General features: G+C 46.8%; 12 protein-coding genes across 23 annotated transcripts; 6 read left to right on the top strand and 6 right to left on the bottom strand.

The window, feature by feature from the left end:
* The first annotated feature begins 12,384 nt into the window (after positions 1–12,384).
* On the top strand, positions 12,385–17,252 carry FICD (FIC domain protein adenylyltransferase). 3 transcript variants are annotated; one of them, XM_062589717.1, is made up of 3 exons: positions 12,385–12,469; positions 13,229–13,570; positions 14,588–17,252. In XM_062589717.1, exons 1-3 carry the CDS (start codon positions 12,385–12,387, stop codon positions 15,661–15,663), a joined length of 1,503 nt encoding a protein of 500 aa, XP_062445701.1. In that variant the 3' UTR covers positions 15,664–17,252. The 3 variants fall into 3 exon arrangements, with proteins under 3 accessions (XP_062445701.1, XP_062445700.1, XP_062445699.1); XM_062589716.1 differs by having other exon boundaries at positions 12,420–12,447; positions 14,591–17,252; XM_062589715.1 differs by having other exon boundaries at positions 12,420–12,447.
* Positions 17,253–17,820: 568 nt separating this feature from the next.
* SART3 (spliceosome associated factor 3, U4/U6 recycling protein) lies at positions 17,821–35,429 on the bottom strand. Of its 3 annotated transcripts, XM_062589712.1 has the most exons (19): positions 35,155–35,429; positions 34,016–34,142; positions 32,744–32,848; positions 31,082–31,266; positions 30,015–30,120; positions 29,124–29,248; positions 28,463–28,618; positions 27,239–27,377; positions 26,725–26,832; positions 26,263–26,340; positions 25,984–26,042; positions 24,666–24,775; positions 24,275–24,387; positions 23,724–23,800; positions 23,176–23,344; positions 21,961–22,409; positions 21,083–21,235; positions 19,795–19,982; positions 17,821–19,207 (listed from the first exon to the last, which is right to left on the bottom strand). In XM_062589712.1, exons 1-19 carry the CDS (start codon positions 35,347–35,349, stop codon positions 19,027–19,029), a joined length of 2,823 nt encoding a protein of 940 aa, XP_062445696.1. In that variant the 5' UTR covers positions 35,350–35,429; the 3' UTR covers positions 17,821–19,026. The 3 variants fall into 3 exon arrangements, with proteins under 3 accessions (XP_062445696.1, XP_062445698.1, XP_062445697.1); XM_062589714.1 differs by lacking the exons at positions 34,016–34,142; positions 35,155–35,429 and adding an exon at positions 33,575–33,706; XM_062589713.1 differs by lacking the exons at positions 17,821–19,207; positions 19,795–19,982 and adding an exon at positions 20,000–20,410.
* A 1,136-nt stretch (positions 35,430–36,565) lies between these two features.
* Positions 36,566–38,796, top strand: ISCU (iron-sulfur cluster assembly enzyme). Its single transcript, XM_062590262.1, has 5 exons — positions 36,566–36,661; positions 36,762–36,875; positions 37,031–37,141; positions 37,797–37,875; positions 38,238–38,796. The coding sequence occupies exons 1-5, from the start codon at positions 36,578–36,580 to the stop codon at positions 38,333–38,335; spliced, it is 486 nt and encodes a 161-aa protein (XP_062446246.1). The 5' UTR covers positions 36,566–36,577; the 3' UTR covers positions 38,336–38,796.
* An 11,494-nt stretch (positions 38,797–50,290) lies between these two features.
* Positions 50,291–111,317, bottom strand: CORO1C (coronin 1C). 2 transcript variants are annotated; one of them, XM_062590449.1, is made up of 11 exons: positions 109,307–111,317; positions 81,996–82,195; positions 69,050–69,172; positions 61,613–61,742; positions 58,890–59,071; positions 58,232–58,351; positions 57,566–57,670; positions 55,667–55,812; positions 54,325–54,382; positions 53,987–54,232; positions 50,291–53,090 (listed from the first exon to the last, which is right to left on the bottom strand). In XM_062590449.1, the coding sequence occupies exons 1-11, from the start codon at positions 110,742–110,744 to the stop codon at positions 52,971–52,973; spliced, it is 2,868 nt and encodes a 955-aa protein (XP_062446433.1). In that variant the 5' UTR covers positions 110,745–111,317; the 3' UTR covers positions 50,291–52,970. The 2 variants fall into 2 exon arrangements, with proteins under 2 accessions (XP_062446433.1, XP_062446434.1); XM_062590450.1 differs by lacking the exon at positions 109,307–111,317 and adding an exon at positions 101,731–101,812.
* Positions 111,318–120,089: 8,772 nt separating this feature from the next.
* Positions 120,090–161,498, bottom strand: SSH1 (slingshot protein phosphatase 1). Its single transcript, XM_062589848.1, has 15 exons — positions 161,403–161,498; positions 155,836–155,876; positions 138,644–138,747; positions 136,741–136,805; positions 135,953–136,074; positions 134,432–134,500; positions 133,920–133,985; positions 132,393–132,587; positions 132,037–132,130; positions 130,496–130,624; positions 128,922–128,968; positions 127,311–127,457; positions 126,404–126,604; positions 124,784–125,411; positions 120,090–124,321 (listed from the first exon to the last, which is right to left on the bottom strand). Exons 1-15 carry the CDS (start codon positions 161,466–161,468, stop codon positions 123,041–123,043), a joined length of 3,255 nt encoding a protein of 1,084 aa, XP_062445832.1. The 5' UTR covers positions 161,469–161,498; the 3' UTR covers positions 120,090–123,040.
* A 1,216-nt stretch (positions 161,499–162,714) lies between these two features.
* Positions 162,715–169,162, top strand: DAO (D-amino acid oxidase). Of its 2 annotated transcripts, XM_062589925.1 has the most exons (11): positions 162,715–163,173; positions 163,441–163,648; positions 163,780–163,894; positions 164,218–164,294; positions 164,391–164,456; positions 164,536–164,590; positions 164,756–164,860; positions 164,989–165,071; positions 165,333–165,450; positions 165,566–165,664; positions 166,286–166,513. In XM_062589925.1, the coding sequence occupies exons 2-11, from the start codon at positions 163,455–163,457 to the stop codon at positions 166,415–166,417; spliced, it is 1,044 nt and encodes a 347-aa protein (XP_062445909.1). In that variant the 5' UTR covers positions 162,715–163,173; positions 163,441–163,454; the 3' UTR covers positions 166,418–166,513. The 2 variants fall into 2 exon arrangements, 1 of the variants encoding a protein (XP_062445909.1); XR_009960143.1 differs by lacking the exons at positions 164,756–164,860; positions 164,989–165,071 and adding an exon at positions 168,632–169,162 and having other exon boundaries at positions 166,286–166,910.
* Positions 169,163–173,202: 4,040 nt separating this feature from the next.
* SVOP (SV2 related protein) lies at positions 173,203–197,897 on the bottom strand. Its single transcript, XM_062590147.1, has 16 exons — positions 197,863–197,897; positions 191,441–191,601; positions 189,629–189,714; positions 188,917–189,015; positions 187,083–187,154; positions 186,410–186,534; positions 183,605–183,668; positions 181,667–181,792; positions 180,737–180,865; positions 179,351–179,424; positions 178,960–179,036; positions 177,768–177,875; positions 176,083–176,194; positions 174,783–174,864; positions 174,456–174,545; positions 173,203–173,473 (listed from the first exon to the last, which is right to left on the bottom strand). The coding sequence occupies exons 1-16, from the start codon at positions 197,895–197,897 to the stop codon at positions 173,267–173,269; spliced, it is 1,647 nt and encodes a 548-aa protein (XP_062446131.1). The 3' UTR covers positions 173,203–173,266.
* Positions 197,898–201,220: 3,323 nt separating this feature from the next.
* On the top strand, positions 201,221–214,650 carry USP30 (ubiquitin specific peptidase 30). Of its 2 annotated transcripts, none has more exons than XM_062589873.1 (13): positions 201,221–201,272; positions 201,504–201,613; positions 202,572–202,754; positions 204,020–204,123; positions 204,972–205,070; positions 205,805–205,847; positions 206,083–206,177; positions 206,922–206,981; positions 208,139–208,225; positions 208,810–208,890; positions 209,921–210,140; positions 210,813–210,921; positions 211,553–214,650. In XM_062589873.1, the coding sequence occupies exons 2-13, from the start codon at positions 201,514–201,516 to the stop codon at positions 211,815–211,817; spliced, it is 1,446 nt and encodes a 481-aa protein (XP_062445857.1). In that variant the 5' UTR covers positions 201,221–201,272; positions 201,504–201,513; the 3' UTR covers positions 211,818–214,650. The 2 variants fall into 2 exon arrangements, with proteins under 2 accessions (XP_062445857.1, XP_062445858.1); XM_062589874.1 differs by lacking the exon at positions 201,221–201,272 and adding an exon at positions 201,338–201,405.
* ALKBH2 (alkB homolog 2, alpha-ketoglutarate dependent dioxygenase) lies at positions 210,156–216,685 on the bottom strand. Of its 4 annotated transcripts, none has more exons than XM_062589879.1 (4): positions 216,363–216,685; positions 215,532–215,730; positions 215,064–215,385; positions 210,156–211,107 (listed from the first exon to the last, which is right to left on the bottom strand). In XM_062589879.1, exons 1-3 carry the CDS (start codon positions 216,613–216,615, stop codon positions 215,076–215,078), a joined length of 762 nt encoding a protein of 253 aa, XP_062445863.1. In that variant the 5' UTR covers positions 216,616–216,685; the 3' UTR covers positions 210,156–211,107; positions 215,064–215,075. The 4 variants fall into 4 exon arrangements, with proteins under 4 accessions (XP_062445863.1, XP_062445860.1, XP_062445861.1 ...); XM_062589876.1 differs by having other exon boundaries at positions 210,157–211,110; XM_062589877.1 differs by lacking the exon at positions 210,156–211,107 and adding an exon at positions 214,501–214,989.
* A 189-nt stretch (positions 216,686–216,874) lies between these two features.
* Positions 216,875–222,413, top strand: UNG (uracil DNA glycosylase). Of its 2 annotated transcripts, XM_062590093.1 has the most exons (7): positions 216,875–216,981; positions 217,915–218,115; positions 218,210–218,305; positions 219,115–219,212; positions 219,774–219,862; positions 220,109–220,287; positions 220,816–222,413. In XM_062590093.1, the coding sequence occupies exons 1-7, from the start codon at positions 216,892–216,894 to the stop codon at positions 220,954–220,956; spliced, it is 894 nt and encodes a 297-aa protein (XP_062446077.1). In that variant the 5' UTR covers positions 216,875–216,891; the 3' UTR covers positions 220,957–222,413. The 2 variants fall into 2 exon arrangements, with proteins under 2 accessions (XP_062446077.1, XP_062446076.1); XM_062590092.1 differs by lacking the exon at positions 216,875–216,981 and having other exon boundaries at positions 217,782–218,115.
* Positions 222,414–226,277: 3,864 nt separating this feature from the next.
* ACACB (acetyl-CoA carboxylase beta) lies at positions 226,278–258,797 on the top strand. Its single transcript, XM_062589721.1, has 52 exons — positions 226,278–226,502; positions 232,397–232,529; positions 233,575–233,713; positions 234,106–234,215; positions 234,420–234,501; positions 234,994–235,092; positions 235,468–235,577; positions 235,988–236,098; positions 236,330–236,539; positions 237,074–237,244; positions 237,570–237,731; positions 238,001–238,164; positions 238,948–239,098; positions 239,203–239,306; positions 240,165–240,246; positions 240,808–240,953; positions 241,038–241,188; positions 241,396–241,530; positions 242,042–242,188; positions 242,364–242,552; positions 242,718–242,818; positions 242,988–243,076; positions 243,160–243,284; positions 244,066–244,179; positions 244,256–244,369; positions 244,806–244,895; positions 245,068–245,186; positions 245,540–245,677; positions 246,179–246,278; positions 246,378–246,485; positions 246,691–246,747; positions 247,171–247,212; positions 247,324–247,539; positions 247,740–247,895; positions 248,557–248,760; positions 249,377–249,532; positions 249,946–250,068; positions 250,256–250,525; positions 250,887–250,984; positions 251,188–251,308; positions 251,555–251,665; positions 252,260–252,403; positions 252,503–252,623; positions 252,785–252,881; positions 253,151–253,247; positions 253,434–253,569; positions 254,051–254,228; positions 254,778–254,890; positions 255,811–255,965; positions 256,293–256,463; positions 257,363–257,499; positions 257,748–258,797. Exons 1-52 carry the CDS (start codon positions 226,447–226,449, stop codon positions 257,872–257,874), a joined length of 6,780 nt encoding a protein of 2,259 aa, XP_062445705.1. The 5' UTR covers positions 226,278–226,446; the 3' UTR covers positions 257,875–258,797.
* A 3,341-nt stretch (positions 258,798–262,138) lies between these two features.
* FOXN4 (forkhead box N4) lies at positions 262,139–277,807 on the bottom strand. Its single transcript, XM_062590272.1, has 9 exons — positions 277,722–277,807; positions 266,649–266,812; positions 265,688–265,803; positions 265,477–265,590; positions 265,208–265,335; positions 264,691–264,787; positions 264,389–264,596; positions 262,999–263,370; positions 262,139–262,389 (listed from the first exon to the last, which is right to left on the bottom strand). Exons 1-9 carry the CDS (start codon positions 277,805–277,807, stop codon positions 262,139–262,141), a joined length of 1,536 nt encoding a protein of 511 aa, XP_062446256.1.
* Between the last annotated feature and the right edge of the window lie 3,841 nt (positions 277,808–281,648).

Here is a 281,648-nt window from a genome sequence, read left to right as displayed (position 1 = left end):
AGCAAAGAGGAGGTGTGCATGACCCCAACAGAGCTTCAGTGCAGCATAAGAACAGCCCATCTCTGCTAAAACTTGCTCTTCTCCCATTAACAACATTCACAATGATCTGAAACTCCCGTGCACCAGGTAGGGTGGCCTTTGCTAATGCCAAACTGCAGCAACCCCACCACTTCCATTTGGTGCAAGGATGAGCCCTACATAGGCACCAGGTGGTCTGAAGGCTCAGATCCCAAGTCACATGGAAGCAATGAGTGTGGGCACCACGTACTTCCTCAGAACCAGGTCCAGTTCCTTGGCCAGCAAAGGCGAATCCATGTGCTGGTGGGAGGCTTCAGACCAACACACCTTCAAGGGATGAACATGGTTCCCCAAGATTGCCCAGCATGAGGACCACCATGGCAGAGCTCCCCCTCTGCATCCTGCTGACATTTATAAGTAGGCAGGAGGAGGCCCTCTGCCCAAGGCCTGCTTCTCCCTCAGCTGTGCTGGGGGGGGGGGGGGGCAAAAAACGAAAGGTTCTTCAGAGGCAAAAAAGCCTCTGCAAATGGATTCAGTGCAAGTGCTGCAGTCCTAGGGCATTTTCTGCCCCAATTCCTTATCCAGTCTCTAACATCTTGCTACTAAATACAAGACAATTTAAGGCACAAGAAAAAAAAAATCTAAAATTCTGTTCCAGATGATCAGGAGGAAAAGAAAACTCCTACCTTTCTTGAGGCGGGGGGGGGAAACAAAAAAAACACAATATTTTATCATTGTTAGATTCACATGGTTTGCAGTCCCACTGCATTATACAAATTCAAGACTATTGTGCTCTTTCATCACTGTCATTGTCAAAAATCACTTCCTGCTTCTGATTTCTCCCTCTTTTCAAGCTTTGACCATGTACCCAAGACATTAAGATGCCCAGGCTGTGGCTGCAGCAGGGCACTCAATATTGCTGAATTTCATCCCAACTTTACAACTGCATGATCAGAGTTTATCTTTTCACTTCCCAAGCTTCACCTTCCTCAACTGTAAAGTATGTTTTATTCTAGGAGAAGAATGCATATTGAGAGCATCTCATTAGCTAATGTCCGAATGACACTGAAATCTTCGGTGCAAAACAAGAAAAGAGCAAGTTCTCCCTTGAACTTGAGTATCACTAGGATTAGTTATGTTGGAGCAAGCCTGCAAGGACATGTCTTGGCCAACCCAGGCAAGTACCACCCATGTGGCTTCAGCAATGCTACCCATGCTTTTGCCTTCTCTGCTGCCTTGATCTAAACACCCCTTCAGCCAATAAATGAACACGAGCCATTTCGGTCTGAGTAAAGCTAATTATTTGCAAGAGCTCTGCTCTGGAACCACAGCTGCATGGTGTTTGAAGACTCACTTCTTGAGGAGATTCTCAGTATTTCTCACTTTTCTCACAACTAGAAATAACAGAGAAACTCCTTTTTGGTGCTATCATCATTTACACTCCTGGATTATCCAAACACTACTTGGATGTAGACATGAATCAGAAATTAAACCATCTCACAAATGTCAACCATTCTTGCCAGACACTTTTCAGTCACCTTCTCCCAAAGCTCCACATCTTGAGGCATCAACTTAATTGAAAGCCAGTCTGCTAGATCATTGACACTTACAGAAATAGGTCCTATAAAGCTTTTATCCAGCATTTTCACTAGCTCTGAGAGCATCAGTAAACAGGCTTACCAGATACAAAATTAGTCACGGGTTATGTTTTAGCAGCTGCTATGTTACTGTCGACCTCTCCCACTTTACTCTGACATGCTGCTTCATCTCTGATCTCAGCAATCAGCCGTGGCAGGGCACTCTGATTTCACCGTCAGAGAGGTGGAAATGCTCCGAGTTGCTGGACCTACTGCTCTAGGGCTTTCCACACTTAACCCACGAGCAATTGCAGCCTGCATTTCCCAAGCATGGACAAGGCCTAAGAACAATTCCCCTGCCGTAACCTGCTCCGTGCACAGGTGCTTTCTGCCTTCAACACTTTGCACAAGAGGGGACTGAAGAGAAACTGAATATAAATAGCACAACCCAGTTCTGAAGCCGGCCTTAGGCTTTGAGGACAGATGAAGGCTTAGAAGCAACTTTTGCACACTTGAGGGAAGCTGATCAAAGACCAGCTCTCTGAAAGGAGTCGGTGTAATCCAAAGCATAACGCTGGACATGTCGCAGTAACAAGGGCTAGGGAAGCTTCTCACAGCAGAATGCTATTTGGAAGAGCTCAGCACAAAGGGACACTGGAAAGGCAACACATTTCTCAACATCTAGGCAGAAGGCTTGCTACAGACCCAGAGGATCCTGAGTGCTGGTATTAAAGCACTTGAGAAAGATTGCAAAGATCTGCTCTAATTGTTTGTCCTAGTGAAATATAGGGAAAAATAAACTTCTAGAAATCAAAGGCTAATGCATGAAGCAGATGTGCCAGCAATGATAAGGCAAAGCAAGGTTTTAGAAACCAAATTTGAGCTTTGCACAGATTAGACATTAAAATGAACTCACTTAATTTCATGCCATATGCAAATCTTTACCAGCTGTCAGCTCTGTAATCACTGGAGACTAAATGTAATAACAAAACAAGAACAAAAATGCAGCAAAGATTGGGTTCTGCAGAAGTCCATTTATTAGCAATTTTATGTTCTGGGAAGCCAGGGAGCATGCCTAGCCTACTGCCCATGTCTAGGGATGCATATAATCCAAATACTAGCAGGAGCCTCAATAAAACGTCTGCAAATAAAGTAACTAAAAATGATGAGGCTACTACTTACTCCTGACATTTAAGGGTTCTCAGAGGAGCTACAACTGCTGCTTTTGCATGATCCAACTCCCACTAATTTGGTAGCAGGACCAAATGAATGACCTAGCTTTCCCAGAGCAGAAGTTAGGTAAGCACCAGGCATCTTCCCAGACCACAGCCAGATGGTACAGCAAACTGCTGTCTCCATCCTCAGGCTTTTCTCTTCTTTTGAAGCCCTGAATATATGAAGTATATGGACAACCAGGAGGCTATAAATGCAGAGCAAGGAGGAAGATTTCTGCCTCCCTCTAGAGCAAGCCTTTAAATGCAGATTCCCACATAAGTAGAGTATCACCCTGGCTTTTAGTAGTACTGACCACACAGCTATGCCAGGCAGCACCAGTACACCACACTCTCATTCTGTCCCTTGAGCCGCACAGAGGAGCTGTGCTGAACTGTCACACAACACTGGCCAGTTACCGAGACACTCAGCAAGCATCACTTCTACTGAAGTAACTCCACAGAGCTCTTAGCTCTTGCCTGAAGCCATTTGCCGTGTCTGGGAGGAATGGCAGTCTCCTACAACTGCTTCCAAAACGCACAAGCCTTTGAGAGAAGGGAGCTCTTATTCCTTCGTGCAAAGGCACAGTACCGGCCCAGCCAGCAAAAGCAACAGATGCTTCACTGGTTTCAGGATCTGAACTGTATCCAGCTGTCAGCAATGCAGGATGTGCCTTATATTCACCTGTCATTAGCTGATCATTAGCTATGAACAGCACAGGTGTAAGCTGCAGTTTTTGGAGATTAGTGAACAGCAGGCAAGGAAGTTGCAGCAAGGGTCAGCAGAAAGCAGCTCCATCTCTGACGGGCTGCCAATCACTCACCACGGGAGCTGCAGGAGAGGCGGCACGCAGAGGGGCAGATGAGTTAGATTCAAGTACCAGAAAGCAGGTAACAAGTTGGCTACAAGGCAAGAGACTGTAACAGCAGCGCTTCATCAGAAAGCCCTCCTCAGAGCTAACACAGCAACAGGTTCAGACAAATCACCTTAGCCGACAGACAGGACACAAACGTGTGTGTGCACGCACTAGCTTCACTATATTTGTTTCCATGGCGCTTGTGTTCATCCCTGGGGAACTGCACGCCGTAGACCCGCTCCACCAGCACACGGTATCCACATCCCAGCAGAAAGAGGCCTGGAAGGAGCTGCACCTTGGGGCATCAATGCACCACTCAAATTCCCACATCCCTTTACCCAACCTGAATAAGGGAAGGAGCATGTCGCGGCCCGTCCCAGCATCAGTCCTTCTGCGAACATGCAGTTAGCAGTGAGGGCTCTGGAAACAGACGGCGCATGCTTAGCACACGGCCAGGCTCTGCTGGCATCCCCAGCGTCGGGAGAGCGAAGGTCTGAACGTGAGCGACACAGCAAGAAGCTTCCACGCGATGCTTAGCGCCTGCGAAATCTGCCTGTGGTGCCTGCCCTACGCCCAGCACAGATTTACACGCAGCTCCCGCTCCAGCTCAGCCTCTTCCTGGTGAAAGCCATAAAGCCCAACAGAGGAGATTTAACATTCCATTTCCAAAGTAATTAAATCCAGCCACATAAAGTGAAATGTTTAACAACTCCAATTTTTGCAGAGTGCTGGAGGAACCTGATAAAAATGAAGCTACACTGCTAGCAATAAACAGGGGCTGCTCTGTTCCACTACTGGTAGCGGGAAGAGGGGAGTCTGAATTTTAAATTGTAAGAATTTCAGAAGACACCTTTTAGCAGCATACATGGAAGTAACAGTCATAGAAAGCTATGAACTACACATGCCCTCTTTCTCCGTATTTCCAAGGGGGCTCTCTAGCCAGTAGCTAAGCTTTTGCTGAGGCTGAAAACAGCAAGGATTGCTTTGCAAATCCATTTATTCTAGCTGTTGCCTTGTTTCTGAATGTAGCTGCTGAGAAAATGGTCGTGCAGAATTCCTGAGGTCAGATCTACAAGTCAATGCTAGTAACTACAGAGATGTTTTATGATTTATAAGGATCATCTGCCTGTTTTGGGTTGTACTTTTAACATTAACCAAAACACACTGAAAGCCATGGAACATCCCAGTCTCTGGGAGCCTTTGGAAACTTAGACTCATGGGGAAGTGAAGCCAGAGTGGCTGGCATTTATTGAGGCCTCTGCACCAGAGCACCTGCTTCATTTCCAAGATTTTGGAACTTAAGTAGCTCTCAAAGGCTGTATTTATGGAGCATCCTCATTATCAAGCACAGCTCAGGGTAGTCCAGAGACCCTAGCAGGAGGTCCACAGCAATCAAAAGACTGAAACGTTAGAACTCAGTAAGAGGGTAACTCCCAGCTCTTCCTTCTGAAAACAGTAATAATTGAGGACCTGGTGGCTGCTGATGGAAGAGTTGGCTTCCAGAGCCAAGCAGCAGGCCAGGGCATTCGGCCAAAAACGGTAATTATAGACCCAGCCACACTGGAAAAGCCTGATTTTCCCTAGAGGCCTGTTGGCCCCAGCTTCAAGCGCCAGGGAGCAGGGAGCGCCCCTTCCAGACGAAGGGATGGATTTCGGTGCCAGAGTCCCACTATCCCAAGACATATTCCCTTCCCTGAAAAGGCAACACAGAGGTAGCACAAACGTCTGCTAACGTATGGCTGCTTTACAACTTCTTTATGTGGGGGTGTGCATGCACAGTTGGATACTTGCAGCTCTGCAATAAAGCCTGCAAAGACAGACGAGAACGGCAACAGGCAAAATACACTCGCCGCCAACAGAAGCGGAAGAGCAAGGAGCCAGCATGCAGCGGGCAGGACCACAGAGCGCAGACACTGCTCTCCTCCACGGAGCGCCCAAGCCGTGGCAGCAGAGCCCGCCGAGTCCTCTCCCCGGAGGGATCCTGCTCCTGGGGAGCTGCCCCGGAGAGGCCAGCAGCTGCTGACCCAGCAGCTCGGTAAAGGCCACCGCTTCCCAGCTACGGCCCATCGGGAAGGCTGCTCCGAGCTGGCGCTCCCATCCGCACCTCCGCGCCACCCCTCCTCCCTCCCCAGAGACCCCTCGGTGAGGCCAGCCCCAGCCGGCGCCTCCAGGGCTCCTGGCACCCCCGCGGCAAGGGGCAGGCAGCAGATGCCCCGTGCGCCGGGGCTGCTCCCCAGCAGGTCGCTGGGCCCCCCCTCCCCAGCCCCCAGGGACTTGGCCACTGCCTCCCTCCTCCTGGCGCTCCGGCCTGCCGCGTGGTTGCCATGGTAATCGCAAATCCTACCCTCTCCAGGCGCCTTGATTTTGTTCTTCGAGCAGTTAGGAAAAAGCCTCCCACGGAGCCCCCCGCGGAGACCGCCAGCTCTCCACTTCGGCATCAGCCCGTGCGCGCCGCGTCGCTCGAGGAGCGAATGCTGCCCCGGAGGGGGCTGCAGCGGCGGGGCCGGGGCACCCTGCCCCGGGGCCCTGGCAGGCAGCCGAAAGGCGTCCCCACCTCCCCGGCAGAGGCGGAAGGCTTCCCCCGGAGGGGACGGGGACGGCCGGCTCGGGGGAAGAGCCTCTGGCCGGGCAACAAGGCCCGCTTCATTCTCCAGCTGCAAAAGCCTCCTGCAGCTGAACATCACCAAGAAAAAGAATAATAAAAGGGAAGAGTAATGAGGATCTAGTCATTCCCAAACCCGCACTACACTGAGAGCACTTTGAGAGGGTCTCAGGAGGGAAGAGCTGGAGGGCGTCCAAGACAAGAGGCTCCCTCAGCACAGGGAGCGCTGCCAGCCCCAGTGCGGTGCCAGGGCCACGGTGCCCTCCGGGCCACTACGCTGCCGGAGCAGGGTCCCTCCCGGACCCTCACCTGCAGCACAGGCCCTGAGAGCATCTGACGGCGCCGACTGATACTTCCTGCCCTTGGGAAGGGCCACATTCAGCCCTTGGCCAGCCACGCCAGTCCCACCTTCATGCTGGCAAGGTGGCCCACCTCCAAGACCATCGTCTTGTCCTCCCAAGTCTCTGCGGGACAGCTGCTAAGCTCCGACAGCCATCAGTACCTTAGCAGGGGGCGAGCTGAGAATCTTACACAGGCAAATAGCTCCTTTTGTAATCTGCTCCTGCAAAACTCCTACCCTCTTGCCTGTTTTAGTCCTCCTTGTCCTAGATTGCAAGCCCTAGAGACAGCAACTGTACGGAATTTTAACTATTGAATAATGCGTCTTGCAAGCAGGTCTCCAGCAGCAGCGTGCTTGCTGCATGGATCTTTTCCGAGACACAGACAAGCCTTCCCCCTTCTCTCCCAAACCAGCCACAGCAGTCTGCTCTGCAAGGGGTGCCCGTGACAGCCTGATCCATCTGTGACACCTAGGAAAGAGCTGGAGCTTCCTCACACCCCCGCGCGGCTCCGAGGAAGCCGCTCATCTGGTGTGCTGTGCCCTAACCGGGCTTCCTTGCCCCCGATAGCCTGTCAGAGGGTGACTAAGCTTTGCGCTGTGTGCCAGGACAATGGGCAGCAGGAGCAGGTGCCCACACTGACACTAAATCCCTCTTAACAAGCATCACTTTTGTGCATTTTTAGCTGACCCTCCCTTTCCCCCCTGAACTTGGCTGAAGGAGCAGGGAGGTAAAAGCAAGAGCCTAGCTGAGCATCTCACCCCAGAAGACCTCATTATCCCATGAGGTCTCAACTGCCTCCTGGAATCAATTAAATGAATTGGAGCCAGGGATACCTGGCACTTCAGAGGATCAAAATCCAGGGAGAGGAGCCTGTAGGAGGCAATTTCCCTTCTGTTATTGACATGCAAATCATCAGTGCAGTAGCTCACGGGTTTAATATATTTCCAGATTGCCTGGCGTGGAGTCACATTAGTCAAGTATATGTGGCAGTTAGTCCAAAATGACTCTTATTATAGAGTCAGCATTTCTACACCAGCTTCAAGGACAGGCTGGAGACAAGTGTTCAGCCAAACAGTCACTTGCCTTATCCCTCTCTAAGCTCCTTTGAGGCAGAACCATCAGTTTGGGGGGCTGCAAGTAAACAGTAAGGAAGTCCCTAGCAAGGCTCTGTGGTACAGACTGAGAATCCTGAGAAATTTCATAGAACGGTAAGGTTGGAAGGGACCTCTGGAGATCATCTAGTTCAACCCTGAGCATAGCCCTGTACGGGGATTGAATCTGTGACCTTGTCATTAGCAGCACCACGCTCTAACCAACTGAGCTAAACCTGTCCCCAAATGTCCTTTCCAACCTTGGCAATACACAAGACTGCAGTTTTCTACCCATCAACTTCTAAAAAAAATAATCTTTTCCACTCAAAGACACCTGCCAAGAACCATGAACCACCATGAGAAGCAACACTACTCTTTCCCCCCAAATATGTATCCACTTTGAAAACCTGAAAATGCAAAAGCTTTAATTTTTTCAAGATTTTTCAAGTTTTCTCCCAGCTTTCCATAGCTCTCAGCACCACGACTGAGAAAGGCTTTACAAATATTAGAGCAGGGAGATGTTCCACACTGCCATTTCCACCGTGTCTCTTGTCGGGGAGATTACCAGCCTGGCGGTATTCACCATTTCACTTTGATAGTTATTTCTGTGCCTTACTGCCTTTCAAACATTCAAACCTGTAGCAACACACCGGTGATTGGAAAACTGCTGTCTGCAAGTGCAATAATGAAAAAGCTTTTCTTCCACACAGATGGGACTCCTTATTCTCCTCTTCCCTCTAAATTGTATTTCTCATTATACACAGACATGCCAGGGTAGCTTTGCTTGGGATCTGTCGTTTGAAACGAGCTTAGTGTTCTGATGTTAAAATAGCTATGAATGGCTCTGTCCCAGCTTAGCTGAAATAACGTTGTGCTCGGCTGCAGTATTGCTTTGAATCTTTCCCTTTTGTCCATTTTTTCCCAGTGCCGCAAACCAATCTTAGAACCTCATTTCTCGTTATTCGTTAAGAGAGTCAACAAAGCCCTCTGTTTCTGCACCCTCTCAGAGCTTTGTTTTCAGTTATCTATTCAGTCTTGTATTTGTATATCCTCAGTGTTTGCACTGAGAGCTTTAAATTGTTCACTTAGCCTTGAACCCCCTCACTCACTGTCTTTGGTTTGCAGCTAGAAGTAATCACCACAACACAACCTGCCTCTTGCTTTTTGCTTACTCTTCCATTTTCTCTTTAATTAAAAATCCCCTTGGTCTTTGCACTGCTTGCTAACACTCGGATCTGGGACGTAGCTTCCATTTGCCTTGTAAACAGTACAGCTGAGAATGTCAAAACAGTTTTTCACAACAACTTTGCTCTGACCTGGGTGACAGCTTTACCACCAGGCATTTGATCTCTTACTTGCCCAGCTGTTCATTGATTAAAATCCCACACTCCAATATGCAATTCTGTCCCTGCAACCAGTCGTTCCTCCTGCCAACACCACCCCTAACCAGACAACGTGCCTTTCCCAAGCGATGCTCTCAAGCGTATCACAGCGTTCTTCAGCATCTCAGGCTAACCCAACAGCCCACGGGCAACCAGCTGCAAGCAAGACCCTCCAGCACTGCCCAAGAGCACAGCAAACAGATGAAACTGGGTCTGAAGGAGGACAAAAAGGCCCCACGACCACACACGGCATGCCGGTGCTCTCGGAGGACGCTGGCCTGTCACCATCTCCAGGCTCTGCAGTACAGCAGTCAGACACTGCCTGGGTGGGGAGAGGCTGACAAGTTCTCCCTTTTGCAATGTTTTTTTTTTTTCCCTCCTTTTAACATGTTACCCAAGAAAGCCAGAAAGAAACAACATTAAAGTTTCTCCCATAAATCTGGGAGACGCAGGATTATCAAATTATCACCAGGTTCAGGCTAATGGCTACTATCAGATGCAGCACTATGCAAATTTTATAGATATGTAAGAACTATACTGCCAGCAACAGTTACACCTCATCAGGAATAGATCCTAAAAACCTCCTTAGAGCATACAAAGGCTATTTTACCCAGTACAAACACTCCCAAACCAGAGCCTTTCTCAACCTTAATATACGTTTCATGATCACTGCCTCTAAAAGCAGAGAGGTATAAAGGTCCAGGGGAGAGACTGCAACACACACAGGGAGGTTTCCACCGAGCTGCAAAATGAGTCACTGCCATCTACTGGCCGCAGGGATCCTTCTCTTCCCGGATTCACTGAATTTGGCCTCAAATATTATTAAGTAATAACGACCAGCCTCTTGCACGTCATCTCCAGTGACACTACCGTAACGCTCGCAGCGTGTCTCCACGCCGGCTGTAGCCACGGGCACTGCTTCACACCTACGTTCCTCCAAGGGGCTGGAGGGTTCGCGTCAGCCCCCTCTGCACCCGCTCTGCGACCGCGGCTCTGGCCACAGGAGCCGCCGGACCATCCGCAGCCGCAGCGCGAGGCTGCCGCTGCCAGACAACGCTCGTGCAAGCAGGCCGGGCCGAGCGCGCCGGGACGCAGGACCGTGCTGAGATCACGATGGGCCAGCAGCAGACCCGTATCGTCCCAGCAGTCCAACCCTTCGCCCACGGACTACCGCTCTGGCGTTTCACAGCTCTTACTTTCTTAACTCTAAAGATCTGCTTTGGGGTCTCTTTGCTGTGCCAGACAAAATCAAATAATTGCGATGCATAACGTACTGCCAATGGCAACCGATGAGCTGGCATGGATCTGCACTGAGGAAGCGTTACATAAATGCGAAGAATCAGCACCGCTAATGACATTCCTGAGGGACAGCAAGGCATCAAACAATCTCAAAAAAGTATTTTTCCAAGGCTACTGACAGGCATCAAATTGAGGATGAGATGCCAGGCATTCCTGGTTCCCAGTGTTGCTCTCTTCCATTACACCAGACTCTACATGTTCTTCTCATCATTTTAAAAAGAAAAACATATCATTTCTCTACAATCTTTCTATAATTACACTTCGGTGCCACATAATTGACATTGAGGGAAATACACATTTCTGTTGCAGCTTTCTCTTGAAAGGCAGCTAGAGTTGCTCACCCTTCAATTGCTAATTATTCCAAAAACTTATTTCTCGGCATTAATGGGCTCTGGCAGGCTCCAAGCGGCCAGAGGACATGGTAATTCCGTGCCGCAGGAACTGCCGTGGGCTCCATTTGCTGCTGAGTGGTCTCAGAGCCGAAGTGCTATCAGTCTCTTTTTAGGGACACTGGCTGAACTGAGTTCATCAAGCTGCTATTGTCAATGCTGATAAAAATCAATAAACATCTGAGAGCGCCCCAGCAACTGGTTCCAGTTGCCATTCAGGAAATGGGGCATTGATCCTCCTTTTTGGTAGGAGCAATGATTTACCAGCATGCGTTCCCAACTGGAGTGAGCGAGAAGCAAGGCTTTGAGGAGCACCACCAGAGGAAGGAAGGAATGCTCCACCTGTGCTCAAATCATCAGGACACATCTTGGAGCTGGCTTCTTCCCCGGCTTTGCGATGCAGATACACGGGCAGGCATTAGGGATGACGTACGCTCAGCTGAGGGAGCATCAAGCTTGCTTTTGCCCAAATTCAGGTTTGCCTTACTTAGTCCTGAAAAAAACATCCAGCTTCTACAGGGAAACTGCTCCAGTATTTAACACCCCTCTCAATTACTCTTATCAACTTAACTCTTCCGCTTTTGCAAATTACTGCCTCCTCTTCCACTAAAACCACTAGTTTCTTCAAACTTTCCTCCTAAGCCATGTTTTCTAGATCTCAAAGCATTCTGCTTATTTCCCAGGCAGGGCAGTACCCAAAGCTGGCCGGAGGGAGTTAACTACGTGTGCCTTCCCTACACGCCTCATCCACAGCCTCCAGAAAGGCATTTGCTCTTTCAGCATTGCAGTATTAACCCATCTTCCATTTCTGAGCCATTAAAATCCCTGCGTATTCCACACAACTCGTCACCTTCCCCAAGTCCTTGACCTGCATTTCGGCCCTGATTTTGCCTTCCCGGCTGCAGTACTCATCTTCCTCGAGCCTCGTATTTGTTTGACAACATCGCTTCATCTTATCAAGATCATTTAAGCTTGCTCTCCCCCCCCCCCCTTGAAGTTCTTGCTAACCCCCAACCTGGTGCCACGGGCACATTTTGGATACATCCTTTACTCTTTGACCTAAACCAGTGCAAAAACACTAATTACAAGCACAAAGATGCAGACAGACTGCCCGAGCCAAACGCTGCCCCAGGGCGACAGCAGCCATCACGGCTGCGGGGCGCTGCAGCATCGCATGCTGCAGGGAAGGGCAGCGCGCACAGCCCGCACAGGGGCGGCCCGGCCCGGCCCGCTCCCTTCCACGCGGCCCACGCGGGAGAGCGCCGAGGCCTCCGGCCGCCCGCGGGCTGCACGGGGCGAGGGCGGCCCCAACGCGCCCGCGCCCGCGCGTCGCGTAGCAACCAGCGGGGGGGGGGGGGGGGGCGAGAGCGGCCTCCGCGCGCCTAAATAGGGACTGGCCCACCCCTTTCGCCTGCTTTCCCTTCTCATTGGCTGGCTAGCCCAAGATTGGCGTGATTCGTCACCAATCAGCTCGCTCCACGAGCCTCTCCCGCGCCGGGGGCGTGGGGCCACCCGGAAGACGCCACAGGAAGCCGGCGCAGGAAAGGGGGCGGGACGCAAAGGCGAGGAATCCGCGGTGAGCGCCAATGAGAAAGGAGATGGGGCGCGGTTCAGCCAATGGCAGGGAGAGGGGGGCGGGTCCTGGAGGAGGTGGGGTCACGAGGCTGTAGCCGGCAGCCGGTGGGTCAGGGCAGAGGCAAAGGTGACGGGGGGGGGGGAGCATGGGGGAGAGGGGGACCGGGGGGGACCCCGCCTGGGGGGGACCCGTGGGTGGCGGGGACGCCGGGCCGGGGAGTCTTGGGGTGGGGGGGAGGTGGGGGTGAGGAGGCCCCTCTGTTGGGGGGCAGCATTAGGGGCCGCGGCCTGAGGGGAGGCCTGAGGCGAGGGAGGCGTGGGGGGGGGGGCAGGTTGTGGCGGAGAGACCTGGGGAAGGTACCGGGCAGGGGGGGAGGCTGAGGGGGACGCACATAGGAAAGAGTGAGATGGGGGACTGGGGAGAGGGACCTGCACCGGGAGTCATGCAGGAGCCTGGAGGCGTTTAGGAATGGGGCTCAACCCCTGGCTCGGGGGTGTGCAGGCTTGGAGGAGCCCTGGGGGCTGCGCATGCCGCCCTCCCTCCGCAGGGACGGAGGAGGTTGGCAGGTGTCGGTCACACGGGGAAGAGATGGGCTCCCTCCCTGCGGCAGAGCTGGTACACGGGGCCTGGTTCCCCTCTCTGCGCCTCTCTCCAAAAGCTGCGTCTCCTTGTGCTACTTGTGTTGCTTTAACGTGTAGCGGATCATGCAGGGCTTTGTGCTATGCCAAATACTGCTCACACCCACGCAGTCAGTCCCTGCCCTGATACACTTGGAGTTGGGGGAGGTGGGTGCCCCAACAGCTCCGCAGAAAAACAGAGCCCAAGCACCATGCTGGCCCTGAGACACAGAGCTCTCTCTGTGGCTAAAGCTGTTTCTCTTTCCAGGTCAGAGCAGCGGGAGAGGAGATGTTTCTCGTGTCTGTCCTGGAAGCAGGATGAATCTTGTGTCTATGGCGACAGATCCTGAACTGAAATGGATAACCTTGTGGGTCCGCATCAGGTGGGCGGCCGTGGCCGTGCTGCTCCTGGGCTCTCTCTTGATGCTGCTGCTGCCGCTGGCTGCTGTCGAAGACCAGTGCCAGGCAGTGCTCAAAGGACTCTCCTTCCTGAAAAGTAAACTGGGAGGTGGCTACGTGGGGATCACCAGATACACAGGACAAACCACTGGACTGAGTGTGACCTCAAATGGGTTAGAGCTGCTGGTGCTGAAAGGCAAACCCTCTCCAGGTAAGAGACTGTCCATGCATGGACACAGGGGAACAGCTGAGGAACTGTATAATAATAACCTGTATCTGGAGATCTGCACCCCCTACCAGGTGATCTCCATGTACCCTCAAAGGAGTAAGGAACTCTCACTACCCAACTGCAAATTAAACTCAGCTGCAAGTTACCAAGAGGTCACACGTGCCGTTGCCACCCAGCTTCCAGGCAGCAGGCAAGCTGCATTCCATTGCTGTGAGCCACAGCAGGGGGATGGGCTGGGGCTCTTTCAGCACCGCTTAATCTCTCAGACGTTTGTCCTGTTGTGTTATATACCAGCAAGGTCTTTTAAGGTAACTGGAGGATGGAGTTGTGTTTTAATGCATAGTAACCTGGGTTACAAAGCATTCAGACCCTGAAATTCTGGTGGTCATTAAACAGCTGTAATACTTTCTGGAGTGTACACTGGTTGCAACTGTTAGCTTTACCGGACAGGGCATTCCTCTGGGAAATATTCAAAGAGTCATTATGATTCTAGCACTCCATCTTGGAACACATTGAAGCTATTATTACTGGGAAGATGTTTAATATTTCAGCAAAAAAAAAAAAAGATAGGAGTGTGATTAGCAGGTGTAATGTGGACTCTGCTTATATCAAGAATTGGCATTAATGCCATAAAATTTACTTAAGACCAGGTATCCCCTCGTGCAGAGTAGTCTGTTAGCAAGTGAGTTCTGCCAGCAGAGCTGCACCTGCACTAGCGTGGCCAGCTCAAGCAGTGTTGGTCACAGATCAGGCCTCACCACACTTCCTGCCAGAAACAGCTGTGCCATCAAGTCGTGGTATGTAAACATGGCCCAAACCTCTGGTGTTTGCAGACACCGGAAGCATCTACACCTTGGATAAAGACTGGAATGCAGATTCTTTGCTGCAGTTCTGTATTGGCTTTATTTGGTTTTACATCAGTGAACAGTGACACCCTGCAGAGGTTTTCGGTAAAACCCACTTCCCTGTTACCCAGCTGCTTGTATTGTTGTCTTTCAGAAGTAAAGTCAGAAGCCAAAGCTGCTCTGAATCAAGCCCTTGAAATGAAGCGGCAAGGGAAGCGAGAGAAGGCCCACAAACTCTTTGTATATGCCCTCAAAATAGATCCCGATTACGTGGACGCCCTGAATGAATTTGGCATCTTTTCTGAAGAGGAGAAAGACATTCTTCAAGCAGACTATTTGTACTCTAAAGCGCTGACCATTTCTCCTTGCAACGAGAAAGCTTTGATCAATCGGGACCGAACTCTACCGTTAGTTGAAGAGATAGACCAGAGATATTTTAGCATTATTGACAGCAAAGTTAAAAAAGTGATGGCAATCCCCAAAGGCAATTCTGCCCTGCGGCGTGTAATGGAGGAGTCCTATTATCACCACATTTACCACACAGTTGCTATTGAAGGGAACACTCTGACCCTCTCAGAAATACGGCATATCATTGAGACCAGATACGCTGTTCCTGGAAAAAGCCTCGTGGAGCAGAACGAGGTAATTGGCATGCATGCAGCTTTGAAATATGTAAATACCACACTAGTATCACGAATTGGCTCTGTGACCATCAGCGACATTTTGGAGATACACCGGAGAGTGTTGGGCTACGCTGACCCCGTGGAGGCAGGGAGGTTCAGGACTACTCAGGTGTTTGTAGGGCATCACATACCACCACATCCTCAAGATGTTGAGAAGCAGATGCAGGAGTTTGTCCAGTGGCTGAACTCCGAAGATGCCATGAGCTTGCACCCCGTGGAATTTGCTGCGTTAACCCACTACAAGTTGGTTTACGTACATCCATTCATAGATGGCAATGGAAGGACCTCACGCCTATTAATGAACCTCATATTAATGCAGGCGGGCTACCCACCCATCACAATCCGCAAAGAGCAACGGGCAGAGTATTATCACGTCTTAGAAGTAGCCAACGAGGGCGACGTGAGACCTTTCATACGCTTCATTGCTAAATGCACTGAGACAACTCTGGACATGTTGCTCATTGCCACCACAGAATACTCCGTGGGCTTACCTGAAGCAGATGGCAGCACTGCTGGATGCAAACAAACTATCCCTGTCAAGACCTGAGTGTCGGGGACATTCAAAAAACAGTACTCCTGCCAAGAAAAAACTCAACAGGAGGTGTCACTCTTTAGCATTTCATTTATTTAAAGTCTCTTACATTTGATTAAATTAATGTAATTTATTTATATACATTATGCCAAGCTGACATGTGAATTTTTGATGTTGAGTGTGTACTGTAACTTGCTGTGCTACTGGAAAGAGGTGGGGAGAGGAGTCAGGAGGGTATCAGTTTGCAGATGTTACTCAACAAACTGCAGGAAAAGTAATTTCACTTCTTAAAACTGAGTTTTGAGAAGCTACTTATATCATAACCCTTTACCTAGTTTGTTGACTGTACTAGCAGCTGCTAGGCAAGCTAGTTGTTACGAGTTCCCTGTCATGCAACAAAACTTGCAGTTACAACGCTGTCCTAGCTGTGTTAAACAGACTTTCCCCCTTCACTCATACAAGTTTGCCCTTCTATTTATTACTGCTAATGAAGGAGGCTAACTTCAGTTCAGCAAAGGCATTTTCCCTTTCCGTTTCTGTTGTTAGTAGCACTTTGCATGTTTACTTTCAGTTGCCTTTCCTGTGGCAAGTTTGTGCAACAACTGGGAAATGCTTGGTTTAAGATTACATATCATCTGAATGGAACAAGTGAAGAAATGCTCTCTGGCTCCTTATTTAACTGCAAGATGCTTTTGCTATACCTTAGAGAGCAGGATCACCTGCTGCTCTCAGGCCCACGCCACCAAGCAGGATCCTTGGGAAACTCCAACTATCTTAGCTCATTTCAGTTGAGGGTTTGAAGAACAGCTTGCCTCTGCAACACTGTGGGCAGAAACAGCTACTGTATGTGACAGAGAGACAACCCTGGCCAGCCTTGCCTTTCTACCCTTTTAGGGTTCTCTACACCCTAAAAATCCTTTCGCACTTGCCAAAAACTTTCAGCTACTTCAGTCTACACAAGAGAAGCTTTAGCGATAACTTCAGTAATTATTAGTTCATGTTATTAGCGTGATACATGTTTAAAGGATCCCAAGAGGCTTGTGCAGCGGTGTCAGTGTAGATGGAAGCTGCTGTCCACTTCAAATAATGAAAAAATTGTATCGGCAGCACCAAAGATCATGTTTGGACACAAGTTATCTTTGCTTTTGCTTTATGGGTAAAAGCACCTGCAATCTAATTTATAAAAGAGTAGCTCTCTAGACCCTGCCTGCCCATTGCACAACAGCATAATTCCAAATTTAACAGATCCCAGCACCTCCAACCTGGACTGCACCTAAGAGTTTTCTGAACTCAAACTACTGCTAAGCTTAACTGCTCTGCAAAACAGCATGGGTTGTTATACTGTCCACTGCCAGTATTCGTTTCTTCCATTTTTAAGTATTTCTTACTTGCAAGACAGTTTTATTTTAGAGAACAAGCAGACAATAGGATAAGATTTGGAGTTCCCTATATACTGTAGCACCAGTATTGATTACTGTTGACAGGGAAAACAGAAAGGGGAGGTGGTTAGCTTTTATAAAGCATGCTTTATTTTTGTAGTGCAAGGTAAATATAAAAAAAATTCTGCACTTTAGAACTCTGAAAAAAGTTATTTTAGTAACAGATTAATAAAGTATTTTAATATTAAAGTCTTTGTTTGGAATAAACTATTCTCAAAACACTTCTCTACTGCAGTAAACTCAAATGTTCGCAATTCAGTTCCTGAACTGTAATATTATAGTAGATACCCTGGCTCTCCGTGCAGTGCCAAGCTGCATTGCTACTATGCTGCGGGCATAACGCAGGGCCCTCCAGTGGCAAGTCCACCCCTAGGAGCCAAAGTGAATTCGTTACTGCTGTTGTGTACATGCCTGCCTGAAATCCTAGGGCAATGCAAGCATCTAGCTGCGCCAGCCTTAGCAATCCCTCCTCTTCCCCCCCAATTAAACCTACATATTAAAACAGTGCTTAGAATGTTACTAAGTTGGTTTTGTGATACAAAGGCCGTTAAGCAATTCTGAGCAGTTGTGCCCAAGCTTCTGGCACAGAAGAGAGGGCACACACTGCTGTGGGCAAGCACTGATTAAACTTGGTCCCTCCGTGTATCATCCACAACTGTCTGTAGCATCATAGTTTTGAATCAGGTGCAAACCCCATCATTTCAAAGAAAAGCCAAGTCAAATCAGTACAAAATTCAAATACTGAAAATAGTATTTATTTGCAGCAGTACTTGCATTGTACAAGTGAACTCAGTACTGCTTCCCCCCCTCTCACATTCAACTCCCATGTATGCTGGCTTCCAAAGTTAGCAGCGGTTTTAGTCAGAAGCAGTATTATTTCTATCCAAGATCATGCACTAGATTATTTTAAGTCACTAGGGTGATTACTGAATGATTTCAGGATACTCATACTAAATGGAATGAGGTACTTAAACATATAGCCGATACCATGTATCTCAGTGCACCCCAGAGGGGAGGTACATCAGTATTACCCAGCTGCCATAGGATAAGTGCAAATCAGTCACGCACATTTAAACAAAAGCAACAGTATTTATAGAAAACCTTTGAGAACTTGAGTTTAATAAACCAAGAAACTTCAGCTTGCACTTCACATTTGTACAAAACCATACAGAAACCACCTGCAAAGACATGTGAGTTAGCTAGCAAACAAAAACAAAAAATGGTCCTCAGCAATAGCATGTACAGCTTTATGGGAAACTAGTATTATCTCATGACACTTAAAAATAATAGTTTGAACGTCATTTACAAATACACAATATAAAAAACAGGTCAACTTGAACAGGACATTAACTGAACATGTATGTATGTATGTATATTTGTATATATACACATATACACACACATATGTATAGAAACTCTCCCGATACTAAAATAGGCCATTGTGGTGAAGTTACTAGCATTTGCCATTTTTTTTAATGGAAAGGTGGGTGGGCAGGTGTAAAAAAAGAAAAGTGTTGTCAGAGAGAATGACTTCAATCACAATCTGAACTTCTGACCAGCGCAGCTTAACAAGGTTATCACTAGGCTTTCACATAGCATCTCATTCTTTAATGAAAGAAAAATATTCATGAAGTATTCATAAAGTTTCATGTGGCATCCACCCTGTAAAGGAAATATTTCCTCCCTCATTACCCTCAATATGAGGGATCATTTAAAGCCATTTTACCAGAACATAGTATAACTCCTTGCTCTTAGAAACAGAGGAAAAAAATGGATTTGTACCATTTTACACTGATCTTGATGAATGCAGTAGTCCAGAACAGTATTTATACATGATTGTGACTGGCGCTCTCTCCTTGCTAGCACAAGTAAGGACACAACATGGCTTCCATAAAGGCATTTCACATTTTACCAGACCAGCTGATTGCAGACTTTTTGCTCACTTTTTCAGTAGCATCCTGGCAAAATCAGCATTAGACATTTTTTGAGGCTCCTCAGAGGGTTCGGACGAGGTTGCTGGTGAATTCTGGACCATCCCATTCTCAGCCTTAGACACAGGATGATTCTGGCGCTGTAACGCACGAGGCATCATTGAGAGCTGTGTCCTTCCCTTGCCTCGCCTGAAGGGCAAGAAGTCACAAAGATATTTGAGTTCTCTTTGGACACACTGTTTTAGTACAGGCACTTCATCCACCAACAGGGACACTCACTCTTCTCGTTTGTTTCAGTAACAAGCGATGCACAAAGCTTTTAACTGATGCCCTTTGAAATCATATACCTAGTCCTGGCAGAAAAAAACCTGCCCAAGAGCCCTCAGAAACTGAAGCTCCCTGTTTTTCTGCAGGACACATACAATGCAATGCCAACCCACCCAAGCAGAGGGAGCGCTCAAGGATCAATGAGCAACTTAATGCTCACGGTGAACAGTGGTTAGTTCTTCAGAACTAGAAGATGGGAAACAGCTACTAGATCACAGACCATCCAATGATGGATACTTTTATTCACTACTGGACTCTTTAAATTGTTAATGCAAAGGAAAAAGAGAATTTGCTTTTCTTCATCAGTCCAGCAATCCAAAATCTTACAATTCAGTATCCTCTAAGCATTCTCTCATATCCTACAAGAAATTCCTACATTTCAGTGTATAAAAGAAACCCAGTGCTTGCTTTCTAAGCATCGCCAAGGAATCTCCCTCGTGAATACTTACGCTCCATAAATCTGTCGCGGTGCCGCAAATTGCGAGGCTCGGCCTGCCTCAGGCTTGTCTGGCAACTTTCGGAGAGGTGGGTTACTGATTGCCACCTTGATGACATGTTCTTTAACTGTCAGGCCATCCATTTTCAGTACAGCCTGCGAGGCCTGAGCTTCGTTTTCATATTCCACGTAGGCCAGGCCCTAAGTAAGGAAAGAGATGGCCTTCCTTAGTTTGTCTCTAAAGCTATCAGAATTGCTGCCTCAAAAACAATGACTGGTGACAAAGTATTCTTCACAGAGAAGAACCTGTGTGGATTTCAGCTGCTAACCACAGTGCTGCTGGAACACTCCGAGTCCTTTACTTGCAGTAAAGCAGATAAAAAGGAATCTCCTTGGCATCTGCTGTTGCAGAGAGTTTGCTAAATGAAAAGCATCACCTCCCAATTCCACTTTCGTTACTCTTCCAAGTGATATTCAACCCCCCAAAGCTGTGTTGTTTGGATTATCCAACTTCACAGGATTGCGTGCACACATCAGACTTTATGCAACACATTCATTTAAAGTACATTTATTCACAGTTTAAACAGAATCCTCCCCTCAAATTAAGATGGGGGCCTGGACTGCAAGACCTGGGGTACACACAAGACTATTCATTACAAGGTATGCATAAATAGAAACTGTAATTTAGGTATCACCAAGAGCTAGTGAAAAATAAAAGTTAAATTTATACGCACATTATCAGAATGACACCTGTTAGAAGAATGAAACATGCTGTGTGACACCTCCAGCCTGTCTGCGTTTCCATAGAATAGCAGCTGGTTTCGTATCTCTTATTTAATGAGCGCCTACTTATTCTAGGACAGAAATAAGCCTCAGAGAAAGGTGGCTAATTTCTCACTGGCAAATTCATTACTGCAGCAGCTGCTATGAACAACAGCAGCAAGAAACTGAAGACAGAGGAGGGGAATCATTTTATCACATGAACATGACCAAGACTGAAACTGCTGCAGATATCTTTCTCTTCACCCCATTTATAAGCACACATTCTTCTTGCTCGAGTTAAAAGAAGCATTTCAGAAAAAAAAAACTCTTTTCCCTGCCCCTTGTCTCTCATTTGTTGACACAAAGTCACACTAACTTGTATAAACCTATGAAGTTCTGTAAGTTTTAATGCAAAACTAGGTTGGGAAACTACTTAAGTCTTGTTTGCTTTTAAAATACAAATCCTTGTATGCAAACCTCATGAAAAAGTGCCCCTCTGAAGGGTTTCTTAAAATTAATGGTGCATTAAGGATGCTTACCTTGGGTTTTCCAGCTCGATTGGTGACCAACCTAATGTCTTTCACGTTTCCATGTTCTTTACACACATCTTCCAGCTCCTCCTTAGTGCAAGAAAATGGCAAACCGGATATAAACAGCTTATGTTTCTCTAGTGTAGTGCTATACCGGAACACCTACAGAAATAAAAAGTCTGTTAGTTCCCTACCAAGTGAGGAATTCCAAACTATTATACTTCCTAAAGCTCCGTCAAAACACTTCATATTTGTGCAAAACAGAAAGGGTAAAGTTATATCTGGAAAGATATTTGTATAACCATCTCCCCAAAAGCGTGGACTTCCAAGGAGTGGCAAGCAGTTCAAAGAACTGAGAAGTTTCTATACATCTACATCTGCTTCATGGTGAGAAGAGCCACTATTAATGTGTTTTCCTGATCAGCTGCCACAAAATACGACTTCTTTCTGTCCAATAATCCAATAATGCAGAAAACCACATATACAAAAATTGTATAATTTGTATCTAGGATGCATCATTAACAAGAGCCAGTGGTACTGTAATAAATGCCTCCAACTATAAAAAATAAAAACAAGGAAAGCACTTCATAGATTGCTTGAGATATGCACAATTAGTCTGGGTACACACATCGTTAACAACTCGCTTAGGTTAGATTAGTCAAAAATGCGAAGATATCTGCTAGTATCAGCCTAGTTTATGGCAAACAGACACAAGGACTCTTGAGAAAACAAATTTTCCTGTTGAGATGTAACAGGTACCATTCCAAACCAGCAAAATGTGAATTCATTAGATACAAGCACCATGGAAGTAATATTTTCTGCTAGTTTTCCTAAGCAGTCACACTGTTCAACCTATTTCTAAAAAGAATAATAGAAGAAAACTGTACCTTGAAGTCTGGATTCTTGTTCTTGTCAATACACGGAGAAACAAACATGGGTCTTCCCTCCACAACTTTGCGATCCAATCTAAGAGCTTGGAGAGCTGATTTTTCTTCCTTGAATTCCACGTAACAGTAGCCCCGAAAAGTCCCCTTGTTACTGAATACTGGCCGAATCTCTGCTACCTCCCCACAGCTTTCAAAGAGCTCTTTCAGTTTCACCTCAGGGTCTGTCATGTTGTAAGAAAGATTGCTGACAAAGACTGTAACATTATCTTTACTGCTGTCATGGAGAACTTTGGGTATGTCTTTTCGACTGGTAGATGCCTTTTCCTTTTGGTTTGGTGGGTGATCAGGCTTTTCAGGTCCACTCCTTCCAAACAAACCAGTTTCCACCTCCATTTCTTCTTCAGCAAGTAAAACATCACCATCTCCCTTATGTTTCTTGCTGGGCTGTTCTGTTGATTAATGAAATTGAAAGCTTTACTAGAAAAATTAAGACTTAAAAAAAAAAAAAAAAAAAAAAAAAAAAAAAAGAACTGTCCTCCATTATCACTACAGCCTTTGAAAACTGCATGTGAAAACAAGGGCAACGACAGGTCTTAAACACTTCCCTCTGTCTTCTAATAAAGAAGAGCAACAGACTACTTGACAAGACAGAATGGATTTAGATGACATCAACATGGGTATTTTTCCATTTTCCTGTCAGTTACAATGACCTACTCAAATTATTTCTTTGTCTAATGAGATGTAACTTTTTTTTCCCCAAACCAACTAAAAGCTTTCAAAACTCCCAGAGCGGCAACTTTTAAAAAGTCTTGGAGGGCAGAAAGTCTTCTCTTTCTGCCCTCCAAGAGACTGTTACAATACTGCATAATCCAACTAAGTTCATGCCTCTACCATTTGACAAGTCAGGAAAATGAAAACTTTTTACTTAAAGCACACGCGATACATTAAGAAAGAAAAAAAATTCTTCAAAAAATTCTAGAAGTTACTATAAATATATACTTCTCTTATTCAAAAAGCATTTAATCTTGCTTGCATTTCACTATGACTGAAGAAAAACAATCTTTCTCCCCATGGAATGAAGGCCTCCTAGGAGAGCAGACCCTGAAAAGACCGTAACTCTGAAGATATTAGTGATAGCTCTCCCCTATCTGCCTCTAACTGAAGAGAAGCAACCAAGAATTCTTTTGCCAGAGGATTGAAATCATAAGTTTTTACCTTCCTCTTCCTGCCCCCATTCTCCCTCATCATCATCCTCTGCTTTGCGTTTGTCTCCAGCTCTGCTTTTTTTAGCTTTTTTGGAAGCTTTCTTTTCAGCCCGACTCTGCTTTCGTTGTTCAGCTTTCTCCTCCTCCAGCTTTGCCAAAGCAGCTTCTTTCTCAGCAGCCTACAAATACGCAGGATTATTTATTTATTTATGAAATTGCAGAGCATTCCTAGCATGCTGTTTTCTAGAAGCGCAGAACCTGGAGGTTTTTCTCTTAAGGTACACAAAATACAACAGTAACAGGATTATCATTTAAAGCACATTTCTGTTGTTTGCTCTTACAGCTTGTTCAAGCCACTCTTATATCCATCCCGGTGTCAAAGGTGGAAGAAAAGAGCCTCATCAAAAGAAACTAACCAAAAATCAACAGTTTTGAGGCTTTAAGACAGTTCAAGTTCATCCATGGGAACTGACATTAGAAATTCAACATTCAGACAAGGATGATCCTAAAAGAGATATTTCCTACAAATTGCTTACATAATTCACAGAAAGCTCTGACCTTTGCTCTTTGTTCATTTACTCGAGCTAATCTGTTTTCTGTTTTTTGAACAGCAGCATCCCAGTCTTCCAGTGTTCCTAAAGGATGAAGAAAACCCTTGTGTTTAGCCCTCAAATATTTTGAAAATACAATTCTATAAAAATGAGTTTACACATCTTTATTTTAATTAACCATCTATCATACATGAAAATTCTAAATTAAACCAGTGGCCTTCAAAAGCCAAGTAGAGGGAAGGAGAAAGGAAAAAAGGAAAAGAAATCTCTTATTTGCAATACAAAGCTCCACAGGATTTTTCCATGCCTTTTTCATATTTTGGCAGGCTCTAAATCAGGACAGAAATAAAAGAACTGCTTCTGCACATTATAGTAGTCAAAAGGAAGGTTTCCTCTCTTAATCTCTTAAGTACAAAGATGAGAAAAAAAGCATTTTGTTTGGGGAGCTTGCGGGGGTGGGGAAGAGAAGTCACCAGAAAACAAAACACTACAAAATTCACTCCATCATTGTATGCTAACTAGGCTTGCTCTAATGAGAAGTAGACAACATAACGTTACCTTCTATCCTCTCCAGTGTGAGCAGCACCTCACAGACATGCTCTGGATAGTCACTTGTGCACTGTACAGCTCGATGCAAGGCCTTCCGACAGTGCTGAGTATCACCGTGAGCTCTACATTAGGAAAATCATAGCAGTAAGAAGTCAATCTGCCGTATCATAATTATGAAACGGAGATGATCACATGCTATGCAGTTGCTTCTCCCTCTTCCCCACATAACACGCACTATACTTTGTTGTGGTAATATTTCAGAGAAATATTAGAGCTGTTGTAAGAATTTCAAAAGCACATTATAAACTCATGATACATCAATGCTAAGCATCTCTCTTATCAAAAACTGATGAGGATACTAAAAGGTTTAATCAACTCTTCCATCCAACCCAGCTCTTACCTTTCTAGGTTATAATATTCCAGCCACATATTGGCATATTTGGCATTCCCTTTAGTCATAATATTGTCCCAAAGTTCTCTGGCCTTCTGCATATTGTTACATAAGCGGGCCTGAAAAACAGCATTCAAAGTACCCAATATAATTTAGGATAATTTATTTAACATCTCCTTCCACCACCACCACCCCAAGACAAAACAAAGCAACAATAAAAAAAACTCACCACCAAAGCTCATGCACACAAACTCAGGAAGATCTGTTTTTCCTCAGAGTCATAAAATTGAACATATAATGCAATCCTACTTATGAGCAACATTTCTCTGCCCAGCTGTAATATCAATTTTGGTCTTTGGTTCCCATATACATTTCACTTTGGTCATTATACAAAGTTTGAGATAATTATTTCTGAACTTTTCATTTTGTCATTACCCCGAATGGATCTACTACTGAGAACTGGTTTTGCATTTCACTGCAGTCTAAAGAAATATTTCATTTCCTCTATTATTACTCTAAGCCTCTTCAATTTGGGTGGGGGAATTCAAGATATTCAGGTGAAATTAATCTGATCTAACTTTAGAGAAATACTTGGGCACTGCATTAAACAGCTGACTTCATAGAACTGCTTTAGCATAAGCTGAATCACATCTAGAAGCACCTACTTCACTCTCTATTAAGCACGCAGAAAAGTGACAGATAATTAATTCAGATGCAGACCTACGTTTAGTCACAATGACTACAGTATCTGAGATTTTGGAAAGCCATTCCACACATTATCCCCAGAGAAATCAAGGCACAGAAGTGACATGACTTATCCAGATTCACGTGTGTGTGCCAAAGGAAGGGAAAAGAATGCCCGCTCTCACGCAGCGACTGCGTTAGCTTGCTGAGACACTACACCTAGTCTGAAACTAGTTAGCATAGACAGCACTAAATCAGGCAGGATTCAACGCAGTTTACTGACTTAGTCAGCACTCAGTTCCAAGCCACTGTGGCTAGCCTGTTTACCAGGCAGCTAAAAAAAGTTATTCGAACATATTTATACTTTATTGCAGTCACAGCAGTAACAGACATATGCAAACACTCCCAACTAGCTTTCTCTAGCAGAACGCTATTTATCTGTGATGCCGTGCTTTGTGGCTGAAACTACACTCGCTGTGCCTGACCAGGCCATGTATGTAAAAGTGGAAAAAGGATTTCCTCATTGAAGTTAGAAACAGAAGGTCAAACATTACAGAAGGACTGCATACTTTCTGTAATAAGAATGTTTAAAAAGATACATCTCCTCTAGTCTAGCAATTTAAATACAGCAGACAAACATCACCTCAACTCTCGCCCAGTTTTGCATGATGGTGCAGGATGGATCCCCACTCTCACTGAAACCTTTGGATAAAAAAAATAAGGATTCTTTGTGAATGGCTTTTGGAAATAATTTATTTATTAGACAAATAAGCTCTACGCTGTAGATGAAATATCTGTAGTGTTATCTTTGAAAGTCTCAAACATTTTAAACGAGGTTAATAAGAATAGCTATCTTCATGTATTTATAATTAAAAATCACTCCAACAAGAAAAAAAATATAATAGTGGATGCTTTAACTTACGCTCTTCTACTTCCTGTTTCAAATATTCCACAGCACGTGCAAACGCAGACCTCAACTCTTCTAGCTCTTTACTTGAGTCTTGAGAAAGAGGTGGGGAAAAAAAAAGAAAAAAAAAGAAAATATTTTCCCTCTCTCATCCACCACAGCTTCTTCACTAACATAAGACACAAGATTACGTTTTGAAAAAACAAAAGTACTTCAATAAAACCCACTATGTGCATAATACAAAAATCCTAGTGCCTAACACAAACTAGGGCATTTTTGTGATAGCATAATCTGTTCTTTCATTCAGCAGTTGCTTTAAAACAAATTAGTTCATTTTATAGGCACTAACTGGCCAAAAAGTAATTTTTGTGAGAGACATCTTATGAGATGTCTCTTAAGTATTAAAGAAGTATACTCACTGTTTCAAAGAGATATATGGAAAACAGGTTTGAGTATTCATTCACATATGATATATACCTTGTGTAAAATCCACCCTTCTTCTTAAGTAATCAAGATATGCCTGCCAGATTTCTACATAGTCCGTTGCCTGAATAAAACCTGCATTCAGAGCCTTTTCAAAAATTTCTGAAAGAGAAGAACATGTATTTGCTTTTTAATTATTAGTAAAGTCACAAGCTACAGGGTGGAGGAAGAGAAATATGCACAACTTATATGCCTAGAAAGACAAGAAAATGCACAAAATGCTACATACAGTAAATTGGTCTAGGAAGTAAGTATAAAAGGTTAATTCAGTAATACTAAAGCAAAGTTAAAACAGGACATTTGTTCAGAAGGCAAACTACCACACATAAGCAGCTTTACTACAGAAGCATGCTACTGTAAACTTCACCAGCTTTAGCACTGCTACGTAAGGATTACAAGGAATAGTATCAGTATCATCCAGGTCGCTATTTGTCACACACACATCCTTATTCAAAAATGCAGAAAGTAGTGCCATGTTGTGAAAAGTTTTACTGATGCAGTCCTTTACCGGAAACAGTGCAGTGATCAACTCTATGCCTTTCCATTGCCAAGAGATACCGAATCCACAGCCCAACTGTCCAGGGACAGTTCCTAACAGCACGATCGTGAGCAGATAAGACCAGTTCTTTCACTTTCAGCTGCCGGTCCTGAAATAATCATAGAATGACATTTAAGCTCATTACTCAGGAGACCCCACCTGAAACAAATACTAGCCTACAAAGAGCTGACATCTTAAAACAAAACAAGAAAAAACAAACCCCAAAAGCCCACATCACTTTTCATCTTATATTTGAAGAGTTAAGACAGGATGGGTGTTTTCAATGCTATATTCCTAAAAATCCAGTGAATGCACTCCAAACAGGAAAGACAGGCTCAGGAGCATGGGCAAACACCACATTCAAGTCCACAATACTTAACTGCTTTGTTTTAGCCAAGTCAGATTTTCTACCAATGAGATCGGTACAATAAAAGCATCGAGTAAATTCCCAGCTCTCCTTAGTATGTAAAGAGAGAGAAGGATACAAGAAACATGGGGTGCATGTAGCCTGCTCAAGGGAGGAGTTGTTCCACCTGCAATCTGCTGTCTCAAGCTGGTGAGAAAAGTAAGAGACGATGGAGCAGCTCAGCCTAGATAAGCCTCCTGTAGCAAGTTACATTGAGCTCTAAATAGAACCATCTTCCGTCCATGCATAACCCTCAAACATTTCCAACAATTTATCTCTGCCCTCTGAAGGCCAGGCAGGTTCCCCAACAATTCAGACAGAGCTGAAGAACCACTTTTCCTACAAAAGTGGAAAGGCCAGGAAGGATATCCTTAGATGCAATGCCTCGGGATGACTAACTACCAGAGACAACCTCATGGCTTTCGGCATAGCCAGTCCCACCCGGTCAGTTCTTTACTGGCTGATCCAAACCTCAATGCCCCCCTGTCGAATTTAATTCTGCAGCGAAAATACACAGCTGGAAGGAGAGTTACACAACTAGATGAAAGCGAGCAAATGTTCACTTGATTAATAGGTGTATCACTGACAAAACAGCAAGGAATAAAAGGTCAAAGTGGAAATTGTCTTGACATAACTGACAAGTTACTTGGCTACCAGCTTCCTGAGAATTTAAAAGCTAAGGAGCAGGACTGAGGCAGAACTTGCTGGGGTTTTCTTATCTTTATCAACCACTAAGATGAAAAATCACACAGTAAAACCTCAAACACTGTTTCCCCCCCCCCCCTTACCAAATACTGATTGTAGCGTGCCCAAAGATCTGGCACAAGGCAGTTCTCAGCCAAAGCCCTCTCATAGATCAACTGAATACGAGCTGGATCACCTGCTTTCATTTCAAAATCAATATAAGCTTGATATTCTGCTAGCTTCGGTGTTTCAGCACTCAGCTATAAGACAAACAGAGATACAGAAAATAAACATCTTCCAAACAAAGCATGATTCAAGCAATTCAATTCTCACTTATCATTCAAAATCGTCTCACGCAAAATTCTAGACAAGAGCTTGGCCTCTAAACATCAACAGCTTCACTTTCAGTTTTGGGAACTGTATTCCAGCTTTTGATTTTCAGAGATCTCCAAATACCTTCCTGGTTTTAAAGCCAGGTTCAGATCCCTACTTATTCCTCTTAGCTCAGCATGTATGTCAAGTCCTGAAGAAACAACCACAGGACTAAAACATGTACCTTAGGTTTGACTGACACAGTACAGTGAATAGATGATCCTGTTCCTATAGTTTCCAGTATGTGATTGTTAAGTTTCTTACACACTGCTTACAATGAAGAGTCACCCAGTAATATTCAGAGAGCTACTTTATCCTCATGACTAGAGACAAGATCATGCCAAAGCAATCTGTTAACTCTTAGTCTTGAAAGAAGGTATAAATAACAGTTACCAGTGCCTCTTCATATGGTTTACATTTCTCCAGTTGCTGCAGAGCCTTTTTGTAGTTCTTTATTATTGTTTCTGGTATTGGATCTTCTGACCATTCTTCATATTCAGCATATGAAGCTTCCATATCTATTAATACAGACACGAATCCTCATCACCAACACATTAATTGGACTAAGTAATAAGAATTCAATCCACATTTGATGCTAACACATACGCATGTTTGTGTTTATGCTTTCATCTTAACTGTCACATTACCGCACACTTAAATGGTTCAAATATGTCACCTTATGCAGTGCATTCTAAAAACAAACTTGGGATAAGTTGACAGTTTGATTTAGAAAACCAGACTGGCAAGACTCCCAGGGTTTTAAAGAAAGAGACAAACCTGAATTTTTTTGATATGTAAATGAAGACAAAGAACTGTGCTTAACTTTCTCCTATAAGCATGTAAAGATGCAAGAAAAGAGACTCAAACTGAAAATATGCACCTGACATGGCAGGAGCTTAATAATCTAGTTGACAGTATTTATCATCCAGCAATCAAGGTTCTTGATCTTCACAGTGGAATTCCTTGCTCTTTATAGTCCTGTTTAGTGCTAATCACCTGTACCCTAAAAAGTCTAGACAACTTCAAATTATGCACTGAAGAAACAAACTGATAAAAACTTTTCAAGTGCTAAGATACCAAGTTTCAATGAGTAAAAATTATTTCTGAACAAACTGGATCCATGCATCATTCAAGAGTCCCTCAAGACAGGCAGATACCATTGATTAAACCACAGAAACACTAAAGCGGCAGTTGTTGTGACAATATCAAAAAAATAACAACTAATGCTTGCCTCACCATAAGACAGCTTATCCATGTCATGCTTCCAAGTGCACAAGCTCTTACCTAACAGTGGGATCCCCAGCTGGCGCCTGAACAGTGTGTGGATCTTCTCAAGCTGGCTGCAGAGCACCTGCTGCTGCTCGGGCAACGGAACACTGCCAGGAGCCGGCTACAAACAAAAGGATTGAAACTTAATCAGTTCCCTCAACCCTGAGCTGATGAACATGACGGGATATTGTTTATGCAGCAGGGAACTGGGCTCCAAATGACGACTTGATCCTTATATGCAGACAGAGCAAACTTGCATCTCAAGTGACAACCGTAAAAGGTAAAACCTGGAAGCTGTTAAGATTCAGAAGTTGGATGAATGCAAGAAGAATTCCTTACTGAAAGCTGACACATACGTAGAGAAATAACCCCAAAATACAGCACACAACTATGCCATTTCACAAACCCGTGGGCTGTCAGATATTTTTTTTTTTTTAATAAATCTGATGCTTGCACAAATAACTTAAGACTTCCAACTTCCTTTCCATTTATGAAAGAGAAGAAAAGCTGTTCTCCAGTTACTCTTTTGTTACAGCTTCATTAGTGACTGCTTAACTTCCACATCTTATGTAGTAACCCCCTAAGATACAGCAATACTGATGTTCTGACCACCTTGCGTTCTTCGTACACTTTGAATCTGTATATGCCAGAGATAGCATACTATAATCAAAAAGCTGCGAAAAAGAGTGAAATAATGAGTTCCATGCTGAAGTAGAAAGACAATTATCCTCTTTAACTTTCTAGACTACATAGTTTAATATTGAATGGCAAAACCATCACTGTTCAATATGAAGTTACTTAATTTAAAGCTATTCTTGCCAGCTCAAGCTAAAGTAGTACACTTATCTCTGGATATGATCTTTTTACAATCTTGTTTAAACATAGATCTATCACTGTATCATCTAAATGCACAAACATTTTTCCTAGACCAAAGGATCAGTTTTCCTAAAGTTGATCAGAAAAAAATAATTGAGACTGCTTCCTCTTTCTAGGAGGAGGCTGACGGCAGAGCAGCACAAGATGACTACAGAAACCTACTGTCACTACTTGTTACTTACAAGAGCACAAGAAACCAGTCTTACCTGTGCTGTTTCCAATATGGCATTCTCAAACTCACGGTATGCTTCCCACAGTGCTGTTCCTTTTGTCACATGCAGTCCAACAGCAGTTAATGCTCTCTCAAATATTGAACGAACTTTTTCAATTCCTCCTTCCTGCCCAATGCCACCAATTGAATACTGGGCATATTCCAGCCAAATTTCAGGACCTAAAAAAGATTTGTGAGAAACATAACCTAATCCCCCCCCAAAAAAGAAAAAAAATGAAACAAAAAATACCTCTACTTCCTGAACACCTATCACTCACAGCATACAAACAGACCAAGATATATGAGTCGTCCTTATCATCCAGTGTGACGGGGGGGGGGGGGGGGGGGTATAGGAAATATCTAGGTACTTGTATCAGCACCAGCAGCTAAAATTTGTCTTCTGAGAGAAAACACTGTTATGGTCATTACTGACTGACACTGATAGGCTCCTATATGCCACCTCTGGCACACAAGCTACATTAAAGATGTACATCAAGACCGCCCAACAGCCACTTGACTTCTCTCAAGCATGTGCTGAGAGCTGTGACCAGGAAGCTGTGACACTCCTACGAAACTCAGAGTTGAAGGTAGGTCCTTCTTCTCTTTCCAGACTCTCATAACTGCCTGTTCAGCCACTGCTTAAGCAGTAGAATTATGAAGGTGAGGAGGATGTGCCAGAATAGCCTTAGCTTGCTCAGCACTCATCCCACCAATAGCAGCACTTGAGCAAATCAAGGAGTCCAGTAATCAACCAATAGATGTTAGACTGCAAAACTCAAATCCCAGAAAGAGTCATTCCAAACCCTAAGTGCAACCCACTTAGAAGATCCTAACTACCTCCTCCTTGTTCCTCTCTACATTCATTCTTCCCGAACTATCAAAAACACCATGCAATGTCAGCTGTTCTGGTGCAGTAACATGATGTTTTATGTGTAGCTTCTGCAAGTGACTTTCTTCCAGTGCTACCAAGTCCCCTCTACTACTCACTTCAGGCTATGTGTTTTCAGCACCTCACCACATTGCCCCAAATGAATAAGGTTATTGTGTTTTAGCTTGGCAGCAGCAAGGTCCTGACAAATGGAGAGACAAAGCACCACATACTTCTCTCCTTTTCAATGGAAAGGATCAGTCTAGTGCTGCAGCATGGCAAGGGTTACCTATTTAGCAGGGTTTTGAGAATGCTGTCCTCAAGGCAGTATCTGTGACCTGTTCTGAAAAAGTTGTCACAGCAGTAAGCAACACAGAAAATAACTGTAGAAGCCAGTCTTTTAAAAGCATTCTTCTTCCAAATAGGAAGAGCTAAAGAACCCATAATGGGTAACACAGAAGGCATTGCCTGCAGGTAAGAAGTTCATGAAAAGCCAAAAGTATGCATAATGCTTGCTGGTTTTTGAAATCAGAGAAATCTGAAAAATACATTTACAACTTTCTGCAACATTCTTTTAAAAAAACTTAAAGATTGTAGTGGTACATAACAAGTCTTAAACAGCCTTTAATTCCTATGCTACAGAAAAACTGCAGACTATTTCACACTAATAGTTTTGATCCAATTTCTGCATTATAACAGAAATAATAAAAGGAAGAAACTTTCCTGGAAATAGAAAGCCATAATCTGAATGCAACACTATATATTTTGTAGGATATATTAACAACTTACAGATGTAGTCCTTCACAGCTCTCTCAAATAGCTCATAAACTTTCTCTCGCTCAGAGCTTTCAGAAGCCATTTTTATCTCATCCTTCAACCAGTCCAACCAGATTTCTGAAAGCAAGAAGTTTAGAATACATCACCATCACTCAGAAAGATTAAGTCCACTGGTTGAATTTTTTGGACAGTTTTTAGAACAGACTCCTTAAAAATATGGAGGGAGGGGAAGAGGGAGAAAAGAGTAAGTTTGGCCTCCACAATCACTCGTGATTAATTTCAATGAGAAGTCTGGTAAAGGATTTTCCAATAAATGTACTTGTTTAGTATAAAGTATTTAAAGAGAGCAAAATTTGCGAAGAGTGATTTATCAGCACCTTGGGCAGAGGATCAGTGTGCTGCCAGTAACCAAAGAGGCATAAAGAAGTGTATCTTTCCTGAAACTTTAACAACAACAAACACTAGAAAACCCCACCAGTAACAGACATTAGAGGCTGAAGAGTTCCTCGTGCATAAAGGAGAAACCTTCCCCTGTTTAAGCTAAAAGGACACTGGCAGAACAGCCTCTGCAATGGTTATATTACCTCTGAGTTTGTTATGAAATTAAAAAAAAAAAAAAGAGAGAGAGAAAAAAGCCCCTTTCAAGGGCTATCTACAGTTTCCACCAACACAAATTGCATGTGCAAGCAACAGAAATATGAATTTTAACTTAATTTTAACTTAAATATTAAATTATTATTAACAAAAATATTTTTAGAGTCTGTCTAGGCCTTGAGTCACATTCATGGAATAAATGACTAGCACCATTTCCATGCTGCCATTCCACAGCTGTATGTTACTAACCCTATAGCAAAGCATGCACAAGCAAACATGCTGGCAGATCACACTCCAGCAGCAAGTGATCTTCATCAGCAGCTTAGGCTAACAGACCATAAACTGGAATAGCTGGGCAGACACACACGCATACACACCCTCCCACCAGTTCCAGTATACTGCAGTAACCTCTGGCAGAGGACAGCATAGGCAACAACAAGCAGTAAAAACTTGAATTCTAGCAATGCGTCTGCCAGAGCCCCAGGTCAACACTGGCCATCAACATCAGCAGTGTTCAGAGTTTAAGGAGTCCCTGATTTTTTTTTTTTTTTTTTTTTTTTAACTTGTCTGTTCTGAAACAACAGTGTCAAAACCTGACAAACACATTATTTTGCTTCTGAAACAATGACATTTCATGCAGACGACACTTAAATAGCATTGTTTGCAACATTAGCTGAAGATGTTCTATACCTTCAGTAAGCGGAAAGAGTTCACTCATCTTCTGACGAGCTCTTCTGAGCTTTACCAGCTCTCCCTCCTGGCGGAGCAGTTTTATCAGATCCAAGTGACAGTTGTAGTCAAAAGCATTGATAGAAAGCTTAAAAAAAATTTAAAAAGCCTTTTTAAAGCACTGTTAGGTGACAAGCCTGTAGAAGTAAAAAAAACACTTTGCAGAACAGAACAACATGCTTTTTTCTTCAAGCATATGAACACCATCATCTGTTCACACAGTAGAGAAAAAAAATCTATTTTCCTGCATAAGGTAGTGCCAAACTTCACCACTGTTTGCAAGACACTTTCAGGTCCTAAAATTCATTAAAAAAAAAAAAAAAATGCTGCCAAGCTAGACAAATCTTTAAAAGTTAAGTTTTTAGAGCTAAAAGCTACTGTTGAGTAGTGCAAACACTGAGGTCAGGAGCAAAGGATTACTGGCTGCAATAACTGACCAAAGCCACCACTTCCCTTGGGAAATGCGGCAGCGCACACCTAAACAATGCCGACTTCACTATTCTCACAGAAAGGAGACATTGACCAGAAAGCGTTCTTCACTACGGGTTTTCAAAATATTTTTGTTTCTTCAATGGCAAAAAAAGAAGCAAACAAAACATACAGAGAGCGGGAAGTGCTGTTTCAACGAAGAGAGCTGTTCAGTCAGCAAGACTCTTATCTACAGTGTTTTTAAGAGAACTCCCTTCCCCCAAAACACAACAACCCCTACACACATACGCTCCAGACTCCAAACACTCCCGTCTAAACAAATCTCAGCACCACACTACGCGACACTTTTTCAGTATCGCTGCAGATATTTCAGCAGTGAGTCGCAAACAGGAAAACCACAGCGCAGGTGGGCTCCAGGCTGAGGAGGCAGAGAGGACACGGCAGTCGCCAGGGCGCAGCCACCCCCCCCCCCCCCCCCGCCCCGCGGCGCCCAGAGCAGCCCGCGGCCGCCGCGTCTCTCGTGGCAACGCGTGTGCTGTAGGCGGGCCGCCCGCGCAGGGGCCGGCCCCGGCGGCGAGGCCTCGGCCGCTTCCCCGCTGGGGCCGCGGCCGGGAGCCGCGGCCGAGCTGCTGCCCCGCTCCCCACACGCCGCCGGTTTACGCGGGCCTCACCTGCTCCTCCAGCCGCTGAATCTCGGCCTCATTCTCCTTCTCCTCATCCTCGCCGTCGCCCGACGAGTCCGAGTCGCCCTCATCCTCCGAGTCGCCTCCCGACTCAGGATCGCCCTCCGGCAACTGCTGCTGCTGCTTCTTCTCCTTCTCCTCCTCCACCTCCGCGGCAGCCGCCTCGGCTCCCGCCGCCGCCATCTTATGCAGCTCCCTTCGCAGCTAGCGCCGCTCCGCCAGCCGCCGGGGCTGCCGCCGCCGCGCCTGAGCCGCCGCCGCGCCTGAGCCGCCGGGCAGACCCTGCGGGGCGAGAGGCAAGCCGCCGCCCGCAGGGCCCCGCGCTCCGCCGCGCACTGGCGCCGCTCCGCACCGCGCGGCTGCAGCACGCCCCTCCTCGTCGGCAGCTGCGGGGCGCAGGCATCGCTGCGGCCACCTCGGGCCCTGGCCGCCAGGGGGCCTCCGAGAAGGGCCACCCGGGCCCGGAGCGTGCGTGCGCCGCCGATCCGCCATGTTGAGCGTGGCGGCTGCGCCCCGCACATGGTGCCTGGCGGAGGGCCCAGCCCCGCCCCGGCCGCCAAAGGCTGCTGCGCCACACTTGCGATTAAAAAAAAAATATAATAATAATAAACACTAATACCTAGCTAGAATCAGCGTTTTATTAATCATCCGTTTTAGCGACAGCAATAGAGTTCCTGAAGAGAGTCTTCAGTGCTCAATTTACAAGACGGCTTTTGCTGCGTCTTGGTTGTACCACTGACGCACTGCCCGAGAGATAACAGCCTTTGCTCGGTGCTATCTTGCCCCAACACATGTTCTGCATGCCGCCTGTGAAGCTGAAACACGAAACTCCCCTAGCACCAGCGAGGTATACCCAAGAGCAACGATACAGCAAAACCACGGGTGAGCCCAACTGCGGGACCAACCCCCTGTGAAAGGGCAGAGGGGCCGCGGTAGCTGTAAGGAACGAAACCGCGCGTTGAGTATTTAGGACGCTGCTAAAGCTACACAACAGCCAGCGCCGCGGGCACAGGAACGCCAGCGGAGTGATGATAAACGAGGGCTGAGAGCCTCTCCCGGAGCCTCCGGGCACGGGCGGCCGGCACCGCTTCTGAGAGGCCCGTACCGAGAGCGGCCCCCGCGGCAGCCCATTACCGGGCCCCCGCAGCTCCTCGCGGGCCGTACGGCCGCTCCCCCCACAGCGCGGCGCCTAACGGCCGCCCGCGCGCATCCCTCGCCTCGCCCCTCAGCGCGGCGCCTAACGGCCGCCCGCGCGCATCCCTCGCCTCGCCCCACAGCGCGGCGCCTAACGGCCGCCCGCGCGCACCCGTCGCCTCGCAGCGCGGCGCCTAACGGCCGACGCGGCCCCGCCCCCTCCCGCGCGAGGTTATATAAGGGCGGCGCGGCGCGGTCCGCCCCCGCGCGGACCAAGATGGCGGCGCTGAGGGCGGCGGGGGCCGCGCTGCTGCGGCCCGGGCGTGGCGAGGTGGCGGCGGCGCTGGGCTACCACAAGAAGGTGAGGAGGGGAGAGGAGGGGAGGGGAGGGGAGGGGAGGCGGGGAGGGTGGCGGGCGCGGGCGCGGCAGCGGCCGTTGTTGACGCAGTGCCCGCCCGCAGGTCGTGGACCACTACGAGAACCCGCGCAACGTCGGCTCCCTCGACCGCAACGCCAAGAACGTGGGCACCGGTCTGGTGGGCGCCCCCGCCTGCGGCGATGTCATGAAGCTGCAGGTGAGGCGGAGGGGCGCTCCCTCGTCCCCCTTGCTGGGCCCGCTCCCGGCCCTGTCGCTGGCCCCCGGGTGCTTCCCGATCCCCGCCCCGAGGGTGGTTCAGGGGCGCCTGGCAAAGCAGAGCCACCCCCTGAGGCACCACTGACTTTTCCGCAGGTGGAAGTGGATGAGAACGGGAAGATCATCGATGCCCGTTTCAAGACGTTCGGCTGTGGATCAGCCATCGCCTCCAGTTCGCTGGCTACCGAGTGGGTTAAAGGGAAAACGGTAAGGGTCCCTGTGGAGGCAATGCCGTGGAAAGCATTTAAAGTTTGAAGCCTGCTCTGTGTTGGCCCACGTAGGAAACAGAGGCCTGGAAAGTGCCATATGTAATTTGTACCATCTGGCACAGTAGCTTGGAAAGCAGCAACTGGGAACTTTGTCCCTGTCAGTGGCCTGGCTTCTAGGGCAATAGCTGTCTCTTCCAAGAACCTGCACTAGTTTGCAGAGAAGCACTATGAGATCAGGGCAGAAAAGAGTCTGTAACATTATTTTCAGATTACTTATACTCTTTTTCTACAAGTTTAACAAGGATTGAGTTCCTGTAGTATGAGAAAAGGTAAAGAAACTTAGGACGGTTCCTTACAGTCGTACTCGGTCTATAACACTAGTATGTTATGGTTAGTAAACTCCAGTGCTCAACTTGAGATGTTCCTCAAGTTTTTGTTACTTGACAGGCACAGAAGAAAATGGGGTAGATGTTGAGGGGCTTTCTTGTGTTAGCATGTTATCCAGCATCTTTTACTGTCAGTGGCAATTTAGATATTCTTCTGTGTGGATTCAATTGGCCTCTGTAGCCTTAAAACAATTTTCTGCCAAGTACGTTTGGAGCCTGAGTTACACATCAGATGATGAGTGACTTCACGCTAACTATATGTTTCAGGTTGATGAAGCTTTGAAGATCAGGAACACAGATATTGCTAAAGAACTTTGCCTTCCTCCAGTCAAACTGCACTGCTCTAGTAAGTAAAGGACTAAACTATTAAAGTCCAAACACAAGACAGCATGAATAAGACTTCTGGCAATAGCACAAATGCTTCCAAATGTTATTATCAAATAAAGTACCTGAACATGGAACAACTAAGGCTGGCCTGCAAGAGAAAGTAGCTTATATTTGGGCTTTGGGGTGACATTAAGAGCTGGCAGGTCTTTTTCATCTTTTGGATTATGTGTAGCTCGGGAGATGGGTGATAATAAAACATTTGACTTTCTACTTCTAAAATATTGACCCTGTTCTCAAACTCCTCTGTTAACTGCTGCTTCTGTTCTGAATGACTTTTCACCTTTGAAATATTCATAAAACCTTGTTTTGTTTTCTTTGTAGTGTTGGCTGAAGATGCAATCAAGGCTGCCTTGGCTGATTATAAGTTGAAGCAGAATCCAAAGAAAGAAGAATCGGAGAAGAAAACAAACAATGCCTAAACTGACTGTAGAGCTTGTTCTCATTCAACTTAAATTTGCAGTGCAATTACTCTAGCTATTAGTAGGATCCTGTGCACTACTAAATGAAACTGTAAGATACGCACAATTTAGGCACAATGCGTGACTCTTCTGTGTGTGATAAGACACTCTTGTAGTGCTTAAGTGACTGGAATGTGGGTATTTCAGCAGCCTGTATCCTGTCATGACTGTTTTTTGAAATACTTGGGTGAAGGAGACTGCTTAACTGCAGAGAACTCTAGTGGCTTCTCTCAGAAGTGAAAATCCTGATGTTCCAGTGCTGGAATGGCTGCACTTTTTGGAAGATGTATAGTTTTGCCTAATGTTTTACAGAGTTTAATGAGAAATGTTGCCTTGGTCTTAATGTTTATGTAAGAATAGCAGGTCAATTTATGTATCAATGCAGTATACAAATGCAGAACAGTTCATCTGTCTGCGAACTACCGCTGTGTCAGAAGCCTCATTTCACAGTCCGGGACCTGTTCCCTTTCGTATGCTTTCTACTGTGCTCAGTTCCTCCTCTCTGGGAAGTGCTGGGACATTTCGGTGCTGAAGTGGAAGGGCAGGAACAGGCGCTAGAGGGCAGTGAAAATACACTCATGGGAGCTACAGCAAATACTGACTCCACGCAGGAGCCATTGCTTCAAAAAGTGCTGTGTGTACAGAAATGAGTGCCTTCATGGGGAATGAGTGCCACAACTCCTGTTCCTGAAGGTTCTTTTAATCCTGTTGTAACAACAGTCCAAGACTAAAAGTGCCACTTTGTGATGGTGGGAGCAGAGCTGTCTTTTTTTTCCCTTTTCTACTTAACTTCTGAAGGTCTGTTCCAAATGTGTAATGGAAAAACAAGATTCCAGCAAAGCGACAGTGTTTTGGTGCTTATCTCCCTCCGTTCTAAAGGGGCTTTGCCTGAAGAGTGTGGCCAAAATCGGTACATGCCGTAGTAACCCACAGAGGCCAGGCACTGAGGAAGAAGTAGTGCACTCACCAAATTACTCAGGCGCTGGGGGGCTGCAGTGTGTTTGAGGGTGTCCCTTGCTCTACCTTTCCCTGCACTCCTGGATCCTTGTTCTGCCCACTTCAGCACTGCTTGAAAAAGCACATCTGTTTCTGAGAGCTGCTGGGTGCCCCTTGCTGTCTGCTCCCTCTGCAGCAGCACCGAGTGGGTGTGTACAGGAGTACAGCCTTCTGTGTGGTTTGTTCGCAGCTTCGGTTTCTAGCAGATGTTGGCGCTTGGGTGCTCTGGAGCACTTCCTGGGCACAGCTCTTGAAGCCAGCCACATCAGAAGCAGACCCAGGGTAATTTTGAAGCATCTTTTGAAATGATTTAGCCCTTGCGTTTGCTGTGTATACAGTTGAGTAAGTACACCCTGCAGCTTCCTGTGCAAGGCTGCGCTCTGAAATGGCAGTGTTCAGCGCATGTGCTTTGCTTCCCTCATGATAACTAGGTGACCAGTGTGAGGCTTACGCAGCCTGTTCTGTGCCCTTTTAATTGTACTTGATTTGATTTGATTAGCCATCAGTTTCTGAATTGAAAGTGTTTAGAAGATGAAATCTTACCTGTGTTGCTGCATGTCCCTCTCTGCCCTTCCCTTATGAGCTAGTGGCCAATGCTCCATCTACCCAGGTCTCAAGAGGAAGTGAATCCTGCTTACCATGTGTAAGAGATTTTTCACTGTGATATTTCTGACAACCTATGCCCTGCTGCGGTTTCAGAGTTGGCTTCATTTGTGGAAGGAAAGTCTTAAAAACATGGTCCAGCAGACATGTCTCCTGAGCAGTCCTGCTGTTCGCAGTTCAGGCAGAGGAGCAGCTCGTGGGGAGACTGAGGGGATCAGGCCGTCGGGGTTTCTGCGGCGAGGCAGAGGAGAGGCTGGTAATACCACACAGGGAAAGTGCTCGTGTAGCCCCAGTCGCGTGAAACCTCCCAAGCAGGAACGTCCTCACTTTGCCAGACCTCCAGCCTCACCACTTGCACGTCCCGAAAGTGGCATTCATTTCCTTTTTGCTCATTAAGAACCCCAGAGCTTTGGTTTTCAGCTGTTAAAAACCATGTTCAGCGAGGTGTTTGCTTATAATCCTGGCTACAAACAGATCTTAGCAAACAGGACGTTGGTTTGAAAGCGCGAGCGCCCAGCATTTGAACGTTAAACACTGCAGCAATTTGGCACAGCTTTGCCCCGCCGTTCTCCAGGCTGCTCCGCTCTCCCGAGTCTTGTGATGATTGCTGTTCTCCAGGGAAATGTTTCCATAGTTTCCCAAAACAAAATGAAAATATGAAAATGCATTTGAAAACTTTGCCTGCTCTTGTAGATTTGAAATAGAACCAGATGTGCAAAAATACCCCAACCGCTCGCTTTCCTTTCTTTGTACCCAGTGTTTCACAACTGCACTAGAACCAACCTACTTAAAAATAAGTGGCTCATTCTCATATCTCTGTTCGCAGCTCTTTTTCTTTTTAATGCCTCAAAATGCAAATCAGGGCGTGTGTCCCGGTTAGCAGCGTTCGTCGCTGTCACGAGACCGCTTTTGTGGGCCCCTGGCTGGGTGCCGCTTTCCCCGCGCCGCCGCTGGGACGCGGCCGCGGCCCGGCTGCTGCTGCGCCCCGCCGCAGCGAGGAATGCGCTCGGCTCCCTGCGGGCGGCCCTGCGGTCTCGCAGCAAAGAAAACAGGGAAGTTTGAGACGCCCACGTCCGCTTCGGGGCTCGTTGTGCTCGCGAGAGCCCCTCTGACAAAGTACGAGACGGGGGAGAGCAGCAGCAGGCAGGGCTGTGCCGGCATGGGAGCGGCGGGGGCAGCAGCCCCGGCCGCGATGGCACGGGGAGAGCCGGGCGGCAGCGCGCCCAGGGAGCTGCTGCCGCCTCCGCGGGAAGCAGCCTGGTGTCCTGCCAAGGGCTGTGCCCCAGGCAGGGGCAGGGATGGGAGGGCGCAGGGATTTGGGGATGCACAGGCACGGGGCGCAGGGATGCACAGACGTGGGAGAATACGCAAGGATACAGGGATATGGGGGGGGTACAGGGATCTGGGATACAGGGACCTGGGCATCTGGGGCTGCAGGGATCTGGGGGTGTGGGGGATTTCGGACGTGGGGAAGGGCGGATATGGGAGTACTGGGGTGCAGGAACCTGGGGTACAGGGATCTGGGGCTGCGGGGATCTGCAGATGGGATGCAGGGATGCAGGGGTACAAGGGTGTGGGGCTGGGGGTACAGGGATACGGGGACAAGCAGCCGTGGGAGCCGCAGCCCCGCGGGACGGCGCGAGGCTCGGGACGGGCCGCTTGCCGCAGCCCTGCACCCGAAAGCCGCGGGGAGCGCTGGCGCGGAGCGCACGGCGCCGCGGCCTTCCCACGCACGCCGCCGAGCTGCTCGAGATAAAAGCGATAAAAGTTTCTCAGAAAGCGCTTCTCTGCGCGCAGATTTTTGCGAGCGATAACCGCGTCCCCCCCCGTCCCCGCCCTGGCTCCCAGGGTTGCGCTAGCAAAGATGATCTTTGCAGAAGCAAGGCCGGGGCCGGGACCGCGCGCGCGCGCGTGCGGCCGGAGCCGGAGCCCAGCCCGCGGCGCGATGCCGGCGCGGCGCTGGAGGAGCAGCTGCCGCCACGGAAACGCGGTCGTGGGTTAGAGAAAGCGGGAGGCGCCCTCAGCCCGGCTCCAAGCGCAGCATTTCGGGAAGGACCGCGCCGGGGCTGCGCCGCGCCCTCCCGGCCTTCCGACCACCGCGGCAGCGCAGACGAGAGGGAATCTGCGCGGGAAGTGTCTTTATTAATAGCTGAAGGGGAGGAAAATCAGCGCGTGCTCCACCTCCGGCCCGGAGGCCCTCGGGATCGCAGCGGCGCGGCGTCGCCCCCGAGGCTGCCTCCCTCCCGGAGCTGGGCAGGGGCCGGCTTGGATCCGTCTCCTTCCCTCCTGGTGCCGCCACCGGCGATCCCGAGCGGATGCGGCTCGGGGAGCTGGGCGCGGGCACTCCGCCGGGCGTCCTTCCGGTGATGGGAGCGCCGGGAATTACGAGGGAAAAAACAAACAAAAAAAAAAAAAAAAAACACAAAAAAACAGTGTTCGTTTGCGAGGAAGCCGGCGGCACCCGGCGCTTTCTCTCCTCTTTCTCCTCGCATCGTGTCCGGCGGGATCCCTTGGAGCCGCCGGCAAGGGGAGGCCGGGCCGGGCCGCTAGCCGCCGGGCCGGGCCTGGCCGTCGGCGTCGGTGTCGTCGTTGGCGGAGGCGGCGGCGGCGGGGGGCTCGGCCCCGGCCCCGGCCCCGGCCCCGGGGGCGGCGGGGCGGGCGGCGGGCGGCGGGCGCAGGCTCTGCGCGGCGGCCAGGATGTCGTGGCGGAGCTGGCGGGCGCCGTCGGCGGGCGGCGGGGGGCCGTCGGCCTTCTCGGGCACCTCGCTGAAGGCCCGGGCGCCGCCGGCCTTGTCGCGCTGGTCCACGTAGCTGCCCTTGGGGAAGGAGGACGGGTAGTAGGCGGCCGCCTCGTGCTTGCGGCGCAGCAGCAGGGCGCCGCAGCCGACGCAGAGCAGCACCAGCGCCAGGGAGCCGGCCACCGCCGCCGGCAGCAGGTATTCCCGCAGCAAGGCCGCCAGGCTGCCGCCCGCCGGCGCCGGGCTCGTCGGCGGCGCCGTGGGGACGCCGGCGGCGCCGGACGGGGCGGCCTCCTCCTCGCCGGCCCCGCTGCCCCCGGCGTCGTCCAGCGCCGGCCCCGCCGCCGCCGCCGCCGCCGCCGCCGCCAGCAGCAGGGCGCCCAGCGCCAGCCGCGGCGCCATCCTGCCGCTCCCGCTCCGGCTCCGGCTCTGCCTGTGGGGAAGCAGAGGCGAAAAGTGGCTTCAGCCCCCCCCCCCCCCTCCTCCGCACGCTCGGCCGATGACCGAATCCCTGAAAGCCGAGGCTTCCCGATGGAAACTGTGACTCGGCGGCGTGCCCGGCTAACGGCTCTTCCCGGCCGTCATTCCCAGCTCCGGCCCCGCCGGGAGCAGCCTCCCCTCCCTCCCCCCCGGCCCCCCGCTCCGAGGGGGCCGCGGCCGAAGCCGCGGGGTCGCCCCCCGTCCCCGCTCCCGGGGGGGGTCCCCGCTCCCAGCCCGCCTCCCGCCGCTGGCGGCCGCGCCGCGGCGCTTCCCGGCCCTCTCCTCGCTGCGAAATCTGGTTTGCATCAAAAAGTCGAGCGCGGAAATCGCGGAGCAGAGCGGGGGGAAGGCCGCGGCGGCGGCCCCGTCCCGGCGGCTCCGTCCCAGCGGCCCCGTCCCGGAGGCCCCGTCCCCGGCGAGCAGGCGGCCGCTTCGGGGGCCGGCGCCTTCGCGCCCCGCGGCCGAGAGGGGCCCCCGGGCCGCGCGCGGGGCCGGCGCCGTCGTGGCTGCGCCGAGCGGCGGGCGCGGGCGACGCACGCCGCCGCCGCCTCCCTCCTCCTGCTCCTCCTGCGCCGAGGGGCGCGCGGGGCTCCTCGCCGCGAAGCCCTCCCTCCCTCGCTCGTCCCTCCGCCCGCCCGCGCCCCGCTGCCGGAGGCGCCCGCTCGCTCGGCCCACGCCGGCGCCTCACCTCCGCCGGGGCCGCGCGGGGACCGCGCGCCTCGCCTCTCGCCCCCCGCTCTGCCGCCTGCCCCGGGCGCCGCGAGCGCGGCCCCGAGCCCTCCTCCTCCTCCTCCTCCTCCTCCTCGCGCTCCTCCTGCTCCTCCGCCCCGAGCCCGCTGGCTGCCGCCGCCGCCGGCCAGCTTGTTCTCATTAGGGCCGGCGCGGGGAGGGAGCGGGGAAGGGAGGAGGCCCCGGCGGCCCCCCGCGCCGCTTCTCGGCCCCTCGCAGCAGCCGCCGCGTGGCCGCCGGCGAGCCCCGCGCACACGCCACGGCGCAAACGCCCCGCCGGGGCGGGTGACATTTATCACCAAGGATTTTTTTTTCTTTTTGCAACCCCCCCCCCCCCCCCCCCCCACCACCAAGGACGGAGCTGGGAGCCCGGCTCTGCGCAGCCCTCGCCGCGGCCACGTGGCTCAGCCAGCCGCCCTGGCGGCACCGAAATCCTCCCGCCGGCTCGGGTCCGGCCGCCCCGCTCCCGGCGCTCCCCGGGTCCCGTCCCCGGCCTCGAGTCCCGCTGCGATCCCGAATCCTGGACCCGCTGCGGTCCGGCGCGGCGCGGCTCAGACCGGTGCTGGGGGGGACAACCCGAGGCGCAGCCCCCACCAAGGACACCCCGGGAAAACAGATGCATCCTCTGGGATATCCCTCGGGATATCCCTTGGCATGCATCCTCCGGGATATCCCTCGGTGCTGGAAATGCCCCGAAGGCAGCGAGCCGTGAAGGGAGCCCTTTCTTTGCAGGAAATTGGGATTTCCTTGCTTTGGACTGGGGCTTCGTGGAGACAGCGGCCCGGAGGGTTTCCCATGGCCGCGCACGGGGCTGCACCGGGCCCTGCGGCACTCGGGGCACGGCAAGCGACGCCGGGGTGGTGGGCATCGCCTCGGCCCCTGCGCAGCAGTGCCCCTGCCGCCGGCCGGCGAGCCCCCTCTGTCTCCCGCGGCGGCTGACGTTGCTCAAGACGCGCTTGCAGCCGGCTGCGGGTGACCTCACCCGCTTGCTATTTTCTTCTGCGCGTGCCTCCCCCCCGGGACCGCCAAAAAATTGCCCGAAAAAGCTGTCGGCGAAGCAGGGAGCCGCCGGCCGGCGCGGCGCGGTGCGGCACAGCGTCCCCGACCCCGCTGCCCTCCCCGGCGCGGCAGCAGCGAGGGGAGCAGGGCCCCGCGCCGCGGCCGTGCCGCCGCAGCCGCAGCGCCGCGCTCGGTCCCGCGGGACGCTGGGGGGGGGGAACCGTCCGGTATCGGGTTTCACCCGTGTTGCCAAATGCAATCAGAGCTGCCGCTTCCCGAAACGCTCGGCCTGCCTCTCGCGGCGCGCCGTGCCCGCTCGCAGCCCCGCGCCGTCAGCGTCCCCTTGCCGCTCCCGGCCGGCCTCACGCCGGCAGGGCCTCGCGCCGCGGCAAACCTCCCCGAAGCGCCCCGCTGCGTCTGCGCGGGGCCGGGCTGCCGGTGCCCTGCGAAGCCGGGGAGCAGCCGGCTGCAGCTGGCGCCGCGGGAGCCGCGCGGCGAAACGCCGCGGAGCTAACGCAGGCTCAGCGCCGGTCCCGCCGCGCTGGTGGCGAGGCCGGGGAGCTGGCTGCTCTGCCTCCGCCTCGGCCTCCAAGGGTGTTTCGGGAGGGCTCTGAGCACCCTGGGCAGAGGGCTCCAGCCCTCCTGGTGGGATCTGCAGCCCTCCTTGCCCATCATCTTCATCCCTCCCCACTGGGATCTCCCTCACTCCTTGGCAGGGTCTCCATCCCTCCCCAGTGGGATCTTCATCATGCTCTGTGTCAGATCTCCAACCCTCACTGGTGGGATCTCCCTCCCTCCTTGCCCATGGCCTCTAGACCTCCCTGGTGGGACCTCCCTCCCTTCTCGCCCAGAGTCCCCATCCCTCTCGGCTCCCCGGGGAGGACGGTGGAGGCGCGGGACGGCTCCGGCCCCAGCACGCCCCAGCCCTTACGCTGCCGTTTTGGCCGCGGCGAGGGCGGCTCAGCCCCTCGGCGCTGGGCAGGGCCGCGCTGCCCCGGCCGCTCTCTAATTTGGGGCAGATGAACCGCGGGGCTGGCAGGGCTCGGCCACCGCGGGCTGCTCGGCGGAGCCAGCCCCGACCCTAACCGGCAATTTGAGACGTTTCGGCCTCGCTCTGCTTGTAATTTGCTCCTCTGGGCTGGCGCTTTGCCGGGGCTGCAGGGAGAGGCGGCGAGCGGCCGCCGGCAGCTTCGGCTCCCGGCGGCTCCCGCGGTGCCTCGGCCGATCCGCAGCTCCCGCGCGGGGCCGGCCCCAAACGTTTGTGCTGAGCGGGGGGAGCGAGGAGCTCGTTAGCCTCAGATGGAAAACATCTGCGCCGTGGGGCGAACACAAACAGCCGGCCCCCGGCGAGGGGCTGCGGGCGGCCGCGGCGCTCCCCGCGGCAGCCGGGGCTCCGGCGGTGGGCGAGGAGGAGGATGGAGGGGCTGAAGGGTGCGGGGACGTGGGGACGGGGACGCGAGCGCGGCTCGGGCAGGGACACGCTGTGCTATTCCTGCGCTCCCTCTGCCGGCTTCTGCCGCAAGTCGGGAAGCAGGAGGAGCAGCCGAGTCCCAGCAGCGGGGAGCTGGGAGCCGCGGGAAGAGGCTGCGGTGGAGGAGGGAGGGAGCCCAGTGGAGCCGCGCGGCCAAGGCGGCCCGTGGGGAGGCCGGGAGCAGCCCCGCGTGTCCCGGGAGCAAAGCTGCAATTCCCCGGAGCAGCTCCGCGTGTCCAGGGAGCAAACCCGGGTGCCCAGGGGCAAACGCAGGTGCCCGGGAGCCTGCTTTGCCCTTTGGGGGACCCACAGGAGCAGGGGACCCCTCGGCGGCCGCTCATGGCCAGCCTCCCCCCTCCCCCGGCAGGCATCGGACAGGGCTGCTCCCCCCATCCGTGGCCACGCGCCGGCTGGGGACAGGCCCGGGAAAAGCCGTGCCCACGAGGCCAAGACCCCACGGCCGTCATTCCCGGCCCAGGGGGTGGGACGAGCAACCCCAGCACCCGGCGGCGCTGGGGACGCGGCAGCGGCGCTCGGCACCGCCCCGAGAGGCGACGGGCCCCGCAGGAGCATCCCCACCTCGCCGGGCGCGGGAACACGTTACGCCTGGAGCGGCTCTGGCGTTTCTGCCCCCGAGCCGGCCCGCCAGCCCCGACGTGGAGGGTGGGGGCATGCACACAGCCTCCCGCCGTGGGGCGTCCGCCGCCTCCCTCGCCCCCGGCACCGCCGGCACCGACCGAGCAGGACAGCTGCTGCTGGCTCCCCCTTCACTCGGCTGGCTGCTGCCGGAGCGGGGCAAAGCGCTGGCATTTCTGCAGGGGGTGGGGGCAGGCGCCCACCACCAGCACTGCACAGGCTGCAGTGCTGCCGGGGATGCAGCGCTGCCGGGGATGCAGCACTGCAGGGGATGTGGTGCTGCACAGGCTGCGGTGCTGCACGGGATGCAGCGCTGCCGGGAATGCAGCGCTGCACGGGCTGCGGTGCTGCATGGGATGAGAAGCTGCATGGGCTGTGGTGCTGCACGGGATGTGGTGCACAGTGCTGCACAGGATAGGGTGCTGTACGGGCTGCGGTGCAGGGCATCATGTCACGAGCCACCATCCTGCGCCCGCTGCAGAGAGACCACCAGATACAGAAAACACGGGTGCTTTAATGGGGCTCCATCTGGGAAAGGAGCGTCGAGTGGGGATCGCTTACATGGAAAGCCGCTTTTCCGTGTGCGTTAGTATAAGTTAAAGCACAAACCAAACGTGGTGGAGGCCCCTTCCCCGTGCAGCTGGCGCTGCTGCTCCGCGGAGACGCCGGGGCCGGGGGATGCCGGCGCCCGGAGGCGGGCACCAGCCCCGGCACAGCCCGGCCGCCGCTCAGGAGTGGTCGGGCAGGAAGCTGCTCAGCGTCAGGTCGTCGCCCTCGGCCTCGGAAGCGGGCTCCGGCGGCATCCTCAGCCGCTTGCCGGGGCCGGGCCGGGCGCCGCGGGCGGGGGTCTCGCCGTCGGGCAGCAGCGAGGAGATGCACACCATCTCGACGCGGCTGAGCCGCCGGCCGCCCGCCTGCCGCCGCCACAGCAGGGTGCCCAGCACCGCCGTGCAGACGATGAAGGTGGCGGCCACCAGCGCTAGGATGAAGATGGCCAGCAGGCACTGGCCCACGAGGCCGTCGGTGACGTCCTGCCCGGGCGTCTTGCCCGCGTCCCGCGGGCCCGGCCACGTCGGCCCGGCGGAGCCCGGCGCGGGCGCCGAGTGCTCCCGCTGCCCGCCGCCGGAGCGGGCCGTTCCCGCCGAGGCCGCGGGAAAGCCCGGGCCGCCGCTCGCGTCCGTCACCGCCGCCGGAGGATGCTCGGTGCCGCTTCCGGGGACCGGTGCACGGTGCGCCGGCGTGCTGGGCGCTGCGGAGCTGGGCAGCAGGTCGGGATTGGGGGGGTTGGTTTCGTCCGGGGGATCCGTCGTGGTCCGTGCAGCGAATCCCCGCGGGAGGCTCCCGTTGGTGCCGGGCAGCAGGTCGGGATCGGGGGGGTCGGTTTCGTCCGGGGGATCCGTCGTGGTCCGTGCAGCGAATCCTCGCCCGAGGCTCCCGTTGGTGCCGGGCAGCAGGTCGGGATCGGGTGGATCAGTTTCGTCCGGGGGATCCGTCGTGGTCCGTGCAGCGAATCCCCGCAGGAGGCTCCCGTTGGTGCCGGGCAGCAGGTCGGGATCGGGGGGGTCGGTTTTGTCCGGGGGAGCCGCGGCGCTCGGCGCTGCAAACGCGTGCTGGGGGCTGCCGCCGGTGCCGGGCAGCGCCGAGCTCAGCAGCCAGGCCGCCTCCGAGGAATTGCTTCCGCCGCCGGCGGTGCCGGGGTAACCGGCCGTCGTGTTGGCGGCGCCGGGCGGCCGCCCGCCGCCGTCCCTCCTGCCGCGGGAGAGCGTCGGGAGCTCGTCACCCTCCTCATCCTCGTCCTCGTCCTCCTGCAGGGCCGTCGCCCAGAGCCAGGGCGGGCCGGCCGGCTCCCCGCGCGCCCGCAGCGCGCCCGGCAGCACCCGCAGCAGCAGCAGCAGCAGCAGCGGGGCCCCGCGCGGGGCCATGGGCACCGCGGGGTCGCGGGACGGGTGCGAGCTCAGCCCCCGGCCGCTCCGCTTCTGAAAGAAAACCCAGCGGAAGCTCAGCGTCTGGAAACGGGAACCGAGGCGCGAGGGAGGCGCGGGCGGGCCAGGCCGGGCGGTTGCGGCACGGCTCCGCTTGCAGAAATGAAATCGCAAGGGTGTTGCGCTCGCTTCGGATCAGGAGAGCCCCCTCCCGCCGGCCCCGGGGCGCCTTCCCCCCCTCCTCCTCCTTCTCCTCTTCCTCCCGGCTCGGCGGCAGCTGCACCGTCCCGTCCGGAGCAGGTGCCTGACCGAGGTGCCCCAAAGCCTCCAGATCTGCGCGGGCGGGCAAGGAAACCCACCCGGGGTTTCCCATCCCTTCTGCCTCCCCGGCACCAAATCCCCCCAGCAGTTAGAGGCCAGCAAGGCCTTTGCATTCCCACGTCCGCCCTCCGGCCACGTCCCGGCGCCGACAAACGTCCCCCCAGCCCCGGCGGGTCTCACCTCCACCGGGGCGCCGGCTGCCGCTCCCGAGGGTCCGGTGGCTCCGGCACCACCGCTCGACTCTGCCCCGCGGCTCCCCGGAGGCAGCGGTGCCGTCGCGGGCGGCCGGGATGCCGCCGCTGCGGCCGCGTGCCGGCCGGGAAGGCGACGGAGCAGCAGCCGGGCTCCGCTGCAGAGCAGCTCTGGGGGAGCCGCTGGGCCGGGCGCCACGGCAGCTCGGAAATCGCCTGCCCCAACCGCAAGCGCGCGGCAAACAGCCGGCGGGGAGCGGGGCCCCGGGGCGGGCGCTGCCGGCGCACATCCTCTGCGGGCGCCGGGGCTGTAAACAACCCGCCGGCGTTGCCCAAATCCGCCCCCGAACCCGGCACGGCTGCTTTGCCCCTGCAGCTGCCCCAGCCCGGCCCAGCTGCGGCCGGTGGTGCCGCTTCCAGCACCAGGGCTGGGTCGGGCGTCAGTGCCGGCAAGGAAGCGGCTGAGCCCGCTCGCGCAAGACGCCGCGATGCACCTGGCTTCGCCCGGGGCAAAGGCTCGGGCTGGCCCCGGCCCGGGGGCTGAGCCGCAGCCGGGCCCGCTCCTCCCAGCCACCTCGCGCCGCTCCCGGCCCCCTCGGGAGACCCCCGGCACCGCTGAGCGCGTCCTTCTCGCCCCCGCGGCGTCTCGAGGGAAAAGCAGCCGTCCCGCAGACCCCCCCGCGCCAGCGAGAGCGGAGCGGTCCCGGGCCGCGCCGCGGCCGGAGCCCTACGCCTTCCCGAGCGGCGGCCAGCGCCGAGGTCTCCAGCCCCGCGGCCGCCTGCTCCGAGCAGAACGCCGAGTCAACGGAAAGAAAACCAAACAGAGCAAGTTTGTAATCAATGACTTTTATCTTTTGAAAATGGAAGCAAATATTTGGACAGATACTATGGCCGCTCTATAAGAGCGCATCTCTCAGGACTTCGCTGGTTCTCTTCTGGGGTATCACGGCTACAAAAAGCTTCAGGCACTGACTCTGTTTGAGCCTGGCTAGGCATCATCAGTTCATTTAAATAAAATACAAGCTATAAACTAAAAATCACGGTGGACTTTTCTCCACCCTCCTCAGACCGTCTACCACACACCAGCCTCGCCTGGGCATTTCCATCCGGCGTTGTGGAAACGGATTTCCCTCCGATTAGAAAGAATGAGAGGTCCCCAAGCGCACAGCCCTGAAGCCACACGTACAAATCAACACAGAGATCACCGTTTGGGGGAGCAGTATGTTTGGTTTTGTTTTTTTTTAAAAAAAAATACACATCATCTCAGCCATTTACTGCAATACAAAAACATCACCAAACATTCAAATAACCCAGAGTGTCTGGACTGTAAATCCAACATTAGTGGCAACTTCCACCACCCCCCGCCCCCACCTGTGCACGCAGCAAGGAACATTTCTCCTTTCTGTTGTGCTCACCACTTAAAACAAAGAAAAACCACTTTTGTGAAACTTCCATGCTATGAAATTGTAACACATTCTCTGTCTTTTGACATCCTGTTCTTGTGCCCCTCCAGCTACGACCTCACCTAACTGTCCCAATGGCATGAGTTCACGTTCCATCACAAACACAGACATCCTTCTGGAACAGAGGATCCTTAATCGGTAAGTTCTGAACATGCAAACACTAGAAAAATGGAGAATTTGAGGATTTCTAGCTACCCTAATGGAAAAAGATCGCCCGAGCCAGGACGAGGGGACGCCCGCTCCCCACGCTCGAAGGCGGCCTCCCGAGGGGCCCCCGCTGGCAGGGGGAAGGGGGCTGGGGCACGCGCCCCGACACCCCGGCAGCCCTCGCCTGCGCCGGGATTCGGCGAGGGCAGCAGACGTTTCCCAGCCAGCGCTCAGACCGTCCCGACATGAGCAGCACCAATACAGCCAATGGGCAAAACCCAAGGCCCAGCCCAGCCCGGCTCTGGCTCCGGCTCCTGCCAGGGAAAGGGCCTCCGGGCCCGGCTGCGCGCCCCACGGTACCGCAGGCGCCGCCTTCGCAACCAAGACCCGAGAAAGCAGAGCCTTGCTGAGCCGAGCAATACAAGGAATTTCAAGATGAGCTTTTGAGTGCTGTGTGCTCACCGAGTCTTTCACCTGAGGATCTCGAAGAACAGCGTGAGAAACCAGTTCTCCAAACTGGGACGAAAAAGGGACAACCCTCCCCTAGCCCTTCCGCTCCGAAGGGCAGGGATTGCACTGGGCCTGGGATGAAGGTCACTTATCTGGGAACAAAGTATTTTCTGCAAAGTTCTACTGCAGGAGTGGGGTAATGATAGAGGGAGGAGGAGGAAAAAAAAAAAAAAAAGAAATTTCATTTCTGGAGACCTGTCACTATAAAATCACCTAGCTACTTCTAATGCTGCTTTGGAAGCAAAGTCAGGGCAGAAACTTCTAACAACAGCACTAAAGTTGGGGGCCAAAGAACTGCAAGCTCACGTATTTTAAAAGCTTCTTAAAGTAAATGAGCCAAAGAGCCTGGTGTTGCAACTCTAATGCAGAAAGAAGAGAAACAAGTATTTACAGCAATGCATACAGCTGAAATGGACACAAGGGAGAACCTGGTTACATGCGAATGTCCCACCGCTTGCAAATCGGCATTCATCTTTCATTGCACGCCCTAAACTTTATAGTCCATGGATAAGTGTAAAAACATTTTCTGCATTAAGTAACTTTTGCCTTAAAATAAAAAAAACAAACCCAGAAACTAAAACATGCCCATTTGGACATGGCTAGAATAATCTAAAACATCAGAATATTTTAAAAGGGCAACATGATACTAGTTTAAAATTTCTGTAGGGTGTAAAAGGCATTTTGTGGCATGAATCACCTCACTTGGAACCGTGTTTTCTAACAGGACACAGGGACCAGAATGCAAGTCAACTTGCATGGATTTATGAGGGGTCTCAGCAGCAGCCATGGCCACACTGCAAACGAAACTGATCTGATTGTTCAAAATTAAGGATTTATATAAAATAGCTTCAGTTTTGTTCTCTAAACAGTATAAACATCCACCACACACACATGTGCACACACACATACACACACACACACACACACACACACAGTGCTGTCCCTTTAAATTTAAAACACAAATACTGCAAAGTGGCAAATAAGAAAAATAAAAAGCAACCTTTTTTTTTGTTTGTTTTTGGCAACTTTAAAAAATGGTTAAGAACAATGTGGTATTGGTCCCTAAATCTAGAAAAAGATATTTGGGCACAACATTGAAAGTCAGAATGGGTTTGTTTCAAGAATTCATAACATCTGGAAAAAAGACCGTAAAAGTAGCACTTATTCTTTTTGACTTGTTTGACACAGTCACATAATTCATTAAAACATCAGGAAAAAAAAAATCTTTTCACTAAAAAGCTTGGCTTTTAATCATCGGCTTTCGTTGACGTTAATTTAGGAGAACGGGAAAGCTCGTATTGGAATGCTGCACGCTGCTGCTTGCCGAACTTGGGAACTGGAATGTGTTCTGGGCTGGCAGCATGTGCCAGCTGCCGCGCTCGCCCTCCGCTCAGTCTGCGATCTTCGCCATCTGCTGTTCTAGCTTGGAAATGCGCTCGTCTTGATTGGTGATTGTGTCTTTTATAGATTTCAGCTCTTTCAAAATCTCATCCAATTTGGCTTCGTTTTGCTGGAACAAAAAGACAAAACATATATTTATTTGTTAAGAGAACTGGCAAGATCACTTTTGCAGAGTGAAGTTTTCAAAGCAAGGGACTTCTCCGAATGGGATTCTCGCAAATCACAAGTGTGCCAGGGTACGCGGGCAAACGGGGATGAGCTGGCTGAAACAACATCTGGCAGAGGCACTATGTTAACTACGGAGCTCACGGCATAGAGCAGCATTTCCAGAAGCATCAGTGTAAACTGGGCTAACATCTGCTCTTTAACAGCAGTTAAAAGACCCACTTGTGACTGACAGCTGTCACTTCAAGATCTTCACACATTACTATACACTTTGCTAGACCACCTGTTAGCTGCACTCCCCAGATTACAGACTCTTCTGCAGCCTTTTTCTGGACCTGCACAGTCCGAGGTTAATTTGTCCCACTGTTTCTGATGGGTTTTAGGCAAAACAGGTGCACAGCTCAAGATCTAATGTTCTTTTTTAACTCCCTATAAAACATGACATCCATCATCTGTAGGGATGAGCAATGAGCTGGATGTTTAAACCAGCTGTATGAGTATGAATGACTCCATGTTACACAAACCCTTCTCTTCATGCAGACAGACCCAGGCTGCGTGAACACAAGCTCTCTCAAGCAGGTGTCTGCTGAAATGAGAAGACAAGTTTTCCTTTACGTCAAAATTCACTGCAATTTTCAACAGCTACAAGAAACCTTGTGTGTACCACTTGTCTGGAATGCCACAATTCATGTATCACCTCAGCTCCAAGTTACCTACCTGCACCCAGTTCCAGATACTTAAGATACACTCTTTTGAGCTTTGTTAAAACTGTTTCTGGAGGTAGAGCCTGGTAACCAAGTTTCAGACAGTCATTCCTAAAAGCTCAGGAATTTTACTCACAGTGTTTGAGGCATCAGCTGCTTTCTTTGGAGCATTTATGAGATCACTTTTCTTGTTTGCTGCAGGCTTGTTGTCCAGTATATTTTTCTTGACCACTTTGAGATCCCTATTCTTGCCTGGAATGTACCCGTGTTTCAAGGAAATGAGAAGAGGATCAGCATTCTTCCCCTCAAACCACTCTTCTGCTTCCAGAGCTGCTTCAGGGCCAGCAGTATCAGGGTACAGGTCATCTTGGAAAAGGTCCGACTACAAACCAGAAGAAATGAATTGGTCAAGTGCTTTGGAGCTAGAAGCTATCAAGCTGGTTTCAAACCACATAAACAGCAGGTAGCGCTCACCTTTCGAGGGACTGTCATGATGATGGGCTCACATTTCCTCTCGTGAAGCTTGAAGAACCTTTCAAAGAAAAGAAGAGTGACTTAGAAGGGAGGACAGCCAATGTGCCAGGCAAAGGAGGCCTCGGTTCTGCTGCTCATGCACAGCAGCGTACTGAGAGACAGAGACAACAGGTGAAAAACGAGCAATCCTAAGGAGTCACAGCTAGGCTGCGCTAGGACTTGCAGGGCCCTCATAGGGGCTGGAGAAAACTACCTGTGAATGTGCCGAGCTCCCCTCTTAGGTACGGGGTGACTTCAGAGAGAGTCGCACTTTGGCCAGAAGGGGCTGTCAGTGAGGCACAGCCCGCTGCTCGGACTGTGGAGACAAGCACCACAGAAGTAATTCACAGGTAACACACGAGCCAGCGTCCTGCTCACTACACCCAGGGTGTCTCCATGCTCTGGTGACCCCCTTGCAGTCTTTCTTTGAACAAGTGCCACGAACTCCAAAGCCCCCACTTTGGCCACCAGGCAGCGCTGCTGAAAAATTCATGTGCTTCAGGCAAGGGCAGGCTCTGCTCTCTCTCACTGATTCCTGCTTTCATTAATAATGAAAGGAGCATCAAAAGGCTTCATGGACAAAGTCCAGCATGTTCCCTGCCAATAGTGGGTCATGAGTTGCAGCAGTAACACAAATCTGCTTTCTCGAGGTGCCTTCTTATTTTGCCCTGTTTTCAATAGCAATTCTAAATAGTATCTGCATGCTGGTCACTGCACTGCTTCCGTAATTATTTTCTAAATTCCTGAAAGTTTCCAATCTTCTTGCTACATACAAACTGGGTATATACAGCACCCAAGCAGCACCACAAGTTTATCACCGATTATGTTGATAACATTGGCCATAATTGACCTGATACTAAGTTTTCAGCAGGCAGCTTGTTCTGCTAGGTATTGCTCATTTATTATGGACTCAGACTAAAGTCCAGGAGATCTTCAGGTTTTATCACGTTATACCTAGCTGCAGTATCACTCCATGTTACCGGGCCTAATAAACATTATAGTAGCAACGGTGCGGCACAGAAGCCCTTCCAACAGCGGGATCTCTGAACAACCGCACTTGGTTTACCAGCAGAGAGCACACACATCGGTTTTAAAGAGGGCTCCCAGCCTCCTTGCCTTGTGCCACGTGCCTCACTTCCCTGCAGAAGCTGACTGAAGCTGTGCTGCATGCACTTGGCTTGCACTGCTTAGGTGCAGCAGCAGCAGTAGAACTTTCAACATCTGCATGGCTGAGCTTGTAACTGGCTGGGCTGCTAAGGTGGCACCAATGACTCTCCTGGCCATTTACAGCCTCTCTCCTTACCTGGCTATCTCACACTTGTTCACATCCAGGCCCCTCTTTGGCATGAACCCCATCCCCCTCTGCGGCTCTTTGCTGCTGAAGGTGTTGAGGTAGTGAACATAGGGGGATTCATCTGTGATCTCAAAGTAGCGAATGCTGCTGTCACCCTGCAAGAAATAAAAAGAAGGATCATTCTAGAGGCTGTCAGGGTAGGTACTCCTGGTGCAGGCACACCTGCTCCCTGCTAGGCTAGGCAGTACCAGTCTTTCCTGATGTCCTTTCCTTCAAGGACCTCTACCAGAGAAGAGGCAGGCTGAAGCTTAATGCTGATCCTCCTTCCTCAGGTGCTGAGGTGCCCCATGCCAATGCACACGCAGGCCCTAGTTGTTCTGGGGCTGTGGAGACAGCCACAATGCAAACTGCAGGGGGCTGCCCCAGATGTCAGGAGGACAAAGCTAAGACAACGGAGAAAGTGCCAAAAATGGACTGCCCCAGAGCACCTGGTGCACAACACAGGGCTGCAGCAGCTAATGCAGGGACATGAGGGACCACCATTTGAAGGGAAGGAAGGGAATATTACTTTTTAGCAGTACAGCATAACCTCCCAAAAGCATCAAATCCAGTATTTTTATGAGTAATGCAGTTTATAATTATTTTTTTCAAGCTAAAACTTCCGTTGTTTACTAGCCTAATACATTTCATCTCAATCTGCTCATAAGAGTCCTATCATACAGTATACTGTTCTGGCCTCAAATATCCATAAGGCATTAACAGAATTACCATGAAGAAATTCTCTAGGGTAATGCAAGTGCATTATCTAAACAGCCTCTCAGTAGTAAGTGCTATTGTTCCTAATACTGTGGGGTACAGTGACTTCCATATTTTTTCTTGAGAAAAAGTTACACTTGCTGCCTTGTACAGAGAAGATTCCTGCTTTCCAGTAAAACGACAGAGTGCCTATTTATCAGCATAATGCTTTGAAAAGAAAAATACACAGATGTATCAGCACCGTTTGTAATTCAACTGCATGACAGGAAGTCTTCTTGCAAAGAAAATGATCTAACAAGTGTGCACAAGTAAGAGAATTTTAACACAACACTGACAAGGACAAGAAAGCATCTGCATAACCTGATCCTGGTTAGAGCTAAAGGGTTGGGCAGAAAGACTACAAAACAGTTTTTCTTTTTAATTCCAGGCAATGCTACCACACTAGCATCTCTGAAACATCAGAAGAGGTAGGAGAGACATAAAGTAAGTTTCTCATTAGCAGTTTAAAAAACAGAATTCTTGAATGTATTTGTATGGATCTTCCTTTGTAATTAATTGTTCATCTTGATTGTCCTTGGTTCCTGTTTGTAAGAAGCCCAAAACCGCGGCATTCAGAAGTGGGTACTTTAGAGCACTTAATGCCTACAGCAAATTGCTTTTAGGAAGAAGTGTACACAATTCCAGTTTTCTGTTATTTAACCTCACAAAATTAGAGTTGGCTTTGCTTTGTGCCCCATCATCTTCAAGTGAAAGGAAGATGACATCTAATACATTCCCTCCTCCCACTCTAATGCACAATCATTCAGGTCAACACCAATATAAGATGCTTTAATGAAGGTATATGATTTGATGCGTTAAGAGCAGCTTTACCTAAGTAAATCCATCTGAAAGAAACATCTAATTATACCTCATACCTTCACAGTGCAGACTTCATGGGCTTGCTGCATAGTCTTGCAGAGTGAGGGTCAAACTGATTTCAGCACAGTCTGATTTTCTCACAGATCTGTCTACAGCTCTGACCATCACTACAGTACTGAACTTATGGTTCTGTCTTTCTCAGTTGAGACACCTAAGGGGCACTTCACAGGCATCATTCATTCAACAGTAGTCTATCTCTACACAAGCTCAGTTATTCTAGAAACTTCTCTTTACCTTGCCACACAAGTAAATAATGTTAGTATCTGGATCATAGAATGGCAGCAAAACCCCATTGCTGGTGTCCATCTCATGAAGGGCTATTGGCTCCTCCATGTTTTTCTGAAAATAAAAACATCAATTATGTTAAAGAAGAACTAAAAGGCTCATGTTAACATACGATCTAAATTATTAACAATTCTTTGTAGTTGGCTCTACCTATTACAACAGTGATCACCGTAAATATTTACAAGCTCATTCATTCCTCAATGACACTAAATACAAAATGCATTAAAATAGCACCCAAGATAACTCATGAAGTTAAGGCAAGGACTTGACAGAGTCATGTTAACAAGTGTCTTATCCCAGTGTGGAGAGATTGTTGCTGTCCTGCTCTGCATATGGAACATTTTCAATGGAAGTCACCTTCACAAAGTTACTCTGCTGTGCTGTGTACATCTTCTCATATACTTCAAATGTGCAGTTACCACTGTTTCATGGCTGCTTGTGGTAATGTAGAGATTGATAGAAATAATTTCCTTTACTGAGTGAACGTCAAGGCAATAGATGAAAAATACTCAAATATGAGAGCTATGAATGCGGCAGGAGACTGCCAGTCAGGGCTAGTAAGTCATCCTGACAACAATATTACAACAGTAAAGTAGTAACGGGACAGGAACCTACTGGATTCCAAAGGGCAAGCTGCCGTTCACTCATGCGGCTGAAGCCGGTCGTGAAGATGTTTCCATCAGCAAGAAAAATGGCTCGCATAGGCCGGGCTCCCTCATGGGTTTTCTCTTTCTCCTGAAATAGATTTACAGGTTAACTTTAAGAAGGAACAAAAAGCCCAACTTATTATGAGCTCTCCTCTAGCTGCACAGAATCCATGGCAGGAAGCACTGTTCCTCCAAGCAGGATGCCAAACACACAGAGTAACATACAACAGTCTTTGCCCAATGCTCCAGGGAAGAAACCAATTACTAAAGCACGAAAGAAGTGGTCACAATTGGTTCATTTCAGCTTTGCCTATCAGATTCTTACAAGGTTAAAGGAAGACTTCTTTGCAAGCTATAACACATGCAGGCTGCTAAATCTCCATTTTGCATACACAAGTTTGGAAAAGTAATTATGTAAAAGGATTACTTGTGGAATTACACTTCTGCAGGTTTTAAAATTGAGCCCTAAAAGTCACAGTTCAAACACTAATTCCAATAAACCCAGACAAATCCTTCAACCAGTGCTACCTTTTCTCTAATTTTTATTTCTTACTTTGAAAAATGTGACTAAGAATGGTTGGCTGTAGTGAAATCCAACGGCATTTACAGTTACCATGCAAACTTACAGCAATGATTTCTTGTTTCCTGGGGTCAATAATTCGAACTTTTTTGTCTTTGGAAGCTGTACAGATTAGGCTGCCATTGCGATTCCAGCTCACATTGTAAATCACATCCACATGCATGTCATCTAAGTTTATGAGGGCTTCACCTGTTCCCACATTCCAGATGATGATTGCATTATCACAACCTGAAAGAGAAGAGCAGCTGAAAATTACAACAGCAATGTAAAAAGGAAAAAGTCAGCAGAAGGGAACAAGTAATAAAATCTGCTGCAGCTCCAATGCCTTGGATGCTGTCTCTTGAACACACTCCGGGCATTGCGAGATATGCAGAGCCCAAGCCAGCACTTTCCTAGTCAAACACAGGTTCAGAGTGGAGATTAAGCAGCTAGAGAAGGCATGAAATTCTTCCCTGAAAGCATGGCCAGAGATAGCCTGCAAGGTACAACCCTTTCTCCTGAGAGCCAGCTGGGTACAGGGGTCCCCCAGACACCATATATTAACACAGCCCATCTCTCAGTATTTGCCTTTGTGGGTGCAGAATTACGAGTACAGCATGAGTTCAACTCAAGATGGAGAGAGGGAGCAAGGAGAGGTGGCAGGGATGCCTGGCCAGAGCTCAGCAGGGCTGCAGCAGGGCCTGGATGGGAACCACAGCGCCTCTTGGCTCACCACGCACTCCTGAGCCCCACTTCATATGCTGAGACACTGAGAGCAACTCTATGGGCAAAGGGGATAAACACAACTCAGCAGAACTTGCCAAGGAGGACAGGCAGACACAGAGACTACTAAAACTGGACTTCTACAATCCAGAGGTGCTGTTACTCTCCAAAACAGAGTGCCATGCACACAGCTATCCCAGCCCTCGGGGCCAGAAATCAGCTGCTCAGCAAGGAACTGATGCCTAGAGAGTACCTCTCGATCCTGATGGCACTGAAAGCACACCTGAGAGCTATGCCTGTGAGCAGAGAGTCTGAAGCCCCAAGGCATAGCTCTCAGCTGTGCTATCAATGCTCTGCACACTACTTAACCCATGCAACCTAACCTTGTATGCTCCAAGGGCCAGCCAACGCTCAGCAAATGCTGTGCAGGGACAGGAAAGATCCCTGACAGAGAGGAAGTCGTAGATTAAAAAGAAAAAAAAAAGAAAAGAAAGAAAAAGAAATATACACCAACACAGAAGAGTTACAGATACAATCAAAGGAGGTCTGCGAAAGGTTACGCCCTGGCCTCTGCTACTGCTCTTTGTGCATTCCGTGCAGGAGCTCTTGGGTCTTGGCTCAACTGCAGGACTCAGGAATAAGAAGTACCAAGGGCAAAGAGGCAATGTTCTTACACCTCTATAAATGAAAGTACTGGCTGGCAGCCAGTCACTGCCTTCTCAGGTTATAGAGATTTGAAATGGAGAGAGTAAGAATGGCATGAATGAAAATGTAGGTAAGTGACAGCACTGGCAGAAGAAACAGCAGAACATAGGTAAAAAGAATGGCAGGCATCAATAGCTGAGGTCAGCAGCTCACGAGGACCACAACCGTCAGGCAGACGGTTTTGTTCAAGGACTAGACAGAAGGAAAACAAAAAACAAAGCTTAAGGTAAGATGACAGCAAAAAGCAAAACAAACAAACATACAACCACACAGGACTGGAGCCATAAAAATTGCCAGGTAAGGAAACAAAAGCGTGGTGTGCAACTTGGCATTTTTTCCTAAGACTCAAGAGAGTAAAATCGTACACTGAAGCAAAAGATCAACTCCAAAAGGGTATAAACGACACCCCAAAACCAGTTCATTGTCACCAACTAAGAAAAGCCCAGGTGACAGTGAGGACTTGATAGCCAGTACCCTTTCTCTTCCATGTCTCTTAGGAGTAATTCTAGCCAGACTGCCTGGATGCACATCTCTTGCTGCTTGCACTTGCAGGCAAAAAAACAACTTTCTAAGTTAACTATGAAAAATCACCTCCTTTTGTGTGCTCTCACACTGAGTTTCATTATATTAACTGCTACAGGGTCTGCGTATCACAGCATTGTTGTGGAAATCGGATTAAAACCAAACTGGTACATCAGAAGGCATCTGCATCCACAGAAAACACATAGCTCATCTGACAGCACAGCTGAAATGATTTGCTGCTTTTACCAGGCTCAAATCTAAAGGTCATGTAATGGAAACCTCAGACTGTGCTAATAGATAATGAATTTTCTATTTTATTTCCATAGTAATGTGACTGTTTCTCAGTGGTCAAAAGAATCTCATTGCATAGATTGTACTAGTCAAGGACACAATTTGGCAAATGCTGAAAATGAGAGTTTGTGGGAGGAATATCCAGGAACCAGGATACCTTGCAGAGATCAGTGAAAAGGAAAAACAGTTGGGCATCTTATAAAAGTACATGAAAACAGGGATGAGGGGAATGCGTATGTAAGTAGTTATCAGCTGATGAAACCTGCAGATCAAATAAAGTCTGGAACAATTTTAATACTGTAACTCATGCCTTCAGACAATTTCCTGGGTCTTGTCCCTGTAAACTGGAGATAGTAAAAGGCCAAGATAAGGAATGGGCTGTGAACCGTGTGTCCCAAAGTTACTTGGCACTGTAATCAGTCTTGGGACTTCACCAGCCCAAGGCAGCTGGGAGAGGAAAGGAGTCAGCAGCTCGTCTCTAAAATATACAGTGTAGATTTGAAACATGAGAGAGGTATTTATTCACTGCACTGCAGTGATGCCTCATACCTGCACTGAGCAGCACGTTACGTGCAGTGGGATGCCAAGCCACAATGCCGACTCTTTTCGAATGGCCTTCTAAAACTACCACAGGCTCCGTCAAGGACAGGGTGAGTCCGTTCTCAGGAATCTGCCACACCTGGAAAGGGGAAGCAAAAGATGGTTAGCCAAGGGCCACCCCCTCTGAAGAACCCATTACTCATTTACTTCATGCATTCTGCACCACAGCAAATTCTAAGTTGCCGCTTCTTGATGTGAACAGGAAGACAAAAATAGGGAGGGAATTGCCCCAAGTCACCAATAAGCCTCTGGCTGGCCTGTGCGTAATATCCTTCCTACCTCATGCTGCCAGTATCTAACCACTGGCTAGTTACACTTCAAATCTCCCATTACCTCCATGTCTAGAGACCCACGTGTATCAGATACAGCCTGAGAAGGATTCAAAATAAATTGCCTTGCAGCTCAAACTCTGTCTGAACAAGCTGGTGTCTTTTTAAATTACGCTTGTCCCTTGCAGGGAATAAGATGCAGTTATACTGGAGCTAATTTTTTATAACTTTAGAAATGCTGTCGATTAGTTTTCCTGCTACATTTATAATCTCCTTTCAAATGCCAATTAACTGAGGAAAAACAGTTTGGTCCAGGTAAAGGTTAAAGCAGCCCAAGTTAGCATTGCAGAAACTACCTTCAGATGCAGCAAACTGTCTGCTGCTTTTCTAATTGGTTACACAACCCTTCTGTTGCAAGTGTCTCCCTGTGGTTAGGAAAGAACCGTCACGAGGAAGAACAACCCCGACGGATCGCATGCCATGTGCCTGGAATTTTAGCAGCTGCATCAGAACAGGTTTATTGAAGGAGGTGCTTCTGCAACATGCAGAGATGAAAGAGCCAAAATCCACCCCCCGTGCCCCAAGGCAGGATCAACTCTACCAAAACTATTCCTGCAATTCAGGATTGGACAACCATCTCTGAACCAAATTTGACCTACACAGACTGTATTAAAAAAATTAAATTAAAAGCCCATTACTAAGCAACTATAACTACCTATAGATAGGTGGCAGCATTACAGCATATTTGCTTCGCCTTCCTTTTGTTCGTTTTTTCTGGAGGAAGAAAATATGGATCGTTGGACCCTGCCTACAATGCCCAAGCAAGCTGTCAAAGCCAGCAGGAGACGCAAAACAAGCGGATTTCGGAAATGAAGCAGACAGACACACATGAGGGCGACATGGATTTTAGCACTAATCCCAATTTCTCTGCTTTCACAGGATGGCTGCAGATAAAAATCTCTGTGATGCAAAAATTCTCAGAGCACACCAGCTCACCTCAAAATAACCCTAAACTGATTCTCACTTCATTGATGCAGCTTTCTCTGTGCTGCCCCTTGCAGTACAGATCTCCCAGCACCCCCAGGCCGCCAGGAGGAATAACCAGCTACACTTAGACATTTACCATTACTGACACACAAGCCTCAGCAGAGATTACTCTTCAAGGGTTTAAATCCCACTTTTTCCTCCTGCCTTATGGAACAGTGCTAGCAACAAGATGTCGCAAACTGCAGCTTTTACCAGCAATCGTATTTTAAAATTGGGTTACAAGCAGAGCTATCCACTCTGGAAAAGCAGGATGTCATCCTGCTTACTTCCAACTCAGTGTGAGGTTTACCAGTGAGTGCAGCCACAGATTTTTTTTTTTTTTTAAATCAGAGGATTGCATTAAAACACAACACCACACCTACCAAATTGCAATCATTTCACCTGTCCACTACAAGGTAAGACTGGGTTACAAAGCTGTCTAATTTTATAGAGGAAGCTTTAATCATGCCAGTCACTGACTATAACCCTGACAGTAGCAAAAGTTTAGAAAGTCTCTACTGATAAGAGTGCAGAACTTTAAGGTCAGTCTGCTAAAATTAGTATCGGCTTTTAATGTAGTAATTTTGTGTAGGGTCTTTTAGATGAACCATCTCCAAATTCTTTGCTATTTTAAGCACTAATGCAGATTATAGGTATTACCTAAAACAGTAAGAAAGCTGGGAAGAGAGTAAAAGAGTTAAGAGGCACCAGCATAAAAGAGGATGCAAGAGCCATACAGGGCCTTTGAAGCAGAGACATAGAAGTTGCGCAGGGGAGGGTTAAATGATACACCTTCGTAGGTGCCCATCCCTAAGAACTGGACCAAGACCAAACTCATCCTGCACTGGAGCCAAAACCAGCTACAGGCATTTTTCTCACCGTCAACCCAGACTAAAGCCGAACTAGTGATGCAAGAGGCCTCCGCTCATACCACGTTCCCAGGCTATAGTTTCAGCAGTTAGAAGAGAACTGGGTGCCCTACCACAAAGATCCCTGTTTTTGATTTGCTTTTTCCTATGTGGTATGGCAGGGGAATCCTTTTGTGCAATCTCTGTTTCACAGAGAAGTCATTTGCTTGCCAGAGAACTCTCTGAGTAAGCTGGGGAGTGAAGGGGGTGGGAGAGGAAAGAGGGGTGTTACAGACAAAATAGCAATTAAAAGGATTAAAAAAAATAAATAAAGTGGCCTTTGGGGTATCAACACATATTTTTTTCTTTAAGGGGTAGAGGGAAAGCCCCTACACTTTACAGCAGCTGCCAAGCAGTGTAATCCTCTGCAGATTACACAAACTATTGACCTAATAATAGTGCTTGGTATTGCAAAAAAAAAAAGACAAAAAACAAAAAACAGGGGTGTAAAAGGTTAAGAGTATGCTCCCAAGCAGTGACCTGGCCCACTCATTCCTACCTAGCGTGGGGTGGCTTTTCAGCATGGGATGAAATTAGATCCATGGGGCACATTAAGGAACCTGCAGCATGGATACAGAACCCAGCCTGCTGAAGGTGAAGACATAAGGCATTCGCACACAAAGGAAACCTTAAAACACTGCAAGATTAATTGGATGTCAGTAACAGTATATCAACTCTCCCAGACTTTTTTTTTTTTTTTTTTTTTTTAAGTTAATATTTCTGGTCTGCTTGCAAGAGAGGGTGTGAAGTTACACCACGGTGCGTGTAGAAGTTTGGCTCACAGAGGAACAGCAGTAGAGGGAAAGGTTCCGCACAAACAGCATGCGAGAAGGAAGAGAGCAAACGTTTTTCAGCACTGCTTTCGTTGTGCCCTTTAAAGAGAATCAAAAACTGCCTCTTCTCCTGGCTCTGCATCAATCCGCAGAGAAGGTTAAGTCAGTTTCTAGGAATAACATCAATTCCTACGCCCACTGCAGGCAAGGAAATGAGTGAGTCTGAGCCCGCGGTTCTGCATCCCTGCTCTTGCATCACTGCAGCAAAAGGGACTTTGTGCACCCATTTCCATGGATGAATTTCTCCACAAATAGTCTTTCCTGGTTCATCCTGTTTAGGTACCACGCCACTAACTACAATATCTCAGCAATTCATTCACTGTTGCTAGCAGACATTAAGTGCTATAAGAACGCTAATATTACTAACTTCTGGGTCCCCGGCATTATTTGCAACAGCACCTGCTTAACTGCCTGGTATCAGGCTGGTGTCTCAGGTCATTGTAAGGGCTCTTGTTTAATTTTTAAAACAATTTGCTGAATCAAACTCACTCTTCTCTGGCCATTACATGCAAACTCATTAGTATTCACCTTGCAATGAAGCAAATTTCCTATATCTGAGAAAAGCCATCTGATACCATCTACAAGCCTTTACATAATCAAACATTTTCCAATTGAATTAAAAAACCTGCAGTACATTACAGTCATTCAGAAGAGTACAAAGCATGAATATTTAAGTAATTCCTTATTTGCTGGCACAAGAAAACCATTCTTCAAAGAGAACATCAAAAAGAGGCCACTGAAGGTATCGGCATGCCACAGCATTGTAAAGGAAGTTTTCCTGAGAGCAGTTTAGAGCAGGCTAGAGGAGATGGGGACTCCCCAGTCCACTCTGCAGAAGAGCAAAGAAATGACCAAAACATCAGTAAATGGGCAGAGAAGGCTACTGCCACTAACTACGCCACATCATTTGTTTGATTAGGGTGCTATCATGTTACGTTGGACGCACGATCCCTGTCTTAGAACAAGGCATGAAAAGGAAATGCTTACAAACTAACACTTGCAGATTACAAGTACTTCATTGTATGTCAAACCACTTTAAATTGGCTTTATTTGCCAACTGACTTAAAAGGAATCTGTTGGCTTAGCACTCCAACTGGCAAGGAGGGGAGGTGGGTGGAGGCCAGCGCATGCCCCCGAGGAATACCCAGCGTGGGCCAAAGGAAGAGCCTTCCTCCACCCTGCAAGAGCCCACGCACTCAGAGAGGAAAGATGGTGGCATTCTGGAGGAGTCATTCTACTTTCTCCTCTGTTGGAATCAAAGACAGCTGTGTGTTTATACCACTGGCACAGTGGCTTTCACAAAGAAGGTTTTGCAAGGATGAGCCGTCCTAAATATTACTCCCCCTACAATTTTTTTTCTCTGCCTCCAAATAATTTCTGAATGTATCAGAAGCAACAGTCAAAATACTGAGTAAAACATGTGGACAATCTGGTCACATAGATTCCATGCGTCTTGTAAATACTTAATCCACTAAAGCCATCCAAGTTGCAAAGCCCAGCAGTATGAGAAAAAGATGTCTTCCCTCCCAGTCCCCCGTTCCAACCTCTAGACTAATGATCTCAAATACCATACCTGTTCGAGGTTTATATGGAGCTTACAGGGTATTTCTAGCTCCTACAGATCTGAGTTTTTATTTGTATGAAACGCTTCCAGCTTTTGAAAGTGCCAAGTTAACCTTCCCTGTGCAACACATAGTCTGCAGACAGTTCAAAGTCATGGCTGCAGGGAATCAGCCCTCCTCATTTCAGGGACGTAACTAAAGCTTAGCAACATTTCACTCAGCACAGTATTTGTTGATGATTTTATCTGAGGGATAATCCCACAAATACTTGAATGGTTAGCAATTGCAGGCAAGGAAATGTAGACAGAAAAACAGAGGACAGACAGGAGAAAAACAGGCAGATGGAAAAGATGGAGGAGCACAGGGCAGAAACAGCAATATTCCTCTGCATAAGGGTATTCTACTATCTGTTCATGATGAGTATGATCTTTCTCATCGCTTGGTTAGATCCCGTCTAAGTCACATTCTCCTATGAAGTGCTACACGTCTAACAGACGTTGATGAAACCTGCTGTGGCAGAGAGTAAGATTCTAAACCCTTGAGTGCCAATGCACAGATAGTTTTAAAACCTTGAAATTTTTTAATTTTTTTTTATAAGCAACTTGTACTTCTACAGAAAGTCACATGATTTTCCTCTATCACATCACTGTTTTTCTCATTTCACCTCAGTTAGTAATGAAGAGTTCAAAGCTGATGAACAACTACATATCCTTTAAAATAAGTTCAATTTATTCAGCGACAAGCTGTTCAGGAAGCAGGACTTTGAAATCTTTTATTAAAGAAAACAGGATGCTAAATTACCCATGCCAAAACAGAAAAGCAACTAAAGATGGGAAGGCTCATTAGCTCATCCAGGTTCCTCTCAAATAATCCAGGCCAGGCTTGTTCTTCACACTACTATCTCTAGCTCGCTGACCAGCCCAGTTTTAAGTGTCCCAAATGATTTGGAATATATCATTTCCCATCAGAAACTGCGATACCTAACATAAGACTTACTCTGTTACCGAGGTCTCTTTGCGTTCTTCATCACTGTTGTCTGTATTAACTTCACTGCATTTTAGATCTTCAGTTAACACACATTTGGCATTTTTTAAATCATTGTAAACACACATTGCACGTGTTTGTTTTTTCAAGTGCAGCAATAACCGACTTGCATCACCTTCTCAGCCACTTGTCCCCTTCCACGCACAGAGGTACTGTACGGGAACCCCAGCGAGCTGAATTGTGGCCAGCCGCACTGCAGCATCCATCCACACGCACGCTGCCTTGGGGGGCGGACAGGCAGCTAACTCCCACCTCCAGCACGTGCAACTTCAGAGTGGATAACCTGCTGTGAACCCATGCCCTACGGGGCTTGTTTGCACAGTTGTAGGCTGAGACTCTTGCAGACAGTTTGTCTTTACATTAGCAGCATTTGGACAACTTGTAATTGAACACTGTTGTTTTTTCTGCATAATTCAATCCCTCTGGAGCCTTACAACATACTTCTCATTGCACTTGGATTAGAGATTTATTTTGCCTCCAAGAAGGCAGTTATGGGCCTTAGCTTCATCAGCTTCTGATGATGCTCATGTTTCAGACAGTGCTCACTCCATTTTGTGTGCCTCCTGGATTCTAGTTTCTAGAGAAACATTCCAGCATCCTTCACAGCTTAGTAGTGGACATTACAAACACAGAAGCTTCTTGTTGCATTTAATATTAAATATAGCACATTTTGTTAACATGCTTCAGCTTCCAAGACTAAGAGATCACAGGCAAGAGCTGTCCCAGGATAAGCCTCTTGGGATGAATCCCCTCCCAAACATTTTAACGATGAACAGAAGCAAAGGAATTTATCTGACATGATCTATAATAAGATTTCAATATAACATTCAGCCTACAGCATTTCTAAATATGGCCAAGGATCACTGAAGTTATTTGGCATTATTTCATCTTACAAGGATTTTCTTTCACTTATTCTGCTGTGTTTGCATACACAGGATTCCACATCCATCACTGAGCAAGGTCATCTATTGTTCAGTGGGCTTTGGCCAAGGTAAAATAGGACTCAAGACCAAGGTTGGCAGGTGCAAAATTTGGATTTTTTTTAAAAAAAAGCTTTAATGTCTACTCATGCCCTGTACTTTTTTTTTTTTTCTGGGGGGTGGGGGAATAAAGTGAGCGCATCATCCTTAAATCAAGGGCTGAAGCAACTCTTAAACCAGATAGGCTCGTCTCCCTCTAATACACAACTCCCAACACACTCCACCACAGCAGCTAGCACATTGGAAACAGGGAACCACCTCTGTCTTCTGAAAAGCACTATAAATAACATGTCACCACTGATCAGCAATTCTTTTTCTCCTTCCTTGTCCCAACACCAGATAGATCTCCAGTGGAAGGAAAATGGAAGAGTATTATAAGACAGAGCCAGAAAGACAAAAGACCAACCCAGTCACACAAAACTTGATCTCAGTGGTAGAGAGACAAACTCTTCTCAGAAACAAGAGAGTGAGTCTTCTCAAACAGTAGTACAAAAAGAAAGCACCAATTGAGAAAGTCCAAATTCTGCTATTACACAGGTAATAAAGCTCAGTTTTTGCTTCTAGTGCTCCAACAGCTAGTTTCTGCAAACAAGTTAACATCTTTTCTTAAGCAGAGCCAGAGTATGATGCCACAGAATGTCCTTAAATACTCTTGCATTAAAACAGCAGATACCCACTAGTATTTTGAAATACGAGCGCCATTTGCAGCACCACTTTTTTGGGTGAAGCAAACCTTGCACCGTAAGACAAATGTATTAACTCACCATGACAGTGCAGTCCTCAGAACCACTGGCGATGACCTGGTCATTATGAGGACACCAGTCTATGTCCAGCACTGGTCCCGTGTGGCCACAAACTGTTGGGTATGACTTGTCAATTCTGCCTGTCTGAAGGGAGGGAAAAAAACAAAATATTAAGAGAGCTGTAACACACAGAAGACAGAGTGCAACACTCCACCGAGGAGAAGCGACTTCCTATTTCTCCACTAGCTCTTTCAATATTGACTATTTTCGTGAAATTTGGAACTAATCGTCTCATGTATTGACAGTGGAAATGAACCAATGATTCTCTTCTCTAGCACTGGCCAAGAGGTGCTGACTAGCTGGGAACTTTTGACAGTGCAGGACAAACAGTCAGAGGTCCAGCACGCGAGGGTTTTGCTCACACCAGCGCACCGATGCTTTGCTGCCCTCGTCCTGTTGATGTTCCTGGCAGAAATTCCTGGGAATCGGCCCTCGGTCTGTCCCCAGCACTTCAGGAAGAGGGCTGGCAGCAGCCACTGAATGCTCTTCCCCACCTAAGGAAACGCTGGTTTTATCTATGCTCTTTCGTGACATGGCTAAGGAGAATTGAGCTAAAATTTTAACTGAAAGGTGTTTCTGGTCATTGAATTTACTAAGTTTACTTGTTTTCAGCATAAAAGCGTGACCTTTTCACAGGATCTGCAAACCAGGGGTGGTGGGAGAAGGAGACAGGGAGGGAAAGTTCTGGGACAGACTTTATTTCTTTTGTTTTTGAACGTGCAGAAGAGGTTGGCATTCCAGTTCTGCCATTTGGTGACAACATTCCCCAGCCTTGGGGTTTCTGTCCCCTAATATATGCCTCCTACTGATTTCCATGCAGAAGGCTATTCCTATTCAAAGTTTCCCTGCACACAAAAGCTCAGAATAATGCTGGACACTGGCTTTTAAAGACTACTGACCTCAAGACCTCTACTAGAAAGAAAACAAGATATAGATCCAAACAGAGTTAAGTTACAAAAAAAAGCAGCAGCCATTTCCTAAGTGACCAAATTTAGGTTTTAAGACAGTGATGTATTCTCACAATGATTCATGTCCTTCTGAAACTGTTAAAAGCATGGTAGACAAAAAGCTATAAAAAAGACACTCAAAAATTAAAGTCTATCTAATCCTTCTTGGATGCCATAATATGAAATAGTATTTAAGAAGTTAATACACCTAACTGATATGTATATTTCACCTGATTTTCACGTGATTTAATTTTTTAAAAAAATACAGGGGACATGCTCATTTCAGAAGTCACACTACAGACTAAATACAAATACAGAACTAAATTAAAAGAGAAAATATGACTACTACTGCAACGTGTCAGTGAATACCTGCCCCGGTTCCCAGGCAGGGCTCAGGGTAATCTGCTAAGAGGAGTCTACAGAAATCATCCGCAGGCTGCACGAGCGCTTGTCAGTTCAGTTTAGCGTTTTTAACAGTAATTTATTACTATGCGCGCGCGCGTGTGTGTGGGGGGGTCATTTTGAACAAATTAAACCACAAATTTCACTTCTCAGTTTTGATCAAGATAAACCTTAACAGCATGAGTACAGTCAACTGACTGCGACAGCCATCTGACCGCAGGGACCGGGCAACAGCGCGGCACGCTTTTGATCACCTAAAATGGAGCTCGTGTTTTAAAGCAGCTATCCTGCAGCTCCGTTAGCTCAGTAAACCGCAGCGCTCCGAGGGCGGCAAGGGAAACGGCACGATGGAGGCTCCACGCGAGCCGCCCGCGAGCGCTGCTTCCAGCGGAGAGATTTCCTCCAGCTCCCGCGCCGCCGACCGTGGCGCTCAGCTGCGAAACGGCCCCGTTCCTCTTTTGGCTATCGCCAGTGGCAGCGGCCCTGCTCCGCGGAGCAGGCTGCCCGTCCCCTGCTCAACTCTCGAGTCAGCCTCAGCAGCGGCCCGCGACGCGGCGGCGAGGGGCAACGGCCCGCGCGCAGAGCTGCCGAAAGCGCCCGTCCTCCCGGTGCACCCGGCGCAGGAAACCCACTGCCTCGTCCCCAGCTTTGGTAATTCTGAGAAGCTGGGGTAAAATTCAGCCTTGTCGCTACGCCGAGAGGCTTGAGAGCCACAGACAGGCACGACTGTTTCGACAAGAACAGCAGGCGTTTGAGGCCAGTGCGCCTGAATCAACACGGAGCAGCGTGTGGCGCAAAGCAGAAGTTAAACCAAACTGAAGAGAAATACCTTTGCGCCGTACTGCAGGTGAACGGCAACTTAGATCAGTATTTAGGAAGCAAACCTCCTGCCTGGAGGTGGACTGTGAGATTAAAAAAAAATAACAAGGGAACAAAGAGTAAGAAAGGGGAAAAGGAGAAGCATCTCCCTGCCTGCTTCCATTAAGTTTAAGCAATCTAATAAGTATTTATTCACCGAAATTTACAGTGCACAAGCAAGCACAGCACTCGTACGGAAAGCGCGCGCCACGCCGCCTTCGCGCGAACGCGGCAGCTCCTCCCGGGCTGGCAGAGGAGGACAAGGCAAGAGGAGGTGCGCCGGCCCGGCGAGGTCCGCGGCTCCAGGCGTCGGCCTCACGCCCGGGCAGCGCCGCTGCCGCGCCTCTGCCACGCTAAACCAACCGAGCTGCTCCCCAAGGTCTGCAAAGGATGATGTCAAGAAAGCACACATGAAGGTAATCAAGACAACGCAAACGGACAGAACGGGTGACTGTCCAAAACGCTGCCGCGCTGCTCAAACTGCGAGTCAGCTAAACGAGGTCGCATCACTTTCAGGGAAGCTGCTGAGCGGCGCTCGGACGCAGAACAACGCCCGTCTTCACAGCGCAGGAGCACTCGCGGCGTTCTCCTGAACCCGTGAGAGGAAGCGCGCTCCCGAGCTGGGCTTCCAAACACAATTAATCTGCTCCACTTTAAAAAAACATTTTTTTATTAGAAAGCGTTACCCTTCAATCGGGATCACAGGGCTGTCAAAGGGCAGTAACTCACGTCACTGCTTCGGAGCCTGACCCAGAACACCTCTCCTCCGAGCCAGCTCTCGGAGGCAAAGCAGGAAGAAGCACTATTATTGCTGGCCAAGGACCTTCAAAAGAAAACTCGGAGCTGCCGTAACACCACCTCTGTTACCAGCGCTCCTGAGTCAGTAACGAACCCAAACTGAATCATCCAGCAGGGTAAGAAATGGGCAACTCTTATCTAAGATCTTGTGTTGGATGTACTATTTTATTACCTCTCTAAACCAGTTTTGCAAATGTTGTCAGTACAGAGTACATCACAGGCTTCCTCTTCCCAGAGGTGTTTCCATTTCCGGAGCGGGAGAGATCTATTCTGGTGCATAATGTGGGATTAGCTATGCAGAGAAGTGCTTTAAAATATACTTTGGGGAGCTTTATCTGGCTTAGCCAAAAGGAAATTCTCATACTAAAATATTCATTTTGCAGAGCTGCTCTTCTGGAGCGTCTGAAGAAGAAAGACAGGCCAGTATTGTACCAAACCGCAGAGATACAGCCAGAGCAAGCAGCTCTCGAATCCCACCGCCAGCTCTGCTGAAGACCTGATGACTTACTGTGTGGCTATGGGTCAGTTCTGGTTCCCAGCCTTGCTGGCAGCAGGAAGGCAGAAGTGCCTGAAGCATGCTAGATAACGTCTGCAAACACCCCAGGACTGTGAATACGTACTGACAGCGCTGTGATCAAAGGGTTTACACAGCCATCAGCCCTCAGACACGAGCTCCCCTAGTCAGAGGGCCCAGACACAGCACCTGGACCAGGAACCTTGGAGTACGGCACGGGAAACCCCAACCTCTGAGATCCCTGAATTCACAGTTTTCAAGACGATTCTTTTTAAAGCATACACCTCGGCTGCAAGTTAAGAACACTATAAAGTTTGCAACTTCAGTGCCAAATAGGTGGGTTTTAATTCTGCCATAATCCTCAGAGGTTTTTTTTTTTTTTAATGTAATCTTTTAATTAGTTAAGGATTTAAAATAAATCTCAAGTGCTGATACACAGCTTAAAGGTAACTTGGTATGACTACCAGAAATTAAATCCTTCTTATAATCCATTACTATGCTGGTTGAGCAACACATCACAGTGACAACTTCTGATACTCGAAGAGTTGTAGGTTTATTTACAAATCATAAAAGTTAGCCTAAAAAGGTGATTTTGAGAATTAGTATTAATATATCAGATGGTGTGGACCAGAAGCATTCTCAATATTTGGGTCCTTCAGCAGGTGGTAAGCTGACCTTACCAAGTGAATTCATTTAGTCCTTTCATATATCCCAGATCAGAAAAACTGACAGATGAGCAAAAAGATCTGTGATTAAATTCAGAAGGAAGATAAGAAGCACAGAAAAATAATTCCTTAAAGTGGTAGCTTTATGAATTAATTTAAATGTCTTTTATGGTTGCTTCTCTGCCAGAAAAGGGTAATTGGTTGTACAAACAGCTCATGGATTATGGTTAAAAAAAATTAATAACAGCTGCTTCCCCCAACTCACAGTTGTGCTCATTACAATCACCATTTAAAACAGGGAAGTGGCATCAGATTGCACAAGCAAAAGCAATTCCACCATCCGTTCTTTGCAGAAGTCTGAAGAACAAAATCAGGTTATGAAGGCTTGGTCTAAAATACGGAGTGACTGGTATCTGCTGCTTTAGAGAGAATACTCACTTTTTCTTAGCTAAATTATGTATTTTCCTTACAACAAACAATTTTCACAAACTAGGATTGAATTATGAAGTTTAATACACTCTGGCTACAAAGCTCCACCTCTGGCTGCACCAGCTGGCCATACAGGAGGCACTTGGGAGAAAATAATACGGCAGGATATAATGAAAGTGCATTGCTCACTCGTGACCATGACAAACAGACATTAGTCACCCAGTAAACCAATCAAGGCATCCATAGCTAATTCAGAAGATTATGAAAAGTGTTACTCCCAAAAGGTCTACTGTACTGGCATATAATGAGAGATATTTAAAGTATTCTAAAGCACACACTTCTTCCAGACTGGAATACTACAAACATTTCTTGCACCCTCCAGAAATTCCTCCGCAATGCTCCTGTTCTAACTTAGTTTTATCACCAATTACCTTGACAGCTGCCTAGCTGTGACATTACAGTACCCATTACAGGCTTTTATAGAATTGAGACAATGGTCCTTGTTCCAGAGTGCCTCGACCTAAATGGATACACAGACAAAGAGGAGAGAAGAATGAAACGCAGTGACAGACAGGAATCCTTCACAAAGCCAACTCAGTCCGAGCAGTGAGAAACTGCAAGAGATACAGGACTTTAAAACCCATGGCCCTGTGGGGCCCCAACAGATTTGGCACCGTTGCTCAAAGCACACTTTGGAGGGTTTCAGGAGTGTCATCAGCCTGGGGTAGCAGGCAGCAATAACGAGGTTCATTTCACGCCCTCTGGGAGGTGGAGATGGAGCAGCTGGATGACTTCACTGTTTGCACCATGCGCTTACAGCTGACCAGAGAGCATGGGAGAGCGCAGAGCTGGCTACAATGGACCTACGACCACAGTGGTTTACAGGGATGCTTTACACTGGAAAAACGTACCTTCATCCCCACAATCCTCCACAAAATTAACTGCAACAATCAGCTACTCATATGTTGGCTTTTAAAAACAAAACAAACTCCCAAATCCAAAGCAAACGGCTAACTCTTATTACTCTGAATTTAGTGCTGAGAATGGCTCCTTCATTTCACCTAACATTCCTCCCAGTTTCTAGTGAAAAAAATGAACACACTTCAAAAATTAAATTTCAGTGCCAGCTGACTTTTGGTTTGTTGAAGCCCTTTGGGCAGAAGATGCAAAGATCCAAAGCAAGAGAAAGGAACCATTGTCCAGAGAATACGTTGCAATGCAGAAGATAAGGATTCACTCTTCTGTTCTCTCCCTAAAATAAGATTTTGAAAACACTTAATTCTCTCATTAGTAAAATGGGCATACAACCTTTCAAGCTGAAGGAAAATTAATCAGTATCTTAAACTTTCAGCGCTTTGGATGAACTGGCAGAATCATACCATAGCTGAGGAGGGAAACAGCAGACAAACACACCTCCAACAACCAGGCAGAGCTGCTGGACAACAAGGCAACGCCACAGGCAGGAGCCAGCAGGAACAGCCCTGCGTCGTGCGAAGGCACTCATTCCCCGGTGAGCGGGGAACAACGCTTGTGGATTCTGGCACGAGCCACACTCAAGCCTCCTCGCCAAGCTCAGCAATGGTAAAACCAATTGGGACTATTAAAAATGCAGACAGGGAAGAAGAAGAGAGAAGAAAGAGCAGGATAAATTTGGACAGATCACAAAAAAAAATCCATTATATTCCAACTATTTCTGTTAAACTAATTTTGTTCCTGGATCTAACCAAGATTTCAGCTTAGCTGGAAATTTTAAGTGTCTAAACCAGGATTTTACCTTCCATTTGCAGCACCTCTGTGCTTTTATATATATGGTTTGCATGCATGTGGATGATAACCTACATAAGCCAGTGACATCAGGCCGTGCAAAGAACTCAGAAATTCACGCTACAGATAAGCCTGCAGTATCTTTCATCTGTATTTTAGACAAATACATGACTTATCAGGACTTACCCACTCCACTTACACTCCCACATTTTAACCACTGCATGAATTTAAGAAGGCAGATAGAGAATGCTACACATGATCTGCAGGCCAGTGAACTGCAACAATCTTTTTCATATCTGCTTACAAATAAAACTATCAAGTGCTGTTTCTAATTTCATTTTTTTTCCACAAGGCTTTAAAACTGCAACAATCTTGCCTTGATTGCCACCTTTGTACAAACCACTGGCTGCCTGCAAAGGGCACAATTTTGTTGCAGTTTCCTAGAGAAACGCAATAAACGTAGTGACACACTGCGGGCAGTGTTCTTCCTTAAACGTCAGATCTGCAACTGAATCTGACAGGGAGAAATAGCTCAAAGATGCTATTTTTTTTTTAATTGTCTTTTGAGATAATCAAAGGTAAAATGAAAGAAAGAAATCCAAATTAGTGCCCACCACGGAAGAAGCAGCTGTGAGAGTGTAACTCAAGCCGGACAGTCAAAAGAGGGAAGACGCAGAACAGACATGGGGAACATTTCCTCTGTGCTCACACAGACCAATAAACAGAATAAACTGCAAGAAAATCAGGCTTTATTAGTTCTGCTGCTCACAGGATATTTTTAAAGCTACCAGCATCTCTGCAACAACTGAATAATTAAAAAAAAAAATCAAGTTGTTTTTAATTCCGATCTTTTCAGCCTAACATACAAACCTATTCAGAGAGGTGTTGAAATCTGACCAACAGTTAGGAAAGACCCTTCCTTCCTTCTTTCACGATCTCCAACCTTGCATGTCAAACTTCTAGCACAGAAAGATTGCCACAAAAAAGACTTACAACACTAACAGAGGTTCAATGGCAACATAACTCAGGAAAATAGTAATGCATTTTAATGCAGATCCTCCATCCACAGTCCACCTAAAATTGCCAGAAGGTTAATGAACGCACCACAGCAACAGTGTCTGATTTTATGCTACACACGCAATTCAGAAAAGCACAGACTTTCCAGTCTTTCCTGGAGGAATTAGGATCTGGAACAGCTGATTAACAATTTGCATGTGCCATGGCTGAACACTAGGGCACATCACTTGCAGAACAACATACTTGCTTCAAGGAGATCATCTCTTAGGTGTGCACTCACCCACCCACACATCAATTGCCTCTCAGGCACCCATCTGATCATGGTTTCTGTAGAAATGCTGCCCGGGTCAAGAGTGTGCCGTAAGTCAGACACACAAAAGACAAATCTAATAAAAGGTATATCCAAAAGGGACCGAATAAGCCTTCCATCACACTCGGAACACAGGGCAGGGCTCCCTTGCACAGGCCTTACATAACAAAAAAGTCCTTTGCAGCAGCTTTTTTCTTCGTAGATGCAAACTGCAAAGATTTTTTTTTGGGGGGAGGGGGGAGGAAATTATATTTAGTTCCCTTACGGGTGGGTCCAACCTCAGAACAAGGCACCAAAGCCAGGCGTTTGCAAGCCACTTTCCCCAGCACGTGAAGAAACGCACAAGATTTTCATCTCTGCTGCAGGCCAGGGATCACCCACTAAGCAAAGGCTCCACTTGCTAGAAATAAAGCTGTGTGAAATGGGGTTCCACAAGGGCTCCTTGCAGCAGACCGAGAACTGATGCGGACTAGCGAAAGCATGCGGGTATCCTGGTCATGGTGGGCACACGTTGTCCTCCTCCATCTCATGGGTTGAAGATTAAGCATGAAGGACCTGTTCATGGATCAGTCAAAGGTTTTATCCCGGGGTTCCCTCCCTGTGTACCCCTGGTTTCACCTGGGGTGACAATCAAACAATATTCACTCAAAAAGCCAGGAAGTTCCCTGTTTAAAGGTGATATCCTACACTTTGCTCAGTACCAATCACCGCAGGCCAGGGCAGATTTTCGACAGTGTTTCCCTGATGTGTTCAGGTAGTGTGCACTAGTTCGAGTCTATAACGTGTACACCGTAATTGAGATAAATTACAGCTTTTTCATCTGTGCTCTTTCCAGCTGAGGCCCGAGGCTTTCTGAAAGACCAGCTAACCTGTGGGAATCGCAATTTTTGCAAGTCGGAAGGTGGTCGCCACTCCTACTGGAGCCCGGCAAGGGTGAACGCCTGGCAAAGACCTTACACGCGTGCACGTCAAAAAACAGGAAACCGGGACAAAGCACTCCCACGGCCAGCCGGAAAGCATCCGCGCGCTCCCCGGGCGGGAGCCTGCCGCGCCAGGGGCCGCCGGCACGGAGACGGACGGGCAACCTCCACCGGGCGCCGCGGCTCGGGGCGCCCCCGGGGCGCGCTGCGGCGGCAGCGCCGGGCCCGCCCGCGCCGCCCGCTCCCGCGCCGCCGCCCGCCGCAGCGCGCGCGCCGCCGCCGCCGCCAATCAGCGCGGCGGGCGGCCCCGCGCGCTGCCATGCCCATATAAGGTAAAAAGCCGCGGCCGCCGCAGTGCCGCTGCGGCGGGAGCGGGCGGGCGGGCGCGCGCGCGGGCGGCGGGCGCGCGCGGCGCCGGGGCAGCGCGGGCGGCACCTGCAGGGAGCGGGAGGGGCGCGGCGCGCAGCGGGGCGCGGGTGCGGCCGCCCCCGGCGGGGCGTTCCGCGGTCGGGGGGCACGTACGTATGCACACACATCCATTAAAACATAAACGTATAAATACATATTGCACACTGCACTCTTTTTTAAAAAAATACATATACACGCAGAGACAGCACTCTGAAAATACATATACAGCCATTTTTACGTATTTTTTATACACACACTTCATGTGCGTGTGTCTGTCTGACTGTCCATCTGTCCTCTGGCCAAAGCAAGATCACATTTTTTTCCACAGACGCCTCAGCTATCTGGTCAGAGCAGTATGTGAAACTAGAGACTCAGGGAAAAAAACAACCCCTTCATCTTCCTTTCCAGCACATCAGATTGTTGGATAAATGCAGTCAAAAATGTTTTTACTTGGCTCATGGTTCATCCACCCTAGGTCCAGCCCAGGCGTTCTCGAGCCCCGTGCGCTGGCTGCTCCGTAAACGGCCCTGTGAGATGGTAGAGAACCACTTGAGGGGAACCAAAAGCCATTGCCACAACAACAAACGTTACTTATTTTAAATGTCTCTTTCGTTCCCAAGTTTTAATAATCTCAACTTTCATGATTACAGAGGCCCCGTGAAACACGGGCGGGCTCAGCTAACCCTTCACTGAAGGGCAAGCCGCATTACAAGTGCTTGACAGTGACCACTGCAGATTTCAACAGTCACAAGGCAATTAAATTATAAGAGGAGCATTTTGCTGCAGCCACCTTAACGCTTGGAACTGCATCTAGTGCATTTTGATGGTTCAGTGATGAAATCATACCAAAAACAGGGTCTAAAATCAACCTCTTACCCCGAACATAACAGCAAGCATCCTACTGTGAGAACTCAGCAAATACTTTTGCTAAATGGACTTAGTGGCACTCTAATACAGAAATCAAAATGTTAGCGTGCTCAGGGAACCGAGGAAACCATTTCAGCAGCCCAGAATATAAAAATAAATCAGGAATACAGGAACTGGTTAGAGCAAAGCCAGCAAAATGTTGCATAGCAAAAGAAAGTGTCAGGGTGAGGGGTTTAGCAACAGAGTTCCTCAAGGTCCAGCTTCCTATCAAATCTTGTCATATATTAACACGAAATAGCTGCAAACCAAAGGATAGGAATGCTAATGATGACACAGGCAATGGTAATGATGACAAAGAGGAAGGAATAAATGAAAAACTGTAAGAAATGGTAAAATAAATAAATAAAATAAAAATCAGGACACAATACAGAATGCCAGATCACACACTCAGGATTAGCAGGAATTTCTGCCATGGACTGAGAGATCATTTGGAAATAAAAAGAAGAGCAAGTGCACTTCTCAATCCTGGTTTGATCGTGCCTTGCTGCTGTGCTGCAAGGCAAGCATCACTGCACTGTGTTGAGCAAGGAGTTTCTTCTAGAAATTAGAGCCATTGTACAATGGGCTGGACCAGGACACGTTCAAAAGATGAATGCAACTAAAGTCCATGCAAAGGGCTGCTAATAGGACAAGCAAAATGGAGAGCTATTTAAGAGCAGGCTAGGAGCTTGGCTTGCGAGGTTAGCACAGCTCAGGCGTAAGTAGGAACTCGCTGCTTGCTTCAGGATCTACTTGTAAATACCACAGAGGGGAAAAGCAGTCACTTAAATTAAAGGATAATCTTGGTACAAAATAAAATGGAGACGAAAAGCCGCTTTACATCAGAATTAAGAAAAAGATTCTGGTCATGAGAGGAGCAAGGTTCTGGCATAATGTTCCAGTAGTGGGTAAAGTAAAAAAGACTAGTTTTAAAATAGAGCAGTTTAGGAGAGGACTTCATGTTGTGGTGGCCTGCTACAGCAGAGCACTGCACAGACTGACCCAGAAGGCCCTTCCAGTCCTCTGTTCCTGTAATGCACTCTCCCATGGGAATGCTATGTTCAGTTCTGGTCACTATTTCAATATATAAATAAGGCAGATCTGCAAAAGGGGCCTGAAAAAAGGACAGAGCTGATGACAGAACTGAAGACATTTTGAATGTTTAGTTAAGTGAGAAGCTTGAGGGTTACAAAGACATAAAAATAATATTACAGAGAAAGAATACTAGCTTTTTTGAAACCTTATTCATAGAGAAACAAGCAAAACATTTCAAAAAAAAAAAAAAAAAAAGGAAAGGAAATTTTTAAAGGGATATGGAAATGCTTTGTGAGACTCCTGAAACACTCCATCACAACATGCTTCCCAAACTAGTATGGGTCTGTTTGAAAGAACCATTTTTCTGAAGGGCTTTTTAACTACTGCAATTCACGACATAAGCCAACTGCTAACTGCTTCTGTAAACCAACACCATAGTCAAACACAGAAGTACTTCCCCTGAGTTCTGTCAAATATCCAGGCTAGATGGACTACTAATTTCATTCAACATAGCAATAATTATATTTACACATAACATGTACATGAAGCTAGACATATAATTTTAGAAGCATCAAATATGGGTATTTGAGGACCCTAATAAGAGCATATGTTGCTCTCCCACATCATTGTTAGGGTCATTTATTTCCCTTATATTTTACCAAGCTATTTGTCTTCTAAAGTAAAGTTTCATTAAAGGAAGTAAAAAAGAAGTTACGGAAGGGAAGTGTGTGCATCTAGGTTTGATACTTCTCCTTTTTTGACTATGAGTACAGGAAGGGATCAAGTTGGCTAGGCTCCTTTCAAAGATCTGAAAATTGGCAATATGAGACTTGCCAACTGACTATGATGGATGTAAATACATCAGAAAGGGAGATAAGAACACTTCTCTCCAACAAGGCTGAAAAAAAGATTGTTTATGATCTTTTAAAGTGGTATCTGGGGGTAGCAGAATTTACATCAGTCTGAGACTGCTCCTACTCATTCATATGCTTTTACACCACTGAATTTTAAGCAGCTATCATAGAAGTTTCTGCATCCATCTCGTCAGCCTCCCTCCAACTCTTTCATTCAACCACTCTCATAGCTACTGATCGACAGGAACCTAACTTTTCTGTGTGTTTTGCAAAGCACATCCCTGGGGTTCTAAAAATAAATTCAGTGCAGAAGGGGAAGAAGCACAGCATGTATACAGCCTCACTACAGGATTATTTATTGGAGCCACAGCAACATTTTGCACAGTAGAGAACTTAAGGACTGCTTCCCTGTCCAAGATGAGAGGAAGCACTTCCCCTTTATATGTCAGGTCCTGAGGGATAACAAGACCTGCCTGAAGCAAACTAAAACCTAGACAGAGCCATATGATCTTGGAGAACAGCAAGACAGCTGTGATGGTACTTAGAGAAGGTGTTTTCTTACTGACATTATTCTTGTATTATACCAGCGTACAGCAAAAGAACAACTTAAAGGGTCAGCAGCAGTCTAGCCTGGTTCAGATCTCATACCAGTTTGACACTTTGCCACTCATCTGATACTGGTCTGCAAGACGTAACTAGGGTCGGGTGCATTCTTGAATTAAGTGATAACTGGAGAGCTCAGAAAGCTAAATCCCTGACAGTGGGAAAAAAACTGAACACAGCTATCACAAGTAGAACAGCTTCATATGGAGTAGCTTTCTACTTAGAAATTTCTGCCATATAGTATTGATTTTGATTACTCAAGCAAGTAACTTTTATTTACTGTGTTTAATTTAGAGGAAGCATTAGACTGATTAGAGACATTACATGGATTCGTACACGGCACTACTGAGCAGCATTTGTCATTCACAAGATGCAACACAGCAGAGACTTCTCAGGCTTAATGTTACTCATAAACAACTACTGAACAACAAAGGAAAGCTGAGAATATAGTAGGGAGAAACTTTCAAAAGCACTTACCTTGTGCAAAGGCAGCACCAGGAATGCTCCACCACCACTAGCTTCTACGATTATTGCAACAAATCTCGGGTTTACTGCACAAAAGGAGCTATCCCAAGTAACACGGGAAACACGGATGTCATCGTAACACTGATCGTTTTTCACTGCTTGGCCAAACACATGCCGAAATTTGCTCTGTCGTACCACTCGCCTCATTGTGTCTGCAGAGAAAAGGAATATTAAAAGAACGTGGTTAGTTATGCACGGAGGGATCCGCACTCTCCTCTAAAAAGACACCTGCCGAGCACCTCTGCAACCCCTCTCACCTGCGCTATCCCCCATCTTGCAAAACCACAAAAATACAGTTTCACTCACTACGCCTACACTCAGAGACAACTTGCTTTAGACTTGCAGTTTTCAACTAGCTTTGCATTTCTTGCCCGCCTCCAGTTTTTTTAAAAAAAGGAACTTTCAGACTGTCTTGTAACCTGCACAACTGAACCTCACTTCACCCTAGTAAGTGCCAGTTTCCTAATTGTAAATGTATTTTCTTATTAAAGGAAATTCCTTATCCTACAAGAAGTTTTTAGACAAGTCTCTACATATTTTCAGGGGTAAATCTGGTCTCAGATTGAACTTGTTTATTTTCAAGTCCAACAGAGTCCAGAAGATGTAAATAAAAATGCAAGCTCTCAAAATCCGGTGTTCCTGTGAAGTGGTTCCACATGTTAGCTAGCTTCCACTCCTTTCTTCTAATTCCAAAATCTCACTGAATTCCTAGGCAGAAAGCAGTAATGCGAAGCAGTAATGGAAACAAGCTAATGACTCAAATTAACTTAGTGTGTCTGTAGCACTTCTTGAGAAAAAGATTTTCAAGAAAGCTTGAGTCAGAATAGAGGGGAACCAACTGGCATGGAAAATTCCAGCACTGTGAATCCCAGGAGCAGGCAGGGGCACAACGCTCTGCGCAAACACTAATCCTGGAAGGGAGCAACTGGACCATCCTCAGTATCCGCAACCTTATGGTGCCCTCCGTCTGCAAGGCAGTGATGGAGTTTCCCTGCCATGCAAGATTTTCTCCTTCAGTCTGTGTTTGCAAGAAAGAGAGAGGCCTCCATATAGCATTTTGCCTTTATAGATGAGAAAAATCTCTGCCCCAGTCTCTAGGGAGAGCAAAATAACCAGAGTCCGTCTCCTATCTTGCCTCCCAGTAGGTCCCCAAGCACAGGCAGAGGCTGGGAAAAACTGCTCTGCTTTACAAAGCTGCTTGCTGCAGAAACCCCAGGCTGACGTTCCCAAGCGAAAGACTTTGAACACGGCTCGAGTATGTTTCTCTCTGCGCAGCCTGTCTGCGAGCAAAAGTGATAAAAGGTTGTACATCCATCTGTAACTGCAAAGCCTTTGCATGAAAGCATAGTGAAAAAGATTTCAGGATGATCTCTATTTTGTAGTCTCTGAGATAAAAACAACAACAAAAAGCTGAATAACTAGAGTAAAGCAGTCATCAGAGCTGACAAATAAGCAGTCACATAATGTGTTTGAAGAGGAGAAAAATGGTACAGAACAATTAACAGAACAGACAGCTATCTAGTGAAATACTCGGGTTTCCATACATATAACAAAAAATATTTGCAGTATTTATTTCCCAGAAGCCCCCACAGTGACCACATCTAGCTGGAGCATTTGGGAGCCGGTGCTGGACTCCTCCACAGCCGTTCCGCCTCCAGCCTGGCGGGTTTCTGACGACGCCGACCGTAGCGCCGAGCGGAACTCCAGCGTTACAAGTGTCTTCACACCGGAGCCGCAGCCCAGGCGGCGAGCTGTCCGGCACGGCCCCCGCTTCCCGCTTCCCAGGCAAAGAGCTACCAGAGCTGCGCTAGCTTCTCGGCGGGCACAGATAACAAACGCACCGATTAGGGGGTCATTTCTGTGCTGCGGACATCTGTCCCCTGCGATGCAGGGTGGAGGCCACCAACCGCTTTCTCACGGGCCAAACAGCTGTCAGATGGTAATGACTTCCAGGCACCGGTGACCTGAACTCTGTACAAGCTGGTGACGTAGCAGTAAAGAGCTCTATTTTTTATCTGTAGTCATCTCAAATAGGCAGGTTTTTTGCCATGTTTCTCAGAGTATCATTTCTACCCTTTACTAGCTCTGTAAGACTGCTGAGCGGAGAGCAACTCTGAGCAGACGTGCTGCTGCTCAGGGGAACGGCGGCGGATACGGCACACCTCACTTCTGCCTCCGGCGCAGCAGATCAGACGGCACAACCCCGCTCCTCCTCTCACCCGGGGCTGCCACGACAGTTTAGCACAGTGCCCCAGGTCCGCCCAAGTATGCATCGCGTGAGGAAGGCTTCTTCTGATGGTTTGTTAAATTTCCCATATGAACTTGGCCATTTTTAAGCTACATACGTGCCACAAACACCATTTTATTAAGAACTCATGGCACTTAAGAAAAAACAGCTGTGATTTTTAAATGCATAATTTTGTGAATTGGGGTATTTAAGACTGTACATATGAAAAAAGCTTCATATGTGTCATTGATGATTACTGTCATGATGATAGATGAACTAATGCTTTCTCCATATTTAAAATCAGTCCACACAATTACATACATTTGTAGCCAAATATTTTACCTATAGCAAAAAGAAAAAGCCTGTTCCAAACTAGACACACCCAATGACACCAAAGTGCAAGAGGAAGTCAGAAACCAGCAGCTTCTCTTCAACTCAAATTAGCAAATAAGAGTGCAAAATACAGACCCACAACCACCACCGCCTTTTTATGCTCACGACTCACAGTAAAACCACGCGAGGCCAGGTCAAACTCTATAGCAATCTCGACGGAACAGCTGAAGCCTTACAGCACACATGCACCTTTCACGCAACAGGGCTCTGGAATATTAGTAACAAGCCAGTACACAAACAGCACAGATATTTAATCAACCAGCTCTGCAGTGGCCCCATCTTTGGGGTATAATACCACAACTACTCTGCAGCAGTGCGGCACAGCTTCTCTCGTTTTCAGAGAGAGGAAGGGAAGATGAAGTTACCCGAGAGCAAAGGGGCAGAAGGGACGGGAGAATTTCTGTTTCAGCAGATGGTCCGTAGCAGCTCCAGGTGGAGTTCGGCCAGAGCTGGCAGCCTCCCGAACCTCCTGGGGGCAGCGCCCGCGAATGCCCCCAGCGGGAAAGGGGGTATGATGGGCAGGGGCACGGCTGGGTCAAGGAGCACCGGGCGGTCGCAGAGTCGCCACTGATTCACAGCATGACCTCAGACAAGCCTCAGCCTCGCTGAAACGTGCGCAAAGAAAAGGTGAATTTCAGCTAAAATGAAGATGTCTTAAAGAAAGGAAACACGTTGCACTAGTAAGCTGCCTGAGGCCTGATTAAGATAGAGTGAAAAAAAATGAAGTCCCACACCCAATTACTAATTCATGGTATAGACTCATTCAGCGATCCGTCAGGCATTTTCATACTGATATAGCTCCTTTCAGAAGTAAGGTGTCTCCACGCTGAACAGCAGGCACTGCTGTGCTTCCACGACTTTGTAACTCCACACCTTCAACTCTGAGTCCCACTGTCCCGGGGGGCTACAGTTCCTGTTGAGCTTCTGGTCCGAGAGTAGCATCTCCTCCTCTTGCCCTCCCAGCCACCTCAGCCCCACCTCAGCTTGTGGGGTGGAGGGCAAACCTGGGGTTACACTTCAGCTCCCTGCTCACCCGCAGCCACAGGCAGGGAGAGAGGGCTGCCCTGGGCTGCAGGCAGCGCTGCCGTAGGTGTGAACTGCAGCCTTCCACCACCAGCTCCCTCCAGCAACTTTCCAACACGTGGCCCAAATCACAGGGCTAGAGGAGAAGAGGCAAGGATGTTCTTGTAAAGTAGGATGTGTTGCAATGCCTAGGCACAACAGGAAGTCTGCGCATATTCAGCCCTTGCCCTTACAAAAACACCTCACAGGTCTTTTGCAGCAAAATTCTACTCACTCAGCTGCCTGGGGTGGGTAACTCTCCCAGAAGAGAAAGGAATTCTGCTTTGGGCACAGGCCAGTCAGTTTTCATGAGTGTTCACCAACTGGCAATATTCCCATCCCACTGTGCATTAAGATTAAAATCTGATGTTTTAGAAGAAGGTAAAGCGAGGGCTTAAACTTGCCTTGCTGAGTTAACAAGCACCAAATTGCCCAATGTCAACATATCATGTACACAGGAGTTTTGCAATTTGTCTGCTTTAATGCTGGGAATGTAGATATGATAGTTAAAAATACAGAGGATTATTTGTATAGCTTGGACAGTTATACCTTCCTTCACTTGATCAGCACCAGAATACCAAAAAAAAAAAAAAACCCCAAAAACAAAAAACCTTATCACAAGAATCAGATAGCAAATACAAATTCTACCACCCCTTCAATTCTAATAGCAGAGAAATACCCTTTACTCTGTGGTGGAATTCTGCTACATTATTTCCCACATTTTAACCATTTTTGGAGAGAGTGTTCCCCCCGCCCCTTATGATGGCCTTTTAAAAATGCAGAGAGTCATATGTACCCCCCAAAATATCCTTATTTTTTCAGAACTGATTTGTTCAAACACACCTTTGCTGTCCTCTTCCCCCACCTACAGCTCATCATTCTTAGCAGGAACTCTCTATGATGAACACATGGTGAACAGCCTCCAAGTCCTCATTTCCATAGCAAAGGGAGTGATTCTTGCTTTGGATCACAGCCATTTTGATCTGGCTGTTTTCCAAAGAGAAGGAAAAGAAAAAAAAACCATCATGCAGGCTTTAGTTATAAAGAACAGCGACTATGGATCTTTCAGCATACCACAGAAAGCGAGCAGGTGAAAAACAAAACAGAGTTAGCTCAGTCTAAAACACCAAAAGAAGAGTTTTCTTCTCCCTACCCCCAACCTCTTGTTAAAATGTGAAGAGCATTTAATATCTTAATTTGTTTCTCAATACTGAAGTGCAAAGGATCCCCTCCTCCACAATCTACAAGCTGAAGTTGATTGCCACCGGTTCTCCTAACAGGGACACTCTGCAGTCATCGATTGAGGCATGCTGCAGATAGGAGACCCATGAAGGAACGCAGCCCTGTTCTGCAGAACACCTACGTTTTTCACTTGCAGGATTATAAGGCAAGACTCCAGCATCCAAAATGGTTCACCATTTGAAAAGACTGATTCAGCCTTTACCATATATGCAAAACACAGTAAGATCTGGCTTATGCAGGCTAATGACTGGGGACCCTTCAGGAATGACTGAATTTAGTGCACTTCTTAGTAGGCAAGGAAGAGCATCTTGAACTGTTCTTTGTTCATTTGTTTCACCAGCCACAATTAACTATGGAGATGCTAAAAATTTGCCCATAGAAAGAGGTCTTAGAGTAGCAATTTTATGAAGGGAAGTTTAACTAGATCGTTGTCTTTGCTGTTAAATCTTAACTAAGGAGCTGGAGCCATCAACATACACTTGCTAAACAGGAAACGTCTTTCTTAGCAAAGTACAAATTTAGAGGATGTAAAACTTCACCACAGAGAGTTGAAAGGGGTTCCAGTTTTGCCAAAGTTACAGCCCTCAGCAAAACTGAAACAGAAGCGTTAGACACCCTGCAAAGACAGCTACAATAGAAGTGCTGACATCTGTGACTGCACTGATCTCCTGGATCCTGCTCTGTGATACAGAGAGCATCTTACAACACGTCCTGTATGGGGCCATACGAAAGAGCCTTCAAAAAAATTTTTTTTAAATGTCAAATGACTTCCATCTGAATTTTACCTCGAACTGAACTTCATCTCTCACTGTGCCCATCATATAGTTCAGAGTCTGGCCTTTGTGTCAGCATTTAAAGACATCTTGCAAATTGAGAGTGCCTTGAGACATTCTTGCACAGTGCTACTTTTCATTCAGTTTCTTTCTGAACTTCCATCACGATGTGTCACAAGAGTTACCATGAGTTTGCCCATTTTCCTGTTTATAAAGGATTTATCTGTCTAAAGAATCCAACAGATGTATTTCTGTGGCTTCAGAGGGTTTTCAGCCTGCTTGTGCAAGAGGAAACGCATCCTGCTAGGGAACACTTACAGGAAAACCCCCCACTAATGGCAAAATCCTGCTCAGCCCATGTGATTGCGATCCCTTCTGGAAAGGGCGGCATTTGAAATAAAAGACTAGTTTAAGTCACAATCAGCCAAAGGCTACATTGGGGGGGGGGGGGAAGGAGGGAAGAAGATATAAATCAACTAGATAGGGAACTACACTTCCTTATAAAATAGTGGTAGTTGAGACTGCAAAGAAGTAGAGATTTTCCTTAAATGGAAAACTTCAGCAAGATAAGAAGAGTTGCATCTGCTTATGGTAAGCCCCTCAACCTCCAATTAATTTAGAGTCTTATTAAAGAGGTACTGTACACTTTAATGGCAGCTTTGAACTAAACAGTCTGAGATAACTATCACCAAATGCGAAGCAGATAAGGGGAAAAAAACAAACAAGATATATTATAGGCAATGCCACTAGTACCAAAGATGCCTGACACTGGAGGACATCCGCCTCATCAGCAACGAGACCGGGAGGATACAGGGAGAGAGAACAGTCTCACTGGTGAAACAGCTGAAGGCTTCTCTGGAATACGGAATTTTCCATGCCTCTGCCACAGGGGCTGGTACAAGGAAGTCCAAATGTTTCTCAAGTGGTGATGCATTGACTGCACAGTCCAAGATATTTCTAAACACCTGGCTTGAGATTCTTGAGTCTAATCTGCAAAAGTGGTGAGTGTCCAGAGCGGAAAGCCTTCTCCAAAAAAGAATAGAAAGTCTTTATAATCCTAGACCAATAATCAGGCCATAGATATTTCAACCTGGGCTCCCAACCTGAGGCCCAAGCACTTCACACAGAGCTCAGAGATGATGATACCTTCTCTCTGACAGCAGTGCTCAGCCACATCTGTGAAGCAGTTGGACATTACAGAGATAAGCACCGGTGAGAAGCCCACAAGGAATCTAGTAATTCAGTCTTCAGAACATTTGAAGCATCAGATGGTAAATAAGATACAGGGCCACATATGGAACTGAGGATAAAACCTTCAGAGGCTTTAAGGCCTTAAAAAGACCACCGTCTCATTGCACCTCCTGCTTAACACAGGCAGCGAGAATTCTCTCTAGCTGCAGCAGCCATTGCTCAGGGCGAGCACTAGCTGTCCTGCATGCTGAGCAAAGCAAGGGTCTGGTGACTGTGGGACTGGAAGTAACAGCCATATCCCAATGCATATGAAAAGAGGAACAAATGAGTATTACCCAGGTATTTCCTAATTACTTAATTTTAGCATTTCTTAACTTCAGAGTGCTTGGTTTTGCAACATCCGGATGTTCTCTGTAAGCCACTTCTGTGCACAGCGCGGTGTACACAAGTACAAATGCACATCTGTACCTGCAGAGAAACACTGCCTTATGTTTAGTTTAATCACACGCATTTTTCACACAAATGTTTCACAGCCTTACCATACTGCATAAGTAGCATCTTAAAATGTCTCAGAAGAATCATTCATCTAGAAGGGCAGAAGTTTTCCAGATCATTTTTAAGGAAGGCATTTAAGCACTCCTTAGACAAAGCAAAGCAAAGGAGAAAACATAGGGGAAGCAAGGAGGCTAGCACTTGCTATTGATCCCGGCTACTGAGCCGCACAGAGAGCGAGGACAGAGGAGAGAATCAGCCCTTTGAAGCTGAACAAACATAGTCTGATAACCCAAACCAGCAAGCTAACCACCGCAGGAAACTGAGGCAAGCGCACGCTCTGCAAGCGAGATCAGAGAAACAACACTACATAGGCAGCAAGTTGCAACAGTTGTTGAAGCGGAGAACCAGAATGTCACAAACAAGACTGAAAGTGGACTTCATCCCTCTCTAATATTTCCACCAAGTATCAAGTCAGCCAGTGAACAATGTGACATGATACTAAGTCTTGCAGTATTTGGGCAGGGAAGAAGTAGAAAATTCACATGACCACAAAAAACTCAGCTCGCTCTCCAAATCTGCATGAAACCTATGGCAGAAAAAGAAACCACCATGAATACCTTGATTCAGTCCTGCAGTTTTAAACATAATGGTACTCCTTATCTACGGTGCACCATTTCAAATCAATTCATACTAAGTCCATTACTGATAGAATTTTTGCTTTCAGATGTTCAGAATTATTTAAACCAAGGGCGAACACTACTACAGATGGTCACAATTCCAAAATACATCATATTTGTGCACAGATTATTTTCAGTCTTTAGTTACTGAAGTCTAGGTTGAGCAAGATCCTGCCATCTGATTTCACTTCATTTTAAAGATAAAAAGCTGAAATATGAACTTAATACTGAAATTTCCAGCTGTTATACCACTGGCAAGATTCTATTTTGGGACAAGAACCTAAACCACAAACTACCAGGGAATTTGATTATATCTCAATCAGGGAGTACACACATTCAGAAATGCAACGCAACCCAAAATTAAATAGGCTAAAATTGCTATCCTGGACAAAGTGCAAGGTGTTGGATCTAAGCTGTGAAATACTTGATACGATTCTGTTTTTCAGAGCTGTACCCTGAAAGAATCATGCTGAGGTCACTGTAATACGAAGAACTCTAAATCAGAAATGTCTATAATGCTTAAGTCTTCTGGACATCAAGAAGCATACTGTTTCCTAAGAGCTTATCCTATGCATGCTAGTCTTAAGTGCACATCTCCCATGCTGTTGCTGACATTTTTCAAGCACACATGGGGATACAGTGGATATTTTCACTTGAAGACTTCCAAGTACACAATTCATCTTCTTGGGGGATCTTACTGCTCATACTGCTTTGTAGCTTTTATCTTACAGTCTAACATTAGCTCATTTACCGTAACTTACAGCGACAAAAGGACATTGCAGTTGAAAATCATTACCCAAAACAGAACATTGTCTGGCTTCATTTAATCGGTGTCATCTACCGAAAAGCTATACACGCACACAAAAATCATTACACAAAATAATTTAGCAGGAGGACATCAACGGGATGGTTAACTGGCAAAGAGAAACACTACAGTAGTTACATAAAGCCTGGATCTGAAATTGTAAAGCAGCTCCTCTAAAGGGCTCTGTGGAGGCAGCTGAGGAGGAGGAACACGTGCTCTGCGGAAGCCCTGTCACAGCAGCAACCTCCAACCTCCAAAAAAGGCCAGAGAGCAGCAACATCAAACCCCAGAGACCAAAAGAATGACTCTGTCACACCCCTTAGAAACAATCATTTTAAGAAAATAAAAGCATTTCTTTGCTAGAGTGTCCCCCCCCCCTTTTTTTTTTAATTTTTAATCTAGTGGCACCTGAAGAGGAAACTTTAAGCACACACAAAACTACTTCATATCTTACAAACTAACACCATAATCTACAACAAAAAGAAGAGAGGAAAGCACAAGAAAGTATCTTGTCAAACCTCATACCTTGCCAGTGTTAACTGTTTCTTAACTACCAATATTATAAAGCAACTGTTTTTCACTTGATCTTTGCCTACTGTTTTCAATATTGCGGCAGTGATGATTATAAAAACCTTTCTACATTTTTCATTCCCAGCAGGTCCTGAAATTGAAATAGAAGAAAAGTTGCCTGAACTGCATGGAAATAACATGAAAATACAAATGTAGATCACAAACAGGGGATGGGAGTCAGTTTTTAAGGCGATTTTTTTCCAGCTTTAGTAACAAGTGCTTTGGATCCTTTTGGGATACAAAAGAGACGCTGTTCAGCTTTACATTTCTAATAATGTCTTCTTCTAACTGACATTAAAGCAGCCATTCTCATAAGCGGTGATATGTGCTGCATTTAGGGATATCTGGATGATGCTAATTTAATGAAAACAGCACTAAGATGATCAGTAAAAATAAAAACAGTGCAACAACTCAAAGACAAGAAAGGACAGTAAAGTAGAGCTGACAGCAATAAAACCCAGGACAAAACTTCATAAAGGTAAAATAACATGCAGAATACAGGCACAAAAGAGCCCAAGAATACTAATGGATTAAGCATCCCAGATGCCCATCTCTACACTTCAGCTTCCACTTTTGCTGCTACCATAGATAGATTAGAGCCACGCAGTTGGAGAGCACCAGCCAAGCTTTATTGGATAAGCAAAGCAAAACTCGGAGCTAGGGCACACGGCCTCTCACCTTAGAGTACTGCTGTCCCAGAAGGCCTTAGCCTTCCATCTGCTCCACTGCAAGAGCCTTAACTGTCCTCCACTTTCTCCACTGGAATAAACACCAGAGATACTTCTCTGCACACTGCATCCTCATTACTGCCAAGAGACAGAGCAATATACTTCCAGAGCTGAACAACAGCCCTGTGAACTTCAGCCAGAGACATTACACCAGCATGATGGAAGATGCTACTTACACCCCTGGGGACTGACTGCATCAGCCCTACAGTAAAAGCAGCATATGCCACAAAGAAGCAAGCAATAGGGCTTGAGACCACACTTTGACCCTGAGGAAAACATGAGAGAGAGAGAGCACAATCCCCTGTGCAGAACTGCAAGGCAGCAAGCCTGCTACAGCAATCAAGCTCCAGGATTCCAGTTAAGAGAAGTATGCAGATAAGATGCTTTTTCTATAGAGCTGACCTAGTTCTCTTATCAGTGTGACAAAGCTAACGAGGAAGTATCAATCTGCTCAAAGCTGCTACTAATTTCTGAATTCAGCTAATTTGCTGAATTTTTCTGTTTTCTTAAAAGGTGCACCCTTCTTCTAGATCATATTCTTAAGAGACACATCACATGCTACATTTTTTTTTAAACCTGGGAAATGAATTTTGGGGGAAAGCATAGTACCAGCTAAGGATGGTAGTTACAAAGGGAGAGATAGCTCTTCTCCACCAGAGCCTAATTTCTCACCAAATCATTTGTCTTTAAATCCAGCTGGAGTCCACCAGGTCCCACCTTTTCCAACTTATCAGCCAAGGCATAAGCACTGTTTCTCCTGTTAGGACTCTATCGTGTTAGAAAAGGACTTTATTTTCTCCTACAACTCAAAGCAATCAAGCGTACCCAAACGCAACAAACAGGAAACCTAAGTCTCATTATCTATGTGACAGAACAGCTCACCAGCAGCCTCCGGATCTGAAACTCATCTGCCAATATAGGATACAGTCTGTCCTCTTCAATGATAAACTTAAGCTAGCAGCCAGACAGCAAATCCCAGGTGCTGGGAGTTGAGCCTAACATGAAAACCCAGACAGAATAACATATTCAGGGTTTCTTATTCTGCAAAAGACAAAAGAGGTGCAGACATGAAGGTAATTTGATTAACACAGTATTTTCTAAGATAAACACATTTCCTATTAAACTTCATTGGCTTTAAGACATTGTTGGAAAGATTACAATGCTTCTAGTTGCTTGCAATCAATTAGGTCATTCCCTAAAAAATGACAAGAATATTTATCAACAGGAGAAATCTCCAAAGGATTTGATGAACTTTTTTTTCTGCTCCTCCTAAATTATAACATGTCTTGGTATCCACAGGAAGAAACTATAAACATTGAAGATGTTTTAAGGACAAAGACTGTCTCATGGATAAAAGGTCATAGGTATCACCAGTTCTTCCAGTGCACTGCAACACTGCTGTCTGAGAACCATCATGACACCAAGGCCTGGAGAAACCTCTCCATTATAAACATTAAGCTAGCAGGGACAAAAATTCCTCACAACTTAGAAATAAAGCAGAAACTACAGATCAGCACAACCAAGCTCACAAATAGACCAGCCAAGTGTGAGTCAGACTGACCAAGTGAGGATGCAGAATTCTCCAGATGGCCCTGCCTGACCACAAACACTCTGCTGGTCTGGTAGACGGAAGCATACATCCAGCACAGATGCAGCAAAATATCCAAATCTTCAGGGAACCCACTATAAAAACAGCACTGCCTTGAGGAATATGATCAGAAAGGAGCAAGAAGGCCAAGCGGTAACAGCAATGCCTATTGGACTAACACTACAGCCACACGCAGTTCCAGCCCAGTAATGGCAAACACGACTGTCTAGGGACCTGAACTGCCAGGGACCTGCCACAGCCAGACTGGAGCATACATCAACGTGGTCCATCATGACACCAAACAGCATGATTTTAAATGGAGACACTCTGTATTCCAAAAAGCAGTAATGGACTTGTTTACTGTATTCTCAGAAACACTTTCATCCAAACGCCAAGTAAATTAGGGCCCAATTTAGTGGCTTTTCCTTCTCAAGCTAGTTGATAATACCCATCCAACAGGTGAGGCACTCACATGTGGAACTACTTTTGCTGTTCTCAAAATAAAAGGAACAATGATTAAGTGTCAAAGACAAGGCAATATCTGTGACATAAAAGGCATGCAGAAGGTTCAAGTTGGACAATGCAAACATTGAGCGAGCACGTGACTAAAGCGGTTTCAGATTTAAATGCTGAACAAATAAGCTGCAAAATGAATCTAAATTCTCACAGTTGGAACGGGCACATATTTCTCCAGATTTCCATTTGCTGTCCTGCCAGCTCTTCTGGCCAAACAGCCTATAATTCAAAGAGTACCATTGTCATTCTGTCCTGTTTCCATAACGTGCAATTTGAAATCAGAGTTGGGGGGAGGGAGGGAGGGAGGGAGAGAGAGATGAGGCTACAACTGTAATCCAGATACTTCAATCTACTAACTTGATTTTAAATCTGTATCTTGTGGTGCCAATTACAGCCCCTCAAACATCTGTTTTAACAAAGGGTTCCTCAAACACATTTCCTCTGTCTTACAGATGCTCTTTATCATTGATCCTTTTTGGGGCCAAAGTTGTTGTCCTGTGTTAAGGCACAAAGTCCCACCCGCATGCTCCAGCCATCACTCACTGTACCAGAGAAGACAGCTACCTGTGCAAGCTGGTATCAAAGCATCAGTGTAACATCAAGCATGTCTGTCACCTCTCTAGGTGGGCATGAAAAAATTTAACTTATGCAAGTGTATTTAGGTAGGGCTGCTTAATAAGCAGCTTTTATAAACATTCCTGGTGCACTCTAAAGAAAGATTTCAGAAGCAAGAAGCTCAAAAACCTTCCTACACCCGCAGGCTCTGTGCCAAAGACATGCAGTGCACCGAACTGTCCCCAGCACCTCTCAACACTGCCACTGCCATGCTCTCCCTACCAGGCAGCGAGAATCGTGCCCTGACAGGCACTGGGCACAGACTGATTTCATGGGGAGGGTGCCTGCAGCTGGCTGGGGAACATGTTTTCTGTAAGGGGAATGAAGAATTACAGCCTGCACTTGATGACCTTTAAGCTTTACTTACCTGTTGGCTTTACAATCACACTACTACCCATACAACCTAAATTCTCAACCCTTTGAGAGTTCACGTGGCATTTACAGGGCTACTGGATAAGAGCAAGTGAAACAAGAGGCAGTATTACACTGAGACAAGCCCCAGCTGGTTCTTACGTGATTTATCATAGCGCTTAAGAATTCCCCTAGCAGACCAGGAGATCAATGTGGTAAGCACTACATAAAAAGAACAAAAAAGATAACCTTTACCCCCAAAGGAACATCAGGGAGTGATGTGAAGAGGACAGAGATCACACACATGAATCTAAAGCATGGTGAAATAGGAAGCCAAATTAGGGCAATCTACTTTTCAAAGAAAACACCTTAAGACACCAGGCAGAACTTTAACAGTTTGCTCCAGAAAGTAGTAGTAGTCAGGAAAAAAGATGCTAGAAAGCACTTTTTTTGCCACCTTGCAATGCAACCTCAACAAATCCAAAACCGAAAATAAACTTTAAAAAAAATCCTTGCAAACTCCAAAAACTCAACCAATCCACCTAAGCAAGACAGCTGTGTGCCTTTTACTCCAACCTCCAGAATACTGCAGCGCTCTTTAATTTCCACAGTATAATGTAAGAGCTGAAAAGTTAAATGGCACTTTCTCCCCCCTCACCCCCATCCCAAGATGCTCTGTGTTAATACAAATATATAAACTACCTGTAAAATTGTGAGTAACTTTGTATTTCCAACTAGTATCTGAAGGACCTTGAGCAAATCACTTAACCTCACATTCTCAAGTACGAAGCAAGGGTATTTGTTTATTTCCCACAGGTAACTGCAAGAAACACTTGTAACAGTAATTGGAGATAATACGATGAAAAAAAGACAACTAAATGCCAAGCACATACCCTCCGTGAGTCAAGCATTTAAGATCCCAGTACAAACTAACCCATTCTACAGTATTTAGGTAAAGGAAAGGAAAAGTAAGTTGTTTCAAAAGGTAACATTAGTACTAAGCTGGCGACCTTACTGTTGATTCTTACTGATGATTATCTTCCATATCAAGTGATCATCTGCCCAGAACTGCCAGTTTGCCTCAACACCAAAGGGTTGGAGTACTTGCCTTGGTTTCAATCTGCTATAGTCTGCTAATCCCTAGTGGGGCTAATTACACCCATTATCAGTTTGTCTGATTGTGCCTGACACACGTCCAACATCCAAATTTGCAGTATCGTGGGGTGTCAGGTGCCCTATCAGACTTGCATGGCAAGAGAATCTTGCAAGATGTGATGCTTTAACACAGTACTTTTATATATTTCTGAGATAAACAATGGATTTTTCAAGGACTCAAGAATATAGTAACTATGGCAACTATATGCAGAACTAAGGAGATGAAGGGGGAGGAAAGATATATTCCACATTTCAAAATACTCTGACCAGAGTGATCTGAAATTTAATTTCTTCATTTCCCAAAATTACTTATAGTAGGAATTGTAAATGAGATGTATTCCCTAGGTTCATACATGGATGTAAACAAGATTTGGCTCGGGTTTCCCCCCCCCAGCTTTTAAGAAATTCAGATCAGGTGTATTTGATAACAATTCAGAAGTGGTTGCTTTAATAGCCATCCAAAAGGAGTTGTATATAGATTAAGTATATTCAGAAACAGACACTATAGACAGCCAATATTTAGAGAGGAATTCACCTATTTTGGCAAGCCACAGAAAACCCATGACCTTTCTTAAAGGGAACATTTAGACTTAAACATAAATCAAGAATATTCCAGATGAAAGCTGTTAGCTCATCTTAGTGCACTTGATGACATCGAACTGAATTTTAATCAATTTAAGTCAGATCCCACCATTATTTTAATTTTATTTCCATTGCTTTTTCAAATTAAATTATTAAAAGGAAAAACAAGAAAAACTAATTATGATGGATCGAGAGGCCCAGTTCAATGTCAAACAGAATTCACTATAACTGATCTGACCACATCTAGCCTCTACCACTCACAAATAGAGCTCAAAAGAGTTAGTATGTCCTTGTAACAAAAAGCATATATATTATTCAATTCAAGGTATAACAACATTTTAATAAGGAAAAGCAATAATGTTGAAGAAGTGAAGCTATGCTTCCTTCCTTTCTCCAGTGCAGGTCATTCCACCTTGCTATCTAACTCATTAAGAATTTTACTTTATTTTTGAAATCAGCAAAAAAAAAAAAAAATCCTAGTCCAAATCCTATTTAATCTACTAAAGTCATTCTTGTGCGTTTTCTTGAGGCTTATTATATACAAAGGCAACCAGAAAGTGTTGCTCTTGCTTGGTTTTTTTGTTTGTTTTTTGTTTTTTAAACAAAACAAAAACACAATCTCTCTGCTTTTAGCATTAGAAATTCAGGTCTTGCCTGTCCTATAGGATTCTGAAGATGTCTGGAGAAGCAAGCGACCTTCTCACAGACAAGAGTATGATAGTAACAGAGAAGAACTTGCTAGTTATTGGTTACTTCTTTCCTCACCTTTAATCTCTAACTGCAACAACCAAATGACAATTTGGATTAAAAAATAGTATTAAGAATTCAGCAACCACTTCCTCCCAGGGCAGGCAGAGGGGCCCCATCAAATGACATCCAGAAAACCTTAGAGAACCTGTAAGAATAAAGTGTGCAAATATTTTACTTTTAAGGTCTATTTGAGCATACAGAAAAGAAGAAAAACAGCTGAAGAGCCCAAGCTTCACTTGGTCACTTTTAAGCTGAGGACCTTCTCTAACAGTGGGCACTAAGAGAGCTCCAGCAGGCTGACAGCCTCCTAAAGAGCAACTGGGTTTTTCCCCCCTCTTAAGGGACAGGAACAGGTTGCCATTTTCATTACTTGCCTGTCAAGTTCCTTGCTAGCACCTGACCTACACAGCGTGATGTTAAAGCATTTACAGTATTCCATCACAACAGCAACTCCTGTTTCAGAAGCACTTTGTGACTTTTTACAAAAAAGACTGCTGTAAACAGATTAGAGCTGTCTTCTTAGCATTCTTGGAAAGACTGAATTTTCAGGGTGAAAGAAAAAAAATCTTGACTCTGAAGAGTGCTATGGAAGAGATATAAAGAAAAATATGCTGTTTGACCAAGCACGCAATAGGGGCCAGACAGACACCTTTATTTTATGCCATATCACTACCTCAATTCGTATCCTGCCATTAGTTTTGATCATGTTTATATTCCTTGCAAAAACATATACATGCACACATAAAATTAATTTACAAAAGAATGAAAGTAATGATGCTATAAACAGGAAGAATTTTATGGCATTTCTAATTTCTGATTATGATTGAGGAGCGACCTTCAATGCAGAGGCCGGAAAGTGTTACAGGATGGCATTTGCTCATTTATTTAGATGCAGCAAATCAGTCTTGGTATATTCCGTTATCAACGTCTGCAGTTGATTTGCTCCTCTACAGATCGCTGGTGTGAGACTCCAAGCATCAGAAGGTCCTCTGGAACAAAGCCCAAATCTGCTGTTGGGACCACTTTGGCTGGTCATTGCTATGTCTAGAAGCTGGATAATTGTGGTGTCACCTGATACTTTATGTGCCCAACACTATCAGCTTTTAACACATATAGTGATGTACTGAACAATTACAAACTGAAAAAGATGCAATTATTCACATGAGAGAACTAGAACAAAAACAATTCTATTAGTAAAAAAAAAAGAAAAAGAAAAAAAAAAGAAGGGGGGAATAACAGATTGCCACCTACATTGGCATATTCAACACATCCAGAATAACCTTTTTTCACTAGGTTTCCTGCATCACATCAGTTAATCTAAATCTCTTTTTGTCTTAGTTTTGACATAGCATTCATCCCAGTAACGCCACCATCACCTTCCTTTTTGCACATCGTGACAAAAATATCAGTTCATGCTCTACTGGCATAAAGCCACTGACATTCTGATTTTTCAGATACGGCTACATAACCAACGTCACTGCAAACTGAAGTTGTAAGCAGTTTCAAATTAGACTAGCTTCACACTTAATAACCAGAATACAACCAGACCCAAAATACTATGTGAGGGAGGCTACAGGGAAAGAACTAGAAGAGCACACAGATGTTTAATTCTTGTTCTTATGCCCTGCAAACTGGGACACTTCAAATCTGCAGTGAGTTTCTGTTCCAACACTTCCTCCGAGAAGGACTGAGATTATCATAAAAGCCTCAATAAAAAAAAATCAAAACAAACAAAACTCTACTTTAAAAGTCAAGAAAAAAATGTGCCTGTGAGTTTGCATAAAAGGACATTCCTAGCCCTGGGAGTGGTGCACTGATGACCTCATCAAGTTGAAAACTCAAGCCAGGAAGTGTTTTGCTCATGTCTTCAAAATAGGAAGCTGGCATCCAAGTTAATTATATTTCTTGGAATCAATAATCAAATTAAAAACAATAACATAAATGCTGTTACAATCAAAATGCATCATTGTGCTTTAATGAGCCATTTTATGAAGTAGTCTTTAACCTCTTTGTATGAAACTTTAACAGGATGTATGTAATACACGGTCATTGAGTGTAGATCTCTCGTACCCCTTTGCTGTATCACTAAAGAAAGCTGATATTTTATCCTTCTGTGCATTCCATTTCACTGCCATTACACTGAATCTCTGCCTTTTGCTTGGAGTGAATCCCAGAAGTGACAGATGCAATAAGCATGAAGATTTAACTTGAAAAATCCAATGATGTTTGAAAAGGCAGCTCACTAGAAGATAGAGTAATGCCAACAGAGAACATAAAAGAGACACACAAATGCTGATTAAAGCAATCTGTATAAATGGCTGCAAATGACCATTAAAAATTTACCATTATGAAGTGCTATATTAAAGCAAACACAAAACACATGCTCCCTCATATACCGGAGTGTGAGGTCTTACCTTGGCTACTGAAAATACTAAAAAAATACACAAAATAAACATACACTGGCTTTATCACAACAGTATTTGATCTTCTACCTTTGTGTACACAGTTTTAGATATTAGCTGCAATAAAATGTCTCAGCAAGCACATGAGAAATATTTCTCCTCTTGCTCAAAAAAAGATGATTCAATGCTTGCTATTCCAAAAAAAAAAAAAGAATCAAGTATCTTCTCTCCCACCCCACGCACAAGATATCGTCTGTTTTCTCTCGCCATCACACATTCAGCACATATGAACACACTTCTTACAAGCTGGACTGTGCCAGTTCACACCATTTTCCCACACTTCCAGTAGGCACAGAGCTTCTTGTCTCCATGTGCATGTAAAGGCACACGAAGACAGAGGATAATGTCACGTAATTTGGATATAACCTGGCCTAAAATTCAACAAGAACTGGTACTAACAAACTGAAAAGCAAGGTACAGGCTAGAATATTCAAAATGTCACTCTTGTATTTTGCTAACATCCTTGGCCTTGCTTGTACTAATCCACATGCACATCTGCTTGAATAGGCTGAATGGACGCACTCAAACATTTACAGTACCGAAACTACACCTATTAAAAAGACACTAATGCATATCACTTATCTTTAACAATAAAACTGCAGTCAAATCAGCTTTACTTTTGTTTCCAGGCAGCTTTCAGTCCCTTTTAATCTACATCTCACGCACAGTCACAGCATCACATTGTCTACACCGAGATACTACAGTTGAACGTTCGTGTGTCTGCAGGCTGGGAGTATTTCTATATACCACGGGCTGAGAAGAGGCTGGTTTTTACAAATAAAATAAGCAGTAACCTTTACATTCTGACCTTTAAACATGCCGCTATTAAAACAAAGTGGCTTTCTGTACAGGAAAAAAAAAAGCCTACGAACGTGTCACAGAAATTCAGGACTTTTTGTATCTTTCAACTCAGAAGAGCCATTAATAACGGCGTGACATCTACCAGGTCAAGAGGATGAGTGTAAAGAAAAAAAAACAACAGAAAGAAAACCCGTTGAGTCATCTTTTGTGCTGCTGCCTATCGCCGCGCGGCAGCGGGGAAGCGCCGGGGTGACACGGGCCGGGCTGCGGGGGCACCGCCGAAAAGCCGGCCCGAACAAAAGGATCCCCCGGGGCGGCGGCGCGATCCCCGCCGAGGAGCCGCCTCCGCCCCGCAACCGGGCAGCAACCTGCTGCCCTCAGCCGGCCGCGGACCCCCCCCCGCGATACGCGGCCGCTTCATGGCGGGGCGGCGGGGGGGGGGGGGGGGGGGGGGATCGCGAGGCGCCCAACGGCCGCAGGGCGCGTCCCGCCGCCGCGGCCCCGCGCGGGAGGAGCGAGCCCGCCCGCCCGCCCGAGCGCCGGCCGCCCTCAGCGCCCGGCCGCCCCGCGGGCACCTCCGCCCGGCGGCAGCGGGCCGCCCTCAGCCCTCCCTCCCGCCGCGCCGCAGGGCGCCAGCCCGCCCCCGCGCCGCTGCCCTCCCTCCCGCCCGCCTCGCCGCCGCCGCCGCCGCCGCCGCCGCGCACCGCGATCCCGAGCCGCCTCCCCGCGTCCGCTCCTCAGCCCGGCGGAGCCGCCTCCGCCGCCTGCCGCTGCCGCCGCCGCCGCCGCCCGACTGACCGCCGCGCAGCGGGGGCGGGGGCGCCGCGCGAGGCCCCGCCCCCCGCGCCTGAGGCGCCGCCCCCCGCGCCTGAAGCGCCGCCCCTCGCGCCGCGCGTTCCCGGCCCGCCTCGCTCGGCGGCGGGGAGGGGGCGGGGAAAGACGGGGTGATTGGCAGCCGGCACAGCCAATGGCGGCGCGGCGCTCTCCGCCTCGCTATCGCTCGCTCTTTCTCTCTCCCCCCTCCACGTCTGCTCGGCGGGGGCGCGAGAGCGGCGGGGGGGGGGGGGGGGCGGCGCGCCTATATAAGCCGCGCGGCGCGCGCGGGCGCGGCAGTTGCCCGTTAGCTCCTGCGGTCGTTGGTCGCGCGTCTGTCGCCACCAGCCTCCTCCTGAGGGGAGCCGAGCCGGAGCCCACGCCCCTGCCCACCGCCTTCGCCGCTCGGGGCGCCGGCGTTTCCCCCTCAGCCCCGGCCCCACTTGTCTGTTCAGCACCCTGCGGCCAGTCCCTACTGCTTCCCCAGCTGAGTTCAACCTCTTTCCTCACAGGCTTGCCCGTGTCTTACCTGACCCTCTGCCCCATTCTGTCCCTACCCAGTGCTCAGATTTGTCTTCCTAACACGCTGTTCCAGCGACAATCCTTCATCCTTTTCCCGTGCTTTGGATGCTTAAGGCACGAGCAAATGGAGAGCAGCAGGTGCTGCCTAAAGGATATGGCTGTCGTAACAGAACAGTGAATTAAAATGCTGATGCGATGAGCAAAATGCAAAGAGCACCTTGCAGCCAAGCAGGGCCCAGCCAGCCTACATTTGCCCACCAAAAACAGCAGTGAAAAGACCCAGTGATTCCACAAAAAAAAAAAAAAAAAAAAAAAAAAAAGAAAAAAAACTTGGAACAACATTACTGCTGGCATGGAAAACAACACTGCCAGCAAGAGTGACAAAATGAGAACTTAAGCCGCTATTACAAATCCAACCCCAATGAGTGAAGTATGGGGCAGTAGCTGCCTTAAAATCAAAGATTTGCTCGGCTGCCTTAAGAGTAAAGCCAGTTTTGGGGATGCTGGCTTATGTGGTTGTAAAGAGCTTCTCAGTCTCCACTTCTCAATGAAAGAGGCTAACAGAATAATACCATATACAGTAAGCAGTAAGAAGCTTAGCACCTATACAGCAAATATCTCAAGGCACCTAGGATAACATAGCCTCGAAAGACCACGTTTCTGCTCTTCCAGGGAACGTCAAACACAGACAAATGATGCTCGATCATACCCATATCGCTCGATATTTGCCACACATGACCATACACAAAGGCTAGTTTGGCCTCTTTAAATGTTTTGGCTAAAATTTGCCAACCTGTTTCCATGTCATTAGATGCTTAAGAGGCCTGATTTTTTCAGGAGAGTGACACACCTGTAACTCTCTTTATAATCATTCAGCATTTGGAGAAATATGCCTGTAGTGATGAGTTGAGATAGGAACACCTTCCCTTTCCATGAAACTTCTACAAGACTGTAAACTATCCCATGTTAAGATGTTAAGTGGTGTTAAATGATAGATGAGTGTTAAAATATGCAGAAAGCCTCTCAGAGATATATTTGCCATGGGTTTGCTGGTCTGACTGGAATATCCCTGATGGAAACAGCAGATGCCACAGTAGCTCCAAATTAAACAGAAAAATATTATTTAACATTTGTTAAACCTTGGCACATGTAACTATTGCTTCAGTAAGCAGGAAAGTCTCCCTTGTGTACCTAGCAACACCTTGACAAAAGCCGATACACCCAAAGATTAGAGTTGCAAGTCTGCATCCCTGCCATGAACTGCCCTCAAACACCGATTACCAAGAAATTACTTCCTTCCTTCTGAAAGTCGGCCTAGCACACTTACTCTCCAGCCTCACTCCTCAAATAATCTCTTTAAAAAGAAGAAAAAATGGAAACAAAGGCAGTTGGGCAGCCTTTGAGCAGAATTGCAGGTAATCTTTAGTGGATTAAAAATTGTGATTCATATTTTCCACACAGATACGTGACTTACTGAAGGTCACACAATGAGTCAGTGACAGAGCTGAGTGCCATTGTCATTAATTTATTAGTTTTAAAATTGTGCATGTGGATTAAAATTTTGTAAAAATTATTAATGCAGTATAAAACTGTACTCATAACTAAAAATAATAGAATCTTGCATATATGTAAATCCTTCCATCTCAAAGAAGTAGGCAAGTTTAAAATGGTATTTTAGGTACCAGCTGATGCTTTACCCAGGTCTGAAGAAGAATGCCCGAGGTAGCAGTACCCAGCACTACCAAAACAGCCTAGAAAAGCAACAAAGTAAGATTTTTCCATACATCTAAAACCAGAGTAGTATTTCACTTACACAGAACACTAAGTGAAATTTGTCCCATGAAATCTGATTGAAACAATCCTTTCAAAAACTGCCACATGAATACTTGGCTGCTGCTTTTACATTTTCACTGAAGGCTACTCCAACAGTGTCGCTTTCTTGACACATCAGTGAAAGAGTCACTCCGGACTGACTCAGAAGGAAATGATACCTGTTGAATTTTCACTAGTGCTTTCTTACATGCATGGATGGAAATGCTCCAAAGATCACTCAGATTCTCACCTAGATTAATGAGCAGCTTAGATCTCAATAGATCACCATACATGGTGATGATGAAATGACATGAATCTCAGGATGAAGCCTTCAACAACAGACAAAGATTGTGTAAGGTTTAATGCTCTTTGGTTCCAGCCTAAACAGTAATCTTCATCATTTCAGAAAAATAAAATTATTCTAAGAAACAGTACTTAAATTCTAGCCAGTGTGATGTTAGAATAACATTCTAATTTTCTATCAAGATTTCAATCTTCTAACAAGATTCTAATTTTTGTAAAGAGAAATACCCTATTACCAAATTCTTCCAGGTACAAGAAACTAAGAACAAAGTTTATACTTGCATTTTATCAACAGTACCATGCCTACTAATTTAATTTTGCAAAAAGGGTTCAGAATTTATTCAGTATATTTCACTAGTTTTGTGTGTCACACATATCTTACCCTCTACAACTACGCACAGTTGCTCCAAACAATCTATTTCATAGCCTTTATACGGAAACAGCACCATGTCCACAGACTCCACCTCTGAGGCTTAGGTCAGCAGCTATATTTAGCTTGCTTGCAAATATGCATCTATTCCATCACTGCAATAAATTGTGCTGGTTTGTTCCTATGATGATCTTAACGTGTCTTAAAGGTAACACACTCATGCCCCACAACCTCCTTTGCCAGTGCAGTATTAGTAGCCCTAGTTTAGAAGAAATGAAGAGACAGAAGCATCTAAAGGCACATGGATTACTTTCAAAGGTCTAGAGCACAGCTCTTTTTTATCTCCTTGTGAGATGCAGTGTTCAGTGCTGCTGGAAAAATCACTACACTTGCTGCACATTGCAGCACAAATCAGTTGCAGAACTGGAAACAGCACTCAGGAGTGCATGACTGTGTGCGAGTCCTCCCCTAACACCGTGTGGGCTCTATACTAAATAAGCATTTTAAGACAACTAAGACTTTAAAATCTACCCTTCGTGGAAAGCAGTGTAGCATAGACTGTTTGCTTGTGGGACTTACATTAGGACGTGAGCAGTGCTCCAGGGGAGTTCCTATGGGCAGGACAGATGTAAATGCCGGAGGAACCTCTATCCAGGAGAAATTTTGTTGGCTTTCTGGACCATCAGCTGATGTAATACAACTTGGCTTGGTATCTCTGAGCAGTCTTAGATGGACAGCAACCCAGTCATTCAGGACCAGTAAAGTTTCTTGAGGGATGAATTTGCTTCAAACATTTCAATTTGCTTAAATCCTCATTGCTAAATATATTCTGAATGAAGGAAAATGGCTTACAGAGGGTTTAGAGAGATCAGCAATTTAAAGTCCTGTTATTTTGCAGCTTAACTTCTAAGTCACACAAAATGTGCCAGACATGACAGTTTATCTTTAGGATTTCTGGGTTGCGGACATCCCAAGTTACACAACTTTTCCAAAACATTTGTGACCACCATTTATCTATCTATTTCTTAAAACATGTTGATTTACATTTAAATAACATGGAAGGTCAGATTGCAGTAGACTCTGCTACCTGAAAGTTATGTATTTTTATATTTCTTCCCTAGCTCGTCATGACTTAGATACGCAAAGACCAAATTCAGCATTATTAAGAGGAGCTGCTCCCATTGAAATTGGTGATGTAATCTTACATTTCACTTAATGCTATTGGAATGTAGTGTTTTTTTAATGCTGAGAAATCTATCTGAGCTGATTGGAATGAAAAAAAGACCCATTTTCTATGCACGTAATAGCATTACATTACTCTTTCTGCCTTTTTTTTCTCAGTGTACATTACATACATATTGAATGGCAAGGGTAGCTTTATTAAACTTGTAACACAGCCTTATTTTTAGGGGACATTTCAGTGATCATCAAATGTTCAGCAGCTGTCAAGATAACTTTAACAGCTACCACATAACATAACCATTCTTGGTTATAGTTAATTAATTTTATGTATTTTAGACAGGATTATGTAGTTTACTCAGGGAAACATTGCCTCGTGATCTGTTCACCAAATTTAGAAAACTGTTTGTTCACAGAAAGAGCAAAGTCTTGTTTGGTTTAGCCTTATTCAATCCTTGGCCAGAAAGGGGAGCTGTAGAATTATGAAATGAAGATAACGAGAGCAATACATTCAGCCAGATTTTAAAAATAAGAGCTAGATAGGGAGAAGTGCACAAGACTATTTAAGAGCATGTGGCAGGGAAGAAAGATGAATATGTGAATTAAAGCATAGGGCTAGGAGTCAGAATTCCTTAGTTTTATTCCCAGATCTGCTCTACTTTGTTGTGTGATATCATACAAGTCACTGCACTTCTTCCAGACATAGTAAATTGGGGTCATATCTCAAGCCTTCTCCCCAAAGGGTCATGGAAATCTGCTGTGGCAAGCAAGCACTTGCGATGACATCATTTATGTAATACTTGAATTGGATGGAAGACACTGGAGATTGACAAGTAATAGTAAATGAACATTAGGTCACGAGGGTTATTAATAATTTATATTATTGCTATTAATGATTTAAATCACATTTCATAAAGGATATTTTTTACCATATATACACACTCTCATGCATGCTATATGGAATAATATAGATGTCACACACATCCCTACCAACTTGTCTATAGGAAAAGCACAGAAATACACACTGCCTGCAGTTTTTACAGAGAAAGGAAATCTTTAATTAAATTCAAGCTAGTCTTTTTCCTCATATATTTTTGTTCTCTGTAATTATCCAGGAACATGAAGTATATTTTTTTCTTGTTTTTTTTCCCCTATTTTTGCAATAAAAGGGGGGATGGATTTCAGTTGCAATACCTAATTAATATGTTGGGACACCAAATAAAAATGAAGTAATTAGTTGCAACAGATGGGATTTTCTTTGTTGCTGTCTCCACTACAGCAGATGATTAACTAGGAAGAGAGAGACGAGAAAGCAGAACACAGAAAATGAAAAAAAAAAAAAAGGCAAGCTGATTTTTATTTACAAAACGAAACTTCCTGTAATTCTGAATAGTAGAAAAAAATCAGCCAGGCACCACATAAAGAGCAAGGGCTTTGAGCAGTGATCAGTAACGTGAGGATTGGCGATGTGATTCCTGTAAGCATTCCATGTTACACTTATCACATATCCTAGTCTTGTCCTCATTATTCAACCAGTTTTGAATCCTTTTGTCATCTTGTTCTGTTTCTCTCCCTGCTGTCTAGGATCAAGTTGGACCAAAGATGCTGGAAAAATCAGAAGTATAAAGAAAGGAATCAAATATAAGCAAGATCTCCTTGTTCAGCTAGGCAACATGAGGTCTGGGCAGATGCCTATCTAAAAACAGGTTCAGCTTTTTAAATGGAGTGCATATAGATATGGCAAAATACGACACTATTCCCACTGCTCTTTATTGCAATATTGTCACATTTCAGTACTGGAATAGATTGTCTTGACCCTCCCTCTCTATTTTTCTGAAGAACAAGTATGTAAACATCTCTCAGGAATTATTTAGTTGTAGCCAGTATAGCCTTAGGGATGAAATATGATTTCTTGTTATCCCTTCTAACCCCATTTTTCTGTAACATCACCTATTGCATCCACCTGCTCTCCTTCTATTCCCCAAACAGGATATGTGCCTCATTGCTGATGAAAACATCACTCCATCTGATCTGGCTGATTAAAACATGCCATATCAGCTGTACCATTTAATCAGACAAATCTCCCATTCAATGAGGAGTAGAGAGACTGGACCTTCAAAGTATAATCCAGACACCCTGATAATAGCCAGTACTAACAGTGCTTCAAGTACAAAGCTTAAATCTGTCAGATTGCAGATAGTTTGCAGTAACAACTATTTCACAATCCTGTTTCTTTACATCATGAGAATGATAATATGACTTAAGATGCTTCCTAAGAGGATAAGATCTGTTTCCCATTACTGCTGGCTTTGTGTTGTCACTAACACAATGCAAACTCTGTGACAATGTCTGTATTCCGACTTGGTTTCATGATTTCTCTGATTAGGTGTAATTGACAGTATAACGTACCCAGCATGGTGAGATAATCATACCTGTTTTTTGAGAAAATATGTTATTCAATTGAAGGTTAGTGTGAATTTTCTGTGCCTTAACATGTTTATTTTCCCTTATAAGGAAATCCACAATAACCAAGCAGATCTTCAATAAACAGAAGATGCAAGTTAACCAGCATGGGTCTCCAATGTTCTTGCAGGATCCAAACTTTCAAACAAACACTCATTTCTAATCTCTCCCTATTTCTGCATAACTCTACTGTTTAATCAGTACTATTTCAACAAAGTGCATTTATTCATAGTTTTTCAGGTTTCCAAATTGATGTCATTCTCCTGAAAGACTTATTCAGCTAAGTCACAATGCAGGAGAAAAAGAGCCTAAAGAAAAGTAAAGCCTCCTTTTATACCAAAATTAAAATAAAATCATATTGGATAGAGAGACAGAGGCAAATAAGCACAGATGAAAGTTGGAGAAAGTATGTAGGCACTTCTCCATTGTATCTATTCATGAAAAGCAATATAGAAGAACTAGATAGTACACTTATTTACTGTTCAGGAGAGTCTTTGCCTACCAGCCCTCTTTTCACAAAACAGCTTCCCTGTAAGAAGTATTTTTACTAGACTGCTAGTAGATTTGAATCAGTGCATGATTTTCTTCCACTTCATCAGGACCAGAGATCTGCTAGATCCCAATATTCCTTGAGTAGATCTCATCTGTTGCTTGATTATTTTAAGGCAGGTATTTCCTGAAAAGCTTCACAACTACAAACTCACCTCCCCATTCAACTCCCACCTGCAATTTGCCTTAAATTCAGCCTTGAAATACGGCACTATAATCCAGATCAGCATTTTACAAGCCTGCCTCCCAGCTGAGCTGTCACACCTCACCTTTTCTGGCTGTGCTGGGCGGTGGTGTTGCTGCCTTCCCCTCTGGAGGCTTTTGCTTTTCAAAAGTTTTCTTTGCGTCGGCAACTTTAAGCACTTTCTCATCCTCCTGATTCTTCCACCCCTTCCGTTCCTGCTCCTCTGGGCCCCCTCCTCCTGGAATCCTTCCTCCAGTGAGCTGGTCTGCGCTGTGCTCGGCTGCAGCTGCTGTCTGCTTCTTAGCAAGCTTTGCTGCATCGCTGCATTTTTCCAGCAGCAACTCTGTCATTGCCATAGTCTTGCTAATACTTAATGCCAGACTCTCTTTGCTGTGGGACCTGGCTGGAGGGGCTGGTGGGGTATTTTTCTGACTATATAAATCAAGTATTCCTGCATCTGCTTCACCTCCAAGCTGTTCCCAGCTCTCAAGGAGCTGGCTGCTGTTCTGTCTTGAAAGCTTTTCAGTGTTTCTAGCCACTGAAGCACAATTTGCAGCCGCAGAGACCATTATCTCAAGGCTCTTCACAACCTGCTTATCTTTCTCTGGCTTCCTGACTGGATCCTCTTCACTAGTCTGACCATTCTGGCAAAGGTCTGGGAAGTCGTCAGTCTGAGGGGTGAAGCTAACCGTCTGCCTAAAGCTTTCAGCTGGCTTGCTGCTTTCTCTTGGGATGTGTGAAACAGATGTTGTCGTCTCCTGTTTGTTTTGCAAAATGTAATCCATTAGCATGGCATTTTGCTCAAAGCTATCCGACCTGATTGGGACACTTGGTTTATTTTCCTCTGAGGAAGAGTTCAATGTCAGTTTATTAACTTGTCTGTTCTCTACGCTACTTTCGGAGTCTGAACGGCTTATCTGCTTCCTCAAGGTTCCTTGGAAAGTGTTGGTAATATTTACATTTGGATTTGCTGCCTTCTCATTCCCTGGGTAACCTTCCTGGTGACTGACATTTTTCTGAATCAAAGGTATCTTGTATTCTGTCATTTCCCATTTCCCTTCACATTCTTTTTCTCCCTCCTGGATCAGGCGTCTGTATTCACTTTCCTCCAGCCTATACACAACAGGCTTCACTGTCCTGCTGGTACCTGGTCGCCTCTGGCCAACTTGTATTTCATATACCTTTGGAGAGACTTCCCCCTCCTCATTTCTCCCGGGCGCTTTTGAAACAGCATGTTCTTCTGGGCACAATTCCTCTGCCACCAGCCCCTGCTGCCCTCTCTCACTCAGACTTCTGCTCATCTGTAACTTGGTAGAGACATGCAGATCACTCTCGGGGTCGGGAAGGTTACCTCGCTCCATCCTATGCCCCAGGCCCTCCTGGCTGAGTTGATTCTTATCTAGCAAAGTATAATCTTCACATGTCACTTTGGAGGTTCTCCGGGAAGTAGTGCAGTCTCTCCCGTTTGCCTTACTTGTGTCATCCAGTAGATATCCATAGTACTGCCAGGTAGAGGCTTCCATGGCTGGGAGCTCAGTTACCTTAATCCCTGATCCAAATGCTTTGAAACTGGCCAGCCAAGATTTTTTCCCACCTTAGGTCTTGACAGACTTTCAGCACCGCCTTCTCTTCCCTCCACTACTCCGAGAGACCGAGGCAGCTTGGAAGTTTCTGTGCCTGGGTCATGTGAATCAGCATTTTTTAGCCTCATGGCCAGTAGAGATGGAAAATGCATGTTGGCATGATGCAGTCCATTCTCTGTGGCAGGGCAGGATGCTGTCTCCTAAGACAACAGCTGTCAGAGTTGATGCTACACTGGTCCCTCCTCAAAAATATCCCACCTGAATAACCGTAAATGCATCCCCCAGCTTCCAATTGGCTGGTCCATAGCACTTTACAGGCAGGATTTGTTACACAGCCACATCTTCCTTCAGGGACTCACCCCTTTTCCCCCAACCTGCAGCAGCAGTAACTCCCTATGGGTCTACGCAGCAATTCTCTCTCTCTTCCCTTTGATGCTGCTGCATCAGCTGCAGCTCATCTGGGCAGGATCACCCTCTGTCAGTTCCTCTGTGGATTTTACAGAGAGCTTGAAAATCCACATCCATACCCCTGGCGCACTTCCTTCCCCTGCACCGTGTTCTGACATGAGACTGATTGTCACAAACACTGTCTCCCAAACACTCCTTCCTTGGAAGCAGTGTGCAGTGCTGACGCTGGGCCTTGGTCTGGATCCCAGTGTATCTGGGAAAGATACTGTATACACAAAGTATTTAGGGCAGAGACAGATTGGCTGGAATTATCTGCAGGAATATGTTATTGTTAAGTGAATTACTGTGACACAAAAAGTATTCCCGAGATAAACAGAGAAGCCCAACAGCAGCCTCAGAAACAAGTTTCCCTTAAGAGACTCCAAAACATAAATTATCAAAAATCCCTATTAATGTGCTGGGCATTTCTCTAAACAAACTTTCATGCAGAAAGTTCCTCCCTGCAAATAATAATTCTGCCAAACAGGCTCCTGTAAATTCTCTGACAACGGCAGTGGAAGGGAGGGGAAAGTGAGAAAGCTTGAAGGGCTCTAATCCGTTTATACACAGCCCCGAATGCCTGACATTTCAGCAAGCCGTGGCACCAGTGACCGGCTCCCATCCCAGAAGCTCTTCCCCAGCGCTTTGCCTTTTATGGTGTACGAGGTGCTGGCTGCCCTATTTGTATCTGTTGAAGAATCCCAAGGCGGGATGCGAGGAAGTACCTAGACAATCCCTGAAGATCTGGAAGCAACTGCGCAGGCACCGCAGCCACGGCTCTGGCCCGCGCGCTGCTGCTGGGGCAGAGGGACTGGTGTGCCGGGCACTGGTCCCTGCAGAGGCTGACCCGAGGCATCGCCGTGTCTTACCCCAGCGCCAGCCCTGCGAGGCTGGAAACAGCGCCCAAAGATCTGCTCCGTTCTCAGCCAGCAAAATGCTTCCTACCCCATCTGCTCCTAGGCTATAGGAATCGCACTGACGCTCTGTGGGGCTGAAAACCCTGTGCTACCCCCAGACAGGCAGGCTCGGGTCGGCGGTGGGAACCAGCCTCGTCCGCAGCCTGCAGGGACTCCAGCAGCCCCTAAGCGTGTGGCCTAAGCACTCACAGGGGCTGCAGGGGTGACTTCGGGGCCACAGTCTCTTGTGGGTGGACAGTACCACCACTTCCTGCTCTCTTCATGCAAAATGCTCTAAAAGGCAGTGGGGGAAAGACCACTGGCCAGTGCCAATGTGAAGGAGTGAGACAACTTTTATCCTAGTCCTTATCAGCCTGTGAGCCAGCCAGGCCCACTCCGAGGAATACTTATCAATGCACATTGCAGAGCTGCTCTGCAGTGAGACAAAACATGGGTTGTTACTACCAGAAGTTTTAAATCTGTGCTGAGGCTGTCCAAAGCAAACACATCTGCTTCAGCAGGACCAGGGGCCAGCAGCCCTGCGTCCAGCGAAGAGCAGGGCAGCAGGAGCTGCTCCTCCGCTGACATTGCTCGTGACAAGTGACCTTCTAAGCAGCGATCGCATCAGCGGCCCGGGGCTGAATGCTGCTGCAGCCAGGAGCGAGGCAGGTCTCATCCAAGCTGGAAGTGTTGCCACTGTGGGAAACTGTACCACAAAGGGGATGTGCAGTGAGCCAGGTGGGGCAGCAGTTACGCTGCATACCTGCTGCCTGGGCATAATTTGCCTCAACACAGTATAATACAAACACACTTACGTTGTCACCTGGGCTAAGCTGCTGCCCTGGGCCATGGATGTGCGCTCCGTCTCAGGCCAGGCGGTCTCTCCATGTTGCTCAGCACTGCTCAGTAACCAGGTGTGACTCAATCAAGGAACCGCTTGGTTACAAGCCTTACAAGCCTTAAAGCCCCTGGAAATGCAGAAGACGACAAGAGAGGATTGCTCCGATTTCTGCTTGCCAGTGGTAGGAGCCAACAGGAAGAAATGTGATCACCAGGTAAAGTTAACTGTAAAGCTGGTTATGAAGCACTTATTTTGCTAGTTTTCACTTAGTTCAGGTGGAGAGACTGAACTGGAAACACTGAGACAGAGGCGTGCGCAGGGCTGGGCTCTATCTAGAGAAGGAGTGTACAAGAGGTGAGGGAGAGTGTTTTAGAAAAAGAACGAGATGAAAACACACACAATTTGGGGATAGATCCAACAGAAAGGTAGGAAACCCCAAACATCTCACACCCTGGTCACTAGAAAGCTGGAAACAGGAATGCCAACAGATCCCAAGTGCACAACTGTGTAAAGAGAAAGATGAATCTAAACAGAAAACCAAAATTGGCAGGGAAAGGTGCTCCACGAGCTGCACTCCGAGAGTGATGCAAAGTTGTCAGCCTGTAGGTGACAGTACCCTGCTCCTCCCACTCCCTTCCCAAGGGTAACAAAATTTTGCAGCAAAATTTTCTGACAGTAATTATGACAGTGACAAACTCTAAGGCCAAATCCCCTCTCCTTGGGATAAAACTTATTAGATTCACATGTTTGCTTTGGCATGATCAATCATTCAGAGTTTTTCCCTTTGAGCTATCCCTGCTCTCCCATGCCAAAGCCAAGTTCATTGTGTTTTTTCCTACAAACTATCATCAGGTGGAGATAACACCTTGATTTCTTGATCTTGCCCTGTGTGATGGCCACAGAGCCCAGGGCTAGTGTGAAAGCTGTACGGTAAGGTTAATATACCCTGATTCTTTGTCACCTGGAAAAGGGGATGAGTGTCATCTTCAGTCTTCAAGGAGAGGTTTAAAAAAACTAAGCTCCCAGCTAAATTTGCAAAGCTGCTCCCTAGCTCTGCAGCAAAACCCTGAGGGGGCAAAGAGCCCTGCGGCCCTAAGACCCACAGCCAAGGGCAGTAGGAGCCAGCAAAGGCCAGTACCCCGTGCTGGGCTGGGCTGGGCTGCCCAGCTCAGCAGCATTTTGCACCAGCTGCTTACTTCAAAGAGCTCCGTGTTAAATCCCAGGGAGAGTCTGACAAGGGTTCCTGTGGAGCAAAGAAGCAGCTATTGCTGAACTGTATGCATAAAAGGAAATGACAATTGCAGCAATGTTTCCACTGCTGCCCCATCCTTCATGCCAGATTGGGAGGTACTTTTAGGGCAAATGCTGTGCTCAGGGTTAGGGCTGAGGCTGGAGCAAATCCAACAGGCTGCCCATCAGCTCTCCAGCACTGCCCCCGTCCGAGAGCTCTCAAATCCGAAGCAACAGGTAAAGCTACTGCTGCTAGTATGAAATGTGTGTGTATGTATGTATGTCTATACACACGCACTCAGTCTGCATTTATACGCAACCACCTGCCTACAGCACTGCAGCCAGGCTTTCCACCACACACTGTCACAAACTCCGCGCAGGGGACAGTTCCCCAGCGGCAGCAGCATGTTCATAAATGGCCCCGTAAAGAACAAGCCCCACCTGCAGCACACCACAAACCGTGCCTGCTGCAGTCTCTGATCCCATGATCTTGGAATTTGTTGCAGAAACCATCTCCTGTCTCTCAGCAGCAATGGCAACTCTAAGCTTCTGCTTAGAAAAATATTTACATTTCTACCTCTTCAGACTGCCAAAGTGAGCTGTCCCGCCACGACCCAGTATAAATAGATACAGAGTTATCTTCCTGAGTCTGCAGACAGCTGAAAATGGATTGGAAGAGTGGCAGATTACCTTGTTCGTTGCAATAGGCTGCTAGCTTTAAAATGCTGCTGTGATCCTTTGAGTCCTGTTGCTTCTTTCTGTGCATTGTTTTGGTCAACGGATGTCTTGAAAGCAACCTTACTCGCCTGCCACAACATATACCTTCCCACAATAACACCTCTGAAATGCCTGCTCATCGCCCCTGCCGTCACACAACCTCAACGTGAAACTGGAAAATACCCCATAGGGAACCATCCTCTTACTGTCGGGGGCAAAGAAAAGAGGTGGATGATCCTTTAGGATCCTGGCCGCTGACTGCAGAGTGCTATTCTGCTCAGCGACGCTTGTGCGCTGCTCCACCACGGAGGTGAGGGAACACTGCACCAGACCACCTGCCACAGCCACAAACTGTTCATGGAGGTTTAACGCTCAAGCAACTTGTTTTGCCAGCAAGTCTATAAATAAGTTCTCTGACAGTCATCAGAATCAGACAGAACTCGTGTTGCTCCAGATGTTGCCTAGTTTTGCCATAGCAACATCACAACAGGATGTAACGTTCAATCATAACAAGAACAGAAAAAGGCTTATAAACTTACTGGCAGTCACAGGGCACACACTCGAGCCATTTTATAGTCCTCTGTAGTCCTGCCTCTTAATGTGCTTCTTTTTACAAGCAACTCTTACAGATATAAACCTGCAAACAACTACTGTGTAGAAATTTCCATCTTTGGGAAACAGAGACAAGCAGTGAAAGCTGTCTTTTAAATCAACCAAGGAAAGTTTGAACTAAACCAAATAACAGCAAACAGCTTGGAGCTTCCTTGGAGCCTGACCTCGAGTGGCAGCAGTTAAGGGATGGCGCCTGTCCCAGGAATCCCAGAAGCATGCTACAAAGCTTTCGTCTTTCCAGACAGGAGGTCTCATGTACCGGAGCCTCTGGGATTCCCGGCTCAGCATGTGTCTTTCAGCCCTGCTGTGGCTCAGCACTAGAGTTAAACCCCAGGGTGTAAAAACTGCACATACGGACACGCACGCTCCCACCGCTTTCCTTTGCGTGTCATCGTGTAAGCATGCCTGGGCAGCTCTCCGGAGGCCTTGACACGGAGCCAAGCGCTCCTCCTCAGCTGCTCAGCGCAGGGTCTCCGTCTTCGCTCAGAGGATGGGACATGGGTCCTGGCTGCAGGTGTTGGACGTTCCTGTTTGTGATAAAGAGAAGGCATCTCTGGCTGCTGCAGATCCCCCGGGTACCTGTCCACACAGGGCAGACCTGGGCCAGCACCAGCTCCAGCACTGACCAGGTGCAGGCACTGGAGGCCGAGCTACATTTCCATGGAGGAGATGCACTCAGAGCTAAGGAGAAAACCAGCAGCCAGGAACTGGATTTGCAGAAAGCTCTTGTTCAGCAAGCAGCAGTCCTGAGGGGCAACAGAGCAGAGGGCAGGAGCAGCCCCCAGCCCTGGGGCCAGGCAGGCTGTGTGTGGCAGGGGTCCCCACGGGAGACCAGGATGAATCCCAGGAACTCTAAAGCGCTCCTCCTTCCCCCATCTCACAGCCACGGAAGCAGGCTGCGGGAGGCCAGCATCCTGCAAGCACGCCCTTGCTGCCCTGCAGCCAGCAAGCTCCTCTCTGCTCTGGGCCCGAGGCTTTCACAACACAGCCTAGGGAGGTGGGCGTCGGGTCCTTCGCCGTTCCCGGACATCACCAGCTCGGCTGGCGGGTCCCTGCTCCGCAGGCTCCTGGCCAGGCTCACGCCTCTAGGTGACAGGGCTGAGTGGCCCCGCAGAGGCAGCGGCTCACACCCGGGCCACTGCCCAGGCGGCGCTTGGCTGATGGAGCAGCGAGAGCTGCCGATTCAAAGCCAGATCAGCAAACAAACACCTGGTCACGAGCAGCATTTCTTGTGGGGGTTAATGACTCTTTGAGGTAATTAGCAAGTTTGTCAGGGCTGGAGAGCATCCCCAGCCTGTGCTTTGCTGCTCTGCCAAGGTAAACACTGACATGTTCCTCCCCAAGGCGGCTTTGAGAGCACGAACAATTCTAGGCAGTAACAAGACTCCTTGCAGGCACAGGAGACCGATGCGCACTGTTTGCCTTTAAAGGCAAAATTTGGTGAATGCCCAGGATGTGCTGGTCCCACGTTGGGTGGATCTTGGGGCTGCAGCAAAATTGGCTCAGGGCAGAAGAGCCGCAGCCTGGGAGTTAGCTCAGCTGCTCTATGCGGGATATTTGCTCTTCAAAGGAGCCAGTATAGCCCAGGCCTGTGGGAATTAAGGAGACCACATGACTCATGCAACACCCCAGATAAAGCACCGCTTCGTGCTCTGGGCAGGGATTGCTTCGCAAACAGGCATCACTTTCCTGCACACGACTGCTGCACTGCCTATATCCGCTCAGTGCTCAGCAACATGCTCCTCAAACCCATCTCAAAAGCGGTTAGCCAGAGAATCACAATTTCAGTCCTATGCCTGCCTCCAAGCATTAAATGTTTCCATTTCATTCCCTTTCCACCTTAAAAACCACAAGTGAGCCCATGCCATGGCTCCAGTGTGCTTCTGCACTGCTCGCTCGTCCAGCGGAGCAGGTAGAGCACCTTCAACAGCGCACGGATGCAGTCGAGAGGCACGGAGGCATCACCCGATGTGGCCTTTAGGGATGGCAGAGAGCAGCCAGGACCAAGCAAAAGGGCAGAGGGTAATGCGGAGCGCAGCCGGAGAGACACATCCCGGGGCAAGGCTCACAGGAGCAGCCCGTCCACCCCCGTTGTGCTCTTTCCTTTCCGTCCCCACCCCGTGGGGCTTGTTCCTCGTAGCCAGACTGCTCATCACAGGGCCAGGTCCTCACCAGGTCTCACCAGAGCGACTTTGCTGGCCTTGGGGAGACAAACGAGACGAGAACTCGGCTCCAGCCTGCCGGGTGGGTCCTGCCACTCGTGTGCCACCTCGCCACCGCGCACGCAGAGCTTGGGCTTATGGGGGTTATGGCCCAGCCCTTCCCCACTTCCAGAAATGCTGCAAAGCTCATTTGTAAAAGGAAAAAAGAAGTTTATTTTCCTCACAAGAAGCACATAAAATATACAGTACATTTTTACAAACAAAAGTAAAAAAAAGTGCATTATGCATCCCCTACCGCAAACGTACAGTACAAAAGATACTGCATATTTAAATATAAAACCGGAATTAAGAAATACAATGAAATAAAAGTAACATTGTTATCACTGAGTACAGCAATGCATTGAAACAGCTACGAGTTACTCATCCACCTACTCCTCTCTGGATTTACGGTTACTATCTACGGAGGATGGTCTCAGCCTCCCGGGTCCAGGAGCCGACTCCGCGCCGAGAGCAGACAAACGTTTGCAACACGAACAGTGAGACATTACCGAATTAAAGAACGCTTTTAGGGAAAGGACAACCAGAAGGACGGCTATTGCTCTAACACAGACCGGCAAAGCAGAGACTGCGAATAAGGTGCCAGTTTTGTGCATTTCAGGTTTATATCAGAACGCGACTTGGTTTGGATTACACCTGGAAATCCGCTGAGCAAAACGTGCCCCTCCAGCTTCGGAATGTTTTGCCCGGGCAGCCCCTGTCTGCACTTCTGCAGCAATGCATAGATAAGTCGGAACCGACAGCACCAGGAGCTGCAAGCTGCATGGCATTTTCGTAATACACCCCGCTGATTTTGCCATATACAGAGCAAAAAGGGAAGCGTTTCGCAATTCTGAGCTCAGCAGTGATGGGAGGACTGAAAGGTTGATATGCAGACGTTGCAATGGCCTTACTGCCACTGGAAACACCAAAAGCACCAAAAAATGAACAGCAAACAGCAGAGTTTAACAGCTCAGCAAAAATACACAGTATTTGTAAACTATTATTAAGGCACTCAATTGTAAAAGAACAATTACAATACATGGGAGAAAACATCTACCTTTTCATGCAACAAATCTAACGAAGTCTGCAAGCATCATAGGTTTGGCTACAAAACCTTTGAAATGGCACGCTAGCGCTTCTAACACACGTTGGCCTTAAAAACAACCGACAATAAACTCTGTCTCTATCCTGACAGTATCGTGTTGCACCAAGCAGCAACAGAGCTTCAAGTCTGATGAGCTAAACTGTGGGACTGGCGACCGAGCCATGCTCAAACGACAGCTGAGTCCATGCAACAGGTTTTCGGTGTCACGGCGCAGGACAGGCAGGCTACGCAGCGCCGTGCCCCTGGGAGAGCAGCAGTTTGTATGCAGCAGAATTTGGCAGGCACTCCGGAAAACAGGAAGGAATACTTATGTTCACTTGCATCATTTAAGACCTGGGAATTTTTCTGAACTTGTTCAAGTCAAAGCCCCCACTTCTTCCCTCGGCTGGTCAGCAGCGGGAGCGCACAGGAACGTTATCTGCAGCACCGAGAGGTACCGGCACGTCGGCATCTGCTCCTCCTGCTCGGAGCTGGGTCCCTGCACGGTGATGGTCCAGTCCGGCCTTCCTCTGCCCTCAGTAAGTTGCTGTGCTGGGGCAACGCGCCCAAGTGGGAGCCAGGGTGAGGCGCCCCGGGGGCCCTGCCGCACAAGCGCCCAGGCGGGCCGAGCCGCAGGGCAAGGGTAGCAATGCAGCGAGTTCTGCAGCTCTCACGAGCGGGCCTGAGCAACTGTCCCTCGCTGGGAATCGAGGGGCTGCTGCAGACCCTCAGTTAAGGGCCAGTCCTAAAGCAGTGCTAAGGGCCCTGCGCACATATGTCTCCCCTCTGGGAGAAGAGGGAAGCAGAAAAAGAAACAAGAAAAAAAAAAGCCACCCCCCCACCCCTCCCCAAAAACCATTACAATATGGGAAAACAGAAAAGAAAAACACAAGTCAGGCTGAGATCTGCCTCCCCATCCCAGCTCCACCAGACAGCAGCATCCCAAGCAAGGGCAGGAAACCTGGAGACAGCAGCTCTAGAGCACAGATCAGTCTGAGCGTGAGGACTGCAACTGGCCCTTGCAAGCTTCAAGACTGACCACTGTGCAGTGCCCAAACCCGTGCACCGTGCTGTGAACTGCAGAGGGGCTGGGAGCAGAACAGCAGGAAAAAAGAGCCATCCGAGGTGGCTGTTCTAGCAGACACTACTGGCAAAACCCTCAAGAGCCCCGCAGGCATCAGACAGTGCAGTGGCCTCCTAGATGCCTCCCACCTCTTTGCCATCACTTACAAACAAGAATCCAGGTACAAACATAGTAAAAAGCATACAAACATAGGAAATTTATTACTGTAGATCTGGGCTTGCAAATGCACTCACGGTACTCTGACCTTAGGGAAGGATATTTCGGTGGAAGGTCTGAGCTGGGAAGAGGGGCAGGATGCACGCCTCGGGGAGTCACAGTGTACAGAACTGGTCACTTCCGATTTCCAAAACATGCAACAAAAAATGGGAGGGACGGCGAAAAGGGCCGATTTCTGTCAATCACAGGATCCAAGTTCAAGATACCTCAGACTCCTGTAGCTTGTTTCAAACCTTCTCTCACAATGGAAATAAGAAGGGCGCCCTAAGCTAAAGGTGTGCTTAAAACTTAAGACTCTTTAAGGAGAGACATTTATATACCAATTCTCAGTCCATATAATTCCTCACAATATTGATACAAAATGCGTTGTCTTATGGTTAAGAAAGGGAAGAGGAAACCAAAAACAAAGGTAAACTCCAGGTGCTTGGGACAGTAAAACACATGGCTCACTTTCTCAAGACATTGAGTTCTTGATGAATACAGGCTGCGTTTTACTTTATGCAGTCCTGCTCTCCACCCCATCCTGAGAAGCAGATTTGTAAGAACAGCTTTCAAAGGAGATTTAAAATTCTGGAGAGCTCAAGACTCATAGCCCCGTTGTTAAACTGGCACCATATCAAATCGGTCAGTTTGCCACCATTGAGCTCTAGGGTCTGTTTTGACCCCAAAGCCTGCTTCAAAACATTAGCCCAAACGAGCAAGCTACTATCACATTTTCAAAAGCGCCCAAGTCACTGCAAATCCAATTCACATTCAGCGGGACTCCGAGAGCGCCGACATTTGGAGCACGTCCTCTGCACCCCTTTTGAGTTCTCCCCTCCTGAGCTGGCAAGAGCACCCAGCACGGAGCAGGTCTTGAGCTGTGCTCTTTCAGGTTGGCTGCCCAAAATAGTCTAAAAAAAGTGTTTCATATAGCATCCGTGAATTGCTTCATTTCAAACATCTCCCACTGCACGGTAGCAAGAGAAAGAGCGAGCGTACTGTACCACTGCTCTGAGACTGGTCCACGAGAACAGCCACTGGCCACCAGGCAGCATCACCAAGCGCACAGGGCAGGCCAAGGCCGCAGAGGAGAACACAGGCAGCCTACATTTACTTCCTTTCAGGTCATGCCTGCTTTTCTCTGAAAGGAGACCTCACCCACAATTTCAATATCCATTTCTTTTTGGAATGATCCTATTTTTCTGTTTGACTGCCAGGGCCTGAACCTTGAGGTCTGCACCTGAGATCTGTGCTCAGGTTCCCAGGGGCTCTCCTGGGAGCTGAGGAGGGACAGACCATTTCTGAGTTGACCCTCAGTGTCGCAGAGGCAGCAGGTCCCAGGCAGCCGCCAGAGTACAAAGGTCTCTGAGGCAGGACTTTGCTCCAGAGTGGCCAAATCCTGCCTAGCAGAAGCCAGCAGTTTCAGAGGGGCAGGACTGAGCCTGTCTCATCAGCCACACAGCTTTTGCAGTACCATGCAGAAGCACCAAATGCTGTCTAACCACAAGCATAACTCTGGCTGAGTAGGGAGGCTGGGCAAACTACTACGCCCTGCTGTGCCTCTGCCCGTCCTGGGCACCTAACCTCTGCTTCTCCCATGGGATGCACACAGACCCAAACAAGAGCAGGATTTACACGTCTGTCACTGTTGGCAAGAGGCTAGTGCAGCCCTGCAAGAGCTGGGACACGTAGATGCAGCCTCCTGCCAACCAGCATCAATAACAACTTGGACTCACGCAGCACAACTTTCAAAACTGCTTCCCAGGCTGCTGGGAAACCGAGGATGCAGGAACTATTCTACCAAAAACAATACCAATAATCAAAAAAGTTACACATTTGCCTATTGCCTATTCCGATTTCAAATGCATAGCACACCACGAGAGCCGCCGTCTTCCCCTGGAGCAGGAGACGGCTCGGTTATCTCGCCTGCAACACGTGCTGCCAACAGCCCGATGAAGAAGGGTCTCCAGCACAGGAACCACAACACTGATACAGCATCACATAATGTTTCACTAGATTTCACGGTCACTTACTGGCCAGGCTTGTTATTATCACTGGGACGTTACAAACCACAACAGCAAAACACCCAAAGAACAAGACATCTGTCCACTTCAACAACGATACAGTCTAGATGTCACTCTGTTATCCACAGAAGATGATGACAATTCACCTGGTTGTACAGCAAAGAAGGACTAACGTCAGCAGATCACACACTCAATATGAACACAGCTTTATACTCCTTCACTTGACTTCATAGCTAGATTACTCAGTGCAGAAAAGCCTATGTCTCAACACTCTTTCAGGTCTTTACAGTTAACATTAAGGTAATACCTTCAAAAAAAAAAAAAAAGGTAAGTATTGTGGGAAAACCCTTTAAAAAGAAAACAAACCAAGAGTAGAAGTCAGCAAAACAGAGGTAGTGTTCATGTGTTCATGTCACCGTTTTAAGGTTTTTTTCACAAGTGCCTATTTTAACTAGAGACTTGTGTTTGTTTTGTAAAAAAAAAAAAAAAAAAAAAAAAAAAGTATCAAAAAAGTAATGACTAATTATTTTTTGAGGGTTTCACACAGAATATTTCAGCAATGTATATAGATAGATAAATAGGTAAAATATCTATCTATATATGCACACACAAAAACACATTATTATACTTGGCAAACAGTACTAGAAATAGCATCCTGCAGGACAACAGGTAGTTCACACAAAGTCCTTTTCTAAGCCATGCAATACATTTTATTTTTCTTTGTGCCCTTCATAATGATCCATTATATTTCTTTTTCTCCCCACTTAGGATACAAAGAGGGGAGGAAGAAGTGGCATCAGATGAAATACTGCCAGTCAGATGGTAAAACTGCATTGGTGCAATGAATAAATGCCTTAAAGAAAAAAAAATCCAAACCACCCTCACCTCCCCTACAGACAGCATCAACTTTTGCCCATCCAAAGTGTATTCTTCAAGTTTCCCACAGTCGACTTTGCTACCAGTGTGGAGCTGACATCTGCACTCCTCAGAGTGGATTGTGGCTCACAGAGCACGGAAGACTCGCTTGAAACAGCTTCTTTTGAGTCCGTTACGGTTGACACATCCATGTCACTTGATAAGTCCTCAGAGGACAAGTTAAGACATCCTAGCTTGGCGAGAGAATTGGACCTTTTCAGAGGAGAAGAAACAGTCAAACCAGCCAGCCGCAGCCTAGTCTCGATTTCCTGAGTTCGCTGCTTCACCAGGCCGGGCTTCCCCCGCACGCTGTGAATACTGTCACTGCTGGAGCTCCGCGTCAGGTTGGAGCTCCGGGAGGACGATGGGGTGTAGCAGATGGTCTTCAGAAAGTCCTTTGTGAAACTGCTCGTGTGCTCCAACCTACACATGACAGGTGTGGAGGTTTTCTGAGAGATTCCTTCCACAGCACGTTTGGCCTCTAACTTCTCCACATCATTTGCTGTGTCTTCAGGTATCAGTGGTACTGGCCCCAGAAGTGGTACTAGGGCATGATGTGAAACCAAATCCTGGCTTTCCTCCACAATGCCAGAGTCAACTCTGCTCATTGGACTCTCTCTGAACAGCGATGAGGCTTCTGACGGTATGCTTTTCAAACGTTCTAGTTCTTTGGTATGTTTTCTAACCAAGCCTGCTTTTTGCAGCTGAATAAGTGACTCCTGATGCTGCATCAAGTAACTGCTTGCACTTGGCTTTTCCAAGTCTTTACTGAACAACAAGTACCTCAGATCCTTTGTGGGCTTGCTGTCCTTTCTGGCTAGAGATTCTTCCTTTACCACTTCTGCAGTAAGGGGGCTCTTGTCACAGTGTGAGTTGCTCTTGGCCAGCAGAGTTTTGACAAGAGTTTTTGGTGCATCTTTTCCTTTCTCTGAAATACTGTAGTGTTGATCAACCACTGATTTGCAAGTACCAGCTTCCAAAGTACCAGTTCCTGCTGACAGAGGAAGCGGAGTCTCATTATTTTTAGTTCTGATTACTTCCTCTGACTGAGACTTGCTGGGCAGGTGGTCTGCCAAGTTGGAAGTGATGTGGGAGAGGAGAGCTGGCTGTGTGCAGATGGTAGAGCTGCGACGTGCAGTGCCTGGATTCAGCTTTTCACACTGCTCCCCGAAAGACTCAGGAGACAAACTGGCCGAGGAATACATGCAGTCAGCACAAGATTGATAGGAAGGCTTGACTTTACTGAGGATCCCAAAAACAGCATCATGCTGCAAAAAAAGAAAACAGGTACAGATGAATGCACACGGAACCACACATCAACAAACAGCAGAGTGAAAGACACAGAACAGAAGAAATATTTACAGCCGAGCAGATCTGAGAGACTTCCAGTTCTCTATTAAAGCCCTGCAGCAGGAACAAAAGTCACGTACTTTCCCAGCAGACAGTAACGTCACTAGAAGAACACCTACCATTTCAAGTGATGGTCATGCAAGCAAGTTGCCCAAAGCAGGTTATAGCGCGCTCACATGTGTGCGCTCTTTCTCTGGCAGCTAAATCCACAGCTTGGGCAAGCAAAGCCCCGTTCAGAAGCATTTCGAAAAGGAAGCAGCTCATCATGGAATGAAAGGGTCTATCCAAGTCAAATGAAACCGTGCTACGAAGATGAGAAGAGCAGTTTCACTTGCAGCAGTCAGCCACGCTAGTCATCTACAATTGAATTCCATACGCACCTCAAAATCCTCCGGGCAACTCCTTTTGCTGTTGTTGTTATTCAGGTTCTCTCTATTAAGCCTGCTCTCCTCCTTATGCATAGATAAGCGACGTTTCCACTTCTCCATAGGATTTTCCTCCCTGACACCATCCTCTCCCAGATCCCTGGGGCCTGGCACTATCCTTCCCTTCCGGGGGCTGAATTCTAGTTTCTTCTTGACTTCCTTCTCACAGAAGCTGCTCAGCTCTGTTGCTGGCTCTGCTGTCTCTAGCACTTTTGCTGTCTCCACCCTCCCGTCAGAAGATGCAGATAGAGGCTTTCCCGCCAGCGAGTCAGCTTGTTCTGCAAGTGCATCCTGCTCCAACTCCTCCACTTGGAAAAAACTCTCCCTGTCACTGGGCATCTTGTTCTCCAGTAGGGTGTCCGAGAGGCGCCGGAAGCAGTAATTGAAGCCCACAGCCACTTCTGTGCTGGCTCGGTTGTCCAGGTACACTGACTGTGAAGGTGTGTCCAGGTCAGCCAGGCGATTTTCTAGGTCAATGTCCAAGCTTTCAAGTAAGAAGTCACCTGACCCTGTGGTGCCATCTGTGTTCTGTGATATGTTGCTCTCTGCCTGCTGTTTCCACAGCTTATTGTGCCGCTGCTTGCTAAGGAAAAGAAAAAGACACAAATGACCACAGTTAAGCTGTTGCTGATATGATGGCTGTGGTGCGAGTTGAGGGCAGTGGTCAGTTCCAGGCAAGTCCCCCCACTTCTACATACCAGGGGACTTCACAACCCAGAATCAAAAGACTGACTGGTGAGCCCAGTCCTGCAGTTCTATATGGGCAAAAAAAAAGTCTTTAGCATCAGGATTTTGTCCATCATGCCCACCTGCTCCAATGTCTTTTGGACCTAGCAGACCCTCAGCAGTGCACCGCCCTGAATACACAATGGGAACAGCCCTTGTGCAGAGGGGCACTGAGCCCTCTTTCAGGGTGAAACACACTGAGCCAACAGCGCTGCACGTCTCATGGCACAGTTTCTGTTGAACCAGAGCGAAAAATTTTTGTCTTCTTCCTCTACTACAGCAAAGGCCAAGTCGAGCATGCAGAAATCCTTGTTAGATACTACAGCACTTGCAGTAACAAAGAACTTGACTGGCACAGTCATCCAGAACTGTATACGATTTGCCTCCAACACTGCCTGAGCCCCATTCTGCCTCATAAAACAAGAACAATGTTTTGCTGAACAGCCCTGGCTGCTGAGAAATATGAACACGCTTCCCAAATGCAAAGAAATCCTCACTGAATTAAACCAGAGCAGATCTCTCTAGAAGACAGCTAATTTCCATCCAGGGAGGCCTGGCATAGACAGGGTTTAGAAAAAACACGATTAGCCCAGGCTTCTGCGCCTGCACTTTGAAGAGGGCCCTTCTGTACAGTGGTCTGTCCTTCAGACTATGGTACCACCCACACTCTGCCAGCATCTGTCTTGCATACACCTGTGCTGTGCTTATCAGCAGAAGATGCTGCTGCCTCAATAGAAGCCCATGGAACTTGATTAACATTGTGATTCACTGAAATGTTAAGAGTCATTGTCTCCGATTAGCTCCTTTTATCTCCTGCAAGTCACTTTTCCATTCACTTTATCACCTTACCTTGCATCTAAAATGCCTTCATATTCCAAAAGCTGTCTCATGAAGCCTGCATTTGGTCTTGCAATGCTGCGTTTTTGCTTCACATAATTATAGGCTTTTTCCAGGGACCAGCCAAATTCCTTCATTGCATAAGCTATAACAGTAGATGCTGACCGGCTAACACCCATTTTGCAGTGCACCAGGCACTTGGAGTGATTCTTCCTGGAGAAGGAGAAAAACGGAAAATCTCTTACATCTTTCTGGTTATTGTATTTGTTCTTAACACTTTAAATGGTAAATGGAGAGTACTTTTGTCCTCCTGACCCCTCTCACACCACAGGTCAAGCAGTGGACTTGGTAAGCCATGAAGTCAGAGGTTGGAGAAGGGCACCCTCAATCATACTGCCATTTCAGAGACCACCTTGCAGTCTCCTGCCTGCCCACTCAGGTCTTTGGCTACAGGTATAAGCAGGAACAGCTTGAATGTAGAAACTTAGTGGTCTGATGGGCTCTGTCACCACCTCTTGCCTGCAGAGATAGCTTGCGCTAGCCTAATAAGGACATGAGTCAGAGTATTTATAAAGTTTCTTTAGAAGAGGAAATGTTCTTGTTGTTGTTTAGCTTGCAAGAGGAAACTACAACAAAAATAAATAAATAAACCACAGGCTATGAACAGGTTAATCCCTGACTGGTGCAGGAGCAGACCAGGTATAAACAAGTTTCAGGGACACAGAAACCTCCTGGGAGAAGCAGTAATGCAAAACCCCTGTTGCCATTGTCAGCTGCGGGGTCGCTCCAGGGAGTTCCAGCTTCGGTGGCTGGATGAAATATGCAGGGCAGTTTCACTCCCTTCACCCAGACCTCAAGCAGTTCTTAGCGAGAGAGCATATCCAAGCCACAGCTAAGTCACGTCTCCCTGCCCACTTACTTGGCCTTGTTTATAAAGTGATACGCCTCATTCCAGTGAGCCAGGAGGTCTGTTGTCTCCTCGTCATACACTCGGATATTATGATATGCAAACAAACCAGGGAAAAAATTATCTATTTCCCTGGTCACGTTTAAAATGTAGTCAATGCTGTGGAAAAATGAAAAGAAAAATAGAGTTGAACTGCTGTGGCCATGAAAGGGGAACTGATACACACTGAATTACAAGAAATCTGACACAACATGTGCTGTCAGATTTTATCAACAGCCCAAATCCTGAACTCCTGGGACACCTGGTGAAACAAATCACACACCTGACTTGCAGGGCCTGTCCATTCACCCATCCCTCACCACTGGCATACCCCATTCAAAGCGTCCAGACCTTGGGCACAGGAGGGAGAAGTTTGGGTTCCAATGTCCTGGCTGACAGGGCAAAACAATCAGGAACTCCTCACTGTTTGTCAGCGCAGCTCCAGCGGATTGGCCTGCCTCTTAATGCAGAAAGCAAACCGCAGCATTACTGTGGTGCCTGTCAACCAGGGCTCTTGCAGCACCTTGCAAATAAACTTAAGACATCCCCAGGAGGCAAGTGGGTCACTGACAGGAGAAAAGTGCAAAGACTGCAAGTGATTTGTTTGGGCAAAATTTGGGAACAGAACCCAGGAATTCACAATTTGGAAATTCAGGCTTTTGCAATAAAACCATACTTTTCTCCTCTTTCCAACCAAAAATATGAAGTAAGAGTTGCACAGCATCTCTCAACTCCTGCCAAATATTACAGCAGGGTGTACAATGTACCAGAGGAGAATGAATGCCCATATTGATTTACTCATATCATTCAGACAAATCAAGGACACAGGGTATTTATTTCAGAATTTGTCCAGCTTTGTCTTTTAGAAACTGCATTTCAAGATGCTTTCACCATAGATCAAAGTATTAATGTGTTGCCTGATTTACTTGTTCAAAGATGTTCAGACATCTATTCCCAAGGACTTCAAATTAAACATTTTTAGTCATGCTGTTAGGCAATATTGTTCAGTTTCTCACATCGGGGTTTGCGTATGCCTTGGGCAAGTAGCAAATATTTATATGCAAAATTCTCACTCATCTAAAAAGTGTGAAAGTAAATCAAGCCAAGAAGTGTTGCAGTGATGGGAGCATGGTGAAAGACAGCCCTGCAGCTGCCTGTCTGGGCAGGTGAGATGGAGATTGCTCATCCACAGGAAGTTCTGCTCCATTTAGATAGAGCTTTTTCCTAAGCTTAGCACTGTAATATTTACTCTATACAGCCTGCAGGAATCCACACCTGACACAACAGTATGTATGTCCGTTTCACACTGGTACACAGTGGGGCATTTTTTGGAGATCTTGATGTACATTACAAATGAGAAGCTTTGTTATCTCCACTCTACATGCAGTAGAAACGAAGTAGAAAAGATTTCTTGACTAAGGTCCTGACAGCAAGTTACCCACATTGGTGGGAACTGGACCCAAACTTGGCCCTACAGTCTACAAACATCGTACGTCATCTCAAGAGACCTGAATGCAAGTTAAAGGTGAACGATCCATGGTTTCACAGAGTCTAACGTTAGTGTTTGAAAGATGCAGTACTCACCCTGAGCCCTGCAGTTCCTCGAGGTTGGAGGCGTTCCACTCGGACCCCTGCAACAGTCGCACACAAAGACACAAGACACATTTCAGAAGAGCCAAGACGCTGCTGCCCCCTCACTGCTCTGTCAGAGCTGAGTCCACCTGGACACACTGCCTGGAAATATCACAGGCCTGCCTTCGATGAGGGTTTAAGAGCAGAGATGCCACAGGGCAGAGCTGATTCTGCAGGGGGCCAGAGGCAGAGGGGCTACCTTGGCTCCAGAAATCCTTTCTGTTTTCTAGGATCCTGCAATCCCACTGCCTCAGCAATATTCCTTAGCTGCCAACTGAAAGATCTGTACTAGTTTCTGGAAGGGGTTCAGTTGGTACACCAGCTTCAGGGCATCGCAGAGAGCTGCAGGATGCTGGCTGAATCCAGACTGGTCCTACTAGTCTCAAACGCAGGCATGCAAAAAGTTTAGAGCTCCCCTGAAGTTACAAGAATTAAGAATGAGGCAGAGGGGCATCTGAGGTGTGCACAATTTATGGTAGTGGCTGTTAAAGACAACAACAGTAAAACGGCACAACCGCAGCCAGCGCTGTGACTCGACACAAGGAGAAGTACTGCCAAGGACCTCCTGAAGGGTTAGTAGAAAAGGACATTACGCCTTCACCTAAGGATTAGTTCCAGGCCAGCCTGGGACAGTGCGCTTCCCAAATCACTGCCCACATGCCACTCTGCATTTTTAACCGCAAGATAAAATAGAGCAGGGAACTGAAATGATTAGGTTTAGCATGGTTGGGATCACAGGTACACGAGAAGCGAGGCAAATCCTCAAAGTTATGGGAATAATTACATTTTGGATTCCACCTGTCCCTGCAAAACAGGGCAAAAAGGGTATATAAAGCAAGCTTTGCCCCCAAAAAACAATATATAATATGAGGCTCTCAAGAAAAATATGACCCAGGCATAAAGGGCACAAATATATTCATCTCAAGTAAGTCTTTGTTCCAGATAGTAGTGCCTAGTTTTGCCTGGAGTACCATCTAGTGGCAAAAGACTACAAGAAACACACATCCTTCCTTCCGCATAAGCCTGAAGAGCACCTCACCTTCAGCCTTATTCTTCATGTAGCTTTGGCTACACATAAGAAATTGATAGACACTATCAAGAAAAAGAATATAGCTATACTAATCACTCAAAAGGCAAACAGTTGTCACACCAGAGCAGCATCCAGAGCTAGACCCTTTCTCCATCTTAAAACAAAATCTCCATTACCAGAAAGGCAAAATGAGCATACATAGAACCTGAGCTATGCCATGGTATGTTCTGAAGCAGGGTGAACCTGCCAGAAAAAAAACATTAAAGTGTCAGAAATAAGAGCTTAGCTAGAAAAAGGGGGGCTTTTGCACTATGAGCTTTTACAAGCAATATGGGCCCTGGGGTAAAGACTCTACATAAAGGGTTAGATAACAGGCTTGCTCATGCTGCACAATTCAGCCTTGACACCAAATTGAGCTTTTCATAAGCCCAGTGACCTGTCAGATCACTCCCACCAAGCCTCCAACCTTTCTGGAACTCCTGATGCTGCAGCTTACCAGATATAAATGATCAAAAATCAGAGATGGTTTGTCCATCTGACCCAGGATAAGCAGCATTTCATTGTCTATAAATTCTTTGAATTCTTTCAAGTTGCAATTCATGTGTTTCTCCAGCTCATTTCGTATCTGTAGAGCAGAAAATAAAAAATGCCACCTTGAATCTTGTCTGTTCAGTAGAAACATTTACTGGCACTCCTCTGCTCAGCAAGGTTCCAATATGTGTTCTGTACTTCATTAAAGAGAGCAAGAGGGATTTGCCCTTTTGGCCACAAGCAACCTCACTACATGGCATCTTTCCAGTATCTTAGGCCCGCAAATTTAGCATGTCTAAATAAAGCTTCAGACAGTATCGCAGTATAAACCTCTTTATTTTGGGGTATCTGCTTCTTAAAAATAATTTAAGAGATAATTCAGTCCTTGGAGAGCAGCTGACATATAAATGTGAAATCCATTAGAAGCTAGAAGTGAATAATGGCAGCATCACTGCTGAGAAGAGAATCTAGAGATTTTCAGTATTTCCCCTTTTTAAAATGCCAGGGGACAGGTTCTCTTACTGCATCTCTGCTTGAGGTAGGTGTAAATGCAACGCAACACAGCTTTGCTTAAGTCACCATGGAAAATGGTTAAAGCTCTTAACTCTTGGTGCAATCAAGATGCACTAAGAATTAAGAGCACATACACAGACGAGTTCTCAGCTCATGCCTCTAACTTTTAAAGCTGCTCTACACGAACGCATATTTGAATCTTTCAGTCCCAAGATTTAAAAAGGAAAGTGCTGCATTTTAACAGCCTCTCTTGAAAAACAAAAACCTCAAACCAAAAAGCACTATTACCATTTGCTCTGAAAATGTTTGCACTGCAGCCAGATGCATTTACATCACCCTGGGGAACAGATCCAATCTAGCTTTAGCCTTGACCTGTGATTCTTCATCCACAGAGTCACTATCAAAATTTTGCTTGCAAGTCACTGACATCGCTCACAAACGTAGAAAAATAGAACCTTAATATTGAAGCCAACAAGGAGAAAGGAAGACTGTTTGTAGCACTTAAGCTGCTCTGCACTGTCCATGAGCAAGTATCAGGTCACTCACCCAAAATAACTGTGTATATTCACAGTTGTGAGAGCTCAAGCGACCAACTACCTCATCTGAAAGCGCTATCTTTGCTTGTGTAATTCACAAGGATGCACTGAAAAGCAAGTGGCTGCAAATTCATGGCTTGGACATTTTTACATGTCCTACAATCAGCTGTAAGGCAGGTATCATCTCTGATGCCACTCTGCTGGCAAAGTAACAGGCACTTTGCATTTCAGAGTCAAATTCTTGTTACTAAGGACTTGAAATATTCACTCCGATGTTGGTATTGCCCCGATTTTCCTGGTGAAGACACAGAGGTATAGCAAAGCCTTTAAGGAACAGCTGGAAATATATACTCAAAGCCAACAACATCTAGTCATACGGTGCCCCTTCATCAATGCAACACACTCTAGAAAAGGAGTTGAGCAGGAAGAATAAGATAGCAGCAGATTTTATACTTGCCTCCTTGGAAGTCACATTTTCCAGGTCTTTGCTCATCATGATGCTTCGGAGTTTGGCTTTAATGAGCCGTTCTGTTCGTTCCCTTTCAGTCGGCCTAAAAGGGAAAAGGAAAGGATGTCCTCAGACGGGCAGTAAACAGGTTCTCCCAAGACGTGCGAGTTGTGCAGTACAGAGGAGTGGTGGGAAAGACTCACATTTAGCAAATTGCCCAGAATAAAAGGAATAAACAAACAAATAAAAAAACATTAGGACTTTTATGAAATGAAAAGAAATGAACCACTAGAAAAACAAAAGGGAAAAGAGGAAATATTTCTTACGAGCCAAGCTAATGTTTTCTAATGAAACTCAGAACTGACTTGTCAACAAACAGAGCTGGAGAGTCTGGGCGAGTGGACTCCAAATCCTGCATTGCATTCCACTCATTGATGCAGCTCTGATCGGAGCTGATGCAGCTTTCATAGTACGTAGCCCAGACCAAGGCCATTCCACCAGGGAAGTAGTTGTACCTTCTTGCAACTTCACAGGCTTTATGGAGGATCTGTAAAGCAGACCTGCAAATTTGGAGAGCAAAGTTATATGAGTGTGAGCAGCAGAAACACACAGAGCAGCATCTCAAGAGATTTTCACAGAGGAAAAAGATTTTCAGCTTTGTTTTTTTTTACAGGTTTTGGATTTTTTGTTTGTTTGTTTGTTTGTTTGTTTTTGAGAGCTACGGGTTTATTGCATCTGAGTTCAGAGAGGGCACAAGCTGCAACTTGGAGGCCTCTAAAGAGCTGGTCCAAAGTGGAGACTAGCATTTTTTTTCCAATCAATGGGCAAGAATGAGGCACAAGTCACTCTGGGATGTAATCATTAGCTAACTTGTAAAGCCGGCCTAAAGAAAAATAAAGAACATGGACGATTTTCAAACCACCTTCAGCAAGGAGTCAAATGCACATTTACCAGCATTCTTGGTCCCTGACATGCACCAGGGACACAGCCCAGATTGGGTCATTTGTTTTTGTAAAATCTAGCATTAATTTTTCCTCTCCTTTTTTTTTCCTACTTCCTCCTTTTTTTCTTAAGGCTCTGCTCTGAAGTTATCGTTATACTGAATACATTAACCACATCTAAGGCTGCCAACAGGAGGGCTGCGTTCAAAAATGGCAGGAACACACGTTTCATTTGTTTCTGTACCTAATCATCCCTAACATGACATCCTCCTCTACATCTGCATCTTTTCCCTATCAGATGTTACAAGAACAGGGATCTCATTAAGCTCCAACAGGAGCCAGCGCACTGGCCAAGCCAGAACACATGCATTTGCTGTATTAGGGGCAGGGGAGCAGTCTCTTCAAGGAGGAATTTACTGGCGCAGCCACTGCTGATTCAGCCGTCTTTGCTTCAGTGTTTCAAGATCTCCGCACACAGGAGGGGCGACAGGAGCCGAAAGGCAAACGCGAGCCCGGGGCGGCATGGAAAGTTTTCACACAGCAGGAACCCCAGCGTGGCTGCAGGAGCAGGGCAGAACCTCGCTAATGCCATCAGGTTGGCACTTGCTCCTTTTCCAGTTAGAAAAATACGCACAGCGAGGAAAGACAGGGTTTGCAGCCTGAGGAATTCAGGTTGGTCTTTCATGCTTATTCACCTCATTAGTGTCATTTGCCATCATCCTTGTATTAGGGAGCCCAGAGCTGCTCTGAACAGAAGCAGAAGAGCCTACTTTTGGATCAATACTCTCACAGGCCCTTTATAGTGCTGCTACCTGCTGACACAGGAAAACAATCTTTCTACTGCAGCTCACTACCTACTAGTTACAGAGAAAGTTAAAACACAGTTTGCTTATTTAATTTACTCGCAGAAATGACAGTCTCTTTCTCAGCAAAGCTAATTAACATACATACCACATAGCTTGCACTGACACTGGCTTGAAGATGTGCATTCTCCCTGCGGTGCTCACACTGAAGCCACTAACAGGGAGAGGAAAAAAAAGAAAAAGTGACAGACTGCTCCTCTGCATCAGGAGCTGCACTCTATAAACAGCTACTGCAAGGCAGCTCTAGGGCATGTGGAAACCAACACTCAGTCAAACAGAACCAGGGATGAGAATTTGTATCACCTGATTATCCCAATCCTCCCAAATAGGAATGTCAAGTGACCAGCTTTCCCCGCCGTACACCGCAAGGAATTTAAATTCCACCTGTTGGGTGGAATTTAAGAAAACATTCACTGGGTGTTACAGGTTTCTCTACCAGAATGAGGGAAACAAGAGGAAAAAAACCTCAGTGACTGAATAAAAAGACTGCAGTGATTAATCCAAAATTGGAACTTCATTTGCAAGGTGACAGAGTCTCTCCTAGAGCAGCCCTCAGTAGGAAAGGACATACACATTTATCTTTTTAATGTGGTTTCTTACCCATCACCATCGAGATGGATTTTAGTATCACTCCACAAACGAAGAACCATTCCTATAGTGCAGCTTTTACTGGAAGAGAAATTGTTATGCTGGATGTTAAATATAGGCTACAATACGGTCGCACAGATATCTTAAATTATGAATACTCTTTCATTTTTAAAATTTCAAGTCTTGCTCTAGTAACTCCTAGTAATATCTTAGGTCATTTAATACATTAACTCACAAGGGAATCAGTAAGCTGAAGTCTAAAGATCTACTCTAATATTAATACACCCATTGCTCCACAGGACTAGAGAAACGATAGCACAGAAGCAGGAGTCACAAAACCACCTCCTCTTCCCCCTCCACGCCGACAGTCTGCCAGCAAGCGCTGCAGTATCTGCCCCATCAGCTCTGCTGCTCTCGCCCTCATCAGCTCCGGGCAGGGAAGCTCCCCGACGCAAAGGCAGATCGCAGCGACCTGGGCGCAGAGATTCAAGCTCACTAAAGCCAGGCAGAAAGAAACCTTGGTAGGTGGCAGAGCAGCCGCCTGCCCTTCCCAAAGAGGACCCAAGGGGCCTTTCAAAGGATTGTGCTCGGTTTTCACTTCATCACTTTGGCTGGTAGAAAAAGACTAAAAGGATTTTATGAGTTTACCTAATCTAGAAGAACACTTCCATTTCAGAGAAGTAATCTGGCAAGAAAACTATACTATAATGGATACCAGTAACTTTCAACCAGTAAATAATTAAGCTGCCAAGATATCAAAACTTTTAAAGGAAATCTGTACGCATACAACAGCAAGTTAGCAAAGATTTTTTTTTTTAAAAAAAAAAAAAAAAAAAAAAGCCTCCAGCCTCTTTCTGCATCAGATGAAAGGAGCTGACAGGCCGGCTTGAACACACATGTGGACAATGTACACTTTAGAGCTTTGAAGAGAAAAAATGTTTTTTATTAAATACATATAAAAGGAATAAAACCCACAAAGGTGCCAAACTAGTCAAACTGTCAGCGTCAGAACACTTACAGCTGAGCAGTGACACTTCAGCCCCAACCCACAGCCATGGAGGCCCTCAATAAAGCTACTAATGCCAACAGACTTCATCCTGCATGAAGCTTTTCCTTAATTAACAGAAACTTTGGCTTTCAGGGGAAATAGTAATTGAAATAGCAGCCAACCTTAAAGTTAGAATGGATTTGTCATTTGGTAAGTAGCCAACTCCCTAAGGAGAATTACTGTTATCTGGGGGAAGAGAGGAAAGAGGGGCTGGGCTTGTTTTCTTTTTTTAGGAATCCACATCTACTTTGTTATTTCCAAAACAAAACAGTGCAGTATTTCAGATCTGCAAAGATATCTAGGGTTTTTGCTTTCATTCTGTACTTCGAATGGGGAACACTTCAAAATGCACATCTATTTATGAAGCTGAAATTCAGTTTTTGGGTTGTTCTGGCTTATCCTCTCTAGGAATCACAAAGTTATACAGGAAATTAGGGAACCCAACATTTGACTGTATAGGAAGCCCAGCCTTGCCACAGCCATACCTCTCCTTGCTGGAGAAATCCACTCCCAACAGAATGTTCTCTTCTGTGTCCTGTCGCCCGCTGCTGTACACAACCACCATGTACCGGACTCTGTCTGTCCATACACTTTCCAAACGGACAGCCTAGAAAAGGGTAACCAAGCTCTGCAAACCAGCTTTTGCATGAACACTACTTCCATTACTGGCTATTATTTTTGGAAGGGTAGTGGAGAATTTATTACAAAATTCAACCTGAAGCCTTTTTCTTTCTTTTTTTTTTTAAAGTAGTTCAGCATGTGGCCAACTTTCTAGTTAAACTGGAAATAGAAGCAAGCTCAGAGGATTCTTCCACTCTCGCGAGCCTCCACTGAAACATGGCAGCAATGCTAGAGAGGATAGTAAACAAGGACTTTTCCACAGTGACCTTATACCCTCTGCAGATTTTGTTAAAAAAGAAAGCCCAGCCCGATTTGGATATAATTTCAGGGCTGATTTAAGACAAACTAACCACAAGTATCCACTACCAGCAGCTCTTCTCCTGCGTTATGGTTTGTGAGCTGACTGGAAAATTAAACTTAACAAAAAGTTTCAGCCAGATCAGCTTCCTGATCTGCTCATCACCTAGATGTGAGCACTGGCCCAAAAGGAGTGGTGGCAGGACCATGCAGTACGGTTGGTAACTGGCACAGACTTTCTTTGGCTTAAGCTAACTGTAAACCCTGGATTTGTGAACGATTTTCATGAACTTCTACAGGCCTATTTCAAATGCCTCCAACAGAAAGAAGGGCAGGACAATGCATCACTTCTTACCAGTTTGATTCTGTCCTCACAGCGAAGCAGGTTGATCATCACCTGGAGGTGCTGGGGCAAATCACCTACCGAGAAAGCAGAAAAATGATCAGAAACGGTCTCTCACTTGCTGCCCTAAGAATGGGCCTAGTCTTGACTTTCAGTGGAACTGGACATTTCTTTAAGTCAGAAAATGCCATTTAAGGGAGGCCAATTAAGCTTTATTGTCTCAGAAAACTTTAACAGAAGGAAGCTTCTTTAATGAGTGAAATCTGCCTGTGCAAGAGAACAGGGCTATACAGCATTTGGCAGATACTAACTATATTGTGACCACCTGTGACTGGCACAAATGATGATTCTCTTCCAGCTACAGCATCTTGCAGAAGGCAGAAAAATATGTGCACTGAAGACAGGGGTGGAAAAGGCGGAAGGAACAATTCTGATTAAAAAAGAAAAATTGCCAAAGGACAAAGGAAAAGTTCTGACTTAAGAAACACATACAGTATCGTGGGTTCAACCCCACTGGCCTAACTGAGGGCTTATCTGAACACAAAAAGAAAGAGGGCTGCAGTAGTGGCCTGATGTAGGTGATGAATCCCTTCTATCTCAAACAAAGGGCTGTTCATGCAACAGGTCCCTTAGGACCTGTAGTGGTGGATGCATTCCTGCTCAGTAAAAGCAAGCTAGAGGAACAAAGAATCTACAAGAAAACAAAACAAGTTCACATCTAATAACTTAGTAATGCACTCATAACTTTCCATATGAGATAAAATTCCTTCCGTAGGATGTTTTCTGGGTATATGAAATTGCTGACAATCAAAGAAACCCAAAGCCAAGCTTGGTATTCAAACACGCTCTTTGTGCTTGGAGTGTTTACTAAGCAGCAGACACACAGTACCACACTGTGCCTTTCCCACATGCTCCTTCACTCAAAAGCCCCGATGATCTTATTTCTTCTTTCCCAGTAATCACTTATTCCAAAACTGTCAACGACAGAAGGCATAAAAATACAGGACAAGTAAAATTAACTTCCTTTATCCTCATATCTCCTTATCAATCCTGATGTGCTTTCACTGTACAAGTCTCTTACTATTTCTTTCCACCAGGTTGGCACACTGGGAAGAAAAGAAACAATAATCAACCAACCAACCAAGGTGCATTCTTAAACCATGATATATGCTCACAGGCTAGATTTTGATGAGTTCACTAAAGAGGGGATTTCCTGAAACCAGGAACATAAGGAGCTAAGAAGCACATGCCTGTCCAGAAACCCAAGTCCTGTTGAAGCCTTCTTCATCTTAGTGGCATTTACATGCAGAATCCCAAAAGGAGACAGGCAATTTCATAGAATAGACCACTGGGATATTGGTGACATGGAAAACATCCCTGATAGAAAGTCCTGAGCCTGTAATTATTGGAGACTGGGAAAGCACGCCAGAGAAATATCATCACCATGCTCAACTAGGACCTCAGTTCCCCAAGAACAGGTCAGAGATCCAGTTCAGCTGATTTTCCTCCTTAAATGCAATAGGGGAAGGCAAAAATCAAACCGCTGAAGTAGAAACAAGATCCATTTCTTCATTTGAGACTTCAGAAAACATGGATGCATACTCAGTAGAGACTCTGGCTCAGTAGGCTTTCCTGGCTAAGGAATGCTGTGCTGAATGCCATGTCTGCAGAGAATAAATTTCTACTCCAGTCACAATTTAAGACAATGACAGAACTTTAAACAAAGATCCAATAATCATATGTTTCCACTGAAATCAAGCAAGCTGAAAACCTGGGTTTACTCAACGGGTTATACAAGGCCCACTACGACAATTAGAGGAGTCACCCACCCACCCACATGTCCCATTAACCTGTCAGCATGGACAAGATGAGCAGGAAGCAAGGAGGAATTTCAGGACGTAATTTAATCCATTACCTGCATGTTTGTGAGGATGCTGAAGACTTCGCTGGCCCTGGGAACTGTTTCCTTGCTGCAGGAAAAGGGCTGCTCCTTTCACCATGAAAAAGCTCTCACTTAGGCTGGAAAACAAATGGCACAGGAAGTCAACTGAAAGGAAACTGCAGCAAAATATGGGTTAAGGTCAGTATGCCTAGGAAAAGGAAAGGCTTTTCATGACTAAAACATAGTAGGATTTTGCCATGACAAGCTGCTCCCAAAGGCCGATTCTGCCACCTTGCAAGGCATGCCTGCAGGGTTATTCACCACGAGTCGTGTCATTTTCCAGCAACACTGCAACCTGGCTGTTACAGGAGACATTTGCCTGAGTTGTCACGTGCTAGAAATGACTTTATGATTCAATTACCAAATTCTGTAACTTAAATCAAAACAGTAGAGGGTAAGAAATTTTACAGGCTCAGACCTGTAAAATGACTTAAGATCAAGTTCCGAGTCAATCATTTCCTACTAATTTCAGTTTAAGATTTCTCTGGAATGCAAAAACAAGAACATGCAACTATGACATCCCTGTAGGTTTAAGGCAGAAGGGAGAGAAGGATGAAGCTTGCACACCATAAAGAAAGAAAACTGCTCCAAAACTTCAGGGAGAAAAGCAACCAACACGATAGCAAAGATTTGGCTTTGCTCCAGCTAGGTAGAGCAGTCCTGGGAAATTCTCCTGATGACAAAGCAGGTCCCAATATGTGCAAACACAAAACTGTATTTCCACAAAATCAGATGAAACAGGCCCAAGAACATAACTAAAGAGAAGACTGAACAAAATCAGTAGTTGCAGTAAGAACCAGGACAAATCTAATTACATAGTACCATAATGTACTTGTGAGCATTTTAGAAATAGACGTGGACATAAGTGGTAAAGTTAGCATTTCCCACAAGACTGAAAATCAACATCTGCTAACCTACCTTTTAGTTGCCACAGTAACTGCTTACATTGCATTTTTTACACCACTCAAAACATCAGGCAATGACCATCACAAGAGACATTCCTTGTTTCAAACCTAAATTTACTGCCAACCTACACTTCCTAACATAGATCATCATTAATTACTGTCTGCAATTTACTAAATATAAATGCTCTGCTGTGAGACTGTGCTACAGGGAGTTATTCATACTACAGCAAAGGATCCCACAGGAGTTACTACTCCCAGCACTTTGTCCCATATTTTATCTAGAGGCTTTGCCCCTCGGTAGAAGCGAGCACTAAGGCTCTAGTCTAGCTCAGTATTTTTCTGAGTAAAGACATGAAGTTACAGCATTCTGCTTTTGCCTTCTGTGAGAACAGAGCCAAAGTCCTTCAAGCTATGAAGGTTTTCAGACAAGGTTTCCTAATTTTTCAACTAAATTTTCAAGGTACAAAATTCCCAGAGAAGCTGAACCAGGTTTGAATTCAAGATTTCAGTTGATTTAAAAAAAAAAAAAAAAAAAGAAAGATAGAAAGAAAGAAAGAAAAAAAAATCCAAAATTTTAGCATAGGTTCCAGGCTTTCCAATGCATATCTAAGACCAGTAAGATGCCTCCAGGACAGCTGCACTCGGGCTAATTTAAACGCAGACAAGCTTGTTTTCACTCCGACGGCGTCTGAACGCTCGCCGCTTGCACTCGCCAGCGAGCGGGCTGCTTCTGCACACCAGCCCGGCAGCGCTTCCCGCGATCCGCAACGCAGGCTCCGGCCTGAGCGCATGCACTCGCAGCGGGAATTCCTGCAACCGGGAACTTAGCTCATTCCGTCGGTCTCCCGGGAGGAATCTTGTTTTCCTCTCACATCAGATCTTTTATGCTAACAGGAAAGAGTTTAAAAAGGCCAGAAGTTTTACGAAAACAGTGACATCAGTGCAATATAAGGATATATCTACTCAGTTAGATGCTGGCTTCACATACACTCATCCAATTTCTTTTTCCAACAAGAGAAAAGGAACAGTTGGATAATGTACCCAGCAAATAATTCACAGTATCCCTGTCTCAAAGATTTTTGGGAAAGTGATAAAGATCTCCCAAAGGATATTCTTCTATCCCTAATCCATACTGACTGAGATTTCTACAGAAGCAGCGAACATGGAAGAGACATGACTCTTTCCCCGAAGGCATCACTGACGGATGCTCTGATGGTTCATCTCATCTGACATTCTCCTCTGTCGTAGTTAGAAAATTCAGTCAAGGCATCATTTACAATAAAAGCGACTATTCCCAGTCGTAGGAGAAGGAGAAAGCTGCACTGCCAGAGCAGAAAGTGGTTGCAGGAAAAGGATAACCCACACAATAAAATTGTTGTCAGTACGTATTCATCTGCATGGCAATGAAAGCCAAAGAACCTGGGGAGAGCCAGGTGATTTTCTTCTCTTCTTTTCTTCCTCCAGATGCGCACTAACCTCGCAGAACGCAGCTGCCCGCGGGCCAGGCTGCCCATATTTCCCCAGGACTATCTGCACTCCCCCATCTCCGCATAAGCCCCTGGTCAGCCGTTACCAGAGAGGTAACACAGCAGCAAGCCCCAGCGAGAGCTCGTATTTTAGCCGGTATCAGGAGGGCAGCGATACCCGACGCTATCCCTCATCCACGTTCGAGGAACATTCCTCAGCCCCAGTCACCTCACGCGACCGTTCCAGAACGCCGCTAACAAAACAAAGGGAGAAAAAGGCAAGGCACGGTGCTGCAGCTCAGCTCTTCGAACATTTGTAAATCACACAATTCCAGCAAACAAGCAAGCACCACTTCTTTTTAAATCTCCTAAGAACAACAACAACAAATCCAACTGCTAAAGAACATCCCCAACTTCCAAGCCTCAGAAGCAGCGATAAATATTCTAGTAAGCAGCATTTGTTAGCAGCATAAAAACGAGTGGCTTATACATACTAATTTGGACTGGTTTTCTTTGAACAGCAGAAGCATTGTGCTGGCCCAAGAGTCAGACAGAAGTCAGTAAGTTTGAAAAGATTCATAACTAACTGTAAAACTCACATCCTTTTGCTTCTAAACCCATAAAAAAAAAAGAAAAGAAGGAAAAGAAAGGGTTGACCGTATATTCTGCGAGGAGCAGAGAAATCGCGTCTGTTGATGCTACCCAGGAACTGGATGACTTTTACAGAACACTCTGTCTTCCACTGATATCCTGGCTTGAAAAAGCACTTGTCCTAACATATCCTGATGAAAGAGGGCCATTCAACAGGGGAAAAAAACAGCTGAAGCTCGTCTAATCACTTCCCTCCTCCAGCCTCTTTTTGTTGGTTTGTTTCCTCCCGCGTGCAGCATCGGAGCGCCCAAAGCGACGCAGCTCCTCTCTGCAGAAAGTCCATATTCATCTGGACGGGACTAGATAAAAGCATCATATTGACTAATGCCTGTTTGCTTTTTACAATGAAATCACTCCATACCACCACTGTATTATATCCATAACCAAAGCAACTAGCTGTCAAGTTAAAATCCTTCTTCACTCACAGTACGGCTACTCAGTTTTGATTCGCGCTTTCTCAAGTGACTCACGAGTTCCTGAGCTACTACTAAACAAGAAAGTCTTTCAGGCACTTGGTATTTATTTGTTAGTGCTGGTTATAATCGAATTCACTGATGACTGTTTCTTGCAGGCCCCTGACTAACCCCTTCGCCAGGCGGGAACCGTAACGACGTGCTTGCGTTTCACAAGCACCACTAGACCAACCAAAGGAAGCAGCAGCTTTCTGTTCAGTTTTTATCCTGCCCGACTGGCAAGCGCAACAAAACCCGCCGACTCCCTGGGTGCCCTTCCAGGAATCCTGACCAGCACTGTTACGTTTCAAGGGTCACTTTAAGTGCTGGAATAAATGCGGAGCCCTGGGGGTTTGCAAGGGCCCCGAGACACCGGTGCGCTGCAGCGCTCCGGGGCGCTGGCAGAGCAGTCCTCCCCTTCCGCTCCACATCGCACCTTATCAAATCGCGTCAGAGACACCAAAGCATTGACCTCTGACGGAGGTAAAAATTTACATTCACAAGCAGCTAGGAAATGCTGAGCCGGCCAGGGTGCGACCAGGCATGGCTCTGCGCTGGCACGAGGCAGTCCAGAAAGCAGAGGCCCTTCTGCACCCGGCGCTGTGGCACCCCGAGACCATCCGACGAGGAGGCTGTCGAACAGTCACAGCTTCACCGAGAGCAGACTCCAGCGTCTCCCGACTTCGCAGCCCTGTGCTCTATCCACTGGCTCAGCTTTGAAGGGAAATATTTCTTCCCCTTTGAGAAAGCTCCAGAGGAACGTGGCTGCAACACACATCAATTACATTTCAAGTTGTTCAAGCACACAATAGGCAATGCCTTCTAATCATTCCAAAATGCCGCTCCCTGGGTCCACAACTGCAAAAAAGCAGTCTGTTAAAAATACTGCGTTTTGGAACAAGAGACAGAACGGCTTGTGTTGCTGGATAGACAGACAGAGCTGGAAGCCAGTTGCAGAACAATTTTCCCTAACCAGCTTGTTTTGCCACTGCGGCTTAGGCTGTGATATGTCCCAGGAATAAAATTTGTATGCCTAGGGTATGCGAGTTCCCCCATTTTAATGGGAAATCTCACATGTAAGAACAATCATGCATTGCAGGATACAAGAAAATACTGTATTAATGTATTTTATAGCCATCTACCTCATTTCACCTGAGAATAAGCGTCCGTCCTCAGAAGCCTGTGCAGAGACCATCACTTGCACTAGGAAGACACAGCCAAGCCTAGGGTGGACTCAGCAGTCTCTTACTAGTCTGAGAATTTAAAAATCTTATCCACTACCTAAAATAGGAAGAAGAGGGCACAACAGAGAATCACTAGTCTGCAGTTGCCCAGGCATCCCTGCTTCTCCCAGAACTGCCACAGGTTCATTTAATGCATACGTAATGCTCAGGGAGCCTGTCTTTACACCCACAACCTGCAAAGAACTGGGCAACATCTCCTGAGCCATAACAAACTCATTATCTTTGTATTTGCTGTTGACCACTATGAGAAGTCCATTTAACGTAGCCAACGTTCAGATCTACTTGCTTACAGCTCTATTCTCAAAAATCATGCAAGTCACTACTGAGTTCTTTAAACCACCTCTTGCAGTGAACAAAAGCAGACTTCCACTCTGCCCAGTCGTGCTCTGCCATTTTATCTGAGGACAAGGGTAGTCCCATACTCCAACCAAAGGCAAAAAATGGGCAGAAAGCTAAGAAACTACAGTGGTGAATTCACAGATACTTTTGCTCCTTGCACACCCAGGCAGAAGCTGTCCTCAGGAGCTGGTTGTTTGCATCCAGCATCACCAGAGGACCACAGCACATACCTGATGGCTCTCAAAGCTTAGCTGTGTTCCAGAAAAGCTCTGTAATAAAGCCTTGCCTAGGCACAGAGCCATCCCTTGCTCTTTTGGCACTAAATCTTCATTAAATTAAGTTTCTTAATTTCCCCCTCATTAATGGAACAAAATATATGTGTGGTGAGGGGACAGAGAAGGTCATCTATCCATTAGAGCTGTGCTGGAGCTCTCCAGAGACTCAGGCTGCCTCCGGACTCATCCAACAGACTCCCAAACGATGGCATCAGGACAGGAACATCCCCTCACCCCCGCAAAATTACTTCCAGCATCTATCAGTGCAACGGTTAGTCATGCTGATCCTGCATTTCCTACTTGTTAAACACGATCCATTCCTTGTGCCTCGAGAAGCCACACTGCTGCAACCAGCTCTATATGTTAGACAAAAAAACAGCCAAACACATATTCACTTCTCCCAGGTTTGGTCCCAAGATTGCAATGGCATGAACATCCCAGTGTATAGCAGTTTCTTGTTTTCATGGCATCTTCTGCTCAAAGCTTTTCCAAACTGATAAGGTCAGGAAAAAAAACAAGTATCCCAAGCTCCACAGAATTAAAAAACATTTCCTTTTCCACAACCCCTTTGATAAGTGGGACAAGAACAGATTTCTTCTTCACCCTGCACCCCCCTCTCCATTTTCTGCTCAGTCTGGAAAAAGCCACAGCATCACTCTGCTACAGCTCCCCGCCGCAGTGCCCGGCCGCGGGTTACAGCCCGGGCCCCTTCGATGCTCCCGCAGCCAGGCCAGGCCCACAACATGCCACAGATAGCGACTTTTTAGACAAGCACTGAGCCAGAGGGCAGTCACGCAGCCCTACCAAAATAGCAACATAAACCGAAAACTGGAAACCAACACATCAAATAAAAAGGAAAATTTGGGGAGAGAAATAGCAGGAAGACACAGCGGCAGCTGCGCGGCCCCTGCTTCTCAGGCCAAGAGGACAATTACAGAGCACCGGCTGCTTGCTTTGGCCTGATACGAGGCACATCAGATAACGCTTCCTGACCACAAAAGGGGCCTTCAGAAGGGGGCTGAGCAACACAAAACAGCACCAGTGAAAAATTTAACTTCAAAGCCCCTTGCTCACATGCTACTGTAAAACCTGATAAACAGAAATGGGACCCTTTAAAGCAGCAGCAGGTCATTTCTCCCGCTTTTTTTTTAAAAAAAGGTCTTAATGCGTTCCAAGTGGCCTTTGCAATGTGTCACACACCAGTCACACAGAGAGCTTAGTGCCACAGCAAAATAAAATGAAACAGAAAGGAATCACCTTTACATGCATAGCCGAGAGCACCCTGCTTCCCACAGCACGGACAGGGCTGCTGCGCAGAGGGCCCAGCAGAATACCTCGGGACACCGAGCCGCGCCGGGCAACACCTGGCCTAACACGTGCAACGGTTTTAGAATGAAGTGCTAGCACAGATACGCAGAGGCTTTGAGACATGTCGATCAGCTGGCCAGCGATACTACCTGTAGGCGCCCAACACACCTGCTAAAGTTGGTGAGAGCTGCTGGCATTGCCAGGACTGCAGTACTCTACCTCTGCCAAAATCTCTCTGATGGATCTCAAGTTGCGGCAGCTGCATGCAAGGAACTTTTGGAAACGTTTATTTTCTAAAATACTATTTTATTACAGAAATGGGAGGCAGGAAAGCTCTTTCCAAACTTATGGCCATGTTAGGGTGTGCCTTCAGTGGGCCATGAAAAGTGATCATACTCAGACTTCCTGAGCTGAAGAAAAGTCACTCCAAGAAGAAACCTAAAACTTAAAGTTGCAAACCACAGCAAGGTTCAAAGCTCCTACAGACACATGGAAAAGGTCTCCCATTTCTAAAAGGCAGCAGATCATCCAGCAGCCAGAGCACCACCGTGCAACAGCAGAAGTTCTCTGCAAGGGGGCCTGGGGCCGTAACTGCAGCCCCCTGCAGCATTAGGGGCCCTTGTAACGCATCCCTCGGGGCAAATATCTCCTGGCCTATGCCAAAGGAGAGTGCGATGGTTAGGCAGGCAGGAAAACCCAGCAGGCTTCACTCTAACGTTTTAGTGCTGCAGCAACAAAAGGAGAGTCTAAGCGAGCATTGTTCGGCTGGAAGGCGTGGGCCACGTTCACGGCGCAAGAATGCCGAGAAGGGTTTGAGACACTGCAGGCCATTCACAGCGCCAGATACAAACCCTCCTCAAGCACAAAGAGGAAAAAGAAAAATGAAATCAATCATGAAGCCCACAAAAGCTAATTTCCTAACATAAATAGACTGCTAATGATGTGCCCCCAGTCGCTCCCGCATACGCATACCTCGTGAGCGCTGCATCACGCTCAGACAGCTCCGAGCAGACCGGAGACGGGGTGCAAGCTCGCAGGGCTGTGCTCGCTCGACAGCAACGCTCTCCCGCGGGAGGCCAAGTTTCACGAAAGGCAACACGTATTCTCTCACACCCTGTCACTAAGATATGGACCACAGGAAAGTTGGGTTGTATTTTAGTGCTGAAGTTATTTCAGAATTAAATCCCATTTCCAAAAATGACACATGCTTGGGAGCTTATGCTGGTGCTGGCCTTCACCGAGCCGTCGGCCCCCAGGTCACACGAGGCACCACGGCCTGCGTGTTCAAGATAGCTGGCAGGCCGCCCGCAATCTGCAGAGCACCGGCGGGCTCCAGGAACGCTCTCTACTGGCATTGGCTTTCCAAGCCCTCCACGGCCTCATCCTTGCCCCAGGCACCTCACTCTGTGGCTCAAGAGCGGCACTGCGCCCACAGCCGTGGTGCTGTTCAGGGAGAAGTGAGGATGCTCTGCCTGCCGGACAGCGGCTCATGATCTTTCTCGTTCCTCCCCTCTCACACAGCTGGAGAAAAATCATCATTCGAGGGCAGCAGCAAGGAAAAAAAACTCTCTGCTGGCTACCAGGGCACCAGGGCGAAGCCAGCGGTCTTGGGGGATTAGAGAAAAGGCTATTGACAACACAGCCAGCCCCACCAGCGAGCCACAGCTCCAGGCTCTGCCTCTGCCCCTCTTCCTCCTGCCAAGCAAACGCCCGGGGGCACAGGGCTCCGCTGCTGGCAAGGAGCAACCCGGCCTGCGCCTGCAGGCGGCCAGGATAAATTGCTGGAGCTGTGTCCAAGAGAAAGGGCAGGAAGAGGGAAGCGAATGTATTAGCAGGATCGCTCTCGTTCCAGCAGAGACTTGCACAAAGTAAGTTAGCAGAACTTTGCTCCCAAATGGTTAGGAAAGAAAATTCTAGGAATCCCTAGTACTTTGGTGATGAAAAGCCAAATAAAATAAGAGATTGTTTCACAAAGGAAAAAAAAAATCCTATTTGCTCATCCCATTAATCACAGAGTTCAAAAAGGCACGAGGCTGATCATAGCATCAACCAACTATGCAATGTACTTGGAACTAATGTTTTAAATTGCAATGAGCGTTTCTGAGATTCCCACTCTAAAGTGATGTCAGTTTTGTGATAGCCACCGTCTCATGAGTCCAGGTCAGATCCTCTAAGGACCTCAGCCTGCATTACTGCCCATTAAACCACTGTGAAGAAACCCTTCTTTCACTTTTAGGAAAGGCGCATTACTCTAAAGACAGTATCAACATCTGTGTCCACTGCCACGTGTCTGGGCTGTGTCAGGGCTTCCAGCAGGCTGAGGGAAGCAAACAGATCCGGACCCCGACTGCCAGCCCACTGCTTCGACCGCTTATCAACCGCCCTGTGGCAAAGGAGCCGTGTAATTCTCACGCGGCAGCCTGCGAGCCTAGGAAATGGGAGACACGGTGTAGCTGCGAATCCCTTCAACGCGCAATGCCAGGGCGGCCGGACCGCGGCCGGGCCCGAGGAGCACGGGGATCCCAGCTCCAGCGGCGGTGCAGTTTTCCTGGCTGGTGCACACCCTGTTATGCAGCATCCGGGTGGTCTGCGGGAAGCCAGCCACCCCCATGACACTGCCTTCCTTCTTCCTTCACTAACAAGACAGCATTTAAAGAACCAAAAATACATTCTCCGTTTTCCTAGAAATCCCCTTTTCTTGGTGGGTGTTGTTGCCATGTAAACAATCGCCATAGTTGCCAAAGAGAGGTTAGGTGACTGCAGGTAGGAAGGGAAGACAGACCACAAAACCAGGAATGCCGGGGAGGCGTCTGAGTTGTGGCCCATGCTACACCGGAGGTGGAAAGCTGCTGGCCACCAGCTCCCACCGCGCTTCGAAGGGAGCCTCGAGCCCTTGCTCCTCCGCGAGGAGCCTTCATCCCCAGCCGAGCTGCCGGCACATCCACCGATCCCCTTGCATTCCCCCCATCAGCTCATTGTTTTAATCCCATAAACTGTTTTATTAAGTCACCCTTCTTCACCCACTCACCAGCATCTCTCAGACAGGCGAGAGAAACAAGTGGAAGCTTTCCGGGGTGGGGAGGGAGGCAATACCATTGGAAAAGAAAGAGAACGTGAATAATAATTTCAAGCATTAAGAAATTAGCTTCCAAAAAGGAGTGAATGCCAGGCAGGACACAGACAACACACGAAGCATTACTGAAACCCTACAGGCAGCAGTGGCACAACCCAGAAAATACTTAGCTGCTGGGTTCAGAATGACTCCAAAAAAGGCAGCAGAGACCAGGGAGTACTTGACACATTGGTAATGTGTAAAAATAAAATAAAATAAACCTAGACAGATTATGCAAGGTAAAAGCAGAACAAGAAAAGCTCTTGCTCATCCCAGACACCCCCTCTAGCGTTTAGCCGCACAGCGCAAGCCTTCCCAGCTCCCCCGAACAGAGGCAGCCAGCATCCTGCAGGGATGAGGAGCACCCCCCAAAAAAATCAAAGCGGCCGGTAGCCAAGGGCTGAACTTGCTCTGAATGCAAAAGGGCTGGTAAAAACCTTTGGACCATCCCTCTTTTCCACCTACCCTCCAGAAATCCACGATCTTTTTAAAAGTAGACTGAACGTTGCAAAGAGAAACAAATAGCCTCAGTCCAAAAAGCCTGGCAGGGCTGGATGCCCTGCAGATGCCAGGGAGATGCCCACACCCCGGCACGCTGCGAGGGCACCAGCGAAGTGGTCTCCGCGTGGACGTGAGTGTTGGAAGTGACTGTTTGGATAGAAGACAGGCAAACAAGCAAACTGGTAGCTTTCCAGAAAATCTGAAAAGGACGTTTTGTCCCAAGCCTTGCGTTTCTGGACGCCTTAGCCCCTGATGCCAAGCCACAGGGGCTTTCTGCCCCAGAGCCAGAATCACACCGGCTCAGATCTCCCAGCAGCTGTCTTCACTAGGGATTCTTGCAGCATGGATTTCTTTGAGAAACTAGGTGAGCTGTTCCAACTTCGGCCAAGTTGTAACTCAATGACCAGCAGTAACTGACAGCTTAAGAAAAAGCTGTACAGGGAGGCTCAGTAGTGCCAACAGGAGCATCTCAAAGCTTCCATCAGCTTTGTTGAGGGAGTGGAAGGCTTCCAAGGTTTATAAAAACAATACTCTTCCTATTGCCACCTACTTTACCTCTGTATAAGTTAATTTTAAAATAAGTAACTAAATAAATAAAACCTGACTTCAGCCAACCAACGTCAATACAGTGCTACTGAGTCCCTAGACAGTCCCCTTACTCCTAACGAGCCCATATGAAGGAAGCTCATCAATGTGACTGGAGTCCACGCAGTCACCCACAGCAAGTCAACACTGTTGACTTCTGCTCAGACTGTAACTCTAACAAACCATCAGAGAGGGGAGAGCAAGCTCTGCAGAGAAAAATCCTTCTATTCCTATTTAAACCTAAATAACAGATGCAGCTTGCATCCTAATCCATCAGAGGATGGGCTAATTTTTGGCCTATTTTGCTTTCTGACCTTGTGTGTACCCACAGAGTGCTTCTGCATCACGGTTTCAAATGATGCAGCGGGATGCTTAAATCTTTGAGAAAAAAAAAAAAAAACTCAATGCTCTTTTCATCAAAAGTAAAGGCATGTCTGTGAAGGTGTCCTGTCTACTGCACATTCCCTAAAAACATCTTAAAGACACTTGTCAGGCAGGCCAAGACTCAGATTTGTATGAGAAATCCCTGACTCACAGATCTTGGCAACTGATTATCAAACATTAAGGTATTTAAAATCAAGAGGCATTTGGAACCAAAATATTTTTCTGACCCTGCTCTTTAATGCCTAAATAAACAGTAACTGTACTGGCCTTTTACAGAAGAAAAAAACAAAACAAAACAAAAAAAAGCCTTCAGCACAAAGCCAGTACCTTTGATAACGGGGTCAGTGGGTATTTTTGCCAAACTGCTGAGGTTTATGAAAAAAAAATTTAAAAAATTTTTAAAAAGAAGATTTATTTACAATTCCTCCGAGTCTGATCACATCTTCAAACTGGCAGGCCTCCTGCTGTTACTTTACCTCCATCCAAGGAACTCACCACATTGCTCAACTTCAAGTCAGCACCAGTTTCCTGGAAAGGTCAGATCCTCAACGAGCGGCAAATAAGCGCATGCTTCCTCAGCTCCATGTTCTTTGAACGTCCCCACACAACCCACCACAAAATGTAAAGGCCTAATTATATCTTTATCTGCTTCCAAGGCCACACCTACAGGCCAGAAAGTTATGGAGGGTCACAGGCCTGCGAATTCGCCTCCCCATTGTATGGAGCACGCTAAGGCAGGATGCTGCAGCCTTGCCAGGATGTGATTCAGCGTCCTGTTTTGAACGGTTAATAAAGTCAGCAACTTCTGCCCCAAAATCTCCCACCAAATAACCGAGAGACAATGAATCCTGGAGTGAGCAGGACTTGTCAAGCATGTAATGAACAACCCTCCCCACGAATAAATCCTCTAGACAGCTGCCCCAGCCTACCCCAAGCCCCACGTACCTTCCCAGAACCACAAACACGGTCACTCACAGCTCTGGATACAAGTAATTTGTACAATACGTACACATAAAGCTCCCCAACAAGTTTAAGATTAAGGTATTAATAAATTATTTAAGGAATTAAATATACAATAACACACAGACATTGCCAGCTGTGGTGGGAACCTAGTGCAGGACAGCTCTAGCATGTGAGCAGGAGATGAAATAAATCTTTTTTCCGTTCCTGTGGCTGGGAGAGCACACGGAGTAAACATGAAGCTTCACGGAAAAAAGAGTACAAACAGGGCACTGGATTTGCATATGCTCTTTGCATTTTGCTAACTGAAGAGACTAGTTATAGCGCCAGTGAGGAATCTGTTTTATTATAATGATTTTAACTGAATAGACTCTTTATAATGAAGCCTTCTACATGTGCCAGCCAGGATGATGCTCTTTAAGGAGTCTGTGTGCAGCAATTACCCCGTTTGCTGATCACAGAGCTGAAAAGGGAGTTTTCACAGACCTGAAGGCTCTACCTAATTCCTGCAGTCAATGCAAAAACAAGTCAAACCAATGCCCAGTGTAACTCCACTGCCTTCAAAAGACAAAATTACTTTACTTCATTAAACTAAAACCAAAAAGCAGCAGCCAAAGAACTGTAGAGCTGGTTATCAAGCCATTCTGGTGGGGCGTGCTCATTCCTGATCTGAAAAGCACAAAGGCAAGTAAGTGAGGTAGAAAGAAAGGGGGGCATGGTACCTTCTCCTCATCACATTTTTAAAACAAGAGTAGGTTCCACAAAGCTCAGAAGTCAAAACTCTCACAGCTGAAAGTTTTTTTTTTTTTTTTTTTTTTTTAAACACTGAACAAAACTAACCAGACACAACATTCTTTCTCAGAGTGTTTTGGAAAATAAGGAAACAATATCATCTGCCAGTCTGCAGGTGGGAAAAAGGGGCTCAGGAACATTAAGTAACTTGGCCAAGTGCACAGGGAACGGCACTGGCAAAGACAGGGAGACCCCCGGTCTCCCCCACACACTACCATCATCTTCTCCACTCAGCAGGACACAGAACTCCGGGGCAGCTCTGCACAACGCAGGTGCTACGATCCACACCTGGAAAAGGGCACGCAGCAGGTGGATACAGAGTAGAACTGCATATGCCATCTAAACACTCAGCAAATGTATATGAGCCCAATCCTGAACACCTTGACCTCCCGCAAGTGCTCCTACCAACTCTTAGGATGGGATTTAGCACTGCCAGACAAAAGCAGTTCTTTCCACAAAGATGTTTGGGCTTGTTCAGAGGTTTGAGGCAACTAATTTTCAGGCCCTTCTGCAGCAGTTTAACCCCCAGCTCCCTGCAGAAGGGGAGTGCCTGAAAACATCCACCCAGCACCATCCCTGATCACATTCAGACTGCAACTGAAAAGTCCGTATGGGTAACGATTATGGAACGACTGGATAAGCAAGCCTACTTACATTTATAATTAAAGACAGTGATTATCTGACTGCATTTGCCAACTGCATCTGAGAAATAGCCAATACTCACAACATGACTGGCTGTTTGAGAAGTATTTCTTTTGACTTAGTGCTAGAAACCCTACCAATGGTGGATGATAAAACCAAGCAAGCAAAACGTAATTAGATGAATTATCTATTCTACCAAGATCTTTTATGATTTTCCAAATGATAAGCTTTCTCAGCTGCTGTGTTACTATGCAGTATATCGCTGGAAAACCTGTTCCAGCTTTAAAGTCATAAGCAAATATATAGCATATATAATACGGCCCATGGATTTGACTTAACCTTGCAAGTGATTTTGCTAAGACGCGGACAAGATTTTTCACGATCTGGTGGGTGCACAGTATATTTGGAGAAAAAAAGGAATTGTGCCACAACATCCTGTGGCTGATCCATATTCGAGAAAGAAGATTTCAGCAGATGGCCGACAGCACAGAGAATCAGACATGCAAGCTTTTGTCCACACCAGCTGCACTGAGTGCGAGCAGGCTGTCAGGTCTGAGCCCGCCTCCTCACTTCTTCTCCTGGTCGGAACCTTTTCGCACCCAGAAGCGAAACAGACTCCTGGTTATCTACCGAAAACAGTGTGAATGTTACAATATTAGAGCTTCCAGAAAACTACTGAAAAGTGAGAGAAGAGGAAGACTTTAAAGTATATTAATGCCTAAGAAAATGCAGAAAGTAAAAATATCTTTGAAAGAAAAGTTTAAGTCAGAACCTGCTCCCTCAGTCTATTTTAGGGCAGAAGCTGTTTTCAGGGAGAAAATGTAGCTTAAAATGGAAAGAAAATCATTCTGACATGGCAGAAATCATAAGGAAACTAACTCCAAAGAGAAGTAAGAGGTACAGCTGGTTCTAAAATGATGACCACAGACACTTCCTCAAAGCATTACAGAGAAAGGGGAACGTGCAGCGGACAAAAAAAAAGAAAAAAGAAAAAAAAAAAAGACACACGCACACCCCCAGGTTGTTCATACAACCAGACCCAACTACCCATCCAGAAGGAAACACCTCAGAAACTTTGGAGTGAATGAAAATAATCGGTTCGGCAAGTGAGTGACAAAATTCTGTCACAAATGTGTAACGCCACATTTGTCCTGTATCTATGAAGTGCAATTTGGGCTGGCAGCAAGATGGGCTCTTGTCTCCAACAACTCCTCCTTTTTCTAACCATTAGGATCTTTGAGGTCTACGAAGTCACGCGCTGCCCTGCTGACCCTACACACAGGCAGGGCACACGTAACCATGCGCTGCCGTCACGTACGTCTCTACCAAGCCTGGTCCAGGATTCAGAGATTCACAAATAACATCATAGGCAGTTCCTGCATTTCTTTCGGAGGACGCAGCCTGGACTTTCAGCTTTGCAAAAGCAGAACAATGAAGTTGAACAATTCTGCCACCCCATGGGCACCAGGCAGAGTCTCAATAAATTGTTCTAGAGGAGCTGCCGGGAGAAAGGAGAGGAAAAAAAAAATCTACCTACCTCTCCGTGCAGAAGAGCTTCATTTATCATCTAAACTATGCTCACATTAGTGCCACAAGCTTTCTTCAGTCTTTGGTTGTCCCTCTGAGTCCAGGAACGGCTCTGCACAAGAGCCATCCTATTCGCTAAGTCTATCCAGCAATTTAATTATCAGATTCTTATCCTAAAAATTCTGTAGGCAAGAGTAGTCCCAGGAGGCTGGTGGAAAGTCAGGTTTATGGAATATATAAAGTTAGTGTTGCAGCACTTTTTTAATGGCCAGTGAACAAGTACCACCTTTTAAGTCCCATCTCATCACATCCCCTACGATGGATGTAAATGCTTGATTTGCAAAAGGGCTAAACAGACAGACTGAAGGTAGCCCTCAAAACCAGTGCTGTCCCAGTGATTTACCTTTATATTGTCATGGAATTCATTTGTAATGAAGAGGAATGAAGTTGTAATTCCTCTTTCAGAAGAGCCATTTACACACAAGACTCTCATACTGATGTTGGTAGATTAAATATTACTATTTCATACAACGTTGGAAAGAGCACAAAAATTAAAGATGTGTTGCTACTCACGACTTCAGTGGGTTCCAACTTGAGCTCTAAATTGTACAATGAGCTCAAAGCCAAGCTGGGAGCAGAACCAGAAATCCTGAATTTTGCTTTAACTGATACAAAATGCATTCTCCAGAAAATAAACTAATGAATGAAATTATGGACTTTTATCAGAAGAGGCCACACAGCAACCCAACGTACAGGACTTCCAATACACATGCACGCAAGCAGGACCAGTGACCATGTGTCAGCCTCTCCAGAGGAGGCTGCAGCCATCCCAAATCACCTCTGTGGCACACGGGAAAGGTGGGAATGGAGAGATCTCACACTTTCCCACTCCACAAAGAGGTTTTGATTTTTCTATTCTCTGACTTCAATTGCAGAGTAAAGGTGGTCTATAACCCTAACTCACTGCTCTCGGTACTGTAAGGTTGACCAGTATCAAACTCAGTATCAAACCAGCTTTATCCTGGTCTCAGCCAACTGATCCATCAGGCTGTGACAGAAAACTGACTACCAAGTGTCTCACAGTTTTATATCTCTGAAACAGTATGTCTCAAAAAAAAAAAAAAAAAAGGAAATAACAACAACTCCAAGCAGCAGCAGCATTAGTGGTTTTGTTTTTATCTTAAACTAGCATAGTTAGGGTAGGAATTCATAACCAGGAGAGAAACCTGACGTGTGGAGCCCTGTGGTGTTTTATACTTTATCTCTTGGACTGTGGTTTACAGGTTGGGGGGCAAGAGCTGTCCGCCACAGCTGGTTTCAGAGAGAACAATCCACATAATTGCTCAGAGCCCCATTAGGCTGGAGTCTCACCAAGCTTGCTTAGGTACCAGAGCAATCCACGCGGGGTGCAGGCAGCAGGAGGAAGAGGCTCTGCTTCAGCCTCTGAGCAATGCTCCTGCTCACTGTTACAACCTCTGATCTCTGCACAGTCTCAGCAAGAGAAGCCTTTCTGGTCTCCATCAGGCCACCTCAGTGCTCTCTTCCTCTTTTTTATCCTTGCCTGAAGAAAGCAGCTGTATACACTCCCAATAGCCAAGTCAAATTCTTAATTGTTAAATACCTGGGAATGAACAGAGTTTTCTTCCCTGCCCTTCCTAGGAGTGTAGCCCTCCAAATCTCCAATCTCAGAGCGGCACAGAAGACAGAAATGTTGACTAAACAGTTTTGTAGCCACAGCTGACGAGCAATTTTCCAGTTTCTACCCAACAGGAAAAAAACAAGTCCTCTTTCATGCTTTCAGTTCATTAAATGCTCATCTCAAAACTAAACTGATAAGGGATATCCCTAGCACCTAGATCTCTGCTCGTTGCAAGCCTGACCATGCAATGCACTCCAGGCAATCGCACCTGCTCCTGGCCAAAGCTCTGTTCAGGTCCTGGCCAAAGATCATAAGGAAGAAGGCACATGGCAGACAATTAGCAACAGTGGAAACAACGTTTAAAGCTGAGTGGTTCTGCTTACCTCACATTTAATTTACGTTCTTCATCACTGCCAACCTCCAGCTGAGGGGAGAAAAGAAGGATACAAAGCAAGTTACATGCTGTTTGTTGCCTTATTACAAAAGATCCTCAAACACCATCACTGGCGCAATCACTGCAATAAAAGGGTTTGGGTGGCTGTTTGGAAGGGGAGGGGGTTATTTCCCTCCTCCTCCCCCCCCCCCCCCAATTCCAGGGATAATTGAAACTCCCTAACCATATAAGCAATCAGCACCCAGTGCTGGGTGACAAAGGGGCTCACAGGGATTTTAAAGCTATCGGGCCCTAACCCTGCAAGCTGGTCCTAGAGCGCAGATCAGTTCAAAGATCGCAAACCTAGATGTCACCAAGGCGGCACATATCACTCTTACCGAGTGCACACGTGAGAGCAGAATCTGTCCTAAGTGAAAGACTGCTAATAAAGAGTCGGGCATAAATTAATGCTGCAATTCATGGTATGCAGCAACAGCACAAGTGCCCTCCAGTGGATGCAGCCAAAACTGCCTAGTCCCATCTCTATCCCAGCCTCCAGCAGCTTAATCCCAACCATCTTCTCACCAAGCCTCAAGAGAGCAACCTGGCACTAATCTGCAGCTCACTGGGTCCAGGTGAGCCTTCACAAGCCAGCAGAACCTCCTCCATGGTCCCTGCGCTGCCACCTCACCGACGAGGCCCACCTCTGCCCAGAAAGTGGACCCCTGGCAGAAGACATGTCCTGAGGCTGGGAAGATGACATGGGACCACTCAGCCATCAAGAGGTCTACATCTGCAACAGGCCTGATAAATATGCTATTTAGAATAGCAGGCATTTATTAAAACAGTAACTTTTCCCTGGACACTAGCAGAGACCTTGCACCCGGAAGCAAATTTGGCTTTTCAGGTGACATTACTGACCCTTAAGTATTATTTATTTTTCTTAAAATAGAAGCATACTAGCTGACTTAAGCCTGCTTTTCCAGAGAAATATTTTCTCATAGCTCTGCTTTTCAACCACATCCTTCAACTTCACTAGTAACTTTTAGACAAAACCTATTAAAAAAAAAAAAAAGTATATTGGGGCTAATTTCTTCCAGAGGCAACTAGAGAGAAGTCCAGGTGATACCCCTTCAAAGCAAAAGGTTGTCCAGGGAAGCTGGTCTACTACAACTCAGAAAGCCCACAAAGCAGGGACCTCACAGATGGTCCTGCAACAAGGAGAAACCTCCATTCAGACTTGCGACATACTGGACACCAGAGCCTATTTAACCTGGAAAGTCACAAATCTGTAAGAAATCAGGTTCCCTCAAGTCTAGTATTCAGGGGACATTTTGTTATTCACAACAGCACAGCTTAAAACCCGCATCAAATAGGGCTACAATAACACTTACTAGTTTCCAGGTGGTTTTGTAAAATTCAAAAATAAGCAAACATTTTCATGTAAAACATTCAAGATTAAAGTTTTGAGTGTGTGTGTGCATGTATGAACTGGGAGGTCCTACATCCTGCTCGAATTAAGGTTCAGCAGGTTGGAGCTCACAAGAACAGTGCTGTTTACCATGCACAAGAATAAATAACGCTAAAGGAAAACAAATAAGACTGCGCAGCCCGGATGTTAGAGGCATGGCCCTTTGGAGGAAAAGAGGTACACAGATCCCATGTAAAATTTCTGCAGCTGATGGAGAGCTGGAGAAAAATATACTGCCTCTATTTTTAGTTTGTTTACATTGCGCATTGAACGCAGCTGAGTGCAGCCCCGGGCAGGCCCCAACACTCCCACCAGACGGGGCAGCAGACGGAGCCGCGAGGACATCGAGAGGTCCTCGGTCTCCTCGGAGGGCAGCTCCCCTGCCCCGGGAAGGGCTCCCCGGCCCCTGGCAGGGCTATGGCCTTCCTGAAGCAGATCTCCTGTTTGTTTGGGTCTGTCACATAGCAACAGGGGAGAGAAAAAACTTTTTTAAACAAATGTGACTGTGAAATCATGAAGATCGTCAGTTGAGATTCCACAGCCGAGATAGTCTCTGAATCTGCTCCAGGCTCATCTCATGCAGAAGCTGACCTGGTTTCAACTTGACTGCCCCTTTATTTTATTTTAAAGGGCTGCAGTAAAACCAAAACAGACAGAAGCACCCAAGGTTACAGACAGCAGACACCTCAGCCACGAGGTTTGGCTTTTTGGTCAGAACATCCCTCCAAGGTTTTGCGTTGTATTACACGCTAACAGCGGTCTGCGCTGGAGCTCCAGCACCCCTTGCCACCTGGTGCGCACGGGCACGGGTGTCAGCCAGGCCTCCGCGGCCACGGCGCGGCAGACGGCTTCGCCCCAGACCCCACGCCTATCCTGGGCAAAGCTGAGGGACGAGGACCTGGCTTGGAGACGTAGCGGGTGAGAGGGCAGCTGAGCTAACTGAGTACATGCACATTTGCAAATGTGCGTTAACTATTTTCTCCTCAGATAAAACATCCCTAAGAATTTTTGGCGTGCTATACTGGCATGACTACAAGTCTCTTGAAGACAGCAGCATCCATTTTATAAAGTCTTTCAGGTTTATGAGTTAAGACAGGTTGCAAAAACTGAAAATGATGGCCAAATATCCTTGCTAATTGTCGGTTTTAAAAATCTTCTAATAGTTTTTCACACGGGCTCAAACTCCGAAGGGCTTGTAAATCCATTCTTGCAATAAAAATCATAAAAGATCAGGGAAAATATTGGCACTTCTCTATGGGATTTTTCTTTTAAGTTAATTTAATGAAAAGGAAAACAACATGTTTAATTTTCAAAAGGACTGTTCATTACTTTAGGGAATTTTATGCCAGAAAGGACTATCCAGATAGAACAAGTGCTGCTGCCTTCCTCTGGGTGCCACTGAGGAATACCTGCCCCGAGATGCCTGCAAGCAGGAAGCACCTTGCCTTGGAGGACATCAGATGTGATGCTTGGGGCAACATTTTCTAGAAGGACGGGGAACTCTCTATGGTCACCTTAACAAAATAAATGTTTAAGACTGTACTCCTGTACAATGCAGCATCTAATGCAGGTATATATTAAAAGGTCGAGACATACAACTTTGATTCCTTTTCTACCTGCACCAGGCTAAATCCAGTCTAATTCCACTGACTGCAATAGGGTTACAGCTCATTTACATTTGTGTAGGTCAGATGACCAGTAGTTTAAGCTATAGGATCTGCCTGAACCAGAACCCAACACAATTCCTTAGGAAAAAAAAATGGAAAAGCACAGATATCTCTGTAATTTCTCCAAGTTTCTCAATGAACACAACACATTCCAAACACTCTCCCTGCAGTTTCAGAAACCCCAAATCTATAGCAGAACAATTAGAGAAAGGAAGGGATGAGTCACTGCCCACAACATGAAATGCCTAAAGCAAACCACAGGCACCTCTCGGTGAGGGAGAACCTCTGACCCCTGCCGTGCTCGCCTCCCCCATCCTGAGGTGTGCTAATCGGGGGAGTCACAGGGACCTGACAGGTGACAAATAGGATTGTTTACCTGACGGGGAACGGATGCGGAGCAAAGCCACGGGCAGCGAGCACCAGAGGAAAGGGGCAGAGAGGGATGCACAGGAAAGATAGTGAGAAAAACAGCCTGTCTTTGGGGGTCACAAAAGAGAGGCTACAAGCAAAAATATGGGATGCACAAGGAAGAAGAAAAACACATCAAAGGGAGCAGCAGCATTTGGATGGCCTGTGGGAAATGTGATGAGCAAAGACCGCTGTCCCGAAGGCAGGGAAAGGGGTTAGCAGGGCAGAAGCAGGAGAATGAGTTTCAGGGGGAATGAGGCAGGAGAAGGGCAGCAGAGTCAGGACACGAGCAGTGTCCACTGCAACGTGAAGAAACATGAGAGGACAGAGCCAGGAAGGTGCAGAAGAGCGTCATGGGCGCAGTGGGTTACGCAGGGCCCAGAGCAGCCCGAAGCATGGCGCGGGCGTGCTGCAGGCATCCTGGGGTACGCGGTGGAGCGCGACCAAGCCGCTCTCACCGGCGGGACTGCCCTGGGTGGCCTCAGCGAGGAGCAGGCCCGGGCTGCCCTCGCGGCAGGAGGGGAGCATGCTGCAGCGCGTGGGAAAGGGGAGGTATTACCGCAGCAAGGGCTGCGCAGGAGCAGGGGTGCAACGCAGAGCGTGCTACAGGCGGCGAGGACGTGGCCAGCCGGGCAGAGCACCCCTGTGGCAGAGACCGCACAGCTGAGGAGCGGCAGCAGCGCGGGACGTCACGGCGGCAGGAGGAGACGAGGGAGCGCAGCCGGGGCCGCGGGGCCAACAAGCCCAGGCTGCACCGTGAAAACATGCTGCCGAGGGGCTGGGGATTCAGCCGAGCGAAAACAGAGCGGAGCAGCCTGCCCTGGGGCTCGGCAAGTCCAAACTGCTGGAGGGCAGCGGGCAGGGCTGGGGACAGGGCTGGGGACATGGGTCTGGAGAACGGACCACCCGTGGGCCGAGGAGGGGCCGGGCACGAGGCCATGGTGGGGCAGGAGCAGGGCCAGGGCAGCCGCAGGGGCTGAGGCAGCAGCAGGGCGCAGGGGGCTGCGAAGGCAGACGTGGGGCCGGGGGGGCTGCGAGGGGAAGGGGCCGGGAAGGCAGACGTGGGGCCGGGGGGGCTGCGAGGGGAAGGGGCCGGGAAGGCAGACGTGGGGCCGGGGGGGCTGCGAGGGGAAGGGGCCGCGAAGGCAGACGTGGGGCCGGGGGGGGCTGCGAGGGGAAGGGGCCGGGAAGGCAGACGTGGGGCCGGGGGGGTTGCGAGGGGAAGGGGCCGCGAAGGCAGACGTGGGGCCGGGGGGGCTGCGAGGGGAAGGGGCCGCGAAGGCAGACGTGGGGCCGGGGGGGGCTGCGAGGGGAAGGGGCCGCGAAGGCAGACGTGGGGCCGGGGGGGCTGCGAGGGGAAGGGGCCGCGAAGGCAGACGTGGGGCCGGGGGGGGCTGCGAGGGGAAGGGGCCGCGAAGGCAGACGTGGGGCCGGGGGGGGCTGCGAGGGGAAGGGGCCGCGAAGGCAGACGTGGGGCCGGGGGGGGCTGCGAGGGGAAGGGGCCGGGAAGGCAGACGTGGGGCCGGGGGGGCTGCGAGGGGAAGGGGCTGCGAAGGCAGACGTGGGGCCGGGGGGGCTGCGAGGGGAAGGGGCTGCGAAGGCAGACGTGGGGCTGGGGGGGCTGGAAGAGGCCAGGACTGGGGGGCTGTGAGGGGAAAGGGCCGAGAAAGCAGGTGTGGGGCTGAGAGGGCCGCGAGGGGCCAGGCCTGGGGGGGCTGCAAGGAAGGTAGGTGTGGGGCCAGCGGGGGGCTGTGAGGGGAAGGGGGCGGGAAGGCAGGTGTGGGGCTGGTGGGGCGCCACGGGGGGCCAGGCCTGGGGGGCTGCAAGGGAGCCGGGGGGGGCTGAACAGAACGGGGCTGGGGCCACGGGCCAGGGGGCTGTGAGGGCCCAAGGCCGCGGGGCTGCGGGGGGGGGACACGACACCAGGGCCGCGGGGCTGCGGGGGCCGCGGGGAGGGCCCGAGAGGCCGGGCGGGCCCGGGGCCGGGGCCGGGGCCGGGGCCTGCTCTGCCGGCGGCGCCGCCGGTCTCACCTCGCTGGTGCTGGCCGAGGAGGCGGCGCTGGGGGTCGGCGAGCGCTGCAGCGTGACCAGCGCCATGGCGGCGGCGGCGGCAGCGGGGCGCCGGCCGCCTCCACGCGCGCCGCCGGCTGCGCAGCCTCGGCGCCCGCCGCGCGCCGGGGAGGGGCTGCGCGGCCCGGGGGCGGCCCGGGGGCGGCCCCGGCCCCGGCCCCGGCCCCGGCCGCGGGGAGGCGGCGCCCGCCCCCGCCGCAGGCCTCGGCCGCGGCCTTCCGCGCCCGGCGGGCAGGAGCCGCCCGCGGCCGCCGCGCTCCGGCCCCTTTGGCCCCATGAGCGGTTCCGCCCGCGGCAGCGCGGGGCCCGCCGGGCCCTGGGGGCCCCCGCGTGATGGAGCCCCCCGCGCCGCGGGTCCCGCAGCCCCGGGAGCCGGCCCAGGGGGGCTCCGGAGAGGGGAAGGACGTTGCGACCGGCCCGAAGGAAGCGCGAGGCGTCAGTGGCGCCGAAAGCGAGAAATGGGCGGGCGAGTGGTGGGGTGATTCCTGTACCGGGCTTAGCCGGCTCTGCGCGAATCCTTAATAAAGGAATTCAGGCCCTGGCACGGCTGCTCGCCCCGCTCCGTCTCTGCAGCACGCCGGAGAAGCACGGAGCTGTGCGACAGCACGGCGTGGGGCCAGTCGGCACACGGTGGGGCCAGCCGGCGCGCCATGGGGCTGGCCCGTGCCTCGTGGGGCTGGCCGGCGCGCTGTGGGGTTGGCCTGTGCCTCGTGGGGCTGGCCGGCGCGCTGTGGGGCTGGCCCGCGTCTCGTGGGGCTGGCCCGCATGGCGTGAGCCCGGCCTGCATGGCGTGGGGCTGGCCTGTGCCTCGTGGGGCTGGCCCGCATGGCGTGGGGCCGGCCAGCGCGGCGTGGGGCGCCCCCGACCCGCGGGGCGCGCGGCAGGGCAGCGTTGGCGGCGCCGGCAGGCGTAGCCATGCCTCGGCGCCGAGCCCGCCGGGCGCGGGAGCCTTGGGCTCGCGTCGGCGTTTGGGCTCGCGTCCCCGGCGGCGCGGGCTCCTTCCCGACAACACCACCGACAGCGCTGAGAAAAAACCACCCGCACGGAAGTCCCGGGCCCGGGAGTCCTCGTATGTGTGTTAAACTCAGCTGTGCAGATCAGTTCCCGTCTCTTTTTCCCTCGTTGCCCCTTGCACAGAAGCTTCAGGCAGTTCCTGCAACCCTCAACAAAGTCCCTAATTGCAGCGACTCCGTCCAAGCGCCGCCTGCGCTTCCAGGGCTGCCGCCCGGGATGCGGAACGGCGGCGTTCAGGAAGGGAGGAGACGAGGAGCGAAGCCCTCCAGCCCTTCGGAGGGGACGCGAGGGTTAACGCATCGCTCGCAGCACAGAAACCGAGCCCGAAGCATCGCGGGGCTTCCCCGGGACCCGGGCAGAAGGAGCCCCGTTCCCGGCCGCGCGGCCCCTCGCCACGTCCCGTCTGCTCCGTCCCAGCAGCGAGGTCCCCGCGGAGGCGAGGGCCACCGCGGCCGCAGCGACCCTCCCTGCCCGCCGGAGCGGCGGCTCCGGGCAGGTTTCCGGGCGCTCCACCTCCGCGGCGGGACCTCCCTTGGCAAAGATTTCCACGCCGTTGCCCAGCGCCGGGGGCGGGTCTGATCCCTCTGCCTGTGGCAATTAAACCTTGGACTTCGGGGGCCGTAAACAAGCTGCAGCGAGAAGGTCGTCTGCAGAAGTCGTGGAAAACTGCGGAGACTGCCCGGAAAACCGCGTCGGCTGGAGGCAGGTTGTGGGGAAGGTGCGTTTTTGTTATTTACTGACCGGCTGGAGACCTGCGGAGGCCGGTGTCCGCCCGGCTCGGGCCGCGGGGCCAGGCTGGTGCCCGTCCCGGCTCCCGCTATCCGTAAAGCCGTAGCAGATGGGCAGCAGCCCGGCTGCCTCCTGCGGCCGCAGACGGCTCAGCCGCAGCCCGAGCAGGTCGCCGTCCGGCGCGGGGCGCTGGGCCGCCCCTTATCCGAATCCGACGGTGGGCCGGAGCTCATCGAGAGCCCCTCGGGTCTTGCAGGAGCGGGTCCTGCCATGCGCGTCGCCGTCATCGGGGCCGGCGTGATGGGGCTCTCCACCGCCCTGTGCGTCCACGAGCAGTACGGCTCGCTGGTGCCGTCGCTGGAGCTCGCCGTCTACGCGGACCGCTGCACGCCGCGCACCACCAGCGACGGCGCCGCGGGGCTCTGGCAGCCCTACGCGCACGACAGCGGCGACCCGCGGGAGACGTGAGTGCCGAGGCCGGCGCCGGGGCGGCGGGCGGGGGGCCCTAATCTGCGATTGAACCCCGCTGCCCGCCGGGCTTCCCCGCGGCAAGCGGGGCGGCACCGCGCCGGCAGCCGCCGCGTTTCCGCTCTAGGCTCTGGAGCAAAGAGACCTTCGACTACCTCCTCGGGCACGTCGGCTCGCCGCAGGCAGAGGAAATGGGGCTTTTCCTAATTTCTGGTTACAACCTGTTCAAACACCCCATGCCGGTAAGGAGCAAACGGCTGCTGCGGGCGAGGGGGCTCCAGGTGCGAGGCCGGCACGGGGACGGGCACGCTCGCAGCCCGCGCGAAACAAGGCTTGAAACTCCTCCGAGTAATTCCCGCAGCCCGTCGGGTGGGCGGTTTGCCTGGGGCTTGGGGTTTTCTGGTTTCCTCGATGAAATGTTTGCAGAAGGGGGGAGGGCTGAGCCCTCCCCGGGGGGGGGAAGCCGTCCGCCGCCGGGCGTCCGCCCCTCGCGCTCCCGCCAGCGTGGGCTCGCTGCCGCCGGCAAATGCCGGGAGCGAGATCGGGGCTCTTTCCCCTTTCGCAGGACCCGTCTTGGAAAAACATCGTCCTGGGGTTCAGGCACTTGACACCGAGGGAGCTCGAACTCTTCCCGGGCTACAGGTACTCGCAGCCCCGTGCGGCCGAGGCGGCGCGGGGCCGCGGGGGAGGCGGCTGCTCCGAGCCCGAGCGCTTTTCCCCCTCCGCGCTTGGTTTCAGCTACGGCTGGTTCAACACGACGCTGATGCTGGAGGGCAGGAGCTATTTGCCGTGGCTCACCGAGAGGTGAGGGCGTCCCGGCGTCCCGGCTCGGCGCCGCGGGGCCGCGGGCCGCCGCCTCCTGACCGCGGACTTGTCCTCCAAGGCTAACGCAGAGAGGGGTGAGGTTTTTCCACGAGAAGATCGACTCTTTCCAGGAGGTGAGCCGGGCGCGCGGCGGCGAGGTGGCAGCTGGGGGGGGGGGGCAGCAGATTTTGAGGCTGCGAAGAGGAAAGGGGATCAAACCCTCGGCGGAGCGGGCAGGGCCGCGGGGAACGGGCAGGGGCGGCGCGGCTCCGGGCGGCTCCGCGTCCTGCTCTCCGCAGGTGTTCGCCCGCGGCGCGGACGCGGTGATCAACTGCACCGGGGTGCGCGCGGGGCGCCTGCAGCCCGACCCGGCGCTGCAGCCCGGCCGCGGGCAGCTCGTAAAGGTGAGACGGGCGCTGGGCTCGCGCCGCTCCCCTTTCCCCCTCGCCCCGCTCCCGGCGGAGAGAGAGTCTCCGAGGGCCGGGGCCGCCTCGGGCCTCGGCCCCGAGTCCCAGCGGGCAGGTCCGCCCAGGTCCGCGCCCCGTGGCTGAAGCACTTCGTCATCACCCATGACGCCGAGTCGGGGATCTACAACTCGCCCTACGTCATCCCGGGGTAGGTGGCGGGTCCCGCCGGCGGCGGCACGCTCTGCCCGCGCCGACGTCCCCGCCGGGGGGCTCGGCCCCAAACGCGGCTCCCCGGCTGCAGCAGCCCTCGAAGAAGACGGTTTTAGGTGTTAAACCCAGCCCGGGTTTGCGCCCGGCCCGAGGTTTCTCCCGCCTCGCTGCAAAAGGAGGCGGATGCGCCAAGGGAGCGGGCGCCGGGCGCGCGCACGGTGCTCGGCGCTGCATCCCCGCGGCCGTGCTCTGGGCGCAGGAGCCGGATGACCGTGCTGGGAGGCGTGAACCAGGCGGGCAACTGGAACGAGGGCAACTGCGCCCGGGACCGCAGAGCCATTTGGGAGAGCTGCTGCCGGCTGCTGCCTGCTCTCCGGGTGGGTCCCTACGTGCCGCCCGCCCGCCCGCCCCGCGCCCTTGCTGCCCGCGCAGGGTTGGCAGCCGACGGCATGGAGCGGTGCCGCGCGGGTGCTGAAGCGCTTTGGGTTTCAGAAAGCCACGATCGTGCAGGAGTGGAGCGGCCTGAGACCCCTGCGGCCCCGCGTCCGCCTGGAGAGGGAGGCCCTCGGCCACGGGCACGCGCCGCTGGAGGTGCGTGCGCCGAACGGGGGGAAAGGGCCGCTGGCGGGCGCTGCCGCCGGGCTCTCGGAGCACACGCCGGGTCTTCCCGAGCTTCCCCGCAGCCGGGCGCTCGGGCAAATCAAGCCGCCTCTGCAGGGGTCCAGCTGCGCGTCCAGCTTGGACACCCGGCTGCATGCAACCCCCCCTCCCCGGGCAGCGGCCCTGGGGATCGCCTCGCGCTGCTGCTGTTGGAGCTTTTAAGCTAAAGCAGAGTGAGGATGGCAGAGGCTGGAAGGCAGAGCCGTGTGCGTGGGCCCACGTCACCCCCCAGCGCGTTCGTCCGAACGCCAGCAGACCTGCAGAGGGAAGTCCTTGGTCTGGTTGCACACGTGCAGGCTCTGAAGAAGAGCCAGCAGCTCCGGCGGGGACAGCAGCTGCAGCTTGTAATTAAATGTAATGGAAACAGACTCAATTTTTAGCTAGAGAGTCTCGGAAAGGAAGCCGTGTGTTTAGGCAAAGCCCAGAGCGTGGCTCTGCGGGTGCGTTAATTCACGGCTCGCGCTGCTCCTTCACGAGCAGAGCTCTTCCCCGGCCGCCCCGCGGGGCCCCGGCGCCGCTCCCCCCGTGCCGATCCCTCCTCCGCTCCCGCAGGTGATACACAACTACGGCCACGGCGGCTTCGGCATCACCGTCCACTGGGGCTGCGCCATGGCCGCGGCCGGGCTCCTCGGCACCATCCTGCAGGAGAAGCAGCAGCTCAGTCCGCCGCGGTCCCGCATCTGAGCTACCCGCTCGCCCCGCGTTATTTTAGCAGCAGTAGCTTAGAAATCACAGCAGGAAAGCACAAATAAATCGCACCGGTTGGACCCGCCAGCAGTGTCAACACTGGTTTGTACCGTCTCGTTTTTGGACAGCTGCCGGTTCCGTCGCTGCCCGCTGCCGCGCGGCTGCGTTTCCTGCAGCCCGGCCTTGCGCAGCTCGCTCAGAGGAGGTGCTTTAAAAAATGGACTAATTATCAGTGGCAAAGTGCACTCGTGTCCCGGGGATCAGGCTGCAAAGAGCAGGCAGGGTTCAGCTGGGATCTCGACAGCCCTGCGGTTCATCTGCGCCGTGGGGCAGGATCTGAAAGTGAGCCGGTGCCACCTGAGGTCTCCCCGGCTGCTCGGCCACCCTGCGCGTAATGGGATTTGCAAGCTGCCCCCGGGAGGCGAAAGCTCCTTAGCAGGACGAAGCTCTGAAGCTCCCAGGAGAGCCAGAACAGCCCCAAAAGCTTCGGGTACGGTGACTTTTCTCGCGCTCGCGCCGGGCAGAAGCACGGGGCTGCGGCACCTGCTTAGAGTGTCTGGCACGAGGCGGCCGCGGCGCTGCTAGCACGGGCTTCCCAGGCGATGCTTTCAGCAACAAGCGGAGCACGTTTGGGCCCGTGCGTTTGCCAAATTCTATATATAGCGGAGAACATACGCAAAATAGCTGCTCTCGTCTTGAAAACTCCCACCAGCCCTTCAGCTTCTCACCTCCTCCTGCCCGCAGAGGTGGCCAGAGCGCGAGCTGCGCAGGAGGAGCCGCCGGGGCTGCGCCGGGGGCGCAGGCAGCCCCGGGGAGGGGGGGCAGGACGCGGCCCTCTCCTTCCCCCTTCCTTTTTGTCGAGGCAAAAATCACGAAGGCCTGGGTGCCGCGTTGCCGCTGCTGTGCCGCCTGCGGCGCTGCCAGGCTCTGCTCGGGCGCTGTCGTGCCCGGGGCGCTCGGCACTCCGGAGGGACGGACCCAGGCCGGCGCTATCAACGGCACGAGCGAGAGCAGGTGCGCTTCTGGCCTAACGTGGCTGCTCCTAACACCCGCAGAAAGCGTGAAACTCGCCGCGGTAGCAGTTTATGCTTTCTGGCTGTCAGTCACCTGCAGAGCACCGCCGCTTCGCACAGCCCGGGCCGCCACCGGAGCAGCGCTGCGAGGAAACGCTGCCAGCTCCTGCGCGGCGCCGGGCAGAGCAGCCTCCCCCCGCAGAGCCGCGGGAGCATGTACGCGCGTTGGAGAGCCCGGTGCCGGCTGGCAGCTGACGCAGCTCTGCAGTGGGCTCAAAAACCAAAGATGCGCATAGGAAAATCGGTGCCCTGTCGCACCCAGTCTCCTTCTCAGAAGAGGCTCCCACTCCAACAGGCAGCTCACCTGATAGATTGCAGCCACATTCAAAGGGGCGTAGTCAAAAGGCCGGGGAAAAAGACAATAGCTGGAGAAAATTCATTACTGATTGATGTTAAACCTAATGGTCTGTGATATCACCTCAGCAGAAGCCACTTAGTGCAATAGCAGCCACTCAAGTTCATTTATCCTAAGTATGAGATATTAAGGACCACATTCTCCTTCCGTTTGCACTACTGCAAATCTGAAACCACTTAGCTGACTTCAGAGGAGTTACACTGGATTAGCAGCGGTGTAACAAATCACTGCGTTGCTTGCAAGAAACAGCTGATCCCTCTGCTCTTACAGCCTAGAGGAGCAGCCACCCCGCATGGGCCAGGATGACAAAGTCGATCTTACATAGCCTCTGAGAAAACATAAGCAGAAAGGATTAGATGTGTAACTTTCTTTGCAGTCTAATTTTGCTTACTTTCTTAAAGGCCACAGTGTAATATATATGTGCACAATATTCAAATATTTCTAGGCATGACGCTTTCTCTTATTAATGATGGCACGAGTAGGGCCTCAAATGCTAACTGAGCAGAAACACTGCAGTAGATCATCACTCCGTATCTTCCCAGTGTTTATGTCTACACATTTCTTCCTAAACATTTTGTACTGCAGGAAGAACAGCCATTTATTTTCTGAGTAGCGAGATGAGCCTGGAATGCCGCAGAGTTAAATTTCGTGGTTGCCGGCCTGCTGTTGCTAATTGCTTGTGGCCTGTTAAGAGCTCACAGTCCCAAGTGCAACTGTTTGCAACTGTCATTTAGTGTGTTTTGAGCCTAGAGTTACAGGAAAGTTATTTTATACCGTTGGCAGCCACAAACGGGACACCGTGGGACAGAAGAGTCGTGGAGATTTAAATTCACTTTTGTGGCCAGCGTAAGATAAGAGAGAATCAGTGGGAAGTCTGGACAGCTGCGGTCTACACTCTTCCGACAAGCAGAACGCCCCATCTCCAGCGGCCAGCATCAGCACATTTTAGCAACTCTCAGTTCTCAACAACGATTGCCTGTGACACAGAACAAAGCTGGAAATACATCAAGTATCAGTAAAGTTATCCTCTGTAAGCAAACAGCAGCTCTGGTATTCCAGAAAACAGAATGAGCCTTAGAAACGCCTGGAGAGGCCGAGAAGTTCAGAGAAAGCCCTGAGAATGGAAATGCTCCCTAAGCGCTGCTCCCCTGACACAAACCCTTCCAGACACAGACTAAATCACCTCCTCCCAAACACCTTTGTGATCTACAGTCATATATTGCAGCATTAAAGGCACTGCTAGAAAATCACTGTAGGCCAAAAGCAAAAGTGACTGTCTTTTATTGTCCAAACTAAATGAAATGCAAAAAGCAACTGAAGATCTTAAGATACTTTTTTTAAAAAATAGCTATAATAATCTCTGAGGTTATTTAATGTGGACAGGAATCCTGTGATTCTTCTCTGCGTCCAAATGCATGAAACATATAAAGGGAATGAATCGGATCTGCGAAGTGCTGAGCCCTCGCATATCCGGCTGAGTCCACAAAGCAGCATATAGCTACAACCTCTGAACATCAAGACAAACACTGTGAAGTTAGTTATTGACCCTCTGTAAAAGTCTCATAGCATAGCCAAAAGCATTTTTACTGTAAAAACTATTTATTTATTCAACATAAAATATCTAGTGTGGAATTAAACTATCCAACGTTGCATCAGTAACATAAGAACAAAAGGAGTATCTTACAACAAGCTTGATATACACAAAGTTTTTAAACATTAAAATGTATCCAGCTTAGAAACTGTACATTCAAACACAAGAAAACATTCAGTGTTCTTTCGGCAAGCATTTAGGAATACGAAATCATTCCATTAAAGCACACTTGGAGAATCACTTTTCCCACAACAGCTTTGCACATTGATGTATCGGACAGTTAACAAACCTCTGAATCACACAATTCTGTTTGCTCTCAGTTTTAACTCAAAATTATCTCACTTTAGTGTTTTTAATGAATCTGCTATATTAATTCCTTCATCAGTGAAAAATACTCGACAGTGTGTAAAACAATCTTTGGAAGCTTATTATATACATCAATGGTGTTGCCATATAAACAAAATATGACTTGTGATTATTTATAGGCTATTGCGTATCAACCCAAATGTTCTTCAGTTTTTCAGTGAACATTCTAAAACGTCCTTCCTCACTAAGAATATTTAAGGACCTGCAAAACCTGAATTTCAGTTCTGTTTCTTAAGCAGGCCAGTAGGCTTCTACTGATTTCAGTGATGTGGGATCAGCTGCCGAGGGCTCCTTCCTGTCTTCCTTGAGTCGGACGATCCAAAGCCCGTGAATGTCAGTGGAAGACTCTCATAGACTTCAGTGAGCTTTGGATCATGCTTTAGGCATCACTGTCTTTAAATCAAAAACCCAATACTAACTTGTCTCAGCAGGACTGAGCTTGGCATTTATAACATTATATACATTTTTCAATGCAGAATTCATATAAAGTGAAAGGCAAAAATGCCTTCCAATTTTTTTAATACTGTAAATGTCACAGGTTGAAACTGAACTACTCAACAGGATGAAAAGGTTTTGCATTACATATATATCTTTACCTGGAAAATATTTTATATGAAGTATACATATGTGCAAATTTATTAAATATATATACTTCACCTAAAACTCTCTGAATGCACATTTTGAAGGTCATTGCAATGCAGTCCTTTAAAACTGTTGAATACTGACTTAAAAACAGAAAGTGGTATGTGCACACCAACACTGGAAAAGTAGAATTTTAACTGAAGGTGCTCAGTAATAGACAAACTTAGCAGCTAGGCTGTAAAGTTTATGGATTTCATGCACTTTATATTTATTCTCTCCTGCAACGCAGGCTTATACCCAGATGAATTCTCCTAGAGGCCCCCCAAGTTTTGGCATGTACATCTAACTTTAAGCACAACGAAAGGCAAGCATGCATGACAAGAGAGAGAGACATAAGCACCAGGATGTGCCCCCAGTCAGGTAGGGATTGGCTTTTTCTCATGGGTATCTGTAACCAGCAGGCGGGAGGATGTGGTAGCCAGAATTGTCATTATAAGGTTACTAGTCCATACTATGAAAAGCCAGAGCGGCTTTTCTAGCTGTCTGGTTACATGTATGGTCTAGATCTGATCTACACCCACCCAGGGAGTGCTTCTTCGTTAAAAACGCGCTGTCCATCTCTTGCAGATTGGAGGGATGGTCTGAGGGGAACAAGTCATTATACCCCTCCTCTGAGGCAGCAGTGAGCCACCCCAGTTGCATAGTACATTTGGGAAAATTATCCAACTGCAGCCTGATAGAAGGAGGTGAAAGGGAATTATTTGCCCTGGTTGTCAGCTCCATGACAGTCCTCTCTGTTTATTGGGGACTGACTGGAACTTGACCTTAGATTCAGCACACAGAGTATAAACAGAGCAGAGACATAGATAACAAAATCAACACAAAGCGATAGCCACAGGAACAGACAGCACGTTTCTATGTCATCAGCCACACCTGAAGTGGAACCTCTATGAACTGAATTACATTTTCATATTATTGTTAAAATTAAATATTTGCCTGCTCATATCAACTGCTTCCAGAATCCTCCTTTACAGTTACCATAAGAAAGTGGCAGAAGAATACACAGACATTTTGGTGCCTTGTCAAAATTTAACTTTTCTCCGCAGAAGATACCCACACACACAACGTCAACAATCTCTTTGGCCTTTTTTGATAGCCTGAGGTTCCTCAGTTTCTTTAAGGAATTACCACTTGTGCCTTTCCTTCAGTGCTATAAGCAGCCTAACACATCTTGGAGCATTATACTGCACTACAGTGTTCCAAATTCCTAAGTGAAAGCTGAACCCCGACTGTGTTCATTTATATTGCACCCAAACATGGACTCAGTGACCTACTCTGGCCCCAGAGAAAAGGGGCCTGGTTCCCAGAATACCTTAACTATTTTACTGTGCAAGATTTGTTGCACTCTTACCTATACTTAGGTGAGACAACTAAGTATGTATTATTAAAAATGTATTGCTTCCCACAGCTTAGTGTTTAGCATTTAGTCCATCTCACTTATATCTGTTTGTGTGTTCCATAGTCTGGATTCCTGAGATGTGTGGATGAGAAACATCTCAGTTTCCTTAGGCATTTCCTCCCTGCATGTCCACAAACTCTGAAATCAGACTCCCTGCACAGTGACAGATTTCCGCCAAACAAGAAGTCCACACATATATGAAGTGTACTTATCCTCAGCTGAACTCTGTTACATTCTCCAGCAAGAGCAGGATCGTCAAAATCACCTCCAGGGGCAAGATCTGAAGGAGCGAAGTTGTTCATCTAAGGATGATTGTGGTACGGTTCTTCCCAGGATTTCTGCTCATTTACGACATGATCCCAGCTACATTCCTATGTTACCAGCTTGACTTTGCAGTCGATGTACAATCTGCAGCTATTGAAAAGTTCTGCTCAGCTGTCAGGAACCAGCTTCTGTTGGGAGACACTTGAAAGCAGCTCCATCCAAACTGCTACAAGCAGCTGTTTAGATTGAGGCATTTGTATCAAAAGTTTTGGCTACACCACTGCAGGAACATACTTAGGCAAATTGAGCAGAAACATATCTTGACCCATGCAGAAAACCACAGCGTGCATCGCCACACACAAAGAGACACCAGTGCAGCTGAAGCAATCTTCACCAAGCAACAAACAAGAGTGCTCAATGTTTCTGGCAATGTTAGAAAAATCAAATTCTGCTCCAAACCATTAGAATTCATATTTCTTATGTAACATTCCATCTCTGCATCAAATACCATTCTTCACTGACTCAAACTACCTGCATTGGATGGGAGAAACATTCAGAAAATAGATTCCAAGCAATCTCTTTTCTAGTGCCTGTTAATTCCCAAGGAACAGAACTCATAAGCAAAGGAACGATAAAGCATTGGTTGATTTGCTGTTATCACATTTTGTTGTTGCTGTTGATGGCTAAAAAGTGCAAGGCAGGTATCTAATTCATAAAATCTATTCTGTAGTGTATGGAATCCACCGTGTTCTATGCCAGGTACACAATATTAATCTTTTGCTTTTAGGCATCAAGAGTACATTATTTAAATTACAGCTTATACTGAGTTGCATTCAGTTAGCTATTTGCTTGACACGGGACATTTTAAGCTCAATAGCTGACCATGCAAGCACAACAGACTTAAGAAAATCCCTTCCTGTTAAACTTCTAATGATATCTGGATCAAATGCCCCTTAATACAGAAATAAAACTTTTATGAGTATGAGCAAAGAGCAGCAGAGACACAATTTGCTTAGGTTCAACCCAAAGTTCCTGCAGTTTGACACATGACATTGGCAGTGACAGTATGGTCAGCTTTCTATGCTCCAGGGTTTGATTTTCTGTGAAACGGACCTTGCTCATATCAGCCATTCTTTCAGTAGGATTTCATGTCCTATCATTCCTGGGATCCAGAGTTTGACCTGGTGACCCCTGGGGAATGAGATCCTCTCCCAACCATCTCTTGTCCCCATTCTCTGTGGCTAGACTCCTGTAAGCCACGACCTTTTGTTTCAATGGGCAAGAAGCAGGAAGCCACAGCTGCCAGTAGGCAACATCCACTGTAAACCACCAGTGTTAAATAGACAGAAGATTCCAGCATCACCTGCAGAAGAAGAATAGCAGAGAATACAAAAGAGTACCGTTGAGTCTATCATGGAAAAAAACCCAAATAATAATGTAGTGGTAGAATTTTTAATTACAGTCTTTGAAAAAATATTTAACATCAACTGCTGCATACTTTTCTTTCCTGCAAAGATTATGCATAGCTATTAAATACTAACAAAATATCCTAGATTACAGACGCCATCAGATGCTGTTGCCCTATGTGTTAGAGAAGATTTAAGGAAGCAGAGACATTCAGGAGTCCTTGAAGGAGCCAGTCTCCAGGTAAGGCATTTCTGGCTCCTTCTCTAGAAGGAAGAGATCAACATATAGTCTCTTCCTAAAGAGTTACACAAAAACAATTTTCTATCAGTGAAACAAGAGCTTCCTTAATCTGAATTGTGCACTTCCCTCTGCTTAAGATCTTCTTCTTCCTTAGTTCAAATTTCCTTTGCATTGTTTTTTTACTATATCCTTTCCTATCAGCAATACTTTTGACTGATTTATAAAATTCAGGAATTCATGAATTTTCCACCTAGCCTTCTGCAGAGTCACTGCTTCTGAGAAAGGCTTCTGAGTCCTGTCCCTGCACAGCCTCACTCCTCCAAACTTCCCATCTAGCTCTTTCTGCCTACCCTTAAGGTTTTTAGCCCTCAGAATCTTGGCCTGGGATCTCAAGAAAAAGGTTGCATTGCACCATCTGCAGAACCCCCTGGCTCCTGCAAATCCCATCTCCAGGTGGGTGGCCCCCAGGGTGTTCTTAATTCCCCTGAGCTGCCTGCTTCTTGGTCATACATCCCCCACTGTATGGCCTCTGGACTAAGAGGTAAATTCAGAGACAAGTCTGAACTCTCTTCAAGGGATAGCTCATTTTGTGGCAGCCGTCAACACCCCTCTTTCAATCCCTCCCCTTACAGCAGAAAGGCTGTAACCTTCCGTCACCTTCCTGCACCAACAATCTCCAGAAGAGAAGGGTGTTTTACCTGGGCAATGAACGGGGTTATTAGGGCTCCCACTCTGGCCATTCCACTGCAAGTTCCCAGGCCCAAAGCACGAGTGGCTGTCGGATAAACCTATGAACAGAACATCAGCCCATTAATCCTAGTGGACAGCTTTCTCCTGTTCCCTGCAATCTCTTAAATCAATGGAAATTACAGAGTAGTACTAGGGAAAATTCTGCTAGACAATTACAATGAGATCATGAACGCACATCCAGGGTTAGGTCCATTGTGAAGAGGTCATAAAAATGACTTTCCCACCATGTTCTCACTCCCCTTGAATATTCTCAAAATATCAAACAACTTCCTTACCTCAGGAGTGTAAACATAAGCAGCCTGAAATCCTCCTGAAATAAAAGCTCTTGCAATGAAGAGCAGCACAGTAAGAACATTTCTGTGAGAATAAAAAGGAGAGCAGTGTTTGGGACTGTTCTGTACAATCTGTTTGTTTAACTTAGAGGCAAGTGCAATAAGAAAGCTAAATTTTGTTAGAGAGAGACCTTTTGTTTTTTAATGAACACTTTGTATTTTTTTCTGGATCTTTAGTATAACAATGATGCCAAACAATCTGCATTCCCACAAACACATCAGTTTTCTATGTGTATTCATTCTAACTGACAGCTGTGGCCCACTGAAATAAACAGCACATGCTTAAGATATGAGTGGTGCTAGCAAAAAAAAAAGGCATACATTAGAAAGCAATCAGATTGCATGTTTCCTGTTTAAAAGATATGAAGCTAGGTATTACCTAAATAGCTTTGTAAGGTTTCCTTTTATTTATATATGTTCTGAAAAGGTTCAATTCAGAGAGCTCTCCACTGGCTGTCCTGTCATTTCCTTTCTCTTCTGTCCCAAAGTACAAACATCACTGCATCATCACTAAGGCCATATGCAGAGACAGACTCCCAGAACTCAGCTGGAAATCTGGTACCTCTATGATTCAAGGGCAACAGACTTGCCCTGTGGAAAATCTGCATGAAAGGCAGGAGGTACTTTAGAACACAAAAGTGTGAACCCAAGTTCTTTTGAAAGTCATGCCCCACATATCTGCAACGTCGACACCAAGTTCCATCAGTAGTGCTGTATACAACTTCTAGGTTGTGTGAGTCTTCCAGACAAAGACTTCTGTCTCACCAGTCTATGCTTACTCATGTAGTTGCATCTCAGTGCTTAGACCACCCAGGGCAACAAGTGGCTCAAGCAGCTGAATGGGAGGCAGAGATAGGACTTGGCTGTAAAGCATTACCTTGGTGATTATTATACAGCCAGCCTGAGGAAAGCCTAAGTAATAAATGACAAGAACAGCAGTACACGAACCAGTTACTTAGGCTCATCACGTAAGATTTAAAAATTGTGCAGGCACTACTCCCTACTCATATGTAAGCTTTACTTTCTCCTCTGAATTGTTCTTTACACAAAATTATAGAACAGTCAGGATTTCTGCTTTTCATTTCCTTACAAACTCTGGTGAGAAAATCTAACAGTATCCTTTATTCTTTTCCCAGGAGAACATGACCAGCTCCTGGCTTTTCAAACCACCCCCAGTCCTCCTGCCACAATCAAGAGAGAACATAGATCAATCAGCAGCAGTTTTTAATTGTCTTTGACTTACCTTCCAACACAGAGAAACAGCAGAAGACTGCAAAACGAGAAGACCAAAAAGGACAGGGCCATGGTTTTCTTGCGGCCTATCCGATCAATAATCCAGAGTGTTACTAATACACCTGTAGAAGGAGACAAATTGAGTATTGGCAATCAAGCACAGGTGAAGGCTGCAGCAGCTAGCTTTTGTTTAGATTTCAAATTTTGTTCTCTCTTTCTTTAAAATACTTCACTGGCAGAGGCATTATGCAAAGGTTTAGGATAAATTGGCCTCACCACTGGTATCATGACCAAAACAAGCTCTACACCCTGGCCAATGAGGCTTGCTCCATGTTCACTGCTTCAGTGGTTCATTCACCCTCATGACTGCACCCTCAGGGGCTGCATCCTAATGTAAGAGTGGGAACTCAACTCTGACTTTTGTTGAATTGATTGTTGCAGTCATTACTCAACCTAATTGCTAAAAATGTCTGCCTTATGTCTCATCGAAATATCTTTTGTTCAACTTCCAACCTTGTTCCTTGCCGATCTTTTTATCACTAGATTTAAAAGCTCTTTAGAACCTAGTATTTTCTTCCCACTAAGTTATTTAAATGCTGTCACTAAGTTACCTCCCACCTACTCTTTGATAAACCAAATAGATTACACTCTTCAAGTCTCACAATGTTAAGTATTTTATCTTCTGCAATTTTTGGATCCTTTTAAAAGCAGAGGCACAGCAAGCATGGGGATTATTCAAGTATCTGTATTGCCAGTGTCATATTCAGAGGTATTACTATTAGTAATAGGTAATTAGGTACTACTATTACTAACAGTAACAGAGGTTACTATTCCTTGCCTACTTTGGTATGTCTCAGGATCAAAGCAGTCATTTCAGCTATAGCATCAGTCCAAGAGTATACACTATCTTTTTTGTCCACTGTACTTTTACATCCTTCCAGAATGACTGTTATGCAGGATAGTTCTCACATTAAGTAGGGACTATGTGTGTATGACAGTCATAGACTTAAAACTTTTCACTCATTAAATGGGTTCTCTGTGAGCATTTGTCCCTGAATCTACATTCCAGAGCAGTGAAAATATCCTGAACACTGCCTCACAGTATTGATTTCAAACAGCTTAATACTTAGGGATCATCTTCTATATCTGAAGAAACAACAGTCATAATACACTAACTATCTTGCTTGTCCTGTGTCCTACTGTTCATTGAAATTCAGTGAAATTGTCTGAAAATCATGGCTCTGATTGCTGGGGATACACAGAGCTTTAGGAAGCAGCTCCTCCATTGATTCACTATACCCAGGAACATTTTAAAATAGTTCTGAAAAGTCATTTATGGATAAAAGTTCAAGTGATTCTGCCCCTTTGATTTAATTGTTACTCTTCCTCTGAATGCCTGACATGTTGCTTGGATAGAAGCCATAGTCAGATGGGCCATTATAGCTCCATAAAACAATTACCAGTGATTTTTTCTCAAGGGATCACATGGAGTGAAGAGAGCTACAGCTACTGTGTGTTGGGGCTTGTCAAATGTATTGGGACCCATCTATCAACCAGTCCAAGCAAGAAGCTCCAAAGCGAATACATTGGCATCAGGACAGACAGGAGAGCACACTTCATTGCCTGTACCAGTGCCCATTGCAATCACCCTGAGCTACAGGCAGTGAAGCACTGGTGCTTCCTACTGCCATTTACCTGGGAACTCTGACAGGGTCGTCCAAAGCAGATCAGTGTAATCTTCCTCTGTCAGATACTCACAGGTCAGGCTGCACTTTGCTTTAACTGCTTTCCTTCTATTGGAAACTATGAGAGAGAAGAAAAAAAAAAGCATATTTTGAACAATGTCTTCTCTGCTCACCTTCCTCTACTCCTGCTGTGCTTTTGTTAGCCTTGCTGCTGAAGCTGCTAAAAAAGATGTACTGAAAAGATGCTGCTGCATAGCAGGTATGATCTACCTCAAAGACAGAGTTGGAGCTGAACAGTTTATAAAGGGTCTTGTTTGTGGCAGGACCTGTGCAACCATCCTGATCAGAATGAAAACTTGTATTTTCTGATCAGCTGTATAAGCTTAGTTGTTTTTCAATCCAGGGCTATAACGACAGTGAGCAAAATCACCATCTATAATTCAGTTTCTCCCTACATAAATGGGGATATTAACATTCAATCTACACTTCAAGAGAACTGAACAATATTGTTTCTTTGTAAATACTAGTAGTTTAAAGAATGCATGCCCCTTTGGGGAGGCTAACCAGAGTTAGACCTCTAAATAGCTATCAGACTGTTGTATAAGCTCTTCTCCCATTCTCTTCTTCTTTCTGTAATTTTCCAACTGCCAGACAGTTTTCACTAATCACAAGTGTTCTGAATACATCTATGTCTCCACTAGGGAATCAGACTTTATAAGTCTCTTCTTGACGCAATCAAAGTACTTTTTAACACAAAAACCTGCAAGAGAAATAATGCTGTTTTCCTAGCCTTGTCTCTTCTCAAGCAGGTATTTACATCTTGAGAACCTGGGAGCTCCACAGCAGCAGCAGCAATCTCTATTTCAGAACTAATTAGGCCTGTCATATTTGGAAACTTATATTTATTCAATCACCCTTTTCTCAAGAAAGAACAATACACTTTCTAGCAGGTTTCATTTGAAGGTTGCCTTGCTATTTTACAGTTTGGACTCAGAGACACTGCAGGACCTTTCTGCATTGTGCAGGAAACAAGGAACAATGAATGAATAATGTTTATAATAAGCAACCTCTTAAATGGATGTCTTTAAAATCTGCACTGGCAGCCACAGTCTTTTCCAAACTATTAGCAAAAATGATCCAATAAAAGTCATCCCATCACTTAACAGTGCATATTTAAAAAGAAGAGAGGGACTAGTACTTACTACTGCAGACATCCCCAGCTTGGAAGAACTCTGTAGTTAATAAAACTAACCCATAATACGAAAAAGCATTGGAAAACCTGCAAGGAAGAAAATGAGAGAGAAAGTCTCAGCTGCTCAAACCTATTGTAAACAGCACGAATCAAAATGGAACCCACTGTCTTAGGACTTTCATTAAATGCTATCTCAAAGCTATTTCCTCTCAGCATTTAGAAAATGAAAAGGCAATTGGACTTAGAATGTTACTCATTGGGTGGTTTAATAAATTACAAATCAATACAGGTTTGAGTTTTTTTGAGGTGGAAGTTACTGTATTTCTGTGATACTGTAAAGCTCCTCCATTAAAAGCCATTTACAACTGTGCTGGCACTGCGACATTTATATCTTCTCTTACCATATAAACCAGAGTAACAACGTGGTCCATCTAAAATGGGGTGTAAAAAGATCTCTCATTTTTCCTCGGTCTTCCTGTTGGAAAAAAAATGGAAATTAGATCAGGGCACTGATTTGTCCTGGATCAGAGGAAGAAGGGTGGCATGGGATAATATACACTACTGTGCACTATAGTTTAAGACAGTCTCAGCTCAGAGCTCTTCAGGTTGTAGAAGCCATACTAGAGCTGGAATCCAAGTAAAGAATTCTTCTGCCAAAGCAAATTCTCTAGGCGCATAATGTTATCAAAACCAGTTAATGCACAAGGCAACCTAGTACCTCACAAGGAAGGTGAGAATCTGTCAAAACAAGAAAGGGCTGGAAAAACACAGAGAAAAACTTTGCCAGGCCATGGCTGGCATATGATTCATGTGGCTTACAGCCAGTTCCTGTAAATTAGAGCAGCTCCTCAGTGTCTCTGATTTAGGGTAAAGTATTGAGAAATCACAGGCCACCCCTCTGCAAGCAGACCCCGCTTAAAGTGAGTGGTTCTTAGATAAAGAGAGTGGCTTGCTCAGCCCATAAACTTGTGGCTAAGGAAAAGGCTTTCCCACCCCATATTGAAACAAAAATCTTCCAAAACCTGCAGGGCAATCCTGCACAGCCTATCAAAGTCACCCTGACTGAACCAAGCATTTGTGAAAGGCACAAGAGCTCCAGCCCTCAGTAATCCATACCTTAGAAAATCAAATCTGCACCTCTGATCAGTGCTGTCGTTACCTACAGGCTCCTGCCTAGCTCTATACTTCTGCTAGTTTGCAGGTCTCCCTCTTCTGTTTCTGCTTGCTGACTAATCTTTTGACTTCCTTTTCTTAGAAAAGTTTGCTTTGTTCTGTAAGTGCACAGCTGCTTTACATGTTGACAGAGATGCTGAAAAGTTGGCCACATAAAGCTAAAATGAAAAGAAGCCCAATGTACTGGTCTGTTAGACAGATTCACACAGTAACATGCAGCTCAGAAGTAAGAACCTGAACTTCTCCATGTATCGAGAGTGAACAGGAATTTGCAGCAATTCCACTCTAGAAAACTGGACTCAAACTAAAGATACCCAATTAAAGAAGCAAATTCCACATTATTTCAATCTTCTGTAGTCTCAACTTCTGATTTTCTTTAATGATAGGGCCTTAAAGTGAGGTTAAATAATATTAATGCCCACTTTAAAGGTCTTTTCGACTTTCAGTTCTTCATGTAAATAAAAATGAGATGGTTTAAGTATATACAATAATCAATCAATTTTATTATTGGTTGAGACATTAAATAATGCTGACTTGCTTATAAAAATACATATGAATATAGAACAGTTTCTATCATATCCCACATTACTAATATGTCTGTTACCTGTACATACCTGTCTGGAAATAATTAATTTTCCCAAAGGCATTGGAGCTCCATTTTCCGTTGCTATCCGCTTTAAAGTAGCAATGGCTTTTTCTTGATTTCCAGACAATACATCATACCTGGCGCTTTCTGGCAGCCACTAAGTGAGTAAAGCAGATCAGATGCACAGTGATGTCAAAAGCACAGCAATAAACAAACTAGGGCCTTTCTTTGTGGGCTTACAGAGAATAATCTCATTGACTCCGGCAGACACACGAGAAAGGATTACAGAACCAGTCTTAAATGATTCAGAGAACTACCTTTCCGCCAAGTGTCAAAACTGTCGTTAAGCTTTAAGAAACTGCCAATTCCACCACAAACTCGGAGCTCTATTCAAAATCTTCCCCTTCTGTATCTTCATTTTTATTCCTGAAAGGTTTGGCTAGGCATTTTTTCATGTTCTTGACATTATATATTCTCAGCGGGAATGCCAAAACATCCAGGGCAGATAATTTAAGGCATTTCAAAATTTGCTTTTTTAAGCTCTTTTCAAAAGCAAGCAAATTAACATCTGTATAACTGTTTGGAGGTATTCCTGAAAAACAATGACACTGACTAAGGAATAGTATGAGCAGCTAAACAACCCAATTATTACTCAGACAAGGATACTGAGCTCAGAGAAGACTGAGTGATACTATGTAAGAGTGCACTGAAGCTTAGGTTTCACTCATATACATTCTTCTTTAAGAATCTGATCTGCATTATGCTGATCTTACCCATGATTTGGAGGGATTTATTAAATGAGCAGCACCACTGCCTTGTTAAAGCAACAGCATTTTTATCATTATTTCTGATGTACCAAAAAAGATACCAACAGAAAGCTCGAAGCTGTCACAGTTCTCTTCAAAGAGGTTACACAATAGTAGAGAAATAATCATACATTCATCTTAAGAATACCTACAAAACATAAGACAGCGAAAAGCAAAAGTGGGAGGGCAGAAAGAACGAGAAGCCATCGCCAGCCAAGAGTGGGCATCACCAGCACTGCTAGGAGGACTTCAAAAACAGTCCCAATGGCCCAGAAGACCTGCCAAAGGGAAAAGAAACTGTCACAAATGGGAATAAGACTGCTGAGCTGCATGAGTCATTACAGCATGGAGTTGGAAGGCGAAAAGGCAAAACTGTATTAATGACTCCTCCTTTGTGACATTCCAAAACGCATTTTCCAGAGACAGTCGGAGAGAGAAATGCCAGAGACACTTCAAATATGTCTCTGGCATATGTGCTAAAGGCACCACTGTATGCAAATAGAAATCCAGACACTTTAGTAGGGTTTGTTCTCACGTGGCAGGAGCTCAGTTTTGAAAACCTACTGTTGACTGTCTCTAGACACTCGTGTTTAACTGTAGGTAGCTTCTCAGAAGGAGTAAGCTCAACACACGGTTTTCTTAAGCAAAATGACTATTAAAATCTGTCTATGGGTATAATTCCCAGGTACTGTGGTGAGATTTATGGTGGGTTTTATTCCTCATCAAAACCAGGCTACCAAATTCTCAAGAGCTTGACCTGCAGATGAAGGAAGGAATTGATACTTTCTTAGTAAATAGGGGAGACGACATGCTCTTACATATCCTACCCACGCAGCACTATTCTCCTCTGCATTAGGTATCCACACAAGGACTAGTTTCCTTTTCCTGTTAGCTCACTATTTAACACTTGGAATATATTTCTAGTCCCACAGGCCCAGTGTTACTTGCAAATAGCCAAACAGTGACAGAATAAAAGTGATACAAAAAGAAGTAATTCATCTGCTGAACCCTATTTACTAAAGATTAAGCAGCTGAATGTAAGACCAGGCAACAGTTACCTTAGAAGGCTGGGTTTGTAACTGAGAAGTTGTTTCAGTTCAGGAAGGTTTGGATTTCACAAGAATGCTCCTTCCAAACTGACTGATGCAGACAAGTAATAGTACTGTTCTCTGCTCAATAGTTGCACTGGGAGCCCTTCAACTATCCATTGAAGGGCTGTAAATTTTGCTATAAACTCTTTATAGTGTGAAACTCTGCTCTCTGTGACTTTGATACATTTGGATTGGATCTGGAGGGCTGAATTTAGCCCTGCATTTAATGAGCAGTCAGTTCTCCATTATCCACTACTGAGATGTAGATTAATTTCACTGGGGAAGTAGGACACAGCCAAATGGCTCCCCGTGTGCTAATCTCTGAAACGCTGGGTGCACAGTACTGGTTCTAGGAGCACCAGCCTTAGTTCTGGAGAGCAGGATGCAGACATACGCAAGCTGGTTCCATGTGAGCATTCACCTCAGAAATCAGGGGAAAATGAGGCTGACACAACTATGCTGGCTCTGCACACAATAAATTCAGAAACACTGGGATACAACGAGCTGATTCTGTAGGCACAAATCCTAGCAGGACTGTGGACTACAATGCAAACTCTCCTGATTTGCTCTGTATGAGCCAGTTGAGTTTCAGCAGCACAGCAGTAACTTAGGCAATGCTGCATGCAAGGTGATTTGCAGAAAGGCAGATTCAGCAACAAGAGAGGAGCATTGCATGAACGTATTTTGTTGCTTCTAGACCTGAGCTAGCACTACTGCAACTAGTGGAGTTACCATTGACTATTGGACCTATTCGCTCAGGTCAATTCCAGCTCAGGGTGTTCTGCCCAGCACCATTCAACAACGTCACAAGCATTTTTCCACATTACACTTTGATTGCATACGCCAGTCGCCTAGTCCATGCAGATCTTGCATTCTCTATGCTTTTGCTTTATGAAGGTAACCTCAGCTCCACACTAACTTGGACAAACAGATCTGATAGTAGTTGAGGATAAGATTTCTATAGTCAGAGGGACCAGTACACATAGCTACAATGCTCACCTCTATTAATAAAATGCATTTTGCTCTGGCTTTCATTGGAAGGAATTCAGCATATAAGGTTACCCTGTAAAGAGTGAACATTGAGAAAAATACATTAGCACATTGAGAAAAATGTCACGTTAGTACACCTGAACATCTTTCAGTGTTTTACTAAAATTTACTGCTTTTTGCTAAAATTGCCAAACAGCATAATAACACAAAACCCTTCCTAGCCCTCAGAACCAGTAAGACTGGACACTGGTTCAGACTCCCCTTTCAACATCAGAATAATCCCCTTTAGTTCATCACTGCAGGGGAGGAGAGAATTTGCTCCTTTCATGTGACATTGTAACTTTATAGTCAAGTTAACTAAATCTAGCAGTTCTTGGTGCACATGTTCTAATAACCCTGTTCTGATTGAGATGGTCATTATCCCCGTATTCTCAGTGTGGTCATCATTGAACACATAACTTTTGATGGGCTTGGGGCTTTACAACTGGCTCAAAGATTTTCACACTGGTTTACTCTGCCAGGTTTCAATTTTCTAAGAGGTGACTACTTCCAAGGTCTGATTGTGTCGCTGGTATAAAACAATTTGCATTCTTTTACTGTGGGAATCTAAAAAGAAATCATCTTAGTCTGCAGAATCTTTGTTTCACGATTATGTGAAAAGGTAATAAACTGTAATCATACAGCTACTGTGTGATTATTTCCTGAGGATAGATGCAAGGGCCAGCAGGTAGTCAGGGTTCTCATGTCTTCTTCAAAAAGTCTGGGAAGACTTGCCGTTCTTTGCTCCTACTCTATTTGCATTCCATTGACTCATCCTGTTTCTGCCTCTAAACTCCTGGGGCTTCCTTTGAAGTAAGTGACTAAACTCCTACTAACTTGACAAGTGGTAGATTGATCTCTGAGTAATTCCCCAAAACTTCCTGTTTCATTTTGTTGAAATATAAAGCTGTAAACAATATTATACTAAATCAGTGATTTAGAGGAGAAAGAAGCAGAATCACATGCCATGAAATGTGGAGTAGTCCCTTATACACTGCAGCACAAAAAGCAGAGGGCAATTAATGCTGTATAGAACTGATTTTTTTTTAAGAGAACACTTGCATCTTTGCAAGTCTGGATGTTGGTATTGTGAATATTCATATTCAGTGTTACATAATATCACACAGAAGATTCCCGGTGGAGGCCAACCAACAGCCTCGCAGGTGCAGCTCCTATATGTGGAAGTAAAGGGATATCTGCTATAGTCAATTAATTTGTTATTGTTGGATGCATACTTTTAATAGCACCTTTCACAATATCTCTATCTCATACTCATTACAGAATTCAATGATACAATTTATAAATATACCCATGTCATTCCATTCAAATTCAGCCACTCATATCCAGTGTTATATAGCCTACTTAAAAGTATATAAAGGAGCTACTTTTATTGTTTCATATATATTTACTGTTAAAGGAAGCACTATTATAGTTATAGCAAAAAAACAGGAGTCTTAGGAGCAATGGAATCTGCTCCGAGTTCTGTAACTGTCTCTTCTTTGACTCTCAGTAAGTCACATAGCCACCGTGCGTTATTCTCTCCTCTGTAAAAATGTAATTAGTTGAGATGTAACTGTTCCACTGGGGCTCTGAAGAATAACACTAAAATGTATTTGCAGTGCAAGGCATTACTAACTGTGACACTCTGTCTTTGTTGTTCTGCTTCACTCCAATTGTGCTCACTTGGAACTTCATGGCAGAAACTGCCTCATCATTAGTCAATATAAGATAGACTAAGGACTCTCCTGTTTTACATATGCTTTGTTCTTTCATGCAGCTCCTAAAAAGGGGCAGGAAAGTAATAACAGAAAATCAATAATATTGTGATGCTTCATCTGAGCTCTAGATCTTTTATCTGGATTACTGGGAATGGCAACAGAAAAGACAGGATATTGCCTTGCTTTGTGAAAAAGTCTATGAGCCATAAATCAAAGTTAGGCTCCGATTACTCTGAAATAGCACCTCCATTGGGGCAAAATATTAATTATTAATAAGGATAAAAGACTACACTGAGAGGCAATGGCTATACTCTTCCTTTTCCATTTATAATTAAAAGCCTAGAGTAATTTATTGCAGGTGGAAAATTTAGAGATCTTCCTCTTCAGTGAATGGAATAATGGCATAATAGAGAAATAACCTGATAATACACTCTCATTAGGGATATGTCTGAGCCATCAAGGTATCTCAAGTGCTCCAGGTTTGAGCTGTTTGGTTTCGGAATTCTAGATCAGGTTCATACATGAAAGTTCAAGCTCTGATTGAACAGTAATCTGAAGTTTGACAAAGTACTAGGAGTCCTGGCTCAGCTGTATCTCTATCAGCTAGTGTTTAGGTCATGACCTATCTTGCAGCAAGTCCTCATCATCCCTTATTGACTCTCCTGATACAATCTGGAAATGCAGCGTTTAAGCACAGCAACAAAATATTATGTCTGTTTTTTTTTTTTTTTTTTTTTTTTACTCATTGCTAGGTGGGCTATTTGAGCCTCTCACTTTCATGCTGGTTTATCTGAGGGTATGAAAGCAGCTTAATAGGACTTAGGGCATATAACACATTATATTTAGCTAGCCAGCTTTTCCACATAAAAGTCACAGATATATCAGATATCTTCAAAGACTCCTCAGAGTTTAATATACCAGTTCCAAAATATTTACTGAAAAATAGGTTTAGGGGCAACGCAATAGAGGGACATGTTCAATTTGACACAAGCATTTATTGAAAATGAAACAAAAAAGATAGAAAAAAGAAAGTTTGGACTTGTGAATATTTACTTACGACTGAGGCACTCCTCCAATTCCAAAGCCCACCAGGCCCCTCAGCACCAAGATCCAGCTATACACTGGTGCAAAACCACTGAGGATCCCATAATACAGCGTCCATAACACACTGATCTTTAGCCCCTGTATTTAACAAACAAGCACAGGGAAAAGAAAGTCTCCGCTGTAAGACAAATTCACAAAATCTAAACTAGAGTTTCAAAACCAGAAAGCGCAGAAAATCCTCTAGGATGCTATTTCTGTAAGCCCAATAGTTAAACGTTTCCCAAAGAATGGCCAAAAGTGGCAAAGGAGGTCCCAGAACAGTTACATGATGTAACAGCAGATGATGCATGTACATGCCTGAGCACAAAATCCATCCATTTGTACAAGCAATCCATTTAAGTGATTTGCTGCATTGTAGCCCGATTTTCATAGAAACTTTTACAAGAAAAATATACTTTGCTTTGTAATACAGTCAAGTCCTTGCTTATTTTAGCCTTTATTTTTCTCACTTTCGATTTTCTGCTACCTCTCTCAAATTTCTGTCTTTTTGTTTCACAGGGGATAAATTCTGGGTCTACTTAACTCTTCTTCATGCATGTGGATTATGGTATTTGTGAATATCATGCACTGAAACATGCACAGTGCAACAATACTAGAATCTAGCCCAGTAAGACCTGAAGACTTACTGTTTTTCTCCCATATTGATCTGAAATATTTCCCCAGAGAGTAGAACTGGACATCATTCCCACAAACACGACCTATGGAACACCAGAAAAAATCTTCCCCTTAACAAAAAGATAAGTTAAAATTTCTATATGACAGCAAAGAGGAGACAATTTTACAACGAAAACAGAAAACTTAAGCTCTAGCAATACAGCAAAATGCTCAGGGAACTTTTGAGAACTACTGAATTAGGGCTGAATATTTTCAGACTTTTGATAAATGGAAAGAAAATGAATTACAAAAATGACTGGAGAGTGCAATTTGCTGCTAACTGGAAATCTTGTCTTGTTTTCCTTCTTTCTTTTTTTTTTTTCTTTCTTCTGAAGGCTTTTAATATATATCCCGCAAAAACTTTTTCACAGTAAGGCCTCATAAAGAGTTTCATCGGCATTACTTGAGGGGACAGACAACTGTGCTATGGAGACAGGAAGAAGTGCCAGGGCTGGAGAGAGGAAGCAACAAGGTACCCCTCAAGTCATCTTAGCAAAAAAAATCTGTTCAGTGAAAAAACAGTTTGAACGTGCGCTCTGGTATCATACACATTGTGAGCCTAGTCCTGCAACATGCTAATTCTCCAGTTTCAGTGAGCCTATTCACGACCAAAAGTTGATCAGTGTTGCTTAAGGCCTTTGCAGGATACAGTCATTCTAGGAACCCAGTGCTGGTACAGTATGTCTCAGTCAGCTCACCTCCAGTCTCCTATTGTCAGTCTCACCAGCTGTTTGTCTGAGATTTGAATGGAGATAAAATTAGATCTTACAACCTTAGGAAAATCTAAAAAAAAGACTGAGGTATCAAAGAAAACATATCATGTTCTCTACAGTGCTGACAGCAAAAAGTATTGTTTAGTCTGCAGATGGAGAGGAATGAAATCCTGCCCAGTAAAGGTAATGGCAAAAACCACGTTTCCCATATCAGTGCATTAAAATCATAGGAATTTTGTCTGAGAAAGAAGTGCATGAAGTGCATCCTCGAGTGGTAAGTGGGGTAGGAAGCAGTGTCTGTTTGTCAAATCATTGTTTGAATGATCGCCTTTCTCTCATATTCTTTGACTCTTTCTTTCTGACTTTGGTCACAAAAAGCAAAATTGTGCTGAGCTGAAAGTGCAAGTAAGATTCACCTTCAAATGGGCTAGCTGCATTCAAGTATGGGAAAGAACATCATTTTAAGTGATTTAAATCTATTGAGCATTTTGACCAATTAACATAATACAACTGGCATTAAAAGCTACATGAAAAAGAAATGTTTTATGAGTTGAAGTGCATGCCTCACAACAGTGACATATATTGAGAGAAGGTTCCCAAAACTAGTATCTCTAAAGACATAGCATGGTTCCAACATCATAGCACTACTCTTACCGGTAGTATTATAAGAGCTCTGCTTACAAAGATCATTGGATCATCCACCTCAAAAAGCAATTGCATGCTCTCTCTCATGGCTTCCTATCTGTCTATATATCAGGGAGCTTAAATGTGGTGAAAGATTTTCAAAAAAGATGGCCAAAATTTACTAGTCATTTTTTCAATTTATCAAATGGTTCTAATTTTGAGTCTAGGTCAATTTCCTGGAAATTACATGAAATGTGGAACCTGAAACTTGGAAAATCTCATCAGTTCTCACTTAGTTTCATTTCTTCATGCTCTTGGCTTTTAAAAAACGCTCCTATACTCTTCTGAGCCAAAGGCAATCTGCAAAGGCCATGAACAGATTCAACTTTGGAATATAAATCATAATGTCTGAATAACAATAAGTGGAAAAACCTTACAGAACACAGGAGCTGTCAGTTATTTTTCCTACCGATGTGAGCAATGCAACCTGCCAGCTTGGTAATCGCCACTCACAATGAAGCTGAGGAGCTAAGATACTTAGAATCATCATTTCCATAGCATCTGCCATCTAGAAGGGTAAAAAAAGAAACAAAAATAAGTAACTGCCTGAAAATTAGATTGACATAGCAGTCAATAATACATCTTCTTGAAATTAGCCTTGTTACACTCCAGACATTGTTATCCTAAAATATACTTCAGCAGACATTGCATTTAATGCTTTAGAAGTAGCCAAAAAGAGAAAACAAAGTCCATTTTTCTGTTTTTGACACCAAGATTAAAACTAGAAGTATTGGTTAGCTGTTCAGCTGAAACAGGTAACAAGAATGATATATTGACTAATACAGAAAATAGAGAACTTGGCTAATGTGATGAGTGTGATAAAATCTCTGGATGAAAACTGAGATCTGCTCCTGTAGGAGTAGCCTAGTACCCCTTTCATTTGAAACAGAATTCTCTATATGGAATAGAGAATTAGAGTTGTTTTTTTCACACTGATTTATAAAAAGTTCAGAGAAAGAGAAACCAATAAGTTATTCATTATCACCACAAAAAAAGATTTGAGTCCAGCTGTCCTTTTAGGATTTCAAATATTTTATCTGCAGAGAACGGCTGTATTATTTGAAATCCCTGGAGTTCCCCAACTGATGATCATGCAATTGACTTTGACAACAATTACTTGCCCATGCTAATCCAGTAATAACAGAGAGTTTCCACTGGAACTTTCCAAATCCAATGGCTTCTACCGCATCTTCCACCATAAAAGTATCTAGAAAGAAAATAATTCTAGTGCAGAAGTGTATCCTTTCCTAGTAAAGGACATACCTTGAGACAGTATTTTCTATGAATACAGTATTTCTATGACCCTTATTAATTGGGTCATCTAGTTAGATATAAAATAAATAACTAGGAGATTCACTTAGCTTTTATATCATTCCTACTCAGACAAATTTCCTTGTTCTTCAAGAACTGTGCTAACGACAAAACAATTCTAAATATTCTTAGAATTTTTTATTTGATTCATATAGCAGTAAATCAGTATAGCACCAATGACTTCAGCACACTTCCAAACTTCAACTCCTGGGAGTGATTTCACCAGCCACTGAATTGCAGTTTCCTCTAGTGAGATGTATGCAAGCTGTCTAGCAGCACATTGCAATAATATATATGTGATAGAAAGCACAAAAAATATTTGATTGAACTAAAAGACAAGCTGTAATTATTTGAAACGAGAATTTTCTTAGGATATATAAATCTCAAAACAGAGTTTTGTTAAAAATGCTGACGCTTGTTGTTTCCCAAACTATCACCACTTCATTATTTTGTCTTATCTGAAGAATCGGAGATATCTCAAATTCATTTGTTCAAATGCAAAATGAAAAATATAACAAAAGGGAATTTATTTTTTAGTGGTTTAGATCAATTTAAGTCTCAAGGTTTTAAGCATTCCAGCAGTTATAACACAATACATTTGCTACACTAAAATTCTGTTTTTATAGAAAAGCTTTATCTAGTCTTAGAATATACTGCTGAGAGTTGGACATAGCACTGGAACAGGTCGCCCAGAGAGGTTGTGGAGTCTCCTTCCTTGTCTGGAGATATTCAAAGCCCACCTAGATGCAACTCTGTCTAACATGCTCTAGGTGACCCTGCTTGAGCAGGGGGTTGGACTAGGTGATCTCTAGAGGTCCCTTCCAACCTTACCGATTCTGATTTCAAGCCCAGGCATTTGAGGAGTTAGTACTGCAGCCCAGCATAATGGGAATTTGCATCATATGCTTTTCTTTTGGGTGATGCACTAACTGAAATTTTCTCTCTAGCTGCACATATCTCCAGACTTGTACTGATGCACTGAGTTTTTTTGAGAAATTTACCCAGCTCACTCCATGGTATTCTGGCTTCAAACTGCATCAAGACTTCAACAAGTCCCTGCGAAAATAGCCATCTTACCAAATTTTAGTATGCCTTGGGTCAAGACAAAAACACCACTTCTGGTATCTTTTAAATTGTGTTGTCTTCAGGACAGTCAGCATTTCACTCTGAGGCAGAAGGCAAAGCCTGGGATGTTCATTCATTCTTTCCCTCTTGTCCTCTAGGCAAGTGGGAGACGAGAACACTGCAGAGGCTTCATGCTCAGCCTTGAAGGTGAATCACATGTAACTGCTCCAGTAAACTTGGCAAAGTTTTAGGAGCCCTGATCAGCTCTGAAGGAACTTACATAAACCTCCTATATGAAATAGGTGATGACAACTGAACATACAACTCCTTAAAAATGTCTAGTTCTGATAACATCAGAACAAACATATAAAGCAATCCTCAGAGGACAATGCAGGTAAACCATGATTTTCAAGTATAACATGATTTGCCTGTGTTTCTGTTTCTCTCTTTGATCTAGGAATCTTTTACTTCTCCAAATGTATTCTGCTTGGCTGATATATGACTGAAATGAAAAAGCCATGTCTTTTTCTTTAAGGGAAAACCAGAATCCTGCTCACCATCAGTTGGGTTGGCAAATTCCTTTGGCACTGCAGCTCCATCCTCTAGCTCGATAGCCTCTAGTTCTGTCTGAACACCTTCAATCTGAATTTCATGTTCTCCTGAAATTGCATCCTCATCTGACCTTGAACTTTCCCCAGTGCGGCGAAACTTAACCACCCTAAGAATACAGAAACAAGATTTAATACCTTGGTGTGTCTCTTCCAGGTTGAAGCTGTGTTTAGTTAGTTCTGAAATCACATTTAGTCTAATAGCAGCCAGGTTCCTCTCCCCACCCTACGCTGTTTCACATTCACAAAGAATGCTCATACAGTAATCTTTGGTTGCTATCGGCCTTGGAAAAACTGGGAGGTACATTACTATATAATGCAGTCATCATCTGTGGGCAAATAGGATGTTATCCATCCTTACTGTCCAAATAATCTCTACGGAGCCATCACTGTGGTAACTATATCCTTACACTGCAAAGCTTAAAACACGCCCCCCCCTCCCCCCCCCCAAAAAAAAAACAATTTAAAACAAACAAACATTAGTCAAACTAATGTGTTCACACACCAAACAGATGTGTTTTGTATCATGTTCTGGTACATGAACTCTTCTCTTGAAAGACACTGGACGTGGGAAGCCTCACTTTCAAATGAAGCAAGTACTGGAAATCAAAGTTTCTTAAAATACAGGTATTTAATTAATTATATAACATTAAAGATTCCAGTTCTGTTTAAAACATTCAGAGATAAAAGCAATCATGTCTATAGTCACAGAAGCATCATCAACATCAAAGAAAAAACTTAGTCAATTTGCTGAATTATCTTATGAATCCTATTTCATTAAGTAATGTTAAACTACCTGCCAAATTTCAGGACTTTTGCTTCTCCTAGGACACAAATCACTCTTACAAAAACAGCGTGGAAAATTAAATTTGGGTTCTTCCTACAAGGACAAACCATCTGAAATTCAATGACACAGCTCTGCTTAATTCACAATAAATGTCTAGGCACACAAAAAAATGGTTCACATTAAATATATGTCATTTTGTCATGTTTTTCTAACTTACATGTTCTTATAACTTTTTATGTTAGTGGGAGCACTGAAATGTGAAACAAAACACATGTCCACCTGGTGGTCTACATATACTCTTCTCCCTGTACAGGTACAAGAAGGGAATTATTTTGATACTTATGTGCTACTTTAAAGACAGGCAACACACAACGCATGGATGGGCTGAGAGTCCAGCGCTGAGAAGTTCTCCTCTCCCATAAAGGATCTTTAACTTCCAAAGAAATGATGAAGTCTCAGCACCAGGATATATCTACACTAGCCATTATCTTAATTCTTGATAAAAAATTGGCAAGTTAGAGTAGATTATTACATTATATCATTACTTTTAATTTCAACTATGTCTTTAGTCATTCCACAGTCTGACATACTTCCACGAATGTGTTTGTGTAGCAAAAGTGAAAGTAAGTAAGAAGGGCTTCAGTGTCAGTGTCTGCAGCAGGCCAAATTAAAATCTGCTCTGCGGTCTGGAGGTGTCTCCTGGGAAGGAAAGTGGTCATAAGCCTCTGCTCTGTGTGGCAGCAGGGCAAGATCACCCTTGTTTCTGAGAGCATTAAGAATTAGGATCATTTTAGCACAGGCAACTATCTCAGTGCCATAAAGGTTAGCTGGGAATTCTCATCTTCACAGAAGAAAACCATCCAGGAATGTTTGGTATTCAGCAGAAAAGCAGGTGACAACACTTCTTCCTACTGGTCAAGAAAAGGTCTGCTCCCCTCCTCTCTCTCCTGATACAATTAATCGATAGAGATAACAATTACAGACAAATTAAAATAGCAAACCAATCAAGTGGATGAAGGTGACATATTCCTAGTATATTTGCAACAAACACTGCTAGCATACTGATAAAAATCACACATTCCTATTTTTAAACATAAACTTTTTTTAAAAAAAATTCTAGAGTGCTCACAATTGCAAGGAAATTGTAACTATTATGTTTAGATAAAAAAAGTAAAGAATTTAACTCTACATGATTTTTTTTTAACAGAATGTTCCTCAACTAGTGGATGCAAAACTAAAAAATATGGCTGTGAGAAACATCTTAACTACCTGCCATCTTGATGGTTAGCTTTTCTATATTCTCTCTAGGGGAAACCAGTTAAGGTTTGGACATTTTATTTATGTAAAATTATTTCATAAACAGATCCCATTGGGATAAATTGCTTTTGCAAAGAATTGTTCAGTGCAGGCCTATAAATATTAACACCACATAAAAATGCAGATACATGTAACAGAAGTAAAATAAACAAAGAATAAATGTGCTATCTCAGGATTTACCGTTTGTGATGTATATATTTTTTACAGAACAAAATAGCTTTATAGAGTAACTAATGCAAATGGGAAACAAACACTAAAATCAATTTTTTTTTTTACAATTTCTTGGAAATTGCTTTATGCGTTATTTTTCAGTGTGAGAAACAGGCTTTGATCAGATATTGAAAGTGAAAATTTAACTTTCCATTACTTGTTTCTCCTTTCAATGAATACATCTAATGTGCATGATAATAATTTTATGATCCCTGGTCACTAAGGACTTGGCCCCACATTTCAGAAGGGCAAAATAAGTCCAAGTCAGAGTGACAAGCGAGATTAGGTATGCAGAGGAACCCAAGCCTATTTCAGTACTGTGCAAGCCCATTGCCAAGTTACTCCTGCCTATTCAGCAACAAGTACACGCTAATGGTCACAATTATGGCCACATCTTCTCAGACAAACCCATTTTCTCCCCGCGCGCCTCATCTTAAGTGTGCATTTTGACTGGTAAGGTTGTGCTGCACAGGCTATGAGACCTTCATCCATTCACTAATATTTCTTGCATCATTAGCCATCCTTCACTTTTCTTTTCCAATGTAGCTCAAAAACTTTACATTCTCTGCTTTGCCCTGCACAAGAAATTGCAGAATGAAGGTTCAAATATCTGTAGCTAACATGGGATCTGGTAAGTAAAGGACCAGATATTGCATATACATTTTTCTAAACTCTGATATTCAGTTCCTTGGCAGGGAATATTGAATACTGAATACAGAATCAAAAATATTTGCTTGGATGATTTTATCTTTTTTTCTTTTTCTTTTTATTTTTCAGCAGAGATCAAATGTCCCTCCATATCTTCATATACTAAGCGGTAGGCAATATTTACTTTACCATTCATATGGTGACAAGCATAAATTATGCCAAAAGTCAGCTGCAAATATAGAGCAAAAACTGTGGTAACTCTTTATCCAGGAAGCATGAATATCAAAGTCCACCACAGAGGAATATGCTACATATGCCTGAATGTAGTTCACAGTGATTTCCACACATTTTCACGGTGGCTTCCTGCATAGCTACACTGACATTTTCTTGGCTTGACCAGGGCTTGGAGAGAATATCAATGTCTATCTTTCATCATTTAATTTTTGTGTGGCCAAATAAAGATTTTGATGCAGATCTACAATATTTAATGTAACAGACACCTCAAGCTTCCTTCACTTTATCTGCAGGCTCTGCAATATCAGTGCAACTTTTTCACCTTGGCAATTTCTTGGACTTCAGTGAAGTAGTTTTTAGGGAAATAGATTAGTTCAGTCTTGCTTCTGCCTGTTCTGACTTCCAGCAACTAAATATTTTAATTTCACAGTAAAGGCTAGCAGAGAGCATCTTGAACTTTGGTTTAATCCTTTGGTCAGCAAAACTAAACTATCAGTATCCTTGCCAGCTGCAGTGGCAGCAAACTGACATGCATGTATGATATTTTTAAAGGTGATTTGAAAGACCTTTTGTATTTGGCAACACCTCAACTCTAATTTTCTCTTACAAGTGCTGGTGACACAATCAATACTTAATATATGGCAAAGTGATGGGCAATGTATACAGCTCCTATAAATGGATTTTGGTTCAACGATAAATAAGAGGGTGGTGGAATGAACATCTCAGTCATCCATGAGGTTGTCTACAAATAGGGGAGTCCTCGACTTCAGCTCAGAATTTCTCTCTGGTAGAACCATAAAGCAAAGGGATACAAATTCTGTTGTTGAGCAATCCTGGCACACACATTATTTCCCTGACCATGCCCCATCAAGGAAATTGCACACACTAATGATATGCTGGCAGCATCCTGCAGAGAGAAAGAAGTACAGTGACCAGTTTGTGAGATCACTTATCCTTAGGATAACTGATTTGCAGCCTTTTGAGATGTTTCAGGATGTTTTTTCAGGTACACAGAGCGCTTCAAGACCTGCACGGGGTAAAAATACTCCTTGTACTATATCAGTAATGCTGTATCAGTAATGCTCTCAACTGCAGCAGGACACAGAAGGCTTTTCTCTAGCCTTTGTGTCTTGGCAGACAAACAACAGAGTCCCCCTTTTTTGTTTTCAAAGACAACATCTGAATGTCTTAAATACAAGCACACAGAACAAAATCCCAGACCTCTTCAAAATCAACAAGAAAGCCACACTGACTGCAGCGGAACTGAGATTTATCCCACGTGCCGAGTTGGGATGTGTAGAGGATCCTTCATTCAGTTATAAGAAAAGACAAAACAAAGTTCTCTGAGTTTAGGTTCATATTTAGTTAGAGTCTGAAACTCAATTTTAAATTCTTCTTTTTTTTTTTACCTCAGTACAGCTACCTTGTTTTGAATTTTCCTTTGTTGACCCTACATGAAAAACATAAGTAATCCTTATCCCTTTAATTCTAGCTTTAGAGTTGTTATTGAAGATGTAATCTTTATATGACCTACAAAATACATACTCTCACCAAGCAAACAATGAAACTTATATGCCCATGGGATGCTATTTTATTACAAAAGGCAATTAATATGAAAGCACCATTCATATATTATTTACAAAGCATCTGTTTTAACTATATGCGACATAGAGTTTTGTATTTGTGTACTTTCTTAAGAAGGACTATTACTCAAATTTCAGCAGTCTCAAAGTTTGATGCAAGGACCACTGAAGTATATAGACACCTTTTCCCCAGACTTCAGGGAGTCTAAAATACCAACTACTCCACGGAATTATGACTGAGAATCTTTCATCCAATCTATGCTGGTAACTATCCAGGGTCCTAACAAGCCACAAGCAAAATAAACATGCTAAGAACCTCTCTGTCCATAAAGCATCTGATCATGAAACCTCTGTATTACTGTTTCATATTTTCAAATATTGTTGAAATAGACAAAGCACAGAGCACAGTGAAGGTCTAAAAATTGTAGCTATTTCAACAGCAATCCAGCAGAAAGTACCTGGCCCCATTGCTCATCGCAGGAAATTAAAAAAAAAAATGTTTTTCACCTAAGAACCTATGAAACAGATTAACACAAATGAAAAATTCTTTGCAGATGAGATATTTCAGAGCACTGCATTTGTCTGCAAGATCTCACAATAGTGAGTAACTCTAATTACACCTACATTGAAAGATGCAAAATACTTTAGAGCATTCTTCCGTGCTTTGTTTAAAAAAAAAAAATGTGAAAAAATGGTCTAATGAAATGATACATCCTTCCTTTTACTGACAAGTTGAATGCACCAGAACAAATTCTTTAAAAATATCTGGAGTTCATGTCCATTTTCCCAACTTCTTAGAAACTATTAGAAATCATGAGATTGTTTGCTCTGTCACTGACATGAGTTTATTAATGTCTAAAATCAACTTTAAGTATTTATTTCTTGCCTTACAGAGTCAATGACTTAAAAATATGAATGTATTTTAAACCATATGATAATGGAGCATTAAGAGAAATGCATTTATTTTTAAAGGAAACATTTTGCATTCATGAAAAGGAAAGGAAATGTTGCCGTTAAACGCAGCAATGCTTTTATCACCTTTTTGTAAGATCTCAGAACCACATCCCAACAGACAGTAGTTCGTCATACATAACAGCATTTTCCCTGTGCAGTAATGTCTGCTTCTTCAAAACATACAGTTAACAAATATTAATGATATGCACTGCAAACACACCTCTGCAAAAAAGGTTATGGTATGCAATCAGTTTGTGGCATGAAACAGAAAGCCAAGGAAGATGCCTTCCCTAGCACAGCGTTATTTACAGATGCAATCCACCCTGCAAATGCAATAGTAGGGTTTCCTCTCACAAAACCTTTTGCCATTTCCAAGGTTTTAGTCTGCTCCTTTTTATCTCCCCCATTGTAAAGTTCACGCAAAAATAAAAATTGAGTGAATTTATATAGCAAATGAATCCCTTGATGCCCCCAGGATGCTGAACTCAGGCAGATATACAAGGAAAATGGCCTGCTTCCTGGGGCCTAGGACACTTTCCATAAATAATTTCCTTAAAAATCACAAGGATTCAAAATATTCCTGCAGCCTGCTTAGAAGAAACCCTGCGCATCCCTGCTCCCCTATCGGCGCTACTTACGGCAGCTGTCTCAGCTGGAATAAATCATCCTCCATTGCCAGGCTGCGTCTGGAGGAGCTGCTCTCATCGCTCTCGCATGGCGGGGATGGCTGGAGCTGCGGGGAGTCAGGCGCGAGCGGCTGGACAGCTCCGGCGGCCGCAGCCGGCAGCCTGCATCGAGCAACCCTGAGTACTGCACAGCACTGCACAGCTTGGCTCGGCACGGTATGGCACGGCACGGCAGGGTGGGCAGAGCCGGCAGGGCAGCCGTGGGCCAGCGGCCAGTGGCTCCCTCCCCTTCCTGTCCCTTCTCTGGGACTGCTACACTGCCAGTCTGCCTACAGCTGAGGCTCAGCTCCTGTGTCCCCTCTGATCCTCACCCTCTTGGGATTGTAGTCGGGTGATCAGCATCTAATGAAGAAACACTTGCCCTTCAGGACGTTGTAGTCAGGCAATATTATGAGAAATGAGGCTCACAGTACTGAAGACATCCACTAAGAAAGCAATGTGATGTTATTTTAGATGCATCTGCTCCACATAAGATGGCAAAGGCTATTTCAGGGAACTAAACACCAGCCAAATGAGCTGCAGAGCCACTTGTTTTGGTGAGGGGCTTGGCAGAAAATTACATTACTACAGAGAATGCTTTAGAAACTCAGGGAAAGTTCCTTTATTTGATCTCTTGTACTAATGTGACAGGGTCCCCAAGTCTGCACACCCCACACTCAGAATGAGATTACTTTGTAAAAAATCTACATTGTTTACCTGAGAAAATACACTGTCACTCAGGCATATTCCCTGCTGTAAATCTTCTCCTTCAGTTGCAAGGGATAATCTATTTGAGCATATGCTGCATTTCCAGGAGATTGCTTTGCAGAGAAAGGCCTGCCAGAGAAAATTAAGAGGAAAAAATAAGCCAGGAAGATGACCAGGTGACATTTGACAAGATTAAGATATTTTTGACAAATTAAATAAATGGTCTGAAATAACATGATGAAGTGAAATGAAGACAGGTGAAAAGTGTTGTAGTGAGGAAGAAGTAAATTGTACACATTCAGACCAGAGAACAACAGAAGATTCAAGAGGCTTAGGACTAACCAAGCACACTTCAGACAGTGAAAGGGAGCTGCACAGTTAATCATACAGATTAAATTTGTGATGCTAAATACTGAAAATGTTAACAGGCTTTAATGTCTATAAAAAAGGACTTGCAACTGACCTAGTTAGAGTTTTGTTTTTCAAAGAACCAGTGGATCATATAAGATCATAAAGGCCCACATGGATGTCTCAGACACCTTAGGTTATCTTAGGCAACTGAATCTCACTCTGAAAGTGTGACGAGAATAAACTGCATGAAATGCATACACATGTTCCGTAATACATTCTCAAAAACACATGGGGAAAAAAAAGGCTTTTTCAGAGAACAAGTTTTACAGAACTTGTTCAGGGTGCATTTGGTATCATCCTCTGCTCTCCACACTTTGTCAGCTCCTTTGGTCTTTTCTACTTACCCTTCACAAATGCACAAACTTTCACAAACAATACAACTCCTCAGTTGTGCACTCTTTTACTTCTCTTTGATTTGGGTGGTGGTGTGTTTGCGGTGAAGAACGTCATTGTTGCAGCTATCTGTTACCATAAAGGAGCTCAGTGGTTTAGTTTGAATGAAAGGCAACCTGACCCATAACAATTAAAAAACAAAAGGCCTCAGTAGATAGAACGGGTATACCAAAATCTTCTTGAGTTGTTGATTGTCTCCTGTTCAGATAATATGGGTAAAAGCGACCAAGATCCAAAATGATCTAATCTTCTCATCCAAGAAACCTGTTATGTTCCACTGGGTAGAATACTGTTGATAAAGTCAGTATAAAGAGAGGAGTTACTGACTGGAAAATTCTAAGGGAAAGCAGTCATTGCAGGCCTTAATTAGAACAGTCTCAGCAGAGCAGCCTTACTGATTTCAGCATGAGATATACCCACAAAACTGTCTGTGTAGATGAGTTCACAGAAGCTCTATGTTGCTTCTCCAAAATTTTTGTAGAAAATGGCATTTCTCAAATATAGATTTACTTTAAAAAGTCACAGCGCAGAAGCAGTAACTTTCTTTTTGGAATAGAGTGACTATGCTATTTTTTACTAGATAAGCTCCAATTTTCCAGTAAGTTAAGGATGTGAGATTTGGTCCTCTAAGTACATCAGTTCTTTCATCTCAAGTATTTCATGTGCATGAGACAGCACGAGAACTGTATGTCCTATATGCATACTACAGCTATCGGGGCTATGTTTTTTCTCCTCACATCTCTCTTTTCTTCTGTCTATAGCTTCCCTGCTCCTCTCAGCTGCCTGCTGTCTTTTCCTCTCCTCACCAGCCTTTTCTCCTCTTCACAAACAGCCTGTCCTGTCTGATGTCCTTCTGGTGCAGAGGGAGCAATGTCAGGCAAACAGGGACTCAGACAGAAAGGCGCATAGACATGCACCAGACCCTTAGGCAGCAAAGGTCATTAGGATTAATATGGGAAGGAGTGAAGAGGGAAACCACTGTTACCTGTCAGACCCACAGCCACGATCAGCAGCTGCCATCTCGAGGTGCTCTCAAAAGCTGCATGTGTCACTCTGTCTACAGGTGCTGCCCAGATGCCTCCTCTCCCAGCCCTGATGGGAAATACTTCTTTCACTAAACAACCCCCGAAGTAAATTGGTTAACCCCCCCCCCCAAAAAAAAAAAAAAAAAAGCAACAGGTGGGCAGCAGAGTGGGGTCCTCAGTTCTCAGTGCCCCACAGGAGCAGCAGGGGAGCAGATTTCAGGGCAGTACTGAGGGGCCTCGGAGGTGCGAGGGCAGCGCCACAGGTACAGGGACCCGTACAGGCCCCGGCTCCCCACGGCCATCTGTAATTCGGGGTGCCAGAGCCAGCCCCGCGCCCCACTCAACCCGCGCACAACGACCAGAGCCGTTCCCCTGGCGCAGGTGTCGGGCGGTTTGTTTCCACCCGCGGGATCTGCGTGTCCTCCCCCCACACACACACTTCTGCCCCACGGAGCCCGGCCTTCAGCGCCCGGCAGACTCGCGGCCGGCAGTGCGGCGAGCGCGGCCCTTCTCACACACGCAAACCACGGGCTGGGGAAGCCCGTATGCAGGACACGGCGGGCGGGGAGCCCGCCCCGGGGCCAGGCCCGGTTCCCCCCTCTCCCCCCGCCAACCCCGGCCGCCCTTAGCAACCAGCCGCCTCCCGGGGCCCGTTGCTAGGGGCGGTCCGCGCGCTAAAAGGCCCCGGCGGCGCCACTTCCGGTCCCCGCGCCGCGGCGGTCCCCGCGCCGCCCGCGGGTGCGGGGTTCCGGCGGTGGCGCAGACGGACAGAGCGCTGCGCTGCGCTGCGCTGCGCTGAGGCGGGGGCTGCGGGCCGGCGGCGGCGGCGGCGGCGGGCGGGGGCAGGTCAGCGCGGGCGGACCCCGGGGCTGAGGCCGGCCCTGTCTGCGCGACACCGAGCAGCGGCGAGCGGCTGCGGAGGGCCCAGGCGGGGCGCGACAGGCTCCGCGGGCCGTTGGACTCCTCCGCGGGCGGCCGCGTACGTGCGCATGTACGAGCCGCGTTTCGCGTACCGTGCGCTCGGGGATAGTCGTGCCGATTCTCTCTCTTTTTTTTTTTTTTCCCCCTCCATTTCAGGTATAAAGTGATGAAGAACTGGGGCGTGATAGGGGGGATCGCCGCCGCCCTCGCCGCGGGGATATATGTGCTGTGGGGTCCCATCGCGGAGAGGAAGAGGCGCAGGAGAGGTAGGGAAGAGGCGGTGGGAAGGCCGGGAGACGCGGGTCCCTCCCGCTTCCCAGAAAGCGTGAGGAGGGTTTCCGAGACTTAAGTCTCCTGCGCGTTTGTGTTTCTTTTCTGCAGTCTCCTGGGGTTAGAAATGTTCTTATTTCTCGTTTTTATTATTAGCTTCGGGAAAATCTTTTCTCTTACCAAATATAAAATTTTGGTCACCGTGTTCTCGCATTGCATGTAACAAATCAATGATTTTGTATCAAATGAAGGACTTAGGTTGCTTTTGTAACTTATTAATTCTGACAGCTGAAATTAAAGAAAAATCAGCCATATTAGGCACATCTTATGCATTTGTTTTGTGTTAAGTTCATTATTGAACTGCTGCAAATAATGCTCTTTAAATAGAAATGCAAAATAAGTGTTTTCTTATTTAACATTTTTGTAAGATAAGTGAAAGTTGCTTGCTAAGCAAAGTTACATAGAAATCCATTTTATTAACCCTTGATACTAATCTCAGCAAAAGAAAAATTTCATAAACTGAGCTGGAGTATGCAATGACACAGCAGTGGACCTGTGGCTCTCTTTAAACTTGCACAATAAGTGGTTTCTGTCTTGTGAATTGGCAATAAGTCTGTTACAGTTTTAAATTCCTGTTTATTACAATAATTGTCAGATAATCCTGAACATTGATCTTGGCAATGAAAATATACTCCTGTCAAAAAAAGAACGTTTTTCAGAGGAAAACTTTAAAAGTATTTTACAATAATGTATTTCTCAGAAAGCGCTGTGTATAAAAATAGTTTATGTTATGATATTATGAGAGTCTTCTAGTTTTCTAATGTGTGCAAGTCCAAAATAAACTGAAATAATTTTGTTTTAATGTCCTTTTAAAACATAACATAACATTTTCTACTGAAAATAGTAATGTTTCTCTAGACTTCATGGTGTAAACTCTTACATATATGTTTGTAGGGCTCGTACCAGGCCTTCTTAACTTAGGAAACACCTGTTTCATGAACTCTTTGCTGCAAGGCTTATCTGCATGTCCATCTTTCATCAAGTGGCTGGAGGAATTTACAGCACAATACAAGAAAGACCAGAACCAGTCCACTGAGCATCAATATTTGTCCCTTACTTTGCTGCATCTTCTAAGAGGTATTATATACTTCAAGTTTTTCATGTTAGGATGAACTAAGAAAATATTTGGTGTAAAAATTATTATACCCACCCTTGTTTCCTAAAGGAATGAAGATCATGTGGTCTTGTTGTCATCTTTTTGTTATTCTCCTCTGTTAACTTGGAACTCGTTGGCCAAGTTCAAACAAATTTCACAGAAGAGCAGAGATTGCAAAGGTGTTTGGTGCCTGTACCGAGCCTCAATAACATATGGACCAGGGCTGCATGTGTCCCCAGAGTTGTTCGTTTCACTGGTTAGCAGCTGAAAGGTCTCAGGTTTTGTCTGACCTGCCAGGCAGTCCAGCAGTGGGCAGCCAACCAAGGATCATGCACATTTGCCAGCAGGTCAAAGAGAACAACAGGGATTCTGAAAATGTGTGGTACACTTTGCCACAGGATGTCTGGCTTTGCCGAGGCTGTTCACAAAATATTGTTAAAATATGAATTTGGAGGTACAATTGAAGAAATTAGGACTACTGTTGTCACAATTAGACGGATACTCAGAACTCTCTCTATAAAGAAATTTAATGTATTATAACTTAATTTTAGCATTTTTTCCAAGCATACTATTTTATCAAAAAATATGTAATATCACATGGGATAATGTGTATAGTGTTGGATAAAAATATTAAAACCAGTAAGCCTAATTTGGTAACCAGTTTCAAACTTGCCCCTATGCTAAATTCATTTACCAGTTATATCCTGTTTAAACATTCAAAATGTTAAAACAATTTGCTGGCTATCCCTGGTTTTCCTCACAGGGCTATTTTTTAAAGGAAATTCATTGGAAGTTTTGATGTCTTGAATACTGGTCATACTAAAAATTGTGCCAGTTAAACATGTACTTTGAAATGAGGAAGGGCTGATGCTATTTTAATATTAATGTTTCTGTGACATCTAAAGTGTCTATTTTTATCCAATCCGCTAGTAAAAGATTTTCTTTTCAGACAACATTTATATCATTTATTCTCTCCATATCACTTACCTGAGACACTTTTCACTTTGTGTTAGATCAGAAGAATGTATACAGTCACAGTTAATCTGTGTCAGATGAAAATAGTAATTTCTTAATACACACTAGTTTGATTGTGATTGTCTAGCTATACCTGTAGCCCTGTCTTAAGAATAACTGTGCTCTAATCAATTGTGTTATGCCTAAGTAATCTAAACCCTCAGCTAAACAGATTTGTATTCTAACTGTTCTTACTGGCCTTGTCTAACAGTTTAAAATGCAATGTCTCTAGCTTTATCTTGCCAAGAGGTAACAGAAGATGATGTCCTGGATGCAAGCTGCTTGTTAGAAGTTCTAAGAACGTACAGGTGGCAGATCTCATCATTTGAAGAGCAGGTGATTACAGAATTAAAGTTAGACTGCCTGGTATACACCTCATTGCTTAGATACAAGATAACAAATAACCTATGTAAGTTATGGTACTAATAGCTCCGAATGTCAAATCTGAATCTTCATTGTAGTGAAAAGTTTGCTTTAAAAAGTGAAGGAGGACAGCCATGTGATTGATGAATTGTGTTTTCAGTTTGCTTAGATATTTTTCATAGAATCAGTGGTATCTTCAAAGCCTCTTTCTTAATTACCATTAGATTTGGTACAATGTAGCCAGTAATATTAAAATATAAGGGATACAGCCCTAACGTCATCAGAGATTGTGGGTCTATGCTGAAGTACCTGTCTGATTATAGGGATGTATTCTATTTCGTTAAGGTTTTCAAATTTAGTTCCATATAGCATACAAAATTTCTAGCTCTTGTTATTAGTATTTTCAGCCCCTATGTAAGTGCAGCTGGCTGATGAACTTGATCAATTATCTCATCCATAAAATATGGTTCTCTCTCTCTCTTATATTTCAGAGGCAAAGCAAATAGCATAATTTCAATTATACTGTCATTGAAATCAAGGAAAGCAGGAATTTGTGAATTCATTTTTTTTCTGCAAGTATTTTAGTATCCTTTGAGTTGATATGGCTCAGAATATTTTTAATGGTGTGTGGTGTTACAGGATTTAGCTTTGCAGAAAAGCTTTTTGGCGAAACTGCAGCAGGTGCACAAAACTGGGGTCTAAACTATATTTTTTTAACTTCCTGCTGCAATGATAGATTCGTATGTGCATGCATACTCCTGAGATATGTTTGGACGTCTTTTGTTCTGGCTTCCTCTAAATCTTATTCCTCTATTCAATAGGATGCTCATGAACTATTTCATGTTCTTACTTCTTCACTAGAAGATGAACGGGAACGTCAGCCGCGTGTCACGCATTTGTTTGATGTGCATTCACTGGAGGTGACCAATGTTATTTCCTTATCAGGAGTATTTACTTAGGAATCTGGGCAAACTATTAAGTACTTAAGTGTGTAAAGTGTTTGTTTAGAAATTGAAGATGCTTTCATTATATTTACAGTGCTGTTCTTTAGTATTCTGATAGAAATGAATCGATAGTCCTGGCAATCAAAAGAATAAGAAATTGTATTTTACTATTTTGTATTTATAGTGATCCGAGTTTCATAAGGGCTTTCGCATCCTTAAACCCACTGAATACAGGGATTGCAATACTAGCTCAGAACAGTACTCCAGGTAGGCAGTTATTTATAAGCCTTGACCATGAAAGAGATTTGAAAACTGCAAAACGGGCATTTTTGGACTAGTCCATTCAGAGGTGAGGTTGCATCTTAACCGTCCAGAATTAGTGGAAGACTTAATGCTGAAGGAAAGTTGTATAAAATATATACAAAAAGTTTTATATGAAGAAATTTGCTAGGCTTATATTTCAGTACTCTGAGGCAGAGAATTCCACAGGTCCATTTTATAAAAAATGTATTTTTTTGTCAGTTACTAGTTCGTTGTATCTCAAGGGTTTTTTGGCCTAAAATACAAAGTGATAAAGAGACAGACTCTCCCCCACCACACACACCATTGTTCAAATGTCAGAAAAGTGTATCAAGGATAAAATAAAAGCATATGTAATACTAAAGATTTTCTAAGGTAGGATTACTGAAATCTTTTATCTTCTTTTGTAGCAGCCAGAAATAACCCCAAAGCAAATAAGCTGCAGAACAAGAGGTAATTTTTTTCATCCTGAAATATGAGTATTTAGTTGTAGTGTAGTCACTTTGGTCTATTTTTTTTTTTTTTGGACTCAAATACATCTTCTGCTGTGAAATACCATTGATTGTCAGTGAAACAGAATATGTTTTAGAGGTAGTTACTTTTGTTACTATTGGCCAAAAATGTGGAATTATAGTGGAGAACATAGATATATTGAAAATAAAAGGACAATTGCAACTTTGTGTTTCAGGTTCTCTTCCCCCTATGTCAAATCACTGGAAGTCTCAGCATCCTTTTCATGGAAGGCTGACTAGCAACATGGTTTGCAAACACTGTGAACACCAGGTATAAGAATGTGTGTCATCAGGTGGAAGAATGTGTGTCTGTAATACTTGTACACGAAAATAAAAGGATGCCCAACACTCCAAGAACATTCTGAGGTGAAACCATCTCACAGAGTTGACTTCAGCTCCAAAGGTTTGCAGGAATGAGACCTCAGACTGTTACTTAAGTACTTATAGCATTAATGAGAAACAAATAGGTATCACAAAATATACTGAAGAAAATTAATTGTGATCCACTTTGTGAGGATGATAACTGCCTTATTAGACAGAATAATTATGGTCTTACTACATTTGGTATTCGGTATCGCTGAAAACTCACTCACATGGGTAGTGTTTTAGGACTAGCTATTCATTCAGCACTCAGTATTGCGATTGCCAGTGCAAAGCCAAATTAAGTTTCAGTCCATCTAGATTAAGGAGATGAAGATAACCTAGATAAAGCAAAAATATAGAAAATAAATATCATCTGTAGATCAAGCTATAAGAGTATGTTTAATACTTTTACTTTCAAAAACTTGCAAACAAATTTATTAGCAAGAATAGCTTCAGCAGAAGCAGGCAGAGTAAGAGCTTCTGCTCTGCATCAAGTGTTCCTTAACGCTGTGCTGAGGAGAGCAGGGTTAGCTGAGCCTGCTCCTCCAGATAATTCCTTTGTGGATAGCAGAGAGCATGTATTCATCTTGTGTGACGCTAGTTTTTCTGGACTGGCTTTGGCTCAGTGGATATGTGAAATATTTCCTTACAGAGTCCTGTGAGGTATGATACGTTCGACAGTCTCTCACTGAGTATTCCAGCAGCTGTGTGGGTATGTATCTCTCACTGACGTGTGATCCAGCCAGTCTTGTCTGCAGCCTCGCGGTCGTAGCTTTGTCATAGACTTACTAGTGTCTTTTCAAGATACTGAGGCTTAAGCGTTAATGAATAGCTACAGTTTATTTTCTTGCCTTACAGGTGATCTTGTGCTAGTGTAGTACCTTACTTATAGTAAGATAAGTACCTAGCCTATAGTAAGGTACTATATTAGTCATAGTTAACAGGTTGGAGCAAATTAATATGACAAGCATAGCTTTGTTGGCATTATTGGAGTTTTCTGTTTCTCATGGTGGAGTATTTGGTCCTTTCTGCATAATTTGAACAGACCAGATCATGCCCTGAGTGCTGTGCATTTCCAGCAGTCTCAGGAAGTGGCCTGTAGGTCTGTCTCTGTGGTGATGATATGCAAGTTAGACAGCTACAGAGTTCTGAATCAAGTGGTTTCAACTGGGAGTTCTTTTTTTCTTTCTGGACTTACAAAACTGCAAATGATTAAATATTTTAGCTTGTTTTGGCAGAATTTGTGGGTCCCTTGTTACTGTAACATTTAGGTACCTGACATCTGCTAGAGATTTGCCTTTTCAGCCAAGGAAGAACTAGCTCATTCATTGATAGTCTGTGACTCATATCTACAGGATGTACTCCTAGACTGCTAGGCTTGGGATTCTGAGACACCTTCTGCTATTTGTGTTTTGTTTTATGCCATTATTAAAGATTATGCCATTCATACCTGCAGTATATAATATAATGTATACAGGAAGACAGAAAGAACTGACTAAAATACAACCAAAATGCTAAATTTCTGTTATGTAGAGGGTCAAAGTACATGAGGTGACCCCTGAAGCACTGAGACTTTTGAGGAAAATAAACTACAGATTTCTGGCCCTGTTATAAAAATCCCACTAAAGGAGTCATACCATCATATTATTCTTGTCTACAGTGTTTTCCACATTTATTCCTGGCCAAGAAAGAAGAATTCCTATAGTTAGCTACATTATGTTTGTTTGATACTCAAAACTATTTAGTCAGTTTTGTAAAGAACTCAGTCTGGAATTATTCAGTTCCCGAGAATTTTTTTTCTTTCACAAAATAAATAATATGCACCCAAAAATTTCTGCAAGTAACTTTGTTTTTTTTTTTCCTACTAAGGGTCGTCCTATGACACTGGATCACTGTCTCCATCATTTCATCTCCTCTGAATCTGTAAAGGATGTTGTATGTGACAATTGCACTAAAGTATGTCATTTTAATTTCTATAACCTAGCTCTATTTCAAACCCACTGATTGAGAATCATGGCTTCAGTGCTCTCCTTTCTCTTCTCCTTTGTTTGTGACTTAAAGAAGCCTCTAGCCTACCTAGGATTTCTTATGTTTTAAGTGGGTTATTATCTCAGAGTATTTTGAAGTTTAACTTATTATTAACACTGCAAATTTGGTAATACCTGGCAACTACAGAATAAAATACTTATTTAGCTAATATTTGGGATAGTTTCTTGTTCTGACATTTTAAACAGTATTTTACAGTTGCCTGTAGTTTAATGATAGCATAGAGCCAAAATATTTATTTCAATAAATAGCTTAAGGCTAAACTTAAATCTAGAATCTTTGTTCTATAAATGCTCATTTCTACTTGATTTTGCTTTTTAATTCTGATTCTGAAAAAAGTTGGTGGGAAATTTTAATTGTAATTAATGAACTGAGCATAGGTCTCGATAAGAAATCACTGCTGTTTACTGTGTGCAAATCCACAGTATTATTCTGTGTAAGTTGATAAAGCATGTAAAATCAAATGGCTCTTATTTTTTTCCCTCTGATTTCAGATTCAGGCAGAAGGGACTCTGTGTGGACAGAGCATAGAAAACCAGAGAACAACATTTGTTAAACAATTAAAGCTAGGAAAGGTGAGGCAAGTTAACTCTCAAAATCAATTCCTAAATCCTATTAAACAGTAATTTCCTTCTTCAATCTTTTTGCTTGATATCCACTTCTTGATATTAAACTTCTTTAATGTTTTACTTGAAAAAGTGAGCTCATTTGTCAAATATCTGTAGGCATTGAGGCCTCAATTCAGCAAAGCACCAGAGTCTATCGCGTAAAGAATGAGTGTTCTACTGTTATTCAGCAAAGCACTCAAGCATGAGCTTGGTCAGCTGCAGTTCGTATGTCAGTAACTTTTGATTTCCATGGGAACTGAAGTGATCCACATACAACCTGTTTTATGTTGTTTAGCAATTGCATGTTTCAAAGAAATTAAAATATTCTGAATACAGCTGGTTTAAATAAGTGAATGTGGTGTTAAACAGCAGGTACAATTTAGATTAGAAGCCCTTAATAAGAGTCTCTCTTTGTTCTGTGATCATATAATGCAGTGGACAAGAGGGCATTGGTCTGTAATTAAGAGTCTCAAGTTAACCCTGATTGACAGAGGTTAACTCTGGTGTTACTTTTGAGTGTTCAGTAACTATTTGCCTTTTTTTCCCCCACGACAATTTCACTGTGCCAAACCATAGCTTATTAGGTATTAGTAAATGTCTTACAACAATTCACTCCAACTCATTCTGATCCTCATTTCTACCTCACAGATCAGCAAGCTGAATGAGATTGACAGATAGGTTGTTAAGGAACATGCATGTATTCTTACTGATTTTTTTTTCTCTCCCATGTGGAGAAGACTCTCTAATATTAGCTATCCTACCATGTAGAGAGCAGTAGTAGTATTATCACCAAGTTTCTGGATTTGTATTGTCTTTAGAAATACTACTGCCAGTAAGCTTATATGCAGATAAAGTAGCACATGAGGGAACAGGTCAACGACTGATTTCCTCATCCACTAGACTTTCCAGTTCCCTTAGTATGCTTTTAACTTTTACAGCTGCTTCTCTTCATTTAATATGTGTTTTGACTTTCCTTCTCTACGGAAACTTGCTGAAGCTCCCTCAGTGTTTGTGTATCCATCTACAAAGACTGAGCTGGTCAAACCAAGGCACTCCTCTGAAACGTCATGAACATGTTCAGTTCAATGAGTTCCTGATAATGGACATCTACAAATATCACATTCCTGTTCATAAATCAAACCAGAATGATCTGAATCAGAAAAACCCTGAAGGGACAACCTCTGAAACAAAGGATGGGACAGCAGTAAAACCTTCAGGTATTTAGTTTGAAAAAATAAAATATATTGGTTATTTCTACATTTCAGTGATAAACAAAGCATTCTAATCTGCAGAATGAATATAGGATGCATATAGTGAATGTGCATCTTTGGATGTGTGCTAAGAGGACAAGTAGAGTCCTTTTTTCTGGCAAGCATTGAGATACCCTGGTCCAGGTATACAGTTCATTTTTTACCGTTTAATTTGATTCTGCTAAATACAAAACAAAAACCAAACAAAACAACAAGAAAACCAGTGTAAAGTTGGCATGTTTTAGTCCAAAGGATGAGTGCATGTTGAAGTCAGGAAGTCATCCTAAAGATTATCTTGTTAGTAATCTCTTCTAATGCTTCAGCACAAGCACAGAAAGGATTCTGTAAGAATGGTAGCTTCTTACAATTAGAAAATCTATCTAATAATTTATGTCACTTAGGCAACTCAGTATTTCACATAGTAAGGATTCTGTAAAAGTGGTCATTTTTATATTTGTCATGTAAAAACAATTACCACTGTCTTTGGATATTATATTGCTCTGCATCTCTACAGCATTGTGACATGTAGTTAATTAAAATAAGTAGAGAACTCTCACATCCTCTGATGGAAGGCACTGTAGAAACAGTTTTACTGATTTGTAACACAAAAGATAAGTTACTCTCTACTTTCTTTGGCAGATGCAGAGCAGTCATGTAGCACTAAATCACTCTTTATGAATGGTGCCTGCTCCCCTTCATTTTTAATGTCCTCGGGAACTTTTCCACTTACTGCGTTCCCTGAATGCAGGTAAGTTAGAGATTTGTACCTATCTTACAATCCCTGTCTCTGCAAATCTTGTTTTCTTTTATTCTATCTCTTTATTGGGAGTTTGTGTAGTCATAGAATTTAACATCCATCCTAGGTCCTGTGCAGAAATCATTTGCTCATCTCTTTGGCTGATTTTTGGTGGTTGTCTTTGGCTCCATTTCTCTCCTGCTAGAAAAGGGAGTAGAGTATGTTAGAAGCAAAATTCAGAATATGCTGGTTCATGTTGCAGCAATCATCCTACTGAATAGCCATCATGTTGTTATTGCTGTTCTGCTCTACCCCTCCCTTTCATTTTTCATCTTATTCTTACAGTTTTTAAAACTATTACATAAATTCTAACAGATGACTTAAGCTCAATTTCAGTTAGATAGAGCTGCCACAGCTCTACTTGTTGGTACAACCTGCCTTGGTGCATCCTGCCTTGGTGCATCTCTATTTGAGAATGTTCACCCATTTTCATGTCTGTGACCAATGTATAGTTGCTTTTCTCAGAGAATACCCCTCCCTCTCCCCCCAGATAAACACAAAGCAGCTGGGGCTTCTTCTGGTGTGTGTGTGTGTGTGATCTGCAAGAGTTGCTCACCCTTCCTTTTTCTCATTTGCCCTTCAGTTCCCCTGTATACCTTTACCGTCTGATGGCAGTTGTAGTTCATCATGGAGACATGCATTCTGGACACTTTGTGACTTACCGTCGCTCTCCACCTTCCCCTAAGAACCCACTCTCTATCAGCAATCAGTGGTTATGGATTTCAGATGACACTGTTCGCAAAGCTAGCTTGCAGGAAGTCCTTTCATCTAGCGCTTACTTGCTTTTTTATGAGCGTGTTCACTCAAGGGTACAGCACCAAAGTTTGGAGTTGAAGACCGAAGAGTGACTAAGAGAGCTTAAGGACAAAAACTAACAAAATTGCTCTAATGAGATCTACGTTGCACCTCCTGTCTATTATGCAAATAACCCACCACAGGCCCTTTAACTTTCCCCTTCCTCTATGGCAATGGCTGGCTCCTGCTGGGAGTTAAGTGTTTCACACCAAAATGACACTACCCAAAGTCGGTCTGCTAATGTTGTGCAGTCCAAAGTGTATCTGCATTAGAGAAGCATTTATGCTGTTTCAGTAATACTTCGTCTGCATTGCAGCTCTGAAGCAGGCATTTCAAACAGAGACTTCCCAAGGCCATGTTCCTTATCCTGATGCATATATAAGTTATCATATGGAGATGCTTAATTCTATACATTTCGCTGCAGATGTTTCTGAATAGGTGAGCCCCCAGAAGTGGTTGATAGGAAGCTGTTATCAAAGGCAATGATTTTAAAAACAATAAAGTGCCTCGAGCTTATTTGAATGGTTACATTACCATTGTCTGAGTCTGCTGTATGCCAGTTATGTTCTGATAAACGTCTCAAGATGATGGGAAGAACTATTAACTGAATCGGACTTAATATCCTGGCTAATCAATAAAGCAAGGCATCTCTATGTAGCATGCATGATCCAAAAAACTGCTTTCCTATTTATGTTGTTTTCCTAACATTTCAGTTCTTCATACATTGTAGAAATACCTCTACTGATTCAAACTGGTTTTCTTTTTCCAGGAAAAAAGATCAAATTTTTAATCAAAGCTAAGACACTGATTTGTTGCTCTGTATCTTTGGAATTTAGGTGAAATTAAGAGACAGAAGCATTTGCTAGCAATCAGTATTGTAATTTTCTTTGTCACTATGAAATTGTTGAGTAATATTGCTGGTAGTACTGACTACACCTTTTAAAAATGCTATTATTTTAAGGCTACTGTAATTGGTGTTCTAGTCTTACCCTTCCTATTTTAATGCTTAACACTACCATTTTTCATTATCCATTCAAATATATGCTGTCTGGCTTGCTTGTACTGGTTGTAATTGTGAGCTGAGATGTATAGCCACTCAAGCATCATTGTAAGTTAGAATACGCACAGTTGAATCAGGACTGGCAGGCACTTGTCTGGTGAAGTAGTACAGTTGTCTGAAAAGACTGGTGTCACTGTATTACATACTTCTATTTATATGGAGGTCTGTGTAAGCTGTACTTTGCTGCTCTAGACTGTTTTGAGTAAAAAACTCGGACAAACCACAGAGGGAGCAGAAGCAAAAATTACCCTTTTGACTGCTTCTGAATTATCAGGAATAAAGTATGTAGGCTATTTTTAGCTCTTTTCTATCCTTGTACCTTGGAGGCAAAAAAATATTTATTCTCAGACTAGCTTTTTCAGTGTAAAACGGCAACTCAGTTTTCAAATGGTAACTGTCTTAATGTTTTTTTTTTTAGAGCAATTTTGTACCTTACTGTATTCATATCTCTTCTGGAAGCTCATAAGCATTCAGAGTTCTGTAATGGGATGCTTGAAATCTACCAGAATAGGAATAGTAATGGATATATATGAAAATCTGTATCCTTTACTTCACTGACATCATTCCAGAGCATGGATCATAATGCCTGCTCCAAGTAACACTCATAATATATATAAAACAGTCTACATAAATCCATTGATATATTAGTTCTTGAGAACCCTGTCCCTCTGTACTAGGGTAGCAGTAGCATGTTTTTAACCTTTCTACTTTAACTTACGGGAAAAATAACAAAAAGGCAAAAAAATAAATAAAAGGATGCAAAATGCCAAAAACATTCTAGCCATTGAACTAAGATCTAACAGACTTGCAAAAGTAAGAGAGGAGAAATTCCTCCACTCTGGACAGCAGGTATATGCAGTAGGAGCTCTGTAAAGCAGTGCTGGGTGTCACCTAAGGAAAAATATCATGCAAAGCATCTAGCTCCAACAATTCTACCATTTGTACCTCAGAACTTCAAAACATTTCCACTGCCAGTAGTATATATTCTGCAATACTTACTCTCGGCATGGTCTGTTTAGAGATTTTCAACTCCATGAATCTTTGTGAAGTTCATCTGAACAGGTCACTTTGTTTAGAAGGCAGTAATGCTGGAGTCAGAATATACGCGCACAATGGCTAAGAGTCTTAAACTCATCAGCCTATAACAGTGACATGAAGGCACATACTGCTGCAAGTTTGCAGTTTAATATTTTTCATTTCCTTTTGCATAGAACTGCTTTCAAGCAGGGGCCAGTTTGATGAGAATGAAAGCACAGTCACAGACAATAATAAACTGCTCTTTTTCACTCAGCTGCAAATTTACTCTGAAAGTTTCTTCAAGGGCTATAGAGATGAGGGTTGAGTAAAAAACACTTCTTTTAGCTTTTACTGTAAAGGAGGAGTAGGTGGTCTTGGCTTAGCCCTCATTCTGAGGAAGGAAGCAACTGTCAGCACCCTGCTTATGGTCCTGAGCCACACTAGATGCTCTCAGCCTAATCTAAGCATCAAAGACTTTGGCAGATGTTTGCCATCGAAGCCGCACCTTTTGAATTCAGTGGGCTCTGTGCAGGCACATGAAGCTCAACTAATGCTGTATTTGTCATTCACAAGCTTCCATGGTGAAAAAGGTGTTAATAAAGTGTAAAAGGTTATAAAACATCAGATATATGGGATACAGACCTCCAAGATGCCATCTCTGTACTTAGATTATTCTTGTTTTATTGTGTATATTATTTAAAGTGTATATTAGAGTCAAACCACTGCACTGCTGTTTGAAATTGTGTTTTCACTTCAGGATATTTTTGTAACTGTACAGTAGCAATAAAAGAATGAACTTACAACTAAAAGTGGCTGTTCTGGTGTGGTAATATCTTGAAACAAATACCAAGCTATAAGCCAAACCACATATACTATATCTGATTTAAAAAAAAAAAGCACTTGTTCACATTAGTTAAATAAGAAACATTTCTACAGGAGCTCTTCATGCTCTATATAGCATTTGCTGGCACTGAGTCAGTGTGGGAAGTCCCAGATTGTCTGAGCAGACATTTCATGAAGTTATGCTGGGAGATAGCTCTGATAGATCTACTGCTGAAGCTTAGAGCCAATCACTAATTTAGATACTTGTAGCCTGGTTCACATTTTTTGCTCAGTACTTAAATTGCTTGATTCTTCAATATCAATATCTGTGAAAGAGAAATTGCCAGTTATGTCAGGGAAGCAAGCTCCTGTTCTTGAAGTCAAAACACCAGACACCTACTTGCTAAACGTTTCACTTTCCGGCTAGAGGCATCACTTTCCGAAATGTCAGGTTGATTCTTGGGGCAAGTACTCTCTTGCGGATGGGCAGGCTGTGATACCAATACACGTTGGTGGGATACTTCATCATCAGCAGACTACCGTGGGCTAGTTGCAGTTTGATGGGCTTAATGTGGCGTGTTGCGTTTTTCCCTCTGGAATCACAATGCCTGAAAATAAAGTCTCTGCAAGCTCCAAATGACACAGATGCAATAGGACTGCGTGGAACCAGTTCTCTTTCATCATCTCGATGTTCACCTATGTGGTCACAACCATCTTTATACCTGTAAACAGAAGAGATTACTTAGTTTTTCCACCAGTCCAATGAAATGAATGCCAAATGACTCCTCACTGATCTCTCAAGAGTGTTGCACAAACAATTTTTCATTTAAACAAGAAGTTGCTTGATGCAATCAGAAATCAGACATACCTGTTAATAAGGACAAAATTAAAAGTATGTCCAGTGTGCAAAGCAACGCGGTCTCTGATATGGTCGAGAACTGGGATCCACGGCTTAGGGGAAAAGGTAACGCCTGAGTAAGTGTATGTTAACTCAGGATCGCCATAGGTCACCTGCTTCCTTGGAATGCTATGCCATTTGCCAAACACATGCAATTTTGTCAGCTCACCTGTTTCAATGAGAGATAAGAGAGATCAAAACTAACTATGCATTCTCATTAGGATATTTTATCTTAAATATCAGGTTCGATCAACAGCGGTTAACAATTACCCTCTACCATTCACAACTGGATTTGGAGCTACTGTGAATTATAACTACAGTGTGACAATAAAAACAGCACATTGCAGCCGATATCCCGAAGCTGTTATCTGTGTTCAAGGGTTTCTGTCCCACCAAACTACTTAATGCTCAAGTTCAGCGCTGCCTTACAACCAAAGGGATGAACGGGACGAAGACAAAACTTTCAGCTTCTCCCCATCGTGTCCTGCTGTTGAACCAACACGACTGAGAAGAGGTAAAATACTACTGTGTCTGCAAACAAGCTCCTGTCACCGTTTCAGGACTTCTGCAGTTCTTTGGGGAAGAAACTGCCCACTCCGCGTGCTTAAAGCTCTAGGAAACGCTCCGCAGGCTCAGGCCTACGCGTGCTCCTCGCTCCTCGAGCTCCCGCCGCCCCGGCAGAGGCGTCCCTCGCCGCCTGGCAGCTCTCTGCACGCCGCCGCAAGCCCTTCGGCGGGGCCTTTAGGCGACGGGTTTTCGCGCTGGGTGCGACAACCCTCGGCGCGGCGCTGCTCCCTTTACCTCCCAAGTACTCCACCTCCTTCTCCAGCTCCTGGAAAATCCCGTCCGCCTCGGCTGCGCCGAAGAGCACCCCGTAGTCGCACCTCAGCCCCTCCGCCCGGATCTCCCGCCACGGCGGCGGCGGCTCCGCGCCCGCCGCCTCCCGCCGCGGCCTCTTCCCGCCGCGGGGCCCGGCCTCCCCCGCCGCCGCCGCCGCCCGCGGCCCGGGGGGCTCTTGGCCGCTCGCCGCCCGCTTGAGCACGTATCGGTCCATCGGGCCGCCGCGGCACCGAGCCCCGGGAGCGCCGCAGCGGCGGCCGCGCCGCACCGACACCGCCCCCCGGCCCGGCCCGGCCCGCGGAAGGGGCGCGCGCGCATGCGCCGGGCTGCGTCTCCCCCCCCCCCCCCCCCCCAAATCCGTGGGCGGTGCCGCCCCTCCCCTCCCCTCCCCTCCGGCGCTCTTGGCGCCAAACTGCTCCGTGCCGCCGCCGCTACCACCACCGCCGCCGGCTCTCGCGGGGCAGCGCCGCCGCCGCCGCCCTCCCGCGCCATGATCGGGCAGAGGACGCTGCACTGCTTCTTCAGCGCCGCGCCGGCCAAGAAGCGCAGCCGCTCCCCGGAGCCGGCCGGCGCCGCCGAGGTACCGCGGCGGTGGGGGGAGGTCGCGCGGCGCTGGCAGCCGTTAAGGGGCGGTGGGCGGGTGGGGGGGCGCGGCGCTGGCGGCCGCTAAGGGGCCTGGGGGGGGGAGGTCGCGCGGCGCTGGCGGCCGTTAAGGGGCCTGGGGGGGGGAGGTCGCGCGGCGCTGGCGGCCGCTAAGGGGCCTGGGGGGCGCGCGCGGCGCTGGCGGCCGTTAAGGGGCGGTGTGGGGGGTGAGGGTCGCGCGGCGCTGGCGGCCGTTAAGGCGCGGTGTGGGGGGTGAGGGTCGCGCGGCGCTGGCGGCCGTTAAGGCGCGGTGTGGGGGGTGAGGGTCGCGCGGCGCTGGCGGCCGTTAAGGGGCCTGGGGGGCGGTCGCGCGGCGCTGGCGGCCGTTAAGGGGCCTGGGGGGCGCGCGCGGCGCTGGCGGCCGTTAGGGGAGGGGGCGCGTGACACTAGTGACCGTTGGGGGCGGGGGGGGGGAGAATGCCGGTCCTGCGGCCGCTTCGAAAAAGTTCGCGGTTCTGTCACACCTGAATGAGGCTGCTCTGCACCGCTGTCCAATAGGCGCCCAGAGAGGCCTCTCGTCATGGTTGCTAGGCAGATGGGCTTTCTTCCATCTGCAGTAGACCAATAGGGAGGCGCGGGGCCCTCTCTTTTCGACCAACGGGGAGCAGGAGTTTGGGAACAAAGCCTGTGGGCGTGGCCGTGGCGGCCGAGCGGCCAATGAGGGAGGCCCCGACGCTGTTTTGCCGCGAAATAGTCGCGTGGGCGCGCGGCGCCGTAAGAGCCGCCCCGCGGGGAGGGCGCGATGGCGGCGGCACCGCTCTTGCGGCTCGGGCGGCTCCTGCCGCTCGGCCGGGGCCTGGGCCTGGGCCGCGGCGCGCAGCACCTGCTCTGTAGACGCCTCTCCACCCACATCTCTAATTGCGATTCCCAGGCCAATGCCGCTAAGAAGCCGAAGGCGGCGGAAGCCGAGCCGGGCCAGGCCTCGTCACTGAGCCCGGCGCAGCTGGAGCGGATCCGCAAGAACAAGGAGGCGGCTCTGCGGCGACTGGCCGAGCGGAACGTGCCCGCCGGCTTCGGGGAGAGCTGGAGGCGGCAGTTAGCCGATGAGTTCTCGAAGCCCTACTTCATGGAGGTGAGCGAGGGGCGCAGGCCTGGCGCGGTGGGGCTGCCGGCCGCCCGCGACATTCCCGCGCGCAACCCGCCTGCTCTCTCCCTCCCCTCCCCAGCTGATGGCGTTTGTAGCAGAAGAGAGGAAGCGGTACACAGTCTATCCTCCCCCGGAGCAGGTCTTCACCTGGACGCAGATGTGCGACATCAGAGATGTGAGTAGAGCCGCAGGTGCTGGGTGGAGATGGGAATGGTTGCTTGTTACTTACCTTCTGCTTGCTTAAAAAAGGAAGCTCAGTTGCAAGGGTTAGTTGCACAGAGACACCTACTCAGTCTTAAGTGTCTGTCCCCTGTGATGCGGATGCAGTTGTTTCCCTTATATAGTCTGTAAATCCTGGCTCCTCTTTCTGTTATCGAAATGGCTTTGTTTTATTACCCTGATCAGAAGCAGTGTTTTCTTTAAAGTTTTATTTAGACTTTCGACCTTATTTCCTGTATCAGTAACTTTCTACAGTGCCTGACTCTGGGTCTGCTACATTTGAATTTCTCTTGCCTTTTCACATTCTGTAGCAGATGAAAAAATGTATACCATTGTGCTTAAGTTGGCCCCTTTTCTAATAAGCTCTGTTTGCAGTAATAATTATCACAAAGGAGGATATGGCATGAAAATAAAACCTGAGGAAGCTTCATTGGAAGATGCTTTCACAAGCTGTTTTATTTGGACTTGTAGAAAACTCTGGTCTCTTGCACTCAAAATGTCTGCGTATTCTTGGCAGCAAAGCTTGTGATGTTAGTCCTTAGTCTTAGATAGGAACTGCATTCTTTAGCATGTATTTAAAGAGTTAAGTCAGTGATTTAATTTTACGTATGTGGTGGTATGGATTGTATGGATTTGTGTGTTTTTTGGGAGCAGGGGTTTTGAAGAACCTTTGTGAGCCTTTTTTTTTTTTTGTTATATTTTAAGAATAATTCTGTTACAGTTGCTGCATTAGCAGTGTTAACAAGGGTCTGGATCTGCTTTCAGGTAAAGGTTGTCATTTTGGGGCAAGATCCATATCATGGACCTAATCAAGCTCATGGGCTCTGTTTCAGTGTCCAGAAACCTGTTCCGCCACCCCCCAGGTACGACTGCACTCAATTTGCAAAATTTGTTTATTTACTGAATGAAATTACTTGTAATTCTATGTTATTTGTGGTTATGTGCCTGATAAAGGATAGGAAATGTGTTGTAACTATTGAATCTGAAGCTGTGTGTTCATCAGAAAAACAGAACTATGAAAACACTGATAATTCTGTGTAGTTCAGTGATATTCTGACAAGCACACTGCATTTCAGTTGTGGCAATGAGGCTGTGGATTAACACTTCTAGCCAGGGATGCAAAGAGGCCTTGTTGCCCTGCTTCTGCAAATGGCTTTATTGTTAAAGAATTTGATTGAAGTTAGTTTACTGTTTTTGTCCAGTGCAAGTGGCTGTGTTTGCTTTTATCCCTAAAGAAGCAGACTTCTAAGGGCACAGCTGCAGCTTTCATTGTCTGCAGTGAGTTTTTCATCTGAGCACTAAAAGACATTTTGCAGGGTTAAAGTTTACTAGCCAACTGTCTGATTACATAGGTTTTGTTAAGTATCTAAATACTAGATCATTAGATTGTTCCAGAAAGCTAATTTAAAACCTACTGTTTGCAGTTTAGAAAATATTTACAAAGAACTATCTACTGATATTGAAGACTTCACACATCCTGGTCATGGAGATCTAACTGGCTGGGCCAAGCAGGGTAAGTTAGTGGAGAGTCTAGAAACATTTTCATTGTGGGCCATAAACAAGTCTATCTAGAAAATGGATTTATAGTTTAGAACAGTCTCTCTGTAAAAGTTAGTATTTATTCTGAGTGCCTATCACTTAGCAGTTACCTTAGAAAGGCGGTACTCCAATTACTTGATTATTTATGGGAGCGGCAGGGAAGCAAAGTGGAAGGAGATAACACTTGATTTTGTTTGTCCTTTATCCCTTTGTTTGATAGGTGTGCTCCTCCTCAATGCTGTCCTGACAGTGCGAGCTCACCAAGCTACCTCCCACAAGGAGAAAGGATGGGAACAATTCACAGATGTGGTAGTGTCTTGGTTAAACAAGAACTTGCATGGAGTTGTGTTCATGTTGTGGGGAGCATATGCGCAGAAAAAAGGCAGTTCCATTGACAGGGTACACATTACTTTTCTTTATTTCTCTTTTTTCCTTAAGTTAAAATGTGGACACTAGAGGGCACTTTCCCTCTGGAGTTGGGGCTTTTTTCCTCCTCAGCTGAGATCTATTTGCCATCAAGTTTAATTACCCTTCTGTTTTAAGTTAGTCCTTACCACAATTAAGTAACAAAATTGGGAGAAAGTGTAATCTTCTGTTGTGAGAAAAGCCTCTAATTCATGATAGAACTGATATTTCTAGGAAATCTCCCGTGAATAGATATAAAGTTGCTATTAGGATTATTACAATGATTTAGAAATGGCCTAGGTATTGCTGCTTCTTTAGAATAGTCCATCCTTCTGCTCTGTTCAGGAGGACTAAAAATCTGTGAGAGACTCTACCTGAGTTCTTTAGGCCTTCTTTATCAGTTTGATCACTGAGGAAATATAGAAAAGAAATTGTATCTACTTAGTACTAGAACCAGTGAACCTTGTCCAAGGAGCTGAAAGCATGCAAATCTAACGAGCTATTTCCTTTAACGTTTTACAGAAACGCCACCATGTTCTGCAGACAGTTCACCCTTCACCTCTGTCTGTGCAAAGGGGGTTTTTCGGCTGTCGGCATTTCTCTAAAACAAATGAGTTGCTGAAGAAATCTGGCAAGAAGCCCATTGACTGGAGAGCACTCTAAACTACAAGCATAAGCTTGAGAGTTTAATGATCAGAAATAGCCCCTGTTCAAAGGGTTGCCTTATTTCTGAAAAACGTTTGCTGACCTGAGAATCGTTCTTCGGATGTTGATCAAGTCAATGAAAAAATGACTTAAATTTCAGAGACAGTTGTTCTTCTCCTCTCTCTTCTCTCACTGTTTATATATATATACAATGTGCCAGGTGTTTTTAAGAGCAAACTGGAATGTTGTATGGACTACTTTGTTACCACTCCTTGAACTGATCTTAGCATAGTGTGAAGCCAAGAAAGAAAAAAAAATCCATATTAATTTGTGCTCATTGTTGTAATGGGAATATATGTGAGTGCTCTTGTGAATGTATGTGAATTCTCATAGGTTAAGCTATTTGGTTTCTGTAAGTACCCTAATTTGCCTCCTTCCGCTCTTTTGCTTTGTGATGTGCAAATCTGGATTTTGTATTTGGTGGTGGTGGGGAATTGGAGGCACTGTCAGATCTGTACATGAGGGAAAGCTGAGGGGTTCCTTTTTGATTTTTAGCTTTTTTTTTTTTTTTTTTTTGCTACAGATGTAAGATTTGATTAGAAATACACTGGCCTCCTGTGGCTTTAGAGTCTGTACAGTGTGAGGAAGTTTGAGTGTATCTTTGCACTCTCTCAAAAGGTCAGGGTTAATCCTCTCAGCAGCTGAGGGGGAAATAATGACCAGCACTTTGGTTATGTTCTGAGCCTTGTTCCCAAAGGAAACATGACACTTAGAGGAGAAACCCCAAAATATTAAACTGCTTGGTGGGTATCTTAATCACCTGGATGACAGGTGAGTTGTGATGACCACTAACTCTGAGGTGATCCTGTGTATAGTGCTAGTGAGTCTGGATCACTGAGTATTCTGCAGAAACAACGTACAAGAGCATAAGACAGGAAAGTGGTTTCATGCAAATAAGTTTTGTGCTGATGATGTTTTTTTTTCTGCAACTCTTGCTCTGTTCAGTACTTGCTGATGTCAAGGGAGATGCTTTGTTTAAGATTTGCTGGTTGATGGGCTTGAATATTTCAGTTTAAGATCTCATGAATTACAATATGGAAGTGAAGATGCAGTGTGTCAGTGAAGAAAAGGATCTATTGAATACAGAGGTGGTTTTGTGCTTTGCTTTCGTAGGAGCACAATGAGGTTTCTAGCCATTGTTGAAAATAACTATTACTACTTCTAGGATGAAAATAGATCTGACTTTTAATTTTGAATTTCCAGTGCATCTTTGAATTGTTACTTTCTTTCAGTGAAAGTGGTCTAGTCTTTCTGAAGTTACATAACTTTTTATAGTAGATTCAAACATCTGAATACGCATATAAATCGTGTTTAGTAGGTAACACTAGTGCAAGTGGAGTTCTGCGCTTTCTTTGAATGTGTTGTTTTTTTCCTCAAACAGATTGTTTTTAAATAAAAATAACATTGTTTATGTTGTGCTGTGATCTTACTTAACTAGTAGGGAAAATGCAGTGACTGAGGGTGAGGTAAGGGGCCAGACTGCTCAGGGCTGCTGCCTGCATGTGTGTCTGGGCCTCCTCTCCCCTGGCCTGTGCCCTGCTCCCGGCCCTAGGGTGGATGCTGGGGGTGTGTGGCCCGTGTGTCACTGGAGTGAGCCCTCGTGTTTGCTGCCAGCTCCCTGGGGAGATGCAACCTCAGGTGCAGCAAGGAGTTTCTCCTCCTTGGTGTCACCCTTGTTATTAACTTGCAAATACATTCCTCTGAAATGGCAACTTTTGTGATAATGTCTTGAATGCAGCATGAACTGGTTGGAAGGTTTTAGTCAGGAAACTTCAGACCTGGAAAGGGATTGGAGCAAGAGGAGCTCTAGGGAGCAAGTCTAGGACCTGTGGTTGTGTGCCTGCAGCAAACTCTGCTCTGTCTCGTTGCACAGTCCAAGCTGTGGCTGTTTCCTTGCCTGATTTCTCCAAGAGATGGACAGAAAAGTAGGCTTTTATTTAAACAAATATAAAAAAAAATGCTTTTTATATCACTTTTATTAGAAAGCTTCAGTGACTCCTGCTCTTAATGGGCATCCTTTTGCGGTGCCTTACCGCTGTGTGAGCTGGCAGGGCATGCGGTGCCTGTGCCCCTGTCTCCTGGGTGCTCCCTGTGCCCCCAGCAAATTTGTGGCTGCGGGCTGGCCATGGCAGCCAGGGCTTGTGCCAGCTGCACGGGCCTGACCCTTGTCCCATGTGGATCGGGTGCTCCCAGCATAGTGCTATGAGCCCTTGCTCGACTTGGGCCATTGCCCTGGCCCAGATGTTTTTCAGCCTTGTCTCTGACAAAAGTTTTTCCAGGCAAATTAATGTGAGGCTATTTTTACTTTTGATCTTAATGTCACATGTAAGAAAGCAAATGTAAGGCGGTGAAACAGTCTGAAACATGACACCCTGCAGCGCAGTCGGGTGACGCTGGCTGTCACCTGCTCTGGCAGCCTTGGCAGGGGCTGAAAAGAGGCACTTTCTGCATGACGCTGGAATGCTGTCCCCTGGGTTTCTTGCTGCAGGTGCTGGATACCTGGCACGATTCTGGGTTTCAGGCCAGCATGGGCATGCTGTTGTGCCAGATACATTCCCACACTGAGCACAGCCACGTCCATCTCATGTTTCCCAGCAGTTGTTCACTCCCTTCAGTCGTGCAATAGTTAAGTGTAAATACAGTGCTTTTCTGTGGCAAAGATGGGTTAATCTGAAGTCTTTTTGTCCCAGGAACTGCTGCCAAATCCTGCCTCTAGCACTGCCAGTTCTGCCTGACAGTGCAGAAGAAAGGCAGGTGCTGGGAGCTCTGCGATGCAGGGCTGCTCCTTGCAGTGCGGGACACACAGCGGGGCTCCAGCAGGATGGTAAGTGGCCTGCGTGCGCTGGAAGTGATTCTGCTGTGCACAGAAATAAAGCTGCTGGTCAGAAGCTTGTGTCTGGCTGCCCGACGCGGAGGGACTCCTGATGAAATAGCAGAAAGCTAGGATGTCTGCAGGCACTGTAGCTGAGGAGGGCTTTTGTGTCCTAGGTCATTCAGAGAACCATAAAGACCAAGTGAATTGGGCAGAAAATGCCTCCTCTTAAATAGGTCGTTATTGGTAACAACTATCCAAGTGCTGTTTATAGAAACAATTCTGAATGATTTCAGTGCTCTTTGGGCTTTTTTAAAGCCCAGATCTGATGTACTTAATATACTTAGGTTTTAAATTCATACTTTATTTTTATCTTAGTGCCCTTTGGCTGTTGTATTTAATACTTCCTTGGCTTTAGAGTGGGATTTTGTTTCTGTGTCTTAATGCTCAGCGCCTGTAAATGCCTGTGTATGTACTTTGTAAAATGGGAGAATTCTCGTTAATTTTGTACTTAGGTAACACGTGGCACTTGCATCAAGAAACCAGGCTGTGCAGGGCTCTGCTAGGGCTGCAATCTCCAAGGCAGGCTGTTTCCTGAGTGCCTGTGTGCAGACAAGGCAAGTAAGCCAACAAAATGAGCATTTCTTCTAGAAGCGCTTGTTCAGCCAGAGAGGTTGTATGCTGACTGAGAGGGCTGCCTATCACCACGGCTGTTGGCCGGACATTCACTTATGAGCTCCTCGAACAAGGGCAGATCAGCAGGTTTCCTGGGCTCTTGGTCCTGTCCTGCCCCCCCCCTTTCTACACAGGGTAGAAATGCACCTTGCGAGCAAGCAGAAGGGACGGGAAGTGAGAAGGGGTAGAGAAGAGCATGGCAGGGATGGTGGTAGCTTCCTTCCCCTTCTGGCAGTCACTTGAATTAACTATTTGTAGAGTTATATATTCAGTTTATGACTTTTCTATTTGTATGGGATCTTCCCAGCTTTGGAGCTGGCCTCAGAAATGCTGCTGGCATGTAACTGGGTTATCTGAGCATCCCCTGCACCTCCTCGCCATGTCTGGGGGGAGCTACCCCAGGTCAGAAACAAAACACTGGCCTTTTTGTGGCACTTTCCCATGGCTGACATTGCCCTTTGGATAACAGCGAGAGGTGGTGTGCAGGGAGTGACTTGGGAAGGCTGCCAGCTCTCACAGAAGATGCAACTAGTGCACTGATTTGAGTCCTTTTAGAGGCAATGACGGTCCTTGCAGGTGGCCTTCCCTGTTGCCTGGGATGTGACATAAGAGCATAAGCGTAATTTACCTGGGGAGCAGGAACTGCCTGTAACGGCAGCGTGGATGCGTGCCTGCTGCACTGCCAGAGACGTGAGGCTTTAGGGATGGGGCTGCTGTCACCTTGGGAGAAAAAGCTGCTGCTCTCCTGCACTAGCTCCACGGGAGGCGCTCGGGGCATATCTGTGCTCTGCTCGTGCCAAGTTTCTGTTTTTGGAAGTAAAAATAGCTCTGGCTGAGTGTGTTTTCAGTTTAGCTGTAATTCACCGCGGTGCCGAGTGACGGACTGAACAGAGAGGGATTTTGCTGGATTTTATGGGGCAAAGCAGCTGCATAGATCGCTGTTCTCCCTGTGGGTGTCTGGGAACGTGAGTGGGGAGCCCTGCTATCGCCCTGCCCTTCCCCCAGGTCTCCCGGAGCAGGGCAGGAGGCCTCCCGGCAGCCAGTCCCATCTGCCAGCTTTCTACGCTTGCTTTGCTGGTCCTCGTCCCTGGAGCTGCTGGTCCTCGCTGGGGGCTCTGTGTTTGGGGAGGAGCAAGGGTCCAGGCTTTTCCCAGCATCTGGTTACAGCGCTTAGCAGGCAAGACCAGGGAGAGCCCCATGGCTTGTGTGGGGAGCTGGAGTGCTGCCTGGCAGGCAGGAGGCTTTTGCTGTGACCCCCAGCTCTTCCCCTGCCAGCCTGCGGCCCTCTCTGAAGGCTCCTCAGAGACGAGCAGAAATGAGCCGTTAGTACTGAACAAAGCAGATAATAAAGCAAAACAAAACCACTTTACTAATAGAGCATCTCTCTGTTCCAGGCTGTCTGAATGGTGCTGGTGACCTTGTTCTTTCTGAAACTGATGCTGTTCATTTGGTCCAAAATGGCCAACTCTCCGCCTGCGAACAAGGAGAGGTCTGAGCCTGATCTGCAGAGCTCGGCCGCACCGCTGACCACCGAGAGCCAGGAGCAGCCTGCAGGCCAGCAGCAAGATGGCTCGGAGATGCCGATCCTGTCAGCTGAGCCTTCGCTGGCCACCATCACTGACGATGCCTCCATGGCAGGCTCAGAGCAGCCAGGAGCCAGTTCCAGCCAGCAAATGTCTCCAGCCACCCCCGCGTCCCCTGGCCTGCCAGCGTCAGTGCTGGGCGCTCCATCAGATGGGTCAGGCAGGCCTCAGGTTCCCCTGTTTCCCCTAAACCCGCCGCTGCAGCTGAACAAGCCTACCAGGGAGGAGCAGGAGCAAATCGTGGTGTATAATCCAGCAACGCTCAGACGACCAGCCTTGACCAAATTTGTGCTGGGCTCCTTCGACGACAACTCCTCCGACGATGAGGTTGTGGCCGGAGCCTTTAAAGTCACCAACCGGCGGAGCAGCCTGGCAGTCATGGGCAACGAGACCGCATCTCTGGCCTCTTCGATGGAGCTTTCTACTAGCATAAGGTAATGCAAGGTGCTGGGGCCAAGCAACTGAGCCACAGAAGGCTCAAAGTGAGAACACTGCAAAAAATTGGAGCTTTGGGCAGATGTGGTGTGACACGTTTCTTGATGAGCTTTTCTTTTTGGCCACTTTGTTGTTATCCCAAGATCTATGCTGGAGTAGGGCTCTGCTAACAAACATCTTGCTCCCTGGCCCCACTTCTGCCTCTGCCCACAGTTTTGGTGTTGTCAGAGCAGGCTCAGTCCTTTGAGCATGCCTCTGAGCTCAAGATCTTATTGCAGCACTGCAACAGCTCTGAGAGGCTTTTGCTAAGATAGTGACCCTGCTTCTAAGCTAACCTGAGAGATCAGGGCCACCACCCGCAGGTGCTGCTTGCTGCTTCCATGACAAGCCTGTGAGTGTTGAGCACCCTCTGAATCAGAGGGGCCTGAACTGGGACTTGAGGCTCAGGAGTCCAGTTGCTAAGGTTTGGGAGCAAACATTGCACCTTGCACCCACGAATGTTATTAAACAGGCTCATGTGAGATGCATATTGTCAGTTTTGACTCAAGGTGATTATCAAATAACTGTTGCTGCTTGAGCCGCAAACCGACCTAGGCAGAAGGTTGCCTTCTCTTCTAGGTTGAGCAAAGACCGTGAACAGAGCAGTGCTGGCTGTGCAGTGATGTTAGGATGCTGCTCACTGGTTCAGTTACATTTCATGTTCTTTTCGTGCTCCTTTTTGATTTGCTGCATAAAAAAACCCTATGAAAGTAAGGTTAAAGCGACATCCTGGGAAGAGCAGACATGTCAGAGCAACTCTGTGCAACAGCAATGTCAAATGCACGAATCCACCAAGGAACATTGGTGGGAGGAGAGGTTGCTCTGTTCTAACACTTTTCAATATCAAAGAATGGGGTGAAAAGTGCTTTTTGTTTGCATGATACTCAACTACACACTGTTGCTAGCACTAACACCAAATGATTTCTGTTTTCTCGCACCTTCCTATTTCATTTTGCTTTTTCTCTTTACCCACATTGTATACCAGCACCGGGAAAGGCCGTCCCAGTGCATCAGCTGCAGCGTTGGCTGTCAGACGAGTGAGCGTGGACTGGGGTTTTCGTTGTGAGATAGGGTGGCTTTTTGCTGTGGATCTGTCGTGGTGGTGAGGCTGCAGAACACTCTGGGCTGTGCTGGGCGCTGCAGGTGTTTATTTGGTGGGACGAGAGCTTGCACGCATGATGAGGGTTGGTGGCTGCCTCCCTGGCTGGCTGGCACTCGGTTACTGGCCTTTGCTGGTAAGAAAAACTGCAGTTGAGGGCACCCATGTAGCAGGACCCAGATGACGGGTCTGTGGCCAAGTTTGGGCCCAAAGCACTGTGCGAGCCAGCACCCCTTCTTTGGCTGCGCATCGGGTGTCGCTAGGTCTGTTCCTACAAGTTAAACCGAGCCTTTTCACAGGGCTTGCGTGACCGGCACGAAGCGAGCGGCCTGCGGTGTGGGAAGGAGGGAGGCGATGCCCTCGGTTCTCGTCGTGAACACCACGATGCTGCACCTGCATCTTCCCCGGGCAGCGGCTGGGGCTGCCTGCATTGCAGGGGGAGAACAACGCTAGCAAAAGGGCAGCAAGTGACGGTGGCTAGAATAACAAATGAAACCTGCTGCATTCGCTAGCTCCCCTTGCTTGGATGTGTTTGCTCAGGTGCCCCTTGGACTGCAGCTGGGTGCCAAGGTCCGCTGAAAGCGCGGTGTCTGTGCGAGGGTCGCCTGGTGCCCTTTGGAGCCGAATCGCACCGGGGCACGGCGGTCCTCTCGCCCAGCTGCATCCGCCCCCGGCGACCCTGCCGTGGGGCAGGACGGCTTTGTTTCGGGAGGGAAGCGCATGATCGCTGAAATAAAGTTTCTGCGCTGCGCCGCATGGTGATGCTCAAGAGTTTGCCGTGATCCCTGGAGCTGCGGAGGAGGAAGGGAGCAAAGCCGAGGAGGAGGATGCAGCAGCGGGTGCCGCCAGGCGGGCTCCCCGGGCGGACCCCGCGTAGGCGCCGCGGGCACGGGGCCTCGCCGCGGCGCGGCACCCGCCAGGTTCGTGCGGGAGCGGAGGGAGGCCGGGCCGGGAGGCAGAGCATCCCGTGCTCGGAGGCAGTGGGCGCGGGTCCCCGGCATCCCTGCTGCCAGCCCTGCCTCCGCGGGGCCGGGCTCTGCTCTCTGGGGGCGAATGCTGCCGCACTTCTGCTCGGGCGCCTTGGAAGATGGAGCGGCCCCCGGATGAAGGGGTTGTGAGGTGTTTTGCAGTGTCATGTTTTCTCCTCCTCGGCTGGCAGCGAGCTATCTCTGTGGCTGATCTTGGTGTGGCGGGAGAGCAAGGCACTTAATGGTGTTCTTACTGCTGTGTTTAGAAAAGTGAAGCAGCAGCTGCCACCCTGTCCTTCCTCTGCCCTTGCAAATAGTAGGGATAAATTATTTAAAATGTGTGTGTGTGGGGGGGGGGGTGAGTAGCTCTTTGGTCATTTTGCTAGGTGATGAGTCAAGGAAAAATGGATGATCTTCATTCTGTTGATAGCTTCATAGTCACTTTTGTCCAGCCTCAGTGCTGCCTGGGCTGCAGAGGGGTTTGCTGACTTAGACCTATTCTTGCTGAATTATGGAATCAATGCATTGGTGTTTTTTTGTTTTTGTCTCCTCTAGAAGCTATAGGAATGAGGGAGCAGTTTTTCCCATTGGCAATGTCCAGGCTTCCAAAGCTACTCTTGGCTTTTGTTGTCAGACCTTGCTGCCCAGATTGACCTTAGTGAGCAAGAATAATATGTTAGGTCGTGTGTGTAAGGGAGATGGTAAGCTTCTAGCCTGCTGGTTTGCAAGAAAATCCTAAAACGTGAACGCTAGTGGTTTAAATCCCAAGCAGGAAATGAAGAAGGATTTTGCTTGCGATTTTTAAGGCAACTCTGTTCCTATTTTCTTCTGAAGGCTGCCGACACGGCTGCAGCACCCGCGGTGCCTCTGGCTGCCGGGAGCCCTGTTGCCCGGCCTTCCTCCACTCCCTGGCAGGAAATGGGGCTGCGGCTCTGGCACCAGTTGCACGTCCTGGCTTGGGGGTCGACCTCTCAGGAAGCGTCTGCTCTCGCTGTGCAGCAGCGTGCCTGCGTCCAGGCAGGCCCTGCAGGCCTCCGCCAGCTCTGCTGCTGCGCCCCCGGGAGTTTTGGGCAGCCTGGGGAAGAGCCCTGGTGTGCACCTTCCTCTCGTGCAGCTGGGCTGAGCCAAACTCCTGAGTTTTTGAGCAGCTGCAGCTTCTTGATGGCTGCTGTGAAAACCTGCAGATCCATCTGTCCCATGCCGTCTCTGTTGTCCATTCTCTGTGCAGGGTTACGGTGCTCACAGGAGTTTGGATCCTCTCTGTACTGCTCTGTACTTCCCTCTGCAACCTTTCTGATTGCAACAAACCCCCTTTCTCAGGAGCAGAGCTGCGATTGCACTGGGGACGTGGGTCCAGATTGCCTACCGAGGTTGGAAAACCTCTGGGGCTTTCCCCTGCTGAGGCTTTCTGCCTGCCTGCCAGCTCGCTCCGGTCCCTGGCTGGTGCAGCAGCCAGCTCCGAGCTGGTATCACCTTGGCAGTGGGGCCGGCCGTCCCCGGGGCCGGGCCATGGGCAGGCACCTCAGGAATGTTCCCGTTTTGCTTTTGCGTGCTCGCTAGCATTTAGGCACAGTTGGCAACAATCATAAATAATTGGAACCAAAGTGTTGCTGCCCGGCTCCTCTTGGTTGCTCTCCTTCCACTGCGGGTAAAAATAAAAGACCTTTGACTGCAGGGCTGTGTCCTGAACCCAGACAGCCCATTCACTGCTGCTGAACAGACTCGGCCAAATGCTATGTCCTCATTTGCCTGAAAGTCTGGTAGTTTTAACGCACCATGTTGCTAGCGATGCTTTTGTCAGATTTTCATTTGCGTTTTAATGCAGGAGGAATTTTTCTTCCGTCGACATCTGAGCCTTGCCATTGCTAATGCAGTGTGTGCGCAGGTTGGGGATGGTGTGGCCTGTGTGGCTCTGGGGCTGCAGGAAGGTGCCTGACTGAGCGATGCCAGGGGCATATTGGAAAAAAAGCAGGAAAACTGGCTTCATTCAGTGTAGTGCTGCAGCTACACAAAAGGTAGCGGGAGCATGTGGAAGGATTCTGACACTTCTGACGTGTTTCCCATGAAGACAAATGTGTCAAGTCCTGCTCATGTGAAATCTGAGCTGTGAGATTTCATTTTTCCCTTGTTTATTTTTAATAAGAAATGGAAGAATAATCAAAAGTTCAAAATCATTGGATCCTGTGGCTGAGCTAGGAAGGGGATGTGAACCTCGTAATTAAAATAAAAAGTGGCTTAAAACTCTGGATAAGCTGCCTGGAAAGACTGCCACAGGCTGCAGCAGGGAGACTTTGCAGCTGCCTGCGAGGGGCTGCCGGCGGTGCCAGGGCCGCCTGCCCGTGCTGCAATCCTCATGGTGAGGTTCGGCCCAAGAGTGGGGCAGGCGAGCGCTGGCTTAAATTGCTGCCTGGCGTGCCCACCCCAGAGCCCCTGTCCGGAGCCCTTTGGAGTGGGGGGCTCCGGGGTTTCGCGGGGGTGCACGATGGGGTTTGGCGCAAGGATGAAGCTCCGGGTGCCGTGGGAGCACTGTTGGGGCAGAAGCATGTAGGGGTGAGTCTGGCCAGCTGCATGTGCCTGGGAAATAATTTCGGAGCACGGTGCTGGCAGCGTGGGGTCCCTCCCTGGTGCAGCGCAGCCCCACCGGAGCGGGCCCACTTGTCCCCAGGGTCCAGGTTGGCCAGGAACAGTGGCTGGGCTCGTTACAGGCGATGTTTTCATCTAAGCACAAATTCCTGAGGCGGCTTTGGGAACAGTATGTGCCGTTCTGCGCGGGTCTGCCTTGCGGAGCACAGCCTGCTCTCGGCTCCTGCCGGTCCCCCTGGTGCAAGGGGAGCCCCTGGCCGGGTGCCTCTGAGAGCAGCCGCTCGCGTGCCGGGACTGGGGACGGGGCACGCGGGGCAGGGGGGATCCCGCTCCCCTTGGCCTCGCGCGGGCTCGGCTGCAGCAAAGGGGCGCTGGGGCGTTTAACCGTCGCTGACCGTTCTGTGGGAGCATCCGCTATCAGCGCTGTGTTTTGGCTTTCCCACTCCTTGGCCTTTGGAGCAGAGCGGTGGCATATTTCCAGCTTTAACTGAGCTGCGAATCGTTATCGGGACGGAAGCGGGCACATGTTTGTTGTGCTGTGCACTAGCAGTGCTGTTCACTAGCAGCGCTGTGCCTGTGGTCGTGTGCACGCACTCTTCCATGCACAGGCCAGAAGTCCTCAGCAGGTCTCTGCTCTCTGAAATGCAAACAGCAGGACTTTGGCACCTTGGGTTTTCAAACTGGCCTCTGGCTGCAAAACTGCCATTTGTCCCTGCTTTTGAATGAATGGGGACCTGCAGCTATAGCTGCTCAAAGTCTTCAGAGAGCCCCAGCACTTCTCCCAGGTATGGGGGCTTTTAACTGTGAAACACTCTGCTAATCCGGAACCGCTTGTCCCATATAACTCGGTTGCAAATTTTTCCTCTGTGCTTTGTCTAGCGTTGTAGTAGGGTGTTAAGTGTCCCCGGAGAGATCCCAGTGCGTGATAGGGAGCCGGCAGCGAGGAAAGCAATCCTTGTGTTCCCTGGGTACATCAGCAGGGCCAGAGTCGCGATGGTTTTGCTGCTTGCGTGGGAAGAAACTGCAGGAGGGGCAAAGTCTTATCTCTGTTTTGTATTAAGTTCAGGGTTGTTAGATTGCAAAATTAATTCCTTCTTGAAAGCCCAAGCCTGCGGAAGCAAATGGGTTGCTTCTGATGAGTTGCTTCTTATATAGTTTGTGGCATTTCTGTATTTACTTAATGCTGTTTCTGTACCTGCCACAGGCCTAGCATGTCAGGGCTGCATCTGGTGAAGAAAGGCCGCGAACACAGGAAACTGGATCTGCAAAGGGACTTCACCGTTGCCTCGCCGGCAGAGTTTGTGACCCGCTTTGGGGGAAACCGTGTTTTTGAGAAGGTATCTTCACTGTGCATGGCTGCTGGAGCTGGCATGGTGCCTGTGGCCAGCAGCTGAGGCTGTTCTGCATGTTGCAGGACATTGTTAGTTCTTGTCGGGGCCTTTGAACAGGCCATAGGAGAATATTGGAGTACCTTGCTGATGCCTCCTCTGGGGTTTCTGTTTGCTGTCTTTCTTTCTCTGGCATCTCTATTCAAGCCTTTTCTAGCTCCTGCTGTCCCGCCTCTGTCTTTGCTCGATGGGGTCCTTGCTTTTTGTGGCAATAACTTTGAACTTCCCATGTCATCTGCCTCTGCTCCGTCTGGGATTGCCCACCCACGTGGGTGTGTGCTGTGTGCCCGTTCCCAGCCCCTTATCCCACTTCCAGAGCTTGTTCTCCCACCCCTACTGTTCCTCATGTGAGGTGTAAAAACAGAGAGCTCTGAGAAATGCTGCTTAATTCTCGTTTTGGATCGAGGGCAGACTTGCATGCCCAGTGCAGATCTGGAGGTTCTCTACAGACCCAACGGCCTTAGATGAACTTCACTGTGGAGTAACTGAGAGCAGATGTTTTTCTCTCTCTTTCACCTCTTTCTCTGATTTAAGAGAAATTCAGAGAGGGAAACTCTCCTAATGCTGTTTTTGCACAGAGGCTTCCTGTAGCAATTTTGCATATCTGACACAAATGAAGGCCAAAGTCTAGTTCTTTGTTAGTTCTAGTGCCAGATATCAAAGTTTTTGTTAACGAGGCTCCTTCTGCTTTGCTGCAAAGAAGACAGGCAGTTGCAAAGCTCCTCTAATAATAATGCTTTTCTGCTTGTGTTAACTGACTCTATGTTGTTCCCAGCTGAAGCTGGCAGTTTTGATATATTTACTAGAGGTACTCAATACCTTGTTCAAAATACTGCCTCTTTACTGTTTGTTTCCAAGAATGGTAGGGCTGCATTCCGTAAGAGACTGCATTCCCATCTCTTGCTCTTCAGCAGCAGAGAGAGGTTTCAGTCCTTGTGACCCTGTGTGTTTACGTATTTGACACACCGCGTTTCCCTCCCGGATGTGTTTTCAGGTCCTGATTGCAAACAATGGCATTGCTGCCGTGAAGTGCATGCGCTCCATCCGCAGGTGGGCCTACGAGATGTTCCGAAATGAGCGTGCAATTAGGTTCGTTGTCATGGTTACCCCTGAAGATCTTAAGGCTAATGCAGGTGATTGCTAATTCCTAAAACCTTCTCAAACAGTGACATTCTCTGTCTGCCTTGGGAGTGAGCTGGGACAACCCTTTTCTTCTCTTCGGGTTATTACCTGGGAAGTGTGGTATTCTGCATAGCTGGTGTGTGGGCATTGCTGGTGTTCCCCGTGCTTTTCTGTAAGGACTGTGCAGCCAGACTTAGGAGTAAATAAACCTTCTTTTCTCTCTGGCCTCACTTACATGGAGGGGCTTTGGGAAGGGGGTGCAATCCACACTGGAGCCACCATTGGTGGTGATTGCAGCAGTACTGGAGTTGAGGGCAGTCTCGGGTGCTGCCTGCCTCAGCGTTGCCGGCCGCGGGGTATCCAGCTCAGCTGGGTCCCACCATCGCTGTGCCACGTCTTTCAGAGTACATCAAAATGGCTGATCACTATGTGCCCGTTCCCGGAGGAGCCAACAACAACAACTACGCCAATGTAGAGCTGATCGTGGACATTTCCAAACGAATCCCAGTCCAGGTAAAAGCTGTTCAGGAGCCCCTCACCTTTGCAGGTTGGACTGGCTGCCCTGAGCCTTTGCTCAAGTTGCCCTCGTGATTTATAGGATAACTAATCCCAAGGCCCAGCTCCCTCTGCTCAAAGAAACCGTGCGTGATGTCAGGGCCAATGGGAGGGCAGCAGCCCGGGAGGTAACGGCTCACGCTGCTCCTTCTCTCGCGGCAGGCTGTGTGGGCTGGTTGGGGACATGCCTCGGAAAACCCCAAGTTGCCAGAGCTACTGCATAAAAATGGAATAGCTTTCTTAGGTAAGGACTCGCTTTCCTCCAGTTGCTGGAGGGAATAGTGTGCCTTGGGCTAGTGTGTGTTTGTGCACGTGCTCGGTCTCCAGGTGGCACCAGTTACCAGGCTGTGCAACACTCACTGCGCATCTGCTCCCAGACTGGTTGCCTGGAGCTGTCCCAGGAGACCTGCTATTTTCTGAGTTCCCCCTGCAATGTGCATGCTGTTAGGCCGTTTACCGAGGAGCATAGGGTGGGAGCAGACCTTGGGTGCTGTCTGGTTAGGGAACATCCTGATCTCCTCTTTGGAGAAAGGCTGTGAGCTCTACCCTAAAGCAGGCGGTGGGTTGCTGGGGGGATGGCCCTGAGCTACTGCTGTTTGCATGAGGACTGTCCTCGTTGCTGGCTGCCAGCTCTCTGGAGAGTGTTTCTGCACCTTTCTCGAGGCATCGACCACATCCACATGTTCAAGATGGGCCAGCTGGCCCCTTTCTAACCCTCTTCCTTCCTTGTTTGAAGGCCCCCCGAGTGATGCCATGTGGGCGCTGGGGGACAAAATTGCCTCCACGATTGTGGCCCAGACGGTCCAGATTCCCACACTGCCATGGAGTGGGAGCGGTGAGTGCCTCCACCCCCAGCCCCACAGCTCCTTGTGTGCCACCTGGCCTGCATGCCTCTTATCCTCTCACTGAACCCTGTGTGCCTGCTTCTCTTTTTCCCAAAAACCAAACACTGGGGCCAGGGTCCTGCTGGCAGGGCTGGGGCTCTGCTGGCTTGTGTGCTAGCAGGTGCTGGAGCAGGCAATGGATGTCAGGGACTGCGCTGTAGCCGGGCTGCTGCTGGTTTGGGCAGCAGCTGGTTCACAGAGGCACAGATCTAGGGGAAATTGTGTCTATGCCCACATGGGCTCCCCAGCCCACCTGCTCCTGGCTGTGGCCACGGCCATGGCAGTGCCACCCTGGTGTTGACTGCAGCCCCTGGCTGTGTCTGCAGGTCTGGTGGCCAAGTGGTCAGAGGAGCAGCGGCAGGAGCAGCGGGTGATCAGCATCCCCCTTGAGACGTATGCGCAGGGCTGCGTGAAGGACGTGGAGGAAGGCCTGGAAGTAAGGCTGAGCCTGTGGGTCTTGTACTCTGTTATTTCTCTTTGGAGCCCACCCAGGATGGGGCTGGTCCCTTTTGGGATCCCAGCATGTGGGACAGTGGTGCCAAGGGTGTTTTGGCAGCAGTTTGTTCCTCCCCAGTGAGTCTCTCCCAACTGGATGCAGTTTAAGTCCTAGTGCTTGTCGCACTCTCTGCAGATACTCACAGTATTCCCAATAGGGATAGGACTGGTGTAATCTGGGAAACAAGATTTTCTGCAGCTTGCTACCCTCCAGTCCCACCTCTGTTGCTGGCACATTCCTGCTCAGGGGTGCACTGAGCTGGGGAAAGGTGGACCGAGCTGCTGTTTGGACTGTGGGTTGAGGTTGGGAGCTTTTTGCCTGTTCCAGTCCTGGCCTCTTGTCCCTCTCAGGTTGCCAAGAGGATTGGCTACCCAGTGATGATCAAGGCGTCAGAAGGCGGTGGGGGCAAAGGGATCCGAAAAGTAGAGGCTGCAGAAGAATTTAGTGCCTGCTTCAGGCAGGTAGGTGGTGGCTGGGGAATGCCCCATCCCCTTGGGTGAGCCAGAGCAGGCTCTTCATCCCATCTCATAGGCTCGTTCCTGTGTCTCATGCCTTTCCTGCTACAATGTGGCTGCCTTGGGCTGAGAACAGCTCTGTCTTGGCTTCCTGCAGAGGACAAGAGGCTCCTGCCTCTGCCCTGGGATGAATTTTGGAGAGTGATGCTGGAGCATGAGCTCTCTCCTATGCGGCAGGTGCAGGCAGAGGCACCCGGGTCTCCCATCTTCCTGATGAAGCTGGCGCAGCATGCGCGGCATCTGGAGGTGCAGGTCCTGGCTGACGAATATGGGAATGCCATCTCTCTGTTCAGCCGTGACTGCTCTATCCAGCGCCGGCACCAGAAGATCATCGAGGAGGCGCCCACCACGATTGCCGCTCCGTCCGTCATCGAGGTGATGGAGAAGGTGGGTGTCCAAGGTCTTCTGGAGGCATGAGGCAGCTCAGAAAAAAGGCACAGGATTTTTAGTGAAAAACTTGCCTATTTCTTGCTGGGTTTACTGTGGTTTTTAGCACCTAGAGGCTCCTAAGGAAGGGGACAGAAAAATAGAGGCTCTGCTCTGGACAACAGGATAGAAAAACCCCTAGGACAGGCTGTTGTGTATGTGTATCCCTTACATTTCTGCAAGTGTGTAAGACCTCACTGTAGGAGACTTTGTCCTTCCTTGTGTGGTGTTCCCATCCTGCCAGGTGGCTGCTGGGAAGGGAAGGACTCTGAGCTGAGCGGGGATCCCCCAGGCCTGCTTGGCTGCATGACCATGTTGGTGCAATGTTCCTCCCTTTCTCCCTTCCCCTGCCCTCGAAATGTCCATTTGCCCTGTCCCACGATACTGCTGCTGTTTTGCTCAGGAAGACCCTGACTCTGAAGTCATGCCCTTCGCATGTGGCGAATTCGGGGGTGCCAGCATTACTCAGAGCACGACTTTGTGTTCTGTTTGCAGTGTGCGGTCCGCCTGGCCCAGATGGTGGGCTACGTGAGTGCCGGCACAGTCGAATACCTCTACAGCAAAGATGAGAGCTTCCATTTCCTGGAGCTGAATCCACGCTTGCAGGTCGAACATCCCTGCACAGAAATGATTGCTGATGTGAACCTTCCAGCTGCCCAGCTACAGGTAGTGGGATGACGCCACCACGCATTGCTGTTGCTTTGGTTCATAAACTGCTACGGCACATAGATGACTCTACAGGAGTGAGAAGTCAAATATGCAGCTTGGGAAAAGGTGCTATGTTGGCAGCCTGACAGAGGAAAGCTTTTCCCATTTTCTATGTATAACATGCACACAAAAGCAATATAGCACCCCTCTTCTTAGTCTCTGGCTCCTTACTTGAAAGAGCTGTCACAGCAGTGCTGCTATTCCTGTTGGTCTTCATTCAAGCTATCTACTGCTGTTGCCTGACTGTAATTTTGATGCTAAGTTCTGCTTGTTACTTGTGCAGATTGCAATGGGCATCCCCTTGCACAGGATAAAAGACATCAGAGTGCTGTATGGCGAGAGTCCATGGGGTGATACACCCATCTGCTTTAACAGCCCTACCAATACTCCCGTGCCTAGAGGCCATGTGATTGCCGCTCGGATCACCAGCGAGAACCCTGAGGAGGTGAGCTGAGGAGGGTTTGCTCTTGTGCATCAGCCTGGCACCCTGGGGGACAGCAGGCTTCTGTTGTCTGCAAAGGCTGAACTGCACACAGTCCTCCACAAGGAATCAATATTCCCGATGCTTCCATTCCCAGGCAAAACCTGCGGGATTAGTGGAATCCACATAGCAGTGGCTAAGAGACACAGGGGTTCCCTTTCCCCTAATTAAGTCTCAAAAATTTCAAGCCTCTTTTCTCAATTTCTTCTGCTCTGTCCTGTGCATTTGTTTAGGGTTTCAAGCCAAGCTCTGGGACAGTGCAGGAACTGAATTTTCGCAGCAGCAAGAACGTCTGGGGCTATTTCAGTGTAGCGGCTGCTGGAGGGCTGCACGAATTTGCTGACTCTCAATTTGGACATTGCTTCTCTTGGGGAGAAAATCGGGAAGAGGCCATATCGTGAGTATTGCAATATGGGCTCGAAAGCAACTGTCCTTGGAAGATTCAAATTTCACACTATTTTAATAGGTTTATGAGCAAGAAAAATGACCTTTATCTATCTCAAAGGACAATGGCTACCTTTGTACTGAGCAGCTTATTTGCGTTGTAGAGGTTGTCTAGCTGAAGGCAGTTTTCAGAAACTGTAGTGATGAGGCCCCAGTTAATAAACATGTTTCTTGAAGATAGGCATATGCTTAGCACCATTGACATGCGATATTCATTCAAAAATTAACTAAAGCAGCACATAATTAATCTACTCTTAGGTGTTTGTGTTTTATTACGTTAAGGCTTTACCTTACATTGAAGTGCATTTTTCTCAGCAAACCAGAAAAATTCCTACAAACCAAACACCTGGAGAGTCTTGCTCGTCACGCAAGCTGCCCTCTCTCCTTCCTGATTTGTAGAGGTATTTTTATCCAGGTACAAGGACATGCAAGGCAAATGTTTGTCACCCCATTTGAGTGTGGCTTCTTACTATAGCCTTTGGCTGCTGTGTAACAGGCTATTGCTACATTAATGTGCTAAATTGAGAATGAGATACTCAGGTAAGGCACAGAAGGAGCTGGTTAACACCTGCTGTGTATAAACGATGGAAAATAGGAGGCCTTTCTAGTATCTAAAGTGTCTGAAGACAGTTTTAAAGGCAAGAGTATATTGGGTGCAGGAGAGCCCTTGACCACCCTGATAAAAGTCAGATGCTGCCTGATCTGTGATCAATGGAGTCTTTTTTTTCTTTAAAAGAAATATGGTGGTAGCTCTGAAAGAGCTGTCTATCCGCGGGGATTTCAGGACCACAGTTGAATATCTGATTAAGGTGCTGGAAACAGAGAGCTTTCAGAACAATGAGATAGATACCAGCTGGCTGGACCATCTGATTGCAGAGAAAGTGCAGGTGGGAGAAACTGGCCTCTTGACTTCTCCCTTTTGCTCATCCCTTGGATTGCTTCACCCATTATGTTAGGAAACCTCATTATTTGTTGTTTTTCCCTTCCTTAGGCTGAGAAGCCAGACACAATGTTGGGTGTTGTTTGCGGCGCCCTGAATGTTGCGGATGCTGCATTTAGGACATGTATGACCGATTTTCTGCACTCACTGGAAAGGTAGGGCACTTGCAGAGCGGTGGAGATGCCTGTGTTGAGGGGTTATGAAACCTAAGGCGGGGGGGTCTTGCCTTTGGAAAGTGCAGTGGGACCATTGGGAGCATGTGCCCTGAAGGGTTGCTCTCAGTGACTGGAGTTTGGCAGGATATGGCCTGTGAGGGTAGAGACCTGACTCTTGCTCTTAAAACCTTGCTTCACCTCTCTGGGCCTGCTCCCTTTCCGTCTCTCCTCCTTGTCTGGCCAGGCTGTAAACACTTCACAAATTAAGAGGCAGCGCTCACCCTGAACTTGAGCTGCACCTCAGGTCCAGAGCCACGCTGCACCTCTAGACAATTCAATAGAAAGGGGGAAAAAATGGTATTTGCTATAGATCACAAGGCTTTAGTATCTCAGACATTACTTTATCTGTTAGAGAGGAAAAACAGCTTCATGCAGTTGTGAAAATAGAGCTTTCAAAGGGAAGTGGCTTGCCTGAGTGCAGCTTGCTTTTGTTTTTGTACTCAAGAACATCGAGGTCATTCCTCCAGCCTTGAAGGACACTGGGGACACATTTCACTATCTGAATGTGTTTTGTCAGTGTCTGGACTGACTCCAGATCTTTTTTTTAAGAAGCAGTCATGTGGTCACTTAAAGTGGAAATCTGCTCCCCTCTGCAGTCACCGTTGCAGCCTTCCCTGCTTGGGCCCAGGCAGCTCTAAACCAGCTCTTGGCTCTGAGCGTGCTGAATGTCATGAGCACATTCAAGCAGTGCCTCGCTGTGACATCTGACACACTTGGCTCCCTGTGCTTGCTTTAGCACTCACAAACAAAAAACACTTCCAAATTCTTCTGGTGTCTGACCTTATCCTTGTGTTTCAGAGGTCAGGTGCTGCCAGCAGCTTCTCTGTTGAACATTGTCGACGTGGAGCTCATCTACGAAGGTGTGAAGTATGTTCTCCAGGTAAAGATTGTATTGTGCTCTTTCTATACTTTGCTGCAATGTTGGCCCAGGCAACACATACTTTTCACAGGGGCAGATGCTACAGTGTGGAAAAATGCAATAAATAAGAGGTTACCCTTTAAAAATATGTAATGTAAATGTTAGATGGTTATCTATTCAGGAGCCTTATGCTCCTGACAGGCATTTTCATATTTCCTGTTGCCCTTATTCCTGAGTTTAATAAGATCCACTTTTCTTGCTTGTAAAGCCAGTCAGTTGAACTTTACTTAAATAACTCACTCCTCACAAAGAAAGCAGCTGTTTATTAAAGAGCTTGGTAGATGCAGAACAAGACCACTGTCTCTAGCCCTTGAAGACTAGCATGGCAGTCAGCAAAGCGCAGGCCCCGTCCCAATGCTGAACGTGGCAGAGCACAGCTTCTGTGTGGGCCATAGCAGACGCGTGTGCCATAGGCTTAGCAGACACTAAGCAGCAGCCTGCTGTTCCCACCGCCCTCAGTGAAGGTCACTGTACAGGTTTTAGATGTTTGCATTGAAGGATCTCTTCGGATGTTGCTCACAGGTTGCCCGCCAGTCCCTGACTACGTACGTCATTATAATGAATAGCACGCACATAGAGATAGATGTGCACCGGCTGAATGACGGGGGGCTGCTGCTCTCCTACGATGGGAACAGTTACACTACCTACATGAAGGAAGAGATTGACAGGTACATAGATTTCACTGAGCCCTCAGCTGCTGGGTGAGCAGGCAGTCAGCTGGTCTAGCAGGGAGAAATTCCTCTCTCCTTAAGGTATCGAATCACCATTGGGAACAAAACGTGCAATTTTGAGAAGGAGAAAGATCCAACTGTGCTGCGATCGCCCTCTGCGGGGAAGCTGCTACAGTACATGGTGGAAGATGGAAGCCACATTGCAGAAGGGAATGTTTTCGCAGAGATAGAGGTAAATGCAGAAGACCTTGGAGAAGTTCCTGGAGCCTGGGATTCCTGCTCTGATGGGCCTTAAGCCAGCGTGGGTCTGTTGCATGATTAAAAATCACATCTGCCAATATTTAATGTCCACAATGAAGTTGCAACGTCCAAGGTGCTTTGTAATGTGTGTGGTGCTTGCTCGCTGCATTCTGTGAATATCTTACTGATCCTTGTGCAGGTGATGAAAATTGTTGTGACCCTACCGGTGGAGGAGTCTGGCTGTGTGCGTTATGTAAAGCGGCCAGGAGCATTGCTGGAGGCAGGTTGTGTCATCGCCAGGCTTGTGTTAGATGATCCCACCAAAGTGAAACCTGTGAGTATTTCTGCTGGGACCGAACCATGTTGTGTTACTGCTTTCTCCTCTCTCTGCTCCCTGCTTGCAAGGCATTTTGCTCACTTTGGCATCTGAAGGCAACACTGCCACGTGGGGACCTGACTGGGCTCAGGGGACACTTGCTCAAGAGCCAACAGTAGAGCAGCTGCATTAGGCTAGAGCATGCTGCAGGGGGCACAAGTGGCTGTGCGACTTCCTTAAGCTGGCTGCTTTAAAGCCTGCACAGCTTTTCTGCATGTCATAGCGCTGTGCTGTGCAAGCATCCTGCGCACGCTTAGCTGTATATAGAGCTTGCCGTGTGGCAAGTTTTCAGTGTAATGTTCTGTCTGCATCTGTAGCTCTTCTGCATCTTTTTCATGATGGGCACAACGGCAGAAATGCTGCCATTCGATGCAGCTTTTTGGCTGCTCATTTAACTTCATCAAAGATCTGGGTCAGTTTACTTCTCTGATGTTCATGAGTGCCTGTTCTTTCCTTGTATCTTGGGCAGGCTCAGCCATTCACGGGAGGCCTCCCAACCCAGCAGACTTTGCCCATCATGGGGGAGAAGCTGCATCAGGTTCTGCGCAATGTGCTGGACAATCTCATCAATGTCATGAATGGCTACTGCTTGCCAGAGCCCTATTTCAGTGCCAAGGTAAGTACCTCAGAGTGCTGCATTCTCCTCCAGGTCCGAAGGCTATTTTTAATGGGGTTACTGGTGCAGTCAACCATGAGTGATGTAGTGGTCTTGCTGGGATGGTGAGACCTTCACCTTAGCTTTCTGGGGAGTGCTAGTGGGTGCAGGCAGTGCAGTCCTTTGTGTCCTGTAGGTGAAAGAGTGGGTGGTCAAGCTGATGAACACCCTGCGGGATCCCTCCTTGCCCCTCTTGGAGCTTCAGGAAATCATGACAAGCATTTCTGGAAGAATCCCTCTTTCTGTGGAGAAGTCGATAAGGAAGGTGATGGCGCAGTACGCCAGTAACATCACCTCTGTGCTGTGCCGATTTCCCAGCCAGCAGGTGGGTGGTATAAAGGGAAGTCTCAGCTCTCAGTTCCCCACCAACATAGTCACTGCTTCCCCTGAATTGATCTGGCCAGAGCTTTTCTTTGAGCTCTGTCCGCTGCTGAAGGCTGCACGTTGGCTGTTCCTGAATGTGTGTCCGATTGTGCCCTTGCTCTGGCAGATTGCAAACGTGCTGGACAGCCACGCAGCCACGCTGCAGAGGAAGGCAGAGCGGGAGGTCTTCTTCATGAACACACAGAGCATTGTGCAGCTGGTGCAGAGGTGAGCAGTCTTAGGGCTGTGTCCTGCCCTGACTTAGGGATGTGCCCGTGGTGCAATCTGTGAAGCCAGTGTTAATCGCAGTCTTCTCTGCTGTTACAAAGCTGCCTGCTCTGTGCAGGGAGGACTGGCTCCTCCTTGCAGCATGGTCAGACCTTCCTACTTCCACCAGGTACCGCAGCGGCATCCGGGGCTACATGAAGTCAGTTGTGCTGGACCTGCTGCGACTGTACTTGCAAGTGGAGATGCAGTTCCAGCAAGGTCAGGGAAGGAGGGGCTTCTTTGCTCCTGCTGGTGCTGGGTGGTGGCAGGGCTAATGGCACAGTGCCTGCTCTCTTCCTCAGCTCATTATGACAAGTGTGTCATCAGTCTGAGGGAACAGTACAAGCCTGACATGACCCAGGTGCTGGAGTGCATCTTCTCACATGCCCAGGTGGCAAAGAAGAACCTGCTGGTGACTATGTTAATTGTGAGTAGATGGAACAGGAGCACCCTGTGCCCAGAGATGCCAAGAAATAAAGACTTGCAGGAGGTGTCCTTGCAGGCAGTGTCCTCAAAGGCTCCTGTTTTGCCCAGGCTCCTGCTCTTTTGTAGCTGAGGCCACTTGAGGTGTTACAGAAGCAAAAGGAGTGTGTGAGTAGCTTTCTGGGCAAGGAGAGTGGATGGGACATTGCACTCTCACTTGAGGAATGGCCCAGAGTGACAGCAGCCTATGGCGCAGCAGTCACGTTGTATGGTGCTTGCTGCACACTGAAGCTTTCAGAGGCCATGGCTACCTGTCCTTATTTCATCTGCTTCACAGACAAATAAGCCAAGGCAAGCTTTAAATCCCTTCTTGCCTAGTCACTAGACTTGGGATAGGACTTGGTTGCTCCTGGGGCTTGTCCTGACTGCAGCCTTCAGGCCTGCATCCTGTTGCATCCATGTGTTGGGCTCTAAAACAAGTGGATGCTTGATAAACTGTTTTGCTTTCCTTTTTAATATATTCCTAGGGTTTGTGTTTTGTTTTCAAGCTTCTGTTCTTGATGTGTTTGGCTGCTTCATTAATAGAATATTATTTTCCCCTCTTCTGCATTGCACTTCTGTACTTGGTTTTTCAGAACAGCATTTTGCCTGTTTTTGAGACCTGAGTTTCTTCCCCATTTCCTACCCTGCCTTAGCGCAGGACCAGGGATGCAGGGGAAGGTGGTTTTTTTCTGTGGTGAATGGGAGGGACCAGCTGCTGGGTGGTTTTGCTTCTGCCCTCTTAGGACCAGTTGTGTGGCCGAGACCCCACACTGACAGATGAGCTGACTGCCATCCTCAATGAGCTGACACAGCTCAGCAAGACAGAGAACTCCAAAGTGGCGCTGCGAGCCAGACAGGTCAGCGAGCAGCGCGCTGGACCGTCGGCCTCGGCGGGCTCCCTGCATGCTCCCAGCCACCATCTCCCCCTTGCAGGTGCTGATTGCCTCTCACCTGCCATCCTATGAGCTGAGGCACAACCAGGTGGAGTCCATATTCTTGTCTGCCATCGACATGTATGGACATGAGTACTGCCCTGAAAACCTGAAGGTTAGAAATCTTTTATTTTCAACAGAGGGAATTTTGCTTTCTAGACAAGCATTTTGGTTGGCTTTGGTGAAGAAGTTCTGTCTGCAAGCCACTTAATTTTAAAACTAAGCCTGAAAGGCATTTGAAGTCTTGCAGTGTTGGTTAGTAATGTTAGTGTGGGTGCAGACTAGAAGAGATGATGTGCTGATTGTTGCCAATTAAGACCATGTCCCCTCCTCTTCTGCTCCCCACTGTTTGGAGAGAGCAGGGATCACACAAGTTTTTCTCAGGGCAAGCTGATGCTGGGTGTCTAGAAGGACCTCAAAGGGCTGGTCATTCTCCAGTCCTCATGTCTGGACTGGAGTAATGCAAGTGGGACATCCTTTCCCCGTGGATGTAGTAGGGTGTGGGGTGGTCCCATCTCATCCTTGCTCTGAATTTTATTTTTTTCCCTTAGAAATTGATCCTCTCAGAAACAACCATCTTCGACGTGCTTCCCATTTTCTTCTACCACACCAACCAGGTGGTGCGCATGGCAGCGCTGGAGGTAAGGGCCAGAGGGGACTCTTCTTGATAAGCCAGGTGGGACCCAGCAGGATCATGCTTGCCACCAAGAGAGCTGTGACCTCGTCACAGCCGCTGTGTCCTGTCGTGGTTGCTGCACACAAGGAGAGGGCACCTGCAATTTTAACCTTCCTCCTTCCCCATCTTTTCTTCAGGTGTACGTGAGACGTGGGTATATCGCTTATGAGCTGAACAGCCTGCAGCACCGCCAGCTCTCAGATGGCACCTGTGTGGTGGAGTTTCAGTTCATGCTGCCATCATCCCATCCAAATCGGTAGGAGAGGTCATCCCGCAGTCTCTAACCTGGTTCTGCCAGTCCCTAGCTTTGCTGATGGACATGATCCTTTTTGCAAAGTTAATTCACTTTTCTTTGTTTCCACTAAGCAAGAGGGCTTTCAGAGGAAACTAATAACCCTTCCTCAGACTGAGCTCAGACTTCCCTGAACTGGCTTTAATTAAAGGCTCTCTCTGCTTTTCTGTTGTGGGCAAGCAGTCTGACTGTTGTCCAAGTAAATGCCCATATAAACGAGTGGTGTTGCCTGCCTGACCAGTTCCCGTGACTGCTCTTGCGTTGGCAGAGTAGTGGTGCCTCTCCGTGTCTGATGGCTGCCTTGTTCCCCCGCGCAGGATGTCTGTCCCCGTCAGCATCTCGAACCCGGACTTGGCCCGGCACAGCACTGAGCTGTTTATGGACAGTGGCTTTTCTCCCCTGAGTCAGAGGATGGGAGCTATGGTTGCCTTTGACAGATTTGAGGATTTTACAAGGTAGGCAGGCAGAGGAGCTGTGCCCAAGCCAGTCCTTTGCATGTACCTTTTTAGAGCTGCTGCAGTCATTGTAGGGTAGAATTTAGTGGAAGACCCAAAGCCACTGGCAGCTGGGCAACACTCAGTCAGTGGTCAGAGGCAGGTGATATTTTCAGCATGACAGTTACTTAGTGAGGACACAGTATGTCATCTGGTCGTGTGGAAATTCATGCAGTTCCTGCAGGCCTGGGAGGTGCTTGCCTGGCGTTCATGAAGTATCTGTGTCATAAAATACAAGCACTTCAGAACTGTATTTCATGATTTTTGGATCTGGCCACTTTTTGGTAGAGCACAGTGCTCAGTGAGGAAATCCAGGATCACAGGCTGGCTCAACTGGGTGTCTTGTTAGTATTTGAACCCCTGCTATTGCGAGTTCTTGAAACTGTTGCCTTTGGCATGACATGGTATGGAAGTGCTGACTTGTCACCCTGTCCCTCATCCACTCGGTTTGGGTCCTGGCAGGAACTTCGATGAAGTGATCTCCTGCTTCGCAGACCCACCTGTAGAGAGCTCCCTGTTTAGTGAGGCAAGAGCCACCATCTATGATGAAGAGGACTCCAAGGTGTGTGTGATGCTGCTGCTGAGGCCCCTCAGGGAGGTGCAGGACAGCAGTGGTGCCTGAGCCAAAACACGAAGATTTATTGTGGGGTTTCATTGCCAGAATGTCCGAGAGGAGCCAATCCATATCCTCAACATTGTGCTCAGATGGGCAGACCACCTGGAGGATGAAGAGCTGGTGCCAGTCTTCAGAGCCTTTGCCCAATCTAAGGTCTGTTGCACAGCTGTAGACCTTGCATATGTGTAGTACTTTGAAGCCCTTTTGAAGGCTACGTTAGCACACCAGTGGTGGCCTACTGTTTTTTTTTTTTTGTTGTTTGTTTGTTTCTTTTGCTTCCTTGGTGAAGGTATTTTAACCTTTTGAGGTTGGTGGAGGTCTTTCCTGTGTCATGACACTGTCTTCTGTTTCCATGTAGAAAAACGTCCTTGTTGACTATGGTCTGCGGAGAATCACGTTTTTAATTGCCCAGCAGGTCAGTAGAAATAGAAACAGAACTGCTAAGTGGCAGAGTTACTTTAGAAGCATGCTTTATCTCTGTATCTGTAAGGGTCAGCAAGTAGTTATTAGTATCTAATAGAGTATTGTGTGACAGCTGCAACCAAACATTAGGAGGAAAAGCTAGGAATTAATAAGCCAGTGAATGATCTAGCTCCTGTATTAGCATGTATGCTGCTAATATCCTTAGTAATATGATTCTTGCTTTGTTCGCTTCATAACTTTTCCTTTAAAAGGCATGCATTACTTCCAGTTTCCTCCCCTTTTGGGGAAGGAGGAAACCTGTAGGGTTTCCCTTCTTGCTGCTCTTGTGAATTTACTGAAAATCAGAAAAAGCCTCTGCCTGCCTCTAATGCCAGTATTCACATGCCACTGTATTGTCTTTCTGTTTTTGCTCTAGAGAGAATTCCCAAAGTTTTTTACATTCAGAGCGAGAGATGAGGTAAGAGCCGTTGACCAGAGATGTAACAAGATCCAAGACCATTCTGGAATTGGAGTCTGTCTCCATGTCACCTGGCAAGGAGCTTGCTCACTCTCCTCCACTATGTAACAGTTTGCAGAGGATCGCATTTATCGGCACCTAGAGCCAGCCCTGGCCTTCCAGCTGGAGCTGAGCCGCATGCGTAACTTTGACCTGACCGCTATTCCCTGCGCCAACCACAAGATGCACCTCTACCTGGGGGCTGCTAAAGTGCAGGCAGGCACCGAGGCCACCGACTACCGGTTTTTCATCCGTGCCATTGTACGACACTCAGATCTAATCACCAAGGCAAGGTGACATGGGGTCCCAAACCCCTGGTTGTGCAGTGGAAATGGATATGTCACTGCTTTGCTGGGACCTGTGTGGGGGTGGGAGAGGCTGAGGCTGCGGTTTGCTCACCCTGAGTACTTTGATGGAAGCAACTCTACCTTGAGCACAGAGGTTTTTCTGCCCCATGCATGAGCACCCTCATGCCCTCTGTGCTGCAGGAGGCCTCCTTCGAGTACCTGCAGAATGAGGGTGAGCGACTCCTCCTGGAAGCAATGGACGAGCTGGAGGTGGCCTTCAGCAACACGACTGTCCGCACTGACTGTAACCACATCTTCCTCAATTTTGTGCCAACAGTTGTCATGGACCCTTTCAAGGTGATTTTCTTGGTGGTCCCGCTTCCCTTTGTGATATGGGGCTCACCTGCCCCTTTGTAAAGCATCTGTGCCCAGAGGCACCTTCAAGCCGCTTCGCAAAGGGTGTATGGCTAGAAGTGTCTTGGTGCAGCACTGATCTGAGGATCGAGATTTCATCCTTGGTACCACTGAGCAGACAGGCTGCTGGCCCTTCACCATGCTGGGAGGCCCTGCCTTGGCAGGGGGATGGATTCAGCAGCCCTTGAGAGGCCCCTGCAGCTTATTTTCTGAGTCACACCTTTGCTGTCTGTAGGGGACAGAGAGGCTGTTTGCTGGGGAGGTGCTAAAATTTCCTGCTTAGGACTTGATTGGTGCTTTATGTAAAGGCTTAGACAAATGGGCAGCTTGCTGGTGGTGTGAGGGTAGGTAGCAGGCTCCTCTCCCCCAGTAGGACACAGCCTGAAAGAGGAGTTTAGTGTCCATTCAGGCAAACATGGGGCATCATTTTTCCTAATTCCTAACAGAGGAGGAAAGGGCTTGCCCAGAGCAAATCTGAAGTGGCTCTTTGGGGTGGAGATACAACGGGCTTGCTCTGGGCTTGAGTTTGCTGTGTCCCGAGCCATGCAAAGGACACAGATGTTCCCTGACATGGATACTCAGCCATCTGCTCTCCTGCACCCAGATCGAGGAGTCAGTGCGCTCCATGGTGATGCGCTACGGGAGCCGGCTCTGGAAGCTCCGGGTCCTGCAGGCCGAGGTGAAGATCAACATCCGGCTGACACCGACCATGACAGCGATTCCCATCCGCCTCTTCCTGACCAATGAGTCTGGCTACTACCTGGACATCAGCATATACAAGGAAGTGAGGGACCTCGGCACTGGGAACGTGAGTGCCGTGTAGATGCTGGTAGCTAGCAGAAACCCGACCGTGAGCGCCCAGTCCCTGAAACACTCCCACCTTGCAGCACTGCTTTAGCAGCTGGTGTTCCTCTATTCAAGCACAAGCAAGCATCTGCTATGGTGAAGTATTTGAGGACTTCTGCAGAAACTACCCCATACCTGATCGGTCTCCCAGAGCCTAGAGATACCAGCCTGCCCATACAGCAGCATTTCCAGGGCCTGCCAGATTTTATCCCCGTGCATTGCAGCCATTTGGACACCTCAGAGCAATGCTCTGCTCCAGAAGTCGTGCTGAGCCCCTGGGCTGTTGCTGGGGTGTAACCAGGCAGCTTTTGGTCTGGGAGACAGAGGGGTAGCATTTGGGTCTTACTAGTACTCATAACATAGTGATTTTGCGTGCAGTCTGTCCCCTCAGTAAGGAAATGTGGGATGGAAAATCATGCTGTTATTTGGACAGGTAGAGCCATGGACATGGGGAGCTTGGCCGGGCAGATCTAACCAGCGTTCTGGGCCACATGAGGCTCTTGCACCTTAACTGTGCAGAGAGCAATTTGCCTGCATGCTGCAGGAGAAGGGCCAACTGTCTCTGACTTTCTTCCCAGATCATGTTTCAGTCCTATGGAGATAAGCAAGGGCCGCAGCATGGGATGCTCATTAACACGCCATATGTCACTAAGGACCTGCTTCAGGCCAAGCGGTTCCAGGCACAGACCTTGGGCACCACGTACGTGTATGACTTCCCGGAAATGATCAGGCAGGTGAGTCCAGACTGAGCTGAAAGAGATTACAAATTGTTTAACTTTTTTTTCTGTTCCTCCCTCCCTAGATTTTCCTGTGTGGATTAAAAAAAAAACTCTCTCCTGTTTTGATAAAGGAAAAAAAGAGGGGGGAACTAACAAGACCAAACCCTCATATTTTTGGTTGTATGAAGTACTTCTAAACAAATTCCTAACTCTTGCAATTTGACATAGTTGTGCTAATGGAGGGTGTGAGCTGGAGAGCTGTGCGCAATGAAGAGTGCAGCAGGTTGAGGTCTCTCCGTGGCTCCAGCTCCCTTTTCATTCATATGAAGTCCCATGTTGCTAAAGGAGTAGGTGTCTGCAGTCAGCAATGGCTTTGGAGCTGCTGCAGCCCCAGTGTTTTCAACTTGTCCTGTGTGGTGTCTCTGCAGGCTCTCTTCAAGCTATGGGGCTCCACAGAACTGTACCCCAAGGATGTCCTGACTTACACTGAGCTGGTGCTGGACTCTCAGGGGCAGCTGGTGCAGATGAACAGGCTCCCTGGAGGGAATGAGGTAACGGCAAATGAACTGGGAACAGAGGGAGAGAGCAGAGCGGGGGAAAGCTGTGCTGTGGCTTCCTACTTCCAGCAGTGTTTAGCCTACATGGGATGCTCTTCAAGTTGAAATGGTGTGTTGGCTCAGCGCTGACTCTTCTTGTCTGGAGCAGCCTGCCATGTGACCTTGTACTGTTTCGGGGCAGGTTGGGATGGTTGCTTTCAAAATGAAGCTGAAGACCCCTGAGTATCCGAAAGGCCGGGACATCGTGCTCATCTGCAATGACATCACGCACAAGATCGGCTCCTTCGGGCCGGAGGAGGACTTGCTCTTTCTCAGAGCCTCAGAGCTGGCCCGCGCTGAAGGCATTCCCCGCATCTACATCGCTGCCAACAGCGGAGCCCGGATTGGCTTTGCGGATGAGATAAAGCACATGTTCCAGGTGGCCTGGGTGGACCCTGCAGACCCGTACAAGGTGTGCACCTCCCCTCCTGCAATCAGAAGATAACAAAGGACTTATTTGGGGAAGGCTCAGAGCTAAACTGGGAGGTGAAACTCCTACTGTGGGATCATCTGAGACCACATAGTACTGGAGGGTGAGCACATGTGCACACCCAGTGCTACCGGAGTGGTTACTCCGTTTTCTCCATTGGGATGGGAATAAAGGTGCCTCTGCTGGCACGGCTCCTCTGGCATTGCTTGTCTGCCCGTGTTCCCTACTGCAGCATCACTGCGCAGGGTGGGTTTGGGTTGGGGTGTGGGTTTGGAGGGGTGCTGTGTCCCTCACAAGCACGTCTGCAGGGGGTTCTGCAATTCATCCTCATCTTCACTTTCAGGGGTTCAAGTATCTGTACCTGACTCCCCAGGACTACACGAGGATTAGCTCCATGAACTCGGTGCACTGTGAGCATGTCGAAGAAGGGGGAGAGTCCAGGTGAGTTGTCGCTGTCTCACCTGGTTCACACCTAAGGCAGGCAGGCTGCGGCGCCTGACAGAGTGGCTCCTGTGGCTTGCTTTGTGCCTGCAACGAGATCCAGGCCTTTTGCATCCTGACTTGGCATCCTGCTGAACGAGTCATGGCAACTGAGTGCTTTCCCTTGTCCTATCTTTGGCACCGTGCCTCTGCCTGCCTTGCAGGTATGTCCTCATGGACATCATCGGGAAAGAGAACGGATTTGGGGTGGAAAACCTGAGAGCTGCTGGTACCATCGCTGGGGAGTCCTCTCGAGCTTATGAAGAAATAGTGACCATTAGCATGGTATAGCCTTTGAACCCTTCCCCTGTTCTATTCTTCCTAGAAAAGGATGCTGCTCTTGTACTTGCTTTTAGGATCACCCTGGGGGGGGGGACTAACAGGATGTGACAAGTGACCTGGCAAAACTGAGTCACCCCACTGTACCAACACCTGCAGAGTCGGGAGGGAACACGTAGTTCTAGTGCTTACTGATTATTCTGCAACCCTTTTTCCCTGATAATTCTGCATATCCTCGTCTGTGTGCCCCAGGTGACATGTCGTGCCATTGGGATTGGCGCTTACCTGGTGAGACTGGGCCAGCGTGTTATCCAGGTGGAGAATTCCCACATCATCCTCACCGGAGTTACAGCTCTCAACAAGGTAACGTGTGCTTCGGCCACATTATCTTCCTTGAGTCTACGTGTTCCACTGCTAAAGGAGGCTGTTCCTTCCCACCGTGAGCCCTATCTCTTGGGAAAAGGTGGTAGTTAACTCAGCATTGCTTCATGGGATGTGTCTGGGGAAGCGTGTGGGAGAAGTACAACTGGGCTGGTTTTGGTGATGAGGAAGTTATAAAATTGCTGCCTAGCACCTGTGTGATACTGCTTTACAGGCCAGGTCAACCTGTGTTCCTCTGTCCTGCCTCATTGCCGGGCAGAGAGGCTGAGCAGCAGGGTCGCAAAGCTGCTTGTTCAGCTCCTGTCTGAGCATCCTGGGCAGGACTCAGCTCCAGGCAGAATCTTACTAGTCTGAAACATGATTTGAAACCTTAGTTAAACTGATGCAAAAGGCACTTGCTCTTTAACTTTTTAACATGGGTCTTTGTAGTTTAACATCTGCCTGATACATAGAGTTTAAATTCAGCTTCAAAACGGAGGGCATGTACTTGTGCAAAAGTTTGACTTAAATTGGACTAGGAAGAGTTGCTTCTGCTTTAGCAGAGTGAGGTATATTTCTGTTAATAATTTTGACTAGGTTTTAGGACGTGAAGTTTACACATCCAATAACCAGCTGGGAGGCGTGCAGATCATGCACAATAACGGTGTTTCCCACATCACAGTGCCAGATGATTTTGAGGGTGTCTATACCATTCTACAGTGGCTTTCGTACATGCCAAAGGTAGGTGGGTGCTTCAAGATGGCAACGTGGGAGTGTAAATCTTCACTGTTACTGGAGTAGCTGGCTGATGACCTGCACTTTGGGACTTTCTCCTTACAGGATAACCGTAGCCCGGTGCCTGTCGCTACCATAAGTGACCCCATTGAAAGAGAAATAGATTTTGTCCCTTCCAAAGTCCCCTATGATCCCAGATGGATGCTGGCAGGGAGACCACATCCAAGTAAGTGAGGGCAACCCGAGACCACTGCAGCAACTCTCCTGTATGCTTTTTGTGGCAGTAAAATCCTCTGGGCCTTTGCAGGTGGTAGTTATTGCTGTGTGGCTGGGCAGAGAGCATCCTGCACTCACCTCTTTGGCTTTTCTCTTACTCTGCCTCTGCAGCTCTCAAGGGAAGCTGGCAGAGTGGCTTCTTTGACCAAGGCAGCTTCATGGAGATCATGAGGCCCTGGGCTCAGACGGTCGTGGTTGGCAGAGCAAGGTATCGGGGCAAACCTGAGGCTCTCAGAGGGTTGCTTGCCGCCTGGGCCCGTGAGCTCCCGCTGAGCTCTGTAGCTTGGAGATGCTCACATGCAGCAGCTGGCCCTTTCCAGCTGCCTTCTCCGGGGGAAGGGGCATCGGCACTGCCGAGAGCCCTTGAGGCCATGCCCTAGCACCACTTTCAGGATGGGGAGGAGGGAGATCCCTCTGGCTGGGGCACAGCGTGGGGGGAGAACTGGCCTCTGCTGAGGCTGCCCTGCCTTGTTGCAGGTTGGGAGGCCTCCCTGTAGGCGTCATTGCTGTTGAGACCCGCGCTGTGGAGGTGACGATACCAGCCGACCCTGCTAACCCGGACTCGGAGGCAAAGGTGTGAGGGGGGGATGGAGGAGAAAGGAGAGAGGAGGAGGAAAGCCTGCTTGGCCTAATCCTTCTACATGCCTTGATTCTCTTTCAGAACTGATGAAATCAGTGGTGCTTGGTCAACTTAATTTTCTTCCATTTTTTTCGCACTGTGGGTTACTGACCTGATTGCTCCTGCTTGCCTCTTTTTCAGATAATCCAGCAGGCTGGGCAGGTATGGTTTCCTGACTCAGCTTTTAAAACTGCCCAAGCTATTCGGGACTTCAACCGGGAGCATCTCCCTCTGATGATCTTCGCCAACTGGCGAGGGTTCTCCAGTGGCATGAAAGGTACCAGGCGTGGGGCTGGCCCCTGAGGAGCAGTGACCACGATGCCCTGGCCATGCCCCGGGGCTCCTGGGGATGTGCGAGTCAGCTTGTCCAGGCTTGCTGTCTTGCTCGCGCCCGCCAGGGACGTGGGGTTGGGCCGGGGAGGAGGTGACGCAGCATTGCTGGGATGCAGGTCCCAGGGTTTGGTGACTTCCTGCTGGGCTGGTTTTGCGGGGCTTATTTCAATTCTCTGATGGAGAAAAGAGCTTTGAGCAGCTAGATCAAAAAGGCTGATGTGCTTTAGAGCAATACTGGTGAGCCCTGGTGCTCTCAGGGAAGAAGGAGAGGGGCAACTGTGGGATGTGAAAGAGGTTAGCACTTTTACAGAGAACAGGGGAGCATGGCCTGGGTGTTAGAGCAGCACAGCTCGCTGCACCACGCTTGCCCTGGTGCCAGCAGTAGCTGTGGGAGCGCCCGGTTGCTGAGTCCCCTTGGCTTTCAGACATGTATGACCAGATGCTGAAATTTGGCGCATCCATCGTCGACAGCATCAGGGATTTTAAACAGCCCGTCCTGGTCTACATCCCGCCGCACGCAGAACTGCGGGGAGGCTCCTGGGTGGTCATCGACTCCACTATTAACCCGCTGTACGTGGAGCTCTACGCAGACAAGGAGAGCAGGTCAGCATCCCGGTGCCTCTGCGTGCGTCTGAAATACCTGTGTGTCCTCCGCAGCTTACGCATAGAGAAATTAAAGCCAGTGCGTGGTCTCTGCAGAGTCATAGTCCCACATGGAGAGACCTCGGATCACTGGAGATTTCTAAATTTTTTTTTTTTCTTTCCCAACCCTTCAGTTGATAAGAGCCATCAACTTAAAGTTCTTGAATTCCTAGAGAGCAACTTCCTAGGTATTTCACTGGAGATACTGTCCTAGGACTGGTGAAGGCTGCGGGGGAGTAAATACTTTGTTCTTTTGGGGTGGTCGGAGGCCTTTTCTTTAAACTGACCTAATGCACACTAGAACAGATTGTAAGAAGTGGGAATATAGACAAGAATCCACAGTCTGGAAAGAAAACCCTTTTAGATTTTTCTCTGTTCTTAATTCTTAAAAGTGAGAGTTGTTTACTGTAATATTTAGTTGTTCTTCATTGCTGACAGTTAAGTCTTATCCCAGGATTTATTTTCCTCATGCAGAGGCCAGTCCTTGCTTTAAAGAACTTTTTTTTCCAGAGGTGGCATTTTGGAGCCTGAAGGAACAGTAGAGATCAAATTCAGGAAGAAAGATTTGGTGAAGACCATGAGAAGGATCGATGCAGTTTATGCAAGGCTTGTTGAGCAGCTGGGTAAGAGAGGAGTGTTTTAGCTTGTGTTGCTAGGTAGTGGTACATTCAAACATGAGGCTCAAACATTAAGGTGCCACTGCAGGCGCTCGGGAACTCCTTTTTTAGTGTTTGTTTCTTTGTGAAAATTTTTCACAATTTTTCTGATAATGGAACCCTCTAAGTGGACGTAGTGGTGCTTTCCTGGGCTTTGCAGAGGGTGCTGGAATCTGTTCTGGAACCACAGCAACTGCTCCCGTGCTTTGAGATAAAGAACAACTGACAGCCCTGCTGCATTGGTGCTAAATGGGACAACAAATAATCATTTTGGAGCTGGACAGAGGCTGCCTTTAATACACTGGGTCTCCTTTTGCCCTATGTGATCGACTTCTGTCTGCAGCCAATGATGGAGTGTGAACAGCTGAGCTATAGGTTGATTTGCTTATGTTCCTCATGCGTTCCCTTCCACCCCACTAAAAAACAGTCCCTGCCAAAGTCCAAAGCCCTCTTAGCAAGGTGACTGTGACGCCATCTCCTTCTTCTCTTGCACTGGACATGGCAGAACCCCTTAATGACCTGGCATTTTCTCTGGCTGGTCTCTGGGCAAGGGTGTAAATGTGCCAAAGCCCAAGGGGTGTCACTTGGGAAGTCCCATTCCCTCAGGAGGGCAGTAGGGATAGAAATGGGGAATCCCAGATCTGCGTTAGCTTGGGAAGCTGCGTGGGTGCAGGAGGTGCCTCCTACCGAGCAGCTTGGGCAGTGCGTGCAGAGCGGCTACGGTTGAGCTCACCTTATGTCGTGTTCAGTGGTAGAATACAGGTGCTTTTAAATAAGTTTTCTATTGAAACAGCAGCAGAAAATGCCGTCAGGCTGGCTGCTGCGCGGCGCCTCGGTGGCGGTGAGTGAGGCCGGTGGGCTGTTCAGCAGTGTGTCCCTGGGTGCAGGTACGCCCAAGCTGTCGGATGCGGAGCGCACGGAGCTGGAGAAGCAGCTCAAGGCCCGGGAGGAGCTGCTGCTGCCCATGTACTACCAGGTGGCCGTGCACTTCGCTGACCTGCACGACACCCCAGGCCGCATGCAGGAGAAAGGCGTCATTACGGTGAGCAAGGGCGCTTGGCTCGCTCATTCAGCGTTGGTGGGGTTGGCAGCGCGTTGGTCCTGTGGCAGATCTCGGCTCAGGGTAATCTTTTGCAGCTGCGGCATGAAGTTGGAAGGGCAATTCCCCAGGCCTGCAGCTTGATGTGCTGTTTCTGCTGCAGGTGTTGCTCTCTGCTCCAGCCCATGCTGGCTGGCAGACCTGCCCTGCACCCTCTCGGCACCAGGGGCAAGACCTGTGAGCAAGCGATAGCTGCACATCAGCTGTTCTTCCTTCCTGGAGCATTTTCTACAAAGCATGACCCCAAGCCCTGTCCCCTCATTTTTTCAGGACATCCTGGAGTGGAAGAACGCCCGCTCGTTCCTCTACTGGCGGCTGCGACGGCTGCTCCTGGAGGAGGTGGTGAAGGCAGAGATCCTCAAGGCAAACAGCGAGCTGAGCCACATCCACATCCAGTCGATGCTGCGGCGCTGGTTCATGGAGACAGAAGGAGCTGCAAAGGTACCGCGAGCCTCGGCTTCCTGAGATGTCCATGCCCCTGATGCCTGGGCACCTGCCACGGTGGTCCCGGTCCCGCTGAGGGCAGCTGCCTCGCTCTGTGTTCGCATGGGTGTTCCACCTGTGCTTCCTCTTGGGTTTAAACATGGAATAGGAATTGCTGTTCTGCAGCTAGTGTCAGGGTGAGTGTGTAAGCAGTCCTGAAACTGGGACTGTCTCTTCAAATCAGTTGGTATCAGTTGGATGCAGGTGTTCAACTGTAGCAAGATGGCCCCAAAAGTCACTTAAGATGGCCTGCATCTTAATTTCTGCCATCAGAAAGAACTTCCCAGTGCAGGAATGAGAGACTTCTGGCATTTGCATTTGAGCGGTGCTGTCTGCCCCCAGGTGTACATACAGTGACTTACAAAGCTCCCCAGGTAAAGTGTGTACTTCATGAGCTGGAAAATGAGTGGCTGAAGGGCAGGCACAAGTAAATATGTTTTATCTTAATATTTTGCATTTTAAACAGTCCATAAAGCTTTCATGAGTTTTGATTTCCAAACTGAACCTTTTCCTCACTGACCTTTATGCTGGACTAGAGAAGAGCAAAGAGCCGAGGGGGGAGCAGTGCGGTGCCGTTGGCTCTGCTTTCCGTAGCTGTCCTTGTCAGGAGCTCAGTGCCTGGGAGGAAGATGAAACAAAGGTGACCCTGAGAGAGGACTTTAAGGGAAGGAATTAGGGAACTGGAATGCAAGAAATGATTTGAAAACCTCTGTAAACACATCCATGCAGGACTGGGAACTGTAGTCCAGATGTCTGGCTGTGTAACGAGAGGAAAAAGCATGGAACATAGGAGGAGGAGGGGGAGGCAGGCTGGGGGGGACCTGGGAGCCGCCTCCCCATGGTGCTGCCCTCCCTAGGGCTACCTCTGGGACAACAACCAGGTGGTGGTGGAATGGCTGGAGAAGCACCTGCAGGAGGATGGTGACACCCAGTCGGCCATTCGAGAGAACATCAAGTACTTGAAGCGGGACCACGCTCTCAAGCAGATCCGGAAGTGAGTGGCTGAGGGCGCTCGGGAGCTGCGTCGTGAAAAGCCCCGCGACGCGTGAGAGGTGCTGTTGGCTGCACTAAGGCAACGTCAGCACCTCCTGGGCTGGGAACAGCGCGTGGCCGAGACGAGGCTGATCTTGCTTAGGCTACGAAACCGTCCGACTGGAACGTATTGTTTCTCTGAGCCGTGCTCAGCGGCCGGCGCGCTGACCGTGCTGCAGTGACAGCTGTGCTCTCCTGTCTGCCTTGCAGCTTGGTCCAAGCAAACCCCGAGCTCGCCGTGGACTGCATCATCCAGATGGCTCAGCACATCAGCCGTGCACAGAAGGCCCAGATCGCCCGTCTCTTATCGACGGTGGATAATTCCAGCCCGTCCTGATCCGGGAGGCTGCAGGGCAACTGCCACAGGGCAGGAGGGGCACGTGGATAAGCTGCTACTCTGAGAGCAGGCATGGCTCTCCACCAAGTACTCGGCCCTTGAGCTGAAGCCTTAGACTCATATTGCGTGCCTAAACAAAGGCTGCCAGTATTTGCATTTTAAACTATGAAGATGGTCGCTCCATCCACGTGGCAGTCCTGCTGGTACTGAGGCTGGAGTTGATACAAGTTCATTACAGGGGCAGTTTTGCAGAAGTTAATGTTGGCCTAAGCAGGTCCCTGGAGCCTTGCAGCTGGGGACATCCTAGAAGATGGTTTTATAAGGAATTTAAAATCTTTTACTCTGTTTTAATTGCAAGTACTGGCATTAATCTTTAAAGCAAACATCAGTTGGACACATTTCACAAGTGAATGGAGCCGGAAGCACAAATGAAGTGGCACAGGCATCACCAGGGAGTCACGTCAAGGAGGAGGCCTCTGTACTGCTGGGTGTTGTGGCTGGCTGTGTACCAGCACAAGGAAATCTTGTTTAAGAAACAGACTGATGTTTTAAAAATAAACTAAGCAACTGTGAGGAGCAATTTGTGTCATTCTTCCCCTTGTTTGGGAGTGATCAGTAGATGTAATTATGACCAGCTGATGGCCAGGAAAGGACTTGATCAAAGCCATGTCTTCAGCCTCTCTTTTTCACCTGTTGCCAATGAGCTGTGTTTGTAGCTGTTGCAGTGGAAATAGCAGCAGGGCCACCATGATTTGACCAGGACACAGCAGGGAGCTGAACTATCTGTTCCTCTCTTCAGTTTCATATCCTTTTCTGTCTCGTGCCACAGCTTCTTCGGATGTTTTCAGCCTGTGGCTGCCATGGCCGCAGGAGAGGAAGGAGAACGTGGCTCCGGCTCTGCCTGCCCCAGGACGTCTGAGTGACCCGTTTCCTCCGTTGAACCACGAAGCAGTGGTGAGCTCTTCATCTGCTTGCGCTTCATCTGTACCTTGTTCCCAGGTGGCCTTTAATCAGTTTGGATCGTGTAGTGGAAGAGTAGGTTGAATCTGTGCTTTCCCATGTCTTTAGCCATGTAACTTGCGGTGTGAGTGCACCATTTCACCAGGGTAGGCTGAGCTTTGCCTCTGGGAGGGAGATGGGGAAGCGTTATGGCAAGGAAAAGCACAGGTGCCTGTTCCAGGTGCCGTGCCGGCATTTCCGTGATGCGGCAGCATTGCCCACCTACCTCCTCGGTCCCTTTTGAGCAGATTGAAGGGAATGGCGGTGCTCGCTGGGCCGGGGGCTCCTGCCAGTGCCCCGGGGAGGCTTCTCTGCTGTGGAGGTGAAAAGGGAGCTATTTGAATGCTTTCTGGTTTGAAAGGTGTTACTGCACTTTGTCACGGAAAGGAGGGTGTGGAAGCTCACTGTAGGCTGGAAATATCCAGCCAAGGTACTGACAATAAAGTGACCACGGTTCTCAAGGAAAGTTTCCTGACTTCTGTTTCTTTTGTTGTGCTATAAAACATGGAGGATCTGAGAAGTGGATCCAGAGCAGAGATCTCTGCTGCTAAGTGTAGTGCTCTTCCCTGGAGGGCAGAAACTATTTCTGTGCAGAGCATCCCACCCCACCTTTGAACTCCCTAAACCAGAGTCTTTCCATGAATTTCGGTACAGAGGGTTTTTTTTTTCAGGAGGATGTTAAGTGGAAAAGAATTCATGCATTAAATACTTGTAAAATGTTATTCTTCTGGTAGATTTGAGCCAGGAAAAAAAAGCAGAGACTTAGCAGCACATCTGTCACATGGAGAGTTCTGTAGGAAACGTAGCGCAGTGGCATTTCATTGCTTCCTGAGTATCCAGTGAAAAGGAGCAACGCTCAGGGGCTGGGATCCCTGCAGTTTAATTTCTGGCTTGCTGAGTGAAATGAAACAAGTAGCTCAGCTTTCTATGACTTTCTTTTCCACCTGTAACAGAAGGGTAATACCCACCCTAGCCCTTAGCTTGAACACAGTGGTGTGTCTGTAAATACAATGAAGCCAGAGGAGAGGTGATCTTTTTGAAGGAAACCCTTACTTCCGTTTGCAGGGAGGTGTAACAAATGTTTTGTGAATGCTTTTCTTTTAGTAGTGGCTTTTAAACTTGCCTTGTGTTTAAGAGAAGAGTCTGCTCCTTCTCAGCACACTTGGACAGTAGAGCTGAAGTCAAGCGTATTTGAGCTCTGTCCGTTCCACAGAACAGTTGGGGTTGGAAGGGACCTCTGGAGATCATCTAGTCCAACCCCCTGCTCATGCAGGGGCGCCTAGAGCACGTTGCACAGGATTGCGTCCAGGTGGGTTTTGAATATCTCGAGAGAGGGAGACTCTGCAACCTCTCTGGGCAACCTGTTCCAGTGCTCTGTCACTCTCACAGTGAAGAAGTTTTTCCTCGTATTCAGGTGGAACTTCATGTGTTTCAATTTATCAACATTAGTAAATTGTGTGAAACTATTTCCCTGCTGTGTTAGATTTTGGGTAGCAGTTGCCTAGGAATTACTGTTCAGTGCCGAGCTGCAGTGTGCCTTTTGGGGTGCGCTTCTTGACACCAAAGTAATCATAATGCAGCACATTTAGAATGACCCAGGTTTAGTGCTAAGAGATATTTATTAAAAAAAAAATTAAGACATTTTAGATGACACCAGTGAACAATTATTAACCACATTTGTTCTTGAACAATAAATTATGACTTGGAGCATTGTGCCGTTTTGGAGAAGCTTGCTGTGTTTGTGTGCTTGGGAAGATACAGGCAGGTACATGTTCTAATGCCCCATCTTCCCAACATTGATCCTCAGCAAGACACTATCCCCAGTGGGGCGGCTCCGGCATCCCGCGCCTCCCCGGCTCACAGCAGAGACCTGGGAGGGCGTATGCGGTTTTGTTTCATTGTTGGTTTTTAGTAGATGGACTTAACTCGGTGAGGCTTTCTGTCTCGAACCATACCTAGCCATACTTAGTATGAGAGAGAGGAACTCCTGAGCACCGTGGATATACTATTGGGAAATGACAGACTGAGAAATGCTGTTAATGCACGGGAACAGACAAAACGAAATACACCTCTGTGACCATGAAGTAACACTTATAAGTTGACTAAATGCTAAATTTCAAAGCACTCTTACAGTTTGCTCTTCATATCTTGGGATATTCAATTTTTTTGCAATTTATATTACCAAATGTAAAGCAAGTTCTGACAATTTAAAAATCTACAGTAGAACTAATTTTACTTAATCTTTCTTTCCTAATTAATCCATTATGAACTGGCATGGTACAGTTACAGTATTTGGTCTCTGATTTTTTTTTTTAAGTATGAGTTTGACAGTATTGAAAGTGCTTATTTAAAAGAAATGTAGTGTAACAAAAGTGATTAAAATCATTGCATTTTTGATTATGAATAACTTAGTTGATGTAAACCAGGTTACTGCAGCATTTAAAAAAATTGAACAGTGCTCAGTTTACATAATTTTTCTTCACAACAATAAATATAAATAAATTTACAAATAGTAATACTGCCTAGCACAAGAACAGACAGAAGCACAATCCACAGGACTATAAACAAATCTATTTCCTTAATCCTAAAAAGGCATAACTCCTACAACATCTAGCCAGTGATCAGTTTAATAATTCAGCAGTATCACTTCATCCATGGGGCAAAGACTTTGTTTTTAAACCTAGATATGACAGCTGTCTGCTATAGATTTGCCTTTAATTTTTTTCTCCTTTTTTTTTTCCTACCTCATGACAATAAATTAAAAGATAGTTATGTCAGAAAAGTGTTAGTGTTGCAAGTATCTCCAGAAACTGCATGTGATCTTTGTTCAATGGCAATAGTTATTTGGCAATTAAAAAAAAAAAAAGATACATGTGTGTCGTGATACGTAATACCCAGCTTTGGACTCTAACTTGGTGCTGACCAGAGCGTTGTCTTGTGTGCGGTGATTGATCAGTCGGGATCAGTGTCATTAAATGTGTTTACCTTAACTGGACTAGTTACATTCCAGTAAAGGCTCCTACTGACTGATGCCTTCCAGATCCTTCTAACAAGCTCACCAGTCCTGTATCACAACTGTCCATGTCCCTTCCTCAGTCTTGGCAGGGGTGAAAGGGATTCTACTGGTTTTATTTTGGCATCACATGCTGTGTCCCAGTAAATAGCCAACACTCTGCAAGTATCTGCAGGAGGAGCTGTTTTATTGCTTTTTAGGGGCCAGTTTCTTCTGACCTTTCAGTTAAAGGTCCATGGAATGGTGCAAAGCTTAGAGCAGAGCGATGGGTTTGTTGCCTTGGGTGTTCATGTACTGGGCTGATGCTACGTTGTCCAGTGTCGTGTAAGTTGTGTAAAGGCCTGTGACCTGCAAGTCTGAGAAGGAGTGATCGCTGCCACTGGAGACAGGGGTGAGGCCAGGAGTGCCCAGGTCACAGTCTGAGAAGTGAAGTGGGGAGTTGCTGAAGGCACCCAGGGCATCAAGGCTGAAGCTGTCATCTTTCATTTCCTCCCATATGTTACCTTTAAAAGATTAAATTCCAGTCACAATAGCACACCCAGCCCCCCCAGCTGTGTGTGTGCAGGGGCTCAATCCTTAACTGAAGGGCTTTACCTGCTGCTTAGAAATGATGATGCTTGGGGATGGTATCTTTTGTAGTACAAAAACAGTAAGAGTCTCTGGCCCCCAAGGGGAGTCGATACCTTTCCTGACAGCATCTACCCAGGCTGTCCAGGCTAGGCATCTCCATAAGACTCCTAGCAGTTTTGCTTTTACAAATAGAGAAAACTATGGCACAAATGAAGCCGTGGTTCCCGGGGGCAGAGAGGGATGTGGTGTCCCAAATGCAGTAGCTGGGTGTCCCTGCATACTTCTGCTGTAGTGCTTGCACTTGTACCACGAGGGCTTTCCCTTCTCACACAGGGCAGTTGCGCTGAGGAAGGCCAGAGAAGTATTGCTGCACAGGCCAGCACCCAGCACAAGTTCTTAGCTCAATTATGTCCCACCCCAGCACATCCTGCTGAGGCCCCTGGTTGTATGTTCAGTTGCATACTGTGTTCAGCTGTATACATGTGCAACGACATACTTGCATAAACCGTGCCCTCTCCTACCCCAGCTTGCTTCTCCCATACCTTGCAATGCAAAATCCATAATGCTTGGATCAAGAGCGTCCACCTCTGTGTTCATGTCTGCTGTCACATTCAGGAAGTCGGGAGGTGCCCGGCCCATAGGATGGTGGGGAAGAGGGCTGTGGTTTATGTCAGGCAGAGTGTGGAGAGGCGGCGTTTGGGCAGGTGCTGGTGAGTCTGGGGCGATGCGAGCCTGCGTCTGGATCTGGTGATGCAGGGGGATGGACTGCAGTGAGAGTGTCATGATGGGCTGGGAGATGGAGATTCTGCCTTGTGCTGCTGCCATGTGGTTCAGGGTAGAGACCTCAGACTCTGCCTGTTTATCAGCCCGTCTGCAGCTCTCAGGTCTGTCAGTGATCAGCTTGTCTAGCTCCTCTGTGTAAGCAATACCAATTCCCAAGGAAGAAAAGAGAAAAAATTTAACCTGTTTGTTCAAGCAGGGCCCCACCAGAGCATTTCACCAGTGAGCATAGCCACCCGTTACACTACAAAACAGAAAACAGACAGTGTCTTTCACTGCCTGAAAAGCAGCACAGAAGGCAGGCTGTGACTGTTCAGAGAGCAAAGAAATGCCACCTATTTCCTTGTCCTTAGCCCTAATCAACTTTTATGGTTAGCCCTAACTGAGCCAAAGAAACGATCACATGAGCCACCAGGCCGCTACCAGTGATAGCTGACCTGCAATTGCTAAACTAGGGCATCCTTATTAGGTAACCTTCAGGATGGGATACTCCAAACTGTTGTATCTTAAATAATATTTATACAAGAACTTTTTTGTCAGTTTCAATAAAACTAGCTTTAAAGCAAAGTAGAACATTATTTAGTTTTGACTGTGTTGCAAATTTTGCAGCAAAAACTCCCATTGATTTTGTCAATATTGAGCTCTTGAAAGCTTCAAAAATATGTTTCTTAATAAATGAGAAAATTTTGCAGATTAACAAGCAAAAAAAAATATTTATTGAAATGTGATGCTATTAAAACTAACATTGGAGGTAGCATAACTCCTCAGAAGGCTCCGGATATGCTAGTTATGTTAGAATGGGGGGAAAAAAAGACAATCTATTTTGAAGTTGTGGATGTATTTATACTGAGAGCCTCCAAAAATAACTGTCAGTTCAGTTATCTCCTCCTGATAGCCTCTATTGCTTTGTTCTGTAGTCTTTGGCCAGCAGCCTCCATGTCTGCAGCAGCAGCGACTTGATTCAGTGTGGAGCACAAGTGCTATTTCAGCTCAGCAGGCCTGAGGAGAAAGCTGTTGCAAGGCCTGAGAGCTCTCTGCTAGCCAACCCTGTTCCACATAACTTAAGATTAATGCATTCATGGCCAAATCATGTTTTTTTTCTCTCTCTCTCCTTGTCTCATACAAGTAGCTAAAGCATAATACGAGCTCTACCTGGGTTAGCCATGCTCCTGTGAATAGCAGCTAAGTCCTTCCGCTTCCACTTCTGCATCTCCTCTTCCATCTTGTCAATCTTGGCAGGGTTGAGCGCCCACAGACATCCTTTGCGGGAAGTGCCACTCATCTTGTTCTCCACCTTCTCAAAGCACTTATTCAGGGACAGGTTGTGGCGTACAGAGTTCTTCCAGCCATCAGGTGCTGTCTAAAGGACATAGAAAGATGTTAGCGAAATAGGCACAAAGTATGAACAAAGTATTCGTGATGTTCGGCTTTTGTGTTGGAGGGGGTATGCATACCTTGAAATAGGGGAAGTGCTCCTTCATGAAGCTGTAGATCTCACTCACTGGGAGACTGCCTGTTTTGCTGTTCTTCAGTGCCATTGCAATCAAGCAACTACAAGACAGAGAATCTCAGGAAACAATAACAGGTTGTATATACCTAGCCATCATGCCTTTTTCTGGTCCAGCAACCTTGTAACCATCTCTGTTAAGACGTAAACATCTGGTTGAGCATGGGTTTCCTACAGTGCTTTGCTTCCCCAGGCAACCATATCAGTCAGCTTTCAAGAGTTCAGAAGTCACCCTGTGATCCTCCAGATTTTATTCTTTTGTGATTGCTCTGTGCTGATGTCCAGGGACGAGTTTGTTCATTCTGCTTCGCCATCCCTCAGCTACGGCTTCAACAGAACTCTTGGATGGAGGATTGGGTTTTGTTCCCTCGAAAGGAACCAAATACACTTGTGGTACCATATCTGCAGCATTTAAAGCCATCCTGGCACAGACTGGGCAACACACTATGCTGTTCTCTACTCACCTATATGAATAGATGGGCTTGGGGTAATGCTTGGGATGCAGGTCTTGGGCAGAATGAGGAGCCAGGCGGGGCTGAGAGTAGTGTGGCTGGGTCCCATAGGATGTGTTATAGATTGCTGCTGGATTACACTGCATGCAGGAGGAAAGAAGCGAAATATCAGATATGGAATGGCTATGGGTATACAGATTTAGGGTTTTTCTTCTTCTAATATAGTTATAGACACAGTCTTTGCATGTACTTCATGATAGATCACAAACAAGTAACAGTACCTGTTGTGTGCTCTGTGCTATGGCAAACACTTGCTGTGAATGAGGAGGAGGGAAGAGCTGTTGCTGCGTTTGTAAACTAGGCGATGGCTGCCCACCTACAGTGTACTGGCTCATCTGTTGAGATTAAGACAAGAGACATGTAAGTCTTGAAATTACCATCATATTTTCCTAATAGGCGTTGCAATAATAAGCCATCACAGCCTGCTCTTACATTTGCTCCATGTGTTGAAATAGAATTCAGTCCTAGAATTCCCTGTGGCAGGCTGGCCTGGACATGAATCATTGCTCCGGATGCTCCTGCCGAGTGCATATTGCTTGCTACAGGACCTATTTTGGAAAAAGCAAATGCAATGAATGTTCACGTGAAAATATACTTCAGGAAAGTAGGCTGGTATTCATTTTTAATGGATGCAGTTGAACACAGCTAAGCTCTGGAGTGGATAATCACACCTCTATAGAGCTTTCCATCCCAGAAGAACCCAGAGTGTTTCACAGATTGCAAAGATGACATCAGCTACTTCTAAAACGTGTTATGCAGGGAGAGAAAGATGACAGCTGTTTAACAGTCAACAGCGGTGTTACAGACGTAGTATCTTATAAAAGAAAAAAAACTTTATTCAACATGATCTGTACTCTAGAAGGTTTTCTATTCTAAAGCAAGCAAGATGATATACTGAGCTCTCTCAGCAGACTGCCTTACGGAACAAATGTGTGAGTATTCAATGTTCATTGAACGCCTTTCAACAAATATATGCTCTAAGCCTGTATGAAGCAAACAGGTATGGGGTAAATGAGATACTCTTAATTTTATCAACATTGAAACAAACAAAAAAGATTGATTACTTAATTCCAAAGCCGCTGAAAACCTCTGAAATGCAAGTCTTAAATACCTTGGCCCATACAAGATAACAGCAACTATACTGAGGAGAAAAGTCAATCAGATCCTAAGATCTCTGTTGTGACTGCTAGGACTCCCTGCCCCATGAAATAAAAGGAATATACCAATGATATTCTTACCAGAAGACAACAGGCTCCAGATCTTTTTGCAGGAAGCAAAATATAATGTACTAAAATGAATCTACAAACAGGGAAGCTAATACATGTGGAGGAAAAGAAAGGGGTAGTAGGCTGTGTCATTTAAATAGCAGCCACTTAACCTCCTAACAGTTTACCTGTCTGTTGTAGCATTGCATTCTGGGCGCCAAGGCTAAAATCCATGCTTCCACTGGTCATCGGTTGTAACCGAGGAACATCAACAGATGTCAGCCACGACAAGGACTGTAAGTCACTGGGGAGGTCATCTTCACTCAGCTGGGAGGGGTCCGAAGCTAAGAATCTGGAAAATAGCATGAAAGGTTGGCAAAGAGCAGAGGTGCTGCTAGACTGTCCCTGGTAAGAAGCAAGATGCCTAAGCTCCCACAGACCAGCGGGACAAATGCACCAGACTTGGGAGTTCAGTTGTGGCCTTTTGTTTCAAGCTAGCTAGTTGTTGTGGTTTACTTTTTGATCATGAATTTCTTTGTACAATTTGAAACATTTTACTTAAGACACATTGAAGTGTTTCTAATTTGAACCAGGACCAGTTTAAGAGTCTCTTGTAAGCAGGTCTGCCAGTAACTAATACAGCTGTGAGCTGAATGTTATGCAATGTGTATTTCTCCTCAGCAGAGAGACTTATGTCTTTCCAGGACTGAGCTTTAAAGACTGAATCCGAGTGATTTATATGCACCTTTTTCATTGTTTAAAACAGGGAGGAGGAGAATTAATGCAGTACTTCCATTGAAGTTAAATTCATTTGAGAAACTTAAAACCAAATGAAAAAACAAGTAGGAGAATCTAAAGAGGTTCTTTGTCTGTTAGCAAATGGATACTGCAAGGCCAAATTTGGCCTGGTTGTTAAGATAACATAGAAACACACTGCTCATGAAACTTAAGACTAATGCAACCACTTCCACAACATAAAAAAAAAAAAAGAAAAAAATAGAAAAATTCTTGTGCAGTATTTGTAGAGGAAGAAGGCATGAGAACCTGGAAGAGAAACTTCCTTGAAACAAATCCAGCTGATTCATTATTTTCATATTTGTCACGAATTTCCACTTGTTCGGCCTCAATGTGGAAGCAGATTATCACAATTTTTAACATTAACTTTGCATTAACTTTGAAACACGACAGCCTTGGAAGAATTTTCTGTGCCTGGATCCTCAAGAACCTGTATATCCTGCTGTCTTGGACACCCGGAGAGAAAATTTCCCAGACGCTGCATCCCTTTGTGGAGACTTGCGGCATATGGAGATTTGCTGCATAATCAAAACTTTACAGAATGAACCGTTGGTCTCTCCCATTCAAATACATGAAGTAATTGATACATAACAAGGATCCACGAAGCATATGAAAATAAGTATTTCAGTCAATCTTTATGTACTAAATAATTAGAATGAAGAGCTAGTGACCGAATACACAACAACATCCAGCCTAGCTCTCGCTGACAGAGCCAAGGCATAACTACGACAGACATCATTTGGTTGAAAGTTCTATCTTGACATGTTCTGCACGCTCCATCCCATCTGTCTTTGTTTTGCTTCTGGTAGTGTGTGTGATACCAAACTGAAATATTGAAATATATTTGCATTACTCATAAGGTCTTGTGTATTCAAAACTCTAAAGTCAAAGAAAGATTTATCGCAGGTGAAGGGCTAAACCATTTTCACCTATGTTAAACAGTATTACCAAAGTCATGGGTGTCTTGAGGAGGAAAGCACTAATTGGAAGTAATCATTAGATAGCCCAGGGTAAACCCAAAGGGATTCAGGTCCAGAAAAACATGTTTCTCTTTCAGAAGAACATAGTTCAGTTGAATGTTGTTGATGTTGATTCTGCTTGTAAAGCAGACTTTAAAGAGCTCTCTTTTGGATGTGTTAAAGACAGCTGTGTGGTGCTAATATGTGTTCTTTGCCAAATGATGGTGTAGAAGCATTAAATAAATCTGGTCTCTTGCTGAAGCATCTTTTATGCTTTACATGAGTCTAAACCAGCTTAAAAGAACAAGCCAGAACTCTAGTGTCTAGCTGACCAGGAGCTTTCAGCTCCTCTATTCATGACTTCCAGAAGCACATATCAAAGTTTTCTGAACTATTATCTGGGAGTTCTTTTAAAGCAGAATGTAATTTATTTGTTTGTAAAAAGATTTTTAAAGGGAAGTAGGAAAAAAGGCGGGGGGGAGAAAACACATGAGCAGGAGCCAAAACCTCAAATCCTGGCCAAAAACATCTTAGAGTCTCTTCCAGCCTACCCCGTTTGCTTTCTCCTACTGTAGTTATAGTGCAATAATTAGCATTGCCATGGTTACCACTGTTCAGTTATTTTGTGAAGCTTGGGACTTAAATACATAAAAAGAACATCAGGTGACCGCTCTCCCGGCCCAGAGATTGGCTGGCTTGGAAGTAAACAAGAGCATTAAATGATTTGAAAACTGGGCAGGCTCATGTCGTTTGCAACAGTTGGCCCCGCGCATTGTAAGCCGATAACCCATTGTGGGGCGAGCGACTGTTGCGGGCGGCACGTGGCCTCCATTGTTTTGGGGATTCCTCCTTAATTGTTTTTTCCCCCTCCTCCTTTTTACAAACTTCGCATTAATCTGGCTGAATGACAGCCAACACACAACATGCGCGCACATGCCATCTGGCACCCTGGGCCCTGCCAGCCCTTCCAGACAAGTCGGCTTCTGCACCAGGCTGCGGGGTCAGGGGGCGGCGAGGGTCAGCACCCACCGCACACGCCTCCCGGCAGCCGCATGCCCTCGCCCCACGCCGTGCCGCCCGCTCCCTCGGGGCCCCCGAAGTCACAGCCACCGGCAGGGCCCTTCCCACGTTTATGGCGCTGGGAAGCAGATACGGGCCTCTGCTTTGCATTAATCCGGAGCAGCTCCACGAAGAGCTCTTTCGAGGAATCCCGATGGCTAGCGATATGCTTGGGACACTTAGATGCCATCAGAAGCTACGTGCCGGCCTCCTACTTTCCAGTTAGCATCAGGCAGCGTATCCTGTTCAGCATCCTTATTGTACAGAACCACGCACCTCCCTCTTGCACAAACCGCGTGGATCCAAACGGTGATGAGGAAGGTGACTGCATTTTTAAATTGATACAGAAGTTATTAAGCTCCCTGATAAACAGGTATGAAGATACATTAAAGAATAACAGCTGGAGAGGGCATGTGAGCCAGCTCCTTTTCTAAGATGAAGGTGTTTTCTTCCCTTCTCCATCCTAGCATGGCATGGTTTGAATTTGAGTTCACAGTTCTTTTTATATTACTTCTGACTCTCCATTTTATAGAGTCATAGAATCAGTAATTTATACTGTTCTGTTTTTTTTTTTTTTTATAGACTCATTAGTTCCCATTGGTAATGAGGGAAAAAAGTTTATTTTATCAAAGTAAAATGAATATTTCATGTTAAGGGATTATTCTTCAGGTTGTCTTCCAAACCAATGCTTTAATTTCATCAAGCTTAAAGAAACATTGCTTAAAGTATGCCCATAGCTGCCTGACTGTGGTGGTTCAAATGCCCAGGTACATTACGTAGCATAAAACCAGCTTATCTTACAGTATACAGGCTCAATGTGCATCCCACTTTTACTGAAAAATGCTAATCTTACTGTCTCCAGAAAGACAGCTATACACAGTAATACCTAGCATTTTAATCTCATAGATTCAATCTTTCTGACCTGAAAAATTGCCTGTGCCAAGCCAACTACAAGTATCTGCATACAGACTGTAATATTGTGTACTTTGATTCTATTCCCATCCACCATCCTTTTAGTCTCACATTTGAGGGTAAACATTAGGAGTCAGAGATCCTGTCTTCAGATGGGTGTGCACAGCCCCTGGCACAAAGGGGCACTGTAGTAAAAGCAGCCATTTCCTTTCAGTGCATGTAAATGAGATAAATAGTGATACGCTATAATTAATGCACACTACTGAAAATGTCCCCAGCTGCACATTCCCCAGGGATGTCTGGTGTACATGCTGAACTACTAAGCGCCTATGCATAAAAGGTTACCAAATGTGTAGTAAATACAATTCTTAAAAAAAAAAAAAAGTGGTGGTGAAATTTTGCAACCCCATTTTTACCCCTCTTCTTTCAAATCTCTACAGAAGAAAATATCCATTTCTGTGCTAGAAAGGTGAATGCACTAGTAAGAATCCAAATGACGTTGGGGATTTATGCCTCAGTTCTCATCTACGTATCAGAGGATGCTGGCCTCCTCTGAGAAGTGTTTTGAGATCTAATAGTAAGTGATACAGAAATGCTGAATGGTAGCATTAGTCATTGCTATCTGGTCTATCACAGACCGCCCAAAATATTTATCTAATCATGGAAATAGATCTTGGCCACCAGCCAGACCACACAATCAAAGTTTCTGCATCCAGAATCAGGAGCAATACCTATCAAAAGGAATTACCTTTCCAGACCTCCTTATGCTGTGCTTCAGACCCTCCTGCCCTGCAGTCACTGAGAAATTGGACTTCTGCATTAGTTGCACCTATAACCAAACTCACTAGAATCTGTCAACAATGCAAAAACATTTATTAAACCCGTCTAAGGCTATCTCTATTTCCTTTCAAATACATATTGGTAGCACATTTGCTATGCAGGAACAATTGAGGATTTTGAGGAGATATGAACAGTACAACTAGCTATACAGAATGACATTTAATTCTTGGCATAGCCTTGCAAACATATGCAACTAACATCAGAATTGAATTTGGATCTATATTATAGCTCTGACTTTACCATCTTTTCTCATGTTGAGCTATTCAGAATCTAATGCAGTTCATTACTGCAGCAAACACTGACAAAGTGAACTATCTACTTCCACACTTGCAAACTTCAAGACAAACATACAGAAGTTGTGTGACAAACTTACGACAAGAGAGATCAGGAACCATCTCTTCAATGCTATTATAGAAGAGGCTGCTGAACAAGTTTGTTGAGACTAGAAGAAAGCTTGGTAATGACCAGCATACCCTAAGATATTTTATCTCCAGATAGTTTAGATAATAACTGGAGGTTACACTTTTTAACATGGTATCTAGCATTGCATATTTGTGTGTATATGGCACCATTCACACTTCAAAGGACACTGCTTCTTTGTGCTGGCGTCTGTCTCTAGAAGATGTAAAACATTCAAGCTGGTTGATGTTGTAAGGTGACTCCAATGCTACAGGGTCTCTCAAAGGGATTACTACTGCATAGTGGCAACTCATAATTAAGGTTGTTCTAAATAAAATCAAGCTGAAACATTATGGTTGCATTTGGCATAGTCAACTTCAACCATTCTGTTCGGTTGTCCCTCACTTAATGGACAATTTTATTGCCATTGCCAATGCTGAGCTTTTTGTCTATGCTTAAGTAATTCAACTGTTCAACAGATAGGAGTAATCAGGGATGATAGATTATTAATTAGCTGTTTGCAATGGCTTATCCCCTGTGAGTGACAAAAAGGAAGAATCCTATGAAAACCTCTTCTTGAAGTCGTTATGAGAAACTTCTCTTTTGTTTGTGATTATGTAACATCCTTAAAACTTACACGTAACACAACACATGGCAAATATTTGTTTTGTGATTTTTCAGCTGTCTCTGTGGCGAGAACTGTTCTCTGTCTTATTAAAAGGAGTTAACTTTGCTGTCTCCTTTTGCTCCTCATTCCATCTGTTCTGCTCTTTTCCTGTACACACTTCTGTTGGCCCTTTCCTCCTTTGCAGGTGCTTCCCTACACTAGATTCTGTTTTCCACACTGTATAACCATCTGCCTCTTTGCGCTCATATGCTGGTTCCTCTGCTGTTTACTAGCTAGCAGCTCTCTCACTCTGCTGGTTTCAGTCTCTGAATACATTTTTTCCTCTTTAAGGTCACACTGCCTTTCCAGTCCCAGATTACTAGCCTGCCTTTCTCCTTCCTGCCTTCAAGTTTTTAGTAATGTCTGGGGTCACTGGATATAAGAACATAAATCAGGCAGCTTTCCAGGGGCAAATGGAAAGTCCTTCATCAACTACAGCTTACAAAACTTTGGGTTAGATGATCTAAAACTAGTGAGGAAAAAAGCAAACAACATTATTACTGTCAGGTGTTGCTGTTCTCCTTTTGTTACATCGTGGTTCAGATGAGAAGATGATGCTCCAAAAACCTGCTGCAAAGGTGCTTATGCTCTAACAGAATTGGCTGTAGATGTGCTCTTGGAGACTTTTATACGTTTCAACTCTGAATTGCACAATATTTCATTACATCATTTTGGGGTGAGATGAGGGAAACTGAATTACAAGTGACCTACATGATTTGCTTAAGCCTAACAGGAAGTTAGCAGCAATGCCAGCATTGAACTCCCAGGCACTGGCTCCCCGCTGTGCTCTGCCCCCATAGCCAGCCCTTTTCCCTGCAGGTTAAGATTTGCAATAAGCAGCCAGTACCTCACTAGACAATGTCTTGTTAAGAAACAAAACCAAAAAACCTCTGACATGCCAAAAATAAACTTCTTTATGCAAAAATGTGATGAAATATCTGGTGCTATATGAATGTTTTCTGTGAAAGAGATCAATGTTGTCTACTGACAAATTGTTTTTCCTTTAATATTGTCTCAGTTGCTGCTTGGTAGCACTGAACTGATTTACTTGCCTAGGAACTTATGTGATTACACCAGCGTTAAAGCTATATGAAATATACTATCCTTTGTTCTGCATTATGGCGAGCATCTATCTCCCTTGCGTTAGTTGCTGCTGCAGTCATGCAGCAGTTCTGCTCTTCACACATGAGACTTTTTTCATGTTAAAACAAGAATGTGCCACAAACATCTGAGTTTTCCTCACAGGAATGCTGAAAAAAAAATCCAAATTCTTTTTCTGCTTTCTTGTTTTGAACTGGAGTTAAGCTCCTTTTAGGAGATAATCTACAAACTCAGTTCTGATTTCCCTGGAAACAAAATAGTCTCAGAAGCTTACAGGATAGTGCCTAGATACAAAACAGTCATTTCTAGCTCTGTCAGTAACTGCAAGACAATTTGAGGAACAAGGGCCACAATATTTTATTAATACTGATTAGCACATTTCACGAGCCACATAGGAAACAGTTGAGCTAATCCACTTAAATCAATCCATAGTGGCCTGAGTTTGACTGATTCCTAGGAGGTTTCTCACATTTTTTTGAAAGAATGAAGCAACTACTGTGATGAAATTCCTCCGACACTTCGAGCCATTATCTCACTCCCTGTCAGACACACATGATGTCAAGGGAATGGACACTGACATTTTCTTCAGGAACAATTATGGTTTTGTTAGTTATGCATTTGTAACCTTTTGTCTGCAGAAGTTTACTTTATGCAAACTCCCAGACTCCATGCATCGCCAGCACTGACTGTCAAAAATACCGACCTGTAGCTTGCTCTTCAGAAACCAAAGTTCAGTACCGGATGCGAGACTAGCACTTAGGAGAGCTAAAATATACTGTGTGTTGTAAAAGACAACAACTTTCCATCTTTTTCACTGTAATGCAGTTATGTCTAGAATGCATGGAACACAGTGGCTGCATGTTATAAGCAATTTGTATACATGACTCAACTATATACATGACTAAATGTTCACAGATTTTCAGGCATTTACTGCCAAACTTAGGGTAATTGCTGCATCAATGATTATCAAAGAAAGTAAAATCATACCTAATTAGGACAGGAACTGAAGAATATCTTGCATAAAGTAATTATCATGGCAAAAATTTAATCAGAGTATCTAATATCTAAGGGACACTTAAAATGACAAGACAAACATAGCCTATTAATATGTTGAATGATTTATGATTGAGTAACAACTCCTGACTAGTGATGTTTATTTAAAACTTATTTCCCATCTAGCATGAATAGGAAATGCACTGCAAGGCCTTCAAAATACTACATAAGGCTATCAACTGTAAATATATAACAGTAGAAAGTTACAATACAATAAAAAAGAAAAAAGTCTTTATAGAGAATGCTGAACTGCAGAACATGCAGTTAATGCATAGATCAGCTAGATGAATTAACTTTGCATTGTAATAAAAAGTAATGTTGTTTCTTCAAATAGAATTATTCATTTTAGTTAATTATTTCTTTGAAAATATAAATGCCTTATCAATAGATAGGGTATTGATTTGATTCTTTACATTTTTATTTTCATATATGCCAAATAATACATTTCAATTTACTCTTTCTTCCCCTCTAAAATGACCTGTTTTTTGTGCCATGATTAATTATATAACATATAATAAATCACACATGACTGTATATAGTTTGGAAATGAGACAGTAACTGAGGAAAAAAAGTATATTGTTGCATTTTAAAAGCAAGGATGCTGGAGACAGCATTAGGAGACAACAATACTGTATCTTCTTTGAGAGAGTTTACAGGTATATCCCAAATTTCCATCAATGTTATTGTAAACTTAGTCCAGGCCCACCTTGGCCAGGCCAAAGGTAAACTAATATTTCTTTTTACTTCTCACCTGCCTCACCTTCTCATCTGTCTTGCTAAAGACTTGCATACTAAATCCGATTCTGTACTTGTATACATAACAGTAGATCTTTTACTTCTCTTGCATCAGTTATGAATGCTGAATCAAACTGGACTGCAAGATGATACATTGCAAAATTCAGCAGAAAATAGTTTGAAGAGTACTACATTCATGAACTGAAAAACTTGGTTTATCAAAGATAAGCTCCAAAGCTATTGAAGACCATGGGAGCTCTCTGCTGATGTAGTCCTCTTTGAGTTGGCTCCTGTAACTTATATAGACTTTTGCTGAAATAACCACAAGTGCACCATTGCATAGTAAACTTGTACTTTGCCTATTGTTTTGATTAATATCAAAATATTTGTACTAAAATGTTATATTGTTATTATTTCTAATTAACAAGTGTTAAGGGTTTATAAATACCAGCCTGTTAAGACTCTGCCTTTATTCCCTGAAATGTAAAACAAAAGCTTTAGAAATATTTGTCACTACTGCAGCTATGAAAATATAAAAGGCAGCAATATTTTCTTTGGAAGAGTGAGAAAAGCATCTGCTAATATGAAATATTACTTTACATTGATAGCTAGACAGTGACAGCTCCGTAAGAATATAGGATTGAGGGAAGATATAATGGCCCTTAATCATTCCTAGATAGTATGATGTTCTATATCCCATAGCTGAATCCACAGAAAAGATATTTGTCTGAAACCATTTTATTATTCTGTTCTACTCTGGACTTTGCCTACCAGTCTAATTCTTATCACTACTCTATCTGCCATGTCAAATTTACAACAGATACTTTGAAATAGAGAATTCAAAGATCTGCTAAAATCAGGGAACTTGTTTTTCCTCCTCTTGTCTTTTCTATTATTATCATTATTTTAAAAGAAAAAAATCTCTTAGTTTCAAATATTATGCCTAAATTTCATAAATTTTTGGTATTTTTTAATTTCATCCTCTGCTTACATGCACACATGCTCTCTCTTTTGAATGTTGCTTCCTGTACACTTACTGGAAAGTCTAGTCTCCTCTAAGTCCAACTGTCCAATTGAAAGACTCTAAGTGAGACAGAAGAGTATTCTCAGCACAGTCCCAGCCTCCTACTCACTAATTGGAGGCCATTCCCCATTTTGTGGAGCCTTGATGCTCCCCCATGGAGAACTCAGGACTGTGGGTTCCAGTCTTGGACTGTGGTGACAGCAGGAGAGTAAACAGAGCTGATAGAATTTGACAGGTCTATTCTTTTCTTAAAATCATTCAGTCTAAAAGATTTTCTTTTACATAATCCAAAGTGTTTTCTCATGAAGTAGGACAAATACAGCTCTGCATTTATGGTGCAATTCAGATTTTATGCATTTTTATCAGAATTTGCCACTATTAAATGAGGTCAAATAATTAACTTTAAAGCTACATAAAAAAATAATCACAAATGGGATAAAAATTTAGAAAACTGGGATCTAAGTTAAGAATGTTTAACAGAGAATTAAAAGAAAAGCAGCTGACCTCCAAATAAAAGAAGAAACTCTTACTGGCAGTAATATAAATCCTATCTTTCTCAAAAAGAGTTTTTTTTTTTCCTGCAGCTATGAGTTAAGACTAGTTCTCTCCATAATGAGGGTCTTTGTTAAGATTGTATGTTCTTCAGGGCACTAATACTGACTTATATTTAAGTACCCAGAAGTCTCTCTCATACACACCCTTTAATAAATACTGAATAATTTCTTTACAAATATTTACATAGCCAACAAAATGTCTAGAGCAAACAGTGCTTTAGTAAACAGCAAAACAGAGTTCCACAAACCTTTCTCCATAGTGGCTTCAGAGAGTATAACAAATCACTTGTTGAGCTGTAAGAGGCTGCAGTGCAGTGTTTGCATTTTGAATAGAGAGGCTGATAGAAGAATACCTGCAGCTGACCACTTTTACCCATAGAAATATGGGAAAATACCCTTAGGCTGGGAAGGAGGTGATAGTCTCCCATCCTCATTTTAAAACAACAACAACAAAAAAACCCTCCTCTTGTACTGTAGGAGGTGGGTCATGTTCTGCTAATATGTATTTCATGGAACTTTGCATCATGTGACAAGATGTAACCTAACTTAACCCAGTGCATCGTAATTCATGCATAGCTATCTCGTGACTTCTGACAATACTTTTAAATGATGAATGGATATGTATTGCTATAGGAAAATTGTCAGAGGCTGTTGACAAATGTAGATTTGTTCCCATTGATATTAGAACTTTTACATGTGCCAGTGCTTTGGAGTGCTAAGTAATTACTTGTTTTAATGAAAATCTCTTATACTATCTATTGAGCATGATTTTGGCTTTCCCTGACCTCTTCATATCAGTGCAAGATGTGATCTGAAAGTGAACTTTGAAGTAATTATTATTTAACAAGAATAACCTTCTCTGTCAACACACGTAGAGCAGAGAGAGAGCACTAGGTCAATCTGAGGCTTTGAAGGAATATTTATCAAACATAATTTAGTATCAAAATACTTTAAACAGGGATATTTGTAAATAAGCAATGCATTGCAACCAATCACCAGCTCAAACATCTAATCCAGAGTGGATAAAAAAAATGCAGTTAACTTTCTTGAAAAGAACTTCTATACGCTTGAACTTATTAGGAAATCACGAGAATCGTTAAAATGACACCAGAAAGCAGGCTGCGATCATGCGGTGCTCTTTTTAGAGCCGATAAACGCCTCACCTGTACTCCTGTGGCAAGGGGTGATGATTTTGCCCTGAACTTCTAAGGATTCCTGACATTATGGATGTGATATCACTTTCTATCATCTCCTTGGCAAAAGATTAAAAAGAAAAAAGAGAGAAACATTTATGTAGGTATGAAGTAGCTATCCAGCATTTCAGCAATAGGAAGGGAACAAAATTCTAAAATGTGACAAACCTGGACGATAGGAGGATATAACCGAATGCAGACTTTGGGTTTTTTTTTTTTTTTTCCTCCCCCTTCCCTGTAAGTAAGGGAATCGTTTTTTATTTAGGCCACGCAACGACCTAACGGGTGGGCAGGACGGGCGGGCCCCGGGCGGGCAGCCGCAGCCCCCGGCCGCCCGCGGGGCGCCCGCCGGGGCCGCTCCGAGGCCGGGACCCGGCGGCGGCGGGGCTGCGGCGCCGCGGGAAGCGCCCGCTCGCCGCGGCCGCTCCCCCTCAGCGCCGCCGAAAGCCCCCGAACGGCGCGGGGGCAACGCTCGGCGAAACCGGCGCGGGGCAGAGCGCCGGGAGGGCGCCGGGCACCCAGAGCCGCCCCGCGAGCGGCGGAAGCGCCCGGCCGCCGCCGCCGCCCTCCTCCTCCTCCTCCTCCTCCCCGGCCCCCCGCGGCGGAGGGAGGCCGCGCCCGCGCCGCTTCCACAAACCTGTCGGGCCGCGGCCCGGCGGGAGCTCCGCGGCTGCGGCCTGGGGGCTCCCTCGGCGGCGCGTAGCGGGGGGCTCCGTCCGCTGGCGGCCCCGGAGGGGATGCGGCCGGGCGCGGCGCGCAGGGCGGCGGCGGCCGCGGTGTGTGAGGGGGTGGGGGGGCTCCGTCCGGTGGCGGCCCCTGAGGGGAAGGGGCCGGCGGCGGCGGCGGCGCGCACGGGGCGGGGAGGCGGCGCGGCCGGCGGCGGCGGCGGCGGCTCCGCGGGGCCCCGGCCCGCCGTGACTCGGCTGCGCGCCGCGGCTCCAGCCCGTTTTTAAATTTCCCTCTCAGGAGCTGTCCAGCCTGGAGCATGCGCGACGCGCGGGGGCCGCCCGCAGGGTCAGGGCCGGGGCAGGTCAGGGGGAGCGCGGCGCTCCGCGGCAGCCGCCGCCTCCCCCACCCCCCCCCTCCACCCCGCGCCCCGGGGGGACCTGGGCACGATTAAAGCATTGAAGATTTTTTTTTAAATAAATAAATATATATATATAAAACAGCACTTCGTGCAACTTTGCGGAGTCGTTGGCACCCGAGCGGTGTGCGCCGGGGAGGGGGGGGAATCTGCCCAAACCGCTCCCGGGCTTTCAAACGCGCGCGGGCGGTTTGAAGGAAGGGGCGGAAAAAAAAGCAGCAAGGGGAGCCGGAGCGCGGAGTGGGGGGCGCCCCGGGGCACCCCGGCCCCGCTGCCAGGGTGGCGGCGCAGCGGGGCCGCGGGTCGGCCCGGGGCAGGAGCTTGGCCGCGGCCCGGCTCCCCGCGGGGGGGGGGGGATCCCCTCAGGTGGCGGTGGGGAGGGAGAGCCGCGATCCGCCTCCCGCCCGCCGCTGAGCCCGCGCCTCGGCTCGGCCTCCCCCGCCCCGGCCCGGCCCTTCGCGGGAAGGTGCGCGGGAGCGGCGGGCCGCGCAGCGCCGCGCCGGGCCGGGCCTCCCCAGCCGCCAGGCCGCGGGCCGTGAGGCGGCGCCGGAGCTCGGGCAGCCGGCACAGCCGGAGGGGAGCGGGTCCCGGCCCCGCTCTGCTCGGGGGCCACGCTCCTTCCCCCGCCCGGCCCGGCCCGGCCCAGCTCACCTCAGCCTTCCCTGAGGGACAGGGGCAGCGGGGCCTCGGGCGAGGTGGGCGCCTGGGCCTCGGGGGACACCAGGCCGCGCAGTGCCGGGTGCATGTAGGCACATTTATTTAAATATATGACATATATTAAAGATAAATAGGAATTACAGGAAAGCTGTTAGTTCTGATGACCATACTTCGGCTTCCTCTTTCATCAGAAAGGATTTGGCTTTCTGAGTGCGGTGCGCAGATCGAACGAGAAGCCGAGCGGCGAAGGTCGGGAGAGCGTTACCTCCAGGCAGCAGAAAGGTGGACATGAAACGGCTGAACCAAAGTCAGACCCCGCACCTGGAGAGCAACAGTCCCAGGAGCCACTGGCCGGGACTTGTCAGATCTTTTCCTGAGTTAGTTTACCACAGGAACCTGGATTTTTCCTCTGACAGGCCTGTCCTCAAACCAGGTACCTGTCTCACTTGTCATAAAAAGTGCTTGTATGTAAAAGCAGTGTTAAATCAGTGATGAAACCACGTGATTTGGAGTTTGTGTATAACATTAACGTGCACATACTTCAAATGTATGAAATGAAAGTTCAGAAGACCTCAGCAGAAATTTGTTCTCTTTGGCTTATAAGTTTATCATATGGTATATGGGGGATGGGGCTTGAAGACATGGGAGATCTTTTCCCTGCTCTTAACGAGAATCTGTTCAGTTTAATGAGCATCAAATCTCTCTCCCTTAATTACAATCGGTAGAAACTGAGAGTAATCAATAGTTATCAGCATCTGAGCCTTAATATATCAGGCATATCCAGAGAGCCAAAAAAACCAGCATAAAATCTAAAGTAATAGTACTAGTACAGCTTAAGGTGTAGAGTATGCATAGTTGTAAGTGTTCACTAAATTACCGTGATAGGTTATGCCATTTTAGTAATTTCTTACAAGTCTACTTCATGTAGTGCCTTTATATACCTATGTTTTAACTTACCCTCCCCATACTTAGCATGCATTCCCTGTAGCCAAATATTTGTAGGAGAGGTAAAGATAAAACACGGCATTTCTTCTGTAGCGTCTCATAATCTACTTGAGCCGTTTTACTGAACTTTTCACTGGACTGCTTTCCTTGTGGTAGTGTATTTGCTGTTAAGAATAATTTCTTCCACTAGGGTGATTTGCATACCTCCTACTTGGAAGCCCCACATGGTAACCGGTAAGAAGTAGATGAGTGGTTTACATCCATCTTGTTCACTAGGGGAGCTTAAACTGAAATGTGAAGGGATGAAGAGCTTAGTTTTCCAACTCAGAGCCTGAGCGGATGGAGCCCTGAGCAACCTGATCTAATTCAGCCCTGCTTTGATCAGGAGCGTGGACCAGACACCTCCAAAGGTCCCTTCAAATCTAAATTATGACTCTGCAATGATGACATCTATTATCCCTTGTAAAACGCATATAAATGTTTGCAGGCTGGGATTTGCATTACTGTTAATCAGAGCAAGTGGTAGAGTCTCCCATCTACCAGCTAAAAATGCAGTTAAAATGATCAGTTTTTGAAACAATTTTGTCAATAAGCAGTCAGTTGTAGAGGTCACCATGTATGCTTTTACTGTTGTTCCCAAACTTTTTTTTCAGAAATTCCTTGACTATTCTCTGGTACGTCTTACTGACTTTAAATGTGAATGCAGGTGAACTGCAAGTTGATGATTGGATTCAGAGAGATTGACTGCAGCTCTTTTTTTCCCTGTTTTAGGTGTTTTCTCACCCAATTAATGTTATACTAGAGGCATTATGCTGTCTAAGAAAATAGCATGAAAATAGCATGAAAAAGGATATTTTTGTGTATTGTTTTCTTGTATGTATTAGTTGGGTTCTTTTACGTGATTCAAAATGAGAGAATATGGTGTATTGAGGATTGTTGTTGGAGTTTGCAGCCTTGTCTATGTTAAGGAATTGAGCAAGTCCACCTGACACTAGTTTTACATTGAATATAAGGAAAAAAAAAGCTTATTAACTATATCTACTGCTTCAATTTCTATCTGATTTATTTTGGGATATCTAAAATTACATGTATCCTTTAAAATAACATAATGTTCAGTGAGTAAATTCTTTCTTTCTTTAGAGTAATTGGATTGTAGCAAATAAATAATGAAATAAAGCAGTAGAACCAAAAGAAGGATTTGCTTTGTAAAG

This window comes from Rhea pennata, chromosome 17 (genome assembly GCF_028389875.1).
Source record: "Rhea pennata isolate bPtePen1 chromosome 17, bPtePen1.pri, whole genome shotgun sequence".
In the NCBI taxonomy this organism is placed as follows: Eukaryota; Metazoa; Chordata; class Aves; order Rheiformes; family Rheidae; genus Rhea; species Rhea pennata.
The sequence above is the reverse complement of the archived record's forward strand: the minus strand, read 5'-3'. Positions and strand labels throughout refer to the sequence as shown.

Coding starts and splice junctions, on each gene's coding strand:
- FICD (XM_062589717.1), top strand. CDS start 12,385: ATGGCAGGGAGAGGGGGGCGGGTCCTGGAGGAGGTGGGGTCACGAGGC. Junction 12,470..13,228: donor GGGTCAGGGCAGAGGCAAAG/GTGACGGGGGGG, acceptor TTCTCTTTCCAG/GTCAGAGCAGCGGGAGAGGA. Junction 13,571..14,587: donor GAAAGGCAAACCCTCTCCAG/GTAAGAGACTGT, acceptor GTTGTCTTTCAG/AAGTAAAGTCAGAAGCCAAA.
- SART3 (XM_062589712.1), bottom strand. CDS start 35,349: ATGGCGGCGGCGGGAGCCGAGGCGGCTGCCGCGGAGGTGGAGGAGGAG. Junction 28,619..29,123: donor AACCATATGAAGAGGCACTG/GTAACTGTTATT, acceptor TTTGTCTTATAG/CTGAGTGCTGAAACACCGAA. Junction 24,776..25,983: donor AAAACTGGGCGAGAGTTGAG/GTGATGTTTGTC, acceptor GCTGTTTTTCAG/GCCCGCTTATGTAACAATAT.
- ISCU (XM_062590262.1), top strand. CDS start 36,578: ATGGCGGCGCTGAGGGCGGCGGGGGCCGCGCTGCTGCGGCCCGGGCGT. Junction 36,876..37,030: donor GCGATGTCATGAAGCTGCAG/GTGAGGCGGAGG, acceptor ACTTTTCCGCAG/GTGGAAGTGGATGAGAACGG. Junction 37,142..37,796: donor AGTGGGTTAAAGGGAAAACG/GTAAGGGTCCCT, acceptor TATATGTTTCAG/GTTGATGAAGCTTTGAAGAT.
- CORO1C (XM_062590449.1), bottom strand. CDS start 110,744: ATGGAAGCCTCTACCTGGCAGTACTATGGATATCTACTGGATGACACA. Junction 69,173..81,995: donor TGGTGCTGCCTTTGCACAAG/GTAAGTGCTTTT, acceptor CCCTCCCTTCAG/ACAGGCAGAATTGACAAGTC. Junction 53,091..53,986: donor CAGCTGATGCCTCAAACACT/GTGAGTAAAATT, acceptor TTTTTGTTCCAG/CAAAACGAAGCCAAATTGGA.
- SSH1 (XM_062589848.1), bottom strand. CDS start 161,468: ATGGCGCTGGTCACGCTGCAGCGCTCGCCGACCCCCAGCGCCGCCTCC. Junction 133,986..134,431: donor ATCCATCTCGATGGTGATGG/GTAAGAAACCAC, acceptor TCTCCCTGTTAG/TGGCTTCAGTGTGAGCACCG. Junction 132,131..132,392: donor CCAGCTCTGTTTGTTGACAA/GTCAGTTCTGAG, acceptor TTTCCCTTTTAG/GCCGACTGAAAGGGAACGAA.
- DAO (XM_062589925.1), top strand. CDS start 163,455: ATGCGCGTCGCCGTCATCGGGGCCGGCGTGATGGGGCTCTCCACCGCC. Junction 163,649..163,779: donor AGCGGCGACCCGCGGGAGAC/GTGAGTGCCGAG, acceptor TTTCCGCTCTAG/GCTCTGGAGCAAAGAGACCT. Junction 164,591..164,755: donor AGATCGACTCTTTCCAGGAG/GTGAGCCGGGCG, acceptor TGCTCTCCGCAG/GTGTTCGCCCGCGGCGCGGA.
- SVOP (XM_062590147.1), bottom strand. CDS start 197,897: ATGGAGGATGATTTATTCCAGCTGAGACAGCTGCC. Junction 189,016..189,628: donor TTATTACTGGATTAGCATGG/GCAAGTAATTGT, acceptor TTACCCTTCTAG/ATGGCAGATGCTATGGAAAT. Junction 176,195..177,767: donor GACCCTGTCAGAGTTCCCAG/GTAAATGGCAGT, acceptor CTCCTTCTACAG/GTGTATTAGTAACACTCTGG.
- USP30 (XM_062589873.1), top strand. CDS start 201,514: ATGAAGAACTGGGGCGTGATAGGGGGGATCGCCGCCGCCCTCGCCGCG. Junction 202,755..204,019: donor TTTGCTGCATCTTCTAAGAG/GTATTATATACT, acceptor CAATGTCTCTAG/CTTTATCTTGCCAAGAGGTA. Junction 205,848..206,082: donor AATAAGCTGCAGAACAAGAG/GTAATTTTTTTC, acceptor TTTGTGTTTCAG/GTTCTCTTCCCCCTATGTCA.
- ALKBH2 (XM_062589879.1), bottom strand. CDS start 216,615: ATGGACCGATACGTGCTCAAGCGGGCGGCGAGCGGCCAAGAGCCCCCC. Junction 215,731..216,362: donor GGAGGTGGAGTACTTGGGAG/GTAAAGGGAGCA, acceptor TCATTGAAACAG/GTGAGCTGACAAAATTGCAT. Junction 215,386..215,531: donor AATTTTGTCCTTATTAACAG/GTATGTCTGATT, acceptor TTCTGTTTACAG/GTATAAAGATGGTTGTGACC.
- UNG (XM_062590092.1), top strand. CDS start 217,786: ATGGCGGCGGCACCGCTCTTGCGGCTCGGGCGGCTCCTGCCGCTCGGC. Junction 218,116..218,209: donor CGAAGCCCTACTTCATGGAG/GTGAGCGAGGGG, acceptor TCCCCTCCCCAG/CTGATGGCGTTTGTAGCAGA. Junction 220,288..220,815: donor AAGGCAGTTCCATTGACAGG/GTACACATTACT, acceptor AACGTTTTACAG/AAACGCCACCATGTTCTGCA.
- ACACB (XM_062589721.1), top strand. CDS start 226,447: ATGGGCAACGAGACCGCATCTCTGGCCTCTTCGATGGAGCTTTCTACT. Junction 237,732..238,000: donor CCAGCGAGAACCCTGAGGAG/GTGAGCTGAGGA, acceptor GCATTTGTTTAG/GGTTTCAAGCCAAGCTCTGG. Junction 256,464..257,362: donor AGACAGAAGGAGCTGCAAAG/GTACCGCGAGCC, acceptor TGCCCTCCCTAG/GGCTACCTCTGGGACAACAA.
- FOXN4 (XM_062590272.1), bottom strand. CDS start 277,807: ATGATAGAAAGTGATATCACATCCATAATGTCAGGAATCCTTAGAAGT. Junction 264,597..264,690: donor AGCACTTCCCCTATTTCAAG/GTATGCATACCC, acceptor TATGTCCTTTAG/ACAGCACCTGATGGCTGGAA. Junction 262,390..262,998: donor TATGGATTTTGCATTGCAAG/GTATGGGAGAAG, acceptor AATCTTTTAAAG/GTAACATATGGGAGGAAATG.